The sequence below is a fragment of the Choloepus didactylus genome (genome assembly GCF_015220235.1).
Source record: "Choloepus didactylus isolate mChoDid1 chromosome 25 unlocalized genomic scaffold, mChoDid1.pri SUPER_25_unloc1, whole genome shotgun sequence".
Classification (NCBI taxonomy): Eukaryota; Metazoa; Chordata; class Mammalia; order Pilosa; family Megalonychidae; genus Choloepus; species Choloepus didactylus.
In genome coordinates this window covers 3,186,813-3,461,730 of record NW_023637606.1, presented here as the reverse complement: position 1 = coordinate 3,461,730, position 274,918 = coordinate 3,186,813, and the positions used below count along the sequence as shown (strand labels likewise).

At 53.8% G+C, this 274,918-nt stretch overlaps 14 protein-coding genes and 1 long non-coding RNA gene across 37 annotated transcripts in view; 7 read left to right on the top strand and 8 right to left on the bottom strand.

Annotated features, from left to right (window-relative positions):
* UBXN6 (UBX domain protein 6) overlaps positions 1-10,329 on the top strand; it is an 11,913-nt gene extending 1,584 nt beyond the window's left edge. Inside the window, exons 2-11 of one of the 2 annotated variants that reach the window (XM_037823952.1) lie at positions 1,536-1,699; positions 2,198-2,262; positions 2,836-2,964; positions 6,810-6,907; positions 7,394-7,469; positions 8,065-8,149; positions 8,250-8,469; positions 8,714-8,844; positions 9,057-9,205; positions 9,688-10,329. In XM_037823952.1, the coding sequence (XP_037679880.1) occupies positions 1,536-1,699; positions 2,198-2,262; positions 2,836-2,964; positions 6,810-6,907; positions 7,394-7,469; positions 8,065-8,149; positions 8,250-8,469; positions 8,714-8,844; positions 9,057-9,205; positions 9,688-9,759 (1,189 nt within the window). In that variant the 3' untranslated portion in view covers positions 9,760-10,329. The remainder of the gene's footprint in view (positions 1-1,535; positions 1,700-2,197; positions 2,263-2,835; positions 2,965-6,809; positions 6,908-7,393; positions 7,470-8,064; positions 8,150-8,249; positions 8,470-8,713; positions 8,845-9,056; positions 9,206-9,687) is intronic. The other variant, XM_037823951.1, reaches the window with a different exon arrangement.
* An 898-nt stretch (positions 10,330-11,227) lies between these two features.
* Positions 11,228-40,494, bottom strand: CHAF1A (chromatin assembly factor 1 subunit A). Of its 5 annotated transcripts, XR_005214949.1 has the most exons (17): positions 40,151-40,494; positions 37,608-37,658; positions 35,371-36,230; positions 30,380-30,436; positions 28,144-28,373; positions 27,798-27,858; positions 27,323-27,391; positions 23,319-23,545; positions 22,686-22,854; positions 22,417-22,497; positions 21,970-22,062; positions 18,815-19,073; positions 17,809-18,299; positions 13,234-13,330; positions 12,075-12,283; positions 11,401-11,805; positions 11,228-11,248 (listed from the first exon to the last, which is right to left on the bottom strand). XR_005214949.1 is itself a non-coding variant. In XM_037823948.1 (15 exons), the coding sequence occupies exons 1-15, from the start codon at positions 40,200-40,202 to the stop codon at positions 12,183-12,185; spliced, it is 2,898 nt and encodes a 965-aa protein (XP_037679876.1). In that variant the 5' UTR covers positions 40,203-40,494; the 3' UTR covers positions 11,858-12,182. The 5 variants fall into 5 exon arrangements, 3 of the variants coding, with proteins under 3 accessions (XP_037679876.1, XP_037679877.1, XP_037679878.1); XR_005214948.1 differs by lacking the exon at positions 11,228-11,248 and having other exon boundaries at positions 11,257-11,805; XM_037823948.1 differs by lacking the exons at positions 11,228-11,248; positions 11,401-11,805 and having other exon boundaries at positions 11,858-12,283.
* Positions 40,495-49,053: 8,559 nt separating this feature from the next.
* Positions 49,054-80,328, top strand: SH3GL1 (SH3 domain containing GRB2 like 1, endophilin A2). The gene is made up of 10 exons (XM_037823859.1): positions 49,054-49,254; positions 73,773-73,841; positions 74,202-74,274; positions 75,065-75,208; positions 75,693-75,826; positions 75,928-76,086; positions 76,406-76,509; positions 78,270-78,394; positions 78,585-78,641; positions 79,133-80,328. Exons 1-10 carry the CDS (start codon positions 49,210-49,212, stop codon positions 79,327-79,329), a joined length of 1,107 nt encoding a protein of 368 aa, XP_037679787.1. The 5' UTR covers positions 49,054-49,209; the 3' UTR covers positions 79,330-80,328.
* A 357-nt stretch (positions 80,329-80,685) lies between these two features.
* Positions 80,686-87,848, bottom strand: MPND (MPN domain containing). Its single transcript, XM_037823858.1, has 13 exons — positions 87,600-87,848; positions 87,267-87,526; positions 86,310-86,546; positions 84,747-84,885; positions 84,130-84,214; positions 83,827-83,923; positions 83,439-83,511; positions 83,277-83,353; positions 82,999-83,167; positions 82,821-82,891; positions 82,385-82,474; positions 81,704-81,796; positions 80,686-80,962 (listed from the first exon to the last, which is right to left on the bottom strand). The coding sequence occupies exons 1-13, from the start codon at positions 87,604-87,606 to the stop codon at positions 80,876-80,878; spliced, it is 1,485 nt and encodes a 494-aa protein (XP_037679786.1). The 5' UTR covers positions 87,607-87,848; the 3' UTR covers positions 80,686-80,875.
* A 5,315-nt stretch (positions 87,849-93,163) lies between these two features.
* STAP2 (signal transducing adaptor family member 2) lies at positions 93,164-101,704 on the top strand. 2 transcript variants are annotated; one of them, XM_037824042.1, is made up of 13 exons: positions 93,164-93,434; positions 95,734-95,805; positions 95,968-96,075; positions 96,935-96,991; positions 97,452-97,552; positions 98,408-98,542; positions 99,345-99,414; positions 99,498-99,600; positions 99,726-99,800; positions 100,801-100,971; positions 101,062-101,154; positions 101,234-101,308; positions 101,543-101,704. In XM_037824042.1, exons 1-13 carry the CDS (start codon positions 93,333-93,335, stop codon positions 101,605-101,607), a joined length of 1,227 nt encoding a protein of 408 aa, XP_037679970.1. In that variant the 5' UTR covers positions 93,164-93,332; the 3' UTR covers positions 101,608-101,704. The 2 variants fall into 2 exon arrangements, with proteins under 2 accessions (XP_037679970.1, XP_037679969.1); XM_037824041.1 differs by having other exon boundaries at positions 100,798-100,971.
* A 202-nt stretch (positions 101,705-101,906) lies between these two features.
* FSD1 (fibronectin type III and SPRY domain containing 1) lies at positions 101,907-112,442 on the bottom strand. 2 transcript variants are annotated; one of them, XM_037823978.1, is made up of 13 exons: positions 112,286-112,442; positions 111,215-111,310; positions 110,889-111,020; positions 109,766-109,867; positions 109,194-109,216; positions 108,877-108,998; positions 107,730-107,939; positions 105,111-105,209; positions 104,260-104,419; positions 103,843-103,922; positions 102,466-102,717; positions 102,260-102,348; positions 101,907-102,176 (listed from the first exon to the last, which is right to left on the bottom strand). In XM_037823978.1, exons 1-13 carry the CDS (start codon positions 112,298-112,300, stop codon positions 102,066-102,068), a joined length of 1,491 nt encoding a protein of 496 aa, XP_037679906.1. In that variant the 5' UTR covers positions 112,301-112,442; the 3' UTR covers positions 101,907-102,065. The 2 variants fall into 2 exon arrangements, with proteins under 2 accessions (XP_037679906.1, XP_037679907.1); XM_037823979.1 differs by having other exon boundaries at positions 102,557-102,717.
* Positions 112,299-124,180, top strand: TMIGD2 (transmembrane and immunoglobulin domain containing 2). Its single transcript, XM_037823989.1, has 9 exons — positions 112,299-112,584; positions 112,939-113,058; positions 113,562-113,705; positions 113,749-113,826; positions 115,723-116,091; positions 123,091-123,168; positions 123,263-123,298; positions 123,380-123,481; positions 123,733-124,180. The coding sequence occupies exons 1-9, from the start codon at positions 112,299-112,301 to the stop codon at positions 124,071-124,073; spliced, it is 1,554 nt and encodes a 517-aa protein (XP_037679917.1). The 3' UTR covers positions 124,074-124,180.
* Positions 124,181-124,980: 800 nt separating this feature from the next.
* On the bottom strand, positions 124,981-131,660 carry SHD (Src homology 2 domain containing transforming protein D). Of its 4 annotated transcripts, none has more exons than XM_037824092.1 (7): positions 131,491-131,660; positions 130,562-131,019; positions 129,386-129,491; positions 129,119-129,307; positions 127,999-128,122; positions 126,867-126,986; positions 124,981-125,320 (listed from the first exon to the last, which is right to left on the bottom strand). In XM_037824092.1, exons 2-7 carry the CDS (start codon positions 130,868-130,870, stop codon positions 125,134-125,136), a joined length of 1,035 nt encoding a protein of 344 aa, XP_037680020.1. In that variant the 5' UTR covers positions 130,871-131,019; positions 131,491-131,660; the 3' UTR covers positions 124,981-125,133. The 4 variants fall into 4 exon arrangements, with proteins under 4 accessions (XP_037680020.1, XP_037680021.1, XP_037680022.1 ...); XM_037824093.1 differs by having other exon boundaries at positions 130,562-130,984; XM_037824094.1 differs by lacking the exon at positions 131,491-131,660 and adding an exon at positions 131,218-131,383.
* A 14,961-nt stretch (positions 131,661-146,621) lies between these two features.
* Positions 146,622-160,706, bottom strand: YJU2 (YJU2 splicing factor homolog). Its single transcript, XM_037824102.1, has 8 exons — positions 160,607-160,706; positions 158,282-158,382; positions 156,147-156,291; positions 153,786-153,920; positions 151,371-151,552; positions 150,607-150,727; positions 148,076-148,217; positions 146,622-146,867 (listed from the first exon to the last, which is right to left on the bottom strand). Exons 1-8 carry the CDS (start codon positions 160,628-160,630, stop codon positions 146,755-146,757), a joined length of 963 nt encoding a protein of 320 aa, XP_037680030.1. The 5' UTR covers positions 160,631-160,706; the 3' UTR covers positions 146,622-146,754.
* Positions 160,495-166,473, top strand: LOC119525392. Its single transcript, XR_005214958.1, has 3 exons — positions 160,495-161,707; positions 164,004-164,169; positions 166,181-166,473. It is a non-coding gene; the product is annotated as an uncharacterized LOC119525392 (long non-coding RNA).
* On the bottom strand, positions 161,305-167,870 carry EBI3 (Epstein-Barr virus induced 3). Of its 2 annotated transcripts, XM_037824100.1 has the most exons (5): positions 167,138-167,364; positions 166,359-166,482; positions 165,029-165,204; positions 163,407-163,564; positions 161,305-161,736 (listed from the first exon to the last, which is right to left on the bottom strand). In XM_037824100.1, the coding sequence occupies exons 1-5, from the start codon at positions 167,202-167,204 to the stop codon at positions 161,542-161,544; spliced, it is 720 nt and encodes a 239-aa protein (XP_037680028.1). In that variant the 5' UTR covers positions 167,205-167,364; the 3' UTR covers positions 161,305-161,541. The 2 variants fall into 2 exon arrangements, with proteins under 2 accessions (XP_037680028.1, XP_037680029.1); XM_037824101.1 differs by lacking the exons at positions 161,305-161,736; positions 163,407-163,564; positions 165,029-165,204 and having other exon boundaries at positions 165,211-166,482; positions 167,138-167,870.
* Positions 167,871-168,100: 230 nt separating this feature from the next.
* ANKRD24 (ankyrin repeat domain 24) lies at positions 168,101-184,010 on the bottom strand. 8 transcript variants are annotated; one of them, XM_037824068.1, is made up of 21 exons: positions 183,902-184,010; positions 182,853-182,939; positions 182,603-182,733; positions 182,436-182,524; positions 181,332-181,396; positions 180,692-180,749; positions 179,549-179,619; positions 179,249-179,355; positions 178,898-179,085; positions 178,413-178,441; positions 177,760-177,840; positions 177,508-177,615; positions 176,974-177,018; positions 176,802-176,900; positions 175,336-175,408; positions 174,966-175,084; positions 173,376-174,836; positions 170,737-170,904; positions 168,887-169,012; positions 168,549-168,666; positions 168,101-168,402 (listed from the first exon to the last, which is right to left on the bottom strand). In XM_037824068.1, exons 1-21 carry the CDS (start codon positions 183,938-183,940, stop codon positions 168,176-168,178), a joined length of 3,489 nt encoding a protein of 1,162 aa, XP_037679996.1. In that variant the 5' UTR covers positions 183,941-184,010; the 3' UTR covers positions 168,101-168,175. The 8 variants fall into 8 exon arrangements, with proteins under 8 accessions (XP_037679996.1, XP_037679997.1, XP_037679999.1 ...); XM_037824069.1 differs by having other exon boundaries at positions 168,564-168,666; XM_037824070.1 differs by having other exon boundaries at positions 168,176-168,402; positions 168,549-168,710.
* A 10,728-nt stretch (positions 184,011-194,738) lies between these two features.
* On the top strand, positions 194,739-201,975 carry SIRT6 (sirtuin 6). Of its 5 annotated transcripts, none has more exons than XM_037824193.1 (9): positions 194,739-194,893; positions 196,106-196,233; positions 196,849-197,031; positions 199,016-199,075; positions 200,434-200,529; positions 200,617-200,697; positions 200,971-200,999; positions 201,276-201,457; positions 201,573-201,975. In XM_037824193.1, exons 1-9 carry the CDS (start codon positions 194,828-194,830, stop codon positions 201,912-201,914), a joined length of 1,167 nt encoding a protein of 388 aa, XP_037680121.1. In that variant the 5' UTR covers positions 194,739-194,827; the 3' UTR covers positions 201,915-201,975. The 5 variants fall into 5 exon arrangements, with proteins under 5 accessions (XP_037680121.1, XP_037680125.1, XP_037680122.1 ...); XM_037824197.1 differs by having other exon boundaries at positions 201,334-201,457; positions 201,573-201,783; XM_037824195.1 differs by lacking the exon at positions 194,739-194,893 and adding an exon at positions 195,160-195,295.
* Positions 201,976-203,251: 1,276 nt separating this feature from the next.
* On the bottom strand, positions 203,252-214,200 carry CREB3L3 (cAMP responsive element binding protein 3 like 3). Its single transcript, XM_037823987.1, has 11 exons — positions 214,110-214,200; positions 213,604-213,821; positions 212,509-212,637; positions 211,772-212,072; positions 210,728-210,846; positions 208,280-208,417; positions 207,494-207,600; positions 205,836-205,904; positions 204,508-204,592; positions 204,204-204,300; positions 203,252-204,025 (listed from the first exon to the last, which is right to left on the bottom strand). The coding sequence occupies exons 1-11, from the start codon at positions 214,198-214,200 to the stop codon at positions 203,712-203,714; spliced, it is 1,668 nt and encodes a 555-aa protein (XP_037679915.1). The 3' UTR covers positions 203,252-203,711.
* A 24,783-nt stretch (positions 214,201-238,983) lies between these two features.
* Positions 238,984-265,577, top strand: MAP2K2 (mitogen-activated protein kinase kinase 2). The gene is made up of 11 exons (XM_037823913.1): positions 238,984-239,344; positions 243,433-243,643; positions 249,355-249,501; positions 254,430-254,507; positions 255,597-255,648; positions 255,749-255,873; positions 257,156-257,369; positions 259,178-259,242; positions 260,696-260,757; positions 261,785-261,830; positions 263,825-265,577. The coding sequence occupies exons 1-11, from the start codon at positions 239,253-239,255 to the stop codon at positions 263,933-263,935; spliced, it is 1,203 nt and encodes a 400-aa protein (XP_037679841.1). The 5' UTR covers positions 238,984-239,252; the 3' UTR covers positions 263,936-265,577.
* The last annotated feature ends 9,341 nt before the right edge of the window (positions 265,578-274,918 follow it).

Here is a 274,918-nt window from a genome sequence, read left to right as displayed (position 1 = left end):
GTCTGGGGCAAGACTGGGGACCCCAGGGGAGGACGGGGGTGCGCTCTCACTTGCCACACACTGACCAAGACTAAACTGGGGGGACGTCTAGTGGTGGGGTGGGCAACAGACAGAAAAACGGATAAACATATAAGGAAAGGTCAGGTGGTACTCTGGGCTGTGAAAAAAATAAGCAGGGTCAGGGATGGTGCATGGCAGAGGGGAACATCAGGTGCTTCCAGAGCCCCTCTCTGACAAGGTGACATTTGCACTGAGACCTGGATGAGGGGAGAGACTCGGACACGTGGACGTTGAGCTCATCCGTATCTCCCTGCAGCACCCCCGGCCCCTCCCAGACCCCTTTTCCTCTTCCCACCCCCAGACAGATCTTTCCAGAAGTTGTGGGCGAGAAGCAGCTGGGTGTGTGGGAAGCATGGCTTGGAGAGCATCGTGGATGGAGAGGAGTGAGCAGGGGAAGGGGACCAGGTGGCTGAGAGCCTTGGGGGCCCTCAGGTGGCTTTAGGGTCCTAATCTGCAGGTGATTAGGAGGGCTTTGTGCAGAGGGGAGTGCCTGCCATACAGTAGGTGCTCAATAAATGAAGCTGCCGTGCTGCTGTAGACCATCAGGGCTGGGCATCCCATGGAAAGGGGATGTTCTGGCTTGCCCATGATGCCGTTATGCAAAACACCAGAAATGGATTGGCTTTTATAAAGGGGGTTTATTTGGTTACAAATTTACAGTCTGAAGGCCATGAAAATGTCCTAATTAAGGCATCAACACCAGTTTCCCTCACCAAAGGATGGCCAATGACGCCTGGAACACCTGTCAGCTGGGAAGGCACGTGGCCGGCGTCTGCTGATCCCGGGGTGCATTCTGGCTCCTCTCTCAGCTCCTGTGCATTCTCTGAAATGTTGTTCTTGCAGTGTTTTTGTCCTCTCTTGGCTTCTCCGGAGCAAACTCTGGGCTAACATCCCCAAAGTGTCAGCAAAAGCCTGCTTTCAGTGGCCTTCTCCAGAATGTCTCTCTCAGCTGCTCCCCAAAATGTGTCTCTCAGCTGCTCTGAGCTCCTTCTGTCTGTGAACTCTTTCATAGGACTCCAGTGATTCAACGAAGACCCACCCTGAATGGGTGGGGTATCACCTCCATGGAAATGATCCAATCCAAGGTCTTGCCCACAGTTGACTGAGTCACATCTCCATGGAAACACTCAATCAATAGGTTCCAACCTAATCAACACTAATATGTCTGCCCCCACAAGATTGCATTGAAGAACATGGCTTTTTCTGGGGGCCATAATACATCCAAACCAGCACAGGGAGTCCTGTTAATTCCTTAAGACCTTGGGGCGCTTTCACTCGTACCTCACCCTGACAGTCACCCTGGGCGGTGTTAGTGGCCCATTTTGCAGATATGGAGTCCGAGGCCCAGGCTGGCTGCAGAGCTGGCTCAGGGTGGCAGAGCCGGAGACGTCCGGCCCCAACAGGGTGGTGGCAGAATGGACAGAGGAGCAACACGTCCCCAGGAGGACGCTCACTTTCCGTCTGTCCGGCCGCAGGGAGAAGGCCCCTAAAGAAAAGCCCAGCCAGCCCGCCCTGAGGCAGCCCCGCCAGGGCCCCACCGACGAGGCCCAGAAGGCAGCTGCAGCCGCCCTGGCCCGGCTCGAGCAGAAGCAGCCCAGGGCCCGGGGCCCCACCTCGCAGGAGTCCATCCGGAACCAGGGTGAGCAGCGTCACCGACCTGGGGCCCGGTGCGGGACAGGGGGGCAATGGACTGCGGCCCCCACTTTCCTCACGGCGTGGCCACAGCCATTTGCAGGTCGCACACCCCATGTTTGGCCCTGGCTGGAGATAATTACATGGCTGACGGCTTTGGGATGCATGCGTGTGCATGTTTTTGTGTCCAGATCACAGCTGCGAGTGTCTGCAGGGGGGAGACGCAGGCTGAAAGGGTGTCACTGGGGGCTGATCAAATCTGAGGCCAGGATGCCAGGGGAGCTGCCTTGAGGAGGGGGTGAAAGCTGCAGCTTGGTGGAGGAATTGGGGTGGTCAGTAAGGGGGGGCTGTGGTTCAGGCAGAGGGGCCTCCCAGATCTGGGCTTGGACGGGGGGTGCTCAACCCGCAAGATCTGCAGGGGCTGGGAGGGGTGTGCCCAGCTCGGGCCCGGGCCCTCCCTACCATCCCCCCTCTGCATCCCCCTCTGCTTGTCTTGTCCTTCCAGTGAGAAAGGAACTTCAAGCTGAAGCGATGGTCAGTGGGAACCCGGAGTCCCCAGGGACCAACATGGTAAAAGCAGCCGGGGGCTGCAGCTTCTTCCCCTCAAGGGGAGGCCTGGGTGTGGGGAGCTTGGGCCCCTGGGAAGGGCCAGCCCATTTCATGCCTGCGTCCGTCTGCCAGCCCTGGGGGTGTGTGGGCGACACAGAAGGGAGGCCACGGTCCCCTCTCCTTGGGGCTTGAAGGCAGGTTGGGGACACCTCTCCTTGAACCTAGTGACGCCAGGCTCCTCAGGTGCCAAGGGCAGAACTTAACCCCCGTTAGCTTATCGGTTCCTCCCGGTAACCATCAGGGTGGGGGGGGATACTCTTAGGGTCGCCACTTTGCAGAAGAGAAACCGAGGTTCCGAAAAGTAGCGCCCAGTGTTCTCAGTCATACGACTCTGAAACCAGGAAGCCAGGACTGGACCCCTGGTTTCTCCGATTCCAAAGCCCATACCCCTAGCACTGTCTTCTGCTGCCTTTCTTGGAGGTTGGAGGGCTCAGTGGAGATTACTGTAATCTGGAGGGCTTCCTGTAGGAGGCGGGCCTCAAAGGAGAGCAAGGTGGAAAGGGGCTGCCACACCTTCACCCTCCCCCCCCCCAGGTACCTGAGCCCAAGAAGGAAGGCTCAACTCGCCTGGCAGTGCCCGGAGTGTACTTCATCTGCCCGCTCACAGGGGCCTCCCTGCGGAAAGACCAGCGGGACATCTGCATCAAGCAGGCCATTCTCTCGGTGAGTGGCCGCCCTGGGCCCCCCACCCTTCCCATCCCAGAAGCCCCCGCGCCTGAGCCACCTCCAGGAAGCCTGGGGCCTGAGTCCTGTGTCAACTCCTACAGCCGCTTTGTTTGTATTTACTTATTTTTCAGTTTGCACTGGTTTCTCTTTCAACCTCTTTATAGAGGTGATACTTAGACGTGGTATGGAATTCCAAAGGTACAAAAGGGTACGTGGAAGAAAGCCCACCTCCCGCTGGGCCTCGGCCACCCCTCCCCGGAGGCTGTGGCTATAAGTACTTTAGGATCCTTGGTGGAAAGTTTCCAGGGACAGTTCATCCTCATTATTTGCCAATTCTGTGTTTACCAGTCGCCTCCTCACTAAAATGTACTCGTCACCCCAAAATCAGTACTCGTGGTGTTTTCACGGTCATCCATGGACACGGGCAGAGTGGCAGAAAATTTGAGCTGCCCAACACCCACGTTCCCAGCTGAGGTCAAATGGGGCCACCCCCGGCCTTCTTGTTCCAGCCCGTCCCGTAAACAGGTGTCCTTTTCAGCCTATCGAGTGCCACACTGTTGGCATTTTTGCGCTTTTGGCGGGTGATTTTGCGGTGTAAAGTGAGGCCCCCGAGTGTGGCGCTGTCTAGTGTTTTTAAGCGAAAGAAGGCTGCAGTGGACATCACGGGGAAGATACGTGTGTTAGGTGAATTTTGCTCAGGAGAACTGTAGAGCTGTTGGCTGTGAGTTCCACATTAATGAATCAACAGCACGTGTTAAATAAGGTGTCTTTGAACAGAAACACCCAGAAACAAGGTAGCATATTGATCAGTTGATAAAAATGTGATCAGAGGCTCATGGGAACCCAGCCCGGGTTTCCCACTAGGAGCAATAGATCCGTATTTGCTAATCGAGCGTCCGCACAGTATGAAGAATTGACTCTATGTACAAACCATGGCTGTTTTTATATCTCCCCCATTTTTGTTTTCCATAAAAGGCAGTGAACCATGGGCACCTAACAGGATAAACTTGTATTTTATCAGTGCAGAAAGAACTTCCGTGTTATTTTTTTCTTTGTAGCTCTTTATTTGGGAATAATTTTAAACTTCAAGGAAAGTTGTAAGAATAGTACAAAGAACATCCACAAGCCCTTGACTCATAGCATGAGTCTCCTGGGGCTGAAGTAACAAATATGCCCATTTGAGTGGCTTAAAACAACGTGCCCTTATTACCTTTTGGTTCTGGAGGTTGGAAGTCTGAAATGAGTCTTACAGGGCTGATAAAATCCCGGGCAGAATCTGTTCCTGGCTTTTTCCAGCTTTTAGAGGCTGCCTGCATTCCTCAAAGCCAGCAGTTTCTTTCTTAGCTGCTCTTTTCTGCCTTCCCTTTCCCCCTTTAAGGAACCTTGTGATTATTTTGGGGCAACTTGGATAAGCCAGGAAACTCTCCCTGTTTTAAATTCGGCTGATTTGCAACCTCGATCCTCACTTGCCGTGGAACCTGCCATGTTTGACGGTGCCAGGGCTAGGATGTGGGCATCTTACTATTTTGCTGACTATCCCCAGAGTCACCAGGTTTTAAAAGTTTTGTTCCATTTGCTTTATCGTCATTGCACTCTATTCTTTCCCAAACCATATTTTCCTTCCTGAACCATTTGAGAGAAAGTTCCACATTCTTTTTAGCAACTGCTTAGCATTCTGCTGTAAGTTGTTCCATAACTTATTTAACCTGCCCCTGTTGATGAGCATGTGGGCAGTTTGCAGTCTTTTGCTAATAAGAACAGGTATGTAACGAAAAGCCTCCGTGCACCTCACTTTGTGCTGTAGGCCCAGTTCCAGAAGTGGAGTTGCTGGGACAAAGGACACGTGCATTTGTGATTGTCCTAGTTGTGACCAAATGATCCTCCATAGGGGTCACAGAGAAAGGAAAGTGTGAGAAAGTGCTCTTTTTCCTGGCCCCTCACCTTCACTCTGGGTTACACCAAGCTTTTTGATCTTTACCCAAATTGATAGGTGAAAAAACATTTCAATTTGTGTTTCTGTTCTTTTGGATAAGGTTGGCCATGTTTTCATAGGAGAAGGCATCCTTTGCCCATTTTTCTATTGGGTGTTTAGTCTTTATCTTATTGATTTATAGATGCTCTTTACATATTAGGTAAAGTAGACTTTTTGTAATATAAGTTGCAAGAATACTTATTTTTTGATCACTTGTGCCGTGCAGAAATTTTGATCTCAGTATAATTGAATTTGTCAGTCCTGTTTTATGGCTTTTGGATTTTGTGTTATACTTAGAGAGGCCTTTCCCCTCTTTCATAGTAAAATACTCCTTCTGTGGTTTTTCTAGGACTTTTGTGTTTTGATTTTTGCAGCTGTTTTGTTTGCTTTGTTTTAATACTTAACACCTTGATCCCCTTAGAATTTGCCGCGGCGTAAAGTATGAGATGTGGAGCCAATGTTTTTTTTTCCAGAGAGCAGTGCAGTTTGTTCCCGATCCCGTTTATTGAAAATATCTGTTTTTTCCCCACTGACGGGAAATTCTATCTTTATTGCAAAGTAAATTCCTTTTCGGACTGGGTCCCTTCCTGGACATCCTGTCCCTCTGTCCCTTGTCTGTTCACGTGCTCTGGTCCCGATTTAAACGTGACTGCGGTCACCCAGAAGCAGCAGCAGCCCTCCCCTGGGGTGAGTGTGCTGGCGGGACGCCCCACTGCGGGGCCTCCAGGCCTAGGTGGGCTGGAGCCGAGCATGCGTTCCCTGCCTCGTTACTGCCTCTCCGCCTTTCTTTCCTCTCTCGGCCCCTCTATGTCCTTACCCCCCTCCTCACTCCCCCCACTAGATTGGCAGCCTGGGCTGCACCTCACTTTGAAGTTTGTAGGAGAATTGGCTCGGAAGTCTACTCGATGGAGACTTGGCTGCCGAAAGCTTAGCACTGGAGGCAGGTGGCTGGGAGCGAGCCGGGGCCCCAAACCTGCCCCCCTGGGGCTCTCCCATGGGCCAGGCCAGGCAGCAGAGACACTCTGGGGTCAGGTCATCTGGGATCTGACTCTCTGACCCATGTGGCCCTGTCGTTCCCCCCAGATGAGAAAGCTGCTATTTTCTGGGCCGAGCAGATGAATTTGAGGCCCGCAGCTGACAGAGCTGCCAACCCCGTGTGCCACTTTCCAGGGCTGCAGGGAAACAAGTGTGTGTGGCTGTGCACCATGGCTCTCCTGAGCGTGAACAGATATGTTCCCGTCTTGGTCCTGGCTGAGGTCACCGGGCTGCGGCCAGGAGAGTGGACCGAGGGCTGCAGCCTCCCCAGAGCTCCAGCTGTGTCTCTTCCCTGCCTCACTCCCGCTCACGTGGAAGCTAGTGGCCTGCAGGGGAGGGCAGGGGTCTGTGTCAGTGGGGGGACGTCTGTCAGAGCGGACGTTGGCATTTCAGCTGGTTCACCCACTCCCTGTCCCCATACCTCAGGCTTTAAGAGCTCACAGGTCTCGTCAACAGCCTCTCTGTCACGTGCCATCCATGCAAGCCTGGGTGATGGACTTGACATCTCAGTCTGTCTCTTCCTGTAAAAACTGGCTGTCATTAGGGACCGTCCCAGTGGGCTGTGAGGAGGGGGTCAGGGGAGCCACACGCCGTGCGGGGCGAAGCTCTGAAGCTAGAGCGTTTTGAGCCCCCCCGGGATCCGGGATGGGGATGAGGCTGAGGCTGGGAGCCCTCGGGGAGATTTTTCTCCCTCTCTGGTTTCACTTCCAGGTAAGTGCCGCGGCTCTGCCCCGAGATGACCACCGCCATCGTTATTATTGTTGAGTAGGGGGATGGCCCGGCTGCTTGGGCCACGGGGAGGGGTCCCCAACATGCCTCCCTCTTCCCTCCCCAGCACTTTTCCACAGACCCGGTAGCTGCTTCCATCATGAAGATCCACACGTTCAACAAGGACCGTGAGCGGGTGAAGCTGGGCGTGGACACCATCGCCAAGTGAGTGAGCGGGCACCCCTGCCATCCAGCGGTGCCCCTTCCTCACGTGTGTGTGTGTGACCGCCTCCAGCCTGTGGAGCCACCTCTGTCCTTCATTCCCTGCCAGTCCTCGGGGAAGAACCTTATCTGGAAAGAGAAGGGGTTCCCCAAGCCAGGGGTGCCCAGCCCTGACTTCCAGAAATCTGGGACCATCCAAGGGCTGTGTGAGTGGGCTGGGGGTGCAGGCCAGGGCGGGGTCCGGAAGTGTGTGCTTCTAAGGAGCCCCCCCACCCTGAGGCACTGGCTTGTGGCCCCCTCTCCGGCTCCTTCCTCTCTGCCCCCCTCATGGGTGCACTCAGGCGTCAGGTCTGTTTGCTGGGAGGTGGGACTCAGGAGCAGGTGGGCACAGCTGTTGGTGCCCCTGGGTGGGGTTTCTGCCGCAGCTGCTGGAACTTCCCATCCCCATGATACGCCCCCCTCTCCCCATTCTCCCCTCTTGCACCCCAGGTACCTGGACAACATCCACTTGCACCCCGAGGAGGAGAAGTACCGCAAGATCAAGCTGCAGAACAAGGTGTTCCAGGTGAGCGGCTGCCTCCCGGGGAGGCCGGCGTGGGCAGGGCAGACCTGCAGGTGACGCTGGTGGCACAGGCCAGCGGGGCGGGCTGCAGGCAGGGCCGGCGTTGGGGTCACGTCCTAAGGAGTGAGTGCATCTGGGAGGAGACAGGAAGGCATTAGGGACCCACAGCCAGACTCGCAGGCCACGCCTCCCCCAGGGTGGGTTTTGTTTTGGCTTCAAAGCTTGTTTCTGCTTCAGTTGGAGTAAGTTGGGAACACATCAACTTTGGGGAGATTTGATGGACAGACAGAATTGGGGTATCATGTGAGAAATCAGATTCTGGCCCCCTTGGCCTGAATTCCCCCAGCTCTGTCTGAACAGGGTCTGCCTGACACGGGGACAGCCAGGCCCAGTACTCCTGGCCTGCTCCCCACCTTTTTGAGACCCCCTGGCTCCGGGCGGGCCTGTGAATCTTCAGCCTCATTTTTGACTGATGCTTCTGGACCTTGTGGGGTTCCACACCCACAGCCCTGCCCCTTCCCTTAGAAAATCGTGTTAGCACCCAGCCATGCAGGCAGTTTCCAGGGCCCGTCCCTCATGGCCCCTGGCTCCTCCTCAGGAGCGCATCAACTGCCTGGAGGGCACCCACGAATTTTTTGAGGCCATCGGGTTCCAGAGGACGATGCTCCCCGTTCCCGATCAGGGTAAGACGGGCACGGGAGGGCCTGGCCGGGCGGGGCGCGGGGGCCCGGGGCCTCGGGGGGCGGCGGGGCCCGAGCTCCAGCGCGGTCGGTGCGCCCGCAGACGACCCGGAGGAGTTCTACGTGCTGAGCGCGGCCGCCCTGGGCCAGCCCCAGAGCCTGGAGAGGCACAAGGAACAGCTGCTGCGCGCCGAGCCCGTGCGGGCGCAGCTGGACCGGCAGCGCCGGGTCTTCCGGCCCTCGGCCCTGGCCTCGCAGTTCGACCTGCCGGGGGACTTCTTCAGCCTCACTGCGGAGGAGCTCCGGCGGGAGCAGAAGCTGCGGTGGGCTCAGCGGCGCGGGCGAGAGGGCCTGGGGCGGGGCAAGGCGGGCATGTGGGCGTGGCGAGGCGGGTTTGTGGGCGGGGCATGTGTACTGGGTGGGGCGTGGGGGGCTGGGTCTGGGGCGTGGCAAAGCGGGCTTGTGGGCGTGGCGTGGCGGGTTTGTGTACGTGCCCTGTGTGGCGGGCGGGGCGTGGGCGTGGCAGTGCGGGTTGTGGGCGGGGCCGAGCGGGTTCCCGGTGCCCAGGGCCGACGCGGTGGAGCGGCTGAGCATGCTGCGGACCAAAGCCATGCGGGAGAAGGAGGAGCAGAGAGAGCTGCGCAAGTACACCTACACGCTGCTGCGCGTCCGCTTCCCCGACGGCTGCCTCCTGCAGGGTGCGTCCCCGCGGCCGCGGCGTGGGGGCCCGTCGGCGGTGGAGGGCTGGGCGGGAGGGTCTGGGAGTGGAGCCTGTGTGCGTCGATTGTGCCACGGCGGGACGGGCGTGGCGGGGGTGCTGAGGCTCTGCTGCCCTCCTTTCCCGGCTGGGCTGAGCGGCGCGGTGGGCCCTGGGGTGCCCGCTCCGACGCCCGTCTTCTGAACTCCGCAGGGACCTTCTACGCCAGGGAGCGGCTGTCGGCGCTCTACGCCTTCGTCCGGGAGGCCCTGCAGAGCGACTGGCTGCCGTTTGAGCTTCTGGCCTCCGGAGGGCAGAAGCTGTCGGAGGAGGAGGACTTGGCCTTCAACGAGTGCGGGCTGGTGAGTGGGGGTTGGGGCGGGACCCCGGGTCACAGGGTCCCTCCGGCAGCCCCCTTGGTCCCCAGTGCTGAGTTACCCCGAGGAAGGTGCCCCTCGCTCCCGCGCAGCAGTTAAACTCCCGATCTACTTGCACCGTGACTTTGTGCAAGCTGCTAACTCTTCTTTGCCTCAGTTTCCCATCTGTAAAACGGGGACAGTGGTGTTACTGAAACAGGATCATGACGGGGTTGGAAATGCAGCGACTTGTGGGGAGCCATGCCTACGCAGGGTAAAGGGGAGGCAGCAGGAGATGGGGATGGTCATTCCCCAGTACAGGTCTGACGCTGGGAAGGGGTGGCCCTGGGGCCTCAGATGCTGCACAAGGCAAAGGCCCAAGCCAGAGTTGCCTTTCGGAGGCCCCTCCTGCACGACGGGATGGGCTGACTTGGCTGTCACCCCACGGTGAGAGCAGCCCGGGGTCAGTGTGGCTCCCGCTCGAACAGGGTCATACCGAGGCAGAGGCACGGCTCGAGGTTCTGACCCCGCTCTGCTGCAGGTGCCCTCGGCCCTCCTGACCTTCTCATGGGACATGGCCGTCCTCGAGGACATCAAGGCCGCGGGTGCTGAGCCGGACGTGAGCATCCTGAAGCCCGAGCTCCTGGTGGCCATCGAGAGGCTCTCATGAAATAAAAGCAGGGTTGGCTGCAGCCCCAGCGGGTCTCTGTGCGCCTCCTGCTTCCTGGCCCCTCCCCACCCACTGCCCCCTCCAGAAATAGGGGTTCCAGCGCCCAGCAGGTGTGGGGAGGGGAGCAGCGAGCCCCATCTCAGTGACCAGAGGGGGCCTGTGGCTGCCTGGTGAGGGCCCTTTGGGGGCTGCCTGTGCCACCTGCCTCAGTTGCATCCACTCTGAGCCCTCTTGGCGCTGGGAACATGTTTGGTGGGAACCCAATGCCGTGGGCACTGCCCTGGCAGGAGGGGGCAGCAGGCCTCAGCACGGGGGTAGGGGAGCAGTTCCCCTGCTGTGGACGGAGGCAGTTCTGCGGGTGGCCGGTGGCTGTGGGCCACGGCAAAAGAGGGAGGTGCTGGCCTGTTAGTGCCCAGCTCTGTAATAATTAAACCACAAATCTGAATAGGACCTTTGAATATTTCCTGGCAGTTCATTCAGAGCAGTGGGTAGCAAAGGCCATGGCCTGTGGGGCTGGTAGTTACAGAGCAGGGCAGTGCTTGGAGGCCTGGGAGTTAGCCCTGGGGAGATGGGGCTCAGGGTGGGTTCCTGCCCTTGGGTGGGTGTCAGGGTATCTGGAGACCCCGGCTGTATTGGGCAAACTTTCCATTTCACATGCCTCTCTGGGGAGGGGACCATGACATTGGCCCTCACCACCTCCAGGTGGTCCACCCCTTAGCTAGGACATCCTGTGAGCATCACCTGCCACCAGCTCAGGAGTTGTGCTTTACTGCAGGCGGCAGGGTAACAGCCCCCAAAGACACTGGAACTAATCCCCGGGTCCTGTGACTATGGAGCCTGACGTGGCAAAAGGGATCCTGCGGGTGGGATTCAGTGAAAGACTTTTGGTGGCCCTAACGTGTCTTGCATGTGCTGTGGGTGCCCAGCGGCTGCTGAAGGGGGCCTGTCTGCCTGGCCCCAGGACCCAACCCAACTGTGACTAGGACTTGGCTGCAAGTGTCTGACACCAAACTAAGTGAACACAGGGATTTGACTGGTTCAGGGAATGTGTCCCCAGGTATAGTCTCTCCCTCGGACACCACTGGGTCCAGGGTCCCCGCTCCAGGGCTCCTCACTAGCTCAGTGTCCCCAGAGGAAGTTGTGGCCAGGGCCGAGGCCCACGTGCTCACCCAAGCCCGAGGGGCTGCAATCTGCCTGCCAGCAGCCTAGGCCAGGTTGCCCTGCAACCAGAGTGACTGCCGGCCCCTTCCAGAGCAAAAGGAAAATTGGGGGGATGCTGGGTGAAGTGTGGGGGTCTCCAGCACACAGCAGGCACTCTGAGGGCAAGGAGTGCGTCTTCCTGTCTCTGCTGTGGCAGTGTCCCTGTGAACATCCAGGCGCTGTGGGAGCAAGGGGCCTCTTTGTGGACTGATAAAGCAGGAGGGAAAGGGACAAACAACTTGACACGGGCAGGAGGACAGGAGCAAGGGCTTGGGGAGGGCACCATGACCCCGGTCTAGACTGCCTGTGGAGGAAGCCACACCCTAAGCACCTGCCTCCAATTCGTGTCTGCACATCTTGGCTGGACTTGCCATTGCCCAGGCCGGGGACCGGGCAGCACCGAGAGCAGGGCTGGTGGCTGCCTCCACGGCTGCAGGAAGTCGCCATGGCCGGCCGCCACGCTCCTCCCCAAATGGGGCCCAGCCCAGAAGTCTGTTCCCAGGAGGCCCTGCGGACCCGAAGCCAGAGCCTGTGAAAGGCCCTGTGTGCTGAGAAGCCCCTCTGGGACCAGGCGAGACGGGGAGGAGAGTGAACAGGACAACACTTCTGCACAGTCTGGGCCTGACGCTGCAGCACACGGCCGGGTCTGGGTAGGCTGGTGGAGGCCGGGCAGGGAGGGCTCTGAAGGCACAGGGGGTGTAGACACAGCTCCCTGCACACCCTCTCAGGGGAAACACTGCCTTTGAAAAGAAGAGACAGAGCAGAGCAGGGCTAGAGAATCAAGGTTTATACATTCCCGCCCATGGCTGCTGGGCTCCTGCCTGGGCTTTGGTTCATTTACAAGCGTCTGATCGCGCTCCCCCGCGGGGTCGCAGGATGGGGGAGTTCCATCCAAGCACATCCCATAATGCTTTATTAAAGGGTGGATTAATATGCAGCTTTTAAAAATTTTTTTACAAACACTGGAAAGAACTAATCAAGGATCCTATATAAAACTTTCCAAACCTCCAGGGAGGTCTGCGAGGCAGGACAAAGTGCTCTTTACACAGGGACAGGTTTTCAAGTATCTGGCATGCGCTGCGAGACCCCCACCCAGCCACCATGCACGCGGGCTCAGGAGGGGCCCAGTGGGCTCGCAGGTAGGGGGCCCTCGCCGGAGTCCATGGCCACCAAACCCCCAGCTTCTGAAGGGGCTCCTCGGGGGGCTGCAACCTCTGGAAAGCAAGAGAGAGGGGGTCTTCAGCTGGCCATGCCTACTGCACCCCCAGAAGGGCTGCTGCTGCCCTTGGTTGTGAGCTTTGGGGGGTGGGGGATAGTGGGGGTGTCCTGAGCCAGCAGGAAGAGGCAGCGGCAGAGCCCAGGCCCTCGGACCCGGCTCCCTTCCTCAGCTCCAAACCCACCCTCAGCTCCCACCCCTCACCTCCCCAGTGCCAGCCCTCCTCCCTCCTCCCTCCACGCAGCTGCCCACCTGCAAGCCTCTCTGCCTGGAGAGCTGGCCCCCAGACGTCCCCGCAGCCCACCCCCTGCCCTGGTCTCTGCTCGAGTTTACCGCCTCACTGAGACCCTCCCTGACTGGCCGCCTCTAAAACTGTGACCGCCTGAGACCCCGTCCCTTTGCTCTGGCCCTTTTCCCTACAGCACCGCCCCCATGGGTGACAGTCCCTCTCCTGCAGCACTGGGGTGAGGGAGGCATCTGAACAGCACCCAAGGGCTCCACAGGCCAGAGCCTCCAGCCGCCAGCCCCTCTCGCACCAAGCTCCTGGTTCTGTGTCTGCCTCACGCCTGGGGGCTTCGGGGAGGCCCTTTCCAGTGAGTTTTCCATGGGGTCTGTCCAGTGAGGAAGAAGTTCCCATCACAGAGGGCAGGGACCCCCATGGCAGAGCACAGAGCCTGGCAATGCTGCGGGGCAGGGAGCCCAGCCCAGTCCTCCTGGCTGTCCTGGGCAGAGGCTCAGTGCAGACGCTGTGGCCTGACCCCCGACATTCACCTCCTTGGTTTCCTAACTGTAACTGCACAGGGCCTGGACCAGAACCCACCCAGACATCGCTAGGCCAGCCCCCCACTTCCCCCACATCTCTGTACTCCAGGCCCGTTACTCACATTTGAGGGAGAGCACCCGCCTCCCTTTCCCACCAGTCAGAACAAGCAGTTTGGGCCTTCTCACCCCCAGCCTCCAGGACATCCATGCTCACGCAGTCACCCTCCTCTTCCTCCTCCTCCTCCGTGTCCGCCTGGAAGCCGTCCATGTCCCCAGCTCCAACCTGGACAGAGAGGGATGCAGGCCGTGGGCAGCGGAATGTGGTGCGGAAACGCCGGATGGGGCATGGTTGGCGGGCTGCATCTTGGAGCCCCCGTGGTTTGGACCCACCCTGCAGGTCAACTAAACCCCTAAGACACAGCTCCACAGGCTTGGCATTCTCCACCCTTTTGAGAAGCTTGTTCAATAACCCACAGCTGTAGGAAAACCCTGGCCTTCCCGACAATGAACATTGCTGCCCTCGTCTGACCCCAGTACAAAAAGAACATGTGACTAGGGAATTCTTGGTTTTTGGTTTAGTTTGAAAGAGAAATTGATAAAGCACTCTGAAGTGATTATTTAAAATCTACGGCTGAGAACTCTTTGCCCGTCTTCCCAACAGCTTAGTTCCCTCTGCCCTGACAGCTGACAATTCTTTCATTTAATTCAGGCATTGAGCAGTTTTCTGGTGGCAAGAACACCATTCAGGTAAGTGTGGGCAGCTCAGGGGAGAGGGTGGGAAATCCCAACAAGATTCCATTTCTTTTACCAGAGAAGGAGATGGAACAGAGAGCAGGAGGGCACTCTCTGTAAACCTTGGGAGAAAACCATCCCAGAGGGAGAAAAACTGCTTCAACCAAGAGGCTCTCACAACTTTCAGAAATCCTCTTCCACAGAAATCTCAATCTGCCTGAAGGGGAGACCCGTTCCCGGCGTGGTGCTTGGGAACGCAGACCCTGATCTGCACCTCATCAGCTCGGCCCCTGGGCTTGGGGACAGGCGGAAACGCGAACAGACCCTCCTGGCTGGCTGGGGGCACTGCCGCGACCCCCACCGTGACAGGGATGCAGAGAGCTCACTGCGAGGGGGAAGAGAGCACATCTGAATGTGTCTCCAAAGTGTTCAGGGGCACAGAGGGTGAGTTTTAATACTATAAAAGAAACCACCAGCAGGAAGGTGTTCATCAGAAGGAACAGACCAATTTCTTTACAGTTGTCCCGAGACCCTGGGCCCTCCAGAAAGGAAATGCAATTGTCAATAAATTACGTTCTCTTTTGATCCAAAACTCTTCAGAGGAAAGCCTGCAGAGCAGGATTTAAGGCGTTCTGGGGGACTCAGGGCACCCCGGGTCCCACACTGCAGGGCTGGCAGCAGCGGCTTGTTGGAAGGGGAGGCAGGGCCTTGCCCGTGGTTACTGCAGCGAGGGGGCTGGGTAGATGCCCCACGTTAAGAAAATAGCAAATACGCCGAACAAAGGCCGTGCCACATCTACTGGTCTTCAAGTTTCATTTTGGTCACAGAATATTTTTGCTGGAAAGGGCAAAGCACCTGCTTGCCATTTAAAATTTTTAAAATAAATCTGAGGCCCAAAGTCACTGCAAAGTTCAGGCACTTGGTGGCTGTGCCAGTTTGAATGTATTATGTCCCCCAAAATGCCATTATCTTTGATGCAGTCTTCTGTGGGCAGATGTATCAGTGTTGATTAGATTGTAATTCTTTGAGTGTTTCCATGGAGATGTGCCCCACCCAACTGTGGGTGATGACTCTGATTGGATAGTTTCCATGGAGGTGTGGTCCTGCCTATTCAATGTGGGCCTTGATTAGTTTACTAGGGCACTATATAAGCTCAGACAGAAGGAGCAAGCTTGCTACAGCCAAGAGGGACACTTTGAAGAATGCACAGGAGCTGAGAGAGGAGCTGCAGTTTACAGAGACAGTTTGAAGATGGCCGTTGAAAGCAGACTTTTGCTCTGAAGAAGCTAAGAGAGGACAAACGTCCCAAGAGCAACTGAGAGTGACATTTTGGAGAAAAGCTGAAGCCTATAGAGGAACGTCCTGGGAGAAAGCCATTTTGAAACCAGAACTTTGGAGCAGACGCCAGCCACGTGCCTTCCCAGCTAACAGAGATTTGCCGGACACCATTGGCCATCCTCCAGTGAAGGTACCAGATTGTTGATGCATTACCTTGGACACTTTATGTCCTTAAGATTGTAACTGTGAAACCAAATAAACCCCCTTTATAAAAGCCAATCCATTTCTGGTGTTTTGCATCCCGGCAGCATTAGCAAAACAGAACAGTGGCTAAGCTGGAGCTGGACCCAGCCCCACGAGATTACAAAGCCTTCTCAACCTGACTCTTCTGGCCTCTAATTTGAAAGATTTGAAGATTCTCAGCAATTAAAAAGTCCAACCCCAACAAAAACATTCATCCTACATGGAGAGCTTAGCAACTATCTCAGGGTACAAAATATAAGCTCGCAGCTCTGTTGAAACACAGGGAAGAGTCCAGCCATATCTGCGTGCCTCCAAGCCAACCTCCCATTTCCGCCCCCCACACATCTAAGCGCCGCCCCCTTCCCCATTATCAAACAGAACTGGGATTTGCTGGGGGCCCAGGTCGCGTTTCGCAGCTCTCTTGCAGCCAGGGGCAGCCGTGTCTGTGGGAAGGGCTTCTGTTCTTGGCCAAGGGGGAAGCCTCCTGGGGAGGGCTCTGGCTCCTCATCCTGCTGCACACGAGGAAGGTGGGAGCAGAAGGTGGGAGGCATGCGTTTTAGCCACGATGACAGGGTGTTGTAGCCTGCAGCCCAAGGTGCTCAGGAGGGACTGTGAGGTCCACAGCCCCCCAGCCAGCTGCTCTGACTTCCCCTTTCCCACGATGCACCTGGTGCACTGACCCAGACCTGTCTGGGGCTGGTGTGGCACTCCCCAAAATGTGGGGCTGGGACCTTTCCGTCAGAATCCCCAGAGAAGGGGGTTTAAAAATGCAGATTCAGACGTACTGAAACAGAACCGCTGGGACCAAACATGGCCAGAAGATGGAGCCTTCAGCCCACTCTTCGGGTGATGCTTATGCCCCAGCCGGGTTTAGCCCGGCTGTGGTGGTGAGGCACAGAGCTGGGGGGTGCCTGGACTCCAGCTGTGTGGCCTTAGGCGGGTCACCCCCAGCTGAGCCACAGCAGGCCGTCTTCCAGGAAGGGGAGCCGAGGTCCCACATATGGCCCCAGTTCACGTGTGTTATTACCAAACAAGCAGGTTTCATTAATTCTGCAGCCATGCTTCCCCACCTGTCAACTTCTCAACCTGGACGGCTCATCTGCATTTAATCGTGAACACTTCTTTTCATTTCCTGGTGGTTAAATAGAATAGTGAAGCAGCTCACCATCAGTGAAACAGGGCAGTTCATAAAAGTGCCTAGCACGGTGCCCGGCATGCTAGGGAACACATAATGGTGTTAAAGTGACCGTTTTCCATGTAGAGACAGTTGGCACAGGCACTGACGAGGACGGTCACCACGAGGACGGGGAAGCACAGGGCAGCTCTCAGAGGCAGCTGTGCTCCTAGCTCAAGCACCGTGTTGCCACGTCACCTCCCACGAGGGGGCGGGACGTGAGGGTGATGCTGCCCGAGGCCTCGGCTGCTGGGAGGACACCAGGAGACCCAACCACACACGCAACGGGCCCAGGGGCTCCCCGAGGCAGGCTGAGGGGCAAGGCCTACAAGCACTGCTCAGGTAATCAAAAAGCCAAGGGAGCCTGCCAGCTCCAGTCGTTTCCCAGCAGGGTTCACAGGGCCGCCTTGAATCCTGGTCCCTCGCTTGTTTCAGCCAATGCAGCTATGCTTGGGCTTCTCGTGAGACCAGGTAATGGGGACCAGAAAACCGTTCTGCTGCTCAGCCACAGCTTGAAGGAGATGGACCTACTGAAGCCCAAGGCTCTGGGGTCGGGGCCCAGGGAGGCAGTGTTGGCAGAGGCCTGGGGCTCCCTGACACCACCCTGGGCACACACACCCAGCAGCGCCCGGACACAGGCTCTGGGGAGTGACAGGGAACAGCCGAGTGACAACAGCGACTGGGCAGGCCGTTCTGAAGGTCCCTGTGGCTGTGACAGGGAAGGCACCAGGGAGGTGGCTTCCAGCATCAGCTTTTCTCACCTCCCTGTCTTCCGGCCGCTTTATTGTCCAAACCACACAGTGACTGATGTCAGAAGGGACAAGAGCTGCCGGGTCTTGGGGCACATACTCGGAACACCGTCCTCTCTCTCCGTTACCGCCTGAGCAGCGTCACCATCTTCGAGGGGCCCTGACCCCAGCCACACCCTCACCCCATCCTCCTCTGTAAAACCTAGTCTCTCACACCCTGGTTTCCAGCAAGAGCAGGTGCTTGAAAAGTGACTTCTTTACATTCATATTTCAAAAGGGAAAATTTATCAAACGTCCACAAAGGCCGTGGCTGGTGGGGGAGGGAGCGGGGGCTCTTCCTCGCACACCCACAGACGGCACTGGACGTTTTCCTTACTGAGCACGGGGGCCCCTTGGCAGGTCTCCCCAGTGCCCGGCTCGAGGGCAAGGCCGCACGCTCTCCCTCTCTGGGGTCCCGCAGGGTGCCTGGCACAGGACAGGCGCTCACAGCCGCGCAAAAGGAACGAGGAGAAAACAAACCACGCAAGCAAGAAATCTGCCGCCAGGGGGTCTGCTCACCCCGCTAAGGCCCTGCCCTCGGCTCACCTGGCCCTCGTGCCTCCGCTTCTTCATGAACTGGGTGATGCACATGGTGCCCGCGGACTTCCTCTTCAGCGGGATGGGCGTCCCCTGCCCGGGCCCCACAGTGGGGGTGCTGCCACTGTCCTCTTTGGGGGCTGAGGGCGGTGAGGTGACATAGCTCCACTGGCACGGCACGGGCAGGTGCTCCTGCTCAAAGCTCCTCAGTACCTGCGGGTGGACGTACCAGCACATCCTGAAGTCAGGCCTCTTCTCGTACACCGAGTTCTCGGAAATAATCCGCTTCAGCCTGGCTTTGGAAGGGATGGTGGTGTCCTCGCTGGCCGTGGGGGTCTGCGGGCAGGAGGCGCTGGGGCTCGGGGGACTGGCAGAGCCGCCCTCAGGGCTGCTGGCATCCGTGCGGAGCAGCCCTTGGCGGCAGCACTCCTGGAACTCACGGATGATCGCCTTGCTCCCGTTCACGTTCCCGTGCAGCAGCGGGAGCAGTTGGGCTAAGACTGGGAGGGAGAGGAAGGGACACAGTGAGTGAGGGACCAGCGGGGACTAGGCCGGGCAGACAGAACCAAGGAACCAGCAGGGCCTTCCGGCCAAGGCCCCGCGGCCTTCTAAGGGGAGACGGAAGGCAGCACGCACACGCGCTCCAGCCTTGCCAGGCGAGTTCAGTCTCAGCTCACTTTAGGCTCATGTTTGTGCTTCAGGAAATGTCACTGTGCTCTCCTTTGGAGTCAGTATCCCTCCCCTAGTTTGTCCCGGGGCCCCAGCGCTGTGACCTTGGGCCAGGCGCTCCCCGGGCCTGGGTGCTTGTTGGTAGAACAGGCTAATAAAAGCACCTGCCCAGTACTGCCGTTGTGCGCGTCAGACAACGGAGAGATGTGCTCAGTCAGCACTGGCTGCTGTTTGTTGAGAGAGCTTTCGAATCCTCAATCCAGTTACCTGAGAAACCTCCTGCCTCTGGGTCTGGCACCCTCGGCTCCCGCACCACCACGCATACTGCCCTGGAGGTGGCACTCACTCTGCTGGTCCTTCTTCTCTCTCTTGGAGGCCTTGGGTGCTGGCTCTTCCTCGGAGGGGACGGGGGCCAGGAGGCACGCGGAGAACTGCTGCAGCACCTTCAGGTCCCCGCTGGCGTGGCTGTGCTTCTCAGCCGCCCAGACGCAGCCAATCTTCACGGGCTGGAGCACGCGGAACCTCTTCCCCTTGGCTAGAAACTCGTCCCACTCCTTGGCCTTCAGTTTCTGGCGAACCTTGTGGTTCTCGGGATCGGCACATTCCTTGTGGGATAAAAAGCAGAAGCTTATCTATGATTCCCAGTGCTCTCTGCAACACTTCCAAACACCCAGTCATCTCACAGAGCAACGGGGAGTGGCCAGGAGGTGCAGAGCTGCTCTTGGATCAGGGCGAGTGCCTGTCCAGTCACCTGGAAGAGTCAAATGGGAAGACGGCATATTTAGGGTGAATGATAGTTTGCACATTCACTCGTTTGCAGCTGTGAATGCCTGTTTCCTCTCTGGTGACTGGACGTATTTATAACTCTCACCCACTGAGCCTCTTAACACTGGTCGGTGAATTTTCTGGCACAAGACACAAGTTAGAAACGTATAATGAACCCTTCAAGTCTGACTTTGAAATCCATCATATCCCCAGCCATACTGTTCCTTTCACTTTTTCCCCACTACAAAAACGAGTTCACCCAACAGCCTTTGGAGCCCTAAAATTGACTTTCTCTAAAGTTCCAGTTGAGGCAGCCCAAGGGTACATTGACTGATGAGCGGAAGAGCAAACTGTGGTATATACATACGGTGGAATATTGTGTGGCTGCAGAAAGGAATGAAGTCATGAGGTATGCAATGAGGGGAAGGAATCTTGAGGACATCATGTTGAGTGAAATAAGCCAGAAACAAAAAGACAGTATTGTATGGTCTCACTAATAAAAACTAACTATGAGCAAACTCTTAAGAATTAGATTCAAGAGTATAGGTTATCAGGGACTAGAAAGCAGGCAGAGATTGGTCAATCAATGATTAAGGAGTACAGAACATTCAATAAGGCTTATTGTAAAGGTTCCAAGATGGTAAGCTCTTACAGCAGTCACATCTATTCCTGAGTTTTAACTGTTATCTCTAAATTCTGAGATGCTGAGCTCTTTGTGCAAAACCAGGTACCTGGAACTTTAGGTATCTGTGTGACACCAGAGAATTAGAGCTAGAGTTCAACGGCTATGCATGTCAATATTACCTCAAAGAGCAACTGTTCAGAAAGCTGAAAGAGTTCAAATTTCAATTAGAGATACGAATGAAGCAGATCTGGTTAGGACTAAGGCAAATCAGGCCAAAGGGTGAAGGACGATACTGTGTTTTAAAACTTCAACTTCTGTGTGAGACCAAGGGAAGAGATGTTTATTTGGTGCAGGATATATATCTTCTACAGTACACTAAATAATTTAACTTGTATGGTCAGTTTATTCAAACACGATAATTATATGAAAATTTGGATAGGAAGTAGATCTGGTAGGTTTGTACAGCTTATTGTGAAATAGCGATACATCCCAAAGTAATTTGGGCAGAAAATAAAATTATATTTGCAGGGCCCCCTGAGGAACTGGGAAAAAAGGCAGAAATGTTGGAAATCCCCACCTGGGTTATTACAGATATTCTCACAAACATTGAGGACTAACAATTTAGTAGGACAAGCCCTCGATCTTGGGGCTTATCCTTATAAAGCTTATTACTGCAAAGGAGAGGCTAATCCTACTGTGCCTAAGAGTCTCCCCCAGAGAACCTCTTTGTTGCCCAGATGTGGTCTCTCTCTCTAGCTAAGCCCACTCGTCAGGTGAACTCACTGCCCTCCCCTCTACGTGGGATCTGACTCCCAGGGGTGTAAATCTCCTGTACCTTAGGACATGACTCCCAAGGATGAGCCTGGACCCAGCATTGTGGGATTGAGAACATCTTCTTGACCAAAAGGGGGAAGTGAAATGAAACAAAATAAAGTTCCAGTGGCTGAGATTCCAAATGGAATTGAGAGGTCACTCTGGAGGGCATTCTTATGCACTAGATAGATATCCCTCTTTAGTTTTTAGTGTATTGGAATAGCTAAAAGGAAATACCCGAAACTGTTGAACTGCAACCCAGTAGCCTTGATTTTTGAAGACAATTGCATAACTATGGTGTGACTGTGACTGTGAAAACCTTTTGGCTTTATCCAGTGTACAGACAGATGAGTAGAAAAATGCAAATAAAAACCAAATGAAGAATAGGATGGGATGGGGTGGTGGTGGAATGTTTTGGGTGTTCTTTTTTACTTTTATTTTTATTTTTGGAATAAGGAAAATGTTCAAAAATTGATCAGGGTAATGAATGCACAACTCTATGATGGTACTGGGAACAGTTAATTATACACAATGGATTTTTGTCTAGTATGTGAATATATCTCAATAAAACTGAATAAAAAATAGAATTACAAAAAAAGTGTTATCAATTTTTACAAATTTTCCTCACCAATGCCAGTGCTTTGTGGGGAGGTGTATGGGAATCCTGTATTTTGTGCATGACTGTTCTATAAACCCACACTGCTCTAATGAAAAATTTAAAACAATTTTTAAAAAGTTACACAGTCAGAACTTAGGAAGTCGTGGCGGGCGTCTTCCTGGAAGGGGTGTGGGGGAGCGTTCAGGGGAAACGGAAAGGTTCTATGTCTTAATCTGGGTGGTGATTTCACAGGTGTTATTAACTGTCAAAACTCTTCAACCTGAGTGAATGTTTACTATCTATATATTCTGTTGTATGTGAAACTTGAGCTAAAAAAATATAAAGAAAAAAAAAAAGCTCACAACCTGCACCCAGCAGCCTCCCGAGCCCCTGACCCACCCAGGAGGGCCAGTCCTCCCCCACTTCCAACATTCCCCAGCAACTACCCTGACCATGGATTGTACTCACACAGTTCCTACCCAAGCAAATTTCCTCCCAGACAAGACCAACGCCAGGTCCCAACACCCCCACGGATGAACCCACACCTTGCGAATCCCCTTTAAGGCGGCTGTGGAGCTGTGCGGGGTAAGGGAGGCACTGAACTGGCCGCAGATGGGTTCATGCCCTTTGCCTTTCCTAGCTCAGCGGCTCCCCAGCCCTGGCCCCCGAAAGAGCTCCTTCCTGGGCCTGTCGCCCTCACCTCGGTCACTCCTTCATCCTCAGAAAGGTACCCATGGGGCACAAAAAAACCATCATCCTCATCTTCGTCTTCTCCCACTTCATCATCATCATCCTCAAAAAGAGAAAAAGATAAGCTCAAAATATGTGGAAACAGAACATATGCTTCGTGACATATTTAAACGTGCCAACATCCAAGGGAGAAAAGCCCATTCACCGCTGTGAGTGTCGTTTCTGGAAAGCCTGAGGCCCAGCAGAAATCCAACGGGGACCCAGGCTGATGGAGGGCTCCGGCGAGTGTGCATGCCCCATCGGCAACAGGTGACACCACTCGGTTCCCACCCTCCGTGGCCAAGAGGGCCCACTGCTGCCAGACGATCGTCCCCAGGAGAAGGTGGGAATGCAGACACATGGCCTGGGCCTGCCCAGGCCCCTGCTGTGAAACTAGCACCGAGCCGTCCACTCTCACCCCTTCACTGTGGGACAGAGACTCTCCCGGCTCCTCTTCCTCCCACTCCTCATCGCTGTCAACCTCGTAGTCGAGCAGCTTCTGAAAAGAGAAACACGCAGCCCATCAAGACTGTTTTCGGAGCTGGAAGGAAAAGGCAGAGCAGAAAAGCTGGAATAATTACAGAACCCAAGGGGCCAATGTTTAAAATAAAATAAAAAGGGAAAACACGAAGGAAAGGTGAGGAAGACCGAGGCCTGTGTACCATCAGCACATGGGCACACACTCACCCTGTCTTGGGCCCAGGGGTTCCTGGGACGGATGGCTGTCGTCTTCCTGTTCCACGTTCCCCAGTACGCAGGCCGGTGGTTCTCAGAGAACTGCAGGAGCTTCATCCTGCCAAATGTCTTCCTTTCGGGAACACCGTCAACTTTGCTGCTTTCCACGATCACGACATCACTGCAGGATAAAACGCTGCACGAGTGATTCGCTGCATCTGCAACATGTACACGCACCACCCAGGAGTTTCCCTGATTAAGCAGGCTGCAAACAGTCTAAAAAGGCAGCACTGGCACTGGCTCCCAAAGAAAGCTACAGAACATTTCTTCAGACCAAGAAGGATACAGCAGAAGAAGGAAAATTGTGAGATTGCCAAATTGCTGCCCATAGCCTTTATAATGAGAACGGGGAAATGCTCCTCTATGGAGCTCAGCTCCAAGGTGAGAAGATCCTCTGAGGAGGGTGGGGAGCTGGGACAGGCAGTCTGCTCTCCATATCGGCACCTTTCTGGGATTTCAGAGCGGGGTAGGAGTAGGAAGTCAGGGCAGAGGGGCCTGAGCCACGGGGGAAGCCCAGAGCCCCTCTCCTGGACCCCAGGTCTAGGACAACTGCACTCGGCCTATCCACACCCCCCGGGCACTAACCTGTTAAAAAGGTCTGCATTCTGGTTACAAACAAGGGTAGGTCCAGATCTGAGTGGCCGCCGGCCTTTCAGATCCTCCAGGAAGGAAAATCTGCCACTCTGTTGCTGGAGTAGCTGGTCTAACTGATCACAGAGGTCTTGATCAAAAGCAGCCCGGCACAGAGGGGCGAGAACCATGTGCTCTTTAATTTCAAAAGGGGCAAACTTCCCGCAGGAGCCGGCCAGGGTCTGAAACCAAGAAGAGACTGGATGGTGGGTCCCAGCCAGCGATGAGAAGAAGGAGCTGCAGAAGCACAGAGCCACCTGCAGGGACCTCGAGAGCAATATGCTAAGTCAAAGGAGCAGAAACAAAATACACTGCTGTGTGACTCCATTTCTACGAGTTTCTGAAAAGGGCAAATAAATTTTGGTGAGAATGAGGAGAAACTGGAACTTTTGTGCATTGTTCGGAGCGGGGGGATATAAAATGGGACAGTCACTTTGGAAAAGAGTTTGGTGGTTCCTCACAAAGTTGAACGAGAATTGCCATATGACCTGGCAACTGGACTGCCAGGTGTACATCAGAAGAATTGAAAACGAGGGCTCAGATGGATGCTTGTAAACTGGTGTCTGTAGCGGCACAATTCACCATCGCCAAAAGGTGAAACAACCCAGGCGTCCATTGGCAGATGAGTGGATAATCAAAATGTGATATTCCCTACAGTGGAATACTAGCCTTAAAAAGGAATTAAGTCCTCATTCATACAACAGGATGGATGAAACTCAGAAACATCATGCTGAGTGAAAAAAAGCCACACACAAAAGGATATTATTGTATGGTTCCACTTATATGAAATATCCAGAATAAGCAAATTCATAAAGACAGGGCCTAGATTAGAAGCTACCATACTGGGGATGGGCAGCAGGGGGCAGGAGGAATAAGGAGTTATTGCTTACTGGGTGCAGAGTTTGGGATGATGGAAAAGTTTTGGATACAGTAGAGAAATACATTGTGAATGTACTTAATGTCACTGAATTGTAAACTTAAAAATGATTAAAATGGCAAATTTTGTTATCGGTATTTTACCATAATTAAAAAAAAAAAAAAAAAAAAAAACCCACAAAATCTATAGGGGCAGAGATCAGACCTGCATTTGCCAGGGGCTGGAAGCTTTTGATCACAAGGAAGCACGGGGCAATTACTTGGGGTGACAGCGCTATCCTAAGTCTTGATTACAGTGGTGGTTATGTAACTGTACACAATTGTCAAAACTCATTGACCAGTATGCCTAAGAAGGGTGAATTTTACTGTACATAAATTATACCTCAATAAAGATGGCCAAAAAAAAAAAAAAGGCAGCAAGCTGTGACCGAGGCGGTGTCCTGGCCACCATCCCACACCCATCCAAGAACACAAGAACGGGAACCAGACAGAGAGACCCTGGGAGGGCGACCAGCATACCCAAAGGCCCACCTTCAGAATACAAATAATTCACGAGACAAAGCCGTTTCTCAACACTAAAGCCTGATGTGCACTTGAAACATTAGTGTCTACATGTTAAATTTTGGTAGGTTTGATTTCTCTTCTCTCTTAACTCCTTTAGTATCTTTGACCTCTTTACTAGTGGAGTCCAAACTTGGCAGCACGACAGGACAACTTGGAAAGAGAAAACTGTGTCTTTAAAAATTACATATAAGAAAGCTAGTCTTTCTAAGAGATTTCAAATAGAGTCGAGAGGCTGTACTGGAGGTTATTTTCATGCCAGCTCCCCCAGCTAGGTATCCCAAAGGGCCACAGTAGGCCATGCCCTTACCAAAAGTAGCCCCCAAATACCTAGGTTTCTATTTGATTCTGTAAAAGTTTCACTCACTAAGTTTATCTCTCAGAAACTTAAATCCACCAGAATGTTCCTATGCCAGACAACTCCTCAAACCCAGAGGCAATAGCCTCTTTAAGAACAACAATCAGATGCAGCCCCCTTCCCCAAGCTGTCAACACCCCCTTTCAACATGAACTTAGACGCTCCTGAAGATTGAGAAAGTGATTAAAATGAGAGGAAGGGGTAACAACAGACAAGAGAGGATTTAACAAAGAATTACGAATACTGAATCTTTATATAAATATATATATTTTTAGGTGCTAGGGTATTAGAATAGCTAGAAGGAAATAATTGTAACCCACAGCATCCTTTGAAGTTTGTTCTATAGCTACTTGTTAAATTGTACTTTGAAAGTTATCAACTTTCTGTATATATCTTACATTTCACAATAAGGAAATAACTGAAACTGTGGAGCTATAACCCATAACATTCTTTGAAATTTGCTCTCTACTAGTTAAATCGTACTTTGAAAGTTATGACTGTTGTGTATATATGTTAAATTAAAAAAAAAAAAGAGCCAGCCTTTTGCCTCAGTGGGATAGGGTGGCTGAGACCAGCAGCTCAATGCCGGCCGCACGACAGCCCGTTGGAGCCTCCAGGACGGGATCCAGGCACCTGTGATTTCTGAAGCTCCCCAGCAAGTCCAACAGGCAGCCAAGGCTGAGAGCTGGCAGGAGCTCGCCTCATTCGAGGGTGCTTGGACCATCAGCTGATCCATAAAGGTGACCCTTAGAGCCATGCTTCATTCCACGAGCACAAGGAATTCCAGCTAAATTAAAGAACTAAACCTAAAAAGCAAAGCTTAAGCTAAAAGAGAAAAAAAAAAAGAACTGGAAAAAATTTGGAGAATACATTTATAGGCATAGGATATGGCTTTCTAATCAAAAGCCAATTACCATAAAATAATAAAAATGCTGGCATTAAAATGAAAACTTCTGTATAATAAAAGTCACCATAACCAAATCAAAAGGCAAGTAACAGACTGAAATATTTGCAATCTATGTCACAAGGGATAAAAATCTAGACTATGCAACGAACTCTTAAAGGTCACGAAAAATAGCAAATTCTGTGGAAAAATAGGTAAAAAATAGGAACTGGCAAGTCACAGAAGAGGAAGTAAAATGGCAAAAAAACAAAACAGAACAAAAAAAACCACGAGGAGACATCAAGTGCACTAGCATTCAAAGGAAAATGCAAACAAAAACCGAGATATCAATTTTTTACCCATCACACTGGCAAAGTTGAAAGAGAATCCTAATATCCAGCACTCGCAGCGGTGGGGAAGCGCACATTGTCACGTACTGCTGGAAACCTGTTACATTAGCACTTCCTGTTTGGAGAGTGATCTGAGAGTAGTTAACGTAGTCTTGTCAGTGTGCACATCCTGCAACGAAGCAGCCAGACCACGTCCAGGTGGCGGTCCTGAAGAAATGCACACATGCAAAGAGGATGCAGACATCCACTGCAGCACTGACAGGAGGGGGTGTGAGAAGAAAACTCCACGGGGAAACGGGTACATAAAATGGATCCCATGAACATCAGGAGATGTTAGGCAGCAGAGAAGAATGAAGGAGACCTGAATGCGGCAAGCATCCAAGATACAGAGAAGTAAACAAAACCTCGGTTCAGGATGATCCTGATTTCTACATGTAAATGAACAGCCACATGAAGAGATAGGTTATCTCTGGAGAACAGGGGGTGGGAGAGGGTGGTCCTGGGGCTTCCTGTGAAGATGCTGGTTCAGGAGGTCTGAACCACCAGGTGACTGGATGGACGCCAGGTGGAGGAAGCAACATTTTGTGCTAAATTCTATAACATATGGTTAATTTTGCCTCCCATCCTGAGCATAAATTTCCCAAGGGTATGGATTAGGTTGTCTTCTCTTGCACTTTCCTATTAATCTCCTAACAGGAAACTGCTTGTGAAGCAACCTGTAAAGACTTGGCAATTCTATTAGATGTGCCACTCTGCCTTTTCAGAACATAGAAAATGACAAAAAACACTGAACTTCCAGACTTCTGCAGAAAAAAAAATCTTCCCCTCTTGAGGAGAGGAAAGCTAGCTGGTCAGCTGACACCTTTATCTTTAAAAAGGAAAAGCCCAACAGAGCACAAAAAAACAAAACCAGAGGAAGCCAGTCTCTCACCTTGGGGGCCTGTGGAGTCTTTGGTTTCTGAAAGAACCTGGTGATTTCAGCTTTCTCTGCTTTAATGCGCTGCAATCGAAAAGATGATGATGAGGAAGCGTAGAGAATGGTGTGTGTTTTAGAACATGCGCAAGTCTCCAGAACTGAGCCTCCAGCATTTTTCCGCTGAGGGCATTACTTAGATGTTAGCTCTCAAAACCTATCGGCCAGCAAGTGAGTCCCAGCCCATCTCACAATGTTCAAGAGCTGCTGTTGGTGGATGCTGAGGCAGTAGGCAGGTGACTGGCCAGCAATGAGAACAAGTGACAAGAACAACCCATTTCCACATGGGCCAGTCCTCAAGGGGCCAAGACCTGAGAAAGAGTGGGCACCTAATTCAGACAAAAATCCTGCTCTCAGGAGAAACCCAGGGTCTGTGTTATGAAAGGTCAGCGCCAGACAGACTGGGATGTAGACAGTCTGCGAGAATAGTTACCTTTTCTTCTTCTTTTAACCGTTTCTCCTCTTCTTTCTTCCTTTTCTCCTCCAGTTTCGCCCTGCGGAACATGAAATTACATTTTGGACAACCAGAACATCATCTTCAGACACAGACTGCATTTCTGCACTGGGAGCCCCCAGGCTGGCAAGGGGAAAGGGTGCGGCAGAGAACACTTCTCTTCATTCCTTTGGAGTCAGGGACTCAATTGATAACCCAGACGTAGGAAGCAATTTAAGGATAGCCACCGTCGTGCCTTCTAACTGCTATGGCAATGGACACATCCAAACGGCTGGCACTGGGAACTGACAAGGGGGAGAGGAAAGCTACCACCACAGGCGCTTACTCCAAGGCCTCCTGCCTCTCCTTGCGCCGCTCCTCCTTGAGCCGCTGCTTCTCGGCCTTCTCCTTTTCATCTTTCTCCCTCTTCTCTCGCCTTTCCTTTTCTTTCAGTTCCTTCTCTTCCTCTTTCTTCTTTTTGGCCTCTTCCTTGGCCCGTTTGGCCTCTTCTTTGAGCTTCTCCTTTTCTTCTTTCTCTGCTTGTAACTTTAGTTGCTTGCCCAAACGTTCTTTCTCCTACAGCCAAAAGACAATGCAACAGGTGTATTCCCTGCAGATCTGCCAGAGAGGGGCAGGTTAGAATCCCAAGGACCACTGGGTTTCAACAGAAGGGGGAGAGTTAAGGAACCAGCTACAGAAGAACACTTACGTAAAGACAGAAGTGATTTTTAATCCATGAACAAGATTTCCTTCTATCATGAGAAAAATGATGAGGATTAGCTGTTTGCCACAGTACTTCATGGACAATTCAAAATAAGACTCATCTAAAAGAATATACCTTTAATCATGAGGGCAAAGTCTACTCTTTTATATATATACATATATATATATATAAAGAAGCCAACCTCTGCCTCTGGGCTATGATGCAGTGATGCAGGGTTCTCTCTATTAGGTTTGAACTGCGTTTATTTAATCAGAAAGCTAGGGTAACAAACAAGCACAAACACCCGCAGATTTTGCCTTCCCTACCTTTAAAACAAAAATATTTTTCTCCCCTACAAAATATACCAGACTACAGGATTTATTTTCTTTTTTATCTATTTATTTACTTAAATTTAATAAATTTTTAATTTTTAATTAAATTTTTAATTAACTTTAGTTAATTTTAACTAATTAATTTTTTATTTTATTTCATTTCTTTATTTCACTGAGATGAGGCAAGGACATGGGATCTGTTGGGTAAAGTCTTAAAAACAGTGAGGAATACATGAGAAAACAAAAAAATAAACAGCAAAACACATAAACAATTTTCTTTAAAACCGTTTCTTGGGATCTGGGGGAAAAAGAAGTTAAGCACTAAAGAAAGAAAGTAATCTCTATCACCACAGCACTACCACTTTATTTGTCAGTAAAAAAACAGCTAGTTTCTTCTACATTCTTTAAAGTCAGAACATCTTAGAGCAGCAATTCCTCACTCCAGAGAACTAGTACAAGGCCTGGGGTGCTGGGTGAGCACAAAACCAGCTTGCCGCCCGCCCGGGAGGACGGCCGCTTTCTGACACAGCTCGAGGTGACCCTCACAGGACCACTACCTATCAGGGATGGGTTTTCCAACTGCCAGGAACCCAACACAAGACTAAGCCCTTGCCTGTAGGGAGAACATTCTAAACTGTCCAGAGAAATCCTTAACGGTTGAATAAAAGCATTAAAAATATCTGCGTATCTGTTTCTTGCCAAATATCCTCTGTACTTTCGTCTGACATGAAGGACACTTGGAGGAGGCCACTGGGCTGGGTTTAACAACGAGACCAGTGGCATGACTGCAGGATGGTGTGAAGGAGTCCCTTTCCCTGTTGCTAAAGAAGACAACAGAAGGCTTCTAGAATCACGAATAAGTCAGAGCTTGTCAGGCGCACTTGAGCTTTTTCCCATAAATGCCATGTCCAACGTAGAAATTCCAATAAAGAATGAGATAAATTGTTTAAAAAAAAAAAAAGCCATTAAAATCTGACATGCAAAAACTGAACGCAGACATGAGAAGGCACAGAGAACTCCTGGTGAACAGCAGGCACCTGTCACGGGGGCCCCTTCTGTGAGCTGGTATGGGGTGAGGTGCCCCGTGGCCTTCTTGGCTCTCTCTGGCTGTAAGAAAGGCCCCCACACTGTTGTATGAAGTGTGGTGACCCCCAGATAAGTGAATGCAAGCCTCCACAGAGACCCACTGAACCATCAGTGCCACCGAGTAGAACTTAAATCTACTCACAGGGGATGAGGATGCAAGGAAAGGCTCTTTGGAAGGCAATTTTAGGCTACCCCAGGATGCCCAACTATGACAGTTGTCTATATTAAAGTAATAATAATAGAAACTTAGAAAAGGCTGCACGTAAAACCTTAGGATTTAGCAAGGCTAAAAATGCTGCAGCCCACAATCTATGAAGCCCAGTTATGTGAAATGAAGCGAGAATCAAAATGAAGGTCAGAACAAGCAGGGCAAAAGGTAAAACTGGGCCAAAGGAAGTACAAGGGGCCTTGCTTACTGAAACACAGCAGGTTAATTTCCTATGTCAGGGAAAATGTCTTACTCTTTGCAGTCTCATCTCGTTCTTCTCTGTAGAACCTTTGACGAATTTCTTAGTTATCTGAAATTAAAGATATTTATCTTTAAAGGTGGATTGTTCCAATCACTTTAACAAGTTAACTAGATCACACATTCTTTAGGGGAAGGGAAGGAGGAAATAACTGGCCCACACTATTAAGAACTTCTTTGCAAAACAAGAAAAAAAACACAAAAAATTAAAAAACCACCCACCAGCAGAAACAAAGTATCCTAGTGGGGTCACAAATTCAAACCACACTGCTCCCCTGTGTATCTGGGGAGGAAAGGGGAGACGTGGAGGCAGATAATGAAGCGGGCCACATACAGAAAAACCAAGGCAATGGACCCCGCATGGAGGGACTGAAAACATCTTTTTCAAAGGGGGAAGCAAAATGAAGCAAAATAGCTACAATGGTTGAGATTTCAAATGGAGTCAAGAGGTCACTCTGGAGAGCATTCTTATGGGCTATGTAGATATCCCTTTTTAGTTTTTAGTGTGTTGGAATAGCTAGAAGGAAATATCTGAAACTGTCGAACTGCAACCCAATAGCCTTGACTCTTGAAGATGACTGGATAGCAATGTAGCTATGTACATGGTGTGAGGGTGTGATTGTGAAAACCTTGTGGCTCACACTCCCTTTATCCAGTGTATGGATGGATCGGTTGAAAAATGGGGACAAAACCTAAATGAAAAATAGGGTGGGATGGGGGGAGTGATTTGGGTGTTCTTTTTTTATTTTTTATTCTAATTCTGATTCTTTCTGGTATAAGAAAAATGTTCAAAAATAAATTGGGGTGATGAATGCACAACTATATGATGGTACTGTGAACAGTTGATTGTACACCATGGATGACTGTATGGTATGTGAATGTATCTCAATAAAGCTGAATCAAATAAAACAAAACAACGAAGGCAAACTTGAAAAGAAAAGCCTTGAATGGTGGAGCCCTGGGGCGCCTGCCCTGTCTGAAGGGGGCAGAACTCGTACAAGAAAGGCCCAGCAAGGCTGCCCCTGCCAATTTTTCCAATAGAAGCCAATACTGGGAATTCTAGGTCAATTTTTAAAGGTAATTTTTAGAACAACACAGTGTGAAAACTAACACAGTGTTAATACAAAATATATGTCTACAGGTCACATTCCCTGTGGGTCACTCATCTGTACTCTGCTTCTTAGGATGCAGAGTGAATGCTCAGAAGCAAAGGTCTAGAACCCCTATATTGTAGAACAGTTATCTTTGTTGTCAAGCTTCAAATTGCACTCAGGCTACCAGGAATGACCAAGTCGAAGTGAAACCAAGACGCACACACAGAGGCGCTCACCATTCTGGCTCAATGGTCCTGGTTACAACTACGGACAGGGAGTACAGACCACTGCCACTGCCTAAGCTGTCTCCAGAGCAGGGAATCCAGGCAACCAAACCATCAGATCAAAGAACAATGGGAAGAAACAGTTAAGGGTGGCAAGAAATGACTCTCAGTTGCAATTTAGATTTATAGAAGCAGCAAAGAATGAGTGAGGTTAAGATGAAAAACTAAAGGGCCACTTCTCTGACAATTCTGATGGGAATTTGCACCTTCTGTATGATTTTTCTGAAACCTACAACTGCTCTAATTAAAAAAAAAAAAACAAAAAACATTTTGATGCTTAAATTTCAAAAAAGTATGATTAAATAATCATTGTGATGACTATCCACAAAACCATCTAACAGTAATTCCTTCACCTGGGAAAACCTCTTACAGAATGAAGCTTACAGGTTAATAAACTCAGGACATCCTTCTCACCTGTGACCCACTGAGTTCCTTCTGGACTGAACCCGTCCTTTAGTAAACAGTCGAGTGCAGTCACGAGAAAGCCGAGTTTTTCAGAGCTGGCTGGGACACTCGGACACCAGCGTGATTAGGCCTGAGTGTTCAGTCCTGTCTGCAGCGAGCACGTGCCCATGGGAATGCCAGTCACCAAAGCAATCTTACCAACCGTTCTAAGAAATAGCGTCTGCTCCCCCAGAATCCATTCTGCCTGCCAAGTCTGGGGACTCCACCCACTTGCTAAAGTATGAGGGAGCATTCTGGGGTAAAAAACACATTTAGTCTTGTCCCTATTTGTTCTTGAATTTCAGCTGTAAAACCTGGTGCCTTTTACAATGGGAGAACTGGAAGAACCCAGTTGACATGACTACCGGGAGTCAGTTTAATAATGTGTGGCTACCAGAGCAATTACCACTTAACTTAAAACCAGTATCTCTACTGCTTTGCTAAACATTCAGATGGATCTTAATGGTCGGATATAACTTTATCTTTTTGAAATTTGGCCCAAGTATTTATTGAACTATCACTCAAAATCACCTGCCATCATGCCACGTTTTACCTACCTGGAGCTCCACAAAACGGCAACCTCGTCTGCAAAAAACATGATCAAGGATCCCAGAAGGAAACTTAAAAACAAACTAGCTACCCCATCTAGTCAAGACAGATTGAACCCTGTTCCTGCATTAAAATTCCACTTTACACAGGTGAATCCTCACAGAATCACGACTCTGATTTTATACCTAAGGATATCAAATTTCTAAGCCCACAGCAGCAGCTAAAAAACCTAAGAGCAGGGGAGAGAAGGCAGAGAGGAAAAGAGAAAACTCCAAATTGGTCCACCCTCACTGGAGTGCAAGTTGGCAAAAATGAACACGTGCATCCCTGGGAGCCAGCGATTCTAGTCACACAACAGGCCAAGGAGGTGTGTGAGAAGGGTGCTCATTACCACTATCGTTGTGTAAAGGCCAAACATCCAGAATGACAGAAATATCCGTTTATGAGAGAATGGCAATACAAACTACAGTACAGCCATACCACAGGAGCCCAATACAGCAGTTAATAAAAAGAGCAATCTCTGTCCATCCCAATATAAACAAAAAATCTAAGACACCCTTCAGTCAAAAAGAAACATATTTACAGTATGCCTTAGGTAAGGAAACAAAACAATACTGTGTATTTCTTAAGGGATCTCTTTCAAACACACATGACAAAGAAAAATGTAAGCTGATAACCCTGGCAACTGTGGAGGCAGAGAGAATGCTAAAGGGGGCCGTAATATTTCCACTATATTTTTTTAAACAGTTTTGATTATTTTTTTTAAAGAGAATTTAACGCCTGTATGTGGTCATTTGTTTACAGAGGCATATCACCTATTCCAGTATCATATCTGTATCAAAATTAGCATTTATGGAGCAATCTCAAATCATCAGTATAATACTCTAAATTACATGTCTAACTGCAAATAAATTTGAGAAATGTTTCTATCCCAAGTGATTAAAAAGCTCTAACGCTAAAAAGAAACTTGTCAGCTATTCAAGACCCTGGGGTTACCTAAAAAAAACATGTTTCTAAATCAGTTTTCCCAAGTGAGTCTCCCAATCCCCTGGAACACTTTTGTTTTTGTTTTTTTTTTTAATGACTCTCTCAGACTCCATCAGAATCCCTGAGAGGGAACCTCAGGATCTGCATCTTAACTAGCTCCCCAGGACACTCTGAGGCCTACAAAGCAGGGGAGGACAAATAAATGCCTTAGTGCTCCAAACCCAGATTTTACTGTTGAGCTCAAGTACTAACAGACCTCAATTAAAAAAAAAAAAAAAAGTTACAAAGTAATATTAAGCAGAATGTAAGCCTCCAAGTCACCACCACAACAATCTAGAAGGTGGGGAAGGAAAATGGAAAACTTAACATACTCATTCACCAAAGAAACAGGAACCAGGAACTGCAGGGCCCGTGGTAGGAAGATGTGTGAGTTAAGGTACTGACTATAAAACAGACCAAGCAAGTCAGCACTCCTAGGAGGTAAGATGTAAATGTGTATTTGTGGGTGTAGGTGGGCAGGCAGCAGCCTCAGCAAAACCTGGCAAAAATGCCTCTCTCCCCAAGCTGGGCTCACAGATGGGTCCTGCCAGAACTCAGGGGCCTCCTGATAGATGTTTCGCTCTCACACTTTTGGTGTCACCAGTATCAGGGGGCTCTACTTCTCTTTTTGTAGTGGACAGGCTGTGTCCTCTGTGGGTGGCTGTGACAATTTTCTGCCAGGGTCTATCTCTCCTCTGCCTATAGCGCTCCATGGCTCCCACTTTCCTTGGGGTAAAAGCCCAAGTCCTCCCTGTGGTCTACCAGGCCCTGCACAACCTGTCCCATCCCCTCCCTGCGCTCCCCTCCCTCACCCCCCCACCCTCACTCCGCTCCAACCCTACAGTCCTCCTCGCTGGCTTGCTCAGGCTCTTTCCCAGAGAACCCCACGGCTTCCTCCTTCACTTTCTTCAGTTCTCTCCTCAAATGTCACCTCAGCACACAAGAGGACTGACTTACTGTGTTTCTTTGTCTCCCTCTCTCTCTCTCTCCACCAGGGCAGGGATTTTTCTATTTTTTACTCCCTATGCCTGAAAAAGATCCCAGCATACAGTCAACACTTACTAAATACTTGCTGAATGAATAGCCCTATGTCTTGGGTTCCATTTTCATTTCCATTTTACAAATGAGGAAACCAAGGCACCAACAGGGCCCTTGGCCAAGTTCACCCAGCTGGCGAGCACTCAAGGAACATAAACTTAGGAGTGAAGGAAGCTGAAGCTAAAATCTGAAATGAGGGGCTATGGCTGCCTGCTGACATTCACTAGTCACCAAAATGACTAAGTCGGCTATAAACATTCGTTAGGTGTGGACAGTGAGGGTCATCAACGTGGCAGTGCACTGTCTGTGGAGGACATCTGACCATGGACCGGGTCACTGGGACATCACAAGGTACACATAAGTGAATATGTCACGGTTTCCGATATCGGGAAGAATCCCACATTGGAAGTCACAAGACCTAGTTCCTGGTCCCACTGACTCAGCCGCTCACCGTCTGGGTGACGAGCTGCCTCCATCTGAAAAGGGAGGAGAGAATCAAGTGCTCCAGGACCCATCAGCACTGTCGTGCTGGGATTGTGGGAAATACTCACTCTGCGGATAGGGGTGGAGGTGGGGAAGGGGCTGACACTGCTGAAATGCCTTTGGGGGGCAGATGGTCCCTCAGGAGAACTGGTAGGTGAGGAAGTGCTCAAAGACGAAGGGCTAAGAACAGAGTCTTCTTCGGGGCAGGATTCCAGCACCTCACTCTCCGAGGTCACACTCTTGTCTATACACTTTGTTTCTGGAGAATTGGCTTGTGCAGGTTTCGCAGCCAGAATATCCTGCAAGACCACCAGGGGCACTTTCCCCTTGACCAGGATGCCCCCAGCATCACTCCACCCATCCCTCCCCAGTTCAGAGTACGTTCGCTGACCACCTGTCAGGCCAGGGCAGCTTTCCGGCAAGCCTTTCTGTGAGTCTCCGCTCCTCTCCATGCCTCCTGAGCCAACCCTTTCCTCCGTCTGGCAAGGAATGTCTGAAAAGCTCTCTTCTGGAAATGCCGTGTTGCTCTGACAGGCTTCCAAGAAACCCCTCTGATGCTCATCTTCTCTGACCCCATTGATAGCCTCCCTGGAGGGGGAGGCTTTGGAATTTAGTTCATGGTGGTCCACGGTACTGACCAGTGGGTTATTTGAGTCCTCTGTCAAATCAATTATAACTGTGGTCTCGCCAATATTGGTTCTGACTCTTGTTCTTAAAAAGTTATCTAACGGACCCTTTCCATTTACAAGTTTGGGTCTCAATTCTACATCAGATCCCACATGACAGTCATTCTCCAAGTTGTCCAAACTGATTTCTAAATCGGAGACTTTATTTTGCAGGGAAGCACTCTGAGAACTTTTCATATCGTCCGAACAGCTGTCAGTTTTCTCCTTTGGGACAAGATTCAAGCGCTTGAAAGGCAGACGGGCTGAAACAAAGAAGAAGGAAGCCATCTTTTTAGTGAAAGGGTAAAGATGTGAAGAAAGAAAGGCAATAAATCAGTATTTTAATGTTCCCAATGCTTGAAAATTATTAATCTTATTGGGCATAAGGCAGGGCAAATTTTTAAATTTAAAAAAGGGCTTTCTCATTCTATACTTTCTCAAAATCCTAATTAAAAAAAATAATAAAATCTGACAACACTTCAAGCAGGGATGTGGTCACTTTCAAAAGAGACATTTTCTGATTTGTTCAAGACCCAGGTTCAAATTCCAAATTTATTTTTAATGGGTGAAAATTTCATTTGAAGACAACATTGCATCTGTTTCTGAAGAGCAAAATTCACAGACCCATTTAAGGAAAGGTGTCTCTCTGCTCCCAGCATCCCAGGCTGTCAGCTACCCTTACGGTGGCAACACAACGACTATGCAAAAAGTCTGGGCTGCCAACCAAGCAATTATTTTCCCCATGCCTGCTGGACTTCAGGCTGCCTATAAGGGAGACACATGGATTTACCTCAAGGGAAGGAGGAAATTCAGATACGTAAACTTCTCCAGCAGCCCACATTCATCTAAATGACTGTTTTTTCATTAAGCATTTTTTTTTGTAGTGTCATAGACATTACAAATAAACCTGTTCTTGATCATTTGTGCCTTGTCAGTTGCTAAAACAATGACGTCTTCAGATTCTAGCTCCTAGGCTTATGAGGGCTTTACCCTTAACATGATTCCCACCAACACACCAAACCTGCTGCCAATCTGCACAAGGGGCAAATTGCTAGCGGGCAACTAGATAACCAAGTTTTAAAAACCAGAAAGCATGGTTTTTTGTTGTTTTAAAAAATATAATCCAGTCACTTGGCTGGCCTAAGGGTCAATGCATACCCTTTTTCACACAAAAGGATTTGGGGACATTTCTCTTCCTGTAAAGCAGGGGTTCCCAACCTGAGGCAATCCGGTGCACGTGCACACACACACCCCAAGGGGACACCTGGCAATGTCTGGAGACATTTTTGGTTGTCCTGACTGGTGGAGGTGGTGCTACTGGAATCTGCAAGGCGCTGCCGAGCCTGTGTGCCACAAGGGATGGGCCTCCACGACAGAGAATCGCCTGGCCCAAAATGTCAGTAGTACCCTGACATAGCAGCAGGGATATCTGGGTTCGCTGCTGAGCACCCAAGAGAATCTCAGTGTAAGAAAATGAGTTTCCCCACTTTCCCTTGTGAGACCGACTGTTCTCTCCAGTGCCTTCTCCAAAGACCCCAACAGATGGCCTTTGCTCAAGGGGAATTAAAAACACGATTGAGGAGACAATGAAAGATAAATAAGAAACTACTCTTCAACCCCGTTCTTTCCCAGAAAGTTACCTTGTATTAACTTCTTGACTGGAAAAGCTGGTCTGTCTTTGCAATCCATGGCTGTGAAAAAGTGTCAAAGGATAAGTTATTAAATGTTAAACATAATGAGGCCATCAAACACATATGCTGAACCTATTTCTGGACAAAGTGGTTCTCCAGTGGGGGCAGTTGAGGACGGGAGACATTTTTAGCTGTTGTGACTGGAGGTGGAGGGATTCTACTGGCATTGAGTAAGTGAAGGCCAGGGATGCTGCTAAGCAACCTACAACCCCCAGAATGGCCCCAAATAGTGCCAAGGCTGAGAGACTCCGCCCTAGATGCTGTCACATCTTGTTTTATTTTCCTCACTGCACTCATCATTCTGAAACTTTCGTGTTTACAATGTCTCCCCCAACAGAAGCTGCTCCGTGGCAGCAAGAAGACTTGGTCCACAGTGAATCTGCAGCCCCAAGCTCGGGGATTGGCACATACTGGGAAGTCAACAAGTGGTCAGAAGAACAGTGAAAAGTGGAATGGGTAAAGCAGAGGTGGAAAAAAACTTTGTATTAGTCATTTCACTGTTCGTATGACCCCCAAACCCTTGCAAATCTGCAAAATTAGAATAATTTACTTACTTTATTTTTTTTCCACTTTCTTTTTAATAAGAGTTATGAAGTTAATAGATTTTAAAGCATATCGAACTTGTCAGGCAGGAGCTGACGTGCTGTCACGAAATGATACAGGACAATGTTTTCCTGCACAGAAAAAAACCTCAAGGAAAGCATCTAATAATACCAGAGCTGATGCAAAAGCAACCGTAAATAGGACCAAGTCTTTGGGTAAATAACTTAAAACAGCATCAGTTTAGAAGCTTGCACCTGCTAGGAAACCTGGCTTGGAAAAATCTAGTTTAGTTATTTTGGGTAAACTACACATGTTTTACATAAGAGACTCAAAAGTGAGTCTTTTTTAAAGGCAGACTGGGCCTTTCTAAAAAAAAAATCCAACTTTCCCTAGATGAAAATGTCCCCTCCGCCCCCTACCCCCACAAAGTTTAGAGAAGAAAAAGCATGCAGAAGATTTGCATTTCCTTTCTACCAATTTCCAGGGAACGGAGGCAATATCATTGAGTTTTCAGTTACCAAAATCATGGACTGCTCCCCTCTCAAATAAAGGATATATCATCTTTAGCCACTTAAATTACATTTAATTGTGTGGCCCTAAGTCACTGACTTTCATGCAAATGGAACACAAGTGACAAGGCTCAGAAGCAACCTCAGTTCCATAGAAAAAGGGACCCCCATCCGGAAATCCAGGCTGCTCAAAGGTACACTATGATCAACGGACATGGCATGTAAAGTTGCCAACTATTCTTTATTCTGAGATTACATCCCTCCCAATTATATTTGGTGTTAAAGCATCCTTCCCTTTTATAATGGCTCAGTCAGAGCAGGTGTTGGTTGCTTTTTTTCTCCCATTTCAGTATCCATACTCCGTCAAATAAAAATATCACAGCTCTGTGACAGTCGTTCCCCCCAACTTTATTTATTTTAACTTTACTCTCTGTGACATTCTAATGTTGGGAAGCAACTAGAGCAGTGGTTCTCGGGGAAGGGGGTGAGTGATTCTGCCCTCACCCCCCAACCCAGGGGGACATTTGGCAGTGTCTAGAGATATTTTTGGTTGTCACGACTTGAGGGGTGCTATTGGCATCCAGTGGATGGAGACCAGAGATTGCGTGAAACATCTTATAATGCACAGGACACCCCTGCCCTCCCCAACCCCCAATGATCTGGCCCCAACTATAACAGTGCTAAAGGGGAAACCCTGCATTAGACTAGTGCGTGTCCCTTCCAGGCCTTAATTCATTCAACCAACACATATTTTTCTGGTGCTTATTGTGTGACAAGCAGATATAATGGGGAGTCAAGCAGGGGAGACAGAGGGCAGTCTAGTCATCCTCGGTTCACCCCACTTATTGGGGGACCTGCTATGTACCAGAAAGACCCCTTGGAAGGTACAGGGAGAAAGCCTTGCATATTAGGCAGGTGCAAGAATCGGGGAGCCCCAGCCTCCTGACATTCCCCCCATCCAGGCCTCTTACCTGGACCTGCCCTGGGCCGCAGGCTCAGCTGTTCCGGTCCCTGCAGCCCGCCCGCGTGACCTCGGGCCTCAGTTTCCCCACCCGGCCATCCGGCCGCTGCAAGGTCCAACTTGCTCAGGGGCCAAGGCGCACTCGATCCCCGGCAGAACCGGCCCTTTCGCCTCCCCGGGCCTCCGTTTCCCCGCCTTGGACCCCACCGACCGGAGGCCCCACCTTCCAGAGGGTCCTGGAAGGGTGAAGTGAGGCAAAAGCGCCGGAAGAAAATGGTCGCGGCCTCAACAATAACGTCAAGGAGGGCGGGAGCCCTCCGGGTCACAAGGCCGTTCCTCGGGATGATACCGGCCCCCGCGGACTGAACGCCCGGCGCCGACGAGCAAGCCTGGAGGCCGGGCCAACCCCAAATGCCGCCTCAGCCCTCACAGGCCGCGCGCCGCGTCCCCCCTTCCCCTCCGCGCGGGCCCGAACCGACCTGCGGCCTCTCCCCTGGCGCCCGGCGCCCCGCACTCCGGCTCCTCCAGCATCGCCCCGGCGGCGGCTCCTCGAGCTCCCCTCAGGCGGCGGAGGCGGCGGAGGCGGCGGAGGCGCCGGCTCCCCTCAGGCGGCCGCTGCTGCTCGCCCTCCCGCCCGCGCCGCTGCTACCGCGGCCGCCGCGCTCGTATTTGGCGGGAACCGCGGCGACCCCTACAGCCCGCGCGCCGATTGGGCGAGACGGCGTCACGTGACGGCCCGCCTCGGGAAGAGAGGAGCGCTGGGAGAATCCTCGCGAGAGCCGTTGCTTCCATTCCTCCCATTGCTCCCCTATTGATATTCCCGCGGCGGGGGCGGGGGGTGGGAGAGGCTTCCCCACGGCGTCCTGTCATTGGCTGGGAGGATATGCCCTGCGATTGGAGAGAGGAGTTGTCAAGCTTAGAGCTGGGAGCTGTGATTGGTCGGACGCGTGGGCTAGGTCGTTTAGGAGGAGGGAGGGCCAGGCTTTTACGTCATGACGAGCACGTCTTACGTAAGACGGCGGGTGACAACCTGAAAAGGCTTGGCGATTTAGATGAAAAGATTTAAACTGAGGTTTAGAGTTTATCCCGATTGGACATCGGCTGAATATAGCCACAGCAGCTGATATAAGTCACTTTTAATACGAGCAATAAGATAAAAGCTGGGCGGCGCTTCAGAAGCATTTGCCAGGCAGGAAATAGAGTTCAGAGTGAATGAATGAAATGGATGTTTCTTGTTTAATACTCAGCATTTTTGCACATGCTGTTTCCTCTACCCAGAACACTTTTCGCAGCTCTTCACTTGGCTTATTTCTACCTAACCTTCAGATCTTTAGACACCTTAGAAAATCCTTTCCTCTCTGATCCCCAACAATATCGGGCCACTGTTCCTTTTCTTGAAGCAATTACACTTGTGGCTGCTTGTTAGCACATTATTTGATTAATGAATTCATTTCTGTTTTTATCATTTGCTCCATGAGGGCAAGAATCCTATTGGTTTTGTTTATCGCTACATCCCCGGGACCCATCGTTGTTTAAATGAATAGATACCATTTGATTGAACCGTGCAGATCATGGAGGTTAAAAGCTTCACACAGAGCAGAGACTCAGTGTCAGCTTGAGAGGCTTAGAAACAAGTTTTCTCCAGCACCACTTTAATCTCTCAGAGCATGAGTGGAGGTGAGGAAAGAAGACTGAAATTTAGCCTAAGTTTGGAGCTCTATCGAGGTAGATTGGGTAATTAAATCAGTAAAATTGGTTGGAAAAAGAGGCTGGAGGGATAGGGAATTGGAGGATATCACTTCAATTGATATCACTCAACAATGAGGATGTTTTCTCTCCCTTCTCTGACATTTTCACATTGCAAGTCTGCAGTGATTTAGAATGTGTGCACATCAGAATCACATGGGGAGCTTTTCCAACCTATTCATAACAGCCCCACCTTCTAGATCAGGATCTTGGGGAGTGAGGTTGAGACATGTGTATTCTAAAAAAAAAAACTCCCCTGGGGATTCTGAAGCAATTCTCTGATTAATCTTCTGTTGAGACAGTTGGAAACTTCCAGCAATCTTTGCCTTCAGAAAATCACCCAAGTCTATCAGAGACTTCAGAGTAGACATTCCAAGCAGGTTAGCTCTAATCAATTTCTTTTTCATCTTTCAGTCTCATTAACTCATTCTGATTCACTGAGACATTTTTATCAGTAACAATTGATTTTTAAAATTGATAAAAATAACAATATCAATAAACATGTATCAACCTGGGAAGGCTTCTTAGAGGAGGTGACATTCCAAGCAGCATCCTCTTTTTCATACAAAGGATGGGGGAAAGACTGGGGAAGAATGTGCAAGAGGCGAACAATCTTAACAAAGGCACATAGGCGACAGAGATCATGGATTATTAGAAGACGGAGAGAGCAGAGGTCAGAAGGTTGGCGGGACCAGATTACGCAGGCTTTGTACGCCATATTAGGAAGTTTGGAGTGTTTCCTGTAAGCAGCAGGTGGAGCGTAATTGGGGGACTGATGTGATCTAAGTTGTGTTATAGAGGCATCTTTCTGGCTGCCTTGTAGGGCATGAATTGGGGGGGTCAAGCTGATGGTGGGGACTCCAGAGAGGAAGCTCACGGAATCTCCCGGGCCAGGACAAGGTGGACGAAGGATAATAGAAAGAAGGTATAAGTGCCTCCCAGTTGTCTGACTTGGGCAACCGAATGGATGAACACGAGGCAGTTTGAGTGGAGAGGAATCAAGACACAGAGGAATTGGGCATAGCTGATGTCGGAAATAAAGTGGTACCTGTAAGGGAATAAATGCTCTCTCGGTTCTGGAGGAGAAAAGAATTTATTTACTATCTTGCAAGATAGGGCGTCCAGCCAAACACATGGAAGGAAGGCTGGCGCGCCCGAGGAAGAGAATGGCGATGTTTAAATCTCCTACTCCTAATTCGCAAGTCCCTCCCCTGTTTCCCCATTGACTGGGTACTACAGAGGTTACAGCCTATCCGAGAACACTAACTAATTCATCTTTTGAGATTTTAATTTGTACAGCCAATCCCAGAGAGCCAACTAGCTCATTATTAAGATTTTGAACTGATTAGCCAATCCCCCCCCAAATTTTTATTTTTTTGCTGTGAGTTCCCGCCTCTGATACTACCTCATGTCTCTTTACATCAGGCAGATTCTCTCTTCTTTGTCTGGGGCTTGTTTAAACTGGTTTTGCCTCCATTTCCCTTATTCCATGCTGTCTCTATGTGAAAACGAAACTTATTCCTTTCTTACAGATTCCCTCCTCTTTCTTTTTAAACACTTTTAGTTTTCACATTTTAGATTCTCAAATTTGCTAAGGGCTTTTTCACATTTTTTATCATAGGGATCTTTTTTTTATTTTTGATTCTAGTGGTTTTGATGGGTTTTTGAACTAGCCTTTGAGCACACGGGATTATGTAGCACCCATCTGTTATAAACATTTTGGCTGGAATGATAAGGAAAATTAAAATAGATGTTGCAATTCCTTTCCATTTCTCGAACCAATTTTCCAACCATTCTATGAGTGGGTTGTTAATGCTAGAATTCTTTTCTAGTTTTTGAAATAAGGCTGTTAAGCCTTGTAGGGCTTTGGTGATAGTTCCATTAGGTGCAGTATTATTGGGGATGAATGTGCGACAATTTCCCCCAACTATAGCACTGATGCCTCCTTTTTCAGCTAGCGTTATGTCTAGGGCCATTCTGTTCTCCCATGCCATTCGGCTAGTGGCATCTAACTGTTCTGCTATTTTTTAATGACATTCCTGGTATAGTTGATAAATTTTAGCTGATGATTGACATTTTTATTGATGGTGACCCACCAGAATAAGGATGATTTAAATTCTGCAGCTAATTGATTTTTAGCTTTAAACTCTTTAGGAACTTTCTGGGGAACCCCTATACTATTTACAAACATTTTTTATTGAAGGAACTAGGTACACTTTGTACATTTTTCTTTCCTCCTTTGCCTTGGGTTGGTACTTTATTACTTTCAAATGCCAGGGTAAATGAGACAGCCAATTGAACCAGAGCACAGGTTCCTCCCCACCTTTCAGGTAGTGTTGGCCAGAGGATGCCCTTCCCACAGCACCACCAGAGGTCTGCTCGGGGTATAGTTAGGCTGGAGAAGTTGCCAGTACTATCCTTGCTCACATTCCACACCTGTGTACACAGAGCCATGGTACCAAGATCCTGGAGCCCTTCTTCCCATCTGGAGAGACAGGCAGAGTGGTTTCCGGGACCAAGGTGAGACGCTGGTATGGCTTTGACACTTCCCTCCTGGACTGGAGGGAAAAGGGAGGACAACGTACTACAACTTTCACCAGGAGTAGCATTTTGAAAGAGGAGTGTTATACATTTAAACTCCCTTTCATGCTTTTTCATCCCCAAGGGGAAGGGCATAATCTGTACAGTGGGTTGTTTGGTTGTACAAGCAAACAGTTACTTCTGTTTAGACTCTGGATGGTATGTTTGCCCCATTCTACCCAGGCATTTGTATTTCCATAACCTGTCTCTATTTCTGTGGTTTGCTTTAAGTCTTTGGCCTTAAGTATTCTAATGACCTTGGGGTCAATTTGTACTGGAGAGTTAAATTCCAGCCAAGTTTTCTTTAATGGTTTTTCCTTCAACCTGGGTTAAGACCCATCCCTCATACTGTGTGGTCCACCAAGCAGTGTTCCAAGAATAACAGGGGTTAGGTGTCTCATAAGTTATACTCTCAAATGTTTGCTCCCCAACAATCTTGCTTTCTACTTGAACAGTCTGCTTACATAAATGCTTATATTCCTTCCTCAGTTGTTGCTGATGTTTTAGATTTTTACAGCTCATTACTTGACAGACATCAAATTGTACAGTTTGAGACTTTAAGCCTTTGACTACACTTATAACCAGCTTAGCAGAACCTGTTACTCCTTGAATATAGAACATTATGATCAGTATAAGCAATTTCATCATTAAGCTATACACAGAGCACAATGCAAACATAGGGTTTAATCCAGCTCTTCCTCCCTCCTAGTATGTTCTTTCAACTGTTGCCTATTTAAGGTGATCCTTAGGGGATCTGAGGTAGGAGTCACTTCCCAGGATTCAGGTTGAGTTGCTGGATACTTATCGTCTGGTTCAAGCACCGGTCCCTTCACTCGTGTGTAATGAGTCCAGCCTCTTTCTGCCGTTCGGACTGCCGTCTTAGTTGTCAGCAAGACTTGATAGGGTCCTTCCCAGATCGGTTGAAGTTTGGATTCTTTCCACGACTGGATCAGAACCCAGCTGCCAGGCTGATGTCGATGGGCAGCAAATTCAAGAGGCGGAGTCTGAGCCAACAGTCCACGGTGCCTGAGAGATGATAAAGTAGAAGACAAGGCCAGTATATAATTCTTAAGAAAAAGATCCTTTGTGTCTAGGGAGGGGAGCTCTCCAGTCCTCCTGGGGAAAGGCAAACCAAAAAACCAAAGGCCTACACCTTATAATTGCCTAAGTACTAAATTACACATGGCTTGCACCCCTCTAATGACTCCCCTAGTGTAAAACTGCTAATACCTGCTTTAGGTACAGACACTCCTGAAGTCATGTGCATGAAGAGCAGCAAGAACTTACCAACATTTCGGGCTGGAACAATTAGACTAAAGGACAACTATAATTTACAATAACCTAAGATTAATGAACATAAAAAGGCTTACCACTCTTAAATGCTAACTTAAAATTCAGTTTTTAGTACACCTAGTTTAGTGATGCTTGAATATACGTGATTCACATATATGCATACCCTGAACATACACACAAGTTTTGCTGTTAGATGAGTAAAAACCCACTCTCCAGGGAGAGGAGGACAAGCCTTGGTGTGTAGTATTTGACAATATATGTGGTGTCTTTATTCCTATTAGACTCAATGTTAAGATAGCAACCTGGCATTACCAAATGGAGACCTGGGAAGAGATATGAACCATTCACTGTTCTAAGTTTGTTTAATTCAGCTTTAGTGAACCTTAAACCCTTTTATAGGAACATTTACTTGCACTTTGAGTATGGACCTTTTGCTTTTGCCCAAAATATATCAGAAAAATTATTCTGCTTTTTACAAGAATACACAGTCTCATATATCTGGAACACAGACACATATAACTCATATACACACTCATAACCATATGAAACAGACATACATTCCCATTTACAAGCATGTATAGCCAATACACTACTGTTACACATACATAGAAAACTTTTACACAGTTTTTCTCACCTTTTTTTTTCATTTTTCACACTATTGTGAAACTGCACACAATTGCCCAGCTTTAGAGTACACACAAACTAGTATATGCTATAAAGACACAAAGAAATAGCTTCAGTTTACTATAGATGAGTACACAGGAAATTTTTGCCAAGTTTTAAATTACACACTGACAAACTTTCAGTTTGAAAGACTCCTACGTAATTATATTACATGCTTTTATTACATACAAATACAACTATCCCACATTCCTGTGTAAACATACAACTTAAACTCCCATTAGATTCATGAAGTTTTAACTCTCAGAATGCATCCAAATACAGTCCTAAAAAATGTGCATATAACTTCCTGTATACCCTGATACACACATTAAGGGACTTTAAATGTAGCTTCCACATGCCTTAGACTTAATTACACAGCACACTAAAATATGTAAATGTATTTATTAATACCTGTTTAGCCCCACATAAGTATATGAATAGAGAATCACACAAACCCCATGCTACAAATTCCCTTCCTCCTTTTTTTTTTTTTTTTAAACTGCTCCAATTACTTTTCTATCTCACTTTTGTCTGTTTCCTCCCTGGCTTGTTGACTCTCTGAATATTTCCTCTAATGGCTTATTCAGCCATTCATCGATTTTTGGATCTTCTCTGAATATTAGGCTAAAATTCCTTTATATAACTGACCTTTTAAAGTCTGAGTTATTAACAGAATGACATTGTATTCTTGGGGCTTGAGGGAGTGGGAGTCCAACCCTTTTTAGAGGCTTTTGTGGCAGCCCTTTTCTTTTCAAGGTCTGGGGTGATGTTGGGGAGATTACCTTTTTGGCCCCACCCTTCTTAAACATCGGGGTGCCACCCAGACTCTGCCTCTTCGGGGTAAAGGCTCTGCCTTCTCTGAACAGTGGGGTGGCAGCCAGGCTTTTCGCATTCCCCTGGGAATGTGCTCCACCCTCTGGGTCCTGAGGCGGCAAAACTTTTCTAGAGCATTGAGGCGGAAGGCCCACCCTCAACCCCCAGGGCAAACTCACCCTTTTCATGCATGTGGGCCACTCCACTCTCCCAGCCTGAGACCACTTGACTTCAGACCTCAACTTTCATCGTTCTTTGGGGATATGGGTACAGCCAATTTTATTTTAGGTGGATGCAGTCTCTCTCTCTCATAGCCGCCCTCTTTCCCATTTCCCTTTCTTCTCCCAAGAAAGGGATATTTACATAAACCAGAGTTTAAGAATTAAGTTAATTGTTATTCAGCTAGCCTTGCCAGGCTTTTTATTAATGATTCTTACCTTTCTTTCTTTAAGAGCCTTTAGAAACAGAAACTTTTGGAAATCTCTCCATTTTTTTTTTTTTTTCTTAACTTTTGGTGGGTTGTAATTACTGGAGCAGTCAGCATTAACTGGCTCTTCAATTGCCTGGGGGCATAGACTGCTTCCACTAAAACCCCAGGCTTTAATGGTTCCCGCCCCAGTGGGGGAGGGGAAACCATAAGGTGGGGGAATGCTTATCCCAGGTTTTAGTTTCTTTTTTTTTTCCTGCAGCCACCACATGGCACAGTTCAATTCTGCCTTGGAAAAAGGTTTATTTTTATTAACATGACACACGAGGTCAGCACAAAGCCAACTCTTATCTGCCTTATATTTTGGCCAGAATATATTTGGCAGCAAAATGCCTTTTTTTTTTTTTTTTTTTTTTTGTCTAAACATAACAATAATATTTGATCGTTTTCTTTTACCCTTTCCCTTGGTCCAATTACTTTTAGCCCAATGTTTTAACATGTTTCCCAATGGATTATTTAGAGGAATGTTCCCCAGGGACCCTAAAGGTACCCCCTTCCCTTTATTCCCAGCCGGCTGACTGCCTCTATTCCCCATTCTGAGTCTTGCCTGAGCATCTTTCCCTTAGGATCAGCTCTAGGCTCATCAGAATGTCCCCATTCTGAGTCTTGTTTGGGCATCTTTCCCTCAGGATCAGCCCTAGACTCTCAGAATGCTTTAACCACCAAGGTAATATAATATTTCTTTCCTTACCTTGGTCCGTGCACGGAGTTGCCTGGTTAACCAGAGGCAGGCCTTTTCATTTCCCCCTTTTCTCATCCACAACCAGCAGATTCAAGCATCTGGTCTCGGGCCCTTTAGCTGCCGGAGATGGGCCCCCAATGGCGGAGTCCGAGACCGCTCAATCAGCGGGGCGCGCCTTCCCTTTGTCCACCTCGGGGGTCCCCCTCCGAAGCTTTGGATCCCGGACGAGCCCCCAAGTTGTCGGAAATAAAGTGGTACCTGTAAGGGAATAAATGCTCTCTCGGTTCTGGAGGAGAAAAGAATTTATTTACTATCTTGCAAGATAGGGCGTCCAGCCAAACACATGGAAGGAAGGCTGGCGCGCCCGAGGAAGAGAATGGCAATCTTTAAATCTCCTACTCCTAATTCGCGAGTCCCTCCCGTTTCCCCATTGACTTGGGTACTACAGAGGTTACAGCCTATCCGAGAACACTAACTAATTCATCTTTTGAGATTTTAATTTGTACAGCCAATCCCAGAGAGCCAACTAGCTCATTATTAAGATTTTGAACTGATTAGCCAATCCCCCCCCAAATTTTTATTTTTTTTGCTGTGAGTTCCCGCCTCTGATACTACCTCATGTCTCTTTACATCAGGCAGATTCTCTCTTCTTTGTCTGGGGCTTGTTTAAACTGGTTTTGCCTCCATTTCCCTTATTCCATGCTGTCTCTATGTGAAAACGAAACTTATTCCTTTCTTACAGCTGAGAACAGCAAACAGGTATCTGAGATCGGAATCTCCAGCCTCCTGCTCTCCACCAGCCACTCCGGAAAGGTTTCATTAAGCGCCTTCCCTGAGAAGTTAGGGCCACATCCGAGACTCCAGGGGACGCTGCAGCCGCCACGGCCCCTCTAGGCCCGGCTGGCTCCACTCGCTGGTGGCGGCGCCGGCTCCCGCGGCCGGCGAATTGCGCGTGCGCACCTCTCTGCTCTCCGGCCGGCAGAGGGCGCGCGTGCGCAGACGGAGCCCGGGGGGGGGCGGGGGCGGTGAAGCGGGGGTTTACGCACGCACGCCCGCGCGCGCGGCCGGCACCGGAAGTGTGCGGTTGCCATGTAATATCCTGGCCGCGCGGGCGGGCGGGGAGCAGAGGCGGCGCCGCGGCGGGCGCGGAGCTGGCGTGAGGGCGGCTGAGGCGGCGCCGACTGGGGCCGCGGCGGCGCGCGGGAGCCAGTGGCCTTGGCGCGGTCTTTTCGGCTCGCTGGGCCCGGGCGGGAGGCCCGACGGCGGGAGGCAGCATGTCGGTGGCGGGGCTGAAGAAGCAGTTCTACAAGGCGAGCCAGGTGAGCGGAGGCCGAGGCCGGGGTGGGGGCTTGCCGCCGGCCACAGGCTGCCCGGAGGTCGGGGGGCCCGGCCTGGGCTCGGAAGGGGGCCCGGGGACGGCGCTGGCACGTGTGCCCCCCCCCACTCTCCTGGTGGGGAGATCCCAGGAGGGACGAGGGGCTCCGAGGTGGCCCAGACCCTGCCCGCCATGTGGGCTCCCGTCTCCTCAGGAAGGGTGGCCAGAGCCCCTGGGAGGAACAGGGGTCCAGCGACGTGGACCCCTCTCCTGCTTTCCTCCCCTCTAAGGGCGGAGAGGGGCAGAAGGGGAAGCAACGAGCCCCAGGCTGTCGACACCGGAACCTTCTCTTGCCAGGTAGCTAAGGGACAGCGAAGATAGGCATCTAGAGCTGTTCTTTAAAATAACTTTTCGGTAGACAGGGTATAGCCTTCAAGGGTGGGGTGACAAGTCAGTCTGCCACCCCATCCCTTAGCTCTCCACCCTCTCTCCCCAGCCCAATGCTGTCACCTATTTCTTATGTCTCTTTCCAAAGATACGTGTGCACCTTTCTTTTAAACACATGCAGCGGTAGTGTATTCTGCATACTCCTCTGTACTTTGGGGTTTTGGTTCAGAGTTTCTGGGAATCACAGGCTAGCAGGGTTTCTCAGCCTCGCTGGCTGGATCGTTCATGGGTGGGGGGCATCCTGTGAGCTGGGGGGTGTTGAACAGCCTCCTTGGCCTCCCCAAACCAGAAGCCAGCAGAGCAGCATCCCTCTCTCCAGTTGTGGCAATCAAAAATGTCTCCTGACATCGCCAGGTGTCTCTTGGGATAGGGGGTGGAATCTCCCCTCCCTCCCTCCCCACCCCCATCCCCAGGACACTGCACTAGAGCACACTCCTAGCTCTTCTTGGATCCTTTAAAATGGGTCCCTGGTATTCTGTTCTGTGAAGCCTACCATCATTTATTTAACCAGTCTCCGATGGAGGTGTGGATCACGTCCTGTAATTTTCTCCTAGAAAAAGGAACAGTGAGTGAATATCTTTGCTCACAGACAGGCTAAATTCCCGGAAGTGGAATGCTGAGTCCAAAAATCTATGTGTTTTACATGTGGCAGATAATAGGATTTTCGGGAAGTCCCAGCTTCCCTGTTTGCAAATCTGGTGAGAGCTCTGGAGTCATTCTCCAGAACACTGGATGCATGCAAAACTGTGTTTGTAAGATCAGAGGGTCATCAGACAGCTCGATTCCTGTCCGTCTGTGTGTCCCAGGTTACAAACCTTAGGTTCCCATGGATAGATTCCATGAAGACATGAGCAGTGATCTTAGGAATTGTTTGGGTCATGCTGGCAAACAGGGCTCAAACCACGATTTAGAGAGGCCCAGTGGGAAGGAAGAGAACCGAGGCCCCAGTAACAAGCATGTGGTACATCCTGAGGGAAAAAATTGATGGCCTTGGTGGTTATCTAGAAATATAGATATTTGGGGTCTGTCTCCAGACCCCAAGATGATGGCAAAATTCTGAGAGAAGAACGACTCATCCCAGAGGAATTTTAGGATTCCAGTTGAGCGGGGAACCACTGCTGTGTCCCAGGAAGACGGAAACTAAATGACCTGGCCCTAGAGTAAACCTTGACCAACAGGTATCATCTTCCCGCGTGTTTGATTGAAGCACCTTGCAATGCCGCCCACTAGCTTAGAGCCGGATAAGACTCCTTCCTGCAGAAACGTGTCTCTAAAGCTCTTGGAAGAATTCCTGGCCCCTCCTGCTCCCTTCTATAACAGTGAGTGTCCAGATTCTCAGGACAGTGGCCTGGGCCATCCCAAACTGATGCCCTCCGCCAGAGGGACTAGCTGGATCTCTCAAGCAAGCCTCAAGAATGTTTTCTCCCTGCGGGAAGCAGGCTAGTCTGCATCGGGAGTTGTGTAAAATGTTTCAAAACCTGGAAAGCACAGTACAAGACTAAGGTGGTTATTACTCTCAGTTTGTTACTTTGACACCCTGAGGTGCAACCCAAAGAATGGCTGCAGTGGCCACTTCCCACTTGGTGAACCATCTGCTTGGCCTCTGAATCCGTTGTGTGCGGAGTTGTGTTTTCAGGAAGCTCCCTGTCCGCGTTCAGTTCTTTTCTGCAGTAGTTTCCTGTTGTCCTCCAACATCTCAGTGTTTATCTGTTTTATCTGTACGTGTCTGTCTGTCTCTTTTCTCATTCTTAGTAACACTTGTGTCATCCTGTTCTGTACCCTCAGAATAGGGTAGTCTGTTAAAAGGAAACATCCCTTTTTATGTAGCAATAACTTGGGTTTATTGCTTTCTCACCACGTGAGCTGGCAATATGCTTTAAACCAGTTGGTCTCCACTGGGGGCAATGTCCCCCAGGGGACATTTGGCAGTGTCTGGAGACATTTGAGGTTGTCATGGCTCTGAGGGGTGGGGTGCTGCTGGCATCTCGTGGGCAGAGTTGGTATCCTACAACACACAGAACGGCCTCCTGCAGCAAAGAATGCGTTTGAGAAACCATGCCTTAAGGTTTGAGACAACTGAGAAAGATTATATGAATAGAGAGAAAGAGAGGGAGGGCGAACGGGTCCTGTACACAGATAACCACATATACGTAGACAGATGTGTACATAAAAACTCGGCACCCAGATCCCAAATTCTCCCCTCCCAAGCTCTTAGAGAGCTTCCAGAGTATCTTTTGAGATTTGGTATTTTTAAGAAATTACAAGCTGACCTTAGAGCTTCTCAGGCAGGGGTGATTCTGCTCCCCACCCTACCCCCCAGGGTGGGGGGGATAGTTGGCAATGTCTGGAGACTTCTTTTGGTTGTCACAGCCGGCACTGGGGGTGAGGGGGTGCTGCTGGCTTCAGGGCGTGGAGGCCAAGGTTGGGGCGCAAACACCGCACAATGCCCAGGGCGGCCCCCACAGCCAAGAACTAAGAGGCCCCAGTGGGGTGCTGAGGTTGGGAAACCCTGCTTTATGGTAGGTTCTGGATTTCACAGACTTAACTGTGCTTTCTAAATTGGGAGAGAGAAGCTGGGTGGATTGTGAGAGCAGGAAAAAGATAAGCGAACTTGGTTTCTAGCAGGTGAAGCTACGATGTCCATGAAAAGTTCCCAACAACATCTCATTGGTGATATCGATAGCAAACTTAGGAAATTCCTTGCCGTGTCTTTGCCTGACCTTTCAGGTGATGTTCCCAATCAAGTTGGGCTTGGGGGGAAAAGTTGGTGAGCTTTTCCTTCTCTTATTATGAGTAGGCCACTGACCAGTTGCTCTCTAGAAAGCTGAAGAATCGGTAGAGAGAAAGATAGCCAGAGAAGCGGCCGTCTGTCGAGGGCCGTTGCTTTAGTCCCCCTCACTTGGGCCCTGTCGAGCGTCCACCCCCGCCACAGCTGTCTGCTCCCTGCAGCACGTTGAGAATCGGGAGGACGTTTTTCTGTTTGAGTGTTTCCGGGGAATCGAGGAGGCTGAAGGAACTCCACTGGCAAGAGCCAGACTCGAACGTCCAACTTGTAGTGTGGTGTGTATTTGGGTGACGTTATTTACAGACCGAAACTGCAAGCCGGTTTACTGATAGTTCTTGTGTCCCAGCCGCGTGGAGATTTGAGCGTCACTAGGGATAGGGCTGGCAGCTGCCTGGCACACGAGGAGGGAGAGCATTTTGAAGTTTGGTTTGGCCTGAGCTAGGAGGATGATGCACGAGCTTTGAAATTCCTCAGACACTCTCTGGGCCCTGGCTTTGTGCCTGGGAGGAGAGCTCAGACTTCACGCGAGGGGCCTGGGAGTCTCACTGTATCCTGGGGGTCCCAGGACCCCTGACCTATATTAGGAAGACAAGGGTTGGCCCTTCTAAAACCCCACCCACATCCCAAGATATTGCCTACTCCCACCCACCTTTAAACCTAATCTTGTGGAGTTGCGCTTTTGATTTCTTAGCAAAGTACTTGGCTTATTAAATAATAAACATGGAAGGATCTTAACTTAAGCTACAGCAATAGAGAACTTTTAGCTCGTTTCCCTCAGTGCACATAAAAACACGGAACTAGCGCTTTGGGAACACAGACAACTCAGAAGTCCCTGAGTGTGGTTTGGAGAGAGGGGTCAGATTGGGAATCTCCAAGGCCTGTTCTCAGCGATCAGCTGGCAAGTTCCGCAGCTGCAGGCTGACCTCCGGAAGTTCCCTCTTCCTTTGGAAGTTGCGCTGGCCCCAGATGTGGGAAGGGGTTCTATAGTTGCCAGCGTCCCCATGTGACGGGATCTGGGTTAAATCCACGCACACAGGAAGCCGCAATAGGGTCTGCTAAAGCCTGGCATCTGCTGACTCATTCTTTCATAAGAAAATTCCACAAGCAGCATCGGGGATACTGTACAGAGACGTCACAACCCCAGGCTGTCAGCAGACAGGCAGGCAGAGCCCCCTCACCCCACTCACCCCAGCCAGCCGTCGATCATGAGCTCGCTGTTCGAGGGCCTGGGTGCAGGCTCACTGGACAACAGACATACAGGAGGGCGAGGCCGCCCTGCCCACGGGGGACCTGGGCACTTCCCAGCCTGGCTGGCAAACAGGGATAACCCGACGAGCTTAGTAATCCCACAGGTACTCGGAAAGCAAAGCTCACCCCACATCCTCCTCCTCTCGGCTTCTGCTGCCCACAGCCGCCAATGAGGCCACACAAATAAAGCGCAGCGCCCACGGCTGGCCGCTGACTCAGTCCTGTGCTGATTAAAGAGAGGCTACAGCGCCCTGGAAGCTGGGCGCCCCTTATCTGGGTGTGCGGAACCCAGAGCCACTCGAGACTTAATTACATTCCTCATGCGACTTGATAACAGCCTGCCAGGCCGGGTGTGCCGCATTCTCTCCCTCCCTGTTCAGTTTAAGAAACTGGGGCCGCCCCGTCTTGCCCTTCAGTCGCCCATCTGTGCATCTGTTTTCTCCTCTGAGGGAGAGGCGGGGGCTGCTCGCACGTACCCCTACCCTCCCACCCTGCCCCTGAATCTGTGTCCTATGACCTTTGGCCCCAGGAAGGGGACGCAGTTGTGCCCTCACTCCCATCCCTGCCCTCCTCCTCCTCATCTTGTTGTTGCTGTTATTTTGAAACAGATCTTGTCTGTGGAAAACTCAGTTTTAATTTTGGGGCATGCAGCCAGCTCCCACGGTGGGCAGCCACTCACTCTGACCCTGCCAGGGGCTAGGAGAGTGGAAGCAAGAAGGAAAGCTGTCGTCTGTGTTTCTTACTTCCAGGGTCAGGGTTGGGGGGGTGTTTCTAGGCTTTCTGGAGGCTTCCAGGCTGAAGCATTTCAAGCCACGGGCTCGTCTGCCTGAGGTCAGGGGCCCAGTGGGCCCCCGGAGCTGCCTGGCCCCCCCAGTGCTCACAGCTCCTCAGGGGGCGGTGGGAGGGGCGGTCCCCCCCAGTGCCTTCTCAGAGCGGCCCCTGGAAAGCTGGATGGAGGAATGTGTCCAACCGTGGTTCCTCCCCTTCCCCGTGGGCCCTCCACAGGGGTGGATTTGGCAACTGCTCTTCCTGAGCATTGCAGTCTGGTTACGTTTCTGCTCGTTTCCTGTGAAGCCGTGACCAGGGCTCCCAGAGGGCTTCTGCCTTGGCCTTTTCCGCTCATCTCCTCCAAAACCCTGCTGACTAGACCCCCAGGACGGGGTCACAGGGAGACTTCCCAACCATGGCAGGAAAAGACACGTGTGACTTCCCCCCAGAGGGCCTGACTCAGCACCAGCTGCCAGTGCCCATGGGGGTGCAGAGGGGGGTGCAGCCTGGCTTCCTTCATTCATTTCCCCACATCTGTAGTCCCCGCCCGGCAGTGCCCGGTGCACGGTGGTGGGTGATGCCGGCAGTCCTGTCCAGTCGGCAGTCACCGGCTGCCACTGACGGGGGCTGACATTCACAGGATGTGCTCTACATCACAGCAGCATCAGACGAAGGGTGCTGGGGGGCTCACCCTCTCCGTGGAGTCCCCTGAACCCCCAAACAGTCAGATCCCCGTCTCTCAAAGTGCCGTAGGCTCCTGCGTTGTACCTTCCCGTGAGGTTCTGGGTTGACTGGGTTGATGGGCTTTGTCGTTGACATACAAGCTCTTGGAGCTCTCCAAGGGCAGAGACTGTGCGTCTGCTCACTGCTGCCCCTCTAGAATGTCCCAGAAACTGTGGATAGCGGATGGGTGGACCAGCGGACAGCCGGGGTGTCCCTGCACTCGAGTGGGCGCGTGGCTGTGTGCAGGGGTGCAGGAACTCAAAGGGAAGGGGGCTTGGGGCATGTCCCAGAGGAAGCAGAGCCTGGCACGGTGTGTGCGGGACCCCCCATGGCCCCTGCCCTGGCCCCAGCTTCAGGTCCTGCTCCTCTGTCCATGGGCAACACCTGGGCCAAACTGCTCTGCTCAGGGCCCGCCAGGCCTGCACTGTCTGTTCCCACCGCCTGAATTTTTGTCTCACTGTTTTCTCTCGCTTTCCCCACCCAAACCACATATCTTCAGCCACCTCCTATTTGACCTTTAGAGATCCGCTGTGTGTTCCTTTATCTGTGGCGTCTCCCCCACCCACTCCATCGGACCTGAGTTCTCCACCAGGTGCCCCACTCCAAGCACACCCACCCTCGCGTCAGGTGTGCTTTCCTTCCGCTCGGACGGCAGGTCCCTGAAGGCCTGGGGCCGTGCCTGGCACCGTCTTGTGACAGGCCTGTACCCTGCCGGTCGTGGCTTGAGAAAGAGGCACCAGATACGCTCCTGTAAGACAGTCGGGTGGGTGGGCTCCTCAGAGCGGGCGTGGAGCTGTCTGGTGACAGGGCCTCCTGCAGTGTCCCCATTGGACAGCGGGTGAGCCGTGGGGTTCCCAGGCCTCCGAGGGCTCGGCCAGGAACAGGTCCTTCTGGTTTAAACGATACAGAATATAAAGCGCAGGGATTTTCTGTTTGGCTTAGGATCTGCCTCACTTGCTCCTGGGGCTGCTGGCCGCAAGGGGCCCACACCTGCCTCGGCCAGAAGGGGCCTGACTCGTGTCGCAGGCAGCCCTCAGACCCAGGCCTGCTTGGTTGGGGCCCTGCGAAGTAGAGCCGGGAAAGCCGGTGTTTCCTCCTCTCGAGAGGGGGGTGAAGTGTGCTGGTGGAGCCCAGCTGTGTCAGCTGTTCAAGGAAATGGAGCTCCTCAGCGGCCGCTCTCCTCACACCAGACCGCTCCTGGCCCCCGGAACCCACAGCCCAAGTCCAGTCGGCTTTTCCCAGACCTGGCCACGCTCAGCCTCCGCAGCGTCCGACCCCGTCTTCCTGCGCTCCTCCCTGGCCGCCATACCGAGGCACTGATCTGGCTCTCCGCCGGCTTCCTCAGGCTGCCCGGACAGCGCCTCCTGCTCAGCCCCCTCGGCTCTCTGCGGACTTCCCATTCGGCTTCGGGACCTTCTCCCTTGGGGTCTCCACAGCCTCCCCGGCCTCAGCCACCCCTCTCTGCACCTGTCCTCCAGACCCCAACGTCCAGAGTAGAGACCCCCAACCGTCCGTGAGACGTTGGTGCCCGCCTGTCCCACTGCTGCCTGAAACTCAGCGACCTTTGTACCCCTGGAACGGCCTCTGCAGCCCCCCGCTTCACTCCAGGCACCTCTGTCTTTCCCCAGTGTCAGAGGGGTCCCCACTGTGGCCCCGACTCACCTGCCACCCCTCCCCTGGCAGCGCAGCACATCAGGCCCTTCGATGCACCAGTCGGCCCTCCCGTCAGGCGGACACGTGGGATCATCACCTCCTGCCCAGCCGGTTCGATGAATTTGACTTTTTCTCCTTTAAACTGATTCAATTTGGAACACTTAAATTTATTTAAAACAAGGAATCTTGAAAGTATTCCTTGCTATAAAAAAGAATAACTGAAAAACAGCATCAGTTGGAAAGCAGATGTCGTCGTGGGTTCTTCCTGAACACTGCACCAAAAGCCCTGGGCTTGGGTTGGCTCCTCTTGCTAAAGAGTTAAAATTGTCACAGCGCCCCCCAGAAAACTTCTCCCGGCCAGAACGACGAGTCCTGAGAGACACGTGCTGGGGGAGTAATTTCCTTGCTATTTGACATGCATAGCTTGTCCGCATGCCATGCTGCCCAGGCTTCAGAAACCACACAGAGCGCTAAGGCTCCCAGGCCTGCTGGGAAGAAGGAGCTCTGGGATACAGTAGATAGGGCAATGGACGGGTCTCCTAAGGATCTCGGGAAAGGCCTGATAATTAAGTGGTGCGGTTGAATTGATAACTCTTAGAGAATCCCCAGATTGCCAATAATTTAAATGTCTTTCTCCGGAAAACCTCAGATCAGCTCTGCTAGCTTTAAAGCAGAAGCAAGTTGAGCGAAGGTGTTTGTCTCTGCATTGCATGCTGGGAGGGCCTAGAAGGGTCTCTGGTCCTTAGGAAGCCCCTGAGGAAGGACGCTGTGGGGGCTTCCTGTCCCCCTTCAGCCCCCTCCCACGATGGATCGATAACACCCCTGTCCTTCCTTGCCCCTGCCACCTGCTTCCCCGGGATGAGGCCCCCAGCCGGCTGGGGCAGGTGGGCAGGCTTCCAGCGGCCCAGCCCCCCAGGGTCTCGGAAGAGGGCAGCTGAGGAAATGGGTGGAACTTTCGCCGTTTCCTAACCCTGACCCGCCCGAATGGCCTTCGTCTCGTCTCCGAGGCCTCACACCTGGCCTTACATTTGCTCCAAGGTTGACAAATCCTTGCTGTTATTTTAGGAGGGGAAAAAACAAAATCCTTCTGAGTTAGCGCCTTGCTTCTTGCTTTCTCTGGTCAAGTGAGCATTTCACCCGGAAGGAATCTTCACGCTGTTGGCGGAGTCCGCCAGTGTAGCTGCTGCAGCCACTGCTCCCCCTGACTCGGCAGTGGGCCTCTAGGGGCTGCTATGCGTGCCTGGGAACGCCCGAATGTAGGGGCTCGGCGCCCCCCGCTTTCGCTCGGGTGGGTCACAGTTAAGTCAGCTGTGGTTCCCGGGTGCTCTGTGAAGTTGCTCCTCGCCAAGTCCCCCTCTCCCCAGCAGGACTCAAGGGAGGGCTGCCTCCTCTTGGAGCCCCAACTTCCTGGGGCAGGCTCCCCTCTCTGCCCCAGCACCAGGTCCTGTGCAGCCTCAGCACAGGGTCGGCAAAGACCGGAGCCAGCCTGGACCCCTCTGCCACCTCTGGATGGGGGGTTCCAGATGCTTCCGCAGGACAATGCAGGGACAGGGAGGGTGCTGGGACCTGGCTGGACAGTGGCACCAGGGACAGCCCTTTGCCCAGCCTGCTGAGCTCGTCAGAGGAGTTGGAGGAAAATTGACCACCTTCCAGAAGGAGTTTCCATCCAGCCAGTTGAGGACACGTTCGCCAGGCCTGCAAGCCAGCTCACGCCTGTGCGACGTAAACGGGGCCATCCCTTTGCAGGCCTCTCGTTACATGCATGCTGTAAAGCGTTTCAGATGTAGGAACAGATGGATTTCAAGGCAGTCCCCCAGATAACCAGGTGCCCACCACCCAGGTTAAATCAAACATGGCCAGCACAGGTCCAGCTGAAGCCCCCCAGAGCCTCCCTCTTATGTGGATGGGGTGCTTGTCACTCCCAAGTGTTCATTTCCTTCACCCTCAGCTGCACGGAAACTCAGCAGGAAACATGCAGTGCCGCCTCACACCTCATAAATGCTATCACGCGGCGCTTTCTGTCGTAGCGGCTGGTTTTTGCTCCTTGCTGTTTGTGAGTTCTGTTCTCGTTCTTACACACAGCTGGTCCTGCTCTCCCCGGCTGTCGCCGGGCGTGTGACTCGCCCTTCTCCGGGCAGTGGGCATCTGGGGCTTCCCCCGGTGCCTGCTGCTCTGAACTGCTGCCAGGAGTGGCGTCCCAGATGGCTCCTGGGCACGTGTCCGAAGGGCTCCTCTCGGCCCAAGCCCTGTTTAGCATTGAGCACGGAGATCCTCCACGTCCCAGCCTGGAAAAAAACAACTCGTTCAATTTTGCATGACCCAGAGTTTTGGCCTGCACGCCGGAGGGTGTTGTGCGTCTGCACGCTCGCCAAGTGTGAGCTCCCAGCCACACCCCATTATGCTGTCGGTGCCCGGAGGCCTTGGCCTTTTGGCTGAGTCGGGAGATTGGGGGGTCCAGAGGGAGCATGAACCACGGAGGGCCTGCTGCCCACCCCAGGGCTGGACAGAGGGACTGGAGGAGGCCCCACAGCCTCCCCTTGGCCTCAACTTCTTTACCAGCCTGTAGCTTCATCAAGAACCTCCTCTGTTTTCTGTCTTGTTCTCCACGGTGAGACTGAGCTTACAGAAGACATCTAGTGTTTCGCCTTATCCCAAAGAGCTGCTCAGGCCGGTATAGAGTTCTAGGGGCAGGGAGAGCCCTGGAGCCCCGGGACCTGTGAGGGGTGTGCCCCCCTCGGCAGGATGGGGTGATAGGTGTGGACTTTGCGGTGGAGAAGCTCTCCTGGGTCATCCGGGTAGAACCTTGGAGGGGAGAGGGCAGCACGACGAGGAGCCCCTAGAGCTTGTGGAAAGGAACGCAGCCCTGCCGACAGCTTGCTCTCAGCCCAGTGAGCTCCGGGTTGGACTTCTGACCTCGTTAAGAAAATACATCTGTGTTCTCCGAAGTCACGCAGTTGGTGGTGACTTGTTCCCATGGCAGGAGGAAGCCAACCCGACCCTGTACCAGCTCCCCAGCTCAGAGCTTGCCCTGAGGGAGCTTGGCTGCAGGAGCAGCCATTCCTGGGAGTTTTGTCCACCGTGTGCTTTTGCCTCCAACTCAGGAGCCAAAGTGGGCAAGGAAGTAGACCTGAGTCAGTCTGCAAAGGTGCCTCGTGTGACACTCTGCCAGGAGTATGTTTTCCATCCACAGGGCAGATGTGCATTTCTCTCACCAATTTCGGGTGTAGCGCTCCAGGGGGCTAACCTTCCAGCCTGCAGAAGTCTGTCCCTGCATCCTGGCCTTCCACTTGGGGGGCCTTGTCACGTAAAAGCCGGGGAACCAATAGAAGATCTCAGTCGCCGTCGTCCACCTTGAATGTTGCAGACTGGCCCTGTGGTCAGGTTGCAAGCAGAAGACGCTGCTGCCCGTGGAGACCGAGGACCCCACCTCTGGAAGCAGCAGAGCAAGACTCACCCACAGTGGCCCCTGGGGTCAGTAACGACGGGCAGAGGTGGGTGGCCCTGAGTTTGGTGGCACGTCTGTCCTGATCAAGGAGCTGGAGGCCATGCTGGACATCCTTTCTTTATCGAACCCCAGCCTCCAGAGTCGTGCCCAGGGCTTCGTTACCAGGTGAACTGTGGCTCCACCTGGCCCCTGCGTCAAAGCAGGGCCCCTGCAGCCCCTTCTTTCTCCCTCTCCTCACATGGCGCCTCCTTCCGTCTCTTCTTCCTCCTTCAGATTGGACCCGTCCTGCAGAGCCAGCGCCCGGGCGGCTTCCCCGCCAGGAGGGAGCGGGCCTCCTCACTGGGCCCCGTAGTGCCGTCCTTTGGTGGGCCCACGTTTTCCACTCTTCTCTCTCTTCCACATGCTGATGTAAATAAGTGTTTGCTGAGGGAATAAATGCCACCTTCTTGAAAGGGGAAACTTGGTCTGCTGACTTGGACCCGGAACGTTCCTGGGCAGTGAGGGGGACCCGTCCCCAGCCCCTCTCTCTGGGCAGGTGGGGAGTGAGCCCTTCGGTGTGGGGGCCTCGGAGTCACTGCCCTGTCGTGTCCCTGTCCCTCACCCAGAGCCCAGACGCCGTCGGCATGAGCAGTTCTTCCAGGGGTGGTGGGAGGAGGCCCCAGCTGCCCGTGACCTTCGGGTGAGGGGAGATGGGCACGTCCCTATGGCTCCTGGCTCAGGAAGCGGCAACGCCAGGCGCCCGTTACCCAGGACGACAGCAGAGATGTGCAGGCAGATTGGGGGGGTGGGGGACAGGGCCATTTCTCTCCTGCAAGAAAAGCATGTGCCAGCTGCTGCCATCCTGGCCAAGAGCAGTGCGACACCCAGTCGTGACCCGGCATCTTGGGCACAGACAGTGCTTGGCCTCCCGGAAGGGGTGTGTGTGCCGGCGCGGTCCTGGAGGGACGGGCGGGGTGGGCCGGCCCAGGTGAGGACATGGCCTTCACCCAGTGGGCGGCTGAGGTGTACCCCAGGCTCAGGGATGTGCCCGTCGTGGGTCGACTGGGTGAGCAGGAAGCAGAGGGGCAACCATGGCCTGCCCAGGGGGTGACACAGTGGCACTTGCACATCAGGCTCTGCTCCGACCATGGCACAGAGTTCTCAGCCGGTTTTCCTTCAGACGGAGTCATCTCATCTCTTGCTGCTTCGTTCCTCTCCCTCCCGCCTGCCGCCCTGATCCAAGCTTCGGAAGTGTCTGTCATGCCCTCAACAAGGGCTTCTGGAGCTATGGTGCCTGGCTTGGCCCCGCCATGGAGCTCTTGGTGCTCGGGGTGCCAGAGAAGAGCTGGCCCCTTGTGCCCTGCAGCCAGCCCAGCTTCTGGAGCTCCCCTGGTGTGGGGTGATGTGTGCACTGCCACAGAGTCGCTCATAGGGGGTCCCATGGAGGGGCGTTGTGTTTCTTCTTAAAGAAGGGTCTTCACACAGCCTTTGACTCCAGAAAAACTGCCGTTCTCACTGTCCTGCTCCTGGCAGACCCTGTGTCTGAAGGTCACCCAGGCCCAGCCCAGCCCCTGCACCGTCTCAGCCTGCACCCTCCACGGAGAGTCTGTCGCAGGCCCCTGCTGCTGTTGTCTCCTTGGAGCGTGTATCTCGCAGGGATCGGTAGTCTTGAAAGCCCGTCCACGCACGAGCCTCACAGCAGAGCTCACGGCTGAGGGGCCGAGGCCCACGGGAGTTTGGATTCGTGCGTGGAGTGACCCAGGAGCCAGAGTCCAGTCCCTGTGATGACCTCCCCCACTGCCGTGTCACCTGCCGCCACACGGCCTCCTGATGCTGACGGGCCGGTGTAACACGCAGGCCTGCCGTGCCCTCCTCGGCTGCTAGAGGAGAGGGCCTGTGTGCACTCAACACGGACGGACGGACGGATGGGTTGTCTCAGCCACTCTGTACTGGCCGAGCTCTGGCTGGTGCTAGGCACCAGGCTGTCCCCTCTGACCCGTCCCAGGACAGGAAGTGGCTGTTGGAGGCCAGAAGGTGTGTGTGGGCAGGGAGCTGACGAGCGTCTGTCCAGTTGGTTCTGCCGCATGAGGGCCGAGCTGTGGGAGGGGAGAAGGGGCCTGTGTGGGGGCGTCAGTGAGCACGCCATGATGCCCGAACGGCATCGGAGTGTGTGCTGGGAATACGGCAGCCCCCTGCCCACTGCCTGTACGGGGGACAGGGCCTTGCAGCCCTGGTGACTGCCTCTAACCGTGTCCCGCAGGCCCTGGCAGCTCCCCCTGCCTCACCCCCCTTGATGCCCTGCCCGTGTGCTCTCGGGCAGGGCCATGGTTTATAGTTCAAAGAGCGGGTACCCCCAGACGGGAGCCAATAAAGGGCCTGAGTCAGGAGCGGCAGGCAGCAGGCGGGTGCCGGCCTCGGGACGCCTTCCTGTCAGCTGCCCCCACAGCAGGGACCAGTCACCAGGCCAAGGAGCTGACCACCCTCTCCTGTCACCGCTGCCCAGTTGGCAGCGAGCCATCCCTGGTGCTGTGGGCAGCTGTGCCCGACAAAACCGGCCTCGCTTACTGTGGGCCCCCATGGCCATGAGTCACCCTGTCTCCCGGGGCCTGTCCTCACCTGGCACGACAGGTGAGCAGTGGAGCTGGGTGCGGGGCGGCCACATTCCTGAGCACCTGCTCAGATCCTCCACCGCAGGGCTGGGTCCCCACAAGTCCAGATGCCTGGCCCTGCCCCACGTGCCACAGAGCACGGTGGGCACGCAGCTCCTCCCGGCTCCAGCTGGAATGAGCCCTTCCCTTCCCTTCCCGTGTGCCTTGCTTCCAAGCTGCAGGCACACTGTCGATATGCCCTCGGCTCGTAGCAGGGTCCCCCAGATCTGGGCCAGCAGGCCTGCCTTGCTCGGATGTTTTCTTTTCAAACTTCCCTGAAGCCTCAGCTCTCTGGCGAGGGAGGCAACTCTGGGCAGGCCTTGGACAGGGGCTCTTTAGAGCCGGTGCCAACCTGACTGGAAGTTCCCGTCAGCAACAAAAAGAAAGTGTCGGGGGGTGTGGGGCTCCCTGCCTTCACCTGTCTGCAGCCAAGTCCACCTTTGGCCATTGCTGCCTTCCCAGAGCGAGCCGCCCCCCGGCGGGCTGGGCATGGCCCCCAGAGGACCCAGGCCCTCTCCACGGGGCTGTCCTGAGCACGGGTGGAGCAGGTGACCCGGATATCTCCCTGCGAGGTCACAGTCAGGCAAGGGCCACAAGCAGGCGAGCCAGATGATTCTGGAACGCGATGGGGGGAGTGAAGCTCACAGGACAGGATAATGCGAGCAAGGGATAGCCTGTCTGAGGAGGGGACGTTGGGACTGAGACCCAGTCCCAGGCGGAGGGAAACAGCCAGGGCAAAGGCTCCAAGAACCAGGAGGGCTTCCTGGAAGAGGTGGCCTCTGACAAGTGAAGCCTGTACACACAGAAGGGCCTTAGAGGCGGGGAGGTGGCACCTGGGGTTCAGGAGGGCAGAGAACAGGCTCTGGGGGCTTGTGGCCCCCTCGAGACTGCGGCCTGTCTCGTTAGGAATATAATCACAGCATCTGATACAGGGAGTCCCATTTCCAGTCTCTTCCTGAAGGGCTATCTTCCACGTCAGCTCTGACATCAATAAAAGGTCAGTTTTTAAGTCATGTCTTATGGCTGCCAGGCCTGCACGTAATATAGTCACCCCCAGCCCCCCTGATCATGGACCCCGCCCTGCCCCCAGTGGACAGGAGCGTGGGGTTGTGGCGCCAAGCAGAGCTGGTATCTCCCTGCCAGGGGACCCGGGGTTTCTCTTCTCATTTGCTTGTGGCTTGGCCATTTCTTTTTATAAGTTTTTGTCGGAAATTGATATTACTGGTTGTGGGACCCACAACCCTCCCTTCTCGTCCCCAAGATGAGAAGTTAGAATTCGTGGCGCTGACTGGTGTCTGGATGTCTCGACAGGAGCCCCCACTGCGGTGTGCTCCTGGGACATGGGCCTTGAGCATCCCCAGGAGTGTCGGCCGCTTGGCAACTGTCCCCTGCAAGGCACCCCAGCTTCCCCACGGCTCGGGGTCCCCAGGACACAGGCAGGTGCCCGTCCCAGGGGTGAGCCCAGGAGGGTCTCGGCCAGTGAGGCTCTTGTTGGCCCTGAGGAGCCCCTGTGGCCTCTGGGGTTTGTGGATGCTGCTTAACCTTCCAGGGGCTTTGGCACGGGCAGTGCCTCCTGAGCCTCATGTCAACCTGAGTGGCAGGTATCCTTATAATTCCCGTTTTGCCTGCAAAAGAACAGTGCTGCAGGACCCCCTTGATGGAACCAGGCCTTGCGTGGGTTTCCCGCCTCCAGGCCCGGCACTGCCCATGGGTCCCCAGGTGTCCGGCCCCGGCCCCTGCTCACGCCGTCTCCTGCAGACGCGGTGCCTTCTCCTCCCCAGCGTGCTGGGGTCCACCAGGCCCTGTAAATGAGGAAGTGAAATCCAAGGGCAGGAGCCACCTCCCGAGTGGGGTGGTTTAAGGCGTGCGGAACCCCCTAACATCCCCCTTTACCCTCCTGTCTGGCCTGGTGTCACCAGAAAACACCAGCTCACCTTGGGCAGTTCCCTCCACCCCAGGGGCCACAGGGATGGTGGACAGACCAGTGAGGCAGGAGGTCCCAGGAGCCATTTCCTGTCGGCCATATTTCATATAAATGTGTTTTAAAATGCAGATTCCGTGACCCGCCTCTACCCCAGCAGCTCTGCCTCACGCTGCGCCCAGCAGGGGCTTAAACTGCAGCTGAACTGGAGCCCCCCAGCCCCCAGCAGGTCCTGCTTCCTCCCCCAGAGCCTTATCATACTAACTAGGAAACTGGTTAACCGTGAATGAAAAGCGGAAGGCCGTGTCCGAAAGTGCTTCTGCTTCCTTGGGGGGAGCTAGAGGTCTCTCACGGCCCTTTGGACCTGAAAGTCGGCCAGCGGCCAGCGCTGGTTTCACAGACTAGGAAACAAGGCCGCTCCCAGGGCCCCAGAGGAGCCGAGACTGAGGGTGGGCATCTGTGAGCCGCCACCACCCCCCCAGGCCCTGCCCATGCCCCAGGAGGGCCCTCAGGACACCGCTCTGGGCAGGTGGGCAGCGCGGGGACACCCCACCCATCACCAGCGTTGGCCGGTCTGTGCGCCCCACCAGTGACTCTCCCAGTCCTCGCCCAGCGGGACAGCCCTGGGAGCCCCCGAGTCGGGCTCTGCGCTGGGTACCGGCCACTCGGTCGGCCGATGTCCACTGAACCCAGGCCATGGGCAGACGGGTGTCGGATCTAGGGTGACAGACGGGAGCACACTCCGAAAGCTTCAGGGGACGGAGACGGAGTGGCCCTGATGCCCAGGGCTCTGAAGCCCCTGGAGGAGCTAGGTCACGGAAAAGCCCATCGTGAGGATGTCCGTGGGGAGGGTCAAACCAGGCAGGGCTGGGGCAGAGGGGCCTCTGGGGAGCTCTGTAAGGAGTCCTGGCACTCACGCCGGGGCGGGGTCCAGGGTTGGAGGGCAGGGGGGGCGAGCGTCCGCCTGGGGTCTGCTGACTCCGCCGTCTGTCCTGGGCCCAAGGGCAGCTTTTTCTCTGGCTGCCCGTCCCGAGGGCCGGCCCCCCTGCAGAAGTGGGGTTAGGGCTACGAGACAAGACCCCGCCACCCCCTCGTTGCAGCGCTCCCGGGGTCCTTTTCTCCCTTTCGCCATGCTGACTCTTCTCAGGTGATTTCTTCCCAACAGCTGGGCCCCTCTCTGCTTCCCGGCCCCCCACAGCGTCACTCCTGGACTCCTGATCAGGCTGTGCAGGGGTTTTTAGAGGATTTTTCTTGCTTAAGGTTTCGTCCTCATGCGCTGCCATTCGGATAGTGAATTGTCCCCCGGGAGTGAAGCCTTCCTACCCGCCTGCATGCAGGGAGACGGGAGGCCTGAGCCAGCCAGGGTGGCGGACACCAGCGGCCACAGCACGGCGAGGGCCTGAACCCAGGTCGCCACGCTCGGGGCATCACGGCGGGCTGGCCCGGGCCCCCAGCGCCAGGCCCCGCTCCACGGCTGCCCCAGCCTCCTATCCCGGGTGGCCGCATCCCTGACTCCTGCTGGGAGAGCCACAGCCAGGCGCCCGAGGAGCCCAGGCACCCGCAGGGTCCCCAAAACTGGCCTGAGACCGTGCCGGCATCCACCCCAGCCCCAGTCCTAGGGGCTGCCCCTGGGCTTCCTAAGCCTCTCGCTGCCGAAACAGATGCACCGTGGACGTATGTCTGTCCCTTTCAGGCCTAAAAGTAGTGGGAGCGCCTGGGTTTGGGTTTCCACTTAAAAATAATTTCAGAATCCCTTTCATGATTCCTGATTTATTTATCTCCTGTTCCCATTCATCATGATGGCTTCTTAAAAACGTCTCACCAACTGGGGAGCGGCGACAGGATCCCTGGTCCTCCCAGGCCTCAGGTGTCAGCGGTTGGGTTGGGAGGGGAAGGGGCCAGCTCTGGGGGCTTGGGTTGAGGGGGCTCGGGTTGAGGGGGCTCGGGTTGAGTGGTCGTCCACCCTCTGGCTCCTCACGGTTGGAGTCTGAAAGCGCGGCTGATACACAGGATATTTTTGCAGCTTCTTCCCTCTCCACTGCTCTCCCCTGGGGGACCCCTGCCAGCCCCTGGGTGCTCTCTTCCGGGCAGCCCGGGCCCCACCTCCACGGCCATGGTCATGTAGAGGAAAGCGGGATCCGCCGGGCTGTGTGGGAGCCGAGCGCCGAGCTGTGTGGGAACTGGAGAGCAGCTTTGCTCACGCCACCCACAGAGGCCCGGGCTCGGAAAGGCCCCCACGTGTCCTGGCGACCTGAGCAGGGACCCCGGAGCAGGCGGCTTCTCCGCAGCACGCTCGGCTGCCTTTCCCAGGGACACTCCCTCTGGCCGCCTTCCCGGTGTCTGCGAGCCAGGGCCCGGAGCCCCAGAGAGAAAGGGGAGACGAGGGGCTGCCACGTAGCGTGTCAGCCGAGCAGCGGACCCCGTCTTGGGCTCCCACCCATTTCCACGACTCTTGGGCTCCCAGGAAAGGAAAGTGTAATGGAAACTCTCAGACACTGCTACGGGTGGGCTTGGCACGAGCCTTTCCAGATGTGGGGCGCCAGGGGAGGGGTGTCTGCAGACATCTCCGTTCCCCATCCCTCCCTCCCATTCCACCCGCCTGCCCTCGTCGTCTCCTGGAGGAATTCCTCAACTCTGGCCGGAGTCCTCCCACCTCCAGGGGCCCTGCCCCCAGCTTCTGCCCCAGGAAGTGGTCTGCCTCCCCGCCCACCTTTGGGCCCCCCACCCTTCCCCGACCTGTTCTCAGGCACCGGGCGCACGGGGGTCTCCTAACCAGGAAGGGGACTGGGCAGTCAGGCGGGGAGGGGTTCGAATCCCGGCTTTTCCATGATCCGCCTCCATGGCCAGTTCTCCAGGCTCTCCACACCTCAGCTTCCTTGCTGGGAAATGGGGAGCTGGTCCTGGTGGACCCCATGTATATGTGACCCGCCCAGGATGTGAGGGACGGCCAGCGCCTGGGTGGGGCCTGCCCGAGATGCCCTTGTCCCCTCTGCCTCACCCCTGGGTCACTGGACAAGCGTGTCAGGGCCCTGAGTACCGCCCTCCCCAGTGAGCTGCTGCAGCACCCCGGCACCTTCCGCCCTGTGCCTGGCCCCAGGCCAGGCTGCGGCCTTCCCGCTAGACTGGGGGATCTCCACACCAGCCTATTCAGAGACTGACGCTGCCACCCGGACCCCTTGCCTCCCTCCAGCATCGCAGCCACAGCCTGACCCCAGAGAACCCGGGGCTCTGGTCGCTGCTCGTAAAGGGCCCGTTTCCTCCGTGGTCAGGCCACACATAGGCCGGTCTGCGCGTGGCCCTGCCACGTGGCCTCGCACGCCTGCTCTTGACCTCTGCTGCCCATGTGCTGCCCTCTCTGGCCTCTCCTCCAGCTCTGGCAGAACCTTCCTCTTCCCTCCCCCGTCCTGTGCTCTGTCTTTGCCTCCCCATGAGCTTATTACAGGAGGAATTCCAGGCCGTGGTACAGAACCAGGGCCGGTCTCCACAGGCAGGGGCCCAGCATCTCGGTGTGGCCCTGCAGAGTGGTGCTCCCTGCGTTCTGGCCACTGATGGTCCCGCGTCCATGCCCAGGCATCCCTGCCTGCGGCCAGGGCTCTCAGCTGGCTGTGCTGCCACACACTTTGCTTGTCTTCCCCTTTCCTCACACCGTTTTGTTTCTGCCCGTCCAGCCGCCCTCCACAGGCCTCACAGTGCAGCCGAGACCCTAGCAGGTCTGGTGCCAGCCCCCTGCCCGAGCTCCTCATCTGGTCGTCACCCCTGGGTCTCTTGGCATTACTGGGACCCAGGGCTGAGCCTCTCTTTGGGTGTGTGGCAGGCCAAGCCGGGGCTGGCTTGAGCTCAGGGGCCTCCGTCTGCCCCGGCTGCTCTGACGGAACTCTGCCAGTGGCCAGCATCAGCTCTTCTGCGGGTAGATCTGTCAACCCCACCTCTGTGCCCAGCTCGTTCCCACCGCACCTCCCCTCCACCATCTCGACCTCGGGACACAGGTCTGCCCACACAGCAGCCTTCCTGACTCTGCCCTGACCCGAGCCAGTCCGTGGGTCTGGAACTCCTCTTCCCCTCGCAGAGCCCTGCTCCTGGGTCGCCCCTCAGGGAAGCCAGCCCCGCCTCCCCCGGGGGAGCGGGTCCCCAGCCCGGCTGTCACAGCGTTGCACTGAGGGTCCACCTGCAAGCTCAGGGCTCGGGCTCCTGCAGTGTCTGCCCGCATTTGCATCCTGAGCCAGTGCTGCCCGGCCCCGAGGCTCCGAGCCTGTTTCCTCACCATCCAACAGGACAGGGTGCCCGCTCTGTCAGGCAGTCATGAGCAGTGAGGGAGATGCGACGTGGGGGGGCATCTGGTTGAGTTTCCCGCTCCAGGGGCGGGGGGATAGCAGGAGCTCTTTGCCCCCACCCCAGGCCGTCCTCTGGGGTTCTGTCTGTCCTGAGGCTCTGCCCCTGGGATGCCCTCTGGCTTGCCGTCTCGACAGACCTGATCTCGGCGTGGGCCTTCCCTCAGTAGGTCACGGGTCTCACAGCCCAGGTGGGCCCAGCTCATCTCACCCAGCTGCACCCCAGGCTCCCAGGCGCACCCCTGTGGGAGAAGGCATCGCTCGGGGTGGGCGGGGAGTGTGTGTGGAGACTGCGTGGGAGCTCTGCCCCTCCAGTGTGGCTCATCTGCTCCCTCAGGGGTCCCGCAGACCCGCCAGGAGGGAGTGCCACATGCCGAGGTCATGGGCAGGGTCAGGCTGCCCCCCAGACCTTCCCTCCCCCGAAGCCCAGCTCCCCCGACTCTCAGACCCCTCATGCCCCTTCTCACTTACCCGCCCAGCGTTTGGGGGTCGTCGGCCCAGGTTGCTGAGCTGTGGTCTGGACCTCGTCTCCACCCAGCACCAGGGAGGATCAAGTTAGGTTGGCGACTGATAAGAGTGGGACCGAGCAGGCCTGGGCTCCTCCCTGTGCCACCAGCCCCGGGACCCGCTCTCTGTGCATCCCCCCCGCCCCAGAACTTTCTGGCAGGGAGACCTTTTAGAGTAAGAAACAGGTGCAGGAGCTAAGCCTCAGTCCTCCCGGCTGTGCAGGATGGCGTGAGGGCCCCCGTGAGCTGTTCGAATCACAGAAGACATCAGGCGTGATTCCAGGAAAGGTGCAACTGCAGAGACAGACAGACAAGCCGCAGGGACAGGGCCACAAGGGAACCGTCTGTGGGGCCGGAAGTGTTTTCAGTCTCAGTTGTGGCAATTGCACGACTCCCAGAACTCCTCGAGCTGCAGCGTCAGTGGCTGAGTTGTCCGCAGTGTGAAGGGCTCCTGGGGAAAGTCCTGGTGACGCCGCTGCCTGTGTCTCTGAGCAGCACCCAGCAGTTCCGGGGGGCTGGCCCGGGGCTCTCCCATCTGGCCGGGTCTCGGGGCCACCTGTCAAAACTGCAGCCACCGGCCTCAGCCTGGCACGGCCCCCTCTAGGCGTGATCCCTGGCACCTGCCATGGCCCACCCTGTGCCGCAGCAGGGAGTCCTCAAGTGGGGAGCCAGGGCAGGCCTCCATCGAGGCAGACTTCACACTGGGATTTGAAAACTCAGGGCGCATCCGGACAGGAGCTGCTGCCTGCCCTGAGCAAGGGGTTCCCCCACCCCCCAGCACCTTCCCGGCCCTGACTCACCTGCAGGCCCGCCCAAGCCCCAGCCCCCTGCCCTTTGACGGGGCTCAGCGGGTTTCTCTGCAGAAGATATGTCCCAGCTGGTGCAGGATCTGGGGCATGGCCTTCCAGAATGTTCCCTCACTGGGCCCACATGGGTCCTGGGGCAGCAGGACGGGCCTGGGGCCCTCGGCTGGGCCACATCATTTGCTGCAGAAAGGAAGCACCAGGCTCCAGCCCTTGGCCTGCTCCTTTCCAGCCGTGGGACCTTGGCAGGCGTTGTGCCTTGGTTTCCCCCAGTGCAGGGTGGGGGATGTGAGGGAGGCCCTGCACCTGCTGCTCACCTTGGGCCCGAAACATGGGCGAGCCCCCCGGGGCGGCACCAACGGACGAGGCCTCGCTTTACAGGGCTTTCCCGGGCCTCCATCCTTGCCCCACATCCTGGCCGGGAGCAACGGCACTGCCATCAGAGGCCGTCCCTTCTCTTGAGCCCCAGAGCCCTTTCCTGGAAGCTGCGTGTGGCTTGTGGCCGCTCTGGGTCCCCAAAATATTGCCCAGGTCGCCTTTCCTCCCAGCCGTGGTCCCAGTTTCCGCCCTCAGGTGGGGCTGCCTCCTGGCCTTGCTCTCAGGGCTGCAGCTGGCAGGTGGCTGTCCCCTCCTGTGGGCTTGGCCAGCAGGGCCTCACAGTCTCAGCCAGGCCCCACTGGTGGGGGTCTCAGTAGCCACTGGAGGTAGTGCATCCACTCAGGGTGGCCTCAGCACTGGGGCAGGCGGGGGACGGGAGGCCCCAGGTGCTCATGGCGTGGCCTCCTGGGAGTGTGGAGTGCGCACGGCCCACCTGGCGGCTCAGAAGGTGTCCACGCAGGGCTCTGAGGCCAAGTGGGGGACCCAGGCCAGCCCAGGGAGGGGGCAGCAGGGTCTGCTGGGGGCCTGCTCACCCCCACCCCAGCACTGTCGTTACCCTGGCCCCAGAGATGTGGTTTCTGCACCGTCGGCCACAGAGCTCTCCCCGTCTACCAGCTGTGTTTCCTGTCTGGCAGCTCATTTCCCTTCCTGGTCATCATCAAACTCAAGCATGTCCTGTTTTATTCTAATCAGAGGTGAAGCCGCCCTGTAAGATATGGGACACCCAGAGTGCCTAGGGAGAGAGAGCCGGGTCTTTGCTGGAAACTCCTCCAGCAGAAAGGGGTAGCAGAGCCCTGGTCCCCCAAGAGCCCACTTCCTTCCTGGCTCCCTGCTGCGGCCGTTCTCTGCCCTCTCCTGTGTTTCATCCCCTCCTGGGGTATGACTGGGGTGTCTTCAAGAAGCCTCTAGAGTGGTGATTCAGGGGAGCAGCAGAGTTGAGGGGGTGCCCAGCCCCGTCCTCTGAGCCCTGGGGCTGGGGTGGGGGGCGTCAGAGCTGGGTGGGCCAGTCCCCACCATGGGGCTCGGCGCAGTCCCCTGGAGGGACGAGCACACAGAGAAGTGACAGCAGCGAGGGTGTGGGCAGCAGCGGTGGGCACTGGGGGCTGACGCTTCCCCTCAGCGCTGTGAGCCAGGCCCGCTGTCATCCCCTCCCACCTGGGGCCGGGACCACCAGGCAGGAGGCGGCGCAGCCTGGAGGCCCCAGTGCCGTCAGGAGTCTGAGGATGGGCGCGCATTGCCCGGGGAAGTGGGGGGCTGGCTTCCAGGCTGGAAGAGACCCGAGAGTGGGCATGAGGAGGGCCGCCTTTTGGCAGTGGACGGGCTCTGTGGGGGGGCGGGGGGCAGGGGTGCTGCAGGCCCCCGTGTACCACGTCATGCTGGGCACCAGGCCTGGGGCTGATGGCGGGAGCTGCGTTAACAGCAGACAGACACGCTGACAGGCAGGTCAGCACCGCCCAGGTGCATGTGAGCTGGGCTACCCACCCCCCCGAGACCCTGAGCCAGCGGTCCTTGCAGTCCTGTCCTCTGCCCCCAGGGGCTCCTCCTCCTGCCACCAGTGGGGGTTCTGTCCGGCTCGTTCCTCTCTGGGGAGCTGAGGCCAGCTCCCGTGGTCCATGAGGATGCAGGCGCAGCCCTGGGGCTGGGCTTTGTCCCACTTGGAGAGTGTATGTCCTGCCTGAGGACCCCGGGCTGGTATGTGGCTTGATGTGTTGAAGAAAAGGGTGCACTGCGCCTCCCCACATGGCTGCTCTCGGGGTCTCCAGACGAGCCCTGTGGAGTCCCTGAGGCTGGACGGGCATGGGGGCCTGTGAGCGTGGCACTGGCCTCTGCCCCCCACTGCTGTCACCCCTTCCCGTCTCAAGCATGTGTTTCCCACACTTAGCCTCACGCCAGGGCGGGCCACCTCAGAGGGCAGCTGCTCTCTTCACAGGACCCCCCCCACACTCAGCCTGTCACAGGACCTGCCGTCCGCAGGGGTGTAGGGAGAGCCCAGGCCCCCTTGCAGCACCCCAGGGCCCCTCCTGCTCAGATCCAAGCCCACACCGCTGAGACCCTTTGTGGGCTGGGACTCGGCCACAGTCTCCTGGGTGCTTGGCGTCCACAGCAGGAGGGTGAAGTCCCCCCGTCAGGAGCAGCCCTGTGGGGCTGGGGGCCCTGGGCCCAGCCCCTGTCCCAGTTTGCTAATGCTGCCCTTTTGCAAAACACTAGAAATAGATTGCCTTTTATAAAGGGGGTTTATTTGGTTACACAGTTACAGTCTTAAGGTCATGAAGTATCCAAGGTAAGACATCAACAATAGGGTACCTTCACTGGATGGCCGATGGGGTCCAGAAAACCTCTGTTAGCTGGGAAGGCACGTGGTTGGCGTCTGCTTGCTCCCAGTTTGCATTTCAAAATGGCGTTCTCCGAAATGTCAGTGTCAGCTTTCAACATCAGTCTTCAGAATGTCTCTCTAAGCTGCTCTGAGGCCCTTCTGTTTGTGAGCTTTTATAGGATTCCAGTGAACTAATCAAGACCCACCCTGAATGGGCGGAGCCAAATCTCCATGGAAATTATCTAATCGGAGTCATCACCTACAGCTGGGTGGGTCACATCTCCATGGAAACAGCCTAATCCAAAGGTCCCAACCTAATGAACACTAATATGTCTGCCCCACAGATTGTGTTACAGAACATGGCGTTCTGGGGGACGTAAGAAGCAGCACAGCCCCCTTCCCATTGTCCTCCCACGGCCCCCCACGCGCAGGGCGCTCCCTTGTAGACACGGAGCAGCGGTCTCGCTGGGCCACCCCGTCCCGCTGTTTGCCGCTACGGTCAGGGTTCGCCTCCCCGGGGCCCCCTGTGACGCCGTCCTCCGGGACTCACCGCCTTTCCCCCCTTCCTCCTTCCAGCTGGTCAGTGAGAAGGTCGGCGGCGCCGAGGGGACCAGACTTGACGACGACTTCAAAGACATGGAGAAGGTGCTGGGGGGAGAGAGCCCGCAGGCCCCAGACGGTCCGCGCCGTTTCGAACGCCCACCGCAGGCCTCCGCTGCAGGGCCCACAGCTGGAGGGGAGGGAGGCGGGGGCCTCGGGTGAGGTGTAGGTGCCCGTCGGGAAAGGAGCAGTGGGCGAAAGGCGTCCCGAGCCCTGGGCAGGCGGTGGTCAGCTACAGGCTAGCCAAGGCCAGGGAGACCGGGCAGCGGTTCCTCTCCTGCGGGCTTGGAGGCCGACAGAGTGGAGGGGTGCCAAGTGTGGGGCCTTCTCCCAGGTCCCCATGCCCTGCGTCTGGCTGTGCGTTCCCCGGTGGCTGTGAATCCCACGCTCTCCCTCTCTTGGCAGAAAGTGGACGTCACCAGTAAGGCCGTGACGGAAGTGCTGGCCAGGACCATCGAGTACCTGCAGCCCAACCCAGGTAGGGGAGCCCAGCAGCGAGGGTCGGTCGGTCAGGAATCTTCCGGTGCTTGGAGCACAGAGAGGGACCGTGGGGGCTCCCGGGACTGGAAGGCTGGAGGGCTTCAGGCATGGCTGGATCCAGGGGTCCACCAGTGCCCTTGGGGTTGTCAGGCAGTTGGCTCAGACCCCTCAGTGCGGGCTTTATTCCGAGGCTGGCTCTTTTCTCGGGGCCATCCTAGTTTTACACTTTCTTTACAATTAGTGACCCCAGCAGAGGTAGCTTGAGTGTGAGTCCCCCACCTCACTCATTTCCCTGTTTCCTAGTCTGGGCCCCGTGGCTGCCTTTGGAGCCCGGGCTTGGTGTTGCCCAGACTGAGAGGGAACAGGGGTGTCTCCTTGAGGGAAGCCCAGGGCCAGTTCCCTTGTCGGGGGGCGGGGGGCTGGCAGCAGCCCTAGCAGCTCTCCCCTTGAGAACTCAAGGGGAGCAGGCCTGGGTGGGCAGTGAGCGAGCCCAGCTCGTCGCCTTCCTGTCCCCAAGGCCAGGGCCCGTGCCAGGAGCCCTAGAGCCTGGCCGTCCTGGGGGCTTGCGTTCCAGGACAGGGGGTGGGGTGCTGCAGCCTCAACGGGGCCCCTGGGGGGTTCTGAGAAGCCATGACAGCACCTGGGCCAGGAGAAGGGGTTCACGCCGCCTTCCCAGCCAGTGGGAGCCATCAGGCCGTGGACCTAGAGGCTCCCCCAGGCGTGGAGGAAGGGGAGCACCCACCCCGCCAAGGCCCCATGCCCACCGCCCTGTCCCTGTCCCCTCGCAGCCTCGCGGGCCAAGCTGACAATGCTCAACACGGTGTCCAAGATCCGCGGGCAGGTCAAGAGCCCAGGCTACCCTCAGCCAGAGGGGCTGCTGGGCGAGTGCATGTCCCGCCACGGCAGGGAGCTGGGCAGCGAGTCCAACTTTGGTAAGCAGGCCGGACCTCCCAGGAAGCCATGTGTGCCCCCGGGTCGCGGTGGGGACAAGACAGGGCCCACGAGGCCACAGCACAGGGCTGGGTGTACAGGGAGGCTGGGTCGGTGCCGGCAAATCCTCCTGAGCGCCTGCTGCATGCCGGGCACCACCAGTGGGCACTCCCGTGCGCACGGAGCAGCCAGGCCGGCAGGGCGAGGCAGGCACGCGGAGCAGAGGCCGAGGGGCTGGGCTGTTGGAGGTGGGTGGGCCCCAGGGACTCCGAGGGGGCAGCAGCCATCGGGGAGCAAGTGTGAGGACAGGTGGGGACCGGCGCCCCAGCCCCGGTGAGTGGTGGACAGCGCTGCCCGTCCGTCGCTCCAAAACCCACAGGCCAGCGAGCTCCTGGGCTCCAGGGGACGGGGGGCAGTTGGGGAGCGTCTGGGTCCCGGCGGCCATGGCCCCGCGCGAAGTCTTCTCCCCCGTCCCCCTCCCCACAGGCGACGCCCTGCTGGACGCGGGGGAGTCCATGAAGCGCCTGGCCGAGGTGAAGGACTCGCTGGACATCGAGGTCAAGCAGAACTTCATCGACCCACTGCAGAACCTGTGTGACAAGGACCTCAAGGAGATCCAGGTGCCGCCCGCTGCCCTGCTCCCCCTGCCCTGCCCCGGGTGCCCCGGCTCGGACCCCCACCCACCCACCCGGCGCTGACACGTGATGCCCCCCCGCCGCAGCACCACCTGAAGAAGCTGGAGGGCCGCCGCCTCGACTTCGACTACAAGAAGAAGCGGCAAGGCAGGATCCCCGACGAGGAGCTGCGCCAGGCCATGGAGAAGTTCGAGGAGTCCAAGGAGGTGGCGGAGACCAGCATGCACAACCTGCTGGAGACCGACGTGCGTGGGCACCCGGGGCCCGTGGGTGGCAGAGAGGCCCCGCGCGGCTGCTCGGGGTTGTGGCCGCTAGAAGGACCTGCAGGCCCAGACGGGCAGCCACCTGCCCACCACCAGGGCAGGCGAGACCCAGATCCTTGGGGCCCTGCCCTCCCCTGGCTTCCGTGTGAGGTCAGAGTTCACGGGGTGGTGGCCGTGCCCGTGTGGGCCAGCACAGCCTGGGGGGCTTCCTGCAGTGCAGGGCCTAGAAACGGGGTCAGAGGGAGGGGAGGGAAGTGGGGGCAGCCGCCGGCACCCTCCAGCCCCCACGGATCCCCTGCAGATCGAGCAGGTGAGCCAGCTCTCGGCCCTGGTGGACGCCCAGCTGGACTACCACCGGCAGGCCGTGCAGATCCTCGACGAGCTGGCCGACAAGCTCAAGCGCAGGTGAGCCCCTGCCCCACCCTGCCGGGAGCCCGTCCAGCGTCATGGGGTCAGTCGGTGAGAGCAGGGGGCTCCCTCGACGAGCCTCAGGTTACAGTCCCGGGTCCCGGGGCCTGGGCCATGTCCTCATCTCCTCAGAGTCCAGATCCATCCTGTGTTTTGTTGTAGCTGCACAACATCCAGAAAATTCTGATTCACACAGATAAGTAGGTCAAGAGGTGATCTTTCACATCTCTGGCCCAGCCGTCTCTGCGGGGCCCCGTGGTGACCCGCCCCGAGGCTCAGAGGCAGGGCGCAGCTGGGAGCTCTGGGTGAGAGAGGGCTGGGGCCTGCCCGCACTGGCTCAGCCTGTCCTGGACACAGGCCAGAGCCTCCGTCACACCCCTGGCAACAGCGCTGCCCGGACATGCCCGGCAGAGTGCACACGTCTGGGTGGATGTGGACAGGGGGTGTGGAGCAAGCACCGGCCTCCCTGGGTTGGCTGTGGCCCGTTGCCCCGTGTGAGCTCAGATGGGAGCAGCCTGCGGTGCCCATGCACATTTCTCCGGGAAGTTGCTTGGCACGTGCCAACCACCACCACCACTGTTCTGTCAGTGCAGACAGAAGCCTGTGCCCCTCACAACTAATGGTGCCCCTATCACCCAGCAGCCCCCCATGGCCGGCTCCCCACCCCAGGGATGTCCCTGGGCCCGTCTGAGGGGCCTAGAGGTGGAACTGCTGGTGGGAGCAGACGCAGCTGTTCATTTTTCAGCTGCTGAGACAACCACCACCCAAGGGGCTGGCTTCACAGCACGAACTTACGGGCTCCTGGTTTCAGATGCCGGAAGGCTCACTTCCTCCCCGGGCCCCGCCATCTCGGACCCCTTGGCTTTTCCATCACATGGTGACACGCGCGATGGTGTCTTCTCCCTTTTCTTCCGGTTCCATTGACTTCCAGCCCCTGGCTGTTCCTTGCGGCTTTTCTTTTTTGTGTATCCAATTCCGTTTGCTTCCGATGACTTGAGGCATGTTGCTTGGGGGCCCCTCCTCCTGTTTGCACCCACCTTAGCTTTACGGTGGGCTCACAGCCCGGGAATGGAGGAAGGTGGCAGCCAGGCCGCTGCAGCTCTGGGTAGATGCTAGTGCTTCCTGTCCTCTCCTGAACCCCAGGGCAGCTCTCTGTGCCCTGCTGCGTGTGATGTCCGACCTCCGCCTGGGCTACGGGGTATCCGTGTTGGGGTGAGAAAGTCAGAGCGGGGAGCAGGACCTGGCTCCAAAGGAGAGGGGCTGGGTGGCCTGAGGGGCGAGGGGTTAGCGCGGCAAGGGTGTCTGGGAGCTGTGCCTGGACAGTGCGTCTGACCCCAAAGATGTGGGGTCCCTTCCCCAACACCCAATCTCCCGTCCAGCTCGCTTCCTGCCGGCCTCGGGCCACGGGGGACCTGGGACCTAACCGCTCTGAGGGCTCTCTGGAAGCCAGTAGCTGCCTAGGGCCTGGGGAGGGAAAGCCGGAGGGTGGGTGTGCACTGGACGCCAGCTCCCGGGCTGTTGCGGGTGCGTTGCAGCTTGTAGCCCTCATCAGCAGGCAGAGGCTCCCGACGGGACCCGCTGACAGGTGTCCTGGGCCTGTGGCTCGAGCCCAGTCATGGTCGTGCGGCCCCTGACCCAGCCCCCCGGGGTCACCACTCCGTTGATGCCGCAGCACGAACTTCGTGGGGGCAGCCAGGGCGCAGGGCACAGGGTGCAGGCCTTGGCGGGCGCCCCCAGCTCTCCCTCCCCACTCACAGGATGCGGGAGGCCTCCTCGCGCCCCAAGCGGGAGTACAAGCCCAAGCCCCGGGAGCCCTTTGACCTCGGAGAGCCCGAGCAGCCCAACGGGGGTTTCCCCTCCACCACAGCCCCCAAGATCCCAGGTAATGGGGTGGGCATGCAGCGGGGGTCTCCGGGAGCCAGGCCCCTGGGGGCTCCTCCCCCAGCCTGCCGCTCCACCCACACCGCAGGGCGGAAGGGGGACACGCGCCCCACCCTGCAGCAAGCCCCCATGGGGGTCCCCGGGGATCGGGAGCCCTTTCTCAGTCCCCTTCCCGTGTGGTTTGCCTGCAGCGTCTTCGTCTTTCCGGTCTTCAGACAAGCCCATCCGGACCCCCAGCAGGAGCATGCGTGAGTACCCCCGGGCCCCGGCTGGCCCTCGCCAACCCCCAGCCCGGGCAGCTCCATCTCCGGGAGCCCCTGGAGGAGGTCGGTGCCACTGTGGATGTGGGTACCGGGGCCTCGGTGAATGCAGCTGCCCACATGGCATCTTTGCTTCTGCAGGTGGCCCTGCTGCCCACCTCCTGGCCACACTGGGTGCCCAGCACCTCCCGGGCGCCACTCTGACCCCAGTTGTGTGTTTCCCCGTCTGCCAAGCCCTCCCCTCCCTGGGTTTGCTTCCCAGCAGCCCCGTAGAACAGTGGAGGGAGAGGGGAAGACAGGTCTCTCACAGGGATCCCAGGGGCAGGCCCAGGCCCGGGCGCCACTGCCAGCCGAGCTGAGGATGGAGTGAGGGCCCAGCCCCTCATGCCCACCCCAGGGGGCCCAGCAGCACACCCGGGCCTGGGGGTCCGAGCTGTGCGGGCCGGGCTCCCACACCCTCCTGCTCCTCTGCCCCCCAGCGCCCCTGGACCAGCCGAGCTGCAAGGCCCTGTACGACTTCGAGCCTGAGAACGACGGGGAGCTGGGCTTCCGCGAGGGCGACATCATCACGCTGACCAACCAGATCGACGAGAACTGGTACGAGGGCATGCTCAGCGGCCAGTCGGGCTTCTTCCCGCTCAGCTACGTGGAGGTGCTCGTGCCTCTGCCCCAGTGACCGGCGCCCCCTCCCGCCGGGGCCCCTCGGTACGCCCCCCAGCCTGGGCCCCTCACCCCGGCCTCGCGGGGGCCCTGCTGCCCATCCCTCTGTCCCCTGGGGACAGGGCGTCTTCCTCCCCCAGGGTTGAGGAGAAGGGGGCCGACACTAAGGTGCTCCTTGAAACACTAACTTCCTCCTCAGGCCCCCCAGTTTCCGGGTGGGCCCCTCTTCTCCACACACGCCTCCCCCGGTCCCCACCTCCGTCCTGACCACAAGGGGACCCAGCCCCCCCCCGGGAGTTGCCCTGGGGCCTCAGCAGCTGGCATTGAAGACGGGGAGATGGGTGGGTTAGAGGGAGGCCCCCCTGGTTCCAAGTCCCCCCACGAGGCTCCCTTCCCTGCCCGTTGCTGGCGATGGGCCCCTGCCCACCTGCCCAGGGGCATCTTCCTGAGGCCCGAGCCCCACGCGGCCCCCTAAGGCCAGGCGGGAGGGCCTCACCTTCCAAGCTCAGGCCCGTCCCCTGCTGGGCAGCTCCCCCCGCCTCCCCTCCGGGCTCCAGGCTCACCCGCCCTCCGGGCACAGGGCACCTTCCTTACCACCCCCAACCATGCTCGGGGGGACACCAGCTACCCCCCACCCCCAGTGTCATCCAGGGTCAGGCACAAAGGCCTTGGATGAGTGAATGTCCCCAGACAACCACTGGGGCCCCTGGGGGCCACCGCCGGCCCTCCCCATACCCAGGCTGGCCTCCTGGCCCCTCTAGACCAAGGCAGGCGGCTCTCAGGGCCCCGAGACCCTGCCCAGGCGTCACGCCACCTCCGGACCACGGACCCCACCCCTGTCCTGGGACCCACAGCCCCCCACCGGGCCCCCGTCCCTGGACTCTGCTCCCCTCCAATCCTTGGGGAGGCCCGGAGGAGACGGGCGGCCTCGGGCATGGTGGCACTCCATCGTGGGCAAATTGGGATGAAACCCTGATTTTTGTAAAAAAAGTATTAAATGTCTCTTTCTACACTTCCTTGCCTTGTCTGGGTGAGGGGCTGGCCAGGCGGGGGCGGCCGTGGGGTCGTCCCTGAGGGGCTCTGGCCGCAGCCCAGCCTGCTGGCCCCCAAGACCCCAACACGGCAGCTCCCACTGGCCCGCAGCCCACCCAGGAAGGCGCCCAGCGGCTGTCTGGTCACTGATGCCCACAGGGTGGTCCCACGAGGCCACGTGTCCTCCACAGGAAGGGACAGAGCTGGGCTGGAGCCTGCCCGGTCCCTGCACCCCAAGCACCCAGATATCTGTGCACCCCACACAAGACCTGCACCTCGAGGGCACCACACGTACCCCACCAACCCTCATCCTGGAGCCGAGTGAGCCACGTGTGCAGCGTTTGTTTCTCTCATCGCTTTATTATCTGAGTCTCTCCCGTTGCACAACCAAGTCACCCAGAAGGAACAGCCCAGCCCCCAAGGAAGCCCCCAGGGCCACTGGGCGGCAGGGATGGGGACCAGGGCCCCCCGCACGACCCCCAGGATGCAGCCCCTCTGGGGGGTCTCTGCTGGGCCTGGGGGCGGCGCGTTCAGCTCCCTTGCTTGAGGATGCTATAGACCTGCTCCAGCACGTGGCCCGGCCCCAGGTCCTTGGGCGTCCTGCTGGCCAAGGAGATCTGAAACGAGTGGGGGGCCCCAGTGAGGGCCGGGGTCACGGCAGGCCCAAGCAGGGTGCAGGGTGCCGAGGGGGTGGCATTCGTTAGCTCAGGATGGGGTGACTCGTGGCAGAAGGGCGGGTGCTATGGTAGATGGAGGGTGGGGTTATCTGCAGAGCCCACGCGCTGACGGGCAGGCAGGGGCCACCCAGCTGATGGGGTGGGGGGTGCCGGGACCCCAGTGGGGCCTGACCTGTAGCCCCAGGATGCCCAGAGCACCAGAGCACCGCCTTAAAAATCTCAAATGACCAAATGCACAAAAATGGGCTCCTACACCCAGCACAAGATTGACTTTCAAGCAGGAAACAAATGAAACACTCGGCAGGCCGGCGAGCCCCTCTGGAGAGCCCACCGGCCCGGCTCACACACCCAGCCACCCTTCGCCTGTGTCGCCCCGCTGGAGCCCACGTCCCGGTCGAGTTGAGACACCCTCCCGTGGGTGCCAGAGCAGCTGCTCCACCTGGGGTGTCCTAGGGCCCGGGGGTCCTTGGGGAACTTTAAACTCCGGCCTTTTCCATTCTGATATTTCAACCATGATCACCCCCGCACCCCCACTTATAAAACGAGGCCTTTCTCTGGTCGTCTCCCTTTCCACCGCAACTGCCTTTATGCAGGAGTGAGGAAATCCAGAAGGCACCCCAAGAACTTAGAGGGGCTCCAGGGTCCCTTAGGGGGGCTCGGGGGTCCCTACAGAACATGCACCTTCAGCTTGTCGAGGTAAGTGTGCTCCGGGCTCCAGGGCTCCTGGAACTGCACGAGGTCGGGGGCACCCTTGTAGAACTCCACCAGCTGCATCTGTGGGGACAGGCGGGCGATGGGAACCCCCTCCTCGCTGCCCCCTCCCCACCCAAAGTGTCCTCAGCCCCCTGCTGGGCCCCAGCCACAGGGCAGCCCTCCCAGTCCCAGGCAGCAGGGGGCCCTCAGCCAGGCCACAGACATAAACCCTGTCACCATGACCCACGCTGGGGTCTGCAAAGGACAAACGGGGGGGAGTCGCAGGAGGGCCCCCCAGGCTGCGTCCAGGAGGGCAGCCCCACGTCCCCTCTTGGTCGTGTGTATGCGCGTGCCCACACACCCCCAACCTCACCCCCGGCTTAGTGCCCTGCTAGGCCAGGTGCGATGCACTCCTTTTCTTTTAAACACACCGTGAGCACCTCACCACTCAGAGCTGCTCGTCTGGGTCCCCCGACATGCTCCTGCTTCTCCCCAAAGCAGGCTGGGCTTGGGGCTAGGGGGCTGGGGTGCGGCGGGCAAGCAACCAGGAACCAGGGTTTCCTCCCGAGAGCCAGGGGCCATATTCAGCAGCAAAGACAACTGAGCCCTCCAGGGTCCTGGGGTCCTGGGGTCCCAGCCACCTCCCACCCTGCCCAGGAGTGAGCTCACCATCTCACGCAGGATGTCGTTAGTCAGGAAGCCGTCCTGGACGCAGGCCATCTCCACGTCCATGGGGATCCCATAGTCACCCGGTCTTTGCTGGCAGGACACGGGCCCTTAGCAAGGCCTTGCCAGACCCCCAAAACGGGGAAGGCGGGGGATTGCAGGAGGGAGACGCCAGGCGTGACTCTACCCTGGGATCAGGGAAGCCCCAGAGGGGGCCTGGGGAGGTGGGGGACCCCCCCCAAGAGGTCTCTATCCAAAGCTGATTGTTGACCCTCCGGCCAGATTTGGGGAACCAACCGAGGTGGGTTCCAGAAGGGCAGCGGTTATGCCCCCATTTCACAGATGGGAGCAACTGAGGCCCCAGCTCCCAAGAGCACCCCCCACCCCCCACCCAAGCCCCCCACACACTCCCAGCAGCTCCCCCCTCTCCCTGCCCTACCTCAGGGGGCGGCATGACCCAGAAGGGGGAGATCTTGGACTCGGGGCCTGGGTTGCCAGAGTAGTAAGGGGCTGGGGAAGGAGACGGAGAGAGAGGCTGGGCCTGGTGGGGCAGGGGTGGCTTGGCGGCCCCCCATCCCCACGCCCACCCCCAGTGGCCCGCAGCCCGGGGGGCTCACAGCAGAGCAGGGCCAAGCAGGGCTGGAAGCCGTTGCTGGAGCCCTGCAGCCGCAGCTGGTAGTCCATCTGTGCATCGATGTCCTGCAGCGAGGGCAGCGCCGGGCCGTGCGGGTGGCTGTGGTACCAGCCCACCAGGGACAGGCCCCGCAGGAACAGGCTGTGGCAGATCTGGGGACAGAGCCGGCCGGGCCAGCGGGGCAGGCCGTGGGCTCACGCAGGCACCGTCCCTGCACGCCCCACGCCTGCCCCCCGTCCAAGCCCCGGCACCCCCTCTCACCTCCTCTTCGACCGCGGCCGCCGTGTCGGGGTCCCCGAGCCGGCTCCGACAGGGGAAAGCTCGCAGCACCGTGAGCACTGCGCAGAGGCAGGGAGAAGGGATGGCACCCCGGCCCCGAGCCCCCTGCCCACCCCACAGCCACCCCCGGCTCCCGATACCCACTCTGGCTGTTGATGTCCCAGCGGCCCCCCAAGTAACCCACGACCTCGCTCTGCGTCAGGTGACTGTGGAAGTCCTGGGGCGGGGTAAGGGGGTGACATCGGGGTCAGAAGAGGGGCTCAGGCCGCGGCCCTCTACCCCAGTGCCCCTCCTCGGGGGTCAGGGCCCACCCGGCTGTGGTTTGCAGGCTACAGCCCGCCACCCTCCTCTCAACATGTATTGAGCACCAACTGTTTACCAGCAGTGAACCAGGAAGACAATGCCCACCCCCCTGAAGTTGATGATCCAGGATCCCTCTGTCCCCCCCTCCTCCATCCTGGGTACCCCAAGTCCCCGGAAGCCCCTTGCCCCTGGGCCTGGAGGGACAAGGCAGCGGGGCTCAGCCATGCACCAGCAGGAACAGCACGTTGCTGGAAACGGCCACATTGAACGGCTGGAACTTGTTGATGGCTGTGAAGGATGTCACTTCCACCAGGGTGTGGGGGTTCCTGTAGGGCCGGGGAGTAGGGTGGGGATTCCATAGGGGCCGGGAGGGTCCCGCAGCCTCAGGGACCCCCTGGGGCTCCTCCCCTAGCCAGCTCAGAGGATCTGAGGCCTGGGTCCCAGTTCCTGCACCCTCTCCAGGCAGCTGGGGGGCACAGGCAGGGTCAGGGGGCACGGGCAGGGCCGGGGGCGGGCACCTAGCGGAGCTGACCTGGCAGAGTCTCGACTCCCCAACATGCAGTAGCGGACAGGCACCTGGATCTTGCTTTCCAGCTGCTTCCCCGCAGGCAGGGCCTCTGGGGAGGGTGGGTCGGGAGACAGCATCAGTCCCTCCCCAACCCAGAACCAGGAAAGGAAGGAGGAGCAGTTCAAGAAAAAAAAAAAAATCCAGAGGCAGCCTTAAAAACCAGGGAGCAAATAAATAAACAAACAAAAATTAAAAGAATGAAAATAAAATAGACAAAAATAAAACCACAAAAACAAAACAAAACAATAGGAAAAAAAAATCAGGCAGCAGGCCAAAGAAATCAGGCAGCAGAGCTAGGAAATCAGGGGAAGACATTAGGAAATCAGGCAACAGGGCAACAAAATTCCTTTAGGGGATCAAGAAATCAGACAGCACACATGGAAACAGGGTGATGGGACCAAGAAATGTGTCATTAGAACTTAAGAAATCAGGCAGTGGGACTGAAATTAGGCAGCGGGGCTAGGAAATCAGCTGGGCATCATGACAGAAAATCAAAGCCTGACCAGTCCTCAGTCTCAACCCCGTAGCCGAGTTTTACCCACCCCCCACTCAGCCTCCCCCACCCATCCCATGCCTCTCACCAGGGTGGGTGGGTTCCGAGGGGTCCTGCCCCAGTGCTCTTCGGCTCTTGTCCTCCACGGAGACCCTGGAGGAAACCTCCTCTTCCTCCTCCTCCTCCTCCATCAGCAGCTCCTCCTCCTCCCCTTCGCTGACTGGGCTCTGGGGGGAAGAAAGGGGGAGGGGAGCGGCAGGACCCTTAGCTGGGTGCCCCCCATTCCCACCAGGCCCCACCCCGAGTCCCCTGCCATTGCACCAGATGCCCACTAGACGGAGAGAGTGAGTAGAGGCTCACTGAGGCTCTTCACAGGTTCAAATTCCCAAAGCTGTGTGACCTTTGGCAAGCACCCTAACCTCTCTGAGCTCATCTGCAAAATTACACAAAGACCCCCAGCCCCACAGAGGCGGCTTCAGGTTGAAATGGGATCGTGAGGGTAAAGCATTTAGCGTACGCTATGGTGCCCCATTCACTGGGCAAGCCGTACCACCAGCCCCCCATCGTGGCTGAGGGCAGCTCCATCCACCTGCTTGCTCAGGACAGAAATCTTCCCTAACCCTGAAGTCCAATCCACCAGCAAATACTTTCAGCTCCATTTTCAGAATCATCCAGAACCTGCTCATCTCTTCCCTCCTCCATGGCCCTCTGCCTGCTCCAGCCCCAGCATCTCCCACCTGGACCGGCCCTAGTACCCACAGCCTGTCCTCCCTGCAGCAGCCAGAGGGCACCTGTGAGACTGAGTCAGGGCCTGTCCCTCCTCTGCCTACAACCCTCCATGGCTCCCACCTTCCTCAGGGGAAAAGCCCAAGTCCTCCTCGCAGCCCACCAGTCCCTGTATGCCCTGGGATCCCTCCTCCGCTCTCCCCCTCACTCCCTCCGCTCCAGCCCCACGGGCCTCCTCGCTGATCCTCCAGCACGCCAGACCCAGACCAGCCCCAGGGCCTTTGCACCGGCTGCTTTCCCAGAAAACCCCATGGCTTCCTCCTTCCCTTTCCTTCAATTCTTTGCTCAAATGTCACCTCAGCACACAAAAGGATTGACTTATTGTGTTTCTTTGTCTCTCTCTCCACCAGGGCAGGGATTTTTCTCTTTTTTCACTCCTCATGCACAGAAAAGACCACGTCATACAGTCAGCACTTACTAAATCCTTGCTGAATGAATAGCCCTGTGTCTTGGGTTCCATCATCACGTCCATTTTACAAATGAAGAAAACTGAGGCACACACAGGGTCCCTGGCCAAGTTCACCCAGCTGGCGTGTACTCAAGGAACATAAACATTATCTTAACTCTCGAGGCCCTCCAGGATCTGGCCCCAGCCAACATCTCCAGCCCTATCAGCCACCCAAAACATCTGAACCTCCAGCCCCAGCAGCTAATCATAGTTTCCTAAACAGCATGTGTTGTTTCGTGCCTACATGACTTTGCATATTCCTGGCCATGGAAAGCTCTTCCCCTCATCTTGCTCTGACAAACTCCTGCCCATCTGTCAACACCCCAGCTCCAATGCCCCCTCTCTGTGGCCCAGTCCTGGAGGAGCTGTGTCTGGTTGGGCACGCCTCCTCCCAACCCGGGAGGGTAAAGGACGCACCTCTTCAGCAGCCACCACGGGCACATGGAGCTGGTTTCGCCTCAGCCAGGCAGCCTTGTACTTGTCCAGTTTCTGGCCCTTATACTTGACGGAGGCCCAGCCGCAGCCCGACTTCTTGGCCGGGTTCACCAGTTTCTTGCAGTGGGTGGCCCAGGCGCTGGGCGAGTTAAACACCTGCCCCGTCTCCTGCCAGACGATTCTCCCATCTGGCTGCAGGTCCCCCATGAACTTCTTCCCCTGGGGTGACAGTGGGCTGGCTGGGCCTGGGGCCTGGCACCCACCAGCCACCAAGCCCCCTCCTCCAGGAAGCCCTCCTTGATGTCCAGCTGCTCCCTGGGGCCCCAGCACCCACTCCCCTCTAGAGCACTGCTTCCAGGAAGCATTCCGTGAGACCCTGGGCCAGCTTGGGCACCCCCTACCATGCCTGGGTGTCCACCTGAATCAGCATCTTGTCACCTGTTTGTCACCCCCACTGGTCCGTGCATTCTCTGAGTGTCAGGGACAGGGTCTGTCTTGGTCACCTCTGTGTCCCCAGCACCCAACACACAGCCTGGCATACAGCAGGTGCTTAATTCACATATTGCTCCCAATCAGAAATGGGGCAGTAAAAATAGTCAACAGTAATAATGGCTAAGACTTCAAAGTACATACTGTGTAGCAGGCACCTGGCATAGCACTTTATTCCTTTAACCCTCCCATAACCCCGGGGAAGCTGGGGCACAGAGAGGCTGGGCGAGTCACACAGCCAGAAAGACCCCGCCCAGTCGATCGCCCCTCTCTGAGCCTCAGTTTCCCCTTTTGTGGGATGGGGTGTCTGCACGGCGAATGGCGAACCCTGTCCGCCCAAGCCCAGAAGGGCTCGCCCTAGAGCTAGATGCCCCGTGCCTCAGTTTCCCCTCCCCACACCAGGGCTTCAGGCCCTGGCCGGGCCGGGAGCGGGGGTGGGGTGGCGCTCACCAAGTAGTAGATGGACAGCACCCCGACACCCGGCTCCAGCAGCGCGTCTTTGAGCAGCACCCGCAGGGTGACCGCGCGCCTGGTGAGCGCGCCCCCCAGCCCGCCGCCGCCCCCGGCCCCGCCGATGCCGCTGCCAGCGCCGCCGCGCCCGCCGCCCGCGCCCGCCGGCCGCCGCTCGGGGTCCTCGGCCTCCGCCTCGTCCTCGTCCTCCTCCGGCGCCTCCTCGCCCGCGCCGCCCGCCGGGGACGGCGGCTCCGGAGCTGCGGGCGGCGACAGGCTGCAGCGGGACCCGCGCACCCCCCGCCCGGCCGCCCCCCGCGGGGCCCGCCCTACCTGCCATGGCCGCTGCGCCCCGCGCCCCGCCGCTGCCTCCTTCCCGGCACGTGACGCGGCCCCGCCCCGAGTGGGGAGGGGGGCGCCCAAGCCCGTGGCCGCCGCCGGTGGGCGCGTGCGGGGCGCGGCGCGAGGGCCGAGCGGGGAAACTGAGGCCCGGGACCCCCAACACCCTAGGCCGGAGAGCGAGTCTGGGGGGGCTCGGTCCCCCGGGACCATTCGGGAAACTGAGGACGCCTTCCTGGAGTAGGGAGTGAAGACCGGGAGCTCAGCTCATGCATCCAAGTTTGGAAACTGAGGCCCGGGACTTCCCCACACCCACCCCCCACTCCCCACCCAAAGCGGGAGAGCAAGTCTCGGGGGGCTGAGTCCCCCAGGACTATCTGGGGAACTGAGGACACCATCCCGGAGTGAGGAGTGAGGACCGGGAGCTCAGCTCATGCATCCAAGTGGGGAAACTGAGGCCCGGGACTTCCCCACACCCACCCCCCACCCCCCACCCAAAGCGGGAGAGCGAGTCTCGAGGGGCTGAGTCCCCCCCGGGACCATCTGGGAAACTGAGGACACCTTCCCGGAGTAGGGAGTGACGACCGGGAGCTCAGCTCATGCATCCAAGTGGGGAAACTGAGGCCGGGACTCCTTCTGGGAGCTCAGTGGCTCCACCCTACGAGGGCTGGGGATAGGGGACGCAGGGGGCTCAGCTCTCGCTGGGATGAGCGGGGAAACTGAGGCTCGCGGCCACCATTCTCGAGGCTGTTGGGACCAGAGGAGAAACTGAGGTCCGGGGAACGAGTGGCGGCGTCCCCTAGGGGCCCTGAGCTGGAATCCCGGAGACAGCCCGCGCCCAATGAGGGCGTCGGTCTCTAAGGGGTTAACTTCCATCCTCCGGGGCCCTCCACCCCCGCTGCTGAGTCTACGATTGGACGAGAGCGGAGCCCGCTAACCTATGATAAGAGGGCTGGTTCATCTTCAGCCAATCAGCAGCAGCCGCCGCACTCCCTATAGCCAATCAGGAGCAAAGCGAAGCTTCCGCCCAGCTCGGCCGCAGCCAATGGGCAGTCGCGAACCTCAGCCAATCCGCAGGAGAACCTGACGTATCCAATCGGCTGCAAGGTCGGGTACACGGCCAGCCAATCAGTTCCCGGGTCAAAAGTTGCTCGGCCAGGCTGGCTCGGCCCCGCCCCTCGTCTGCGGGCCGTGGCTCTTGGGGGCGGGGCCAGGCTGGCTGCGCGCCCGGCAGGGGCGTCCGCGTCGTTTGTCCCCGGCCCCTGTCCAGAGACCTTTGCCCGGGTCGCAGCGCGGGAAGAGGGAACTGGACAGTGGGGAGACCGGGGTAGGGGTGGGGGTGGGAGGAACGGGCCAAGATGCTCAGGATGAAATGAATTCATCCAGGCAGTGAGTTCAGAACAGAACTTGCCTTATAGTAAGAGCTGGATCGATGATAATTATTCTCATTTGTGAGTCCCCAACCTGTCCTCAGTTTACTTCTCCATGTCCTCACCTGCTTTCCCTTCCCTGGGCCAGACCTCCAGCCCCTTCCGCCCGGATCCTCCCTAAGTCTCAAACTCCCTCCACTTTCACGCCCACCCGTGTCCATCGTCCACCCTGACTCAGGGGAAATCTTCCTAGAATGCACCTCCCTCCCTTGCTCTAAACTCTTCCATGGCTCCCTATTGCCTTTGAGTAAGTAAAATTAAAACTAGGCGCTGTAACCTCATTGAACGCTTTTGATGTCCCTAGGTGGCAGATAGTATCAACTTTATTAGGTAGCTGGGCAAGATAAAGTGATTGGCCAAAGGTCAATTCTACAAATACCATTCTTTGCTCCGTGTATAAAGTCCAGGCAGCCTATTAATATAGCCTTAATAGTTATATTAAGGAAATAGAATTCCTAATGTCAACACTCCAGAAAAAGAAATCTCCAGGCCCAGGTGGTTTCACTGGAGGTCTGTCTACTAAAGGTTTACAGAAGAAGTAACACCAATTTTACAGAGTCTTTTCCAGAAAATTGCAGAAGCAGGAACACTTCCCGGTTCACTTTATGAAGTTAGTTATGACCCAGATACCAAAGTCAGATAAAGATAATTCCAAAAAAGAAAACTACAGAACATATCCCTCATGAATATAGATGCAAAAAATCCCTAACAAAATATTAGGAAACAGAATTTGGCAATTTATGAAAAGATGTTTCCAACATGACAAAGCTGGATTTACTGCAATGAGGCAAAACTGGTTCGATATTCAAAATTCCATCGATGTAATCACTGTATTTTACAGGGTGTGGTAAGCAGAATGGTGGCTCCCCAAAGATTGCCACATCCTAACCCCCAGAGCCTGTGAATATGTTAGGTTTTGAGGCAAAGGAGCTTAGGCTTGCAGATGGAATGAAAATTGTGAATCAACTGACTTTAAATATTGAGATTATCCTGGATTATCTGGCTGGACCCAACATAATCACAAGAGTTCTTGAGAGTGGAAGAGAGAAACAGAGAGATGGTCTCTACCCACCCTTGCTGACTTTAAAGATGGAAGAAGGGACCAGAAGTCAAGGAGTGTCAGTGAACTCTGGAAGCAGGAAAAGGCAAACACACAAAATTCTCTCATGGAACCTAAAGAAAGGAATGAACTCCAGCCAACAGCCTGATTTTAGCCCCCTGAGGTCCAGGGAGGATTTCTAACCTAAAGAACTGGAAGATGATACATCTACACTGTTTTAAACTGCTGAATTTGTGGGAATTTGCTATAGAAGTCAGAAAAAACTAATACAGGACTCCTAAAAAGAAAAATTATGTGATCATATCTATGGATACAGAAATAGAATTTGAGAAAATTCAACATCCTTTCATGATAAAAACTCGGCAGACTAGGAATAGAGAGGGAGTAGCTCAATTTGACCGAGAATACCTACAAAACCTATAGCTAACATCGTAGCACTGGAAGTTCTAGCCAGTGCAATAAAGCAAGAAAATAAAATAAAAGGCATACAGATAAAAAGGAAGAAATAAAAATAAATAAAATTCTCCCTGTTTACATACAACATGATGATCTATGTAGAAAATCCCAAGGAACCTACAAAAAAATCTCTAAGAACTAATAAGTGAGTTCAGCGAGATTGCAGGATTCCAGGTCAACATGCAAACATCAGTTGTATTTCTGTACACTAGCAATGAACCTGTGAAAACCAAAATTAAAATACAATGCTCAAAAAAATTTTAAATACTTAGCTGTATATCTAACAAAACGTGCAGAGCTTTTTTTTAATTTGCCAGATATTCTTTTAATGAGAATTATAAAAGACCAGAAATATCCTTTCTTCTGCAAACTACCTTTTGTTTAAAGAAAAACAAACGATTTGCTCTTAATTACAAATAGCATATAAGACAATGCCTTCTTTTGCAAAACCAATTGTTTTAGCTTGCTAAAACATCAGCTAAAGCTGATAAAATGCAATATACCAGAAAAGGGTTGGTTTTTACAATCGGGATTGATTAACTTACAATTAACAGTTCTAAGTCTGTGAAATTGTCCAACTCAAGGCATCAACAGGACGATCTCTGGACTCTGAAGATGGGCTGCAGGCATCTGGGGCTCCTCTGTCACATGGGAAGGCACATGGCTGGCGTCTGCTGGTCCTTCTCTCCTGGGTTTCGTTGCTTTCAGCTTCTGGCTTCAGTGGCTCCCTCCGTGAGCTTCTGCATGTTTCTTTTAGCTTCTGGCTTTCTTAGCTTCCATGTGTCCTTCTCTCGAAATTTCTCTGAGGCTTTTTTCCCCTGTGTCTTCTCGGCTTTTTACCCTCTTATAAAGGACTCCAGTAAGAGAATTAAGACACATCTGGGACTGCCTCAACTGAAATAACCTAATCAAAAGATCCACCCACAATAGGTCTACACCCACAGGAAGGGATTAGTTTTAAGAACATGATTTTCTGGGGCTATATATATCTTCAAACTCATCACATCAATAAATAAAAGAACAAATGTAAGCATGTGCAATCCGCCCAAGATATTAAAGATTTTTTCAGTATTTTAAAAAATCAGAATTTATTCCATAACCTTTTCAAAGCATAATTCTGAAGATATGAGTCAAATGAAAAAAGAAAAAAGAAAAAAAAAGAACACGAGAGTTCCTTTTATAGCTGCTTTAAACAGCTTTTGGTAATTCTTCAGATGACACTGGAATTCATATCTTCCAAAAATTGCTGAATTTAAAATATTTCTAATGAACTGATTAATGGAAGGAAATAAAATATTCATCAAACCCTAATGTTGAAAGAATGAAAGAAGATTTAAATAAATGGAGAGGCAAACCATGTTCATGGATTGGAAGATGACAGTTCTCTCCAAATGGATATGTAAGTTTGGTGCAATTCCTATCAAAATCCCAGCAAGAGATGCTCTCAGAAACATTGAGGACTGGTGGTTTGATGTGCTGAGCCCTCTGTCATGGGACTTGCCCTTATGAAGCTTGTTACTGCAAAGGAGAGGCTAAACCTGTTTATAATTGTGCCTAAGAGTCTCCCCCTGAGTGCCTCTTTGTTGCTCAGATGTGGCCTCTCTCTCTCTCTCTGAGCCACCTCAGCAGGTGAACTCACTGCCCTCCCCCTACGTGGGACCTGACTCCCAGGGGTGTAAATCTCCCTGGCAACGCAGGACATGACTCCCGGGGATGAATCTGGACCCGGCAGCGTGGGATTGAGAACATCTTCTTGACCAAAAGGGGGAAGTGGAATGAAATAAAATAAAGTTTCACTGGCTGAGAGATTTCAAATGAATTCGAGAGGTCACTCTGGTGGACATTCTTACGCACTATACAGATAACCTTTTTTAGGTTTTAATATATTGGAATAGCTAGAAGTAAATACCTGAAACTATCAAACTCCAACCCAGTAGCCTTGACTCTTGAAGACGATTGTATAACAATGTAGCTTACAAGGGGTGACAGTGTGATTGTGAAAACCTTGTGGATCACACTCCCTTTATCCAGTGTATGGATGGATGAGTAGAAAAATGGGGACAAAAACTAAATGAAAAATAGGGTGGGATGGGGCGGTGATGTGGGTGTTCTTTTTTTCTTTTTCTTTTTTATTCTTATTCTGATTCTTTGTGGTGTAAGGTAAATGTTCAAAAATAGATTGGGGTGATGAATGCACAACTTTATGATGGTACTGTAAACAGCTGATTGTACACCATGGATGATGTATGGTATGTGAATATATCTCAGTAAAACTGAATTTAATAAAAAAAAATCCCAGCAAGATTTTGTTTGTTTGTTTGTTGTAGATGCAGGCAAGGTTTGTCTACAACCAGGCAGGCTCACCGGGCACATGAGGGTTTCTTAGCATTAAATTCTTCATACCCATTGACTGCATCCCCTCTCAGTTTTGGCACTATGCTCCCTTTTTTCTCATTTCCAAATCTTTCTTTTCTCCTCCAGGGACACCCTCTGCCCCATTCCTGCTCTGCACCCAAAGCCTTCCAGTGGATCCTGCTTCCAGGGTATTTCCCGGCAGGTTCTTCCTGACCTCACCAGGGAAGCAGAGAAACTGGGATTTCCCTGGGAGCCCTGGAACTGCCCGGGCCCAGCCCCCGCCCAGCTCTGCCCGGGGAGGGAACCCGGCAACCTGACAAGCAGAGCGAGGAGAGGAAATTCCCCTGGAACCTGTTTCTCTGCTTTCTGGCCCCGGCTGGGGCACCCAACGGAGGGAGAGGCCAGGCCAAAGCCCCCCGGCCCACCATGGCTCTGGCCCTGAGCCCACCACGGGCCCCCAAGCCCAAGGGTGTCCTGCCGTCTCACTACCACGAGAGCTTTCTGGAGAAGAAGGGACCCCATGACCGGGTGAGTGGGGTGGGGAGCCGGGCACTGCCGGGTGGCATGGGCAGGTGCAGTACCTCTCTGAGCCTCAGTCTCCCCACCTGGCCCCGGGGGGTGGGCAGGTGCTGGCTGGTTGTTTCCTTTGTCTCTCTCTCTATTTATCTCCGTCTCAATCTTTCTGTCTCTGACGCTTAGAAACAAACAAGACAGGATCGTCCTCCAGGAAGTGGGGTGCCCCCTGATCCCCATGAACCGTAGCCTCGAGGTCAAGGCTGGGGGCAGGTCGTGTGTGGGGACACTGAGCCCTGATGGGGGTCGGGCACATTTGGCCAAACCGGATTCTGACCGGGGAACCCATGTGTGTGAGGTGGGGGGGGGGGGGGGCTTTTCCGCATAATAAAGTCCAGCCCCTCTGCACCCCCTCCCCTCCTCCCACCCCATAATCATCTTCTGCTCCAGCCTCCTCCCTGACTTTCCCACCACAGTCCCCCCACCAGGAACTGCTTTCCCTCTGCCTCCACCTGCCAAAATTTTCCCCAGCCAGCGACACGCCTAGAGGCAGGAGATCACAGGTCCCAGCGTGCAAGAGACGCAGGTTCAAATCCCAGCTCTGCTCTTTCCTTGCTCTGAATGACTCTAAATCTTTGAGCCTCAGTTTCCCCTTACACGAAATGGGTATAACAGTCTCTGAAGTGGTTAATAATTAATAAGGTGATAATAAAGACACCATCTGCATTGCCATTTTGTAGCTGGGGAAATCGAGGCACAGAGAGCTTAAGTAACTTGCCCAATGCCACACAGCCGGCACATGACAAAGCAGATCTGACTCCACAACCCGAGAACTTAACTGTACTGAGTATAATCACGCATTGCCCTATTCCAAATGCCTGTACCTGTAGGCTGTATGAGTTTCTCAGTGTTGCTACAACAAAATTCCACAAACTCAGTAGCTCAAAATGATAGAATTTATACTTTCACAGTTCTGGAGGCTGAAAGTCTGAAATTGAGGTGTTGACAGGGTTGTGTTCCCGCCTAAACCTGCAGGAAAGGATCCTTCTTTGCCTCTTCTAGTGTCTGGTGGCTCTCGGCCATCCTTGGCATTCCTTGGCTTGTAGCTGCGTCCCTCCAATCTCTGCCTCCTCCATCCTCACATGCCCCCCCAGCCCCACCCCCTGTGTGTGCGCTCTCTCATCTTACAAGGACATTGGTCACTGGATTGAGGGGCCACCCTAATCCAGAATGACCTCATCTTAGCTGGATTATACCTGCAAAACCCTATTTTCATAGACGGCCACAATCTCAGGTACCAGGGGTTGAACGTGTGGAACATATCTTTTGGGAGGACACAATTCAATGTACTAATAGGCCCTCTGTAAATGTTAGATGGATGGATGGATGGATGGATGGATGGATGTATGGATGGGCAGATGGACAGATGGATGGATGGATGGATGGATAGTTGGACATGTGGACAGATGGACAGACAGATGGATGGATGGACAGATGGAAAGACGGATGGATGGATGGATGGACAGATGGACAGACGGATGGATGGATGGAAGGATGGATCGATGGATGGATGGATGGATCGATGGATGGACAGACAGATGGACAGATAGATTGACAGATGGATAGATGGGCAGATGGATGGGTGGGTGGGTGGATGGATGGATGGGCAGATGATGGATGGATGAACAGATGGGCAGATGGACTGATGGATGGATGGATGTGTGGATGGATGGATGGATGCGTGGATGGATGGATGGACAGACAGATGGACAGATAGATTGACAGATGGATGGGTGGGTGGGTGGGTGGATGGATGGGTGGATGGATGGATGGATGTATAAATATGGGTGAGTTGATCGGTGGATGGGTGGCTGGCTAGATGAGTGGGTGGAAACATGGATGGTTTGTTGGATGGGTGGACATATAGATGGGGAAGTGAATTGGTGGATGGGTGGAGAGATGGGTGGGTGGATGTGTTGGTGGAATGCCATAAAGCCAGTTAACCCAACTCCCTCCTGACTCCCTTGCACCCCCAAAGATTGGGGGGCTGATCTGGGTTCCCCATCCTATCAAGGTACCCTCGAAGGATAACAGACCCCTTCCCACCACTGGGCCTTGAGTGGAGAGAGAGGGCCTCCCTGAGAAGGCAAACTTTGACCCAAAACCCAAAGCAGGTGATGAAAGTAGGTATGTAAGGATGTGGGGGAAGAGAGAACAGCCAGTGCAAGCAAAGGTCCTAAGGCTGGGAAGGGGGGTGTTAGGGTGCTCAGCCTTGCCACGTCACCTCCTCCCTCTCTCCACCTCTGCTCCCCAGGATTACAAGAAGTTCTGGGCAGGCCTCCAGGGTCTCACCATCTATTTCTACAATAGCAATCGGGACTTCCAGGTAAGGGTGACACTGGGGCTCAGGAAAAGCCCCAATCTTGACCTGAAGGACCACGCAGATAGAGGCTGTGGATGGTGTATGGCCACGCCAGCAACTGTCATCCAGGGCACCTGAGAGGGGGTCACAGGCTGGTGCCTGGACCCCCTACCTCTGTGTCCCCAGCACGTGGAAAAACTGGACCTGGGAGCTTTCGTGAAGCTCACTGATGAGGCTCCCAGGGGGAACACCCACTTCACCCTGGTCCTCCGGAACCAAGAGATCAAGTTCAAGGTAGGTCTTCTGGGGGGAGGTGGGCTGGTGGGAGAAGCCCCCTCCCCACTGTGCCCACCATTAACCACCAACAGCACAGGGTATCCAGTTTCTACCACTGGTCTGGTGACTGCACAACCCCTCTGGGCCTCAGCTCCCTCAACTGAAAAATGGATTCTAATCTGTGCAAAGCGTCCAGTACAAGATCGGAGCCACAGTGAACATTTATCGAGCACCCACTGTGTGCTAGACAGTGTCCTAGTGAGGGAGGCACACAACAAACAACATAAATGAGTGCAACCATAGAGAGCGTCAGATGGTGAGAAGTGCTAGGGAGATGAATCCTAGCGAAGGGAATCGGGGAAGGCCAGGGTTGCACAGTTAGACGCTGTGGTCAGGGAAGGTGTTAACGAGAAACCTGAAGGACGCAAGGGAGCCTGTGGTGTGGACGGCCTGCAGGGGGATCAGTGGATGCAAAGGCCCTGGGGCAGGACCCAGTTGGAAGGACAGCGAGGAGGCCTGCTTAGCTCTGGCAGAGGGAGTGAGGGGGAGAGAGGAAGGAGGGGAGGACGGGGAGGGGACAGAGCAGATCTTGCAGGGCCTGGTGAGCTGCAGGGAGGATCTAGACTCCCCACCCCATCCCCAGTGAGGTGGGCACTATGGAGGATTTAGAGCATAAGACGTATATTGATCTGATTTATGAATTTTTTTAGTGTTAATATAATAACATTTCCCAAAGACTTAACATATGCAAACTTCATCCTAAAGTAATCTTCAAAAAAGCCTTTGGAAACAGGGACTTTTATATCCCACTCCCATTTCACAGAGGGGTAGACTGAGGCTCGGAGACACAGAATCTTCTCTTTCTTCCCCACCCTAGGTGGACAGCCTGGAGTCTCGGGAGATGTGGAAAGGATTCATCTTGACCGTGGTGGAGGTGAGGGTGCCCCCTTCTGTGCCCCCTTCCCCACCCTCCCCTGGGGCGCCCCCAAATCCTCTTTTTCCTTTCCATCCTGCATTCCCCAAACGAGCCTCTAGAGTGAAGCACACTGGTCTCAAACTGGCGGCCCGCGGGCCAAACGGAAACATCTTTTGCCAACACAGTGCTGACACTTTCTAAAGTAGCTGCCATCATTTGGTCCCCATTCCGGGCACTCTTTAACTCATCTGCTCCGGGCCTGGTCTCTGCAGACTGTGGGGTCTGAGACTCGAGTTTCTGGCAGCGACTCCGTCCCTCGTTCCCAGCACCCAAACTTTCGAGCATCCCCCCCAAGCCCGCTCTGCCCCTGGGGTCACGGGCTCGCACCCCGGCTCTGCTGCCCCCTGGCCTCCTCTTAACCCCTGTGTGACAAGGGCGCAGCCGCCCGGGCCTTGACGTCTCCGCCGTCGCCCCTCAGCTCCGTGTCCCGTCCAACCTGACCCTGCTGCCCGGGCACCGCTACATGATGGCCGAGGCCCTGGCCAGAGAGGAGGCGCGCCGCACGCTCGAGACGCCCTCGTGAGTGCCCCCGGGGCCCGAGGGGCTCCTGCTTGGGGACGGGCTGTGGGGCGTGGGTGGAGGGTAGAGCCGAATCCAGGACGGGCCGCGGGCTGGGTCCCAGGGGGAAGGGGACTGGAGGGCGGGGACGATACTCCGGGGGCGGGTCCATGTGCCCGGGGGCGGGGCTAGGCGTCAGGAGGGCGGGGCTGAGTCTCTGGGGGCGGGTCCATGTGCCCGGGGCCGTGTCTATGTGTCTGGGGGCGGGGCTGAGGCTCAGGGGCGGGGCTAGGTGGTTGGGGCGGGGCTGAGTCTCTCGGGGCGGGTCTACTTTGCCGGGGGCGTGTCTAGGTACCTGGGGGCGGGACTAGGTGTCCGGGGGCGGGGCTGAGTCTCTGGGGACGGGTCTAGCTGCCAGGGGCGTGTCTATGTGCCTGGGGGCGGGACTGAGGCTCAGGGGCGGGGCTAGGAAGCGGGGCGGGGCCAGGTGTCCGGGGGGCGATGTTGAGTCTCTGGGGGCGGTTCTACTTTGCCGGGGGCGTGTCTATGTGCCTGGAGGCGGGGCCGAGGCTCAAGGGCAGGTCTAGGAGGCTGGGGGCGGGGCAGGTGTCCTGGGGGCGGGGCTGAGTCTGTGGGGGCGGGTCCAGTTGCCGGGGGCGTGTCTATGTGTCCGGAGGGCGGGGCTGAGTTTCAGGGGCCGGGTCTACTTTGCCGGGGGCGTGTCTATGTACGTGGAGGCGGGACTCAGGCTCAAGGGCGTGTCTAGGAGGCGGGGGGCGGGGCCAGGTGTCCGGGGGGCGGTGTTGAGTCTCTGGGGGCGGGTCTACTTGCCGGGGACGGAGCCTGTCTCCGAGCGGGCGGTGCGTCCCGCTCCAGGTGCTTCCTGAAGGTGAGCCGGCTGGAGGCGCAGCTGCTCCTGGAGCGCTACCCCGAGTGCGGGAACCTGCTGCTGCGGCCCAGCGGAGACGGCGCGGGCGGCGTGTCGGTCACCACGCGCCAGGTTCTCAACGGGTGCGCATGCGCGGCCTCGGGGGCCCTCGGTGGGAGGCGTGGTCAGAGCCGGGGCGGAGCCATAGGCGGGGCAGTGGGAGGTCCTGGGACAGGGCCCGGAGTTTCCAGGGCGTGGAATCCTGGGGAAGGGTCGCGCCCTGGGGCTGGGTGAGGCGGTTCAATCAATGCCCCGCGGCGAAGCTAGAGCCCTTTGAGGGAAGTGTCAGGTCCTGGAGCCTGGGGCCGGGTGCCGGGTCCTCTCTGTAGACGGGGTCAGACGTTTGGGGTCACTTGCTCCAGGGCGGAGTCTGGTATTTGGGGCCGGTCTGGTTGTCTGGAGAGGCACGAAGTCAAAGTCCAGAGAAGAGGCCTTGCCTGGGGGTGGAAACCGCCGGGGCCTGGTCCTCTCTGGGGGCGGTGCTGGGCCTGGGGGCGGGGTCAGGGCCGGAGGCGGGCGGTAGGTCCTCCTGGGGGCGGTGCTAGGCCTGGGGGCGGGGTCAGGGCCGGAGGCGGGCGGTAGGTCCTCCTGGGGGCGGTGCTAGGCCTGGGGGCGGGGTCAGGGCCGGAGGCGGGCGGTAGGTCCTCCTGGGGGCGGTGCTAGGCCTGGGGGCGGGGTCAGGGCCGGAGGCGGGCGGTAGGTCTTCCTGGGGGCGGTGCTAGGCCTGGAGGCGGGGTCAGGGCTGGGGGTGGGCGGTAGGTCCTCCTGGGGGAGGTGCTAGACCTGGGGGCGGGGTCAGGGCCGGGGGCGGGCGGTAGGTCCTCCTGGGGCCGGGGCTTCCCTTGGGGGCCGCTGCAGCCGCTCGCCCCCTCTCCGCCTGCGCAGGGTGCCCGCGGTCCGGCACTACAAGGTAAAGCATGAGGGACCCACGTACGTGATCGACGTGGAGGAGCCGGTGAGCGGTGGGCCGGGGTCCCGGGAGCCGGGCGGATGAGCAGACCCCGCTGGCTCTCACCGCGCCCCCCTACCCGCCCCCAGTTCCCCTGCGCCTCCCTCGATGCAGTGGTCAACTACTTCGTGTCACGCACCAACAAGGCGCTGGTCCCCTTTCTGCTCGACGAGGACTACGAAAAGGTGCTAGGTGGGTGCGGCCTCGGGGAGCTCGGGGGTTCAGCCCGCGCCCCTCCCACCGCCGCCCGGATGGGGGGGGCCCCCGAGCCGGCCCCGGGCCGCCGCGCCCCCTCCAGGCCACCCACTCTGTTCCAGGTTACGTGGAGGAGAATAAAGAGAACGGCGAGAATGTGTGGGTGGCGTCCCCGGCCCCGGCGGCCCCCGGCCCAGGTGACGCCCCCTCCCCAGGCCGCAAGGGGAGCAAAGCGGGGAGGGGTCTGGGGCCCACTTCTAGCTACCGCCCGATTTTGTATGCGGAGATGCAAGGGGCCCAGAAATTACCCAGAGCCTGGTCTCAGGGGGGCTCCCAGATGGTGGGGTGCACAAGAGCCAGACACAGACACTCCCAGTCCTGGGGGGAGGGATCGAAGCTGGGATTGGGGATAGTGGCTAGAATAGAGGAGAAGAGGAGGGCAGGGTGAGGGGAAGGCTTCCTGGAGGAGGAGGTGTTTGCTGAAGATTCCAAGAGATTTCAGTAAGTGGAGATGGAGCCCCCTCCGGGGGAGAAAGGGGGTGCATCTGCGTGGGGACCCCGCAGGAGCAACGCCCAGAGGTGGGAATTGGGGGGGGGAAGGTTTTGAGAAAGGGATGGAGGAGGAGTTTCTGCGGCGGGAGGAGGCGGGGAGCAGATTTGGCAGATGCTGGGAGCCCAGCCCCATCAGCTCTGGCTCCACCTACATAACCAGAAGCTCACAGACACTAGTGTAGACAACAACGCTGAATACGTGTGTTTGCACGATTCCGGTCACCTCGAAAGCACGTAGGACGCATCTACATCCTGAAGCCACAATCACGTGTGTACACGCGAACGGGGACTTGTACACGCGAGCGGGGATGTGTACACGCGAGCGGGGACGTGCCCACTCGCAAGCACAAATCCAGAACGCCTGTGCCTTTATAAATACGCCCGCGTAACGCATTAATACAGGCGGTACCCAAGTGTGCATCTCGGGACTCGTGCAATGAGAGGCGCGTGTGCACACGCCTGGAGGTGTGCGTACACACCCACGGTGAAGCCGCATCTTGCATATACTTATCCCACGCAGATTCAACCAGTGAACCTCACGCGACACAGACACACTTATCAGTGGGTGTGAGCAGACGCACACAGGCACAGGGACACGTGTATCACGCTTGCACACACAGTCCTGTCGCCTTTTTTCCTCAGCAGGTCCAGCGCCTCCTGCCGGCGGCCCGAAGCCACCACTCCCTGTGTCCGCCCTGGTGTCCAACCAGGACAAGCCGCCCCCCCTGCCCCCTCTGCCCCCGCCACCGGTCCAGGAGGAGGACTACGTGATCCCCATCGGGGAGGCCCCAGCTGCCGACTACGAGAACGAGGACGGTGGGTGGGAGGCAGGAGGCTGAGTGCTGGAGTGGGGGGGGAGCCGGCTCTGGTGGCCCCGTGTGACACGCCACACCTTTACCCGCACAGTGCCTTCCCCGAGCCGGCGGGTCATCCCAAAGCCCAGAAAGCCGGTGAAGTTTCAAGCAAAGGCTCCAAAGCCCCCCATTATGCCCAAGCCAGGTAGGGGGTCCTCCTCCCCAGCCCCTCCCTCCTCCGAGGCAGGGCCGGCCTCAGCCCTCCTCTGCCCCCTTTTCTGCAGAACCCAAAGGTCCCAGCGGTGGCGTGGTCAGGAAGCCAGCAGTGAGCTCTGCCCAGGCCTTCTTCCCCTCCCCAGGTAAGGGGACGGTGGGGATGGACGCAGGGTCAGCTCCAAAAGACGCTGGATTCAATATTCTCTTCTCGCCATCTTGAAATCTGGAATGCGTCTTTGAACAAGGGGCCCTGCATTTTCATTTTGCAATGCACCCCACAAATTCTGTGGCCGATCCTGGGTGGTTGTGGTCTGGACTGGGGATCCCTGAACCAGTTGAAGCTTCTTTGGGAATCCCCCACCCTCATCCCCTTTCAGGGCTGGCAGATGTAACTGCAGAGCTGGAGGAGAAGCTGCAGAGGAGGCGGGCGCTGGAGCACTGAAGTCAGACACGCAGGGGGACCGGCAGGCTACTATTGACAAAGCAAGCCCAGCTGAGCCTTCTTTGCCAGGATTAAAGCTCAGTGACTTGGGGCTCAAGTGTTTGTCCTGTGTGCGTGTGTGTGTGCATGTGCATGTGTGTGTGTGTTGTCCTCCCTACAGCTGGCCCCATTTCCTCCCAATGACCCGTAACTCAGCCCGCTGCCTGATCCTGCAGGAAAAGCCCATTTTACAGCTGGGAAAACAGGTCCGAGACAAACCCAGGACACGCAGCCCCAGATAACCAGCCCCACGGCCCGGCCCGTGTCTGACTTTTATTAGGAGGCAAAGTGGGGGTCCCAGGGCCTGCACCCCATCAGTGCCTCCCCTCCCACCAGCTGTTAAGGCTCCAAGCAGCAAGTGAGTGAGGGAGAGGAGGGGTGGCGGCCCCCGAAACAACCCGGATGGGTGGTCAGGTGGCCTAGGTGAGGCTGGTGTTGGAGCTGCTGGTGGCACTGCCACGTTTCTGGAGACAGTACACGGAGCTGGGCACCTGCAGGCCCGTCGTCACGTGGAAGCTGCCACACCACACCTGGGGGAGCGGGAAAGCAGGGAGGCAGGCTCGGACGGGGGATCCCCGGCAGCCCCCAGCGCCACCCCCTCCCCCTCCCTCACCGTGAAAGCAGGCAGCAGTGGCTGCGTGAACTTGGCCTTGAAGGTGTGCAGCAGCTGCTTGGTGCGGGCATTGTAGAAGGACAGGAGGCCTGGAGCGGCGGGCAGGGCGACAGGGGGACCCGGTCAGAAGTGGGCAGGGGACGCGAGGCAGGGGGGCTGGGGCAGGCAGAGGCGGGCGGAGACGGCGGCTGGGGGCCCGGGGTCACCTTGGTGGAAGTCGCAGTGCACGCCCAGGCAGTCGGGCACGGGGGCGTCCAGCGCCTTGACCTTGTTGGCGTGCTTGGCCGTGAAGCTGACCTGCAGCCAGTTGTTGACGTGCAGGCACCAGGACGCGCCCGTCTTGCCCAGCTGCTCGAAGCGGCCCAGGCTGCGGTAGGCAACTCCCACGCCGAAGGCCTTGCTGTCCGGCTCGTAGCGCACCTCCCAGTAATGCTGCCCGCCGTCGATCAGCGTGTCCCCTGCGGGCAGTGAGGGGTGGGTAGATCGGTGCTGACTGCTACTATTCCCTCCAGAAGCTCCTCGGGCTCCAGCTAGTCCTTCCGGCTACTTCCCAGGCCTCATCAGCCCCCTTCTTGATCTACTCACTGAGGCCCAGCTGACTCCACAAGCTTCAGTCACTCCTGTCAGATTCTCCAGCAGCCCAAGCTACTCCTTCCAGAGACTTCCAGACTTTAGGAAACTTCTGGTTCCTCCTCATATTGAGATACTCCTCAAATCATCCCAGGGACCGGAGAATCCCCAAATCTCTGATCCTGACTGACAGAATCTTAGTATTCCCACAAGCCTCCGGTCCTACTCGAGTCCAGCTACTCCCCCAAACCCAGTGCCTCCTCCCAGTTGCTCCCTGAATCCAGATTCAGCCCAGATGCCAACTCCGGTGGGAGCCAGATACTCCCATGCCTCAGCTGCCTCGGTTTCCCCAGCTGTTCCCCAAGCCAATTACTCTCCAGTCCTCAGCTCTTCCTGGGGTCCAGCTACTCCTCAGGACTCAGTTACTCTCTCCAACTACCCTCTGAATTCTGATGAAGATGAACTCATCAGGAACATCAGGCTTTAGCTCCACTCGGAATCCAGAGGCTCTCCAGGTCTCAGCTAATCCCTGGGGCCACCTTCTCCCAAGACCCCGGATCCAGATTCTTGCCACCTCAGCTACTTCCCCCAATCCAGCTACTCCTGAGCTTCAGCTGCTCCTCACACTCGAGCCCCACCCAAACCACAGCTCATGTCCATATAATCCCCGCTTCTCCCAGATACAAGATAATCCCCACCCCATATGTTTCTTTTCCAGGCCCTGCTCCTCCCCAGATCCCAGCTACCCCACAGACCCCTAGGAAATTCCCCCAAGCTCCCACCCAACCACTCCCCAGCCCACAGCCTCTTTCCTTATCTCCAGAGGCTGTGACTTCCCCCAATAATTCTCATCCCCAAATCTTCTCCACCCAGCACCAGAACAAACACCTGCTATCGGGACCTTGCTTGATGGCTGCCTTGGTTTCCCCAGTATAAGGAATTCTTCCCAATCCCCAACCCATAAAGGCCCTGCCCAGAACTCCCCTCTCCCCTGCCCCCTTCCCATTCCTTACCCAGCACTGTGTAGGACTCAGCTGTGAAGCGGTCCCGTCCCCCACGACCAGAGGGCATCCTCTTGGGAGATGGAGTACCTCTGTGGATGGCAGGAAGGGGGAAGACGCAGGTCAGCTCTCGCCTCCCCCACCAGAGGGCTTTTCTGATCCACCCCAGCCATAGTGGACTTCTGGTCAGTCTCTGCAGGCCTTTGGCTCTTTCTATACACTGGGCCCTGCATGTCAGAACATGCCCGTGCCTTTCCCCAACTGGAAAACTCCTATTCAACCCTCAAAACCCAGTTCAAAATCTCCACTCCCCTCCTTCGCTCCCCTGGCTCCCTGGGTCCCTCCCTCCACCCCAGCCCTGACCCCACGTGGCTGAGTGCGTCCAAATCCAGCTTGAACCAGACTCAGGGAGGGCAGGGTACAGGCTACCTGGCCGGGGAGTTGACGGGAGACGCCGTCCGCCCCTTGCCGTCTTTCTCACGCGCCTTGATATCCTGCACCTTCCCGCCCATGGCGTCCCACTCCACGGAGAGGTCATCCACCCGCAGGTTCTGGTGGGATGTGGACGCATCCAGGCGGAACATGAACGCTGGGGTCGGGCAGACGCGGGAGTCACAGAGATGGGGAAACCCGGAGAGACACAGAGAGACAGAGAGAGGAAGACAGTAACCAAGACAGACCAAGACAGGGACAGACAGACAGACAAAGGCTCAGAGAGAGAGAGAGAGAGACAGATACAGGGCTGGACAGGCAGAAGGAGACAAAGAGAGACGAGGGAGGGGAACACGCAGCCAGAAGAGCAAAGCGAAGGCCAGATCTGGAGGCGTTTTCAAACCACTGTGCTATCCTGTGCTTCCACTGAGCACTGACCCCAGGGAAGGGGTGGGCGACAGCATGAGGGAGTTAGGCTAGACTGCAGAAGGATTTCCTCGTAGGGCCACCAGTGGAGTCACTGTGGACGGCTGTAGAATCTGTCTTCACAACTGATATCCCAACCCATCCCCAAATCTATAAATGACTTTTTTTTTTTTTTGAAGTATCTGTGTGTCTGTGTGTGTCTGTGTAATGGGATCAACCTTAAAAGCAAAGGACAAAAGCAGAGTTGTACCAAACACTCAGGCTACGCAAACAGCCATTGACTGAGCTCTGAGCTTCCCGGCGGCCAAGGCAACAAGGGCCAGAGGGCCTCGATTAGAGGATCAGAGGTTTCTCATCTCGCACAGGGCCCCAGGAAGGAGGGCTGGGGAATCAGGGGTGGGGCAGGGGTGGGAGCCAGTCACCTGGTGTCTCCAAGGTCACCGGCTCGGAGAACTCGCCGGCAACTGCCTTGTTACAGGCCTTCACGCGGAAGTTCATGTATTTCATGTCAAACTTCAGACCTAGGAGGCAAAAAGGAGAAGTCAACATCGTCCACACTGAGGAACAGTTTAGAGCCCTTCTGTCTCTTGGTAATCCCAGAGCCCTCCATTCTAAGGAACACCTTGCAGACCACATCTTAACCCTGAGATACCATCCATGCCCTCTTCCCCCTGCTGGGTGATTGATTACTTGGCTCCGCCCCTCCACCCCGGTTGGCCAATAGGGATGCTTTATGTCCAAGTCACAGGGGTTGGTTCAGGGCTAGACACATGACCTAAGCTGGCCAATCAGAATCTGCCCTGGGACATTGGCTGGAATCATGGAGAGCAGTTTCTCTGGGCTGGCTGGCTAGGAGGAAGACATAACTTGGAGCTCCTTGCATGCAACTTTGCCAATACATAAGGCTGGTTACTCCATATTTTCCCGATTACTCGAATATAACACACCCTCCCTTTCTGTCCTTTATTCTATTCTATTCTACTCTAGTCTATTCTAGAAACACTTCCCCTTCTCCACTCCCCCATCCTCTTTTTTCAGTCCTGTCTTGCTTCACTTCCTGATTTACCACTCTCTCCCTCCTAGAACATTCTTTCCTCGGCGACCCTGACACCACCCCTTCTTGGCTGCCCTCCTCCTTCTTCTGCAACCCTTAAATGTTGGGATAGCTCTGTCTAGAACCCCCCACTCATATCACTCCACTTTCTATCCCCTTCTTGCCTTTCAGTTGTCATCCATCCACCCATGGCACCCCCAGCCTGGCCTCTGGCCCGGAACCCCATATCCAGCCACCTCCTGAACATCCCCTCACACGCCCAATGCCCACTCCTGAAGCAGTGCAAATAGCACTTGGCACCGGCTGCTCTACAACCTTCCATAGCTCCCCCTGCCTTCAGGATAGCATCCCTCTCACCTCTCCCCACAGAGGAAAACTTAACTAGTTGCAGTTTCCAGACACCAAGACTTGGTGCTCTGTCCTCTGAGCCTTTGCAGAGGCTGTTCCCTCCACTTGGATGGCTGTCCTCCACTCCTCTCTTTCATGCCTTGGCGTAACTGCCACCTCCACCAGGTACCTGCCCAGATTGTCTCACCCTTCTCCTCTGGGTCCCCTCCTCTGAGAGTTCAGTGCTGTGCTCAGCAGCACCCCCATCCTGCGACTGAGAAACACTGGAACCCATAAGACTTTCAGTCTGGACCCACTAGGAGCCTCAGTTTCTTCCTCTACAAACTAATGATCAGGTGCCCCACACTGAACAGGATTCACATGAGGCTGATATACATGCAAGAGCAGAAGCCATGAACACTTAATCCAAACCCTCCCAAGCAACCAATGTGACAGCAGATGGATTAAAAATAATCACGCAGGCAAGCTTCATTCCTCAGTTTGCTCACTGCTCACTTTTGACTGATTCTACTTCCTGCCCTGGAGATTCACTCACGAGGAATTTTTCAAAGGCAGGAGGTGTTGGCATAAGCAGGTAGCACGAGGGAGCCTTGTGGCAGCGGTTATATAAATGTACACAGGTGATAAAACAAAATCGACTTATACACGAAGACTCGAATGAGTGCATGGAAAACTGGCAAGATCTAAATAACCTCTGAGTCACCAGTGTACGAAGGTCAATTTCCTGGTTTTGATACTCTACTAAAATTACATAAAATGCCACCATCGTGGGGGGGAGGGGCCCTTCCTGTGACTCTAGAATCATATCAAAATAGAGTCACAGCAAAACAAAATAAAAACAAAGGCGAGCGAGGTTTGTGGAATCCTGCAAAGAATTAAAAATGGGGTGTGTTTATTTTGATTCCCACACAAAAGATAAACCAACAGCTTCCCAGGACCTCTTACGGGCTGGGGACTTTTCTTTCCTGCAATTAGCATGCTCATTATTAACCATGTATGCTAATTACAGATAACGAGCAAGCTGATTACAGCCCAAGCGCCTGCTGGTGAATGGTGATAGTTATCTTGTCATCAAGTCTCTCTCCGCCCCTCAGGGTTTCCCCAGGGTTCAGGATGGCTTTCTAAAGACATGGGGGATCCCCAATTTTTCACTCCTTTGAACCGCCTCCCAACAGCTGGGTGGCTTCCCCCGGCTCCGTGATGTCTTACAAGTGCCAAGGAAATCCCCCAATTACGTAGAGGGTACCCCTCAAAACACCAGCTCCCCAGGACTGTGATTCTCCTCTGCTTTATTCACCGTACACCGAAGGCGCTCAATAAATCACAATGGATGGATGGACGGATGTATGGATGTTGGAGAGTAGAGATAATAGAAGGATGGGGGCTGGCGTCATTGCCCGTGCCTCAGTTTCCCCATCTGTAAAACGGGGATGATAAACCTGGCCATTGCATGCGGGTCAAACGCTCGGCACACAGTGAGCACTCAATAAACGGGGCAGGAGCTGTCATCGACAATCGTTTTCATGATTATCACTTTCGGCTGCTCCTGGCCAGCCCGGCCAGCCCGGCCAGGCTGCCCCGCACCCCCCGAGCGCTCTGGGGGTGGGCTAAGGAGGAAGGGGAGTGGGGGAGCCCTCACCGCTCAGCGTGTGCTCCGTCTGCCGGATGCCCTCGAGCACCATCCAGGGCTGGTCCTCCTTGAGGCGCGGCGGCCCCTCGAAGTTGGTCCGCCGGTACTCCAGCACGTAGTGGTCGATCTTGCTGTCCTCGTCCGGCATGCGCCACACCAGCGTCACGCAGTTGTCCGCCACCGTGGACTCGGCCAGGTCGATCACCGGGGCGCCGGGCACTGCCCGGGACAGAGGCGGCGGGGTCAGAGTCCTGGGCCGCGGGGGCGGGGTCTTCCTGGAGGTCGGCCCACGTGATAGGACGCGGGGGCGGAGCTTCCTCGGCTCCCTAGGGGCTGGGGGCGGGGCCTCCCCTGGATTCTGGGGCCCGGGGGCGGGGCCTCCTGGGGTTCCACCAAAGGGAGGGGGTAGGACGGAACTTCCTCAGAAGCCTGGGGGCGGAGCCTCGTCAGGGTTCTGGGGCCTGTCAGGGTTCTGGAGCCTGGGGGCGGCGCTTCCTCAGGGAGATAGGGGCGGGGCCTCCTCTGGGTTCAGGGGCCAGGGGCGGGGCCTCCTCTGGGTTCAGGGGCCAGGGGCGGGGCCTCCTCAGGATTCTACCAAAGGGTGGGGAGATGGAGCTTCCTCAGGGACCTGGGGGCGGGGCCTCCTCTGGGTTCTGGAGCCTGTGGGAGGGGCCTCCTCTGGGTTCCACCAAAGGGTGGGAACAGGGCGGGGCTTCCTCAGGAGCCTGGGGGCGGGGCCTCCTCAGTGGGCTGGAGGCGGGGCCTCCTCTGGGTTCTGGGGCCTGGAGGCGGGGCCTCCTCAGGCTTCCACCAAATGGTGAAGGACGAGGCGGAGCTTTCTCAGGGTCCTACCCACAAGGGCTGGGCCTTCTCAGGTTTCTACCATTTGGGAGCTGAACTTTTCCAGAATTCTCTACCAACTGGGACATGACCTTCTCGGGGTTCTATTTCTAGGGAGGCATGGCCGCCTTGGGCTCCCTCCTTGGGGCGTGGCCTTATCAAGGACCCCGTGCCCAGGGGCGGGGCGTCTGTAAGACTCCACCCTGGGGTGCAGGGCCTTCTCAGGGTGCAAACACTCCCCGCCACGTCTCGGGGCCTCCCAGATTCCCGGGCCGTTTCCCCAGCATCCTGGCCCTCCAGCGAGCGCCCCTCTCACCAGGCAGGAACTTGAGGGCCTGTAGCATCCGCCGCTCCTGGGCAAAGTCCACCATGAGGTGACTCATGTTGTCGCTGACCTTGGCTTTCAAGGACAGCCGGAAGGCAGGGGCCATGGTCACACTGCAGGGAAGGAGGCGCAGGGAGCCTGCTGGCAGCAGCTCAGGGGGGCCCTGGGTGGGGTCCTCTCGGGTGAGTGGTGGGGGCCCCTCCCCCTTGGTCCTGTCCCATTCTCTGGGCCCAGGGACCGTCACCTGGGTGTCCCCACCTTCACACAGGAGCAGGGCACTGGGGTGGGGCCAGACCCCCACCTCTTACCTATCTTTGATTTGCTTGGCAGCCTAGAGAGGGGGACAGAATAAAATTCAAAGACTTGTCTTGACTGAATCAGAGAGAGCCACTATACAGCCAGGAAGACTGAGGCCTGCCACGCAGCCATTTCCCACAGTCCTCTGGCACTGGGGCAGAAGCCCTGATGTTTCCTGCTCAGAGCCCCGAAGGGGTAAGAAGCGCCAAAACTAGCTCCCAACCCCACCCCACCCCAACCTTGCTGCCCAGTGACCCATCCATAGGGTTCCCAGATGTAGCGAATAAAAATCTAGGACACCTGGTCAAATTTAAAGTTCAGATACACAGCAAATAAATTTTTAGTATAAGTATCTCCCATGAATATTTGGGACATACTTACACTAAACACTGTGTGGGATATACTCATACTACAAATTATTTGCTGTTAAATTTTAATTTCAAATAAACACACACTTTTTTGGCAGAAGGACAGTCTGTGCAATATTTGGGACATACTTATACTAAAGACTGCATGGGATATACTTATACTGAAAAAATTACTAGTGGTTTATCTGAAGTTCAGTAACTTCAGAGGTGCCCACCTGAGGAAAATCCTCGCAGTCAGCGACCTGCAGGGTCTGGTTGGCCGTTTCCAGAAGCTCCTCGGAGCTCTCCAGGGCCCGCGTGCAGGCAGCCAGCTGGTTCTGTGGGAGGCAAGGCCCCCGTCGATAACACGGCAGGCTCCGAAGAAGGGGACACTTCACCCCACTGCATCAAGCCCTCCCAGGGCTCCCCACTGCTTTTGGGACACAGGGCACCGTGCCCTTTAATCAGGGATGATGTTCAAAAGATTCAACAACCTGATGGCCCAGGACACCAGCTATTTGGAGGGGACAGGGAGGTCAAGAGGCAGTGTTGGGTATTAACCCTGAGTTGCTGAGTTGTGACAAGTTCCAGGCGTCTCAGGAGAGGGAAAAGTGCAAGCAGCAGGGGCCACTCAGGAGGCTTGAGGACCCAGCTCTTTAAAACTAAAAAGGCAAAATACTCAAAGCAACCAGGGGTGGTGCAGAGACATGTATAAGCCCACGTGGCCTGTCCCTGGGACCTCTTCACATCGTCTCCTCCCTCCCTCCAGCCACGCTGGGCTCCTCTCTGGTCCTCGAGCTCCAGGTGGGAGAGGGAGGTTGGAGCCCCGAGCGCCCAACTAAGTTGGGTGGGTCCTGGCAGTGTGTCACCATCACTGGGTGATCCCTGTCTTAAAAATTCACATGGCCAAGGCCTTTCTTCAGCCCAGGGGAATGGAAATCTGGAACTTTAGGAAGCTGCCCTAGAGATTTTATTGCAACTCGAGTGACCCCAGCTTGGCATCTGGAAGCCCATGGGAGCTATGGAAGGTGTTAGAGCAGGGGAGGTCTCATCAGCTCTGAGTGATCAATAAGAAGGACTGAGAAGGTGGGCGTGTGGTATAAGAAGAACAAGAGGGAAGACTGAGCGACAGAAGTGGGGCCATGGATGGGCCATGGCCAAGAAAGGGGGGCAAGAAAAGAGGAAGGGAAGCCAACACTGGAGTCTCTCTCTGGCTTTGGACCCTGGAGAGACTCAGGGGCGTCTCTGAGATGGGATGTCAGTGCAGGAGCAGATTTGGAGGAAGATGTTGAGTCTTGGCTGGTGGGAGATGACACTTGGGTGAGGGTCTGGGACACCCCCCCCCCCACTATCCCCTACCTGCAGCTCGTAGGTGCGGCTGGCACGATCCTGCTTTATCTTCATGAGCATGCCCTCCTTCAGCTCCTCTAGGAGGGAGAAGAGGGACTGGAATTCAGCCTCCAGGTCCTCCTGCACTTTGGTGGAATTAGCCTGGGAGAAAAGGACAGCAGGTGATTGGCCGGAGTGCGGGAACAGGTGGGAGAGGGACGCCAAACCCAGGGTCCCCGGAGCCGTTCAGCAAAAGCCGGTCAGGCCAGAGGGCTGCCCGCTCCCTCCCTCCCACCCAAATCTTCCCCCCACCTGCCTCCTGGAGTCCGGGGGGTTAGCTGGGGTGCCCTCCTCACCTCCACATTCAGCAGCATCTGCTTGAGAGAGTAGATGAAACTCTGAATCTCTTCATTTTTCACAGCCAGAGTCGTGATGATTTTCCGCAGCGCTTCCTGCCCCAGATGAAACGCGCGTAGACAAACACACACACACACACACACAAGTCCATGAGCCCTGAGCACCTCCGCCCGGCCTGGGTCCCCCACCCAGGGCTCCCCGTTCTGTGCCAGTGAGCTTGGGCACCACCCTTGAGAGGCTCTTGCTCTATGTTACCTCACCTAGCAGATGGGCACTCTGGGGCATCCCCAGTTTAAAGAGGGGGAAACTGAGGCTCAGAGAGAAGTCTCTGGAAGGGGCAGACCCAGGCCGGAGCCTCAACCAGACGGTGCAACTATCCTGGAGGTGAGGCCCGATCTGGGGTGTAAGGAGCTAGCTTGGAAAAAGAAAACCCCAGAGGCAAAGGATGGCTTCAGAAAAATGGTCTAGCCTGGAGAAAGGGGCCACGTGTGGAAGGAGAGAGGGAGATGGGATAGCCTGGGATAAAGAGGATCCCTGAAAATGGGCCTACCTAGGGAAAGGGGGCCACCTGGAAAAGAAGAAAGGGGGTGACCCGGAGAAAGGGGAATCCTGAAGAAAGGGCACCCCAGGGCCAGTGCCCAGGTGAGAGGGGGTAGCCTGGGGCAAAAGGATGGGGGGAGCTTCTGGGGGGAGAGTGTGGGCGAGTCCTGCTCAGGCCTGGGGCTCTAACCCGGGCGTCTGCCTGGGACAGGTGGGGTCCCCGGGGCGGCGCTGGGGGCGGGGCGGGGGCCGGAGCACCTGGTCGGAGACCCGGATGGAAGGCGTGGGGGGATGGGGTCGGGGCTGGGACCAGGACGCGGGTGGAGGGTGGGGCGCATGGAGGGGCCGGGATCCAGGCCACGGTGAGAGGTGTGGGGGGGTGGTCTTGGGAGGGGGGGTGCGTCCCGGAGGGGGGAGGGGGTCGGTCTGGGTGGGGTCGCGGCGGGGGCGGGGCCTCGGGGGGGGATCGCTCTGCGGCATCACCTGCCCCCCCCTTTCCCACCCCCGACTCGCCCCTCCCTGGGTCCTACCCTCTGGTCTTCCATGGCCGCAGCCCAGGACGCCCCCGGCCCGGCCCGGCCCGCGGGCCCCCGCTCGCGCTTCTCCTCCCCAAGCTCCCTTTGCCGCGGCCGAGAGCCAATGGCCCGCCGAGCTCTCCGTGCCGCCGCCGCCGCTGCCGCCGCGCCCCCGGTCAGCGCTCCATCACTGGCCGCAATGCGCAGGCGCGCCGCCCGCGGCAGCCTGGGAAATGTAGTTCCGCGCCGGGGGTCGCCGAGAGCGGGGAATCTCGGAGCCTGGGGCTCCCCAGGAACATTGGGAGTGATGTCTGGTATGGGGAGAGCGCCGTGATGGAAGCAGCATGCCTGGGTTTGACCCCTCGGCCCTGCTGTGTGACCTCAGGACCATCCTCTACCCTCCTGGTGCCTCCATTTGCCCAGTTGTTGGGCACAAACTAGCACTCTAAGCCCCCCAAGATCCGGCCCCTGACTGCTTGCACGCCTCGCATTTATTGAAGAGCCGAGGCTTTGGCACAAGCAGGTCTTCATCCCCGGTGGCCTCCTTCCCTGTCCCATTTCACAGCTGAACTCCTACACATCCCACAAAGCCCCAGGCTCTAGCATCTCCTCCTCCAGAGGAGGAGAAGTTTAGGAATATCTATGTCCTCTTCTGTCTCCCCCATCAGACTGGCAGGGCGTGGGGCTGAATCTATCCAGAGTCTTGAGCGAGTGGAAGCGGGTACTGGGAGCTTCTCGAAGGCGGAAGAAGGGGGCAATGAGTGGGCAGGGAGAGGCTGGGAAGCCGCGTAAGTGTGGCTGGGGCCGGACAGTTAGAGCGCCACCGCAGGGGCCTCCCTGAGGCTAACGGAAGCAATTCTCTGAAGGCTGCAGAATTTCTGGGTTCTGGGTGACAAAGCAGGTCACCCTGTGGTTTGAGGGTGACACACTGAGACCTACGGGCTTGCCCCTCCCCCACGGCTGGGCCGTCAGGGGTGCAGGTTCCTTGAGTGGCTGGGAAGAACCCTACAGCCTAAACTTGTCCCCAGTCCAGGGGAACCCCTTAAACCTGACATGGGACTTCCTCTGAACCCCGAAAGGAGACATTTTGGGGGCAAAAACATAAAGCCTGGGTTTCTGCCACCAACTCTCTGTCTCCTGCCCCACTCCCCTACCCCCACCCGGGTCCCACATCTCCTACCCTTTTAACGTGTTCCCCCAGCCCAAGTGTCTTTGTGCAGAACCTTCCAGAAAGGATTCCAATCACTGGGACACAGCCTCCCACCCCGCCCTCCCACATGTTGGCTTCCAGGCAAAAACCGCATTGGGGAAACTGAGGCACAAGGTGACAGGAAGTGGATCCCCAAGAAGCCTCAGCCCCCGGACGTCTGTCGCCTGGCCTGGGTGTCACATTTGCCTCTGCAGCGGGTGGGGTGGGTGGAGATTGTGGCCGGAAGTCTGTCGAATGGGAGGGCAGGGAAGGGGGGTGTGGGCTCCAGTGTCTGGGAGACGGGAGCCTGATGGTGCCAGGATGGGGTCCCCGGGCATGGCGCTGGTCCTTCTGGTGCACTTCTGGGGTGAGTTTCTGGACCTCCTTCTTCTCTGCACCCCATTCCTTGTTTTCCGCCACGCCTGCTGCCTTCTCCTGCTCAGAGCCTCTCTGAACTCAGTCTCCCAGCTCTGCCCTACAGTTTGCCTCCCTCTGATACCTGGAGCTTTACGTGGGTGGAAGGATTTCTAGAAGGTTCCCCAGAGGGGGCTCCTGGGAGGAAATTCAAACCATCACCTTCATCCCAGACTTGGGTGTCCTGTTCCCCCCGACCTCTCTGACTTCCCCCTTCTCCCTTGCTCCAGCCTTGCTGCCTTTGCTTTCCTTTTTCCCAACACACCAGGCTGGGGTGAGACCCCAGGACATTTGCACAGGCCGTTGCCGCTGCCTGGATGGAATCTGCTTCCCCCAGATCTCATCCGTTTGGCCTCAGCTGAAAACTCATCTCAAATGCCAGGGACTTTGATGCAGGACACCTCTGGGGGGGGGGTCTAAAAGGCTCCCCGGACTTATCACAGCCCAAAGCGGACTTTCTCGATCTATTCAGAAGCCAGCCTCTTCTCTCCCCAGTCTGACCCCCATCAGCTGTCATCTAGGCCAGTGCAGTCAGCTCCAACTTGGTCCCCGGCTCCTGTCCCCAATCCCCCCACCCCACCCACACCCCGCCCCAGAGTCTGCTCTCCCCACGGGGCGGGAAAGGTGATCTTTTAAAACTGAAATATGATCATTTTTCTCTCCTGTTTACTTGGTTTCCTGGTACACTGAGATTAAATTGCCATCTGTCCCCTGTGGTCCCCTCCCTGCCCTCCCCTCCTGCTCTCCGCCTCGCTCCCTCCGCTCCAGCCCCACGGGCCTCCTCGCTGCTCCTCCAACACACCAGGCCCAGGCCTGCCTCAGGGCCTTTGCACTGGCCGTTCCCTTTTCCCCCAGATGCCCACATGGCGGGTTCCTCCAGGCTCTTTAGATCCCTGTTCAAACCCTGCACCCTCAATTCGTGGATCCCCACCCCCTCACGCCATTGCTGTCCTCTGTCCCCACTCCCTGTTCTTTCCTTCCATCACAATTCTCATTTCCTGACTTCCCGACTGTCAGCTTCTCTAGGGCAGGGGTTTTTGTCTTGGTCACCGAGCCCCTCCCTAGACATCCCAGGATCAGAGCTAACGATACCCATTTCACAGATGAGGCCCCCGACCTTCCCAAGGTCACACAGCCCAAAAGGTTTCCAACCCTTACAGCCTCACCCTTGCAGTTTTATCAAGGAGGGGAGTCAAACACACACATGCAAACACACCTGGACACTCAAACACACACAAATACACTTATACACACGCTCACCCCCAGGTATGCACACCTGCACACACGTGCAAACACACTTAGTTTCCCGGGCTGCTTAAGCAAATACCATGCAGTGGTTTGGCTCAGAGAATGGGGATTTATTTGCTCACAGTTTTGAGGCTAAGGCAGGAGTCCAAATCAAGGGGTCATCAAGGCGATGTTTTCTTCCCGAAGACTGTAGCATTCTGGGGCTGGCTGACGGCCGTCCTTGGTCCTTGGCTTGTCACACGGTGGCCTCTGCTGGCCTCTCTCTTCTCTTCTGGGTTCCACTGATGTTCAGCTCTGGCTGCTCCCTATGGCTTTCTCTCGCTCTGTCTGAATTTCATTCTCTTATAAAGGACTCTGGTCCTGGTTGAGCTGGGCCACACCTTAACTGAAGTCACCTCATCAAAAGTCCTACTTACGATGGGTTCGCACCCACAGGAATGGGTTAGATTTAAGAGCATGTTTTTCTGGGGTACACACAGCTCCAAACCACTAAACACACACACAAACACACACATAAACACACACGCACACACACACACAGACGTGCACACACTGGCCGCGCCCGAGGATGTTCTCACCCCGACCTCCTCCTGCTCCCCAGCCCTGCGAGGAGCCAGAGGAGCCACGGGCCTGAGCACCAGACAGGAGCCCGCGTCCCTGCATGCTTTGCCAGGCAGCCAGGTGACTCTGTCCTGCCAGGTGACGCTGGCCCATGCCTGGGAGCGGCTCCGCGTCGGGTGGACCAAGGACTGTGCAGACTTGTGCCACCTGCTCGTCACCAATGGCAGCCTCCACCCGGAGCTGTGTGGGCCCCGGGGCCGGCTGTCCTGGCGGGGGCCTGGCAGCTTGGTCCTGCACCTGGAGCGGCTGCACCCCAATGACAGTGGTCACTATGTGTGCTGGGCGGCCGTGGAGATCCCCGAGCTGGAGGAGGCCCGGGGCAATGGGACGCTGCTCCTGGTGCAGGCAGGTAAGCATGATCAAGAACCAAAGACACACCAGAACATAGACTTCCAGACCGGGGCCGGGCAAGCTTGTTGTGGACAGGGCCACATGGCAAATATTTTCGGCTTTGGGGAAATTAGTTGTCTCTTGCTGCAGCTACTCTGCTGCTACAGTGTGAGAGCAGCCACAGAATTACGATGCTTTTTACTATTCGTAGTAGTCATTGAAAAATGTAAATAAATGGGCATGGCTGCGTGCCAATAAAACTTTATCGAAAAAAACAGGCGGAGGGCCAGATTGGGCCCGCGGACAGCAGTTTGTGACTCCTGTTCCAGAATATCACAATTCTACAGATTCTTTGGAACATAGAGGTCTGGAATTTTGTTAACACACAATTCCAGAATCTTGTATATTCTGCAAACAGAGACTTGTATGTAAACACCCAGTGAATTTTCACAAACCGAACACATTCATGCAACCACCACCCAGCTCGTCTGGTTTTGAACCTTAAAGGAAACCATAAAGTAGATTCTCTTTTGTTTTGTGCTGGCTTCATTTCTCAACATGATGTCTGGCAATTTTTCTGTGTTGCTGGTAGCAGTGGTTTATTGTTTTTCCTAATAGTGTAGAGCCTTGGGGGCACTTTCCAGTTTCTGGCTATTTATGATAAGGTGCCGTGAATATTCTAGGGTTTGTCTTTGTGGGAGCATCTGTACACGTTTCTGTGGTACATAGGACAATTCTAGAATCTTGAACTGCAAAATAGAATCTTAGAGTTCTAGAATCACAGGGAAGTAAAATTCTAGATGCTTAGAACTAAAGCGAGCATTTTTCGATGGAGGCGATATTGCTCCCAAAGGGACAAAAGGTTATCCTTGTGGGGCAAAACAAAACAAAACAACTTACTCTTTTATGTATAAAGTACGTAAACAGATATACAGATACACAGGCTATTCTAGTTTGCTAATGCTGCCGGAATGCAAAACACCAGAAATGGATCAGCTTTTATAAACAGGGTTTATTTGGTTACAAAGTTATAGTCTCAAGGCCATAAAGTGTCCAAGGTAATGCATCAACAATTGGGTACCTTCACTGGAGGATGGCCAATGGTGTCCGGAAAACCTCTGTTAGCTGGGAAGGCACGTGGCTGGCATCTGCTCCAAAGTTCTGGTTTCAAAATGCTTTCTCCCAGGATGTTCCTTTCTAGGCTGCAGTTCCTCAAAAATGTCACTCTTAGTTGCACTTGGGGTATTTGTCCTCTCTTAGCTTCTCTGGAGAAAGAGTCTGCTTTCAACAGCTGTCTTCAAACTGTCTCTCATCTGCAGCTACTCTCTCAGCTTCTGTGCATTCTTCAAAGTGTCCCTCTTGGCTGTAGCAAGCTCGCTCCTTCTGCCTGAGCTTATATGGTGCTCCAGTGAACTAATTCAGACCCACCCTGAATGGGTGAGGTCACACCTCCGTGGAAATACTCAAAGAATTACAATCTAATCAACACTGATACATCTGCCCACACAAGATTACATGAAATATAATAGCATTTGGGGGGACATAATACATTCAAATCAGCACACAGCCTATGTATGGTACTAAAATTTCCCCAGGAGAGCAATTAAGAAAAAAGAAATCCAAAACATCTTCAGGGGGTGGGGGCACACAATAATGAAAAAAAGGTTGGGAAACACCGAATGAAAGGAATGGACAGTTCTAGAACCTTCCAGTTGTAGTGCCCTGGACACTTTACACAGATTCTTAGAATTTTGCCGTCTCCAAGTATGTAAGGGCCAAGAATTCTAGAACCCTAGAAGCCAGATTGGAAGCTGTTGACTCAAAACCTCCTCATTTTAGAGATGGGAAAGCTGAGGCCCAGAGAGGGTCAGGATTTGTTCTTTGATATTCACAAGGCAGACGCAGGGCTTTGCGAGTCTGGCTGTCACATTGTCCCCACTCTACCATGACACCCCCACTCTGGGCCAGCGGGGAGCTGGAGACCCAACTAGACTCAGTGTTCCTGCTCTTTTAGTGGCTCCTGGCCACCTCAGGTGCCTGCCCGGCAACCAGCTGGCAGATCTGAGCACCCAGCCCTGCACCCAGCTCAAGGGATGCCCATTTTCCCCAGCTGGCAAGACCCCAGCCGCTGGTGGAGGCACGTGCCTGCCTCGTGCGTGGTGTGCTATGGCTGCCTTGTGCCCCCTTCCCTTTGAGTGGCGAGGGGGACAATTACCAATTAGCAGAGGCGGGGCAGCGGGGGCATCAGACTACACTGGCAGCTGCAAGGCAACGAGGGAACGGGCACCGGTCCAGCCCTACACAGCTTGTCCCTGCAAATGACAACCCCCCCCCCGCCACCAGCCTCTCAGAGCCCCAACGACAGCCCGCCAACCTCACAATCTGCAAGAGGAGGGGATTGGGGATGCTTGGCCTTATCTTTTTTTTTTTCCCAAATAACTTTTTCTTTATTAGAGAAGTTGTGAGTTTACAGAACAATCATGCATAAAATACAGGATTCCTATACACACACACACACACACACACACACACACACACCACCAATGCCTTGCATTGGTGTGGAACATTTGTTACACATTGATGACAGCATATTTTTATAACTGTACTATTAAAGTCCGTGATTTAACTTAGGGCTCACTGTATAGTGTAGTTCCGTGGATATTTTTTAATTTTTTTATTCTGTTACCATATATACACTCTAACATTCCCCTTTTAATCATATTCAGACATATATTTCAGTGCTGTTAATTGCATTCACAATGTCGTGCTACCATCTCCGTCATCCATTACCAAAACATTTCCATCATTCCAAATAAATAGGAGCCCTGTATATTTGAAGCCTTAACTTCCCATTCTCTATCCCAATCCTGTCCCCCGGAAACCTATTTTCCAGATTATGACTGCTAATTTGCTTATTCTAGTTGTTGCGAATCAGTAAGATCATAAAATACTTATCCTTTCATATCTGGTTTATTTCACTCAACTTGATGTCTTCAAGTTTCCTCCATGTTGTTGCATATATCGGGACTTCATTTTTTTATGGCTGCATAGTATTCCATTTGCTTAGATACTACATTTTATTTATCCATTCATTGTTTGATGGACACTTGGATTACTTCCATTTTTGGCAACTGTGAATAATGCTGCCATGAACATCTGTGAGCAAGTATCTGTTTGACAACCTTGTTTCAGTTCTTTCGAGTATATACCTAATAGTGGGATTGCTGGATCACATGGTTGTTCTATACTTAGTTTCTATACTTAGCTAAACTGTCTTCCACAGCAGCCGCACAGTACTGCATGCCAGCAGTAATCAATGAGTGCCTCTGTTTCTCCATGTCCTCTCCAATGCTTGTTGTTTTCTGGTATTTTTAATAGCAGCCATTCTAATGAGTGTGAAATGGTTTGTCATTGTGGTTTTGATTTGCTTTTCCCTTATGGCTAATGATGCTGAGCATCTTTTCATGTGGTTCTGGCCATTTGAATATCTTCTTTGGGGAGATGTTTGTTCAAGACTTTTGCACATTTTAAAATTGGGTGTAAATCTCCCTGGCAACGCGGGACATGACTCCCGGGGATGAATCTGGACCCAAAATTGTGGGACTGACAGCATCTTCCCAACCAAAAGGGGGAAGCAAAATGAAACAAAACAAAGTTTCAGTGGCTGAGAGATTCCAAATGGAGTCGAGAAGCCAGTCTGGTGGGCATTCTTATGCACTATATAGATAACCCTTTTTAAGTTTTAATGCATTGGAATAGCTAGAAATAAACACCCGAAACCATCAAACTCCAACCCAGTAGCCTTGACTCTTGAAGATGATTGTATAACAATGTAGCTTACAAGGGGTGACAGTGTGATTGTGAAAACCTTGTGGATCGCACTCCCTTTATCCAGTGTCTGGATGGATGAGTAGAAAAACGGGGACCAAAAACTGAATGAAAAATGGGAGGGGGGGTTGTTGATTTGGGTGTTCCTTTTTACTTTTATTTTTTATTCTTATTTTCACTTTTTCTGGTACAAGGACAATGTTCAAAAAATAGACTGGGGTGATGAACCCACAACTACACCATGGCACTGTGAATAATTTATTGTATACTTTGGATGACTGTATGGTATGGGAACATATCTCAACAAAATTGAATAAAAAAAAAAATCCATTGGCCATAAACGTGAGGGTTGATTTCTGAGCTCTCAATTCTATCCCATTGGTCAGTATGTTGCCCTAGTGCCAGTAGCATGCTGTTTTGATTCCTGTGGCTTTGTAAGAAGTTCTAAGATCAGGAAATGTGCGTCTTCCAACTTCATTCTTCATTTTCATGATGGATTTAGCTACCCTGGGGCCGTTACTCATCCATATAAATTTGATGATTGGCTTTTCCATTTCTTAAATTCCTCCAGACTTCTAATTTCACCTAAAAGATGCTTTATTTCACCATTTTTCTGCTCCAACATGGCAAGCAGCCGTTCCTGCAGTTCAAATTCAGACTGAGACCCTTTCATCTGTAGCAGCATGGCAATTTATAACTTCATTCTTTGCATCTCGTTCTCCATTACATGCATTTTGCTTCATTAGTGACTGATACTTGACTTTCATACTGATAAGCTGACATCCCTTCGATGTTCCACCTCTGCAAACAGAGTTGCCTTTACTATTGGGGTCCAAGGCTTGCTGGAGAGCTTGGTCTAACTGCACTTGAAGATTCTGATTTGCTACACGAGCTTTCTCTAAGGCATTATAGTAAGAAACTGTTTCCTTCTCTCGTTCTCCTTTTCTTCTTTAAGTCGGTCTACCTAGCACAGTAAATTAGTACTAAGTTCATTCACTTCTTCTTTGAGGGTGGACTTCATACTTGCCATTTCATTCAGCTCAATTTGAAGAGCCAGTATCTCTGAAGACATGGTTTCATGTACACATTCAGACATTATCTGCATTTCCTCTGATTTACAAGACAGGAGTTCCTTCTGATGCTCTACTTTGTGCTTCAGCTGCTTTGCACTAAGCCCAGCTTCATCTAATTCAGCTTTCAGTTTTTCTAACTTATTTTTTAGTTCATTTACTTCCTGCCCATGGGTTCTGCTCAGTTGTTCTAATTTCTCCAGGTGCATTTTTTGTTGTTGTTTAATAGCTTCACATTCAGAGATCAGACTTTCCAACATTCGACTCTTGAGCTCAACTTCTCTCTGAAGAGTCTATTTTTCGTAATAAATTTCATTACGACATTTGTCCAGTTGATTCTGCAATTCACTTTGGCTTTCAACTAGTTGTAAACCTTACTGCGCAGCTTTTAGTCGTTCTTCTTCAGCCTCCTTGAGCTTGCATCAAAGATCTGTGATTATATCTGCCTCCATGTTCTTTTCCTGGTTTTAGCCTACTCTCTCCTCATCCCTTTCCCCTGCAGCTGCAGCCGGTAGCTCGTGATGAGGGGTCAAGGCACTGAGATTCGCGACCATAGGTCCACTTTACCAAATACATGTGAGTTCAGTCACTCACTGGTAGCGGCTTGGCCTTATCTTAATCATGCAGATTATGGCTGGAGTTTATGTCCATCACACAGACCTGAGTTCTAGTTCCTGCACTGCCATTTGCTTGCTGTGTGATCTTGGGCAAGTGGCTTGACCTCTCTGGGCCTGTTTCCTCAGCTGACAAAAGACAGATACTAGTACCTTCCTCACCTGGTTGGGTGAATATAAAGTAATTATACTTAAAGAGCTAGTACATGGCCTGGGACACAGTAAGCACTCAATAAACTTAAGTGGCTATTATTATTATTAATGTAATGCTGATTTTTCAGCAAGACTCAAATATTTCGGTTGCTGTAGGCATTTTTTCTTTCCAGAATCAGATGATGTCCTGCCTGCTACTACCGCCTAACACAGGGAAGGGGGGAGGGCAGTGGTGAACAAAGCTTCTGTTCAAAACCAAGCCCTGCTGGTTGTGGCTCTCGGTGCGTGGCCCCAGGCAAGTGACCTAGGCTCTCTGGGCCTCAGTGTCTCTATCTGTAAAATGGGGCACAGAGTAGAGGCTAAACAAACGGTCACCATGAGGATGATGGAGCTCATGACAAGGATGGTGGAGTCCAGATGGGGATGGTGGAAGCTCACAGTGGGGATGGTGAAGCTCATTATGGGCTGATGGAGCTCATGGTGGGGATGATGGAGCCCATGATGGAGATGTTGGAGCCCATGATGGGGATGGTGGAGCCCATGATGGGGAGGGTGGAAGCTCACAATGGTGATGGTGAAGCTCATGATGGGGTTATGGAGCTCATGGTGGGGATGATGGAGCCCATGATGGGGATGGTGGAGCCCATGATGGGGAGGGTGGAAGCTCACAATGGTGATGTTGAAGCTCATGATGGGGTGATGGAGCTCATGGTGGGGATGATGGAGCCCATGATGGAGATGTTGGAGCCCATGATGGGGATGGTGGAGCCTGTGATGGGGGGTGGTAGAGCCTCATGATGGGGATCGCAGAGCCCATGATGGAGATGTTAGAGCCCATGATGGGGATGGTGGAGCCCATGATGGGGAGGGTGGAAGCTCACAGTGGTGATGGTGAAGCTCATGATGGGGTGATGGGGCTCATGGTGGGATGATGGAGCCCATGATGGGGAATGTTGGAGCCCAATGATGGGGGGTGGTAGAGCCTATGATGGGGATGATGGGGCTGGATGGGGATGGTGGAGCCCATGATGGGGAATGGTGGAGCCCATGATGGGGGATGGTGGAGCCCATGATGGGGGATGGTAGAGCCTATGATGGGGAATGTTGGAGCCCATGATGGGGAATGTTGGAGCCCATGATGGGGGATGGTAGACCCTATGATGGGGGATGGTGGAGCCCATGATGGGGGATGGTTGAAGCTCACAGTGGGGATGGTGAAGCTCATGATGGGGTGAGGGGCTCATGGCGGGGGTGATGGAGCCTATGATGAGGGTGATGGCGCTTATGATGACAAAAAATCAGTTGTCCTTTACAATAACCCAGCAAGTTGGAATGATTAGACCCACTTTTCAGAAGAGGAACCTGAGGCTAGGAGAGAACACCCGCCAGAAGTCACACAGCATGGCAGGGGCAGGGACCCTGTGGTCCCACGTGGGGCGTGGGGGAGGGAGGCTCCGACCCGGACGGGGGCAGGAGACTGGGCTCCAAGACGGGCACCCCCGCGACCGAGATTTCTTCTCTGCAGATGGACCCGGACTGAACCCGACTTCTAGCTTCCCAGGTGAGCCCCGCCGGCCGGCCCCTCCCCCAGCGCCGCCCCCACACCCTGTGCCCCCCTCAGACCGCCCACTCTGCTCCCCAGGACTCCTCCTCCCGCTGCTGGCGGCGGGGGCCGTGGCGGTGGCCGCTGTCGCGCTGGGCGCGTGGATCTGGGGTCGTCGCCAGCGCCGGCGCAGGGACGCAGGTAACTCAGGTTAACGCAGGTAACCGCTCAGGTCAAGGGGGCGCCCCGCGTGGCCGAGGCGGGAACTGCAGCCGCTTGGCTTGATGGATTCGAGCCCCTCAGGGCGGGGACGGGGGCGCAGGGCGGGGGAGGGGTGGGGGGGTAGATGCAGAAGCTGCCCCTACACCTCCCCCCCCAATCAGAGACAACGCCCCCCAAGGCTAGGCTGTCTTGAATGATTGCTCCCTCTTGGCTTGCTTCCTTTCCCCCAGGAAATCCTTTCTATGGCAATGTCCTACACCGACCCCGGGGACCCCCAAAGAAGACTGACGCCTGGCCCCGGGAAGGGAGGGTCTTGGACAACCCCCAAAAGGACAAGAAAAGCCAGAGTTTCTATTCCACCTCTTTCCCCCAGCCTCCCAGCCCCCGGCCGCAACTGCCCCCCAAAACTTGCCCAGGCCCCAGGCTTCACCACCCCACCTCTACAGTTGGGGTCCCTCCCCGCCCAGGACCCTCTGGGCAGCCAAGGCCGAGAGGGACACCTGAAGTGGGAAGGGGGGCCCGAGCCCCTCGGAGACCCCACGGGGACCCCACTGGTTACGTGGAGATATAGCTGCTTCCAAGGGGAGAGATTTCCCAGGGGAGCCCAGCAGACACTGTCCTGACTGCCCCCCACCCTCCGCCCCCATGCTCATTTCCCTGGCGCCGGGCCTCCCCAGAACCCCAGAATGCGCAATAAAATCTGGTGAAAAAAAGCAAGAAAAGCAGAGCCTGTGGTGACTGGGGGGCGCTAGAGAGAAATGAGGGGCTATCTGGGGGTCCCCAAGCACTCAGGGTTGGTTGGAGAGGTTGTCCTTGGTGAGAGGGCTCTGTGACAACTCACCGACACCCCTCCCTTGATAAATAGGGACAAGTTCAAGGCCAGGGAGGCTGGGCCCCTGTCCCTAAGCAGTACCCAGCAGTAGCAGTGTCTCCCCAAACAAGGGGGGAAGGGACCGGGGCTGGGGTGGGGGTACGGGAAGGAGGTAAGTCAGCCCCAGAATCTCTTGCCCGACTGTCACCTTGAAGTGACACCAGCTGGGCTCAGATCCCCTCCCCCAGCCCTGCTGTTTCCATGGGGACAGATGTCCTTTCTGCAGCATCAGGCCACTGGGCTGCCCGGATGGGGCGGAGTGGGGGCGGGGCTGGCCTGAGAGCCTTGCCCCCCCTCCTCTCCCGCCCCACCCCCCGTTTCTCCATCTTTGCATCTCCCCGTTTCTCTGTGTCTCCGTCACTCCCTCTGGATTTTTATCTCCCTGCCTACCTCCCTCTCTAGCTCTCCCAAATTCTCAGCCTCAGGCTCCCACCCCAGCTCCGTCCCCCAAGGGAGCAGCCCCAAAGCCCCTGCCTCTCCAAAGCTCTCAGTCTCTAGGGGGCTCCTGGGTCGTCTCCCCCCATCCCCCCCAGTGCCCCATCTGATACTCTGGGGGTCCACGATCCCTGATTCCCTGCAGCCCAAAAGGGACACTGGAAATGGACAATAACTTATTTATTTTCCAGGGCAGGGGTGGGTTTGAGACACAGTTCTGGACCCCAAGAGCTGGGCAGGGGCAGAGCTAGTGGCTCCGATCTAAGGCCTTCTGTCCTTCTGGTCCTTCTTCAGCAAAGGACCTGCACGGTGCAGGGAGCTCGGGTCAGGGGGTCTGCGTGAAGACGGGGTACAGCAGGGCCAGGTGCTCGGCGCCCTGCACGGGCAGTGGGTGGGCGCTGTAATGGAGGATGAGCTCGGGCACGCTGGCGAAGGGGCCGCTGTGTTGACCCAGCACAAACTGGTTGTCTCGGGTCTGTGCAAACTTCAGGTGCAGGGAGCCCTGGCTGCTCCTGGTGGGGGGCAGGGAGCAGAGGGGTCCTTTAAGCACCCCAGACCCACCCATGCTCTCCATCCCCCAAACCCCCATCGCCATCACCACTACCACCAGGGTCCCCAGGGGCTGGTGTCCCCAAATGTCTCTGAGGGGCAGCGGTTCGGTGCCAAGCCATCTGCTTAACCCACAGTGGCAGGGTTAGCTTCTCATGCTTGCCCCCTAAAAAGGGGACTGGAATTGAGGTTCCCTCCCCCAGAACAGGGCCCGATTTGCAAGCGTGGAGCTTGTCTCTGCAGGATGAAGTGGCTTTGTCTGTTTTTCTTTCCGCCCTAAAACCTGGGCCCTACCCTCATGCTATGGGGCATTGCAGACTTGTCCTGAATCCTGGTGGGGAAGAAACCAAAGGGACATCTGTGCACAACCCTGGGACCTTCTTTTGTTCCCTTGATTTGCTCCTGGCTCGCTCAGATGTCACCTGCTAGGAGAGGATGTCGCTGACTCTCGGTTACACATCCTGACTTCTAGCTGTTTCATTTTGGTCTTAGATGCATCTCCCTCTGAAATTATCCCCTGCTAGCTCGGGGTTGTCAGCACCCCAGGTCCTGGAACACATTAGGTGCTCAATAAATGCATATGCATTGAAGGGATCAACCATTGTGGCCAGGATATTTTTGGGGTCTCTCCAAACTCCTGCCCCCATCCCCTGTAGCTGCACCCCGCTCTCTCCAAACCCCCTGATCTTGTGTGTCATCTCTTCCTGCACTTCCTCCTCCTCTCCCAGCCAGCTCCCTATCCGGGGTGCCCTTCCTTTGTCTCCATCCCTGATGGTGGAATGACCCAGAAACTGGGAATCACTGTATCATTATCCTTACTGTTAATTAAGCACTGGGCAGGTTTTGCAACCTCATTTCCCAACATCTTTTTGCATAGGAATTCATTTAATCACGGAGGCACCGCCCTGATGTTCCTGGCTAGATGACACTCGGATTACAGATTGAGGAAACTGAGGCCCAGAGAGGTTGAATGATTTAACTAAAGTCACACAGCCAGGAAGTGGGAAGGTCGGGATTTGAATCTGCCTCCAAAGCCCTCCTCCAATCTTGTCCAACCAGGAATCTCACATGCAGACACCTAGTGGAATCTTAGAAGACTTATAATCAGGGACACTTACAATCAGGAACAGAAGCACTTAGAAACCCCAATGTCTCCAAGGGCCAGTCTGAGACTCTGGCCTCAGACAGACACCAATATACTGGTGAGGGACCTCGGACACCCAAGGTTTCCATTTCATCTCCTTGCATACCTCCAGTGACGGGGAGCTCATTGCCAGTTGGCGCCATGCCGGGAAATGTGTGGAAGCCTCACACACTGGCCCCTAAATCACAGCCCACAAAGCCCCGAAGCCCCGCCCACTGGCCAGAAAGTACCGCCCACCGGCCCCAGAAGCCCCTCCCCCTGGCTGCTGAAGCCACACCCTTCAGCTCCCACCAAAAGAAAACGGAAGTGGGACGCTTGGCAAGTTCTCCGACCCTCTGTGCCTCCAGGGGGCTGGGTGGTCTCACCTGACGGACAGAGAGCAGTCCTGGGGGCTGGTCTCGCTGAGCCGCACGAGGTAGCTGCCTTCCTTGCAGAGAGACAGGAGGTTTTCGGCAGCCGCCCGGCTCAGGGGGCCGTGAAACCACCTAGGAGGTGGGGGCAGAAGAAGTCTCACCAAGGGCCACCCCAAGGACGTGCGAGGCAGGCAAACAAATTGGGGGTGGGGGGGAATTCCCTTGGAACTCTCAACAGATTCGGTTTTCCCTGGGGGGCAGCTGAGCCCCATAATGAAGATGGACCAAGAGGTCCACCTGACCTGGATCGTCACAGCCTCCCTCCGCTGGGACCCCAAGTGTCCCCAGCCCCCCCCCCAATCCCCCACTTCAGTCACTTGCATGTCATCTACAGGAGCTTTGCCATTTCCCCACCCCGGCCAGCTGAAACATGCGCTACTTAAATTTTTCTTTACTGTGTTCAAAGAGGGGTTGGCTGGAGCAGCACCCACCAGAGACTTGCCCGTTGTTTGTATCAAAAAGAAAATTGAAAAGAGGATAATAACCTCTCGCCACGTGCTTCAGTGTTAACTGGACAGAAGTCTGTAGGTTTGGAAATAACGTTCTGGCGCCTCAGAGAGTCCCTCAAGAAATCTCCCCGGCCAGAGAAACAGAGAAGATGCAGAGCCTCCCAGCCTGTGCCCCTCACCCCAGCCCAAAGTTTGGGACCCCCCCCCAATCCTGCTCCTCCTCCTTTCATCCCAAGATCTGGGGGCCAGAATGATTTCTCTCTCTTTGCTCTCAGACTCCAAGTCCCACTCAGGTGAAAGGAGGAAATTCCCTTTTACTCTGTTTGGGCCAGGCACCATCTTGAGGGGTTTGAGCCTGAGGCCCAGAGAGGTTAAGTGACTTGCCCAAGGCCACACAGCCAGGAGACACAGAACTCAATGCCACCGAGGGAAAGGGGACGGATCCGATTCTGCCTGGCACCCAGTGAAGATTAGTTGGAGAAATGAATGAAATGAATGAATGAAAGTTCCCTTCCAGCTCCCCTAATCAGGGGAGGGAAAACAACAACAAAACTTCAGAGAATAGTGAGTCTACGGCTTGCACCCGGCTGGGAAAGCTTCCACGTGGCTCTTCCACCTTCAGATTATCCACTCACGGCTGTTTCTCCAGGGGCAGGGCCGTGTCCACCCGCTCCGCGGACTGGGGGCTTCTGGGAAGGGGTCTCCGGAGCTCCTTGGCTGAGCCTGGAGTCCTTTCCCACTCCGGACTGTCAAACTGTACTGGAAGGGGAGGATTAGAGAGGAAAGGGTTAACTCCAGCCTATCTCCAGGGGGCGGGGCTGGGACAAGCCAATGGGATTTCAGTACGAAGGCGGTGCCAGTTTGGGGGGCTGGGCTTAAACCTGGGGCAGGATTGGCACAAGGAACAACCAATTGGTTTCCAGAGGAAAGGGGGTGTGGTCATCTGTAAGTCAGGTAGCACGAAAGGGGAGGGGCTTCTCCGTGATTGACACGGGCTAGAGAGAGGGTCAGAACCTTCCAAGTAGAAGCCAGGGGACCCCTGAGCCCTTTTCGGGTTCTGCTTGCACTCTAGCCAAGTCACACAACCAGAAGCCAACCCCGATACACACAGGTAAACTGAGGCACTGAGCCCCAATCCCACTTTCAGTCATAGAGCTTCTGGGACAAAGTCAAATTCATCCAACTTTTCCCGGTCCAAGTTATTTTATTTCTTAAAGTCGACCTTATTGTTACCCATTTTTTGGAAGAGGAAAACTGAGGCCAGAGATTTGTTCAAGTTCACCCAACCCAGCTAGAAACTGACCCCCAGACTGACAGCTACTAAGAAATGCTGCACACACACACACATACCCAACTCCAAGTAACTGAGCACTTTCTAGCACTCAATGTATAAGTGCTCTGTCCATGAGGTATTATAACAATCCTCATTTTACAGGTAAGAAAACCAAGACATAGGCAGATAAAGCAATTTGCCCAAGTAAGTGACCTGAACTAGATATAGTAGTCTGACACCAAAGCTCTATTCCCATCCTATTCCACTCTAAAAGGGATTTCAGTTTCCATGGAAGATGGAAGAAGATTTCTGGGCAAGAGAAATTTCTATCAGTCATTCACACTTTAGCGAGAACAAGCAAACCACCCAGCGCCTGGTGATTGAACCCTACTTTGTAAGTTGAAACAGGGACCCCATGGCCAGATCACCAAGTGGAGGGGCAGGGGGCAAGCAGAGGTCAAGGGTCAAGGCCGGAGCCACACCTGCAAACGCCCTGGAGATGTGGTCTTTCTTCCATTCCCAGGGCTGATCATACTCATCCGCCGGCCGTTCGTCCTCCCTGGGCAGCCGGCTCTGTCGAGGTCTCTGCCCAGAAAGGGGCCCGTCCTCTGGCTCCTGGTCCTGCTCCTCATAGGGGGTGTCATAGAGCTGCACCCCCCTGCACGGCAGATCTGCGGGGCCGAGGACACCTGGTGAGTTCCTGCTCCCCCCTGGGACCCCGTGGGCTCCCCCAGCCCCTGTCCACTCACCATTCACAGCCCGCTGAGCGTCATAGGGCTCCATGTAACCATCGTCCGAGGGTGGTAGGTGGGGCTGGGCATCTAAGGGGTCTGAATATTCTGTGTCGGCTTCCAGCTGGGGACAGAGAGAAGGGGAGGGGGCAAGGGATCAGGGTGGGGCAGGTCTAGCTCGGGACACCCCCTGCTGGGTGAATGACACCTTTTGCTTGCCCTCTGCATGTAGCCTTTTTTTTTTGGTGTGGGGGGGTGTAGGGTGTCTTCTCTACCACCCACCAGCGTTTGCAGACCACTGCCAGCTTCCTTTCTCTCTCTTTCCAGAAAATTCTTTTTCCAGATGCAGACACCTGCCTCCCTCCTTCAGTAATTAAACAGCTCATGTTTATCCAGTTCCAGCCCTATTCTAAACGCTTTACATATATTGATTGACTTGTAACAACACCACTCAGTCAGCAGGTTATTTCCATGTTACAAACGAGGAAACCGAGGCACAGAGAGGTTAGGCAACTTGCCCAGGGTCACACAGCGACAGAGGCAGGGTATGATTCCAGGCTGTCTGCTTCCCCGGAGCCCCTGCCTCCTCTTGCTTCCTCCTGGACACTTAACTACCACCCCAAAACAGTTGCCCACAACCATATCCTCCACTCCTTCCCTCATTCCTGCTTCTTCAGAGGATTTGGGGTCAATTTTCTGACCCTTATGAAAAGTATCCAGGAAAGCATGAGCTCTGGAGTGAGGTCTGAGTCCAAATCCTAACACGCTGTGGCTGTGTGACCCGGAAGGTGTCCCTTATCTTTCTGGTGAGCCTCGATTTTCACCTCCGTAAAATGGGAATAAGCGGGAAGTGCAAAGAATAGTGGCGAGGGTGTTAAGTGCTCGTTCGCATTCAGATCTGTTTTAGGAATTTCTCACCAGCTGCCAAGAGAAGGAGGGGGAAAGGGTGGGGGAGGCTGGGACCGGGGAACAGGGTTCCCCAAAAACACAAAGCAGGGCAGTTGGAGGTAGGAGGACATCCGGAAGTGCTGGGTTAAAGGACGGATTAACAAACCCCTCCAAGCAGCTGGGAGACTGAGAAGGGTGTCATCAGTCCCTTGGGCCATCTCGGGTCACACAGCAAACAAGCTCCCCCAAGTCCCCCTGCCCAGAGCCCCCCAGGGTTCCCCCCAGCCTCGGGGCTCCCCCACGCACCTCCTCCCCCGAGCTGCCCAGCAGCAAGGCCTTGGCCTTAGCCATGTCGGCCACCTCCACCTTGATGAGCCGGTGCTTGGGGGAGTCGTACTTGGCGTCCCCGGGGCCCTTGGGCTCCTTGGGGTCCCCGGCGCCCGCGGGGTCCGGCTCCAGGCGGCAATCGGCGTCCTCATAGGGGTCCTCGAAGTCCAGATCCTTCTGCTCGCGGTAGGCCCTGAGGATGTCGCTCTCGGAGTAGTCGGGGGTGGGAGGCTGCGGGGGCGGCCTCCGACCGCCAAAGCTCAGGTAGTCCCGCAGCCACTTGGCCATTTGGGCGTGTCACCCCCAGTCCGGTCAGGGTGGCAGGTCCCCTCACATCCCCTCCTTCTGCGCCCCGGGAAGGGGGCGGAGGACGGTCAGGTGTGCCCCTTGGCTGCGCTCAGCCTGGATAAGGGGAAAAGAAGGGGACACGGGGGGGACTGGGGGAGGGGACAGAGCAGGGAAGAAGGGGAGGGAAGGGGGCGCAAAGCCCACCTGAGCCCGGTGCCCGCGGGGCCCTGAACGCCAAGCGCGGGGTCGTGCGGCCAGGGCGAGGGGCAGCCGCGGAAGCGCGCGGAGTGTCCGGGGACGGCTTGGTCCCCCCACCCCACCCTCCACGGCGCGACTCGGCCTCCCACCGTCTCCGGGAAGCTCCGGGATGCCTTCCGCGAGGAGAGGGGGCTCCGCGGACGGATGGACCCCCGGGGATCCTTGACGCGGCTAGCGGGGTCCCCCGGGGCGCCGGCGCCGCGCGAAGTTGGGCCGCGGGGAGTGCGTCCCCGGTGCAGCGCGTCCTTTGTGGCGCTCTCCTCGGCTCCGGAGTGAGCCCCCTCTCCGTCCCCCCCCCCCCCCAGATGCCGCGGCACCCCCTCGATCCGGCCCCAGCCGCTGGCACAAAGGGAAATAAAAACCTGCTCTGATCCCCCTTCTCGCTCTCGGAGAGACTTTGCCCGGTGGCAGCGGCGGCGCGCGGCCGGCAGGTGGGGATTTTGGGGAGGGGGGCGCGCAGGCAGCCGCCCCCACCCCCGGCGGCCCCGGTCCGCGTCCCGGGCAGCGACGTCAAGGCTTTCCCGCCTCCCCTCTCGGCGGCTGCCCCCGCCCCCGCCCTCCCCCCTGCGCGCCCCTGGAGGTGACCGAGACCTTCAGCTGTTCTGGGGGGGGGAGGGAAGCGGAGCCGCTGGCCGCGGAGGGAGCTGGGGGGGAGGTTGGGGGGGGAAGTGGGGACGGGAGTCTCCCGGGCCGCGGCCGCGGCAGCTGGACAGAGACCCGGAGGACCCCGAGCGCGCGCGAGGAGAGGAGGGGGGAGCCGGGCGCGGAGGCGGCAATTGACACGGAAATGGGGGGGGGTGGGGGGAGCCTTGACCGGGAGATGGGGCGAAATTGACCAGCAGAGGGGGCGGGATGGAAATTGAAGCAATCTCTGGCCGTGAAACTGACCAGGAGCCCGGGGGGTGGGGGTGGGACCGTTGGCGAGGTCACTTGCTAAAATTGATACTGGCGCAGCCCAAGGGGGAGGTGGGGGGGGACACGCAAGGGAGGGGGATCTGGCTTCCCCTCCCCCGGAGAGGGCTCGCCTCTGCCCCCAGCTCCCCAGGAGACCGATTGCAGGCCGGCGGCAGCTGGCCAGGGGAAGGAGATGGTATCTGTGCCCCGCGGGTGGCCTCAGCATCTGTCCCTTTGTGGCTTCTGGAGATGGGGGGGGGGACACAAGCACAGGGGTCTCGCTTGTCCTTGTCGCCCGTTGGCAAAGGCAGCTGCCTGGAGCTGCTGCCAATTTTGGAGAAAAGATGGCTCTTTCCCCATTAGGGGGCTCGCTCCGTTCCCTGTAATGATTTGAGCAAGAAAGGGGGGGGTCAGGAGGGTGGGACCCCCACATTCCCTTCTCCCATTTTCCCCCCGGGGCGGGGGAGCTCAGGAGATAGAAGTCAGGGGTGACCACACTGTGAGCCCTAGCAGGAGTGGGGCAGGGGACAGGGGACCCTCTGCTTCTTGTTTCTAGTGGGAAACCCAGATCGCCCAGTCGGTTTCCAAATGGGGAAACCAAGGCACAGACGGGGGAGGCACTTGCTCATTTCTGACCGGGCTTGGGGTGGCATTCGAGGCCCACCATAGTCTTCTCATGGAATTGAGCGGCTCTCCCCCTCCCTCCACTATAAGCCCCATTTTCCAGATGGGGAAACTGAGGCCCGGAGATGCCAAGGGTGGCAGCAGAGGACCTGATCCGCCTGCTCCCCCCCATTTCCTCCAGCATGGACCTGTTGGACTGAGTCCCCCCATCGAAGCGCGGCCTCGCAGCCCCCTCCCCGCCAGCCCCGTCCTCACCAGCGACAAAGCCGTGTCCCCAAGGGATCGGCGGGGAGCACACGGGTAATTGTCCTGTTTTCTGTCAGCCGCCAGGCAATTCCCGGCTCGGGGATGAGCTGCTGACACATCTCGTCAGATCCCAGCCCTCTCCCTGTCGGATAAATACCCACTGTCTGAGGTATAAATATTTGAAAGGGGCTTTCTAATTAAAGGCTGTGTCAGGAATAGCAAGTAGGAGCCCCGGAGGCAGAATCAAACGGCGTTTGACTTCTCTGTGCTTTTGAGCCGCCTTCTCTTGGGGCTGCCCCCCAAACCCCCCACCCCGAGCAGAGGGGCAGGGAGGGGGCGCTGGGGAGGAGCAGGGGGAGGAGGTTTGCAGTGTGACCTTGAGCTGGGCATTGGCTTTGGATTTGGGGAGGAGGGGAGCAAAGGAGGGGAGTGGGGACCAAGGCAAGGAAGGGGTGGCCTGGGGCTTCTGGGGCTCCCCCCCCATACCCCCACACTCATGATATGAGTGGCTGTAAATCAGGGGGTCCTCCAGGGTGGGCCTCAAGAGCTCAGGTCCTGGAATCCCAGCCTGCCTGACCTTGGATTTGTTTTCCTGCCCTTGAAAATGGGGAGATGGAAACTATCCTCTTTGGAGCATTTTACTGTCAGGCACCTTTCTCGGCTGGTTCTTGCTTTCTGTAATTGAGCTATAATTCACATACCATAAAGCTCACCATTTAAAAGTGTCCAATTCAGGGGCTTTTAGTGTATCCACAGTTGTGCAGCCATTGCCACCGCCTAATTTCAGAACAGTTTTCATCACCCCCCAAAGAGACTCCATACCCTTTAGGGATCACTCCCCCAACCCTGGCAACCACAAATCTATTTCCTGGCTTGCTGACTTTGCCTATTCTGGAAATTTCCTATCATTGGCATCGTACAATATGTTGGTCCTTGTCACTGTCATTTCACTCAGCATGGTGTTTTCAGCGTTCATCCACGTTGCAACATCCATCAGGATTTCACTCCTTTTCTTGTGCTGAATAATATTCCATTGCATGGATGAATGGATGGACCACATTTTATTTATCCATTCATTGGTGGATGGACATTTGGGTTATTCCCATGTTCCAACTATAATGAACAATACTTTTATGACCATGTGTCCTAATTTTTGTGTAGACATATGTGTTCGTGTCTTCTGGAGTGGAACTCTTTCTCTTGTGATTTCTTTTTATGGATTAAGTGGATTCATTCAACTGAGGCACAGAGAGGGGAAGCCACTTGCCCAAGGTCACAGAGCAGGGTGTGCTGGAGCCGAGATTTGGACCCTGGTGGCCTGACTCCAGTAGCCACACCTGTAACTGTTGCAGCCAATGTGTGGCATACAGTAGGTGCTCAATATATGCTTAGTGTGGGCGGGACCTCAGGAAGGGGTCCCTCTGTCCCCTCACTCACATGGAATGGCCTCCGGGTTCCCTGGACACGATGGCCCAGGATGGGGTCTGCAAACTTGGAATCTGACGGGGGAGGCGTGGCACTGAACTAGGAGCTCCTAGTCTGACGAGGGAGACAACGTCTGCTGGCAGAAGCCCTGAGAAGCTTTGCCTTCCTTAACGCACAGTCTGATGGGAGCGACATGGCCTTGCCCCCAGAAGCCCCCAGTCTGATGGAGGAGACATGTGCATGCCATTCTGGACCCCAGTCTGATGGCTGAGGCACGGTCCTGCCCCTTGAAGCATCCGGTCTAATGGGGAGGCATGGTCCTGCTTTCAGGGGCTCCCAGTCTGATGGGGGAGACATGGTTCCTCCTTTAGGAGCCCCAGTCTGATGGGGGAGACATGAGCTGCCTTCAGGGGCCCCAGTTGAACAGGGAGGCATGATCCTGCCTTTCAGAGCTCCCAATCTGATGGAGGAGACATGGCCTGTCTTCATAAGCCCCTAACCTGATGGGGGAGGCACAGCCCAGCCCCTGGAGGTGCCCAGTCCATGGGAGGTACAGCGGAATGTGGTTGAATAAAGGTAAAACTCTGGAGCCTCACGGATTCAAATCTGGGTCCCTTCCTTCAATTGCGGGGAGTCCTTGGCAAAGGAGCCTCCCTGCACCAGTAACAGGGGGCAGGGGCAGAGCGTGTGCCTGAGGGGGTGGGCAGAGGGCTCCGGAATGCAGAGCGTGCGGGAGTGGGCTCTGGCTGGTGGGGAGACCCTCTGCCCCCTCCATGTGCTCCAGCTGCCAGGCAGCCCCGGGGGAGCTGATGGAGGAGATTTCGGATGAGGCCTGACAGCTCCCGAGGACAGGATGACAGGCAGGGAGCTGGTGGGGGAAGGGGACTGTCAGCGGCGATCGGGGGGTGGGCAGGCTCCAGAGAGCCGGCGAGGGGTTCTGGGGCAGTGCAGACGCCCCCATCTCTCAATCTGCTTAGCTCTGGAACCCTCACAGGGAACTGGGGATTCAAGGGCAAAACTGCTCCCAGGATTTGGGCTGGGAGACCTAACCCTGTACACCTCCAGTGGAAACAAGAATTAAGGAAAAAAAAAAAAAATCCTGGTGATGCGAGATAGAGTGGAGGGGGTGGTGGGAAGCTGGAAAGAATCAGGGGGCTCCAAGAGCCTCGGCTCCCTCATCTGTGAAGGGGAGACACTCCTGTGGGTGGGAGATCCCCCTGCAGTTTATTAACCTGTTTTCTCATTCATGAAACATTTATGGAGCACCTGCTGAGTGCCTGGATGGTTTGGGGGCTGGCTCAGTCAAGTGGGGCTCCTGCCCTGTGATTCCTGCTCCTCCTTGATGGTGGGTGGGAACCGGGACTTGCGTCTAACCCAGAGGATATAGTTAAGGCAATGGGAAGTCACTTCTGGCAAACTCTCTTGCCAGCTTTGAAGGAAGTTGTTGGACAGGATCCATATGGCCAGGAAGTGAGGGCAGCCTCTGGCCAAGGGCCTGCAAAAAGCTGACTTCAGCCAGCAAATGTGTGAGTGAGCTCAGAAGGGGTTCCTTCCTCTGTCGAGCCTTCAGATGGGAAACCCTAAAGACCCACCTGGATTTCCGACCCCCCAGCAGCTGTGTGGTTTTTTTTTTTTTTTTTTTATCTTCATTTTATTGAGATATATTCACATACCACGCAGTCATACAAAACAAATCGCACTTTCGATTGTTCACAGTACCATTACATAGTTGTACATTCATCACCTAAATCAATCCCTGACACCTTCATTAGCACACACACAAAAATAACAAGAATAATAATTAGAGTGAAAAGAGCAATTGAAGTAAAAAGAACACTGGGTACCTTTGTCTGTTTGTTTCCTTCCCCTATTTTTCTACTCATCCATCCATAAACTAGACCAAGTGGAGTGTGGTCCTTATGGCTTTCCCAATCCCATTGTCACCCCTCATAAGCTACATTTTTATACAACTGTCTTCGAGATTCATGGGTTCTGGGTTGTAGTTTGATAGTTCCAGGTATCCACCACCAGCTACCCCAATTCTTTAGAACCTAAAAAGGGTTGTCTAAAGTGTGCGTAAGAGTGCCCACCACAGTGATCTCTCGGCTCCTTTTGGAATCTCTCTGCCACTGAAGCTTATTTCATTTCCTTTCACATCCCCCTTTTGGTCAAGAAGATGTTCTCCGTCCCACGATGCCAGGTCTACATTCCTCCCCAGGAGTCATATTCCACGTTGCCAGGGAGATTCACTCCCCTGGGTGTCTGATCCCACGTAGGGGGGAGGGCAGTGATTTCACCTTTCAAGTTGGCTTAGCCAGAGAGACAGGGCCACATCTGAGCAACAAAGAGGCATTCGGGAGGAGGCTCTTAGGCACAACCATAGGGAGGCCTAGCCTCTCCTTTGCAGCAACTGTCTTCCCAAGGGTAAAACCTGTGGTAGAGGGCTCAACCCATCAAACCACCAGTCCCCTATGTCTGTGGTCATGTTAGCAACCATGGAGGTGGGGTAGGCGAATACCCCTGCATTCTCCACAGGCTCCTCAAGGGGGCACTACATCTTTTTTTTTTTCCTTGTTTTTCTTTTTTTTTTTTTTAACTTTCCCTTCTTTTTTAAATCAACTGTATGAAAAAAAAGTTAAAAAGAAAACAAACATACAATAAAAGAACATTTCAAAGAGACCATAACAAGGGAGTAAGAAAAAGACAACTAACCTAAGATAACTGCTTAACTTCCAACATGTTCCTACTTTACCCCAAGAAAGTTACATAATATAGCAACATTTCTGTGAACTTGCTCCTACTATATCCATCAGAAATTAACAGACCATAGTCATTCCTGGGCATCCCCAGAACATTAAATAGCTTATCTGTTCTTCTTGGATTATTGTTCCCCCTTCCTTAATTGCTCTCTATTGCTAGTTCCCCTACATTCTACATTATAAACCATTCGTTTTACATTTTTCAAAGTTCACATTAGTGGTAGCATATAATATTTCTCTTTCTGTGCCTGGCTTATTTCGCTCAGCATTATGTCTTCAAGGTTCATCCATGTTGTCATATGTTTCACGAGATCGTTCCTTCTTACTGCCGCGTAGTATTCCATCGTGTGTATATACCACATTTTATTTATCCACTCATCTGTTGAAGGACATTTGGGTTGTTTCCATCTCTTGGCAGTTGTGAATAATGCTGCTATGAACATTGGCGTGCAGATATCTGTTCGTATATACCGAGAAGTGCAATCGCTGGATCGAATGGTAACTCTATATCTAGTTTTCTAAGGAACTGCCAGACTGACTTCCAGAGTGGCTGAACCATTATACAGTCCCACCAACAATGAATAAGAGTTCCAATTTCTCCACATCCCCTCCAGCATTTGTAGTTTCCTGTTTGTTTAATGGCAGCCATTCTAATTGGTGTTAGATGGTATCTCATTGTGGTCTTAATTTGCATTTCTCTAATAGCTAGTGAAGCTGAACATTTTTTCATGTGTTTCTTGGCCATTTGTATTTCCTCTTCAGAGAACTGTCTTTTCATATCTTTTGCCCATTTTATAATTGGGCTGTCTGTACTATTGTCATTGAGTTGTAGGATTTCTTTATATATGCAAGATATCAGTCTTTTGTCAGATACATGGTTTCCAAAAATTTTTTCCCATTGAGTTGGCTGCCTCTTTACCTTTTTGAGAAATTCCTTTGAGGTGCAGAAACTTCTAAGCTTGAGGAGTTCCCATTTATCTATTTTCTCTTTTGTTGCTTGTGCTTTGGGTGTAAAGTCTAGGAAGTGGCCGCCTAATACAAGGTCTTGAAGATGTTTTCCCACATTATCTTCTAGGAGTTTTATGGTACTTTCTTTTATATTGAGATTTTTGGTCCATTTTGAGTTAATTTTTGTGTAGGGGGTGAGGTAGGGGTCCTCTTTCATTCTTTTGGATATGGATATCCAACTCTCCCAGCCCCATTTGTTGAAAAGACCATTATGACTCAGTTCAGTGACTTTGGGGGCCTTATCAAAGATCAGTCGGCCATAGATCTGAGGGTCTATCTCTGAATTCTCAATTCGATTCCATTGATCTATATGTCTATCTTTGTGCCAGTACCATGCTGTTTTGGCAACTGTGGCTTTATAATAAGCTTCAAAGTCAGGGAGTGTAAGTCCTCCCACTTCGTTTTTCTTTTTTAGAGTGTCTTTAGCAATTCGAGGCATCTTCCCTTTCCAAATAAATTTGATAACTAGCTTTTCCAAGTCTGCAAAGTAGGTTGTTGGAATTTTGATTGGGATTGCATTGAATCTGTAGATGAGTTTGGGTAGAATTGACATCTTAATGACATTTAGCCTTCCTATCCATGAACATGGAATATTTTTCCATCTTTTAAGGTCCCCTTCTATTTCTTTTAGTAGAGTTATGTAGTTTTCTTTGTATAGGTCTTTTACATCTTTGGTTAAGTTTATTCCTAGGTACTTGATTTTTTTAGTTGCTATTGAAATGGTATCTTTTTCTTGAGTGTCTCTTCAGTTTGTTCATTTCTAGCATATAGAAACATTACTGACTTATGTGCATTAACCTTGTATCCCGCTACTTTGCTAAATTTGTTTATTAGCTCTAGTAGCTGTATCATCGATTTCTCAGGGTTTTCTAGATATAAGATCATATCGTCTGCAAACAATGACAGTTTTACTTCTTCTTTTCCAATTTGGATGCCTTTTATTTCTTTGTCTTGCCGGATTGCCCTGGCTAGCACTTCCAGCACAATGTTGAATAACAGTGGTGACAGCGGGCATCCTTGTCTTGTTCCTGATCTTAGAGGGAAGGCTTTCAGTCTCTCGCCATTGAGTACTATGCTGGCTGTGGGTTTTTCATATATGCTCTTTATCATGTTGAGGAAGTTTCCTTCAATTCCTACCTTTTGAAGTGTTTTTATCAAAAAGGGATGTTGGATTTTGTCAAATGCTTTTTCAGCATCTATTGAGATGATCAATTGATTTTTCCCTTTTGACTTGTTAATGTGTTGTAATACATTGATTGATTTTCTTATGTTGAACCATCCTTGCATGCCTGGAATGAACCCCACTTGGTCATGGTGTATGATTTTTTTAATGTGTCTTTGGATTCGATTTGCAAGTATTTTGTTGAGGATTTTTGCATCTATATTCATTAGGGAGATTGGCCGGTAGTTTTCCTTTTTTGTAGCATCTTTGCCTGGTTTTGGTATTAGATTGATGTTAGCTTCATAAAATGAGTTAGGTAGTGTTCCATTTTCTTCAGTGTTTTGAAAGAGTTTGAGTAAGATTGGTGTCAGTTCTTTCTGGAAAGTTTGGTAGAATTCCCCTGTGAAGCCATCTGGCCCTGGGCATTTATTTGTGGGAAGATTTTTGATGACTGATTGGATCTCTTTGCTTGTGATGGGTTGGTTGAGGTCTTCTATATCTTCTCTGGTCAGTCTAGGTTGTTCATATGTTTCCAGGAAATTGTCCATTTCCTCTACATTATCCAGTTTGTTGGCATACAGTTGTTCATAGTATCCTCTTATAGTTTTTTTAATTTCTTCAGGATCTGCAGTTATGTCACCTTTTTCATTCATTATTTTGTTTATATGGGTCTTCTCTCTTTTTGATTTTGTCAGTCTAGCTAGGGGCTTGTCAATCTTGTTGATCTTCTCAAAGAACCAACTTTTGGTGATATTTATCCTCTCTATTGTTTTTTTGTTCTCTATGTCATTTATTTCTGCTTTAATCCTTGTTATTTCTTTTCTTCTACTTGGTTTAGGATTGGTTTGCTGTTCATTTTCTAGCTTCTTCAGTTGATCCATTAGTTCTTTGATTTTGGCTCTTTCTTCCTTTTTAATATATGCGTTTAGTGCTATAAATTTCCCCCTTAGCACTGCTTTTGCTACATCCCATAGGTTTTGGTATGTTGTGTTCTCATTTTCATTCGTCTCTATATATTTAGCAATTTCTCCTTTAACCCACTGATTGTTTAGGAGTGTGTTGTTTAACCTCCAGGTATTTGTGAATTTTCTAAGTCTCTGATGGTTATTGACTTCTAATTGTATTCCATTGTGGTCAGAGAATGTGCTTTGAATAATTTCAATCTTTTTAAATTTATTGAGGCTTGTTTTATGTCCCAGCATATGATCTATTCTGGAGAAAGTTCCGTGAGCACTAGAAAAGTATGTGTATCCTGGTGATTTGGGATGTAACGTCCTGTATATGTCTGTTAAATCTAATTCATTTATCAGATTGTTTAGGTTTTCAATTTCCTTATTGGTCTTCTGTCTGGTTGATCTATCTATAGGAGAGAGTGATGTGTTGAAGTCTCCCACAATTATTGTGGAAACATCAATTGCTTCCTTTAGTTTTGCCAGTGTTTCTCTCATGTATTTTGTGGCACCTTGATTGGGTGCATAGACATTTACGATTGTTATTTCTTCTTGTTGAATTGCCCCTTTTATTAGTATGTAGTGGCCTTCTTTGTCTCTCAAAACATCCCTGCATTTGAAGTCTATTTTATCTGAGATTAATATTGCTACACCTGCTTTCTTTTGGCTGTAGCTTGAATGAAATATTTTTTTCCATCCTTTCACTTTCAGTTTCTTTGTGTCCCTGTGTCTAAGATGAGTCTCTTGTATGCAACATATTGATGGTTCATTTTTTTTTGATCCATTCTGTGAATCTATATCTTTTAATTGGGGAGTTTAATCCATTTACATTCAACGTTATAACCGTGAAGGCATTTCTTGAATCAGCCATCTTATCCTTTGGTTTATGTTTGTCATATTTTTCCCCTCTGTCTATTAATATCCTTTATTGTACCCATACCGAATCTCTTTAGTACAGAACCTTTCTCCAAGTCTCTCTGTCCTTTCTTTGTTTCTCTGTCTGTAGGGCTCCCTTTAGTATCTCCAGTAGGGCAGGTCTCTTGTTAGCAAATTCTCTCAGCATTTGTTTGTCTGTGAAAAATGTAAGCTGTCCCTCAAATTTGAAGGAGAGCTTTGCTGGATAAAGTATTCTTGGCTGGAAATTTCTTTTATGCTTTCATTTTCCATTCTGTCATCTTCCAGGTCACTGATTCGTTGTTCAACTTCCTCTAGTCTTGTACTATGAGTGTCCAGAATCTTTTTAATTTGGTCAACAGTTTCTTTAATTTCCATAAGATCATCCATTTTTTTATTTAGTCTTGCAATGTCTTCTTTATGCTCTTCTAGGGTCTTCTTGATTTCCTTTGTATCCCATACTATGGTCTCATTGTTCATCTTTAGTTCTTTGAGTAGCTCCTCTAGGTGCTGTGTCTCTTCTGATCTTTTGATTTGGGTGCTTGGGCTTGGGTTATCCATATCGTCTGGTTTTTTCATATGCTTTATAATTTTCTGTTGTTTTTGGCCTCGTGGCATTTGCTGAACTTGATAGGGTTCTTTTAGGATTTGTAGACCTATTGAAGTCCTTATCTCTAATTTATCAGATCTACAGCTTCGTGGAGTACACTTTCTCTAACTAACCAGCAGGTGGCGTCCACGAGCCACCTGTTCTCCACAAGCCAGTTCTCCCCTGCTTAGCCTTTTTGGTGAGTGGGGGAGTGAGTCTTGTGGGGTCCAATTGGTGTACCAAGCTTGCTTGTGTAGTTGGTGTTGCCAGCCCTGTATATGGGGCGTGTTTCTGGGCAGTCAGGGAGGGGGGGGTGGCTCTAACAATCAAATCTCCCTGGTGATCCTAGAGTTTTAAAGCTGCTGCAATAGTCTAATCCTTCAGTTCAGTCCTGCCACAGTTTGTCTCTGCCACTGACCCACAAGTCCTTGGTATTGGCGTATGGCTCCTGAGACTTGCAAGTAGGCCCCTCTTCCAGGCTGTGCACCCCGGGTCCTCTGTTGAGGGATGACTGTGCTATGTCACAGGTGAGTGCCGTCCCCCCAGGGCAGTTCTGGGCTGCTGGGCTGTGTAGGGAGGCTCCCAGTCTGCTGAAATGATGGCTGAATGGGGCTTTGTTAATTCACACTGCTCTACCTTCCCAACTCTGGGACAATCAGCTGAGGTTGCAGGGAAGGCTAATGTCCACGCCCAGTTTTGTGGTGTGTGCCTGTTATTTGAAGCGCTTCCGTCACACTGGGTTGTCTGGGGCAGCTCTGGGCTATGGGGCTGGAGATGGGCAGGAGTGTTTCCTGTCCACCAGGATGATGGCTGTGAGCGGACACCCCCCTTTTCTTGGGAAGTTGTGGTGTTTAGTGAATTTTCTCAGCCACTGGATTATTGCCTTTTGTCTCAGAGCTCTCCTAGTTCTGCTCTTGACTTGACCTGCCCAAATTGCAATTCTTTGAAGCTTTCTGTATTGGGCTTCTTAGAGTTAATTGTTTTAGAAAAAGAAAAAAGGATTAAAAAAAAAAAAAGGGCCCTCCTCAGAGATCTAATGGGCTATTGAAATGCTAAGAGACAAAGCAATTAGGGCCATTAAGGAAAGGTCCACAGGGCAGAGAGATCAGCTTTTCTTCGGGATTTGCATATGAGCCTCAGGGCCTGAGCTCTCCCTTCCCCTTTCTATGTTCACCAGAACTCCAAAAATCCTCTGCTTTTATTTTGGAGTTTTTCGTGTTGTTGTTTTTTTCTATGCCTGTCTCCTCTCTGCTGGGCTGGCTGCTCTCAGATTCTCTGGTGTCTGGTCTCCGTCTATCTATGGTTGGAGTTTGGATCCGTAGAATGAGTTTCCGATAAGGGCTGCCACTGCAGTTCTCCTTTCTCCTTCCCGGAGCTGACAGCCCCTCCTCCCCCGGGACTGAGCCTGGCAGGGAGGGGCGCGGGTCCCCTGGCCGCAAAAACTTACAGATTTCGCTGATCTCAGCAGTTCCACGTTTTCATGAGTGTTGTATGAAGTATGCCCAAAGTCAGATTGCTCTGTGGTGTCCAGTCCACGCAGTTCCTGGCTTTCTACCTACTTTCCTGGAGGAGTAACTAAAACATACATCTCACCAGTCCGCCATCTTGCCCCGCCCTCTTCAGCTGTGTGATTTTAAGTCGCTAAGGTTGGGGCTAACTTGTTATGCAGCAGTAGCTAGCTCATACAAGGGGAGACACGGGGAATAAACACACCCCCTTGCCCCAAATACACCCCTCGGAACCACCCAAGTGCTTAATTTTTCATTGCAGTTATCTGCTTCTATTATACATTTACTTTATTTATTATATGTATGTAAACTTAATGTCTAACTCCCCACCTCTCCCTCCAAGAACGTCAGCTTTCTGAGAGAGGGATTTTTTCTAGCAGTGTTTCTTCTTTGCCATGGCCCCAGTGCCCCAGAGTCTGACACCTAGTAGGTGCTCAATAAATACACTGTGAATGAGAAAATGGATTAATTAACCTGCACGGGGAGACGTCAGTGAGTCTGGGTTGAGTTTAGTATGAGGTCTGGCTAATGGTGAGTGCTGCACGCACGTCAGCTGTCACTGCTCCTGGTTGAATAGGGTCCTCGGTCACATCCAGGAGAGGGGAGCTGGGGCCTGCCCTAGGGGTGACCTCAGCCAGCGGAGCTGCAGGGTGAGCCTGGAGATGGGGTCACCGGGTGGGGGGGGAGATCTTGGCCCCCGTCCCCGGAGGCTGGGGGCAGCAGGACCAGAACTGCAAAGCTGGATGACCCAGAGATGGGTTAGCAAACTTTTTCCATAAAGGACCTCCGAGAATAAATACTTTCAGCTTGGCGAGCCATTCATTCTCTGTCGCAACTATTCAACTCTGCCGCTACGTGGCACAAAATCAGCCACCGAACATCTTCACGCAGACAGGCCTGCAGCTGTGTCCCAATAAAACTTTATCTACAAAAACAGTGCCCGAAGTGGGCACAGAATTCAAGATATTCTGCATGATGCTGGGTTTTGGGGGGCCCCAGGCAGTGGTGTGTTGGTGAAGGCGTAACAATAACTGATTTGTAGCGTTTGCCAATTTCCGTGGTGTAAATACCTCCCACCGTGGCCAATTTTAAGCTACTAACATGGTGTTGGTGAGGACGGAGTTGGAGAGGCGTTTGCCCACGTCCACAAGGAAACACGCCCGAGAAGTTCCTCCCGACCCTCTGTGTTTAGCAGCACAACAACCGGAAGCAACATCAGTATCCGCAGGAAGGGATATGGTTAAACGCTGGCTCACGCCAACCACAGAGTTCTACACCGTGATTCCAAAGTAGGACGCAGATCTAAATGATCCACAGGGAGAGATCCCCAGGACATATTGATTTTTTTAGGGGGGGGGGGAGAAAAACATCCCAGGTGTTCGACAATTTGTAGCATTTGAGCCCAGATCAACCTTGAGCAGGAATCTCTGTCCGTTGTGATCCCCAGTCCCTGGCACACAGTCGGCGCCTAATACGTGTTCAGCAAAGGAATCGATTTTTGTCAAAATAACTAAGTATACCCGTGCTCCTGGCTGTTTGTAAATGAGGAGAAAAAGCTTCGCCGCGTGGGAAAAGGCTTGGTGAGTGGGTCCCGGGAGTGTCCACTTATTTGATTCAAAGTGATGCGTGTGTCAAAATTTTACAAGAGGTAAAGAAGTAAAAGCTATGTGAACGTGGGTGGGGAGGGGCACACAGAAGCTGAGACTGGGGTCCTGGCTCTCCTTGCCTTCCGGAAATGGCGATCTCCAGGCCCTGGGAGGTGAGGGGCACCACATCTCCAGCAAAGGGAAGGTGGGGGGCTTCTTTGTCTCAGCCTTGGAGGAGCCAGATGGCTCCTTCCTCTTTCCTGGGAGGTGGGGGTGAGCTCGGGGCCCCAGGCTCCCCTTCCTCATGCCCCAGAACCCCTGAATGAAGGACTTCACCCAGCCCGTGAACCTCCTGCATGCACAGCTGGGGAAACTGAGGCCCAGGTGGTAAGGACGATGTCTAACCACATTGATTGTGAGCCCGGAGGGTGCCCACCCAGGCCGAGGGCTGTATGTGGATTTTCCCTTCAGTCTTCGGGACATGAGCAAACGGGCCCAGAGAGCTGGGGACGGGGCCTGTGCTCCCAGCCCATGGGCCCTGCCGGGAACACATAGCAACAGAGGGCCGTGGCCAGGGGCCCTCATTCGTTCGTTCCTTATTTAATAAGCACCTACTATGTGCAGGTCCCATGCTGGGCAGGGGGGGAACAGCAGTGAACAAGACAGCCACAGAGAAGCGTGCATGTGAAGCGGAGAAGACGTGGAGCCCGTGAGCACCGAGTCAGGGCCCGTCCCTCTGTCCACAGCCCTCCATGGCTCCCACCTTCCTCGGGGGAAAAGCCCAAGTCCTCCCCGCAGCCCACCAGGCCCTGCACGCCCTGCCCTGTCCCCTCCCTGCCCTCCCCCCCCACACAACTCCTCGTTGTTTCCCCGTAACGCCAGGCCTGGGTCAGCCCCAGGGCCTTTGCACGGCTGCACCCTCTGCCTGAAACGCTCTTTGCTCATCTGCCACCTCCTCAGGGAAGCCTCCCTTGCCTGCTTCCCCCCAATTCCCACCCCTTTCCATTGATTGAATATTCCTTAGCACTCAGCACCTTGTCGTGCACTATTAAATTTAATTGAATTAATTTACTTATGATGATCATTGTCCATCGCCTCCTTCCCCTTCTCGGTTGCAAGCTCACGAGGATAATGTTTTTTTCCTCCCTATTCTATTCATGGCCAAATCCCATGTGCCTGGTTCCTAAGCTCGGTGCCCACGGGAGGCAAGTATAAATATCTGTGGGATAATACAAGAATTCACGCCAGCAGAGGCCTCACCCCGCAGCCCCCCTGCGGACGCCGGCAGAGAGCAGGTGCCAGGGCCAGTTTGGGGGTGCACTGGGTTGAATTATGTGCCCCAACACGGACAAGGTCTTCATCTTAATCCACATCACTGTGTGTGTGAGCCCAGTGGAGCCAGGCCCTCTGGAAGGTGTCATTTTTAGTCACGGTGTGGCCCAGCTGAGTCAGGGAGGTTTTAATCTGGATTCGTGGAGGCCTTAAAAGAGAAGACACCGGAAGCCAGAGTAAGAGAAAGCCACGGGGGAGAGCTGGAAGGCCGGGTCCGCAGAACCTGGGAGGGAAAGGAGGGCACCCGGCCCTGAGACGGGAAAGCCAAGGAGTCCCGAGGACCGCGGGCGGCCACCGCTGAGCCAGGGTGACAGGTTTGCCTCGCTGACGCTTTGACTTTGACTTCGTCAAACCGCAAAGCAGTGGGCAAATGAGTTCCCAGAGTTTCGGCCAACTCGGCGCAGGCTGTCGCAGCAGCTCTTTCCTTGGTTCCGGACAGCTCTGTGGAGGGAAGGGACGGGGCCCAAGCACCGAGGCCGTCCAGGCGAGGACCCACGAGTCCCGGCCAGTGGCTTCTGGATGTTGCCTGTCTGAACGCGGTGCCAGGGGTGGCACGGGAGGGCCGGGTCCCGGGGTCCTGGAAGGCTGGTGGGGGCAGCCTGTCCACTCCGACGCGGCCGGAGCTGTCCCTGTGACCCCTGACCTGAGATCAGTTGCTGCTGCTGCTGTCCTCGCTGTCCGAGTACGCACCCAGCTGGCTCAGGGAGGAGGAGCCGGGCATCTGGGGCGCAGGGTCGGCCGCCTTCCCGTTCTGCGGGGTGCCTGGGGGAGAGGCGGGAGTCAGCCCCCCACGCCGTGGCCCTGCAGTCCACCTCTGGGCAGGTCTGGGGGGGCAGATCCCAAGATAAGTTGAGAGAGTGGGGTCAGCTGTTTCTGCTTGCTGATCTGCGAGGCCCGGGGTGGACAGGGGGCTTTACACCCACCTGCCCCCCCAACCTGGAAGCTCTGCACCTGAAAACTGACCTGTGGAAACCCCCTGCCCAAGTGGGCAGAGGTACCTGTGCCGGGGTGCCCCCGGTCTGTTTACGACAGCAGAAAACAGAAGCTGCTGCAAACCCCAAAATTTAACCACAGGCCATGGTGATGAAGGGGCATAAATCCTAGTCCCCGTCCCTGCACCCTGACTTCACTTCTCTCGGCCACGTTCTCCCCGTCACACAAACGGGGACTGTACCACACTGACGACCAAGGCTCCGTCCGTGCCGGGACCCACCGCAACCGGCTGGCGGGGATCGGCTCACTGAACACCACAAACCCTCCAGGAGGCGGCTCCAGAATTCTCCCCATGTTACAGAGCAGGACACTGAGGCCCGGGCAGTAACGCACCCCAACTGAGGCCACGAGGCCAGCGAGTGAGCGGAGGTTTGGAGGACCCTCTACACTGACCCCCACTCTGATCCCCACCTCCCGAGCCTGGCACGAGGAGTCCCAGGTGGCTCACACGGATACACGGCAACCGAGATGGAGACCCCCGGGAGACAGGGTGGGAGGTTGTTTGCTGACAATGGACGATGGGGACTTGATATTTTATTTTACGCACTTCTGTGTGACTTGGGTTTTAAAAACAGGCACAGATAAGATGTTGAAGGTGATCTTAATGATGTGGGAATGCTCGGGAATGACTATGGTTCGTTAATTTTCTTGTGGTACGTCAGGAGCATATTGGAAGTAATGAAGTTATTTCAGGATATTTGTTTTTCTTATTTGTTTGTTTTGTTTGGGAATTTTTTAAAAAATATTTTTTGATAAAGTTAATATAAAAAAAAAAGCACGTGCTCCTTATGTAATTTAAAAAAAAAAATCAAGCAGACAAGAGAAAGAAACAAGGACTCTACTCCCGCTCCCCTAGCTGGAGTTGGGGGGACACCTCCCCCCATCCTCTGAAGGGCCCTGAATGGCAGAGGGGGGCACTGCTGCCCCCAGTGGCCGCCACAGGTATTGCGCTCAGCCGGGACCTGGGGGACACTCACCTGGGGCAGGTGTGGCCTGGCCCTGCCCAGTGCTGCGGTTCGGGTCCATCCTCCTCACCACGACCAGGTCTGACAGCTGGGGCCCACGGCCAAGGCCGATGCTCTGCTCCCAGCTCTCCGCCTTCCTCTTGGCCTTCGGGGCCTGTGGGGTCATGGGGGGCCAGGGGTGAGGGGGCTGCCCCAGAGCCGCCTCCTCCCTAACCCCAGCCGCCCGCTGAACCAGCCGTCAGGGGGTCTTTGATCGCCTCCCTTTTCCCCTGACCAAGTCACTCCCCTGCTCTAAACTCTACCATGGCTCCCCATTGCCCTCAGGCTGGTACTTGAGCCACCTGCTCCTTGTCCATGCTCTCTAAATCCCGCCATGGCTTCTCGCCTTTGTCCAGGCCACTCTCTTCACCTGGAAGGCCCCCTTCCCCCTGGCCTCACTTGGGGAACTCCTACTCGGCTTTCATCCTTCCCTGCCCAGCTCAAGCGACCCTGCCCTTGAGGCCTTTGGTTGCAGCTCAAGGTCACGCTGTATATCCCACCCACGTCCCCTCTACTGCCTTACGATCCATTTCCCAAGCTCGGCCGCCTCCCTGGCTAGTTTGCTGCCTTGTCCGCGGGGCTGCAAACAGTTGTCGGCGCACAGCAGGTGCTCATCTGATGTGTTTGAGCGAATGGGTGGAAACGGAGGCATCTGCTTCGGGGACTAGCTAAGGGGAGGCAGGAAGGGGTTAAGCACTGCCTCTAGCTCTCCACAGCACCAGAAGGGACCCGTTTATCTGCTTTAGGTTATAAATGGGGAAACTGGAAAGCCCTGGATTACAAGCCCCCATCTGTGGGGTGGGGGGCAAAGAGAGATGGTGCACAAGTCACTAAATAATCGGGACAACGTCTGTCTTGATAAGTGCAGTGAAAGCCTAAGGGGAGGGAGTGGCCACCACTGATATGGTGATCTGAGAAGGTCTTTAGTTAAAGAGATGGACAGGTAAGCTGACAAGAGGATGCCGAGGGGGCATTAACAAGAGATCTGAGGAGAGGGAACGGCGAGGCCAAGGCTGCTGAGCGGGACTGAGCTGGTGCGTGGAGGGTGGTGAGGAGGCTGGTGCAGCTGCAGCCGTGGATGGAGGGGAGGGGGTGGGAGACTAGCAAAGACAGCAGATGCTTTCTCATCCCAGCCCTTTGTCAGGCACCATCACAGCCTCCCACGGCAGGCCCGGAGCTGAGAATTACACAGATCTAGATGTTCCCAAACCCAGTTTGTGCCAATTGTGCTCATCATCGTATGAACAAACCAAGGAAGGAGAGGCATGAAAAGGGAGATGCGGTTTCTATGAAAGTTAAGGCAAAGGTTTTAAAAAGGCCCGACAAAGGAATATTGTGTAAAAACAAAGCAAAATGACCTGTTACCACAGTAGGTATAAGTCCAAGAACTAAAAATGGGAAAAATGGTAACTAGAAAAGGTCAGATCGCTTTGAAAATGGCTTCAGTCTCTTGCTTTACTTCAAGAAAAAAAAAAAAAAAGGAAATAGTAAACAATGTAATCCAGGGGGGTTTATGCAAGAAAGCCAGCGTGAGAACCTCAAGCAGGGGCCCTATCCTTACGAAAAAGGTCTTGGTTCTACATCAAAAGATTAAAAGTGAGAGCTCGAGAGCTCCCTTCTAACGGTTATGGAGTTCTTAGCTGGACCAGCAATGCCTCCAGAAAAAACTACATTTCCCAATGACCTTTGCAGCTGGATGAGGTCAGGTGGTTAAGTCCTGGCCAATGGGATGGAACTAGAAGTTTAGGCTGAGTTGTGGGGGGAAGGTGCCCCTAAATACCCTCCCCTCCACCCCTTACCCCCTCCACCGGTTGGGATGCAGACGCTGCAGCACTGAAATGCCTCGTGACGAGGGCTTTGTCCTAGTGACGGTCGGGCAGGGAGGTTCCCGGGCTCCTGACACCACGGGGCCACCCTTCTCCCCTTCTTCCTAGTAAGATTCAGAGCTGGGCCCTGGGCTGCCCGGCCAGAGGCCACACCTCCCAGCCCCTTTGCAGCCAGGTGTGGCCATGTGACTAAGTTCCAGCCCCTGGGGTGTGAGAAGACTCCAGACCCGCCTCCCCGGGGGTGCTCCCAGCCAGCTGTGACCACAGATCTGGAGGCGACAAACCAGGGATGGGCAGAGCAAGGAGCTGGAAGGGGCCTGAAGTGCCCAGAAGTCCTGGACAGTCATCCTGGGACTAAAAGATAAACTTCCATGAATTTGGGGGTCTCCCTGTTTCGGCAGCTTACTCGGGGGTTGGCAAACGACAGACTAGCGGGGCCCGGCGTCTGTCTTTATAAACGAGGTTTTCCTGGCACGCGGCTATGCCCATTTGCTTATGTGTCACCTATGGCTGATTTCACGTGACCAGGACAGAACCGAGCAGTTGCGGGAAGGACCCTCCAGCCTGCAAAGCCGACAGCATGTACCGTCTGGCTCTGTGGGAAGCAGCTAAGCCGACCCTGGGTTCACGGGTCCCTGCCGGACGTGAGGGTAAGTGGGGAGGTGGGCACCCACTCACCTCGTCCAGGATGGCAGTGGGGCTGGGCCGGGTGGCTGGGCGGGGTGTGGCGGGAGCGGCCTCATCCTCCGAGTCAGAGTCCCTCAGCAAGCGCCGTTTTCTAGCTGCTTCCACCAAAGCTCTGTGGGATGGAACATGGGTGCCTGGGGACACACATCCGACCGGGGGACAGGGCCTGGCTCTCCCCTAGTGCCCCAGCGAGGGGCCTGGTCCCCTGGGAGGGTGCTGACCCCGCAGCCCTTTCCAGACCCTTGCAAGCAGGAAAGGGGTGGCGTCACACACGTCCCCCCCTTCTTATCGTCTGCTGAGGACAAGGAACTGGTTAGGTGCTCGGATGCCGGAACCAGCCTGTCTGCGTGGCCCTGGGGTGGTTCCGGGGCCTCCCAGGCCTCTGTCTCCTTGTCCATCTGTCTCCTTGTCCGTCTGTCATGATGTTCCCACCAACCTCCAGGGCTGGTGGTGAGGGAGGGCGTCAGAACAGTGCCGGGCACCCAGGAAAGGCATAAAAATGCTGGTTCCTGGCCCTGTTATTCATTCTCACGATGACCTCTGCACCCATTAGGTGCCCACTGAGCACCTACTACATGCTCAAGAATGTTCTAGGCCCTGGGGATGCAGGAGAAGCTGGACAAAGTCCCTGGCCCCACAGCTCAAACTCTAAAGGGAGGAGAGTCAGTGAACCAGGAGAGGAGGAATCAGAGAGAAGCTTCCAGGAGGGATGTGGCAGGCCTGGGAGCACCGCCAGGCCAGGGCCTGGGACTCACGCCGTCTCCCGCTCATCCTCCTCCTGCTCCCGCTTCTGCCGCTCCTCCTCGGACAGCCGGTGCTGCCGGAGCATGGCCTCGAAGTCCACGTGCGCCTGCCGCTGGTTCAGGTCCTTGAGCTCCTGCAGGTTCTCCAGAACCTCCATCTCCAGCTTGGAGTCCTTGGTCCGGTTCTCCAGCACCTGGTAGGGGTGGTGGCACGGGGCTCGGTCTGCCGGGATCCCACCTGGCGATGGCTCCCTGCCGGGCAACGGAGGTTCCCCGCGAACCTGGAGCCTCGACTCACGACACCTGCCCAGGGACCTCCTGCCCGGTCCCGTCATGTACCCGTTTCCCAGATGCAGGGACGGGAAGGGACGCTGGAGGCTGCACCCCAGGGCCTGGTGGGGCCCTGCCTCGCTCCATCTCTCAGTAATGAAAATAACGAAGCACCGACTGCGTGCAAGACGCCGGGCTAAGGCATTTCCAAATAGCATCTTGTTTTATCCTCATCACAAGCCTCGTTTTACAGAGCGGGAAACTGAGGCTCTGAGAGGCGACTCTGGAGCCAGGCAGGTGAGGGTGTGATCCTGCCTTGGCAGGTTCCTTGGGGCTTTGCTTTATTTTACCCCCAAAGAATGGCAGTGGTGGCGGTTTTAATGTACAGTCACAAATCCTTGGACACTCTGCCCTTTAAAAGGTGGAGCTAATTCCCTTCTCTTGCGGGTGGGCCGGGCTTCCGTTTCTAATGAACAGCAGATGACAGAAGTGACAACCTGTGGCTTTAGGAGAGTCAGTCTTAAAGACGGCGTCCCCCCGGCTCTCTCTCGGGTCACTGGCTCTGGGGGAAGCCGCCCACCCTGGTGTGAGGACAGTCGAGCAGTGCCACGGGGAAGTCCACGTGGTGGGGAAACCGAGGCCCCCAGCCCCCAGCCACGGGAGTGAACCAGCGTGGAGGTGGCCCCTCCAGCTGCGGCTGAGCCTTCCGTTGATGCGGCCCCACTGACCACGTGACCGCCACCCCGCGGAGGGACCCCGAGCCAGGCCCACCCAGCCAAACCCTTCCCGGATCTCTGACCCTCTTTGGCTGTGTGAGATAATAAATGTTTGCTGTTTTTGAAGCTGCTAAGTTTGGGGGTAACTTGTTACACGGCAACAGCTGACTGACACTGGATTAATAACCCCTTGCTGGCGAAGGGGGACTAGGGAGATGTGGGCAGCACTGAGGCAGCTCCGGGCATATAGCAAACCCTCTGTGAGGCCCATTTTCCCTCCCACTTCTCTGCACGGCTGTTGAAAATGTTGGGTCAGCTCTGATGTGGCTCAGAAAATGCACACTTAGCAGAGACGTGAAAGTCCAGAAACGGAGGAGAGGAGGGCACATGTTCTCTCTAGTATTTCTAAGGACAACCAAGAAGTCCACTGGGGGGTAAAAACAATGTGTTCTGCAGACTAGCAATAATAATATCAACATTTCTGGGGCACTGATGATGTGGCAGGCTCTGTTTGGGGAGTGGACTAATTTAATCCTCCCCCAAAACTGAGAAGGAACTGGTTATCAAAACCACTTTACAGATGACAACATGGAGGCACAGAGAGGCCAAATGACTTGCCCAAAGTCACACAGTCAAGACATGTTCAAGAGAATTTTAAAAACTTTTATGGTTCCTCATCTTGATACTCACTGGCCTGATGGGTAAGAGGGACCTTGTCAGAAAACTGGGGGACAGGTGGCTGCAGAAAGCACCTTCCATTCTGAAGGCTCCTGCCCCTCTGTATCAGTCAGCTATTGCTGTGTAACAATGTACTCCTAACTGTGTGGCTTAAAATGACACAAATTTGCACATTCTCAGTTTTTATGGGTCAGGGATCTGGTATGGCGTGGCTGGGTTCTCTGTTCAGGGTCTCGCGTGGCTGAGCTCAAGGGACAGCATCTTGCCTCAGGCTGGGGGTTCTCGTCTAAGCTCGTTCAGGCTGTTGGCTGAGCTCAGACTCAGGTCCCTGTTTCTTCGTTGGCTGTTGCCTGGAGGCTGCTCTCAGTCCCCAGCGGCAGCTAGCCGATCCCTGCCACGTAGGCCCCAGAACCACGTGGCAGCTGTTCCTTTCAGGCCAGCGGGAGTCTCTGCTGCTTCAAATACCTGTGATTTCCCAATCTCTGACTCTGCACCCAGGTTAAAGGGTACGGGTGATAAATCGGACCCACGTGGAGGAACTCCCTTCTTAAGGCAACTGTGCCACGTAACTGAACCCAACCCCGGAGCGAGATGCTTCCAGTTCGCAGTCTGGGGATCCTGCAGGGCACGGCATGAGCCACGGGGGCCTAGATCTTTGGGGACGTCTTAGGTTCTGCCGCCCACACTCCCCTGCGACAGGACAGGGCACTGCCACCGCCACACATGTGCACACACACGTGCACACACACGACACCCGGCTCACCTTCATGGGGTTGTTTAACTCCTCATCCTCTCGCTCCTTCTGCACCCTCTTCTCTTCCTCCTCCAGGAGCTTCTCAGCCTGGAAGTTCCGCGTGGCTCCATGCTCCATGGTGTAGTCTGTGTTTTCAGGATCCGTCTGCGGGGGAGGATGGACTGGTGGATGCCGGAAGCTTCTCCTAAGCAGCTCCCCGCACTCTGAGACATTTTCTGCCCCTTTTAAAATCCTTCGACCTTTTTAATTTTTTTCTTGTCTTATCGTTTTATCTAGCGGGGGTGTGTATCTCTCTTTCTAGTACCTCCCGTTGTCTTCTGCAGAAATGCCTGACTCCTTCGTGTAGTTTTAAGACCCTTCCCTGCCATGCATTGCCCTCTGCTCTGGGCCTCCCAACTCTCAACATTTCCGCAAAGAGAAGTCTCTAGCCTTTGCACATGTTGTGCCTTGTATCTTTTTTTTTTTTTTTAATTTCATCTTGATTATCGAATGCACATTCAAGTATATGTTGTGCTTGTTTCTATTTGTTTTTATAAAACAGTGAGGCCTGGAAGAGAAAAACATGACATCAGTGAAAAAACTGAAATGCGCATGATCCGGAGTTTCATTAGCAGTCGAGCACTGACGTCGGTTGCGAGTTTGGGCAAACGTTCCCCAGTGAGGTCAGGGACAGCAGGAACTCTCCAAACTACCCTTGTCAATGTTCTATAGATCTAAAATTCTACCAAAATAAAAATTTTATTATTGAGAAAAGAGAGAGAGGGGAAGAAAGTGTTCCTATGTGTGCGTGCCTGAGGTAATAAAGAATCTGGGTGGCCTCTGACCCCAAGTCCTTGGGCTTTCAGGAACGACAGGGGTGTCTCTGTTATCCGTGGGGTCCCCCCCCCAGGCTGCGCTCTCTGTGTCTCTTCTCTGGGCTGGATCTGATTTGGATCCCTTAGCCTATAAAAAGGCTGTGATTGTAAGCACGGCGCTTTCCCGAGTTCTGGGAGTCGTTCTAGTGAGCTAAGGAACCTGGGGAGGTCTTGGGGTCCCCCAAATTGGAGCCAGTTGGTTAGAAGTGAGGGTGCCCTGGGAATTCCAAAACCAGCAGCTGGAGGCTGTGCCCCGAACCTGTGAACCTGCATAACTCTGGGTTCTTAGTGTCAGAAGGCACAGCGATATGTACAGAGAAACTCTGAGAACCATCCCAGAAACTGGTAAAGTGTTTGCTCCCGTGCACTGGGGCTGGTGGGGCAGCGTGGAGCAGGAAGACAAATATTCCACCCTTTCCCAGAAGTGCTGTTTAAATTCTGTTTTTACTACATGTATATACACTTGGAAATATAGGTATATATAAATACCTTAATCCTAGTTACTTAATCACCCAAAATCCTTCTACCAGAGATGCCAATTTATAACATTTTGCTGTATTTCCTCCAGTCTTAAAAATGTTTAAAACTTCATGTGTATTCACTGATGTGTAAATCAAACACACAGTTTATAAATCAGGTTAAAATTCATTTTCTGGAAACAACCCAAATACCCTGAATGCAGAAACAAAATGTGGTCCATCATGCAATGGAGCATTTGGCCGTAAAAAGGAAAAAAGCCCTGATCCAGGAGACAACACGGATGAACCTGGAAGACATCGTGTTGAGAGCAAGAAGCCAGACACGAAAGGACAAACAACGTAGGATTCCGTTCATATGAAATGTCCGAACAGACAAATCGTTTGTGACAGAAGGTAGACCGGTCAGGGAAGGGGCGGTGGTGACAGGAGTGGGCAGTGACTGCCAACGGGGACGTGGCTTCTTTTCAGGGTGATGAACACGTTCCGGAACTAGACAGCAGTGTGAGCTGCGAAACGTCTGTGAATACACTAAAAACACTGAACTGTACTCTTTAAGTGGGTGGGTTTTATTGTTTGTGAATTTTATCTCAATAAAACTGATAAAAGAAAGTAAATAATTAAAATATGTAATTAAAAAATAAAACCTGGTTCTTTCAATTAAATCTTAGTTTTTAATAAAAGAAAATAAGCTTATGGCCAAAAAAATATTCTAATAGTATGGAAATATATGAAGAGAAGACTGTAAGTTCTTTCTGTCCTGTCCCCACATGCCCAGTACCAGTCTAGCAAAAACAAATAAGAGTAAAAACATGACTTTTTAAATTGGCTATCTACTAGTCCACTGTACAAGAGACTGTCCATCTAACCCCGTTACTGTACGTCTGGGTTGCGCCTCGTGTTTTGTCTTATTATAAATAACTGCAATGAACATCCTCCCCTTCGTCTGTTGCCTGGAAACAAACTGAAATGTGGTTTCCCTGGAGGGAGGCACCTGAGCAGGGACCCCGGGGTCTCCCTGGCCTGGCCGGCCACCCCACCTTGAAGGTGATCTCTGCCAGGCAGCGTGTGCACTTGATGTAGAAGCGGAAGATGGGCAGGCCCAGGTACACCTCGTCCTGCACCGTCTCTTTGCGTGCGTTGAACTTTTTGCCCTTGTAGATGTATTCTCCGCATGTCTTACACCTGGGGGGACAAAGCGGAGGGATTTGTGCCGTCTCAGTGCTCTGGCTTCCACTGATAGGATGCTACAGCATTTGGGGAGATGGCTGCTTGTACGCCTCCCGTGACGGGGAGCTCCCTTCCTGTCGAGGTGGCCTGTCCCACCATGGGTGCCCATTCCCCCTGCCTGCTGTGCTTTTCTCCTTGTTGACGTCTGCTTGGGATTCAGCTGGAGCGTCCCCTCCTTGGGATACAGCCACCCCTGTCCCCAGAGCCAGCCTGCTAGGTGAGGCTCCCAGAAGCAAGTCTGGTGCCAATGGGGCACTCCAGGCTCCTGGCTGTTCCTACAAACACCCCCAGGCCCTTCCCACCCAGCCTTGGCCCCCAGCTGTGACATCAGTCATCCTTTAGATCCCAGATTCACACTCATCTTCTCTGACATTTCCCCATCACGTGGTCAAGCGCCCCCTCCCTTCCCTGCTGACAACCCAGTCACCCGCCCTCCTGCCCAATTTTGGTCTTCCCCAAGCACCTCGTGTGAATCCACCTGAGTTCTCATCATCTCCACTCCCTGTCAGACCAAGGGCTCCAGGAGGACAGGGACTGTGTCTTGTCCTCAAGGGTCCCTGGCACCCAGCGTATTACCTGACAAACAGCAGGTGCCCAATGAATGTTTGTTGAATGAATAAATGAATGAATGAAGGGGAAAGAGAGAACATCAACAGGTCAGCATGGCCTCAACAAGGGCTGGGTACCATCGAACCAAAAGTGCCTTTGATTGTTAGGTGCATTCGGTTTCAGACAGGTAAAAAATTCTGGGTTTTAGAACAGGCTAAGATACAGTTGTTACAAAGTGCCACATGAACCCTGAAGGCATAACTCTGAGTGAAATAAGCCAGACACGGAAAGAGAGATATTGTATGTTACCACTAATGTGAACTCTGTGAAAAACATAAAATAAATATTTTATAACGTAGAATGTAGGGGACCTAGCAATAGACAGCAACTAGTGAAGGGGGAACGATAATCTAATAAGAACAGATAAGCTATGGAGGGTAATCTCAAAGTTATGGGAATGCTCAAGAATGATTATGGTTTGCAAACTTTCTTGGGGTATGGTGGAAACGTGTTGGAAGCAATGTAGTTATTTTAGGTTATTTGTTTTTCTTATTCCTTTGTTTTGTTAGGGTTTGTTAATTTTCTTGGGGTATGGGAAGGCCAAGCTGGAAGCAATACAGTTACTTTAGGTTATTTGTTTTTTCTATTCCTTTGTTTTGTTTGAACTTTTTTTAATTTTTTGATAAAGTAAAAAAAAAGCTAAGCTAATTAAAAAGTTAATTAGCGTCCATGTAGTTATTTTACGTTATTTGGTTTTTCTTATGCCTTTGTTTGATAATGGTTGGTTAATTTTTTGGGGGTAGGGTAGGAACATGTTGGAAGCAAAGTAGCTATTTTAGGTTATTTGTTTTTCTTATTCCTTTGCTTTGTTTTGTTTAAAATGTTTGTTGTTTGTTTTTTAATTTTTTGATAAAGGTAAAAAAACAGTGCTATGAAGAACAAGCTCTGGGGATGATGGGGAGAACACTGGAGGGGTCGGATGGGGGACTGGGGGGCCTCTTCGAGCTGGGGGGGGCTTGGGCAGGATCTGGAAGACGAAGAGGAGCCAGCTACGGCGAGAGCACAGGGTGGGGTGTTTCTGGCTTGTGCCAAGATCCTGCGGCAGGAAGGCACTTGGTGCATTGGGAGGAGCTGAAATGTATGAACAGGGTCCCCCCCAGGGCTCTGACTCTCTACTCACATGGTAACTTGTGATCGAGACCTCGGGGGGCTCTACAGAGATTGGGGGATTTAGTCCTGAGAGGTGAGGAGAGCGAGACTCAGAGCGGTCGCCTGCTTCTCCAGGGCTGCTGACTAGCCTGAGCACCAGGCCGGGCCACCCCTCCATGGACGCCGGGACCTGGGTCTGTCTGCCATGGGTGGTGCGAGGGTGCGGGGGCCAGCAGGGTCCACTCACCTCATGTTGAAGGGGGCCATCAGCCGCACCACATACTGCCGGTCTTTGGGGAGTTTGAGCTTGGGGATCTTCGACGGGTCAAAGTCGGGCGGGTAGTATTTCTGCAGGGGAGAAGGAGGCGTCAGGGTGAGCTATTGTCAGACTCAGGCCATGGACAGAGGGAAGGGGCTTTGGGGAGCCAAGTCGGGGGGCCCAGAGACTACCCTGGTTTTGCCGATTTGCTAGGAGGATCCCAGGGCTCAGCATACAGTCATGCTCACGGCTCAGATTTATTATACCCAAGGATACAAAGCAAAATCAGCAAGGGAAACAGTTGTGTGGGGCCAATTCCGGGGGAGACCAGGCACAGGATGTGCTTAATTCCTCAATTCCTCCAGCGACGAGATGTGACAGCACATGTGAAATGTTGTAGATTAGGGAAATTCGGTAGAAACTCAGTGCCCAGGGCTTTTATTGGGGCCTGTCAGGTGGGCAACTCTGCCTGGCACGGGCCCGAGTTCCAGACCCCCAGAAGGACAGTCAATGCTCAGCCTAAACCACGTTGGGGGCAGAAACAGTTTAGAAACAGCACACTCCCTCTTATCCACCAGGATGATGGAACCCTCCCCAACTCCAAGTTCCCAGATGCCAGCCTCTGTGAACAGCATCCTCCGATCTGTTACATTAAATCTTTTCTGCATGGGAGTTCGAGGTGGGAGAAGCAGGGAGGAGTTCAGATCATGGAAAAATAACTCCATCAGATAATCGGGGTGTAAAGCATTTTGGGTTCTCACAGCCTCCTTACAATGGCTGTACCAGATAGCGAGTAATGTGCCCATTTTACGGAAGAGAAGGGGAGAGCTGGAGGGCTGAGCTCCTTGGGGATCACACAGCGTGAGTGGCGGGACTGGGATTCAAACCCAGGGACATGGTGTGGTACAGAGATTAGGAGTGTGTACTGCAGAGTCAGGGGGCCTGAGATTGGCCCCTCCACTCTCTGGCTCCCCCCTTTATCTCCCTGAACCTCTGTTTCCCAAACTGAAGGGTGGAGAGAACCTAAGCTTCTATTCAAGAGGACTGTTAGGTTTAGGTCCTGGGCCCTCACCCCATCCCTGCCCTTCGGAATTCTGATAAAGCCACCGCCCCTCCCCGTTCTAGGAACCCTGCAGGTCCACAATAAGCCACAGCCACTGACTTAGGAATCGTGAACTTTTAAAATTTTAAAGGTTCCCGCTCCCAAGTCCCGGCTCTCAAACCAGCTAACGGAAATCTGCCAACTACCCCCTTTCCCAAAAGTAGCCACTGAAAGACTGCAAACCTAAACCTGCCAGCCTCCCTGGCCCTGGACAAAGAACTTTCCGCCAACCATCCTTTATAAGCCCTACTGATCCCTTGGCTTGCGGTTGTCGTCATCCTTTGGCTTCAGCCTGTCTGTGCATGGCCGGACAATAAAACTTTTGATCGAGCTTTTGTCTCTTCTTGATTGAAAAACCTAATAAGGAACCATTGCGAAGACTTGATCAGGAGAGCTAGGGGCCCAGCATATGGAAGCATCTATCAGCAAACAGTGGAAACAGAGGAGCTCCTGGATGCAGCCTCACCTGAACCCGACTCTCCAGCCACGAGGCCTTTTCATGCTAATTGTCACACAAGGGCTGGGGCTGGACTCTGCCTATCGGGAACCCTCCACGGGTCTGTTCTCTACTCCATCCTGATATCTGGGAGTTGCATACTCCCAGATCAGGGGGCTCAACACCTTGCTGGGAGCATATACCCTGGGAAGAGAGTGTGGGGCTCAGAAGCCGAATCCTGCCTTCCAGAAACCTCCTCCACCCCCAGGAGTCCTCGTTTTCCCTCAACAGTGTTGGAAGAAGTTGAAGCAAATGGGAGAATCCCCGGCCACGTGAATGAAAGAACTTGGGAAAGTCTCGCCTTTCCAAGGCCCACGATTGGTTAGAAACCAGAAAAGGGAGGAACTTAAGAGAGCTCCGCCCCTGGAAGTGGCTGCAGAGGACAAGGCCATCAGCGTTTTTTTTTTTTTAAAAAACCCGCCCCACAAGGAATGTGATTGGATAAACCCTTCAAAAAACCCAATCAGGGTAAGTGACTGTGTAAACATCTCAAGCTCCGCCCCCAGAGTTGCTTGCGGCTTAGCGAAGCCCCACCCCCAATGGACGCTGATTGGGAGGGGTTTCCGAAACCCCGCCCCGCGGAAGGCCGCTGGGAAAGCCCCGCCCACAGGGAAGAAGAGAAAGGATTCCAGTAGGAGAGCGTGAGAGGCCCGTCTCTGCTGGAGCCCAGAGACGTCCCGCCCCGAGAAGAAAGCCCCCGTCGTCCACCACTTACGTTTAGAACTTTTCGCTCCGACATTTTGACCTCCCACTCTTCTCACAAGCCCCGGAGAACTGCTCAGGCTCGGTATTTAACGACCGGCCAAGTACTTCCGTTGACGTCACTTCCTCTCGCCACTCTGATTGGCTACCGCATCCGCAGTATGCTTCGTCATTGGCTCAGCACCCCGCCTGTCAAGAGCCGGATCCTGTAGCCGTCCTTCCGGAGCTGCAACCTGGGTGGGGCGGCACAAAGGTTCCGGGGACGCTTCTCGCGTTTGGAGACGTTGGGGGAGGGCCCCGCGCCCCCCGGAGGTCGGCAGCGGCTCGTTACAACCGCCGGGAGGCGACATGGCCGCCGGTCGCGACACCCCGGGTTGTTCATCCTCTTAAATGACAAAAGGAGTGTTGATCGCCTGCCCTGCTGATGGATTCCGGGAACCCAGGCACCGGCCCGGTCCTTTGCGCCCCTATGACGGCTTACACTTGTCGCGACCACCCCATGCTTGTCCCGAGCCACGGACAGAGACTTGGGATCTGTGATCTCATTGACTTGGGATCTATGATCTAATGAGTTAATAACCATTAATTAACGGTTGCACAACCCACCGGCCCAGCCCCGACCCCACGGGCGTGGAGATCGGCCGTGCCCAGGACTGAGTCCTCTCCAGGTCTCCACCCACGTCCGTTGAATGAAAGGAGGAAACGGATCCATTCCATTTACCAAGATTCTTTTTTAATGAAACGATTCAAAAAGCTCACGTTCACGGTTCACAGAGCTCTGCCCTGCGGACAAAGGAGGGAGTGCATCCCCATTTCACAGATCAGGAAACTGAGGCTCAGAGAGGCGAAATCACTCGTTGGGAGGTTGTCCAGCAACTTGGCAGCAAAGCCGGGGTCAGCCTGATGCCGTCTGCACCTCCAACGGTGGCAGGCGGGGTGGGGTGGATGTCAGGGCCCCAGCCCCTCTGTGGGGGAGCTGGCAAGACCCCCTGACTTGCCCGGGGTCACAGGGGCAGCGGCCGGGAGGCTCCAGTCGCTGGGTTCGCCATAGTCCGTGAGGTCCTGAGCAGACACCTGGACGCAGTACCTGGCTCGGGGCCGCAGAGCTTTGAAGGTGAAGGAAGTGGCTTCGATGGGTCTCACCTGAGGGCAGAAAGGGGGGCCGGGTGGCTTGGAACGAGGAGGCTGGGAGGGGCCATTGCGCCATCGGGAGAAGCGAGGTACAGCGCCCGTGAACGGGGCTCCCTGCTCCAGGCCCCGCTGCCCACCCTACACAACACTCCCTACAAGGCATCTCCCCAACACCCCACTTCTCCCTCCCAATCCTAACCATTCTGCCTCTCAGGGCGTGGATCCAGAGCCACCTGTCAGGAACCCTTCCTGGAAGCCATAGGCTCCGCCCACCTGGGGATGCCCCTCCCACCAGGACCCCCCCACCCACCAGCAAACCTGCTCTCTGGGTCCCCCACCCAGAGCTGCTGGCAACCCCCTTCCTCGACACCCCCCTCCCTCCTTAGCCTCTCTGTCCCCTCTCCCTCCTAGAGCTTGATTTTCTCCTACTGGTCCCCCCCTCATCTCACTGCACCCCCTCCCACCATTCCATAGCCACCAGCGGGATCCCTGTAACTCCAGATCTAATTATTTCCCTCCCTCCCTCTATCTGAGCTGTCCAAGATGGTAGCAGCGTCTGGCTATTGAGTAAACACAGAAATGAATTAATTAAAGCAATTAATTAAGCACAATAGCTGCACGTGCCTATCAACTAATTATGGTAATTGACTCATGACAGTAGCTGTGCATGGCTGTTAATGAGTTAATAACCATAATTAATGGTTGCACAATCTTAAGACGTATACTCGAAACCATGGAATTATACATTTTTAAAGTATAAAGGGTGACTTTTGTGGCAATAAGGAATTGCAGAAACTGAAGTGAAATAAAATGTAAAATTCAGTTCCTGCGTTGCAAGTGCCACTCGGCAGCCACACGTGGCAGCCGGTGGCTACCATCCTGGACAACACATATACGGGACATTTCCACCATTCTAGAAAGTTCTGTTGGACAATGCCATAAGGCTAAACCCTGCAAAGGCTCAGCTTTTTTCCTTGCCAAGATTCGAGGCTGCTTGGTCCACGGCTGAACGCTTCCAGTGCTCACTGGTACCCTGCCTTGGTTTGCTTTTTCTTTTTTAAACTTGTAAAACATCTCTTTGTTTTTATTTGAGGTGTGAAATTCACATACCGTAAAGCTCACCATTTTAAAGCGAACAGTTCGGTGGCATTTAGGACGGTCACCGGGTTGTGCAATCGACACCAGTAGCTCAGAAACATTTTCATCACCCCTTAGCCCTTAGCAGTCACTCCCCCGCAACCACTAATCTACTTCCTCTCTCTATGGATTTGCCTGTTCTAGATATTTCACATGGTATTTGCCCTTCTGTGTCTGGCTTCTGTCACTCAACATGATGTCTTCAAGGTTCATCTACGTTGTAACATGTACCAGCCTTCGCTTCTTTTTACAGCTGAATAATTTTCCCTCGTATGGCTAGGCCACGTGTTATTTATCCATTCATCTGTCGAGGGGCTCTTGGGTTGTTTCCCCCTTTTAGCTATTGTGCAAGTATTTGAGTCCCTGCTTTCAGTCCTTTGGGGTTCACACCTAGGAGTGGCGAGGCTGGGCTGCCTTTATTTTATGTACCAGTAACCCCGAGATCTGTGCGAGCCCCAGCACCCCTGCAGGCCTCTGTGCTATGCCCTCCATGTGATGTGCCCGGGTACCAATCACCTTTCCCGGCTGCCCCTCGCCCACCTCACCTGGCGGAAGTGGGCAGCTCCGTGGTGCTTGTAGCGGATCCGGTATTTGAGCAAGAAGATCTCCGGGAAGGGCCAGGATCTGGGGGGTTCCCATTGAACTTGCAGCCACTGCCCGGCCACAGGGCTCAGGCGCACGTCTTCTGGAGGGTCCGGTTTGACTGATGGACAAGCAGGAGGCCGGCATCAGGTCCATTCATTCATTCATTCATTCATTCATCCAACCAACACGTATTTAGGGGGTGCAGCTGTGACCAAGACAGACCCAACCCCTGTCCTCCTAGAACGTACACTTTCCCAGGGGAGAAGACAGGAAAGAAGAAAAATCAGATCAAAGAGAGCAGGGAGGAGAGTTTGGAAGTGCAAGGCGAGGAGTGGGTTGAGATATTATTCATATGCCATAAATTTCACCCCTTGAAAGTGTTCAATTCAGTTCAGTATATCCCTAAGGATATTCTAGTTCCGGAACATTTTCACCATCCCCGAAAGAAACCTCATCGCGTTAGCAGCCGGTCCCCATTATTCCTTCACCCAAGCCTTAGGCAACCACTAATCTGCTTTCTGTCTGGATTTACCTATTCTGGATCTTTCATATTCTAGTGTGTGGCCAGATTGCATTTGTTTACCCTTTCCTCCGTCGATGGGCTGGTTCCACCTTTCGGCTATTAAGAATAATGTTGCTATGAAGATTTGCGTACAAGACTTTGTGTGCACGTGTGCATTTCTCTCACGTGGCTACCTGGGAGCCGGATCGCTGGGTCATACGGTAAGTCCAAGTTTAAGCTTTTGAGGAACCGCCAGGCCATTTCCCAAAGTGGCTGCACCATTTTACGGTCCCACCAGCAATGTGTGTTCGGATTTGGGATTTTTAGTAGTGTGTTTGGGGAGGCCTCACTGACATGAAATTTGACCAAAGACCTGAGGGAGGTGTCTGAAGGAAGGGTGTTCTGGGAATGGGGAGCAGCCCGTGCAAAGGCCCTGAGGCAGGACCGGGCCTGGTGTGTTGGAGGAGCAGCGAGGAGGCCCGTGGGGCTGGAGCGTAGGGAGCGATGGGGAGAGCAGGAGGATGGGAGGGCAGGGAGGGGACAGGGCAGGGCGTGCAGGGCCTGGTGGGCCACAGGGAGGACTTGGGATCCCCCCCACCCCTGAGGAAGATGGGAGCCATGGAGGGTTGTAGGCAGAGGAGGGACGGGCCCTGACTCGGGGCTCACAGGCGCCCTCTGGAGGCTGTGGAGAGGACAGAGTGTGGGGTGAGGGCAGAACCAGGGAACAGGGCGGGGCTTAGAATGAGGGCAGAGCCAGGGAAGGAGGTGGGGCTTGGAATGAGGGCGGAGCCAGGGAAGAGGGTGGGGCTTGGAATGAGAGTGGAGCCAGGGAACAGGGCGGGGCTTGGAATGAGGGTGGAGCCAAGGAACAAGGCTGGTCCAGGCAGGTGACAATGGGGGCTGAACCAGGAGGAGGCAGAAGACAGATCCAGGACAGATTGTGAAGCTGTAGCTGACAGAACCGGATGACAGGTAGGAGAGGTGGCTGTTGGTGAGAGATAGGCGGGGTGGGGGGAGCAGGGATGGGGGGGGAGCAGGGATAAGATGCCCCCCGCCCCCCACCCCCTGCCTCCCACTCACTGATGTGCTCGGCGATGAAGGGCACGAGGGTGCTGCTGACCCCCCCGGCGTGCACGGCCGTGACGTTGAGCACGTAGGGCACCATGGAGAACATCTGGACGTCGGGGATGGCACAGCTGGTGGCCTCCGGTGATGGCTGGAGGCAGGGCCGGCTCTCCTGGGCGGCCACCCCAAGCCTGGGTACAGGGTGGGATGCGGTGAGGGTTTGGGGGCACAGTGGGGGGGACAGCGGACGGGGAGCCGAGGGGCTGGGGCCTGCGCTTGGCTCTGCCAGGAGCTGGCTACGTGACCCTGGGGGCACTGCTCACCCCCAACAGCCCAGAGGCCTCAGTGACCGAGGGTCAGGGGTCACGAGCCATGGGGTGAACACTCGGGTTTTCAGAGTTTAGAAGTTTCTGGAATGACAACATTCCATCTTCAGAATCCCAACATTCCAGAGGTCTACAGATTCGTGTGCTCTGGAACTGGATTCTCTGGATTCCTGGGACCCCAAGATTTTAGAACTTAGAATGTCGGTGCCGCCCAATAGAACTTTCTGCGAGGTTCTGTGTTGGCCATCGTGGGAGCCACTGGACATATGCGGCTACTGAGCACTTGGCATGTGGCTAGTACCACTGAGTGCGACTTCTTAATTTAATACAGTTTGATCTAATTTAAATTTTAACAGATGATACTTGATTTAGCCACTGGAAAACTTGGAAAAGTTTTTCAGAACACTTGGATGTGCAACTCTACTTCAACTGCAAATTTTACAAGGTCTAATTACAGCTCAAGTATTTCCAATGAAAATTTAGCAACTGAGTTAAAATGTGCTGTATGTGTAAAAAACACAAGGACTTTCAAATACCCATATTATTTCATCAGTAATTTAAAAATTAAATATGTCTAATTTTACGATATTGATTACACGTTGAAATGATAATCTGTTAGATATCCCCATTAAATAATATTAATATAGACTATAATATTGGCTACATAGATAAATAATCATAAACACGAAATGAAATCCTATCAAATGATACATATCTGGAATATTTAGATCTTATTTAGATAAAATAAGTAAATTAATTCCCCCCCCTTTGTTTTACTTTTTTAACGTGGCTACTAGAAAATGTTACAATGTCATATGTGACTCGGAATGTGTAATTTTAGGAACCGTTTCCGTTGCACCGCACTCCTGGAGAATTCTGAGGATCTCGGGTTCCTGACCCCACACCCCGAGTCTCCATGTCTCCCGAGGCTGGGGGCAGTGGCCCCCGAGTACTGGAATTCCCACCAAGTGCCCAGGACGTCCCGAGGCCCTTCCCTCTCCCTGCCCAGGCTCTCTGACCTGTAGGTGGCCACGAAGGACGTGTTCCCGGTGGAATTCGGGGCTGGCGGCAGGGTCCAGGAGCAGTCCACGGCGACCGGGTACCTGGGGGCCTGGCACCGCACCCTGGGGGGCGTGGGGGCAGCTGGGGGCCACCGTGGGGGGGAGAGAGAGGTGTGTGAGCCCCCGATTCTCTCCGAGACCCCACCGTGTGTGCTGTCCTGCCAGGCCACCAGCTCGCTGCAGGCACACAGTTGGTGCCTAATAAATGTTTGTGGGATGAATGAATGAATGAATGAATGAATGGCACCAGATCACCTCTCACCTGCACTACACCCCACCAAAGCAGGAGTTATTAGCCCACTCGCCAGATGGGGAAACTGAGGCCCAAGGAACCACAGAGGAGACCCGGGGGGGTGGGGGTCCGCATGTGGGGGGGGGTGTGCATTTCCCTGAACCCCATTTTGGAACATTTTGCTTTGAATGACATGAATAGGTTCCTATTCCGAAACGAAAGCCTGCCATTAAAACATGTATCTACATTCGAGTCCGTATCGACATCCATAGCTGTGTCTGCATCTTTTTTTCCTTTTTCCGCTCCCTGCCTCCGTTTCCCCACCTGTACAATGGGCTGGAAACCCCCGCCCTGCCAGCAGGCGGGCCCCACCACCCTTCCGCCCCAACCCACGCGTGCCCAAACACGACCTAGGGTGGCAGGTCGCGGTCCTGCCCCCTGCCTGGGATCCCCCACCCCCCCCATCCTGAGCCCGGACCACCCCCCGCCCCGGGGGCCCACGCACCTTCCCTTCCACCGCAGGGCGTGCAGCCCACCCAGAGGGCGAGGGCCAGGAGCAGTCTCGGGATCATGCTGCTCCAGGGAGGGGAGCTGGGATCTGCCTGGAGAGGGGAGCTGAGCCCCGGGGCAGGGTCCGGCCTCCCTCCCCTCCCCTCCCCTGGGGCTGAGTCACGGTGGAGCCCACAGCTCAGGGGAAGGGGAAAGGGGCTGAGAAAAAGGAAGCGGCGGGGACCCGGTGGCCTTTCCCAGCACGGCCTGTCCCCTGCCTTCCTTCCGGCTCCGGCTGGAGGGGGAACCCCCAGGGAGGGGGGAGATGACATGGAGAAAGAGAGAGAGGGCCAGAGAAGGAAGGGGACAGGGGAGAAAGACAGGAGACAGGGACAGACACACAGACCCAGCAGGAAAGAAAGCCACCCAAAGGGGCAGCGCCCCAGTGCCACCATCACTGTCACCAGTGTCTGAACCAACCCAGAGGCCAGCCCGAGAGATGGACGGACAGACACACGGAAACACAGAGGGGCAGGCCAGCACCTGCGGGGCATGGGGCCCACCCTGGGCAGCCGAGGAAACCCCCACGGGCAGGCTGGGCACCCTCGGGGACTCCCGTCTCCCCTCCCTGAGCTGGAAAGAGCCAAGAAACCCCAGGGGCTTTCGGGGGGATTTGCCAAGGGACGGGGGGCTCAGAGCGAGGAAAGTGAGGTGATGAGCCGTGCAAAGGCAAACCCTAAGGAATTTTTGGGGGGCCTTTTTTGGGGGTCACTTGGATTTTTATACAGATACTGCCCTGCAGCTTTCTTTACTCAACGGCTGAGCTCTCGGTGCCCCCAGGCACACACCCCAATATTTTGCGCGGAGGCAGTGAATGCCTTGCTCGCCTCACCCCTTGGGCCGGCCCTGCTCTGGGTGACCCCCTCTCCTCCTGGCAGCGGGGGTCCCCCACAATCAGGCCATACGCTCGCGTCCTGTATGCAGCAGTGATTTTATTCCTGGGTCAGTGTCTGGAGACGGGACGTGGGGAGCGGGGAGCTCACAGATTCTCCGGTTATTTTTGGGGTGGGGGTTGGTCAGGGCAGGAGCCAAGGCTGGTCCCCAAATGTGTCGGTCGCTGCCTGAGCCCTGGCAGCCCTGGGGTCCCAGGCAGGCTGGTCAGGGAAGGAGGGGGAGCCCCAGGGGACCCCCCTCCCCCGGCCCTCAGCGGCCCTGCGCCTGGAGTCTCTGCATCTGTAGGATCTGACTGAGAATTCGCTGCACGTCCTCGTCCATCTGTCCCTGGGGTGGGGGGCAGAGAGAGCAACCCTGATGCTTCTGGACCCCCCCCACCCCAGGACCAGCCTCCCACTGCATAAATGGGGAAACTGAGGCATGCACCGCCAGGAGGCGGGGCTCCCTGCCAGACCTGCACCTGTGAAACTTACCTCCCACGGACTCACCTGGATGGCATAGAGCAGGTGGCTGCGGTACAAGGCCACCACCCCACTGTGCTCCTTGGCAGCCTCCTGGGGTGGGCGAGGGGGTGTCAGCAAAACGGGAGGGCTACCCCACAAGACACAGCAGAATGCCCCCTTTGCACCCAGAGCCTGCATTTCAATGGTAAAGCACTAGCACTACATCACCACCTACCAAAATAGCAAGATTTTCTGCCTGTGCCTCCCAAGTGCACCCCCATCCTGCCTGCCCCAGTCCCTCCGCTGGGCTCCCACACTTTGCGCTGTGTCGATTATACCCCCCACCCCCCACCCAATGCAGCCCTCACCTCCAGCTGCTGCTGCAAAGCCTTCACCTGGCCCCGCAGGGTCTCCGCCTCCAGGCTAGCGGGGGGCACTGGTTGGTCCTTCAGAGCCTCTTTGAGGCTGAAGACTTCTTTGGAGAGCTCTGTGATCTGGGGGAGGGGGTGCTGTCAGGCGTGGGGACCCCGTCACCGCACAGGGACAAAGGCTCGCCAGGGAGAGTACCATCCCGGGAATTAGCAAAATCCAGCCCGCAGCCCAAATCCTACCCTCCGCAGCTTGTTTTTGTACAGACCCCCAAGCTAAGAATGGGTGCTATATTTTTAACTGATTGGGAAAGAAAGCAAAACAGTCCAAAGCATCATCATATTCTGTGACATGTGGAAATGACTATGAAATTCACATTTCTGTGCCCATAAAGTTTTATTGGCGCACAGCCACACTCATTCCTTTACACGTTGTCTGTGCTAGCTCTTGCATTACGGTGGTGGATTTGAGTAGTAGCAAGAGACAGTCTGGCCCGCAGAACCTAAAATTTTGATTATTTGGGCCCTTTACAGAGAAATTTGGGGAAGATGACTTATTCTTTCTGACCTTCCGTTTCCTGGCATGTAAAATGGGGAGAATCACAGTTCTCACCTTAGTAGGTTGCTGTATCATGCACTGAAATCATGTTTAAGCTGTGCCTAGTAAACAGTAGGTGCTCAATAAATGCTGGACTTTATCTTTAATACTGTACATCAGAGGTTCTCAAAGAGGGGCAAATCTGTCCCCCTCAGGGGACACTCAGGCGATGTCTGGAGACATTTTTGGTTGTCACGACTTGGGGGATCAGGGGGTGCTCCTGGCATTTGGCGGGGGGAACCCAGGGAAGCTGCTTGACACCCTCCAGTGTCGAGCAGAGAATGATTCCAGAGAATGATCCAGCCCCACATGCCAACAGTGTTGAGGTTGAGAAACTACGCTATAGATAGGCCAGGATCCCTGCCACAACTTTATCTCCATTTTCCAGAGGAGGAGACTGAGGTTCAGAGTGGTGAAAATGACTTGCCCAAGGTCACACAGCAAGTCAGGGCTGGGTGGCTCTTTGTGCTAAAATGCCTGGGGCTCTGAGGGTCTTACCCACAGTCCTTTAATTGCTATGTAACTTCAACTCTGGAAGCCTCAGTTTCTTCATCTGGAAAATGGGGATAAAAATGCTTTCTGGGTCTTAGCATTGAGAGGAGATTATTAAAAGTGACAACATGTGAAAACACTCAACAACTGGAGGCTATCTTCATAACTAGTATTCCAGAACAAGACTTGGGAACTTGGGTTTGAACCCCAGCCAAACCATCGTGTGGCTGTGTGACCTGGGTTAAGTAGCTTCCCCTCTCTGTGCCTCTGTTTCCTCCAACGAGGATAACAAAAGCACCTGTTTGAATGTGAGGATCAAATGCATTAATCTGTGTTAAAACTATAGCCCAGGACCTGGCACACAGTAGGCACTCCATAGTGCAACTGTGGTACACAGCAGGCACTCCATAAATGCAACTGTGGTACACAGTAGGTGCACCATAAATGCAGCCATGGTTCACAATAGGCACTCCATAAATGTCAACATGGTACACAGTAGGCGCTCCATAAATGTGACTGTGGTACACAATAGGTGCCCCATAAATGCAACTGTGGTTACAACCAGTAGCTGGAACAGCAGCCTCTGTGCCGGGTTGGCTCAGTGGCTGTGGCTGAGTTCCCTCTGTTGTCTGGGCCTCTGTCTTCTTTCTGGAAAATGGGCTGATTTCTCAGCCCTCTTTTGGCTGGGATGTTCTTAGATTTCCCCCTACCCAGGTGAGGAGGGGGCCCCCGGCTTGAGCGAGAGAGAGGGGACACCCACCTTCTTGTCCTTCTCCTTGGCCTTGTCCAGGGCCTCCTCGGCACGGCTCAGGGCCTGGCGCGCCCTCTCGGCCTCGATGCGTAGCCCTCGAAGCTGCTGCTCGGCCGTGGCCAGCTGGGCCTCAGCCGCATGACGCTCACTCTTCATGAACAGGGCCTCCCGCTGCACCTGCGGCCCAAGCCCAAGTGTGACCCCAAGGGCATCTGGACCTCGAGGGCATCTGGGGTCTGAGGGCATTTGGGCAGCAAAGATTCCTGGCCCCCAGGGCTCTCCTGACACTCCCATTTTGGCTGAAGGACATTCAAGCATCACCAGTTTAACCTTGGAGCTCAGTGTTGACCTTCAAGGGTTTGACCCAAGCAAGTTCTGAAGTGCCCCTGGCTTCACAAACATTCCGACCTGTCTGGTCTACCAGCTGTGCATCTTTGGACAAGGACCTCAACTTCTCTGTGCTTCAGTTTCCTCGTCTGCAAAATGGGCATAATAACAACCTCCACTTCATAGGGTGGCCGTGAGGAGGAGAAAATGAGCAAATACACGGAATGTGCTTAAAATGTACCCGGCACACAGTAAGTGCTATATTCAGGTCGGTGATGTTATTATTATTGTTATTATTTATTATTGTTATCACAAATGTTCTTTTCTTTGCCAGTGGTGTGAAGGTTTGTAGATCTCTTACAAAATGAAAGGCATGCAGATGAAAGAACTGGATGAAAAGCAAACAAAGGTAAAAAAAGTTGATGACTGTAATTTCACAAAAATAATCAAGACTGGAGCAACTTTAGTTTCATAAAAATTTTGATCCTGGGGGAAAATTGGTCTTCATAGAAATAACAGTTCCGGGGGAAAGCAGATAATAACCCACAGGGGTTCCAATTAGTACAGATGGCTAATGATTAAAGAAAAGCAACACCTAAACTGATTAACAAATCAATCAGACTGTAAAATTGACCATGGAAAGAAGTGGCCACAAGGAAGGTAAATTTTAGAAAATAAAAAGGAAGACGAGAAGAATTAGGTTGGATTGTGAACTCTAAAAAGCAGATTGAGGGTTTAACCGGTTTAAAAGAGGTTGTCCATGGGGAAAAAATAATTCTGGCTATCATTTATTGAGCACTTACTGGGTGCCTGGGGCTCCCAAAAGAACTTTATAGAAATAAACCCTTTTTAAACCTCATGTGAGGTTTAAGAACTATTACTGTCTGCATTGTACAGATGAGTAGACAGACGCACAGAGAGGAAAACATTTTCCTAACAACAACTAGGGAATATGGCTTTGAATTCAAATATTTGTCAAAACAGCTGCCAGTTTTGTTTTGCTTTTTAGAAAAGAGATGGAGTCAAAATGTCTACCATCAGGGCCAAAAAATATCCCCTGGGTTTAAAAAAAAACTCAGCATAGAAGTCTTCTGGTTAAAACCAGTGAGACCCCAAATCTCCGGTCCTAATGTCCTCCTTCGAGAATGGCCGAAGGGTCAAAAATGATCAGAAGATTAAAATGACAAGGTCAAAACAGCCAGCTGAGGAAAAAACAAAAATGAAAAGCCACCACACGGGGCCAAAATGACCATGAGAGAAAAGGGACATTAGCTAAAAACATCAGGGCAACTCCCCCCTACGTGGGACCTGACTCCCAGGGGTGTAAATCTCCCTGGCAACACAGGAGATGACTCCCGGGGATGAATCTGGACCCGGCATTGTGGGATTGAGAACATCTTGACCAAAAGGGGGATATGAAATGAAACCAAATAAAGTTTCAGTGGCTGAGAGATTCCAAAAGGAGCCGAGAGGTCACTCTGGTGGACATTCTAACGCACTAGATAGATAATACTTTTTAGGTTTTAATGCACTGGAATAGCTAGAAGTAAATACCTGAAACCATCAAACTCCAACCCAGTAGCCTTGACTCTTGAAGATGATTGTATAACAATGTAGCTCACAAGGGGTGACTGTGTGATTGTGAAAACCTTGTGGATCACACTCCCTTTATCCAGTGTATGGATGGATGAGTAGAAAAATGCAGACAAAAACTAAATGAAAAATGGGGGGAAGGGGGGATGGTTTGGGTGTCTTTTTACTTTTATTATTTATTCTTATTTTTACTTTTTCTGGTATAAGGAAAATGTCCAAAATATAGATTGAGGTGATGAATGCACAGCTATATGATGGTGCTGTGAACAGCTGATTATGCACCATGGATGATTGTACACCACGGATGATTGTATGGTACGTGAATATATCTCAATAAAACCGAATTAAAAAAAAAACCATCAGGGCAAGAAGATCAATTCACTGCTCCTCAATAAAGGATTGGAGCCCGACCTCACGCCATATGCCAAGAGCTGATTCATTTGAGATGAGTCATGGAGCTCCTTGGGAAACAAACAATTCAGATTGGGGAACAGCTTTGTAAGGAGACACACGAAAAAGCATGAACCCTTAAAGAGAATAAAATGATGGTGTCCAAATGGCCAAAAAGGTTTTAAAAGAAGAAACACCACGTTAAAATATCCAGGCGTTCGGAGTGGCCACAGGGCTGAACGTCTGTTGAATTGGAGCCGATGGGGCTGGAATGGCCCGGAAGGGCCCGGGGTGGCAGGGTCAAAGTGGACACTGGGGTTCCCTGCGGTCACACTCACCTGGAAGACCTCAGCACTTGTCTTCTCGTGGCGCCGTCCCAGCTCCTCCAGCTGCCCCTCCAGCTGGGCCACGTCGGCCTGCAGGGCTCCCACCACGCGCTCATGCTCTGAGCGAGCCACGCTGCCCACACGTTCACGCTCCAGCTCCGCCCGCAGCCGGGCAGCCTCCTTGCCCACACTGACCACCTCCTGCTCCAGGCTGGCCGCCCGGCCCCGCAGCTCCAGGGCCTCCTCCTGCAGCTGCTGGTGCTCGGAGGTGGGCACGGCCCTCTGACGCAGGACCTCGGACGCCTCACGCAGCTCGGCCAGGCCCTGCCGGGCCTCCTCACAGGCCGCGGCCAGCTCCGTGGCCCGGGCCTCGGCCGCATCCCGGGCCCGGCCCAGCTCGGTGGCCACTGCCTGCTGCTGCTTGGCAGCGGCCGTGGCGGTGGACAGCTGCTCCCGCAGAGCCTCCAGCTCCCGGCTCTGCTCCAGCCGGGTCTCCTCCCGCCGGGCCAGCTCGGCCCGCAGGCCCCGGGCCTCCTCCTCAGCCAGCAGCTGGCTGGCCCGGGCCTCGTCCAGCCAGGCCGAGGCGGCCTCTAACTCCCGGAGGCGGGAGTCCCGGGCCCGGAGGTCCTCCCGGGCCTGCTCCAGGGCCGCCCGCAGCTGGGCAGTGTCGCCCCCGCCACCCCTGGCCTCCCCTACCCGCTCCTGCTCCCGCGGCTGGCCAGCCGCTGGTTCCGCGGCCTGGCACTTGGCACGGGACGCGGCTAGCTCAGCGGCCGCCTCCTGTTCGCGCTGCCGGAGAGCCTCCTCCAAGCCACGGATCCTGGTCTCCAGCTCTGCTTGCAGCTTCTCGGAAGTCTCAGCAGCCCCGGGGTGTAGGACAGGGCCAGTGGGGACGTCTGGGGCCGTGGCCTCTGCTTCCGTGGCCTCTGCATCCGTGGCTGCTGTGTTTGTGGTCTCTATGCCCGTGAGCTCTACTTCCGTGACAGCCACGTCACCACCCTTCGTTTCTGATCCCTCCACTTTCGTTTTCGTGGCCTTGGCTCTGGGGGTTTCTGCCTCTTGGAGAGGCGTCACTTCTGTGGCCTCAGCCTCCGTGGCTTCTGTCTCTGTGGCCTGGCCTTCCGTGGATGCTATTCTCAGAGTCCTGGCTTCTATGGTGCCAACTTCTGCAGCCTCCTCATCTGGGGTCTCAGCTCCGTTAACCCTGGTTTCCGGAGCCGGGGGGCCATTCAGCTCCGTTTCTGTCGGCCCATTTATCGTGGTCGTGGCTCCCATGCCCTGGCCCGGCCCAGCTGCTGCCTCCTCTTCTCCGGGAGCCCCCTGGACGTCCCGCTGCTCCAGTGCCCGCAGGGCCTCGGCGTATTGCCCAAGGAGCTGGTCAAACTCAGCCCGCAGAGAGTCATAGAGGATCAGAGGGACGGCCTCGGCAGAGCCGTTTGCCTCCAGCTCGTCCTTCTCGAAATTCTCCAATATCTGGGAGGTTGGGCAGGGAGGTGAAGAGGCCATGGGAGTATGGTGTGGCCTTCCCACCTCCCCTGTTCCTGATTGACTGCCCCAGCCCCAGGCCTCAGATCTGCCCCCCTCGGGCCTCAGTTTCCCCACCTGGATCTTCTCCATCAGCTCCTGGTTCTGTCTGGTGAGCACAGCCACCTGCTCCTGCAGGGAAGCCAGGAGCTCCTGGACTGGGGGGCTCGACCGCTTGGAGAACAGTGCCTCGGCCCCTGAGCATATGGGGGGAACAGAGTCAAGCCCTGGGGAGGGGGTCTGGGGTCTGGGGCAGTGGATGGGAAACCCCAAAGCAGGCTCAGGCATGTGGAACGAATAACGAGTGAATGCAAACCTCCATCCCAGGAGCAAAACCTCTGCACACCTGTGGTCTAAGGCCCCCACCTCCCCGGGGCCCCAGGAACAAGGTATTGAGGTGCATCTGGGTCCCCAGTGTATGTGTGGGGGATGGCGATGGGGGGCTCACCTGGGAAGTCGGGCAGCTCACCCTCCTCGTCCTGCAGAGTGGCCACGTCGTAGCTGGTATTTTCCCGCTCACTCTGAGGTGCACGGGGAAGGAGTCTGACTCGGGGTCCTGCCCTGTCTGCTCCCCCAAAACTCCAGAGTCTGACCCCCCAGGGACATCTGACCAGCCATGTTGGGCCCACATGCATTTATGGAGTGCCTACTGTATACTAGCGCTATACTGGGTATCCCAGGGAGGGCACTTACCAGCCCGGATCGCTGCCCTGGGTGTGTGCAGCCCCCAATTTCAAGGTGTATGTGAATGGGGGGCGTGAACCCCTTGACGGTGTGTCTGGATATGTGGTCATGTACGTGTGTGTGTGTCAATTATGTGTGCAGACGGCTGGCTGCACGTGTACTGTTGCTTCTCATTATTCGCAGATTGTGTGTTTGCAAATTCGCCTACTTGCTAACATCGCGTGTGACCCCAAATCCAAACTCGCAGGGCTTTTGCTGCCATTTGCGGCCGGATGCAGAGAGGTGAAAAATCGGGGTCACTTGACACCCAAGTTCCCGGCTAAGATCGTCCGAGGCCACGCTCTGCTTTCTTGCTTCAGCTCTCATGCTGTAAACAACCGTTCTTTTCACGGTCTGTTTTATGGCTTTATTTTGGTGATATGGCTGTTTAACTTTGCCCCCAAGCGTAGGGCCGAAGTGCTGTCTAGTGTTCCTAAGAGCAAACAGGCTCTCACGTGCCTTACGGAGAAACCACGGGTGTGAGATGAGCTTCCTGTAGGGAAGGTATCGGGCTGTGGGCCGTGAGTTCAATGCTAACCAATCAAAAATATATGTTAAACAAGGCGTCTTTAAGCAGAAACACACGTAAGACAAGGTTATATATTGATCGGCTGACAAAAGTGTCATGGCCAAAGGCTCACAGGAACCTAACCCTGTATTTCCCCTGGAAGCAGTGGGTCAGTGTTCGCCAATCCAGCGTTTGCAGCGACGTTATAGAATGCAGCTAGCCCAACTAAGGAGAATCGGCCATAGTTGTGATTGTGCGTGTTTGTGTGGTTTCATGGGCGTGTGCCGCGGCCCCTCTTCTCCCGTGTGTGCTCCAGTGAGCGCATGTGATTATTTTCTGGGTGTCTGCTGTGTGTGCCTGGTTGTGTTTCGAGTGTGTTTGTTTTTGTATTCCAGGGTGTGCTTGCGTGTGTGTACATGATTATACGTGCTCGACTATGGCTGTCCCTAAGTATCCATGTGTGTGTAATTATGAGTTTTGAGAAACAGCTGGGGTGCGTGCCTGTGTGTATTTGTGGGTGTCCCCTGTGTGTGTGATTGTGTGTGTGCAATCTGTCCATTATGTGTGTGACTGTGTGGGTCCTGGTGTAGTTGTTACACAAACATAGCTGGAGAAAGACCCTCCCTGCCCAGCCCCGGCTCTGCCCGAGCCCCCTGCTCCCCACAGGGCCCACCTCCACCCACCTCCAACAGGGACAGCCGGCTCTGCAAACTTTCCACCTCCCGCCCCAGGTTCTCCTTCTCCTCCTGCTTCTCTGCCAGCAGCTGCTGTAGCTCTTGAACCTGGTGGAGCAAGGAGGATGGTGGGTGGGAAGGTGTGTGTCTTGGGTGGGCAGCTCACCTCTGGGCAACTTACCTGTCTCTCCAGGCTGTGGAGGGAGCTGGCTTCGGCTTCTTGCAGCTGATGGGGAGAAGACGAGCAAGGAAAGGGGTCAGATGCTGGGTTTGGGGGCCCCCCTGCCCGGCCTCCAGCTTAGCAGCCTTCCCTTCAGTCCACAGATGGCCACTGAGCACCAACTACACAGCCAGCCCCCAGGTCCACAAGAATTTAATGAGCAACTACTACGTGCCAGACAAAACTCCGACTTCTCATTCGGTACTAAATATTGACCTATTACGTATTAGGCACTGTTTTTTGCCTACTAATTCATCCTTCATTCCTTTCTTCTTTCCTTCCTCCCTCCTTCCCACCATCCCTTCCTCCATTCCAGGCAGAGGGCACAGCCTGTGCAAAGGCCCTGGGGCAGGATGGAGCCTGGTGCATTTAAGGAACAGAGAGGAGGCGAGTGGCTGGAGCAGAGGGAGCAAGGGGGAGAGGGGAGGCAGGAAAGGTAAGGAGGGTTCTTCCCCTGTGATTCGTGGCCCCGGGCCTGACTCTGCTGTCCCTCACCTCCTGCTGCCTCCGTTCCTGGTGCTGCTCCAGGCCCCGAATCTTTTGCAGGAGGCGGCTCCTCTCCTGCCGCAGCCTTACAATTTCTTCATAGGCGTCTCGGTCATCCTGCTCCCACACCCACCCCGGGACCCACTGCCTTTAGATGAGGCCCGAGGGCTGTCCCCCTTCCCACGTGCAAGACGGAGCACCTGTCCTCCCCCAACGTGGGGTACCCCCATTTCTACCCCCTATGCCTGGGGCTTCGCTCACCGGCACAGGGACGCTGGCTGGGGGCTGAGGTGCCTTCCGCTTCTTGGGACCTCCTCGCTTATCGTGGCTGGACCCAGAGTTCTGAGGGTGTATTCGGGGGGTACAGGGGTGACCTGCCAGCCTCCCACCCAAATCAACCAACCCAGAAGCCCTGATCCTACCCCGACATCCTATGTGACCCTTATCTCAGCTGAAAAGGGGACAAGACAGCATTCCCTGAGAGTCCCAGATCTCACTCTCTACTCTCTGCCCCTCTCTTGGCCTTGGTACTTCCCCCCAACTGGTCCACACCGTCTACAAGTTTTCTTTACCTGTGGAGCTGGGAGAGGGGAAGAGGCCAAGTTCTTGCTCCACAAAGTCTTCCCTGACCACTCCAGTCCTCCCCAATCGCAGTTCTCTCCATCACCTCGTCCCCCAGCTCCCCGACTTGGCCCCATCTCCCCGTGTTCTCCTCCAGTTCAGGGAGTTATGGACGGAGGCTGCTGCCACTTGGTGGCAGTGTACCCCGAAGGCGATATTTTCCCCAGGTGGGTCCTCCCGGGTCACAACACTGGGGAACAGGTTCATCTCTTCCCTCTCTTCCCCCAGAGCTCACGGGGAGAAGGTTGTGTGTGCGTGGAGAAGGGGGCTCACTCCCTGTTTAGGGTTCATACCTGAGATGACGCCTCGCCTGAGTCATCTTCTAGGAGGGCAGGGGAGAGAGGGAAGCAGGGTTAGGTACAGTGTCCTGGGGACCCCATTCCCAGCTCCAAGAAGACATTGGTGGACCCTTGAGACTTTGGGGGGTTGGGATGGGAATCCCAATTCTCCAGGAATCAATACGTTTAAGGTACAAATTCATCATCTTGGCAGAATGTTGGTTGGGGGCGGAGGGGCTTGAAACGTTCAAAAAGGAGAGGACAGTGGCATCTCCAGGACTGAGTGGATGGGGTCCCAAAGATCCAGGAAATCACAGAAGACCCCAAACTATTCTAAATACTTGGGGCCCCTTGAAACTGTCCTGAGGAGAACCAAGGGGAGCCAGGAAACCTCCTATAATGCAGCAAATGGGGGGTACCTTGACATTAGCTCCAATAGAGAGGGGTGGGGTGACTTGAAACTGCCTCAAAGGAGATGGGAGGTGCCGAAACCGACATACCACTGGGCAGTGAGGGGCGCTGGGCCGCCTCCTGCAGGAGGTGCAGGATGAGCTTGTCCCCGGCCAGGGCACCATAGTGAGCTGCATCCTGCCCCAGCGCGTCGGTGATGCCCGGCTGGGCCCCACCCTGCAGCAGCACCTCCACTGTTTCAGGGTTGGCTCCCTCACAGGCCAGCATCAAGGCCGTCCTACCAGGGGGAAGGGGCTACTGAGGGGGTGAGACCATCCCCGAACCCCCACGCCCTCCTCAACCCCCAGGCCAGATCAGCAGAGGAGGAACCCAGAGAGGTTAAGACACTTGCCCGAAGTCACACAGCACACAGTGGACTGGCAAGGAGGAGAGACACTCACCTGCCCTGCAGGTCCTGGTCGTTCACGGCAGCCCCCTGTTGCAGAAGGAGGCGGCACAGATCTGTGTGACACATCTGAGCTGCTATAATGAGGGGTGTTGCGCCCGACTGGTGGGGAGGAGGGACAAGACGGGCCATGAGCGGCCAACTCTGGGAGGAAGGGAAGCCCCTATGGCCTCCCCTGAGCTTCACCCCAAACTTTCTCACGTTTTGCAAAGAGTGCCTGGGTTGCAAGGCCGCCACTTGGTGGCAGCATACCTCGAGTGCAGTATCTTTCCCAAAAATTGTCCCAGAGGCTCACCCGATCTTGGGGGTTCAGATGTGCCTTGAAGGAACAGAGCAATTCTGAGCAGGAGAGGCAGCCGCCAGCCGCTGGGAAAAGAGAAAATAGAAGTAAGCAGGGCAAGGCTTAGATGTTTTTTTCCAGAGGCCTTTGTCTGGCTGTAAGTCTTACCCTTTATTTCATGAGAAATTCCCACCTCCCCTGGGAGAGCAATAACAAAGGCGTGATTCCCATTCTACAGATGAGGAAACTGAGGCTCAGCCAGCCCACGGCTGCTGTGTGGACAGGGCCAGAGTGTAGACAAGGAGACTCACCTGGAAGCTGTCCAGTCTAGCCAAGAGCATGGCTTCTGGCATCTGTGGGATCGAATCCCAGCATAATCGAGGTAGATATAGGCTGATTAAGTCCAAGATCCATCTTTCAGTCAACAAACTCAACCTGAATATTAGCTATGTGCCCGAGGGGAAATGGGGTTTTGTTTGCTGCCGCATCCCCAACCTTCTGAAAAAGGCTTGGCACACAGGTACTCAATTGTTTGTTGAATGAAAAACAAACCAATGAACCACTATAGTGTGGACAAAGGTAGCATCACCACTAGGTGGCAGTGGTGATTTTTAAGCAGGTGAATAAAACCCCAAAGCAAACCCAAATTTATTTTGTGTTTCCAAAAGAAGAGATGTTTCTGGACTCATCCATGAAAGTCTGCACAGATGCTGGGCTGGGGTTCTGGCTCCAGGAAGGAGTTGGGGTTTGATGATTACAAAAGAGGCTGGTTGTCTAGTCTTTGGCCAACGTGAGATTCCCTGGGAGTTCTTCAGAGGAAATTAAACTCGGGCCCCCCCCGCCGCCCTCACCATTCTGACCAGATCTTGCATGCAGTAGGCTGCGTTTTGGGGTCAGATGACCTGGGTCTCCCCTCCCCCCCTTACTCGCTGTGGGCAAGTGACTTAGGCTCAATGACTTCATCTGTCCAACGGGACAATGGTCCAAGGATGTGAAGGGGTCGCTGAAGATTCACGCTGAGCCCAAGCGCCTGGCACACAGTAGGTGCTTGGTGGGGAAGGAGGAGGACAAGGCAGGAAGGCTCATGGCTGGTTCCCAGGGACCCGGCGGAATAACCAGCTCCCAAGCCTGGCACCTCCTAGGGTGCCCAGCACCCACCTGCATGATGGAGAGCTGTCCACCCACTGCTGTCCACGACATCCACCATGCAGGAGGCCTGAGGAGGGGGGCAGATCAGTGGATGGGGGGTGCATCTCTCCTCCACGCCTGATTTCTCTAGGCCCCTCCCCACCCCCACCTCAGGCTCTGCTGAATTTCGGGCTCCTTGTCTCACCCCTTTCTCCCTCCCAGCGATCTGCGCTGTGGAGCCCATTTTCTTACACACACAGTGACTTTCTTTGCTTTATTGAGGGTTGGTGAGAAAAGGGAATAGGTGGGAGCTCAGAGTAGCTGGGGTCCGGGGAGTAGCTGGGAGCTCTGAAGGTGGCTGTGGTTCAGAAAGCACCCAGGGTTTGGGGAGAAACTGGGGCTCCAGAAGTATCTGGCAGTGGGGGTATATATCTTGGGTGTGGGGAGTATCTGGACATTCAGGAAGTATCTGGTTGTAAAGGGAGTAGCAGGGGCTCAGGAGTAAAAGGAATCCAGAAATATATAGGATTCAAGGACAGTCTGTGAGTGAAGGGAGTTACTGGGGGTCAGGAATGGTAGGGGCCAAGGAAGTATCTGGGTTTCAGGGAGCATCTGGGTTTTGGGGAGCATCTGGGGGTCAGGGAGTAGCTGAGATAAGAAAGTCGATGACCTGCAACAGTTGCTTCAAGCACTGGGGGTGCCCATACTTGGCGGCCAGGTGGAGGGCATTGTAACCTGAAAGGGGGAAGAGATTTAGTAGAGCTCCAGATACTCGAGGAACGCCCAGCTGCTCCCCAAGCCTGTGTCAACGATTGGTGACAATTTCCCTAGGTCTAGCAATCCCTCAAAACCCAGGTACTTCTGAAAAACCCTGCTGTTTCATGTGGCCAAAGACTCCCCAAGACCCAGCCAGTCTGTGTCCCAGACCATCCCATCTTAGCTCCACTGCACACTCCTCAAGCCCTATGACTCAGTTACTCCCCATGTCCCCAGCTACTCCATATGCCCAACTACACCCAAACCCCAACTCTGCCACCACAATTCAGTTGTTCCAGATGTTCCTTCTAACCCATGCACCCACACTACTCCATGCGAGAGCTATGACCCCGTCTTTGGTGTTCTACAAATCCCCAGCTGGTCCATAAATCTTGGCTGGAATGTCTGTTGTTTCCAAATTTCAGATATGGCCATGTCCCGTGACTAGCTACTCCCTGAGCCCCAACTACTCTCTCTGGTCATGCATTCTTTGTCATTTACTCCCCACCCCTTAGTTAAGTCATATACCAGATTCTCTTTTTATTTCAGCTACAATCAAAAACAGCTTCAGCTACTCCACCCATCCCAGCTACTCCCCCAGGCTCTATTTCTTTTCCTGCCCCAGATACTTCTCAATTTCAGATACTTCCATACGAGCAGTTTCCCTCCAAACTCTGGGTATTCCTGGGCCTCCGTCATTTTGATTCCAGAAACCACAGGATTCCCCTAAGCCTAAGATACTTCCCCCAAGCTCCAGATACTCCCATGTTCCAGCTACTTTCTCTGACTCAACTCACTTACCCACGTTCCGCACATTCTGGCCAGCCGCAAGTCTCTGACTCGCCTTGCTTGGCACCAGTGGGTCTCTGTCCTTGGGCACCGCAGCCTGACATGCCCCACGCCTCCCCGGGGGGCAGGGCAGGGAACCCTCCTTTTCGCATTGGGGGACACTGAGGCCCTCAGGCCGGGCACCCGGTCTGAGCTTCTCCGCCCTCCCCAGGGGCCCAGCTGGCAGTACCTGCCCCGTCCACACTCATGACGTTGGCTCCTTGTGCCAGCATCACCTCCAGACAGCTGGCGGCACCCCTCATGGCCGCCAGGTGGAACCTGGAGGTCAGAGGTCAGGGGTCAGCCACCGAGAAGCTGTCCCAAGTCACTGAGCCCCGCCAGGCGATGGGCACTCACGCGGACTTGCCCTCGGGATCCAGCTTTGTGGGCACCAGCCCCTTGCGGGCAAGGAGGGCAGCCACCCGCGCCGCGTCGTTGTTCTCCACGGCCTGCAGCAGCCGCTCGTCACTCTTGCCCCAGTCTTGGCTCTGAGGGACAAAAGCCAGAGGCGCGTCGGGCCGGGTGGGCCGCTGCTCCCACCCCACGCCCCACCACCACCATCCCTGGCAGGGGCTCGGGGCTCCCATCATCCACCCTGGGCACTTGCCTGGCACCTCCCTCTGGCTGCTGGCTTCGGGATGGGGCAGGGGCTGCAGGGTGGGCAGGAGCCAAAGTCTGTGGGGCTGAGCCTCAGCTGCGGGTGGGTGGAGGGAGGTGGTCCTGGGTGGGGGCCTGAGACTGTGTCCCCCCGAGCCTGAGCCCCCCCCCCAGCATCTGTCCCCAGGACCATCGCCTCATTGTCCAACTAACACCCACTGCCAGCGTCACCCCATTAAACCAGATCAGCCCTAGCATCTGCTTCTAAAAAGCTGTGCCCCCTACCCTTAGCCCTCCGCTGGGCCCTTAGTGACAAGCCACCTGTGACTTTTGGAAATGTCACCCCGAGCCATATGTCTCTCCAAACTACCCTCCGAGGTCTCCCCATCTGAACCCCCAAAAGGGCTCCCTTAAAAATCCCTCAGAACTGTCCTCTGTCATCTGTCCCTCCATGTCCGTTCCAGAAATACCACAGTTGTCCCCCCAATTCCCAAGATCTGTCCCCCCAAAACTGTGGTCTGAAATGCATTCCCAAATGTCTCCCCCCAAATCCTGAAGTGTTCTCCCAAATCGCATCCCCCCTAAGTGACCCCCTCATCTGTCCCTCCAACTGTCCCCTAAAATGGCCCCCTCCCAAAGACTCCCTCAAAACGTGCTCTGAAACTCTCCAAATGTCCAAAATTCCCCCAAACTGTCCCCCCAAATGTCCTCCCCGTTGATCCCCCTTTTAAATGACTTCATCTGTCTCCAAACTGTTTCTTTCCTTCTGCCGACCTCCTAAATGCCCTCTAAATTCCCGTGTTCCCCTCTGTCCTCAAAACTGTCCCCCAAAATGTCCCCTAATGTATCCCCAAATGTCCCATCCTCCCCCCCACCCCCCGGAAGCTGCCCCCAACCTCTGTCCCCCCCACCCTGGCTACCCCACCCATCCTCCCGGGTCTGGAGTGGTGGGGAGGGAGGTCTGGGCCTTGGGCCGCGGGGAGGGACGCGCAGGGGGGAGGGGAGGGGAGGGACCCCGGACCCCCACCCCGCGGCCGCGCCCCTAGCCCCGGGCCCTACCGCGGAGGAGGCGGCGGCGCACAGGCACAGCTGCTCCATGGCGTCCAGCGCGCCCGCGGCCCGCAGGGGCGGGAGGGAGAGGCCGCGGGCGCGGGAGCTGGGCCGCCGATCCCCCCCCACCCAGGGCCAGGCCCGCCCGCCCCCAGCCCCGCCCCCAGCCCGGGCGCCCCTCCCCCACGGGATGGTGACGGGTGGGGGTCCCCCAGGGGAGGGGGGCCGGGCTGGGAGGTGGGGGCGCCGCCCCCGGCCTGACCTTCTCACCCCCAGGAGCTCGGGCACCGCACCTGCCTCCGTTCGTCTCCGCCTGCTCTGGGCCCCCGGGGCTGGGCGGGGGTCTCCTGGCCTGGGACCTCGCTGTGCAGAGCTATACGGAGCCCCTCGCTGCTGCCTACGCCGGGCTCCCGCTCCCTCACTCATTCACTCACCTGCTCATTCATTCGTTCATGCCTGCACACCTCTGGGGGTCCAGCTAAAAAGACTGAATTTGAATCCAGGCCTCCCACCCACAACCCACCCACCCCCATTTGGGCCAAGATACTTACCTGCTTTGGGACTTGGCTTTTCTCATCTGTGAAATGGGCTCAATCATAGAGCCTCCCGCAGAAGGCTATTGGGAGGACTTAAATGAGATACTATGAGTGAAGCCCTCAGCAGTATACAGTGAGTGCTCAATAAAAACTATGATTCACTCATCCAAGAAAGATCCGCTTGGGCCCAGGGATAGCACTAACACTGGGTCCTGGGGACACGGGACGTGGGATGCGGGGCAGTGTAGATAACCAGTAAATTGGACTGAAAGAGGCCAGGGGCCTGGGTTCTGCCTCCCCAGGGCTGGGAGGGTCTGGCTGTCCTTAGACCCCAAGCCCCTCAGGGGCAGGGCCTGAGCTGTTGGTAAATGTTTGCTGAGTGAATAAATGACTCATTGTCGGTCCATCAGGAAACACATACTGTGCACCCACGGGCTGCACTGGGTGTTGGGCCTCGGGGCGACCAACACAAGATGTCCTCGCTATCCCCTGGGATCCCCGGAGACACAGATGCGTGTCCACGGATTTATGAACCAGGTGTGGCTGGTGAACCAGAGGGCTCCTGACATGATCTGGGGAGTCAGGGAGGGCTTCCTGGAAGAGGGGGTGTCTGAGCAGAAAAAGAAGAAAGGGCAAGAATGGAGAGGCAGCAGGCATGAAAACCTGCAGGACTTTGTAGATTGTGTTTAGGGAGAAATTGCCAGCCTGTACCCCGGTGGTCACCTCTGCGTGGTCCCCCAGCTCCCACCCTCGTCCCCGCAGTCTGTTCTCCCCACAGCAGCCAGAGGGCGCCTGTGAGCACTGAGTCAGGGCCCGTCCCTCCTCTGCCTACAGCCCTCCATGGCTCCCACCTTCCTTGAGGGAAAAGCCCAAGTGCTCTCTGCAGCCCACCAGGCTCTGCACGCCCTGCCCCGTCCCCTCCCCGCCCTTCCCTCCTCCCACTCTCCTCTGCCCCCACCCCTGACTCTGTCCTAGCCATGAGGGCCTCCTGCTTTTTCTTAAATACAGCAGGCGCTGTCCTGCCTCAGGGCCTTTGCACTGGCTGTTCCTTCTGCCAGAACACCCTTCCCCATCTACCCACATGGCTTTCTCATCTTTCAGAATCAAACCACCTCCACCCAATCACCTCACCATTGCTTGTTTTATTTCTTCTAAGCATTCATCACTCTCGGAAACACCTTTGTTTATTCACTTGCAGATCTGTTTCCCTTCAGTCTCAACCCACCCCAGTTCCTGGGATGCCAGCTCTACCACGAGGGTGGGCTTTTCCCCTGCCTTTGCCCCGGGGCCTGGAACAGCACACAGCAGGCGCTCAACAGATATGCATCTGGTTCACATTTCGGGGACCTCTTCTTTCATTCAATAAAAACATTTATTGACCACCTGCTGGGTGCTGGGCATGCTGGAGGCCCTGGAGGAGGCTTGGTGGCACACACAGAACCCAGGGACAGCACTGTGGCTTTTGAGCAGGTTGGTGAAATTTTTAGAGGAGCCTGGGAGCTGCCAGGTGGAGAATGGATTAGGGGGAAGAGTGAAGGAGAACTGGCAGTTTGCAGCACCAGGGAGCCACATATGGTTCTGGAAGGAGGGGATGGTCCACTGCATTGACATCACTGCAAATTCACCAAGGGGAGATGTCAGCAGAGGAAAAGACATTGGGATTAGAGGAGAGAGCAGGGATGAGTGAAGGAGACTGAATATAGGAGCAAAGACCCAGCAGGGAGGCAGGTGGGGGTTGGAATCCAGCTTGGCCATTTTTCACCCACTGTGTGACCTTGGGCAAATCACTTGCCCTCTCTGGGCTTCAATTTCTTCGACTGCCAAATAAGACTGATAACAGAATTTACACCGGAAGCTAGGGTTTCTCAGCCTGGGCACTGTTGGTATTTGGGGCCATCTGTGCTTCGCAGAATTTTAAGCAGCACCTCTGGCTTCTACCATTGGGCCCCCAATCATGACAATCAAAAATTGCCCATAGATATGTCAAGTGTCCCCTGGGTGGACGGACAGACTCAGTTAGTTGAGAACCACTGGCGTAGGGCTGGGAGGCCCCTGATTTTTCTGGAATGTTCTTTGAATAGAAGGAGGCAGGGGAGGGACCGAGGCAGATAAATGGAGAGTTTGGTGACAAGTGATTGGAATTGGGGGGTGGGCAGTGGGGGGATGTCTGAAGGCGCCTCTCTCCTCTGGCATGCAGAGGTGGGGTGATCCTCTCCAGCTTGTCCAGAGAGGAGATTGAAATGGATCTACTGGCTCTGGCCTCAAATTTCCAATTGTCCCCTCAACCCGTCTTTCTGGGAGCTGTTCAAACTCTGAGCAGATGTTCTGCGGAGCTCATCTTAGAGAGTTACGGGCACCATCCTCCCAGGGGCTGCAGCAAATCCTGCCTTTACCCCCCAGCCCCTGTCTCTCACCCCACAAACTGTCCCGGAGCCCCCTTCTGTGGCCGCTGTACTAGACCGGCCCCACCACAAAGGCCCCCAGTCTTCTCAGCTCCAGCTCTCAGCTCCTGTCCTCCCTTCTCCACCAGCAGCCAAAGCAGCAGGGACCTCACTCACCATAAAATGCAAGCTGCTCAAAACCGGCCCACAGTCAGGGTCTGCAAACCCCGGCCCCTGGGCCAAATCTCACCCCCATCTGTTGCTGTGCAGCCCAAGAGCTAAGAATGGTTTTCAGATGTTTAAATGGTTGGGAGGAAAAGTCAAAAGAAGAATACTATTTCATGACCCGTGAAAATTATATGATGTTCACATTTCAGTGTCTACAAATAAAGTTTTATTGGCACATGGGCCATGTACATTCCTTTACGTATACTCTGTAGCTGCTTTTGTGCTACATTGGCAGCTTGGAGAAGCTGTGACAGAGACGACCTGGAGGCCTCCCCACTGTCCCTAAATAAAGCTAAATAAGATGCTTCTTGCCACTTGCAGCCCCTTAATAGGGTTTATTTTATCTTCATTGCTCTTACCACCACCTGGTGTCATAATAGGCCCTTTGTCACTTCCATGTGGCATCAGCTACAAAATCTGTGGGAACAGCACATGATGAAAATGCAAGGTCCCTTGTTCAAAAATTACCAAGAATTTCTAGAAGGCGGCAGAACAGCCAGAAACCAAGAGCAGGGCCTTCCAAGCGTGGGGCCTTGGATCCCAGCACCCACGGCACAGCAAAAGCTAAACCAATGATTGTTGAGCGACTTAAAGAAACAGCGGCTCCAAAGAATGTAAGTGAGAAAGAGGGACTTGCCAAGAAATTTTGAGGCTCTAGAGTCTACACAGCTCCAGAAACTCCACTCTTCCCGCGTGTGGGATTTTTTTTAAAACCCAGAGACTAGGCTCACAGATCCCGTTTTCCGGATGGAGAAACTGAGGCCCAGAAAGGGCCCCAAACCTGCTCAGGGTGCTTGTTGGCCCTTTGAAGGAAGGGCCAGCATGAGAGATGCAGAAAGGAGCAGGGAGGGCATTCCAGAAGGAAAGGAAGACCCCAGTGAAGGTGAAGTTTCTGGAACGTGCCAGTAAGAGTGGGACTAAAAGATCAGGCAGGTGGAGGGCGGTGGGGGGACAGTCACGGGTGTTTGCTTGCTTCCCTCGGGGGAGCTGTACAAAAGCTGAACCTGACTCCTGCTCTCTTGCTGAGAAACTGGAGAAGGGCAGGCGGAGGGAGGGAAGGTGAGATGTGGGCAAGGGTTGGGGGGGCAAGTTTCTCCCCTCTCCCCCCCCCCAACCACAGCCTCCCATCTGCTGCTACATCTCTGACCCAAGCTGGCTCAATCCCAGACCCCCCACCCTCCCAGGACCCCCACCCCAAGTTTGAGGGGTTTGAGACCTGCCAGCCACCCCCCACGCTCGTCCCCAACTCAACTTTGTGCCCCCCACCCACCCCCTACCCCAGCCCTGTCAGAGCAAACCTATCAAAACACTCTCAGGTCCCTAATTTCGCTGATCTTTTCATAGCTGCACAAAATGTTTTAAAGATTTAATTTAAGTGCAATTCTACTCTTGAAATTTAATTAAAAGATCACAGGGTTGGGTTTACTGCTGGCTACAACTGCTAGGGAATTGAGGAACGCATGACAATGAATGAAGCTGACCTGTGGTCACGTTTTGTAGGTGTTTAATGAGGCATGTAGCCTCTTCCTTTCTCTCTCTCATTCTCTTTTTCTCTTTTAATCAATGCATGTCCCCTCTTCCCCAAATCCCCATCATTTAATCGTTTTCATAGTATCACAGTTCTGGGGAAGGTGGGACTTCCTGGCTGGGTGGTTTTGGGGAAGTGTCTTAACCTCTCTGAGCCTCCTTTCTTCATGCAGAAAATGGGGAAAAGAAAACCTTTGACCTCAGAGGATCGCCGTGAGGTTCAAGTAGCTGACACCTGAAAAGCATATCATAAGCTCTATATGGCGTCTAGAAATCGGTAAATGGAAACTAAACTAAAAAGAAATGAAGAAACAAAGGTAAATTAAATGATATTAAATTAAAAAGAGAAATGATAGGATAAAAATCAATCAGAAATAAAAATAAATGTTAAAATTAGTTGAAATAACAAGTACATTAAAAATAAAGGAATAAACACAAAATAAAAAAGAATTAAAGACTAAAAATAAGCATTAAAATTAAAATACAAATTAAACTCTTGAAGACGATTGTATAACAATGTAGATTACAAGCGGTGACAGTGTGATTGTGAAAACCTTGTGGATCACACTCCCCTTATCCAGTGCATGGATGGATGAGTAGAAAATGGAGACAAAAACTAAATGAAAAATAGGGTGGGATGGGGGGGATGATTTGATTGAGTGTTCTTCTTTATTTTTATTTTTTATTCTTATTCTGATTTTTTCTGGTATATGTTCAAAAATACATTGGGGTGATAAATGCACAACTATATATATATATGATAGTACTGTGAATAGTTGATTGTACACCATGGATGATTCTATGGTATGTGAATATATCTCAATAAAACTGAATTAAAAAAAAACAAATTAAAAATAAGTAAAATGAAATAAATAAAAAGTTAAATAAAAAATAAATTAAAATAAATTTAATTAATAAAATGAAATACACTGGGGAAACTGAGGGAAGCCACTAAAGAGCAGCACCTAGTGCAGATCGTTTGAGCCCTGCCTCCTCCAGGCAGGCACTCTGATTGTTCTCACCACACTGGATGAGGAGGCCAGACCACATGGTGGAAAGACAAGGGCTCTGAAGCCAGGCATACATCAGTTTGAATCCTGCCTCTGCTCCTTTGCTCTGTAACCCATTTAACTTTTCTGGGGTCTTAGTATCCTTGGGTCACCCATGGGAATTGAAGCCCTAGGCCAGGCATAAAGAAGCAGTGGGGGAGGCTGGCTGCCTGATCCTAGGGGGGGATTCTCACGTAGCTTCTCTCACTCTGAGCTTGGACTGGTCCCCACACTGACTGGGGAAGGGGGCAGGAGGGAGTGGGTATGACTGAGAAAGGAGCAACCCCCCTGAGGGTTCTGAGTTCTTGGCAAACATGCAAGGGAAGACAGCATCTGTCTCTGGGCCCTCACAATGTCTGTTCCCTCTGCCTGGAACACTGTTCCTGCTGATACCTACACACACATTCCTTCCTTTGTCCTCTTCTGAGCTCTGCTCTGATGTCCCCTTCTTGGCAAAGCCTGCCCTGACCATCCTCTTTCCAACCGTGCGCATCTCTCCTGCCCCAGATGCTCTGATTCTCCGTCCTTGCTTTGTCTGTCTCCATAACACCAAATATGCATGTCCACTTCTTTATCTGGTTTACTGTCCCCTGTCCTCCCCACTCGACCATCAGCTCCACGTGGAGAAGGGTTTTGTCTGTCCTGTTCATTGCTGTCACCACAGTGCCCAGGACGGAGCCTGATACAAATATTTGCTGAATAAATAAATGCAAAAGATTGGCGTCCTCAGAAAAGCAAGTGGTCCCAGTAGCTGGGGGTGGAGTGTGGGGTGCAGAGGGTGCAGAGATTTCCTGGAGGAAGTGGCCTTGGAGCCAAACTGTGAGGAATGGGGAGGGTTTGAGCAGGGAGAGGGCAGCCCAGTGGGGAGGAAACAGCCAGGACACACGTGCGGTGGCTAGAAACTTCTGGGAAGCAGATCAGGCAGCACAGAGGCTAGAAGGCATGGACTTGAACCTGTGGGCAGTGGGGGAGATGTGGGAGAGCTTTGAGCAGGAGGCTCCTGGTCATATCTAAGCTGCCGAATCTGATGGGGGAGGTGGTGCAGGCCTGGAAAGCTGCCTGGAGGCGGGGACAATGGTCCAGAGACACAGTGCATCTGCAGCCAGATCCTGGGGGGCAGAAGCCTGAAAGTGTGAGGCTTTGGGCATCTCAGTTGATCTCAGACTCACCTCTGTCTTCTTAAACCGAGCCCGGAGAGTCTTCATGGCCAGGGTCTGGTGTGTCTCCTCTCCCCAGGCTACCTGGGGAAGGTTGGGGGAGAGAAGACTCATCTGTCGATCCATCTATCCATCCATCCATGCATCCATCCATCCATCCACCCATCCATCCACACATCCATCCATCCACCCATCCATCCATGCATCCATCAATCCACCCATCTAGCCATCCATCCATCCATGCATCCACCCATCCACCCACCCATCCATCCACCCATCCATCCACCCATCCATCCATCCATCCACCCATCCATCCATCCATCCACCCATCCATCCATCCATCCATCCACCCATCCATCCACCCATCCATCCATGCATCCATCAATCCACCCATCTAGCCATCCATCCATCCATGCATCCACCCATCCACCCACCCATCCATCCACCCATCCATCCACCCATCCACCCATCCACCCATCCATCCATCCATCCATCCATCCAAGCATCCATCAAACCACCCGTCCATCCATCCATACATCCACCCATCTAGCCATCCATACATCCATGCATCCATCCGACATCCTGGTGGGCAGAAGAATCCGGTTGCAGATCCCTTCTCTAAAGGACCACTTCCTTCTCCCTGGGTGGTCTCAGTCCCTAGGGCAGGACGCAGACCTGCGCCATCTCCCACTCGCTCTGTGTCCTTCAGCAGGTTGCTTGCCCTCTCTGAGTTTCACTTTCCTCACCTATAAAATGAGGGAGATGATCTTCTTTTGACCGACTCACGATCAGCTTTCAATGAGGTCTGTAGCACAGAGCCTGGCACACAGTAGGTACTCAATAAATGCACCTTACGTCATCCCTACCTTCAGCCTCAGCGGTTGCCCCTTCCTCCCCAATAGCCTCCTCCAATTCCAGCTCTTGATTTTTCCTGTTACCCAAGTGGATCAAGCTTTCCAGCTTCCAGGCTTTTACCTGTGCTGTTACTTCTGCTAGAATGCCTTTTATTTACCCCCATCTCTGGTGAACTCCTATTCATCCTTCACAGCCCAGTTCCAAAATTCTGGGCTCTGATCAGTTTTGCCTCTTACTTGCAGGCAGAATTCTATCCCCCCAAATTGGGTTCCCCTAGTCCTGGCTCCACAGGCTGGGGTGTCTAAGGGTGGCTTCTGTCTTCCTCAACAACCAGGGCTGAGGCCTCTCCGCATAGAGGGTGTTTCTTGCATAGTCAAGGAGAATATCCTTGCAGCTAAGTCCTCTTACAATAGTCTGGCTTTGAGGCAAATCGTCCAAGCTGGGTGGAGGTCTGGGGTGATGGCTGTGGCACATCTGTCACCTTACCCTAATAAGTGTAGTGTGCATGTGAGAAGCAGGGGCAGGAATATCTTCAGGGGTGTTTTGTGAGGTGTGTAACTGGGGGACCCTATGCCTGAGTGCACCTCTTTGCCTGGCTCTGGGAGTTGGGACAGATAGTCTTTCACCTGACCACCTGCTCATGAATTCCCCAAGCCATCCTTCCACACTCTACCCACCCACTCACCCACTCAGGCATCCTCCTCCTACCCAAGCATCTGTACACCCACCCACCAGCTCACCCACCCCACTCATCCTCTCATCGTCCTCTGTCCACCCATCAACTGTTCTTCATTTACCATCCACCTAACATCCACCCACCTGCCCATCCATCCTCCCATCCATCCACCTATCATCCATTCATCCTTCACCTTCCATCCATCCATCCACGTACCCACTCATCTGTCCATCCATCCACCCATCTAGCCATCCATGCATCCATGCATCCAACCATCCACAAACTCACCCACCCACCCTCCCACCCATCCATCCACCCACCCATCCATCCATACATCCATCCACCCATCCATCTATCCATCCATTCACCCACCTACCCATCCATCCATCCATCCATCCATCCATCTACCTACCATCCACTCATCTATCCATCCATCCATCCATCCACCCATCCATCCATCCACCCATCCATCCATCCATTCACCCACCCATCCATCCATCCATCCATCTACCCATCCATCCACCCATCCATCCATCCACCCACCCATCCACCCATCCATCCATCCACAAACTCATCCACCCATCCATCCATCCACCCACCCATCTACCCATCCATCCATCCACAAACTCATCCACCCACCCTCCCACCTACCACTCATTCACCCATCCACCCATCCATCCATCCACCCACTCATCCACGCATCCACCCACCCTTCAACCCAACCCCCCCTCCATCCACTCTTCTATCTACTCACCCATCCATCAACTGCCCGCCATTCATTCACCCTTCCACCTATCAATGTATCCATCCACTCACCACCCACCCCACCCTTTTCCTTCTACCCCTGACTAAAGGTCTCAATCACACCCAAAGTGATGGTAATAAGACACCCAAGAGAGGATTGTGCAGGTTGCCTGGGGCAAGAGGAAGCAGTGAGCTTGGGGTGGGGGGAAATCCCCTCATGTGGGGAGCTGCTTCCTGGGAGAGGGGCTGCTACCTAAGCAGGGCCTGATGACAGGGAAGAACTTGTACAGCAGTGACAGGAGAGTGTTCTAGGCAGGGCGAAGGCTGGGAGGTGGGAGGTGCGTGCATGAATGAAGCGTGAGTGTCAGGGTACCTGGGGAGCTACTCAGAGTGGCCAGGGCACAGCATGGTCCCTTCTGTCTCCCCAACCCAAGGGCTCAGGAGGAAGAAGCCCAAGGTCCTGAGGGATCCTCCATACCCCAGACCTCCTTCACCTCCTTCGTCTCCTACCTTCTGCAGCTCCAGTGCCCCGAGCGAGCGAGCACCAGGCCACGGTGCCTGCTGCGGGCTCCAGTTACCAGCTCCCAGCTGGGCCACGAGCTCGCACCAGCAGCTCCCAGCGCTCAGCTCTGACACCCGATCAGGTCTGAGCGGGCGGCCGCCCCAAGGGGCTGGGGATGAGTGGAGGGAGGGGACAGACTGGCAGCCGGAATGTCTGTTGGCCAACGGGCGCTGGCAGGAAGACACCGACTCTCTTCCCATCATCACTGGGCTAACTTCAGTTTCTAGAATGAGCTGTGCTTCTTCCTCTCCTCCCAGCCTTTGCACTTACTGTTCCCACTCTTTCTGTACCCCATGCCACTCTGGAATGGCTCCCTCTCCCCATCTCACTCCTCCTTACTCTTCAGGTCTTAAGGGCAACATCAGGGCAACATCCCCCTCCTCCAGGAAGCCTTCCCGGATGCCCCCAGACTGGGTCAGGAGCCACCTCTGAGCTCCCTCCCTGCTCTCCTTCTGCTTCTCCCACTGCACCCCCAACACGTCTGGTTCCATGTTTGTATCCATCAGTAGCATCAAGGATGGAGATCGTGTCTTCTTTGTTCTCCAGGGTTTCCCCGGCACACCGCAGACACTCAGTATGTGTTTCTTAATGATTCCTCAAGGCCACCTGCCCCGATGACCTTGAACAGTTTCTCCATCCGCGATGCTGTCAGGTCCTGTCCTGCTAAGTGATTTTCCACCTGGATAACGTCCAAATACCCAAGAGTGACATTCAAGACCCTCCCTGTTTAGGCCCCAAATTACCCCTCACAGTCACCCCGAGTTTGTAAATTTTTATGCATAAACTTCTAAAATGTGTGGCGGAAAGAAACTTGGGCTGGAGGCAAGAGTCCTGGGTCCCGCCTCCCAGCTCTGTCCCCACTGGGAGACATCAAGTTGGCTAATGTGAAAATAGGAAGTAGGGGGCACTGATCGCTCGTGCACCTCATTTTTGGAGAATACTGGAGAACTCCACGTGGGCGGCTGCCCCCCTTTTCCGCCCGGTTTACGGCGGGGCACCCCTTTCCCCGCCCCTGAGAGTGTATACAAACGCGCGGGGCTTCCCTTTGCCAGCACTAAACATGGCGCCCGCGGAGTCAGCCGGCGACGCATGCGCCTTGGCGGCAGAAGCCGGGCGCGTCGGACGCGAACGCGCCTCCGCCCTCCTCCCCGGCCCACCCCGTTTCCGGCGGAAGCGGCCTCAACAAGGGAAACTTTATTGTTCCCGGTGTTGCGGCGAGGATGTCGGTGAATTACGCGGCTGGGCTGTCGCCGTACGCGGACAAGGGCAAGTGCGGCCTCCCCGAGGTGCGTGTGGCCCGGGGCTCCGAAGGCCGCGAGCTGGGAGGGGCCGGCGGCAGCGGGGCATTGTGGGAGTATCAGGAGGCACTGAGACTAGACAATGGGAGGGACTTCCCAGGGAGGAGGGGGCGGGTAGTGACGCCCCCTGCGCGCCCGGAGCCGAGACATACCCCAGCTAGGGGTCGGCCGGGCTGGGGCAGAGGGAGGGACCCGGGCCGGGGATGTCCTGAAGGCTGGTGCGGAGTTGGGGACGTAGTTCCAGGCAGAGGGAACAGCATGGAGAAAGGCAGGGAGCTGGAATAAACACACCTCGAAGGACAGATGAGGCCAGGGCCCCACCAGGATGGGCCTCAAATGCCAGGCACTTTATCCCGAGGATGATGGGCAAGGGTTTTGAGCTGGACAGAGGTAACTGTGTGACAAAATGCTCCCTAGGGAAGTGGCCTTTTGGGCCTCCATTTTCCCTTCCGTAATCTGCAGGCGAAAAATTCTCCTCATCTCATCAAGGCTGTTCATTCGGAATCATGCATTTAAGAAGCTCCCAGTTGGTGGAAATCCTTTCTTGAAGCTCCACTTTTCACTGCGGCTTTTATTCATTCTATTCCACAAACGTTTATTGAGCACCTACTGTGTTTCAAGATACTTTGTAAATAGGCTCTGGGAGACAGCAGGGAACAGGACAGACAGAACCCCCTCATTCTAGTGAAACAAATCAATATAGAAAGTCAGATGGCGGTAAGCACTATGGAGAAAAGTAAAGCTGGGGAGCACTGAGGAGTGCTGGGGAACGGGGGAACTACCTTGAAACCGGGTGGCCTGGGGAGGTCTCTCCAAGGAGGTGACATTTGAGCCAAGACCTAAAGGAGGTGAGGGGAGCCATGGAGACATCTGAATGAAGAGCTTTCTAGCTGGGAGAGGATAGCCCATGCCAAGGCCCTGAGGCAGGCCCCTGCCTGGCAAGTTGCACAGGGAGGACACCCATGTGGCCGGAGCAGAGGGAGCGAGGAGGGGAGTGGGAGGAGGGGAGGGCACGGAGGGGTTGTGCAGGGCCTAGTTGGCCACAGGGAGGATGTGGGCTTTTCCCGCAAGGGAGGTGGGAGCCATGGAGGGTTGTAGGCAGAGGAGGGACACGGGGACAGCCTTCTCTTACAGTCTGTGGCTTGCAGTCTCCCTGCTCACAGACGGCGTTGACCCTTCCCTTCCATGCTCTCCCGACAGATCTTTGACCCCCCGGAGGAGTTGGAGCGGAAGGTGTGGGAGCTGGCGCAGCTGCTCTGGCGGTCCTCCAACGTGGTGTTCCACACGGGAGCTGGCGTCAGCACTGCCTCGGGAATCCCGGACTTCAGGTCTGTGCACATGGAGGGGAAGTCGAGGCAGAGCCCTCCATGCCACCAGGGGCTCCCCTTCCAGCTCCGGGTGCCTGGGCATCAGAACCCATCCCGCTGCCTTTCCCCCCGGCTGGGTGCTGGGTGAGCCCTCTCCTGGGGTGGAGTGGGGAGAAGGCCCCCTCCCTTTCAGATATCCAGCATTCCACTGATACCCCATTGGCTGGAACTTGGTCACCTGACCACATCTAGCTGCAAGGGAGTCTGGGAAAGGTAGTCTTTAGCCATCTATGTGCTCTCATAAAATTTGAGGTCCTGTTACCTTAGAAGACAGGGAGAATCAATATTGGGGAAAATTAGCTCCACACTCACTCGCAGATATTTTTCGCAAATGACTCATTTCCAAGCTCTTTCTCCTTCTCTCCTTTCTTTCTCTTGCTCTCTCTTTTTGTCTCTCCATCTCTTTTTCCGTGCCCCTTTCTCTCTGTCCCCCCAAACGCTTCCTCTGTTTGTCGGTCTCCAATTCTTTCTGTCTTTCTGTCTGTGGGTTTGTCTGTCTTTTCCTGTCTCTCCAATCCTCTGTCTCTTTCTCTATCCTCTCCTTTCTCTGCGTCTGTCCCCACCTGCTGCCCTCAGGGGCCCCCATGGCGTCTGGACAATGGAGGAGCGGGGCCTGGCCCCCAAGTTTGACACGACGTTCGAGAACGCGCGGCCCACGCGGACCCACATGGCGCTGGTGCAGCTGGAGCGCGTGGGCCTCCTCCGCTTCCTGGTCAGCCAGAACGTGGACGGGCTGCACATGCGCTCCGGCTTCCCCAGGTAACTGCGGCGCCCGGCCCGGGGCTCGGGCCCCACCATGCTCCGTCTCCCCCTCTGTGCACCTCGGTGTCCTCACCTATAAAAATGGGGGTCGGTGACAGCCCCTGCCCCTTGGGGTCAAGGTGGCTCAGTGAAGGCTCTGGACACTCAATGGGTCTCCCCATAAACAGAGCTGCCTCTGTCATTGCCATCACTGTCCCTGTCTCCTCGTCATGGTCACATCTTGGGCTTTGGGGCCCCTTTCCCTGCTTCTGGGGAGTTCTAGCCCTGAGCTCTCCGGATCTCTCATGGAGGCTTCTGAGCCCCTCAGCCCAAGGTCACCCCCACTGGGTCCCCTGACTCCAGCCAGAGGCAGCCACACAATCTCCCTCAAGGTGGGCTCCAGAGGAAATTGGGGGTGGGACCAGAGGAGGCTCCTGCCTTAACCCCACAAACTGGGGGGGCTCCGAACAACAGAAATCTGTTCTTCCCCAGTGCTGGAGGCCAGATGTCTGAAATGAAGGTGTCAGCAGGGGCACGCTGCCTCAGACCCGCCTGGGAGGCTCCTTCTGGGGCCTCTCCCGGCTTCTCCAGGTGGCCGGCCATCCTGGGCCGCCTTTGGCTCGTGGCCACATCTCTCAGTCCCCGCATCTGTCTTCAGGCCGCCTTCTCTGCTCTGTGCCCAAGTTTTCCTCCAGTTGCTGGATGGTTCCCCGCCCTAACCCAGGGTGACCTCCTCTGGACTAGATGGAATCCATCTAAAGAGGCTCTTTCCAAATAAGGCCACATTTGCAGGCAGCGAGGGCTTACGGCTTGAACACGCCTTTTTGGGGAGACACAGTTCAACCCCTCACGGGTGAATGGGTGGCTTTTGCCCTCTGGAGGTATCTCCCAGCTTGGGGACAGCAACCCTTTCAGTGTGCAAACACCTGGGGAGGGCGGGCTCCAGCTCCCCTGGCACCTCAGGGCCTCACCCAGGGACCCAGCCCAGGTTTGTAACCTGGTGGGAGATTGGGGACATTTTATTATCCTTTCAGCTCGGAGAAGTTAACTAGACAAATGACTCCCGAGCTAATCCCCATGGTTCGCAACGATGTTTCTAGAAGTGAAAGCAAACATCCTCTCACTTGATAGCAGATCCCTTCCCGTAGCTCAGGAGGTGAGGGTGGACGTGGGGAAACCCAGAGAAGTTTTCTTTCCCCACATGGCTGCGTAACAAACGTCGTGCTTTGGTATGTGGGTAGTTTGGAGGCAGAGAAAAGCCGCCTTTTGGAGGAGAGTTTCAGGGATGGAGGGGAGAGGGCAGGAGAGCTTTTCTGGGATCTCCTTGCCCCTCGTTTCTAGCCTGCCACCCCTAGCACCCACCACTCGGTCCTTGGGGGCAACCCCCGTCCTCAGTGTGTGTGTTTTGGGGAACTCCATGTTTGGGTCAGAGCAAAACGAGCCCCCGTGCATTTGCGTGTTCACTGAGCAACTATTTTGAAGCACCGGCCGTGACAGAGACAGAGCACAGGGAGGGAGACCCACAGGCCTGCTGTTCCCTCCCTCAGATGATCCCAGAGTTGAACATTATCATCCCATTTCACAGACGGGGCTGAGGCCCAGAGGGGCTAAGTCACTTGTCCCGGGTCACACAGCCGGGACTCGAACCCACCTCCCTCTGGCCCCAAATCCCACACTCCAGGGTTGCCCATCGCCTCAGATTTTCACAAACTGGGAATCAGCATTCCCATTCTTCAGCCCTAGTAATGCCAGGGCTGCCCGCTGCCAAGGTGGGGTCAGCTGTGGGGGTTTGTTTGTTTTTCCGCCGGCTCAGAGAAGCTGGCCCACCTGCCCAGAAGTGGCACTGGGAGTCCGAGGAGGGGCAGAAGGAGGGCGTCAGTCCGATCTGGCAGCCGAGGGGAAATAGGGCAGGCTTCCCGGAGGAGGAGGGCTTCGTGCTGGGCCTGAAGCAGCGGGACCCGGGAGCCCTTTTCCCCCACCCGGCCTTTCCCTTCTCCTGCAGGGACAAGCTGGCCGAGCTCCACGGGAACATGTTCATAGAAGAATGTGTCAAGTGTAAGACGTGAGTGCCAGGGGTGGGGGGGCACTGCAGCCGTCGGGGGGCCCCGCCACCACCCCGCTCGTCGGGCTCTGCAGAAGGGCCTTGTAACCTGAATCTGGGGTTCCCTAGACCCAGAGGGTGTGACCCTCATGGAGAGGAAATGGGGGACCCTCCTGGACTGGGTTTTGACCCTTCTGTGGGGGAGGCTGGGGTGACCCTCCTGGGGTGTGTGTTTGTGTGTGTGTGTGTGACCTTCTCCGGCTCCAAGATTTGGGGGCAGACAGGGTCCCTCCCTGGGTGGGACTGGTTTGTGAGCCTCCTGGGGGAGTGGGGAGGTGACGATAGAGGTGTGGCTCTCCACCCTGGAAGGGCTGGGCCAGGCCCCGTCTCAGGAGCAGGTAGGATCTGGGTGTGCCTTCCCCCATCTCGTGAGGGGCTCACGGGGGAGCGTATTCTGTGGGTGCTGGCTGTGGCACCCTCCCTGCAGGCAGACACTCAGGCCACACCACGAGTGGGGCCCCCACTTAAAATTTCTTTTTCCTGCGAGTTTATTTTGAAACCCATAGAAAAGTCACAAGAATCAGACAAAGAACGCCTTACCCTCTCCACCTAGACCAGGGCTGGCGAACTTTTTCTGTAAAAGTTCAGAGAGTAAAGATGCCATGGCACGTGTCAGGATGACTCAGCTCGCCGGTTGTTGTGCACAAGCCACCTCAGACGACGAAGAAGCAGGCCCATGTGCCGATAAAACTTTATTTACAGGCACAAGCAGTGGGCCGATGTGGCCCATGGGCTGTGGTTTGCCATCGCCCAACCTGGAATTCACCAGCCATTATCGTTTTGCTATAATTTGTTTTTTCCTTCTCTTGCATGTTAGTGTTTGCTGTATCTTTTAAGAGGACTTTGCGGTCTTCCTTTTCCTTTGCCCCGAGCCCTTGCACGTCTGTCTCCCTTGAGCTAGAACATTCTCTCCCGTAAGCACAGCACAACAACTGACCTCGGGACACATAAAATCCACATAACGCTGCCACTCAGAGCCTGGTCCACGTTGCGATTCGGCCAGCTTTCCCAGTGCGTCCGTTGATTGCCAAGTGTCCCTGGTCCCGATCCAACCCAGAGTCACATTTTGCACATCTTCGTCGCGTCTCCTTAGAGCCTCTTTCCCCTGGAAGTTTCCCTCCTTTCTTTGTTTTCCATGATGTTGATGCTGCAAAGCGTCTGGCCTGGTCGTTTTGTGGCCGATCCCTCGTTCTGCATTTGTCCCGTGCTTCCTCGGGCTTTGCGTCTCCGGGGGATCATCACCCCCCAAGAGGGCAGGCCTCACCCGGCTGGGGCTGCGGTGGCCTGTCCCCACCATCCCACCTTCCTCCCTCGCACAGGCAGTACGTCCGGGACACGGTTGTCGGCAGCATGGGTCTCAGGGCCACTGGCCGCCTCTGCACCGTCACCAAGGCTCGGGGCCTGCGGGCCTGCAGGTGGGTGGGCCCCCGCCCCCCTGTGTCACGGACCCCGGGGGGAGGCTGGGGCACCCCTGCTGACCCCCCTCACCCTCGCCGTCGCAGGGGCGAGCTGAGAGACACCATCCTGGACTGGGAGGACGCGCTGCCCGATCGGGACCTGGCCCTCGCCGACGAGGCCAGCAGGTCTGAGTCCACTCCCCTCACCCCTGCCCCGACAAGCCTGGGGTGCGATGGGGGTGGGGAGGGGGGAGACAGGCAGCAACACAGCCGAGTCCAGCCCAGGGTGGCTCAGAGGCAGACACACCAGCCAGGAAAGGCTTCCTGGAGGCAGTGGGCCGGGCCCTCGCTGGGTGGGCCTCAGTTTCCCCAGAATGATAGCATTCCATGCCTCAAGCCCTCTCGGGCATCCGGCCCTGTGCCGGTAGCTTCACTCGCATCCTCCTCTCACTGCCCCAGGAAGGTGCTGCCCTGGGCCCGTTTTTCAGGTGAGGACATAGGCTGAGCCAGGTAACTCCTTTGCCCAGCGTCACCCAGCCGGGGAGTGGCCGAGCGGGATCTCAACCCAGGAGTCTGAGCTCTCTATGATAAAGCCACCTGTTTGTCTATGGGCCACCCATTTCGGACGGCAGAATGGGGAGGGTGGCTTGGGCAGATGGGTGGGCCTTGAACGCCCAGGTGAGCCAGGGATGGCCGTGGTGTGGGCTGGGCTCGGTGTCTTGACCGGGGGTCCCCAGATGGGGAACTGATGATCCTTGAGCCAGGGGCGCTGGATGGAGGCCTTGGGGACGGGCCGGACCAACACCGGCTCCCCGGCCCCAGGAACGCCGACTTGTCCGTCACCCTGGGCACTTCCCTGCAAATCCGGCCCAGCGGGAACCTGCCACTTGCCACCAAGCGCCGGGGAGGCCGGCTGGTCATCGTCAACCTGCAGCCCACCAAGCACGTACGTGCTGTACCCACCCCCCGAAACCCACACAGACTCCCAGACTCAACCGCCCAGGCCCCCGTGTGCCCTCTGCCACTCCTGACCCCCCTCTTGGGCCTGCCCCCACCCGCAGGACCGTCACGCGGACCTCCGTATCCACGGCAATGTCGATGAAGTCATGTCCCTGCTCATGAAGCACCTGGGGCTGGAGATCCCCAGCTGGGAGGGACCCCGCGTGCTCGAGAAGGCACTGCCACCCCTGCCTCGCCCACCCGCTCCCAAGCTGAACCCCAAAGAGGAGCCCCCTGCCCCGCTCAACGGCTCGGCCCCTGCCAGCCCCAAGCAGGAGCCCTCGGCCGAGCTCCCCGCCCAGCTCAATGGCTCCAGGCCGGCCCACCCCAAGCGGGGGCAGCCGGACAGTCCTGCCCTCACCATGCTCCCCAAAAGGGTGAAGGCTGAGGTGCTGCCCAGCTGACCAGGGTGCTTGGGGAGGGACGGGGATGCTTTTTTGTAGAAATCACGGGTTCTTTTATTTTCCTCTTTTCTCACCGGTCTTATTTTGTTACTCGAACCCGTCCGCCGGGGATCTGGGTTGCTGAGAGCTGGGCTCCAGAGCCCTGGGCCCAGGGTGCCCTCCGTGGCGGCTCCCCTGGGCTCAGCCTGGGAAGGAGCGTCCCCCCTGGACCCTGACCCTGAGGCTGGTACCCCAGGCATCTCCCTCCATGCCTGGGCTCGTGACTCAATTTGGGGGAAGGTGGTGGCCAGGCCCTGCCTGGTTTCCAGACTGCACAGGAATTCACTCTCTGTGCCCCCTGGGCCTCCTCCCTGCCCCCCTCACACCCCCAGTCCCCTCCTCAGCTCTTGATCTGCCTCCCCGAGACCCTCTAGGAACAGGGGAGATGGGGCCACCATGTGAGCTCAGAGCCTGGTGGTGGGATGGACAGGAGAGGTCTGCGCTGCCTTTGGGGCTGGAGGGAGGGAGAGGTGGGGCCACCCGGCTTCCTCCAGGCTTCCAGAAAACTCTTCAATGCAATAAAAGCAGAACTTTCTTCTTGCAGCTGAGTGTGTTTACGACCTGCGACCTGGGGGGATCCTAGTCTCCAGAAGTGGCGTAGGTGGGCAGGAGCTTGGTCCCCCTGCACCCTGGGACATCTATCTGGGTTTCGGTTGCAATCCCCCCAGCCTGGGCAGAAAAAGGGGGGGTTTTCAGGCTGGTTTTCTGAACAGCAGCTGGCATTGTTGAACTTCCAGTTAGTAGGTGTATACTTAGTTGCAAGATTTTTGCGCTTTGCTACTAGGCTTGAGGAGGGAGGCCGGTCTGCTCCGGTCGCGATTGCAGCCCCAGCCCCTGGGCCCGGCAGGCGGGGTCGGGGTCGGGGTCGAGGTGGGGGTGGGGATGGTGACACGTTGCGAGCCCAGCGCAGGCACAGGCCGAGTCCCGGGTGGACAGGGTGGGAGCGAGAAAGATCACTTCCCTCCCGACCTCCAGTTTCCTCATCGGTCAAATGAGCAGGGTGGGCCACTCGGCCCCCGAAAAAGGCAGCTGCCTTCCCCCCGCCGCGGGCACCCCTGGAGGGATGTCCGGGGTCCCCCGCAGACGCCGGGACCTCGCGCCCCAAGGCTCGCCCTGCGCGCCGCGCCGCCGCTCTCCAAGGTGCTGAAACAGCGCCAGCGCCACCCCTGCTCCAGCCTGGGGATGGGGGGCTCTGAACTTCGCTCCCCCACCCCGGGCTGCTCCAGCCCCTCCATCTTGGGCTGCGAAGCCCCAGACCCCTTCTCCACCCCACCCCCCTCCGCTTCAGCACAGCCGTGTTTTGCCAAAACACTTTTATTAAGAATCACGACTGTCTTTAAAGTCCAGAGCTCAGCCCGGGACCGGGGTCCCCGTCTTTGCCCGCTTTCTCCCCTCTTTGTGCGGGGTGGGAGGGGAGGTGTCCAGGGGCGTGGGCAGTCGCTGAGGCATCGGACGTGTCTGTGTGTCTGTCCGAGCCTGAGTGACTGTCTCAGTTTGTGCGTGTTTGGGTGTGCATCTGTGTGTCTGTAGACATCTTCCTCTTCTCTGCATCTGGGCACCCGGGTCTGTCTGTGTAACCTCCCCAGGGTTTGGGGCTCTGTCTTGGCCCCTGGGTCTGTAGCTGCAAGTTTGTGATTCTCAATCCGGGGGGCTCCGCGGGGGTCTCTGCCTCACCTAACAGTTCTGGTTCCTGTTACTGCAGCACCTAGAGATGCACCCCCAGGGCAGAGAGACATGGGGACAAGGTCCTGGGGGCGCTCACAGCTCCTCCCCAGCCGCCTCCAGCCCCGCGCGTCCCGGGCTGCGCCCTGGCTCAGGCGTGGCCCAGTCCAGCAGGGTGGCCGGGCCCAGCTCCTCCGTCGAGTTGCCCAGCTGCTCCGTCGAGTTGCCCAGCAAGAGGGTCGAGTTGTCCAGCGCCGGCGTGTCCTTGGAGCCTCCATCAGCCCCAGGATTGTCTGGAGACCCTTCCCGGGGTGTGCCGACCTCAGGCTGGGGTCCCAGGGCCTCAGACCCCGGGGCAGTGTCGGAGACCACGCGGGACGCCGCATCGTTGTGCAAAGTTCTGGAGAAGACTGGGAGAGGATGGGGGGCAGGTCACGGAGGCGGCTGTCCTGCCCTTCCTCCCCTCACCCCCAGCTGCTGGAAACAGTGGGAAGGAGGTCTCTGCCCCCTCCCCCACTCAGGGGTGCAGGATGGGGACTTGGGGAGCTATGGAAAGGAGGGTTTCCAGAGCATCCTGGGCCCACCTACCTCGCACAGGTGCAAAGTCCCCGGGGCTCTCGGCTTTGTTTGGGGTGAAAGGGCTGATGGAGGGGAGGACGATGAGGGCGAAGGAGAGCAGCAGGACCTGGCAGAAATGGGGGCAGGGGTCACCCCATCCCTCCCCCTCCCCTGCAAGCATGCACATCTCACACACTGGGGAAACTGAGGCCCGGAATATCCCTCTGTGCTTGAACTCGGGCTTGAAGCCATACCTCTGTTCACCCTCACCTCCCCCCGTGGGCCCCTCCGCCAAGGCCCAGGACCGCCGTCAATCCTGGGAACCAGGACTCACCGCTATACAGGTGCCAGTCTGGGCAGACTTGCTGGTGGATTGGACCACAATAGCTTGAAGTTTCTTCAGCTGCTCCAAGAGGGACCTTAGAGAAATGGGCAAGCCTTGGTTGAACCCTACGGGGCCTTGGTCCAGCTCTCTGTCTGTTTCCAGGGTTCCCCAGCCCCTCTGATGTCTGGATTCCATCCATCCTTCAAAACTGATGCTCTTGAAAATCTCAGACTCTTCCTTCTCGCTTCAAACATTGCTTCTCTGTCCAACATTCCACCCACTTCTCTGCCACTCCCATCTCCGCGCATCTAGGTCTCCATTACGGCTCACGGGGACCCCACCCCAGCCTCCTCTCTGGTCATCCCAGGCCCTCCTGCCCCTAGCGTTCACTCGCAACAAAGCAGCCAGATGTGTGGATCTAATGTGAATCAAAATTTCAATTTGATTCAGCTCCTCCCAGTCCCTGCTCCCAACCCTCCCTGACTTCAGCTACTTGGGGTCAGCGTCCTCCACACAGCCTACCAGACCCTGCACAACCTGCCACCCTCCCCTCCCTGCCCTCCCCTCCTCCCACTCTCCCCTTCACTCCCTCTGCTCCAGCCACTTCCTCACTGTTCCTCCAACATGGCAGGCATTGTCCTGCCTCTGAGCCTTTGCACTGGCTGTTCCTTTTTTCCAAGCACACTGTTCCCCGTGGGTTTTCGGTAGCTGCTGCTTTTTTTTTTTTTTTAATTCATTTTATTGAGATATGGTAGCTGCTTGTTTTTCCTCCGTCAGGTCTCATCTCAAATGTCACCTCCTTGGAGAAGGCTTCTCTGACCTCCCTGTCTAAAACAGCCCATCACTCTCTAGTCCTTCACCCTGCTTTGTTTCTCTTCCCCGCGGCTATCAATATGTGAGTTATCTTTTACATATTTTTTTCTTTGTCTTCAGTGTGTCTCTAACTAGACCCTGAGGTCTTTAAGTGGAGGGACCGTGTCTGTTTCCTTCACTGCTATGATCCCAGTGCCCAGAACTATGCCTCTTGCAGAACAGATACTCAAGAAACATCGACTAAAGAATACACTGATTAGAGAGAATCATGTGTGGTTTTCAACCACACAATACTCCTGGCCTCTGGACCTTCACACAAGCCATTTCCTCTAACCGCAGCACCTGCTGCCAGTGAACTCTTATACACCCTTCAGAGCCTCAAGTCCATCCCCTCCTCTATGCAGCTCCCCTCCCCCAAGTGTTTCTACCCTGACACATCACTGAACAGGCTCCCCCCTGCTCCGTCCCTCTCTTCTGCGAGGAACTTGGGGGATGGACCCCTCTGCCCTCTGCCCCAGACTCACAGGTTCTGCTTCTCGAGATGCAGCACTTTTCTCTGCAGCTCCTGGTTCTGGGCAGTACAGGCTGACATCCTGTAGGGACAGTGTCACAGTGACATTCTGAATATGCCCATCACTAACTGGCCCAACTGGGCATCTCCCTGTGAGACCCCACTTTACAGGTAGGGAACCTAAGGCCAGAGAGGGGTCAGCCAGCATGTTTGTGACAGGGCGGGGATTTGAACCCAGTTCCAGGTTTGAGGAGATTCATTCAGGCATGAGATCCCAGGGTTGGGAATAGAGCACCAAGCTCAGGGCGTGAGGGTTCCAGAAGACAAATACCAGAGTGACGCGAGTGCAAGGAGAATCTAATTACAATCCCGACCCAATCCATGACCTTGGGCCATGCCACTTCTCTGACCTCAGTTCCTCATCTGTAAAATGGGCACAGTTACCTAGCTTATAGTGTAGTTGGGAAAGTGACATGAAATAAAGTCAGTTAGGGGCTTAGCAGATTGAGGAAAGTGATCACGCCATCTGGGGGTCTGGGGTCCAGGCAGGGGACCCCACTTTTCCCCTCCATATCCATCTGGGAATGTCGTCTTGCCTGGACCCCTCAGGTGTGAGGTCAGAATGCTCAAGTTAGGGAATGAGTGGGCGTCATACCAGGTCTCCACTCATGAGGGAGAGATGTAAGGAACTTGGGGGATACAAGCACAGGGCCACAGGAGCACACTGGGTGTCTCTTGTGGGAAACCATTGGACAAACCCGCATCTCGAGGTGGAGACCCTTGGATCTGCCGTATATCTTCTTTCCCATGGGAAGCAGAGGGGATTATGCACCTTGTTCTCCAGGAAGGTGCATGTAGATGTGGGGTCCCTTTCCAGAAGGGAGGCCAAACATAGCAACCAGGGAAGACAATAAATTCCCCACTGAAGTTCCCTCCTTCTAAATAACTCATGCTATAAGAGGGATTCATCATAGCAATTAGGAAAACCCAAGGGTCAAACGATAATGACAATAGTACAAATTGAAATGGATGGGATGCAGGTAAAGCAGGGTGGAGGGGGAAATGAATAGCCTTAATGCAACTCAATGAACTGAGCATACATTTAAAAATTATCAAAGGAACAACAGAATAAGCCCAAAAATGCAAAATGGAAGGATAGAAGAAAAATAAAAATAGCAATAAAAGAACTAGAAAGGAAAAAAAGAAAAAGAACTAGAATGAGCTAGAAAACAATTGAGGGAAGGAGACCAGAAATTCATTCTTTGAAAAGAATAATAAAATAGACAAACCTTTTGGCATGATCGATTAAGTAAATAAAAGACAACTAGGGCACAAATAAACAACATGAGGAATTAAAAAGAGGGCATAACCAAGCTGTTGCAAAGGTTAAACAAAACAATAGGGGAGACCTCTGAAAACTTTTATGTCAATAGATTGGAAATGGAAAACGTCCCACACTTCAAAGCTGACTCAAGAAGAAACAGAAAGCCCAAATAGACCTGTGACATTCAATCAAGTCATCAATAAAGAGGAGCCTCTTCCCTCCATACCACAAAGAGAGTTGATGGATGAAATTTTGTTCAGTCCTAAAAATCGTGTCCTTTTCCTCTCCACTCCCCCTCCATGCCTCAGTTTCCCCTAAGTGTGGTCCCAGCAAGGTACCAGCCTCACCTCGTCTCCAAACCATCAATATATTCCTTCTTCTTCTTCCTGCTTTCTTGAGCCGACTGTTTATTCCGGATTTTCCGGCGGATTTTTTTCAGCACTCGCTCCTCGTACTGATGAAACCGAGCAGAAGCTGGAGTCAGTCATGTGGGATCCTGAGCCCATGGCCTCACTCCTTTCTTTTCCCACGTTAGCCATCTCGGACCAGTTCTTCTCTCCCTAGATTCTTGGTGAAGGCTCCTGGGTTCAAACATCCCAGACCCAACCCTAGGCACCACCTGGCTTTGCAAATTAGAGCAATTGCATCACCTTTCCCAGGGGCTGGCCCATTTTAAGATGAGGCAGTCTCCAAACTGGGATCACAAACTCAAGACATTGTATTGAGTGAAAGAAGGCTAGGAGGGGACCATGGCTTGCTAGAGAACCCAAGCAGCTACCCAGGGAGTCCATTGTTGGAATGTGGAAACAAGAGTCCACGGTTATTGAATTCTTACATGAAATCTCCCGGTCAGAAACTTTTATAAAACAACTTTTATAAAACACAGCATAGCTCAATGAAAACAGGTCTGTGGGATATACACAGCCTGCAGGTAAGACATAAAGGCACAAGGAAGATCTCCCAAGCACCCAAATCACCTCGGCCTGAAGGTCCACCACCCATGGTCAAATATCACCCTCTCAGAATGAGCTTTTAGGATGGCACTTCTGGTGATGGACACATCCTTACATTCCAGGGGATGGGGGCAGCTAGAGGTGAGATTCAGGAAGGAGGTAGAGACCCCACCTGCTCACCTTGGTCAGGGGCAGCTGGGTGGGCAGACTGATACCCTCTTTGGCCAGCAGCTTCTTCTCGTCCTCTGTCAGCACCAGCTGTTGGCAGTGCCCGGGGCCTGGTCGCAGCAGATGGGGACCCACCAGGGGATGTTGCTGCTGTGGAGAAACCAGGGGAACCAAGTTGGAGGCAGATCCGGAGCCAGTGAGGCTGAGCCCCTGGGCCACAACAGAGTCATCGGATCCGAGAAAATGATTGCTCCATCCACTGCAAAGTCCTTTACGGAAGTGAGACTCAAAACAACCAGGGTGCAGCCCTTGGACCCAGCAATTCCGCTTCCAGGAAGCAATCCTACAGAGACCCTCCCACGTGTGAAATGACACGCACATGAGAATTTTCATCCGTTCAACAAACAGTCATTCGGTGATGATTTAATTGAGCACCTGCTACCCGCCAGGAGCTGTTCTAGGCTCTGGACATTCACCCAGGACTGTCTGTAATAGTGAAAGGAGCAATGGAAATGTCCAACAGATAGGAACAAGTTAGGTGAGACACGGCTCATCCATGCAATGGAGTACTACGCAGCCAGGAAAAATAATGGGATTTCCATATCATGTTAGGAAACAACTACCAAGATACATGATCGAGCCCAACAATAGTAAAGGGACAAAACAATGTACATGGATGCAATGCTACTTTTATGTTAAACTAAAAGAAAGAATGAAAGAACAAAAGGAAGGAAGAAAGAGAGGGAGGGAAGGAGAAAGAGAGGAAGGGAGGAAGGAGGAAGGAAGGAAGAAAGGAAAGGAAAGGAAGGGAGGGAGGGAAGGAAGGATGGAGGGAGGGAGGGAGGGAAAGAGGGAAAGAAGGAAGAAAAGAAGGAAGGGAGGAAGGAAGGAAGGAAAGAAGGAAGGAAGGAATAATCTCTTTGGCAAGAGATATTAGAAACAGCGGGTACTGGCTGAAGGACAGGGTTGGGATTGGGATCCCCTGTCCCCATTTGTGCATTTGGAACTTGAACTGTTTCTATGCATTTCCTTCTTCCCCACATTTTTTTATTAAGTCTAAATTATGACAGATAAATGTTAAAAATGAAGAAATCTCATTGTCTCAGAAAGATTACACCAAGAAATCAGAGAACATGAGCTCCTGAAGGCAGAGAATAATCCACCCTGGAAGTTCATCCTGTGGCCACTGCATCTTTGCCGAGAAGTCCGATGGCATCTTCTGAGTCTCAGGGGTGGCCCGGGTCCCTCGGGACCAGTGGGAGTCTAGTGGCCCGTTCCTTGCTCACTGGTGAATGTTCTGCCCCCTCCGGGGCCATAGGGTCTCGTGACTTCTGTCTGGGACAGTTGGCTGGGTGTCTCTCCCCAGGTGGCTGCCTGCTTCCCCACCTCTGCTCCTTCTGCCCCCAGACCCCCGTCCATCACCCTCATGGGTCCATCTCTCTTTCTTTGGCTCAAACTCCTCTACCTAGAATTTGAGGCTGTCGATCAGCCCCATCATTTTCTCCATGGTCCAAGGCTCGGCATCCTCGTCTACAAAATGGGGATAAGTACCCCAAGTTGTCCCCAGGCAGTTGCTCCACAGAACAATTATATTAAACATGACGGTTTTCTAAAGGCCAATGCTCCTTTCCAAAACCACCTCCTACAGGAAGCCTTCCTGGACCTGCCATCACTCTCCGGGCTCTCTCCCTCTTCCGTACACTTCTGAGAGCTCTGAGTCCCCATCTTCACTGTGAGCTCCTTACTGAATGCCTCTTGGGCTAAGAGAGGCAACCCCAGCCTCGCCCAGAGATTGCCTGGACAGACTTTGATGCCAGACAAACCAGAGTTCAAACCTTGACTCTGTCCTCTGCTTGCTGTGTGGCTTTGGGTTCATGGCTTAACCTCTCTGGGCCTCGGGTTTCTCATCTATAAAATGGGGGCACTGATTGCATTGTCAACTCTAGTTTATCACCACGTGAAGCCCTTGGCAGGGTAGCTGGCCCCGTTTCAGCATGTAATGGGCATGGAGTCTACCCAGCTCAGGGTTTGAGCCTGCAAGCAGGGAGCCAGAAGCCGGGCCCAAACCAGCCGTGGCTGTGCCGCTTGGGCCAAGTTACCAAACCTCTCTGTGCTCACTTCCTTGCATGTGAAATTGAAATCCTGAGAGCTTCAAATCCTTGGGGTTGCTGTGAATTAAAAGATGATCAACTTATAGCATTCGGAATCCTGCCTGGTATATGATAGCTGCTTAGTAAGTTATAGTGAGGATGTGTCTCGTTTATAAACTACTTCTACTGGGGAAAGTGCCCTAGCCCAGGACTGGAGCTGTGGATTTGCCCTATGTATGACCTTGGGCAAATCCCAGCCCCTCTCTGCGACTCCGTTTTCCAATCTCTGAAATGGGAGGGTTGGGGCTCCAGAAACCCCAACCGCCCTCCCAGCTGCAGGGCCCCAGGGAGCTGGAGTGGGGTCGCTCACCAGGTCGCTGCTGACACCAGAGAGAAGGAGCTCTTTCACCGTGAGGTTGCAGCGTGGGGGTGAGTCCGACAGCCCGGCCTGCTCCCCAGAATAGAGGCTTCTTCCTGGGCTCCACATTTCTGATGGGGACCGGTGGGGGACAGAGACAGGGAAGGTGTCAGGGGTGGCAGGCCCTGAGCTCCCGGCATCCACCTGCCACCTCCAGGAAGCCTCCTTTGATTGAGCCCCAATGCACTTAGGACATGGGGCCTGCCTTTTGGGGTCCCCTGGGCCTGGGTTGAAGGGGACAGCCTCGAAACCTGCCTCTCTGTCCTCTGCTATAAATGGGAACCCACATACACCAGGGCCCCATCTCAGTCCATCCCATGAGGTCAAAGGAAATGTGGAGCTATTGCCAGAAGACCCAGGGCCAATCTGGGAGGGAGTGGCTGATAGCACCCAGGACAATGTCCTGATTTGCAGTCATGCCTTATCTCCCCCGTGGGGCAGGGACTGGGTCTGAGTCACCTTTGACTCCTGCTCCCACACTTGGGGGGTGCACGGAGCCAGGTGCACACACTTGGGTGTCAGAGCATCCTGGGTTTTGACTGGGCTGCACTGTGTGACCCTGGGTAAGTTGCTTTGCCTCTCTGAGCCTGTTTTGTCACCTCTACAGTGGGACCCTAGCTCAAGGGACAAAGGACGCCCCTGTGGCCTTTCTCCAGCACACCCTGGGTGCTCAATTGGTGGCACCCCTGGTGTGACTCATTATGGCTCTTCTTCCTGTTCTGGAGACACCCTAAGGCTGCAGGTGATTTTATTGAGCAACTACTACAAGCCAAGCATGGGAGGGACCAAAATGAGGAAGACACGCCCTGCCTTCCGGGTTCCCAGTGGGATGCTGGCATCTGGGCCGGCCTGCTGGGTGGCACCCTGCCTCTGTGGCTTTCTCCCACTGCTTAACTCCGAAAGGACTCAGTGAGCCCATCAGGAAAATGGGCCCACGAGAGCCCCAGCCTCCAAACGTGCACCCTGCACCAGACCTGGCAAAAGGCAGAGACTTACCCACGTCTATGGCCACTGAGGTGTCCAGCAGCTGGGTGCCCGGCCCCATGTCCCTGGTAGGGCAGGAGGGACCCGGATGAAAGGCGGGGATGGGCTCCTTGCTGGGCTCGGCCTCTGGGGGGTGGCCACTGGGGACGGCGGCAGGCCCGCTGTGGGGAGGGGTGTCCTGGGCATCAGATGGCAGATCTTCGGAGATGCCACTGTCACTGGCCGCTGGGGACCAGAGGGGAGAGTTGGACCCAGAGTCGCCAGGGCCCAGGATGGAGCTGAGGAAGTCGTTGGGTTCGGGGCCTGGCAGGATCTGCTGGGAAGGAGAGGGAGGGATGGGCACAAGAAGGGAATCTGTCTCTGCTCTGGTCTGCCTTATGCTCTAGACTTGCTGTGTGGTTGTGGGCAAGCCCCTGACCCTCTCTGATCTTCAGTTGCTCCTTCTTCATGGGGTTGTTGGGCCTGGCAACTCAAACAGGCGGTGACCCATAGGCCATGTCGAGACACCAGCCTTGGGTTTGCGTTTGCACCCAACTCTGAATTGCTGTGTGACCCCAGGGAAATGGCCACTAGTCTCTGGGCTTCAGTTTCCCCACCTGTAAGGAGCTGATGCTATCTTGGTAAAATCAAGCCCCATAAATGTCACATGGTGTTCTGTCTCAGCTCCCACATTGCTGGCGGGTGGGGTGGGGGGCCCTGGGCCCTATCCAGAGCCCTGTGGCCCGGGCCCTCCGAAGTGGGGTTCTCACCTGGCCCTCACTTTGGTCCCAGCCGTCACTCAGATCCACGTGTCTCAGGATGCCGTCCTGCCGGTCGAACAGGAGATCCAGGAGCTCGAGGCTGTCGATGGGACCCATGGGAAAGGCGGAGGAGGCCATCTGGGGCAAGCAGAGGAGCAGCATGAGGGTCACACAGCCCCTCCCGCCACACCTCCCATGTGCCCACTGCCCCGAGCTCCAGTTCAATCCCCGCAGAGCTGCCAGGTTGGGTCAGCACTACTGTTGGCTGAGCCTCCATCTGTACCATGAGGCTGATACAGAGGGTCTAGAAAGACCAGAGGCATGAGAGACAGTTTTGTGTTTTTTTTACAGAGGGCTAGACGGAAGCCCAGGTGGAGAAGATATAGAGGGTCTAGGAGGAACAGAGATATGAGAGCCAATTTCTTTACAGAGTGCTAGACAGAAGCCCAGGTGGAGAAGATACAGAGGGTCTGGGATGACAAGAGGCATGAGAGCCAATTTTTTTACAGAGCATTAGACAGAGCCTGGGTGGAGAAGATACAGAGGGTCTGGGAGGACCAGAGGCATGAAAGCCAATTTCTTTACAGAGTGCTAGACAGAAGCCCAGGTGGAGAAGATACAGAAGGTCTGGGAGGACCAGAGAAGTGAGAGCAAATTTCTTTACAGAGCGTTGGACAGAGCCTCGGTGAAGAAGATACAGAGGGTCTAGGAGGACCAGAGATGTGAGAGCCAATTTCTTTACAGAGTGCTAGACAGAAACCCAGGTGAAGAAGATACAGAGGGTCTGGCGGGACCAGAGGCGTGAGAGCCAATTTCTTTACAGAGTGCTAGACAGAAGCCTGGTGGGGATGTCAACACGGTCAGCACCCTCGAGGCTGACAGAACCAACCCTCTGATGCAATCCCAGTGTGCCCAAGTTTCCCTTCCCAGGAGGCAGGGGACCCCAGGGGATAAGTGCGACCCCCAGCTGGAGGTGAGATTCGGGGCATTTCTTCCTCTCTCTGAGACTCAGTCTTCCCATCTGTACAACTGGGGATGGGGCTTGGGGAGGGTCTCCTGGCCTAGACCCCCCCTTTCCCCAGCATGGGCCCCAGTGGCTCTCACCTTCCCAGCCGCTAAATCCCCATCCACGGGCTCGGCTCCTCCTCCAGCCACTCCCCAGGTGTCTGCTCCCAGCGGCCCCCACCCACCTCCAGGGTCCCTTGGGCTCCGCTTGCTCCTCTCCGTGTCTCTGTCGGCACCCCCAAGGATGCTGAAGTAGTCGTGGGGTGCTCCCAGCCCACCCCCCGTTGCCCATTGGCAGACGGGGCAGACAGACAGCGCTGAGGGCCAGTGCCACGGGGACGGGCACGGGCAGGGGAGGGAAGCCAGTTATCTCGCTGTTTTGTCCTTTTCCAGTCAGCTGTGGGCAAAGGCCAAAGTCTGGGGTGTTTGGCTGTGCCGTGACCTATCCCCTACTTGCTGTTTCCCTTCAGAGTTGCCGGATGTCGGGTTCCAGACTGCCCAGGGCCCCCGTCGTTCCCAGCACAGAACAAAACCAAGAAACTGCAGCTGTTTCCTCCATGGGGCCCCCTTCCCACCCCTGTCCGAGCTGGTAAACTCTGACCCACCCTCCGAGGCCGGCTCAGATGCCACCTCCAAATCCTTCACGGCCAAACCCGCACGATGAATTCCTTCTAGAATCCTCCGCTGGTTACTCATTCAACACACAGCTACTGACCCAAACTTGTTTCTACCTCAGGGCCTTCGCACCTGCTGTTCCCTGTCTGGAACTGCCCGGCTCGTGGTTCTCACTCTGTGTCGTGGCGTTCACGGCTCTGTCCTTCTTTATCCCGTTGCTCTTTCCATGGAAACCGTCACTGTTCAAAATGTTCGTATTTGTTTACTTGTTTACCTTCCTTGTCGCCTCCCAGCCTGATCCCCCAAGACCAGCCATGGGGAGTTCTAAGGGAATACTGTTCCAGGCAGAGGCACAGCCTGTGCAAAGGCCCTGAGGCAGGCCCAGGCCTGGCGTGTTGGAGGAGCAGCGAGGAGGCCCGTGGGGCTGGAGCAGAGGGAGTGAGGGGGAGAGCGGGAGGAGGGGAGGGAAGGGAAGGGACGGGGCAGTTTGTCTTAAACGTGGCAGGAAGCCCTTGGGAGCTTTTTGAACTGATGACCCAACTGAATAGTCGTGCGTCGCGCCCAACGCTTGGTACTGGGATTATAACAGTAACAAAAAGATCTCCTTGCTCTAAAAATATTCACATCCTGCTTTATATTTCTCAGTGAACCCATTGCCAAGTATCCCTGCGACAAAAATTTCATGAGGGCCTGCAATATACCAGGTCCAACAGTGGTTCTTTATTCTGATAATAATTCACGGTACGGTGCTTGTCCCCAGGAACACTGGGTAATATCTGGGGACATTTGTGGTTGTCATGACTGGGGGTGCAGTTCAACACCCCCCAGTGCCCAGGATATCCCGCCACCCAGAGAATGTGGTGATTAGAACCGTCCTTAGATGGTTCTTAGGGATCACTAGTTCTAGCTAAAGTGTGAATGACTGGCCTCAAAAGTCAGCCAGGCAGAGGGGACAAGAACCTGAGTTATCGTAACTGTCCCTCTCTGACCGCTGGTACATTGACCTGTCCCTAGGGCCTCGGATTTGTCTTATTTCCCTTCCAACCACCCTTTGTAGGATTTTTAAGGGGGTTGTTTGGTTTGGCTTGGCTTTTAATGAGCCCCAGTCATAATATTTACTGAGCACTGCAGAGCTGGCACTTTTCCAGGTTGCTCTCTAGGCAGGTTGATAAAGCAGCGAAGTTAGACCTTCTGGACTTCTCCCCCCACCCCACCCCTGCACCCCATTATCACTTGGGGGTGCCCTTGAGATTCTTCCTTCTTCTCTTATCAAAACCAGTCTGGAGAATAACTGAGCATTAGTCACTCATACTTCACTGTGAATCTAGACGACCTAAATCCCCTCCCTGCGGCATTTGTATTTGAAATCTTTTTTAAAAATATAATTATGGACTTTAAAAGGCTTTTTGTAGATTGGGGTGATGAATGCACAACTATAAGATGGTACTGTGAACAGCTGATTGTACACCATGGATCATTGTATGGTATGTGAATATATCTCAATAAAACTGAATTTAAAAAACGGCTTTTTGACTCTCCAATGAAGACATTTCAGGTGTTGATAAATAAGGAGGGTTAAGTATTTGAGGGGCAAGGGGACTTTGACATACTCTTGACATCCTACTGCCCCATATCCCCAAGACAGCATATTTCAAAGCAAAGCTCAATTGGAAGCCACAAGGAAATTCCCACAATAGGTTCCATCAGTGTGTTTAAGTGTGAAACACAATCCCGAAAGGATTCTGGGATCCAATGAGGCAGGGGAAGACTGGGTTAATAAATAGCTTTGGCTGCCCGTGCTCTGGAAGCCTCTTGGCAGGGACATTTGCAGCGTTTCCCAAACTTAATTGTGCAAAGGTGAGTTTTGTTTGTAATTTTCACTTTGCTTAATTCAGAACTATTTCTCACATATGAAAATGTATAAAGATGCCCACTAGCATGGCTAAAATACTGACATGTAAACCTAGAACTTCTCTAATGAAAAAAAATACATATATAATTATATATATTATATATATATGAAAAAGATTGACAGCATCAAATGTGAAGGATGCAGAGAACTGAATTCTCACACGCTGCTAGTGGGAATCAAAATGCTACAACCACTTTGGCAAACTGTTGGGCAGTTTTTTAGAAAGATGAACATCCCTTTACCACATGCCTGGCAATTTCACTCCTAGTATTTGGATAAACAGAAATTTATGTTCGTAAAAAGAGTTGTACGTAGATGTTCATAGCAGCTTTATCCACAATTGTTCCAAACTGGAAGCAACCCAGATGTCCAACAATAGGTGAATAGAAAACAAACTGTGGTATACGCCTGCAACAGAATTCCATTCGGCAATGAAAAGGAACAAATTCCTGACACACATAATGATGTGAATGAATCTCAAATGCATTTTGTTGAGTGACAGATACCAGACCCAAAAGGCTGTGGGATTCCATCTATATGAACCCCAAAGAACAGGCCAATGTGATCTTTCATGATGGAAATTGGAACGTGATTGTCTGGGATGGGGAGGTTCCGGAAGTGTGTGGAGCATGAGGGAAATTTCTAGGGTGATGAAAATATTCCATATCTTATTTTCAGTTACGAGGGTGTATAGAATTGCCAAAACTCATCAAATTGAACACCTAAGACCCATGTGTTTTATTGTGGATTAATTATACCTCAGTTACAAAGTGTAGAGAAGTATATCATGAACATTCATATACTTAAAACATCGAGCAACACGTTAGAAATAACCAACACACTCACCAACAGAGCATTGCTTGATAGGGTTTGGTGTATTACAGAATGGAATATTACACAGCTTTGAAAATGAATGAAGATCATTCCTTTGTACTGATATAGGACCATCTTCAAAATAAACGGTTAAGTCAGTTTTTCTCACTTTTATTTTTCATAATTGCCCCTCTCCAAGGAGCCTCTCTAGGTTTTTCTTTCCTAATTGCCCTCCTCAAAAAAAGTTATCATACCATAGATACATTGTATATTGGATACTATGTGCATATCTGCAAATCTGTGCTTTAAGCATGCAAAGAGTAAGATGTTTACAACTTCCAAGAGCCGGAAAGTGTAAGAAAGCAAAAGTTGACTTATGAACCCATCTGCTTGTGTATTTATGGAATATCTCTGGAATGATTCCCAGAAAGTTGGGGACCAGTGGTGTGACGTTCTTGGTGGGGGCAGGGGAGGAGAGAAGCTTTCCACTGGAAACTCATTTCTACTTTGAGAATTTTGAGCCGTGTTCCTGTTGTACATATTCTGAATGATAAATTCAATTTCACTTTTTAAAAAAGAAATACAACTTTACAAAGCAGGTGTGGACCCTACAGTTTATATACTTTCCCAAGGATAATATTCACCTTGTCTTAGAGCTTTTAGGAGCTGCTGCCTCCACCAAAGTAAATTGATTCACCTGTGTCCCCACTGGGACTAGATAACTTGTTTATGACATTCCTTAAATGGGGATCATGTTTCCATTCCACCTTTATTGCTTTATTCTGATACAAATACCAAAGTATAAATCTCCACCAGCTGAGACTTGACAGGGGACAGTTCCCATATAGCTGTGTCTTACTCACTAACCCCTCCTCCCTTCCACACCTAAAGTTACTGCAGCTGGTTTCTGACAGCAGCGAGGGAAACAATATTCAAAGCGCTTTGAGCTAGTTCTAGTTAAAGAGTGAATGACTGATATCAGGCACATATATTGCTTTTCTTTGGAATATTTACTAATGGGGTTTGAAGGAATTAGTTCTTAGCTTTTTGCCCAGGGGAAAAGGAAAAAAAACACCCTTCTTAGATGGTTCATAGGTATTGCTAGTTCTAGCTAAAGTGTGAATGACAGATAGCAGACACATATTTTACTTTTCTTGGGGACATTTACATTTTCAAATGGGGACTGAAGGAAATGTAGCCCAGTTTTGCATCAGCTCTTTACTTTTTTTCCCCAGGGAAAATCCTTCCTCCTCTATGGGTCTCAGATGTACTCAGGTGTCAGGTTGTCCAAAAGCCACTGGGTTCTTTGTGAAACACCATGAAACTTTAATGTTCAAACTCAAATTCTCAAACATACAAGTTTCATATCTCACAAACCCCAGCACCTAGTTTAGAGTACGTGGGAATAGCTTCCTGGATCTTTACTGACTGGAGATTGCATGTCATACTAGATTTGTGCACAGAGAAGTGGTGTTACAGGTCAGAAAAGGGTGAAGAAAATTCAAATGAAAGAACTCTTAGAAATTGAGAAATTGCTACCCATTTCTTAACTTCCTCTGCAGCCTTGGAATAGCTAGTGAGAGGCAGTGTTTGAGTAGAACTCGGGCATCAAAAGGGATCATCAAGAAAGTGAAAAGACAAACTGCAGTGTGGGGAAAGTATTTGGAAATCATATATCTGATAAGAGGGTAATATCCATAATATAAAAAGAACTACAAGTCAACAACAAAAAGACAAACAACCCAACTGAAAAAGGGTAAAAGACTTGAATAGACATCACTCCAAAGAACACAAGCAAATGGCCAAAAAGCACATGAAAAGATGTTCAATATTGTTAGCTATTAGGGAAATGCAAATCAAAACTGAACAATCAATTGAGTTTGATGAAAGCTGAACAATCAGACATGTCCTTTGATTGTTGAGTTTCATTGTTTATATATATATGAAGTTCTGTGTTGTCCAATCTGGTCATTCACCCTCGTCAATTAGGTCCATTATCAATCGTTGTCCACCTGGCGGGGGAGATGACAGCCGTACAGGGTCAGGAACTGCAAGCTTTCCACATTGCACGATAGCTCAGGGTCATAAAACAAGCAAGCAAACAAACAGCAGCCTGTCTTGATTTCATATTTGGATCTTTTGTTCATTGTGGATATTTTTTGCATTAATTCTGATTTTTTAAAATATTGCATCAAATGTTATTTATAGTGGATAATGAAATTTTCAGCACCCCTTTAACTTCTGCACCCAAGACCCTGCATGGCACCCTCGGCATTTATCTGCAAGTGGCAGGGGCACTGGGAGGGGAGTGGGGACGTGATTCAAAGTGCAAAGCCTCCAGGAAGAGGTTTGTTCTTAAGCCAGGTACCCCAGTGGATGACGGAAATTTAATCCTACAGAGAATCTCTGGGAAACACTGCAAAACACATGTGTCAGATTTCTCCCTGCCAAGGGGCGAGAGAGCTGGGGTATTTATACCCCATACCCTTTAATCACTGCTTATGTGCTAATCTCTGGGGAGAGCAGCCTGTCGCCAGTGATGGAAGTAGGGGTCCCAGGTACTGTGGACGGAACCCTGAAGTGCTGGCTCCGTTAGAGTGGCAGCTCCAGTAGGTTGAAAGATGCTCCCCTCCCCCCCCAAAAAAAAGAAGTTATGTCCAAGTTCTCATCACCAGGGTCTGGGAAAAGGGTCTTTGCAGATGTAATTTTGTTATGAATTTATTGTCTGTCTCTCCAGCTAGGAAGTCAGCTCCAGGAGGGTGGAGATTTTTGTCTGTCTATTCACCTGCAAAATTGGGGACTTATGATTAGACCTGCTGCGTGGAGTGGAGTATTCTTAGAATCTAGACTGATGCCCAGCTCACTGTAGGAACCCAGTCAATTCTTGTGGAAGGAATGATCGAACATGTATCAATACAGTTGTATGGTTCAGGGCAGGAGTTGGCAAGCTGTATGGGCTGTGGATCAACTCTGGCCCTCAGCTTGATTTTATAAATAAAGTTTTATTGGCGCTCAGCCACGCCCATGCATTTATTTTCTGTCTCTGGATGCTTTTGCATTACAATGGCAGAGTTGAGTAGTTGTGACAGAGATATCATGGCCCTCAAAGTTGAAAATATGTATCATCTGGCCCTTTATAGAAAGTTTGCCAACATCTAGTTTAGTGGATTAGATCAACTGTGTCCAATATGGAAGCCACAAGCTACTTCTGGCTCTTGAGCCCTTGAAGTTTGGCGAGTGTGAACGAGGAACTGGATTTAGAATTTTAGAATTCATTTCGTTTTTATTCATTTACATTTAAAAGCTGATGCTCGATTCAGTTCTTGGAACACTTTCATGTATGGCTGGAACAAAACTTGGGTACGTGAATCTACCTTTTTAACTGCAAATTTTATGATCTCTAAATTCAGATCAAGGATTTCTGATGACAAGTTAGTGTCCAAGTTGAAATATGCCGTTAGCGTGACATACACTGCAGATATCAAAGGCATGGTATAAAAATTACAAAATTTTCTCATTAACAATTTTCGTATTGAGGACGTGTTGAAATGATAGTACTTGAGACTTATTAATCCAGTAGGTTGGATTAATAAAATATTCTTACAATTCATTTGAACTTTGCTTTTTTAACATAGCTGCTCAAAAGATTTAAAATTACACTTGCTACTTCTCTTGGATGGTTCTGGGTTCGAATCCCAGATCTGCCACTTGTAGCTGGGCAACAGTGGGCAAATGAATTTGCTTCTCTGTGCCTCGGTTTCCTTACCTGTGTAATGGGGACAAAGGACATATTTCACCAGGTTTTCAGGAGGATTCGCTAAATCAAAAGATGCCAAGCACTCAGAACGGACCTCAAGAGTCAGGTCTCGAAATCGGCAGCCTTTGTCAAGAGTCATTATTATTTTTATCACTCGTGGGCGTAGCTGTGAGAAATGTGCAGATCTCCTGCCTCCGGACGCTATTGGTGGCTTTCCGGTTGCCTCAGCCCTTTGGCCTCATCGCCGGACCGATCGTAATGACTGTCCCCATTTTGCACATGAGGACAGAGGAGCTGATGAGGGGACGTGACCCATCACAGCTCCTAAGACACAGTCAGAGCTCCAGCCAGCACCCGGGTCCCCTGCTCAAGATGGGGGCTTGTCCCTTGACATCTGTCACCTGCCGATCCTTCACCTCCCACCCCAGGCTGGCTCTGGAGGGAAGAGGCAAGAAAGACGTGGGAGCAGCAGTTGCTTGAGCTCCTCCTCCTCCTCCTTGGGGATCCTCCCTTGGGATAAGACCAGTCAGTGAGTAAAATCCTCATGACTTGGGTGTGTCAGGAGCAGGCTGGGGGCTGGGGGCAGGAGGGTGGCACAGGGGACTCTGATCTACCTCTTGGGCAGCGCCAACCGATTAGGATATAATCTTCGCCACTGTCAGCTTGCGCTCTCCTCTAACATCAGGGTTGTGGGCATGTCCAGAAAGTTCCAGCCTGTGCTCTGGGGGGTGGCTGAAGAAGGGAGGCTTGAACCAGGGCTCCAGGTACCACAAGAGGGAGGAAAATGCTGGGGGGGGGTAGGGTTTCCTCTGCCCTTCCGTAAAACCAAAGGACGTTACACCCAAGAAATCATTCTTTCCTGTGACCAGTATTTATTGAGCACCTGCTGTGTGCCAGGAATTGGGACATGCGGGGAGAACAAGAGACAATTAAAAGAAACCTGCCCTTGTGGAGCTGACCCTCCAGTAGTGGAAGGGCAGAGACTAGAATCAAATCGTTCCTACAGAAGCAAATAAATCTGTAAAATGGGTGGATGGTGTCTAGAGAGATAAAGCAGGAGAGAGGGCTGGGGATGGTGGGGGCTGATGCGTAATTCTACATAAGGTGAGGGAGTGGGTCAGGTGGGTTTCTGGGGAAAAGCATTCTGAGGCAGAGGGAACAGCCATTGCAAAGGCCCTGAGGCAGACCCACGCCTGGTGTGTTGGAGGGAGGAGGAGAGGCAGGGAGGCAACCAAGGTTAGTACCAAGATGCAGAGGACACGGCCATGTCCAAGTTTTCTTAGCCATCCCTAGTGTCGTTCCCATCACAGCCTTAGAATTTTCTGCCTGGGGCTGGGTGAGATGTGTGTCTGGACAGGACTGGGAAGTGGGATGTCAAGGAGAATGTCTTCTCCAAGCCTCGTTCTCAGGAACTCTTCTTTAGCCAAACACAGGATGGTAATCTCCCGGTTTTAGCAGGGGTTGCTCCTGAGTCAGTGCTCCGTAAGGGTTCTTGAGTTTGGAGCAGCACACAGAGCCGGCCACCCCACTTATCTGCTCGTCACACCCCTTCCGGCAGGGCCCCACCCCTCCAAGTCTAGCCACCACCTCATCCTGCTGATTGCTTTATGGCTGGTGGATCCAAGGGTCACAGTGGACCCCTTCATTAGGAAAGGAGGCAGAGCTGTGGATGTGGTCATCAGGCTTCCTTCTCGTTGGTGGGGGAAGGAAACTCCATCTGCTTGCTTCAGGGGATGCTGGAAAGAGAATGAAGGAAGTAGGGGAGTGTAACATCTTTGGGCCTCCAGGTGTTGATTGCTTCCTGGCTCTTCATTCCTCATCTTCTCAAAGCTGTTTCGAAACCCAAGTCTGGTGGCCTCACCTGGATCGTCACTTCCTGGAAAAGCCTGTCCTGGGAAAGTCACCCCCAACCCCAGTGAATCTTTCACATCACCCTGTTTGGGGTGGGGGTCTCGTTTATCTCTGGGTCTCCCCACCCCAGGAAACGGGGACAAGTCTAACTTGGTCACTTGCTGTGCCCTCAGCCACGTGAACGGTCCTGGGGCCATCAAAGGGGCTCCATAAATATCTGCGGAATGAACCCCACAGCTCAGTGTGGACTGGGGAACCCAAGAGAAACGGGGCTGCTGGGATGTCAGTGAGATCTCTGGGAAATTCATAACCTTCCCATTTTGTGCCTGCTTGCCTTCTGGATTGGCAGCCAGCAGATCCTAAGTCCTACCCCCAGCTCAAGAGCAAATTTGCGGTGACCCCAGGATGTCCCTAGCTCCTGGGAAAATTTCCCCATCTGTCAAAAGTGGGGATTGGGCTGGAGGTGAGATAAACTCAGGCACTAATACAGGTCAGTGCTAAATGCCACAGAAAATCTGAGCGAGGTGGCATTTGATTGGAGCTGGGGACCCTGCGTGTGCACATATATTGAGAAGCCCACCATGTAGAGGACAAGTCACCTCCCCACATGTGTGAGGTTGGCTGGATTGAGAGTTTCTTAATTTCCACCCTGATTAATCTTAATCTCACACCCTGATTTTTCTCACTGGCAACTTGACTGTGCCCAGAATTTCCTTCCTGTGGCCAACAGAACATCTAGAACCATGAGGCCCTCAAGATGTAGGATATTCACCGGGTCCAGTGAGCTTAGAAGTTGTAAGTTTGAAGAAAAATCATGTAGAAAATAAACTGCCCCCATATATCCCCCCTATTATTAACACTTTGCATTAGTGTGGTGCCTTTGATTTATTTGATGAAAGCATATTATAATTGAATTATTAACTATAGTCCATAGTTAACATTAGGGTGTATTTTCTCCCATATACCACCCTACCATTAATATCTTGCATTAGTGTGGTGCATTTGTTATAATTCATGAAAGAACATTTGTATAATTGTACTATTAACTGTAGCCCATCATTTGCAATAGGGTTCAATGTGTCAAACAATCCTATGTTTTATCTTTTAATTTTTATTCTTTTAACATGTACACAACCTAAATTTTCCCCCCTTTAACCACATTCATAGATATAATTCAGTGCTGTTAATTACACTTAAAATGTTGTGCTTTCATCACCGCCATCCCCTTCTAAAACTTTTCCATTAACCCGAATAGAAATTCTGTACAAATTAAGCATTAACTCCCCATTCCCTACTCCCAACCCAGCCCCTGGTAACATATATTCTATGAGTTTGCTTATTTTAATTATTGCGTATTGTATGAGATCAAACAATTTTTGTCCTTTTGTGTCTGGCTTATTTAGCTCAACATGGTTTCTTCAAGGTTCATCCAAGTTGTTGCAAGAACCACAACTTCGTTCCTTTTTTACAGCTGAATAATATTCCATTGCATGGATGGAACGCATTTTGTTTCTCCACTCATCGGTTGATGGACACTTGGGTTACTTCCATTTTTTTGACAGTTGTGAATAATGCCACTAAGAACATCGCTGTGCGATATAACATTTATTTTGACGTTGTATTTATTTTTATGGCTGTGTTCTATTCGGGGCACCCAATCCTGGTTTTTGGTTTGCCACAGGGTGGTAAAGTTTCTTTACAAAAGAAATGTATTTCAGATAAAAAAAATTAAATGCACAAAACCACTGAAGATTGTACTACCCTTTTTTCCTCGAACAAATTTATCTTCACAGGAAACATTATGCCACTTGGTAAATTAAAAAAAAAATAAAGTATCATGTGCCCAAAATAGGTGCAAAAGAAAATTAAGCAGCGTTATTAAATCCTAGGCAGTTATTGTTGCTTGTGGGAGTTTCTGAATTTGGTTTCCATTTTTTAAAAAAGGGAGATTAGCTAATGTTAGACATGTTGGCACTAAACTAAGTCTTTCTTGATATAATCAGAAGTCTCGAAAGAGGATCAAACGGGCAGTAGCTTCTCACATTGGATTAGATCTATTTTTTTGAATGCACTCACATAGAAACATGCATTGAAAGCTGGATTCTAAGTGCTTTGCATATTTTAAGGCATTTAATCACCTCAACAACCTACCCTTTTGGACTTTCCTTCTCTCAGAAAACAACCCCTTTTTTCACAGGTGCTGGGTCCAAGCTCCCAGTCTAATCACACACAGTGAGCATTTATTGAGCACTCGGGGTATACCTAGCACTGTTCTAATCATCAAAACATCCCCAGTGAGTAGGGGCTTTTATCATCCCCATTTTATAGCTCAGGAAATGGAGGTTCAGAGAAGGGATGTCATCTTGCCCAAGGAGGTGCAGTTTGTAAGTGGTAAGACATAGATGGGGCATTATGGGTACAGTTCTCTGGGTTCAATCTAGCTCCTCCTCTTACCCGCTGTGTGATGTTGGACAAGTTGCTTGGCCTTTCTGTGCCTCAGCTCCCTCTTCCCCAACATGGGGATAAGAATAAGAACTCAATGAGCTCTTTCAGGTAAGCAGTGACAAACCAAGATGGAATGGGCAGGGGGGCAGTCCAACCCAGAAGTTATCATTAATGGGGGCATTGTCTGTAGAGAATTAAAAAATGACAATATAACCTTTTATATTATCTGCTTTTTGAAATTTTACCCTTTTTATTTTGCAATCATTTCAAACTCACAGGACAATTGCAAAATTAATACAAAAGTCATTCAGAGAATTCTAACATCTGCCCCCCACCCCGATTCCCAGATTCACCAACTTTTAACAATTGGCCACATTTGCTGTATTGTTCATTGTTCTATCTATCTATCTGTCTATCTACATCACCTCTCTATCTATTATCTAAACATTTGAGAGTATGTTGTAGGCATCATGCTCCTTGAACACTTCATACTTCCATGTGCATTTCTTAAGTGCAAGGCTATTCACTTCTGTAATCACCTTAAGTGCAGTTATCAAGTTCAAGAAATTTAACATTGAAGCAAATCTTATAATCTATATTTCAATTTTTTTCATATGTCCCAATAATGTCCTTTCGGGCATTTTCTCTTCCATTATTAGATCCAGTTCAGGATCATGTGTTGCATCTAACTGTATTGTCTCCTTTTTCTTTTTCTTTTCTTTTCTTTTTTTTTAATTGTGGAGACATATGCAACATAAACTTTCCCACCATAACCACTCCCAAGCCTGCAATTTGGTGTGCTTTATTATTATTACTGTGTGCAGGCAATTCTGAACAATGTCAGTGATAAAATACTCTTATCCTAAAAAATCTTTTGTTGGTCTAAACCAGGGGTCGGCAAAAGTTTTCTGCAAAAGGCCAGGTAGTGAGTAGTTTAGGCTTTATGTGGCAACATTGTAACATGAAAGCAGCCACAGACAGTATGTCACTGAATGGAGTGGCTGTGTGACAATAAAATTTTATTATTTATGGACACTGACATTTGAGGTCTATATACTTGTTTGCGCATTTGTCTTGTTTTGTTTATTAGAGCAGTTGTGAGTTCACAGAGCCATCATGCCGTTTGTTTTGTTTTGTTTTGTTGTTTTTTTGTTTGCAGTTGGAGACGCAATTTATCATAGATGGACAGGTTCACACAGAGAGAAGGGAGGGGGAGCCAGCTGACAGTTCTGGAGAAAGATCAGGTAGAAGGGATCAAGCTGAGGTCTCCAGCTGGACCCTGCCTGGCAGTGGAGGAAGAAGTTCATATATTTTTCATGTGTCACGAAATATTATCCTTCTTTAGATTTTTTTCCCCAGCCATTTAAAAAACCATCCTTAGCTCCTACAAAATCTAGACATTGGACTGGATCTGGCTTGTAGGCTGTAATTTGCCCATTCCTAAACAATTGCCATGGTTACTGCTGAGTTTTTGATACCTGGAATCTTCGAATGAGCACATTTGTATTATCAATCATTTTATAAACTTTGCATCTTACTTGGAAGTTAATTTGGAAAAATCCTTTTTAAAAATCATGCTATCATATATATACAACAGAATTTGCCATCCACTTTTAAGTGATGTTGGACAAGTTTTTTAAGTGCAAAACTCAGTGGTATTAATTATATCCACAGTATTATATCCACAGCACCACCATCCATTACTAAAATTTTTCCTTCACTCCGCAAATAACCCCTAAATTCATTAAGCGGCCACTCTCCATTGCCCCTTCCCCCAGCCCCTGTCTCTGTGGATTTGCCTCTTCTGCACACTTCACATAAATGTAATAATATGATACGTGTCCTTTTTTACCTGGCTCCTTTCCCTGGGTCTTAATGTTTTAGTTACACGTTGGAGCTTGAATCCCTGTTAATTCAGACGTTGACAAACAGCAGCCCACAGCCTGCCTCTTTTTTTGCACAGCCCATGAGCTAAGAGTGGTTTTTACATTTGTAAATGATCGAAATAAATAAAAAAGAAACCTTTCTTGATGCAAGAAGTCTATGACATTCACATTTCAGTGTGCACCAATAAAGTTTTATTGGAACTCAGTCATGTCCATCTGTTCAGTGATGCCCATGGCCAACGTTTAAGAAAACGTTTGTTGACCATCAACTCCTCTTCTATAAACTTCTATAAACCCCCAACTCTAGGAGGCCAGAGGGGACAAGAGCCAATGGACTGGGATCCCCCTCACTTCTGGGGGAGACTGAGAGGGTTTGCAGATCTCTGGCGCCCTCTAGAGGAACCCAAGGCAACTGCCTTCCCCACCTCCTTCCCAACCTCTGCTCTGCAATTTTTCTGGGAAGTGGGGGATTATTTTTGTGCTCCCTCTTTGCCCTGATTCTGCCCCCTGACAAGATCACCAGGGCCTCCCCCTCCTGGGGCCATGTCCGCACCATCTCCCCCATGCATTACACACCTAAAGGGTTCTTCGTGAATAAAATTACATAAAATCACAGTGAGCTGATGTCAAAGATATCAACAAATTTGGACAGCGCTGCAAATAACATGCCCATAACCTCTTATTTGGCCTGCATGCCTTGCATTCTGTGCTCCCCCAAAGTATTCTGAGCTGTATCATCATTTTATCATTTTCTCTGGACATCTGCAAGGGCTGCCAGGTATATTACAGTAAAAAAAAAAAAAAAAAAAAAGGAGAAGGATGGGGAGATGATAAGTGATATGTTCAAGCTAATGGAAAATGCTGGAGCAGAAAAAGAAAGCAGATTCAGCTGGAGCTGGCTTGCTCGGGTCAACAGGAGCCAATGGTTGTGCATCTCTTTCTAAATCCATGTTCAGTGACATCATGTGGGTAGCTTGAAGTCGGCAAATGCCATATATATGGGTTCCCTCCACCGGAGAGCTGGCTGTTACCCGTTGGCCAGCACACCACGCAGCTGGAGCCTGCTTGATCTGACTCTACAGATTTTTCTGGCAACCACTCATTTCCCCCATTGCACCTAGGAGCTTTGGGGGTTTCTCCTTTTGGAATGGGGTGCTCTGTGTACCCAGCATTGCAATCAAGTCCCAACTTGGTAACTGCACACTGCCGCTCCCACCTCAGTTTCTTTGTCTGTAAAATAGGATCAATGCATCCCGCGTGAATGAAATGTGGGAAAACCTGACCATCGTCTTATAGGGGTGCAGGCGGAAAGGAGGGCAGTTTTCCTGGGAGAAGGCGTCCGTGCCAGCTTTGCCGGAGACTTCTTGGAAGGTAGATCACTTCTCTTCAAAGCTTCCATTCATTCATTCATTCATTTATTCATTCCCCTCATCGAGTATTTCTTGAACACCTGGCATAAATTTTTATTGCTTAAAAAACAGCAGGGATTGTTTATAAGCTCAGCTCTAGCTCTCCAAGATATCAGATGTGATACCAGATTCAAAATGAAATATCTTGCTTTTGTTTGGGGTGATGGAAAAGTTTTGATAATGGATGGTAGTGATGATAGTACAACATTGTGAAGGTAATTTTTTAAGGCAATTTTATTGAGATATATTCACATAACATACAGTCCTTCAAAGTGTACAATCAGTTGTCCACAGTTGTGCATTGATCACCACCACCAATCTTTGAACATTTGCTTTACTCCAAAAATAAAAATAAAAATTAGAATTAAAAAATTAGAATAAAGGTAATTAATGCCACAGAATTGTCTATTTGAAAGAGGTTAAAATGGGGAAACTTTAGGTTGTATGTATGTAACCAGAATAAAAATTTTAAACAAAATAAAACAAAACAAATATACAAACAAGAAACCCAAATGCTCAATGAAATAGGAACGGATATAAATTTATTTGACATTAAAATGTTCTCTAAACTAAAACAAATGTCCGACACTATTACAAGGAGTTAATAATATAGGGGCGTATGGGGAAAAATGCACCTGTTGCAAACTATGGCCTAGAATTAACAGTAATATCTTAATATTCTTTCATCAACAGTAACAAATGTACCACACCAATACTAGGGGTCAATAATAGGGGGAGATAAGGGATACGGGGTGTTTTGAGTTTTCTTTTGTATTTTTATTTTCTTTTTTAGAGTAATGAAAGTGTTCCAAAATTGATTGTGATGATGAATGTACAACTGTGTGATGATCCTGTGAGCCACTGATTGAATACTTTAGATAGATTGTATGGTGTGTGAGTATATCTCAATAAAATTGCATTTAAGAATGTTATACAAGAGGGAATTTAACAAAGGATGATGAATACTGAATCTCTATATAATTTTCTTTTTCTTAATTGCTAGGGTATTAGAATAGCTAGAAGGAAAGAAATGAAATGGTGGAACTATAACCCATAGCATCCTTTGAAATTTGCTCTATAGCTACTTGTTAAATTGTAATTTGAAAGTTATCACATTTTGTGTGTATGTTAGATTTCACAATAAGGAAATAACTGAAACTGTGGTGCTATAACTCGTAACATTTTTGGAAATGTCCTATCTAACTACTTGTTAAATCATACTTTGAAAGATATCACTTTTTTGTCTATATGTTATATTTCACAATAAGGAAATAACTGAAACTGTGGAACTTCAACTGATAACATTCTTTGAAATTTGCTCTCTAACTACTTGTTAAATTGCACTTGGAAAGTTATCACTTTTATGTAAATATGTTATACTCCACAATTAAAAAAAAAAAAACACACGTTGGCGTCGTTCCTGACTTTTCTTTTGTGCACACCCCCACATTCATCCATTGGCAAGTTTTGCTGACCCCGCTTTCAAAATCCACATCAGATCAGCCCACTTCTCACTCCTTCCTCTGCTTCCACCTGATCCAGCCCCATCACCACCTGCCTGGACAGGTACAGTTACTTCTGCCCCTGCCACCTACCTCCAGGCTGTCCCTGCAGCGGCCCGAAGGCTTCTGAAAGCACCCGAGTCAGGGCCTGTCCCTCCTCTGTCTACAACCCTCCATGGCTCCCACCTTCCTCGGGGGGAAGTCCAAGTCCTCCCCGCGGTCCACCAGGCCCTGCACGTCCTGTCCCATCCCCTCCCTGCCCTCCGCTCCTCCTGCTCTCCCCCTTACTCCCTCCACTCCAGCCCCATGGGCCTCCTCGCTGCTCCTCCAACACTCCAGGCCTGGGCCTGCCTCAGGACCTTTGCACGGGCTATTCTGTCTGCCCCCAAACCCACCCACCCCCAGATACCCATGCACACACTCCCACCCTTTTAGACCTTTGCCCAAATGTCATCTCATCGAGACCTGTCCTGATGGCCTGTTTAAAGCTGCAACCCTTTCCTTACCCCCATCTCCTTCACTCCTGTTTCCCCTTCCCTCTCTACCTTCCTCCAGTGCACTTACCAATATCTAAAACATGGTTTATTGTACTTTTTTTTCTCTTTATGGTCTGTGTCTCCCCCACTGGGCTGCGAGTTCGATGGAGGTGGGAATTTGGTCTAATTCATCTTGATATCCCTAATGTGTAGGTGGAGGATTGGCACTAGTAGATGTTCAGTGAAGGTTTGTTGAATGAATGAATTGCTCCAGAGATGCTCATCGATCTTGGGAGAAATCATTTACAGCGGCTTGATAATAAAGAGCACAGACATGTTTTATGTTCCAAATACCTCCCAGTGCAAAGAATGGCTTAAGATACTGGAGCAGGGGTTGGTAAACTATGGTCCACCTCCTGTTTTTGTGCAGCCTGTGAATTAAGAATGGATTTTACATATTTAAATGGTCAGGGGGAAGAAAATCAAAAGTAGAATCAAATTCTTTGACACACGAAAAGTATATAGAATTCAAATTTTCATGTCCATAAATAAAGTTTTATTGGAATCCAGCCATGTCCATTCATTGAAGTATGGCCTATGTCTGATTCTATAACGGCAGATGGCTTGCAAAACCCAACATATTTATTATCTGGTCCTGTGCGGAAAAAGTTTGCTGACCCCTGCTCTAGCGTCAAAGGAGGGAATCGTCTGGCAAAAGGGGAAACTGAGGCCCAGAGAGGCAAAGTGAGTTTTTGCAAACCCCACCTTCCCAAGAGATTCCACATCTACCAAATTATCCCAGTGGTTCCCTGTGTGTTTCACAAACATTCACAAACAAGCACCTCCAATAAATGGAAGGTCACTGGGGGTAGTGACCACACCCCCATCTAATCTTGCTAAGCCGGGAGATTTTTAATTGCCCCTGTAAAAAAATAGTCATGGCTCTTTCTAGAGACCTTGAGTTTGGAACTTTGATCAGAGATTGCCTCATTGCCTCAGAACCTCGTTTTGATTTTGTCCCCTCTGGAGGCATTCACTGGCACAGTTGGAATTTGGTGGCAAAAAGCAAAAGGCTCCTTCATAGCAACAGAGAGTAGATCTGTGGTTGCCAGGGGCAGTGGAAGGGGAGAATGAGGAGGGACAGATAAGGGGCACAAGGTTTCTTTTGGGGGGAAAAATTCTGGAATTAGACAATGGGGATGGTTGAACAACCTTGTGGATATACTAAAAAAAATCAGTGAATAATATGCTTTCCTACGGTGACTTTTACGGCATGGGAATTATATCTTGATTGAACACATAAGTAAGTATGGTGACGGTCTTCTTTTTAAGTTACTAATTCGAAGTAATTGTTTTAGACATAAATAAACACATTTCACCTATTGCCCTCCCCTGCCCTGATCAAACTCCCTTTGCTGCTCCACATCCCCTCCTGGCTCTCCTCCATCTGTACGTGTCCTTTTTGCATGGTGGTAGAGATAGATACGGTCTTGCCCATCCATTGGCCAGGGAGTGGCATGAAGTCATAAAGAAATACTGGGAGCCAGTGTCCCAAAGAGACCTACATTCTATCCTCTGCATGGTTGTCTCTTCATCCCCTCCCTTTGTGAGAAACAAGCACTATTCCTAAAAAGGAATAAACGCTCATCTGATTGTGGAGAAGAAACAAATTTATTCACGGTCTTGCAAGAACGGGCACCTAACCAAAATGTGGGGGTTGGTGCGCAGAACAATAGACCCAGCAGTATTTATTCCCTACGCTTAACCGCAAGTCCCTCCCCTGTTTCTCCATTGGCTGGATACTTCAGAGGTTACATTCTATTCGACAAGCCTAACTAGCCCGCCCAAATTTGAAACATGCAGCCCGCCCAAATTGGAAACATTTGAAAAAAAAGTCTCCTGTGCAAACTTGGAAGGTTTGAAACAAGTCTCCACCCCTCCTTTCTTTGTTCCTGAGCTGCAGAGCCAGTCTGAGCTAGTTCGGTAACAACTTATGAAGCTGTTTAAGGAAACTCTACCCTGAGTCTCCACCTTGCAAGGACAGTAGATAGTGGGCGGATAAGCAGGGGGACTGACTGTGGATAGTGGGTGGATAAGCAGGGGGACGGACTGTGGATTACAGTTTGTCTTTTTAACCTTCCGCCAATTCCTAAACTGCCCCCACCCTGTGTGAAAGCTAAACTTAATCTAATTCTCACACCTTCACTCCTTCCTCTCTCTGACTATCTGGGTGCATAGAAGAAATGTCACGCACTTTTGGTTGAATGGAATATTTATGGCATATTCCTATCCCCTAGGATATGTCTCTCCCTAGCACAGGAAAGACTCTGAATAAATCATCACTGATGGATGCACACCACGTTGACCAAGAAATATCTCAACTCTCCATGGTCTAAAGGCAGTAGTGAGCTGGTAAATGTTTAACAACCAGCTCTCTCTCGGAGGAAAATGTATGACTATAAAGACATTCATAAATCTGCTAGAAATGTCACTGGTATAAAGGATGTGTAGCACACGATTTACAAATAATAATGATAAAATATACAATATTGTGTTGTTAATTCTACCTAGGCATTTGATTCCCACAAAACGTCTTTGTTGATTTTTGCCAAATTCTTGTATCTGTGCCAACCAATGGCTGCAATTGATGAACAAGTGTAGCTCTGACTTTCGTTTATCTTAATAAGTAAGATGAAAATGCAGATGCACATTGGAACTTCACTTATTCGTCAATAATATGAATGATTCCTTTGAGGGATCAGATAGAAGTTTTTGAATACTGCAAGAGCGTTTCCTCAATTTTTTTGTGTGGTTTACAATGGGACAACTACAGATGTTGACATGCTTTTAAAAATTTAAATTTAACCTTCATTATTAACATTTTCTCCATCATTTTCTTAAGTCTAGACCTGGGATTGGCATGCGATGGCCCTCCGTCTGTTTTTGCAAATAAAGTTTTATTGGAACGTGGCCACACTCATTTGGATACACATTGTCTATAGCTGCTTTCACACTACAGCCATAGAGTTGGGTGTTGACGACAAAGCAGAAAATATTTACAGTCTGAACTTTTACCAAAATTCTGTTGACCCTTAGTCTAGGTAGACAATTGAAAAAAAAATGAGTTGAACCCACATTTGCAGCATTTGCCAATTTCCATGGTGTAAACACTCCTTGTCTGGGCCATTTCAAGCTACCAGCCTGATGTCAATGAATGTAAAATCAGAAAACTACACAGCATCTCACCAGGAAATTGTATTTCTCCCGGACAGAGACAATAGACAAAAATAACCTCACGAGTACCAATAATAGCAGAACATAGTAAAATCACTAGAAAGTGACGTTTTGAGTCTTTATTACCTTTGAAAAATATATTTAACAGTACGTTTAATTTCATTTTTTAATATTAGCTCTTGACAACCAGCTCGCAAAATGCCAGAAAAGTTAATAATCAGTTCTTGCAACACGTGGTACAAGGTGACTCCTGCATGACATTGCAAAAATCTTTAGTGTATCCTGCTTTCTTCCTTGAACATTATGCCCAAGGATGTTGGTTCAACCAATCAGAGGCTCTGGAAGCAAGCTGAGATTGTTTTCTGGAGTTCTATCCTGGGAGATCAGCCGCTGGCAGAGAACACGAGAGTCCCTCGTGAGATATTTGATCAAAGATCCACTTGATTTAGGATGAAAAACGACCAGTGGCCTCAGGATCCTGGTTTTGAGCCCAGCTACTAACCTGTAACCAGGTACACCAAGAAGAAAGAGTTCCCTGCCTTCCCAGGAACTTCACCAAAAATCATTTAATCGCAGCTTTGTACCCCTAAACATCATAAGGCTTAATTTTCCTTGTTGATGTTTTTTTTTATTTTTAATTTTGCAATAATTTTAGGTCCACATAAAAATTGCAAAAATAGCAGAGGGAGTTCCCATGTACCCCCCTCCCCAGCTTACCCCCCAATGATCACATCTTAGGTAACCATAGGATGCTAGCAAAACCAGGAAATTTACATCGGGACCCTACTATGAGCTAAACCACACACTGTTCAGATTTCACCAGTTTTTACATGCCCTCATTCTTTTTTATGTGTGCACAGTTCTACGAAATTTTATTGCATGTGTAGAGTCTTCTGATTACTGCACACAGGACATAGGCACATTCCATCATCACAAAGGATCTGCCTTGTGCTTCCTTTTTATAGTCACACTCTCCCCATCACCCTAACCCCAGCAGCTGCTGATCTGTTCCCCATCTCTATAACTTTGTCGTTTTAAGAATGTCGCGTAAACGGAATCCTGCGGAAGGTAACTTTTTGAGACCACCATCTTTCAATCGGCGTGCCTTTGAGAATCATTCAAGCATGTCAATATAGTTTATTCCTGTTCATGGCTGAGTAATATTCCACCGTGCAGAGGTTCCACAATTGTTCTCCTATTCACCTGTGGAAATGCATTTGGGAGGATTCTAGTTTGGGGTGATGACAAATAAAGCATCAATGAACATTCACGTTCAGGCTGTTGTGTGATTCTCTAGGAATCTGGGGTGGATATGCTGGAGTGTCCTCGCTGGGTTGTGTGTGTTTAACTTTATAAGAAAACTGCCAACCTGTTTTCCAGAGGGGCTGTACCATTGTGCATCCCACCAGGCACATCTGAGTGTCTTGGTCATTCTGCATCCTTGTCAGCACTTGGTATTGTCAGGATTTTTAATTTTAGCCAGTCTAATATCTCACTGTGGTTTTAATTTGCATTTCCTTAATGGCTAATGAAGCTGAGCCATTTCAATTTCATAAAAATGGTGTCAGAGAGAATCTTTTGTAACATGCTTTTCTCCAAACATTATGCTTCTAAGGCTTTTCTGTGTTCTCACTTCTGAGTTTTTCTGCTGCAAATACATCTTTGTAGGACAATCCCAAATGTATTTTTCCATTCTCCCACCAGTGGCGGTTTGCAGGGGTCCCAGATTTTTTACCCTGGGGACATTATCGTACGTGTCTCCTGGTTGTACACCGTCAAGAGCGTCCTAGAAGTAGAATTGCTGGGTCATAGGGTGCTTATGATAGGGCTAAATTACTTTCCAAAGTGGTGGGGTCAGCCATTCTTTCAGTTAATCTGTCCCACAGGTGAGGAAGGGAGATAAAGTTCAGGGTGCATTTCGAAATAGGAACGGTGTACAGATGTGATATTAATACCAGACTGCGCTAAACAAGATAACTGTCACCTTGGGTCGAATCTATGAACAAAGCTATTAGGAATTTATTCCTGGAGGGGGAGGGGGGAGAAAGTTAGGAGATACTCAAGTCTCCAGGACATCAGGGAACATACATCCTAGGAAAGATGTGATTGGAACCAGTGATAACTGGAAATATATGTACCAGGGAGCGATTATGCAAGAGAATATGCTTGGCAATAAAGATAGAAAGTGAGCAGAGATTGTGAAGCTGCACTGTAAGCTCATCAATGGTAAAAGTGTGTGTTCTTTTACAAGTGCCAAGAGTAGGTGATCGGTAGGAGATCCATCTCCCTAAGGACAAGCATATCTATTTAACTCCTATAGGCAACAAGCACCAGCTATATCCAAGAAGCTGGACTAGGAGAAGAGGGGGACAAATTGCAGCATCTTCCTTGACCTCAGAAAGTTCAGTAATTAGTCGGAAAGGCATAACAAGAGAATCAGAACCTGAATCAGAATGCAAAAAGAGCATTCTGTCACTCTAAGCCAGTGACAGACATACCCCTTGGGGATTCTAGGAAGCAGGGACGAGCCACTGACTCCTGGGAGCTGACGTTGAAAACTCTGGTCATCAGAAAAGATCTGATCTTTTTGTCCTCCTCAAGAAGAATCCATTTACTATCTCATCACAAGGGCAATTCCCAAAATGCAAACAAGGGAAGATCGTACAGCGAAGGAAAAGAACAAACGATGGTTGTGTGCTACCCATGAGGGTGAATCTCAGGGAGGTTGTGTTAAGAAAAACAAGCCAGACTCAGAATAGTACGTGCTGTACAATTCCAACCATATGGACAGGCAAAACTTATTCTACCGCTAAAGAATGGGGAGCGGTTGCTTAAGATGTGCATAATATTTAACTAGGTTGCACTCAAATGTTTGGCAATGGACAGAGGTGATGGTGGCATGTTATTTTAAGTATAATTAACAGAGCTGAACTGTTTGGGTGTGGTGGAAAGGGGAAGTTTAGAGTCACATATGTCACCAGAAGGAAAGCTGGAGGTTAAAACATGGGAATGTATAACACAGTGAATCTTGTGGTGGACAATGTCCGTGATTAACTGTACAAATATATAAAAGTTCTTTCATGAACTAGAGCACATGTATGGCATTATTACAAGGAGTTAATAATAGAGGGATATATGGGGGGGAAATGTGCCTACTGAAACCTATGGAGTTAGTTAACAGTAATATTTTCACACTATTTCATCAACAGTAGCAAATGTACCACACCAATATTACGCGTCAATAATGGGGGGGGATAAGGGGTATGGGAGGATTTGGGTTTTCTTTTTTCTTTTTATTTTTATTTCTTTTCCGGAGTAATGAAAATGTTCTAAATTTGATCATGGGGTTGTATGCACAACTATGTGATGATACTGTGAGCCAGTGATTGTGTGCTTTGGGTGGTTTGTATGGTGTATGAAGATATCTCAATAAAACTGTATTAAAAAAAAACAAACAACTTACCCAGCTGATAGCACATCTTCCCAACTTCAGGATAGCTGGAAATCAGCCATGGTGGGAGTATTTACAGCACAAAAAATTGGCAAATGCTACAAATCAGTCTCCTGTTTTGTTTTGTTTTTCTTGTTTGAAAAACAATGACGTGAGGTCGTGTTTAACTGGTAGGGCACAGAGAAAACTTTCTGGAGTGATGGAAACATTGTACTGTATATCTTGTTTCACGGGAGGGTTATGTAGATGTGCTCAATTGCGGAAACTCAATGAATAGAACATTTGAGAACCCTGCATTTGTTATATATAAACTAAAGATCTATTAAAAAAAAAAAAAAAGACTACAGGTAGCCAAAACTGAAGCAAAACAAATATAATAAAAAAAGGGAAACTGCTGGGCAGAACCCAAGGAAGCTGGAAACACCCAGTGCTGTGAAAGGAGGTGGCATTATTTGAGATCTGAATGGGGGGTGTGGTGGGAACGGTGAGGGCAAAGCTGCAAAGGCTCTGATTCTAAAGGTAGCAGGGCAGACCTGGGGGAGGCAGTTTTAATTAGGGGAAAATTACGATGTAGCAGGTGTCATTTTGCCATGATGTATGCTTATAGAAAGGCTCTCTGGCGCCCAGCACAGGACCTGGCACATAAAAAGCAATGCAAACTAGCCTTAAAAAAAAAAAAAAAAAAAAAAAAAAAAAAAGATGGACAGGAAGTGGAAGGAGTGCTGAGCCAGGGGAGACGGGGCCCGGGGTGGGGTGGGGTGGGAGCGCAGCCTGAGTCGGACCCTGTAGGAGAATGTCGCTGAGTCCCGGCCTCTCTTTCCCCAGGCTTCCCAAATGTGCATCCCTGCAAAATGCACGCAGGTGCTCGGACATGCAACAAAGAGAAAACAAGGGGGTGAGATTTTCATAAAGTCAATTTATTTTTTTCTATATAAATGACTGTCTTTTTTTTTTTTTTTTAAATTCAGTTTTATTGGAATATATTCACAAACCATATAGTCATCCATGGTATACAATCAACTGTTCACAGTATGATCATATAGTTATGCGTTCATCACCACAATCTGTTTCTGAACATTTTCCTTATATCAGAAAGAATCAAAATAAGAATAAAAAATAAAAGTGAAAAGAGAATATCCAAACCATCCCCCCATCCCACCCTATTTGTCATTTAGTTTTTACTCCCATTTTTCTACTGATTTTTTTTCAATTTTTTAACTTTATCAAAAAATTAAAAACAAACTAGCAAACAACAACCAAAAAAACCCCACAACATTTCAAACAAAGCAATGGATTAAGGAAAACAAATAACCTAAAATAACTACTTTGCTTCCAATATGTTCCTACCATACCCCAAGAAAATTAATAAACCATGTCCAAACAGAGGAGTAAGAAAAACAAATAATCTAAAATAACTACATTGCTTCCAACATGTTCCTACCATACCCCAAGAAAATTAACAACCCCTAAGAAAACAACGGAATAAGAGAAAAAAAAAAAACCTAAAATAACTCTATTGCTTCCAACATGATCTTACTATATCCAAGAAAGTTTACAAACTAAATGACTGTCTTTTATTCTGGTCCCCATGCTTCCTGTTTTTTTTTTTTGAGGGGGGTGTTAAAATGACCCTTCGCTCATGCAAGAATGGGAATAACTGCAGTGCTGCTGGTGGTGGTGCTGAGTGTATGTAGGTCATGGCAAAAAAAAGGAAAAAAAAAAGGATAAATCGAATCCGGATCGGTCTTCACAATTTTTTGCAATTTTACTCGCTCACGTAATCTCAGTATGGGACACCCGCAAGGATCAAGGCGGTGTGACCCTTCCCCTTCCCGCCACTCGGGGTCGATCGCCTCCACCGCTACCTCCCCCTACTCGGGGCGCTCCACTCCTCCCACACCCCTCCGACTCCCCAAACCCCGGCGTCCCAGGCGCAGGCGCACACGCCCGGTGGGAGGTGAGCGAGTGCGCATGCTCCCGGCGCCGCCTCGAGCTGATCTCTCCGCCTCTTTCCTCTAGAGGGAGGCGGCCCCTGGCTGATGCGCACGCGCGGCGGCTGCGGGGCGGGGCCTGGCTTGGCGGCGGCGGCCGGGGCTCGCTCTCGCGAGAGGTCGTCCGCGATCTTGTCCCTTCCCTTCCCCGCCCGCGGCCTCCCGGGTCCCGCTGCAGCGTCAGCCTCGGTCGGGCCTCAGCGGTGGCGGCGGCTCCTCGGCCTCAGCCCCGGCGCCCCTCGGCGCCCCCTCGGCCCCGGCCCGCCGCGCCGCTCGCTCTCGGCCGCCCCGGCGCCGGCCTAGGCCGCGGCCGCAGCCCCGGGCTCGCGTCGGCGCCGCCCGCTCCCGGCCCGCCCCCTATGGGCCCCGGCTAGAGGCGCCGCCGCCGCCGGCCCGCGGAGCCCCGATGCTGGCCCGGAGGAAGCCGGTGCTGCCGGCGCTCACCATCAACCCCGCCATCGCCGAGGGCCCGTCCCCCACCAGCGAGGGCGCCTCCGAGTGAGTAGTGGGCGGGGCGGGGTCCCCGGGGAGAGGTTGGGGTGATGGGGGGGTCCCCGGGTAGTGAGGTCGGTGTAAAGGGGTTTGCTGAGGGTGGAAGTCGGGGGGAGGGGGGTTCCCTGAGTAGTGAAGGTCTCCAGGGAGAAGATGGGGTGGGGGGGGCGTCCCCGAGTCATGAGATCGGCATAAAGGGGGTCCTTGCGGGGAGGAGACGGGGTGGGGGTGTCTTTGAGTAGTGAAGGTCCCTGTAGAGAGAAGATGGGGTGGAGGGGTCGCTGAGTAGTGAGATCGGGGTAAAGGGGATCTCTGCAGGGAGAATACAGGGTGAGGGTGGGGGTCCCTGAGTATGAAAGTAGGGTAGAGGAGGTCTTTTGCGGGGAGAAGATGGGGGGGTCCCTAAGTAGTGAGATCAGGGTAAAGGGGGTCTCTGCGGGGAGAATACGGGGTGGGTGTCCCTGAGTATGAAATCAGGGTAAAGGGAGGGTCCCTGTGGGGAGATGAGGTGGGGGTCCCCAAGTTGAGAAATCGGGGTAAAGGGGATTCCTGAGGGTAGAAAACAGGGTGGGGGTTTCCTGAGTAATGACGCTCCTTCTGTGGAGAAGATGGGGTGGGAGGTCCCCGAGGAGTGAGATCGGCATAAAGGGGGTCCCTATGGGGAGAAGATGGGGGCGGGGGGGCGGGAATCCTTGTGGAAGGAAGAGGAGGTGAGGGGAGGTCCCTGTGGAGAGAAGTCGGGGTAGTGAGAGAGGAGGGAGGGAGATGATGGGGTGAGGGTGTCTCTGAGTAGTGCAACGGGACAAGGGGAGGGGGTCCGAGTGGGGAAAAGATGGGGTGAGGGGTGTCTGAGTATTAAGATCAGGATGGAGTGGAGGAGGAGGTGAGGGATGTTCCTGAGTGGTGAAGACGGGTTAAGGGGTCTTGGGGAGGGGTTCCCTGTGGGGTCAGGGTGGGGCGGTGGTCCCTGAGGAGTCCAGATGAGGAAGGGGACCCAGAGGAGTCAGGATGGGGGATCCCAGAGGGGAAAGGATGGGGGAGGGATCCACGAGAGGTCAGGAGGCAGGGAGACCTGAGGGGTCATGGCGGGGTGATTAGGTGGGGGGTGCTGAGGGGTCTCCGGGTGGAGCCCTCAGAGGCTGGGGGGCGGGTCGCTGAGGAAGGGGACAGGGCACCCAGAGGGGGCAGGGGTATGGGGAGATCTGGGAGGGGGTGAGGAAAGAGGTCAAGGAGCCCACTGGGGGCCCAGATTCTGAAGTCAAGGGAGGAGAAACTGAGGGAGATATGGGGGGTTGGGTGGGGGGCGGGATTTCCACCCAGCGGGAAGCAGGGGACACAGACAGGAGCATCCCAGGGGCAGCGGGGTTCCAAGATGGCAGAGTTGTTCCCTGCACGGGAAATGCATGGAAACCAAAGACAACGGGAGGTGACATAGGACATTGGGTGGCACATGTTGGCGAAGCCCGGGCCACGCCCCTCTGAGCTCCCCATTCCTGTTTGTGCTAGAGCAGGACAGGACAGGCCGGGGTTCGCCGGGCTCGGGTGTGAGAACCAGGTGTGTGGCCTCCTGTCCCTGGCCTTTCGCTGGGTGCCTGCTTTCACCATCCCCGGAGCTGTACCTAGAGATGTGCTCCTTGTTTTTAGAGACCTGCTCCTTAGTTTCTTCCCAGAGAGCTTTCTTTTCTGAGGCTTCTGATTTCCATCCCTTCACGAATTCCCCCAGCCCAGGAAGCCAGGCCTTGGAGTTCCAGGGATTTTTTTTAATAACCTCAGTGGAGTTGCCATTCAGTTTCAAATGGATTCATGCACTGAATCCAGAAGACATTTTGGATGACTTTCTGAAGGATTCTGGCTTTAAAGCTGCCTCTTGACCGCTGTCACTGGCCTTGGTCCATGGGGGAACCGTGCCACGCGTGCTCGTGCCCGCTTGCACCTATCGGAAACCTTTTCAGGACTCCCAGCTCCAGGTCTTTGTCCAACAGGCACTCGGTGAGCTCCTACTCGGCCACCCAGGCCTGCCCAGGACTCTACAGACATGGGCAGGGGTCATGGGTGGCAGTCGGGATGCCACGGGTTCATGGCGGACACTGCCACTTCTGAGCGCCGTGGCCTCAGGCAGGCTCCTGAGCCTCCGTGAGCCTGTTGGCCCTTGCCTGGGCCGGGTCGGCAGGATTCCTGCCTCCCAGGCTGATCTGGTGTTCAGAAAGCCCACAGCTCCTGGCACGTCGATGCGTGCTCGGGAAGTGCTACCCAGTCAGCCCCAGGCCTTCCAGAAAGCTCTTTGCTGCAGCATCTCAGATGACATCTCCCAGCTTCAAGCTGTCAGATTCCACACCCCGTCAGGGCCTGTGCTCACATCTCCTTAAGTTGTGGGCTCATAAAGTTTGGGCTTCAGTGTTAGAAGGTTCCAGAAGGTGCCTCTGTCTGTCCACCCCTCTTCCACCTGCTTGAATCCCCTCTGTGACATCTCCCTTGGGTGGGCTGTCACCCTTGGCTTGAACACTGCCCTAATCTCCTCGGGTGGCCGTACCAAAGCACCACAAACTGGGGTCGTAAAACATCAGAAGTGTGCTGTCTCCCAGTTCCGGAGGCTGGAAGCTAGAATTCAGGGTGTCACCAGGACTGTGCTTCCTTGGAAGCGTGTAGGGAAGATTCTGTTCCTCGCCTCCCTCTTGACTTCTGTTGGTGGCCGACTGGCAGTCGTGGTGTTTCCTGCCCCCGTCGTCACATGGCCCTCTCACCTTATGGGGACCCCAGGCCTAGTGAATTACGGACCCCCATACCCCAGGAGTGCTCAGTTTAATTTGCCTGATTCCGCCCGTATTTCCAAATAAGAGCACATTCCAAGGTCCTGGAGAGCTAGACCTCAACATATCTTTTTTGGGAGGGCACAATTCAGTGCGTATCAGGACCTTCCAGAAATGCTGGTCTAGACCCATTGTACCCCCATTCTTCTGAGAGTCTGCTTGGGCCTGCCCCGGCCAGCCTGCCAGCCTAGGGCCATGGAGCGCTCTGGAAACACAGTTTGTCCAAATCGAGATGAATGCTCAGCGTAAAATCCATTCCAGATTCTAGAGAGTTCCATGGGGAAAAAGGAAGTCACGTCAAAGAGATGCTCTTAATTTTCTTATATCGACTACATGCTGAAATGATTAATTGTGACATGTTGGCTTAAACAAAATATGTCCCTAAAATTAATTTTATATATTTTACTTTTTTTGTTTGCTTTTGACCGTGGCTAGCAGAACATTTTAAATCTCGCACGTAGCTCACACTTTTTTTTGGACAGTAGTGGGTTTGTTCTTCCAGGTGTTGACCTAAAATCTAATTTTACACCAGGATTTGGTTCAAAGTTAGGGCATTAGAGAAAATAGTTTATGGTCAAAGTTTCCTTTGAAAAATCCCTTAAACAACCCAATAAAGTGCAAAACACATGCCCCCACTCCCCAAGCATGCCACCTATGGGTTTGTTTTTTAGGACTGGGTTCAGGAATGGGTGTGTGTATAAATGTGTCACGTTTAGAGTGATGTACAGGAGAGCAGCTGATGAGTGGAAAGCCCTGGAATTACTGCACAATTCAAATGATGCCCCTCTCCTTTGTCCCCTCAAGGGCCTATGTTTGATGTTAATTAAATGCTCGGATGATGCAACTTTTGTCTTCCACCCATGGAAATTCTTTCGTTCTCTCTGAGGCCACTTGAACCAAGTTTGCTTCTCTAACCTGTGAAAGACAGGTGTCCTGGCTTGGGCCCTCACTCGCCCACCCCTAGTCTCATCTCCCCAGTCCCTCCTTTCCTACATGAGTCAGGAGCTCTTGCACCAGGAAGCAGGACTCCAGGGTCTAAGTCCAGAATCGGGGAGCCCTGAGGTTGGGAGCAGGTTTCAGGGTGGTGTCCTTTGTTCCAGTCAGCTGTGTGTCCGCCTGGGTGTGCCTGCCCACAGGTGTCTTTCTTTTCTCCTAGATCGTCAGCCCCTCAAGTGCAGAAGGGGGTCTGCTTGTGTCTGCACCTTCCCGGATACAAACCCTGATACCTCATGGCCCTGCGGTCTCTTGCTCGTTCCTTGCTAACCCTTGCCCTTGGGGTCCCCACAGGGCCAACCTGGTGGACCTCCAGAAGAAACTAGAGGAGCTAGAGTTAGACGAGCAGCAGAAGAAACGGCTGGAAGCCTTCCTCACCCAGAAGGCCAAGGTTGGGGAGCTGAAGGACGATGACTTCGAGAGGATCTCGGAGCTGGGCGCTGGTAATGGTGGGGTGGTCACCAAGGTCCAGCACAGGCCTTCGGGCCTCATCATGGCGAGGAAGGTGAGAGCCTGGTGGAGGGCACGTGCTGGGGACGGGTCCCCCTGGAACCTGGGAGAGAGGCTTGAAAGGCAGGGGGCCTCTGCTTTCGGAGCTCGAGGCCCTTCTCCCCAGCGATGGGTCCAGAGAAGGAGTGCAGGTTCTGGTGAGGATGTGGCAACATCCCCTGACCTGACACAGCTCTTCCCTTCAACTGCCAACCTCTGCCTCTGAGAACCTTTTAGACTCCGATTCCCAAAGCTTCCCAGGCTGTTTGCGTCTGGCTGGAGGAAGAGGTAGCAGGTGGAATTTTCTCAAAAGAAAGTCCCTTTAAAGCTGGGTCAGCCTTTTAGGCATGGGCCCTGCAGACCTGGGTGGGGTGGGGGGGCCCGAGGGTGGCTCTTTGCCCCTTGGCAGTGGGGCCAGTTTCTTTGCACCCCGGTGTTGAGAAGTCCCAAGCCCCACTCATCCTCTGGGTCCCTGGGCCACGGTTCAGCCTCCCCTCCGAGCGAGAGAATGATCGTGGGAGACGTAGGGGATACGTGGCTTCTAGAAACGTTCCAGGGTACGTGTCTTACTTACAAATCATTCAGCTCGCGCTTCAGATGTCAAAAGCCGCCTCTCCCTGGAAGCCCCTCACCCTGCAGTTCCCCAAATTGTATTCTTGGACACCAGTGGATCCAGGCAGATCCCAGCCTCGCCTCGATGGGGATGACGTGCCTGGTCTCGGCTGGGTTTTAGTGCTGCAGCTAGTTCTCACCTCCGAGAGCACAGCCCTCCCTCCTGAAATCTGCAGGCGTGTACTTCTATTTCTGTCCCCTGGCTGCAGGCAGCCTCTGAGAAAACCAGGGCAACACTAGGAATCTCCGCTCTGTCTTTGCCAGAAGCTCGGGGAATAAAAAGGCACCGAGCCAGTCCGACGGCATCGGGAGCCGGAGAGCAGAGCTGTGGTCAGAACTGGCGGCTGGAGCAGGGCGTTCTCTTAGGCGGGTCGAGGAACTCCATCTTCAGGGAGAAAGGGGTCTTATGGGCAGTCCGGAACCTGCCGTGTTGAGAAAGCGCAGATCAAACTGGGATCCCTGCTTTTCGGAGGGCTGGGGGTGGAACTTGAACTGTAGCCCTCTTAGGACCCGGAAAGTGAGATTTGGGTGTCTCCGACTGGGGCGATGAGCAAGTTCTGTTGTTAACAAGTCTCGTCCTGATCAAATTCAGTTTCCATCTGTGGATAACTGTCCAGCAGCCCTGTGGACGCCAGCTATGGGAGAAGCTGGTGAAGGGCCCGCGGGACAATCTCTGAACCAATTTTGCAATTTCCTCTGAGTTTCTCATAAGTTCGGAATCAAAGGTTAAAAAAAAAAGGGAAGTGGGCCCCCCAAAATCAGGATTTTGTTCCTGTCAGACAGTGGCCTCTTCAGGTTGACTTGTTGACCTGTGGGACTCCAGGCCTGGAACGTTCCGTCAGTAAATACGGCAGGGGGTTGCCTGCCTGATGTCTTTACGGTTTGTGACTGTAACTTCCCAATGGTCTGGCCTATGGGGTCAGGGACTCCTTTCTGTCCATCCAGAAGCTCCCTTCATCCAGGAGACCTGTTGACCTTTATTGAGCCGAAGGGCCGGCCCCGCAGATAGGAAAGTTGAAGTGGAAAAGGGGTTTTTAATGCCAGCAGCCTCAGTCCTTCCTGCACTGTGTGTGGCAGAATTTTTCATTCCCCAGGGAAGACAGCATGAATGACCTCCAGGGGGACGGAGTGAGGCTGAGGACTTGCCCTCCACAGGCTCACTTATCACATCTCCAAATGCAGGCTGCCCCGTGCAGGGAGGCCGGCGTGGAAGCTTCTGGAAGGCCATTCAGCTCCCGTTCTGTGGGCCAGCATCCTGTGTCCGCCAGCACCCCTCGGGTCCTTTCTGTTGCAAGTTATCCTGCCCACTCTGACATAAGACGGGATGGTAACAAGACCGGTTCCGTAAGGCTCAAGGAAACCGGCCTCTCGATTGTGACAGCCCTGCCTGTTTGGAAACATGTCCTTAGCTTGAGCCTGGTGTTCTGACTCCTCCCGTGGCCTTCCAAGAGCCGGAGGAACAAAATCTGTGCATTATTTGTGCCGGGAGAAACTGGCGAAGCGTTTATTGTGCTTGTCACACATGGGGGCGTTTTCAAATTCCCTGCACTCGTGGTGAAGGAATGTTTTGGCTGGGCATCTCCGTTACTCTGCTCCAGCTGCACTTCTGGAGTCACCCAAGGCCGCATAAAGACCCGAGCCGCCATTTTTTGAGTGATTACCCATGGGGAAGCCGGTGCTAAAAACCTGACGCAGGTTCTCCTTTAAATCTGCAACAGCTCCGTCTCGCTGGCGAGGAAACCGAGGCTTAGAAAGGCTGGGCCAGGGTCTGGATTGGCTGGGAGCCCTGGGTGGTTGCTAGCAGGGCTGGGTCCAGAAGCCATTTCGTTCCGGGCGCTGTGCTCCTTCTCCTGACTGGTTTCCTACTTTTAGCTGCTCTAAAGGGGTAATTACCGAGTCACGTTGCCTTTCCCAGTCTCTGCCTTGGCAGCTTTCCTCCCCAGGGGCTGTTTCCAAGTGCAGCTCGCGATGCAGACCGAGCCGTATGGGGGCTTGCAGGGCACAAGCCAGGCCCAGAAGCAGGCTGGGCGGGCCTGTGGGCAGGCGAGAGGGTCACGGGACGGCCCCTTCTGGTCACCTTCAGCTGATGGCGGCCGGGCAGGTCTTTAGGTCCAGGGCGATCATCCCTTTTGATTTTCAGATGGCACCAGCCAGTTCATAATGTTTGAAAACACCGTGGGCGCGCGACCGAGTCTAGCTCGTGGGCCGTTGGTTGGCAACCCGCGACTTAAACTATTGTCTCAGTCGTTCGAGCCCCAGACCTGTGGGGTTCACGCCCTCCCTCCACTTCCACGTCTTGCCAGCGCCCCATAAGGCCCTTTTCTCTCTTGACCTGGTTTATCTGCCCCCGTGCCTCCCTGCGTCACTGAGTCCCCAACTCGGCAGCAGACACCGCCTTAAACTCCGGTCGTGTTTCCTCTTTGGTTGTTATTTAACAACCTGGGCCATCACTGCCGGCAGTGGTGTGGAAAGCCTGTGGACTTTGGAGCGCCATGGGACCAGCCCCAGTTCTGGCTTTACCACTTTTGCCAGCTCTGTGCTGCCGGGAAGGTTCCTTAACTTCCGCAAACCTGAACTTGCTCATCAGGGACCTGGGGCAGCCCCACCTGTCTTGCAGGACTGGCGTCAGGCAGGTGGCTGAGCACACGGGTACCCCAAAGCTGCCCTCTCCCCTCTCAAGTGCTCCTCTATGGCTGCACATCCTCGTCGGGGGCTCGTAGTCAATCTGGAAAGCTCGATTGACAAGCCCCGGTTGCAACGGAACCCTTAAACGGAGATCAGGTAGCAGGAGCCAGTGCCAACGGCTCTTCCCAGCATCCTTTGTTTACTACGGCTTTCCCGAGAGCCTCTTGGCTTCCTGTGGCCTTATTGCAAATAAAAGCTTCCCAGCCCTCTGGGAGCCTGCCCGGCTCTCCACATTTCGCCTGCCACTTCCTCTCTGCAGCTTGCTCTCCTCCTCGTCATTCATCTACGGCTCCGTTGAAGTTCTTGGTCTAGACCTGCGCTGTCCAGTGTAGTGACCACTGAGCCCTGGAGGTGTGGTGGGCCCGAATCGAGTTTATCGTGTGTGCACAGCCCACACCAGACCTTGCAGGCCTCGTAGGAAAGAAAATCTCATTAGCGTCTTCATATGGAGCCCGTAAGGAAGCACTGGGTTGTTTTTATTTTGATAACACCGAGTTCAACCCACGCTGTCGTCCTTTTGGAATGTGGCGACTGGAAGAGATGAAATCACGTACGTGGGCCGCATTTCTTTCAGCACTTCCCATCAGGGCTCACTACACTCACCTTCTCGTCCTTCAGAGTAAATCCCCCACCTCCATGCCAACGTCAGTGCTTAATTACCAGGCCCAGCACCTTGCCCTTTCAAAGTGTGTGTGTGTGCAGGTGTGTGCAGCCAGACACCGTCCTTCCGGGGAAGTTGCTTCCTGGAGGTGCACCATGTTTCTCCGTCCTGGTGTCCCAGGAGGAGCTCACACACCAGCTTGGGCATAGAAGAAAGGACCTTTTGGGGCTGGCAGGCGTGGGTCAAGGGGGCAGGAGGCTCCAGGTTGCCTGAGACAGTGCAACGCTTTGTTCACAGACCCCGGGCTTTGCCAGCAATTGCTCCTTCATGACTTTGTGCCCTCTGGCAGGCAGGTCTCTGTCCCCCGCATCCCAAGTGGCCCTTCCTCCCGCTGACTGATTCCTGCCCTGACTTTGCAGCCTGGCTCCCCCGTCCCCTCCCTTCCACCTTCCCCAAGCACCTGACCTGCTCTCTGCCACGCGTCTCGGCTGCAGTGTCCCCACACCCTGGTCACCTTGCTTTGCCCTTAGACCGTCCCCTCCGGGGGCATGTCTCCTCCAAGCCAGGGCCGTTTACTCATCGTGGGCCCGGCACGTTGAATCGGTGACAAACGTTTTCAGATACCCAGGATTGGCTTCCCCTCTCTACAGATGTGTGAGCTTTGCAGCTTTTTCTTGTCTCGCTGCCACGGCTGGAACGTCGAGGATTCTAAGTAGCCCAGACACTTGAGCCCTGAGCCTCGGGCCCGCTGCCGCTCTGCCCTGGCGTCCTGGCTCACTTGGGGTTTTTAGTTGGGGGTTGCACTTGGTGATCTTCAGGCGTCTTTTCTGCATCTCTCGGGGTGATCCTTTGGTCTCTGGCCTTTTGAACTGTTGACCTGATGACTTCAGCTACAGTTTCCCCTCCTGTGTTGAACTGTAGCCACCTGAGGCTCTCCGCTTGGGTGATGGCCCCAGGGTGCTGTCTGTAGCCTGGAGACGGGAAGGGGCTCAGGTGAAGCCACCCTGGACTGAGAAGGGGCCAGGGGTAAAGCTATCGCCCCTGTCTTGACTGGGCTCCCCTAGGAAGGCTGGGACTTTGTAAAAGTACAATTCGGTGGACAAAAAAAAAACACCACAGAACAGTCCTGTTTACAGAGGTCCCACTTTGTAACAAAGTTGAAAATATTTGCTCAGGCACGCTTAAAGGCTTGATTGAGATATCCCTCACATACCATATAATTTGTTCTTCGAAAGTGTACAAGTCTGTGGTTTTCAGTGTATTCACAAAGTTGTGCAGCCATCACCGACAGTCAGTTTTAGAACATTTTCATCACCCCAAAAGGAAACCACCACCCATTAGCAGTCACCCCCCATGCCTTCTCCCCCAGCCCCTGGTTACCTCATCTTTCTATCTCTATGGATTTGCCTATTCTGGAAATTTCATTTGAATGGCATCATACAAGACGCAGCTTTTTGTGTCTGGCTTCTTTCGCTGAGCGTTATGACTTCAAGGTTTGTCCACGTTGTAGTGTGTATCAGACTTTCACACCTTTTCACGGCTGAATAATGTTCCCCTGCACAGACGGACCACCCCATGTTTCTCCCCTCATCTGCTGACGGACATTTGGTCGGTTTCTGCCTTTTGCCAATTGCAGATCATGCACCATGAGCCTTCGTGAACATGGTTTTGCCTGGACCTGGGTTTTCATTTCTCTAGGGTAGATCCCCAGGAGTAGGGATTGCCAGGCTGCCCAGTTGCTCTCAAACAGGGTCGGGGACACGTCAGGGGCCAAGCCACCTCTTCCCTGCCGTCCCCTCAGCGGTCTGGCCTTGCCTTTTCTCTTGCAGCTGATCCACCTCGAGATCAAGCCGGCCATCCGGAACCAGATCATCCGGGAGCTACAGGTCCTGCACGAGTGCAACTCCCCGTACATCGTGGGCTTCTACGGGGCCTTCTACAGCGACGGGGAGATCAGCATCTGCATGGAGCACATGGTGAGTGCCAGGGGCCTGGGGGCCAGGGGCCAGGGGCTGGAGGGGGTAGCAGGGCTGGCTCCCATGCTTGCCGCCAGGTAATATGTGCACAGGATTTAAAAAAAAAAGCCGAGTGGAACAAAAGGGGTGCCCAAGGAAACAGAAGTCTCTCTACTGATGACCCCAAGGCCCTGGCCTCAGAGGCAGCAGCTTACCAGATTCAAGGGGGAGCCTGCTGGAAATAGTTGATGCCCGTGCAGGCACCTGTGCGTGTGTGTACCTCCGTCTCGGCTTCTGGGGGCCGCCCTGACAGCGGATCACCGTCTGGGGGCCTCAAGGCAGAAATGTCCCTCCCCTGTCTCCTCCCAGCTTCTGGTGGCAGCCAGCAGTGCTCAATTTGAGATTTCTTGGCTTGTGGGCATATCCTCCAGTCTCTGCTGCCTCCATCTCCACCTGGCCTTTTCCCCCCTGGTCTACCAGTGTGCATCCAAATCCCCCCTTCTTATGGGATCAGGGCCCACTCTAATCTGGCGTGACCTCATCTTAACTCATTGCATCTTCAGAGACCCTGTTTCCGAATAAGGTCACATTTGTGGGGCCAGGCGTTAGGACTTGAACTTGTCTTTTTTGAGGGGACACAGTTCAACCCCTGACCGATTCCTTTATTTTTCAAATGCCAGTCCTTGTCTTCTAGGCCCCCTCTCCCACAGGTCATTTCTCCACGTGATGTAGCGTGGAAGTTACTCCCTGTCAGTGCAGGGAGAGCTGCCTTGTCTTTTTCCCCACTGTAGAATGTTCTGTCGTACGCGTGTCCCTACATGGGAACTTATTAAACGGCCTTCTGTTGGTGGACATTGAGGCTGTTTCCAGTCCCTGCAGTGTTACAGCCGATGCCCCATCAAACGTCCTTGCAGGCGAGTAAGCCCCTGTGGGGTAGATTCCCAGACATGGAATTGCTGGGTCAGAGAGTTTAGGCAGTTAAAAGACTTTTATCCATGTCTCCACCGTCTAAAGGGACCGTAGTGGCCTGAGGAGCTTTTTCAGAGGCACCGTACGTGCACCCCAGCTCACGCCTGGGGAAGCAGCCTCTCCGGGATGTGGCAGGCATCTGCAGCTCTCTGAAACACCACAGCCGATTCCGAGGTGTCCCCTCGTTAAGAAACTGGTTTTGAAGGTCACAGGCGGGTGGGACAAATGTAACGAAAGCAGAAGTGGTTGGGGCCAGAGGTCTCAGGAGGAAGTCCCGCCGACCCCCCGACGAACTGAATCTGCCAGGTACTGCGCCACCCGTCTCTCAGAGCCCTTGCGCCACCAGGATGCACAGCGGCTGCAGTTGCGCCCTGAAAATGCACCGTCACCTTTGACAGTTGTGTAATGGAGGCAGGAAACGGATTTGAGCAAGTGGGCCCCGGGAAGGCAGCGTGGGGCAGGAGAGCGCTGGAGGGGGGCCGCAGAAGGCCTCTTGGCACCTACCCTGCCAGCTCCAACGCAGCGGGGTGGTGCCCAGCAGGGCAGCGTCCCGTCAGAGCCTCTTTGTGCACCTGGGCTGGGGAAGTCAGACTAGCCTACCTCTCAGAGACGCCCTGCTGACGGAAATCAGAGGGAGAGAAACGGATGCAGAGGCGCCTTGTGGTCTCTGAAGGGCTGCACGTGGTTGGGGCAACTGCCTCGTCACCCCTGTACCCCAGGGCCCTCCCTTCTGCCTGTGCTCGGAAACACCAACCGGTGCCCGTCACTAGGGCAGGAGTTAGCTCTCGGAGGTTCCTCCTCTCACCTGGGCAGAAGACCGGAGCCTCCCAGCCTGGCTCCTGCTCCCCTCTCCTCCGCCTTCTGCTCTCAGTGAATTTTAAAGCAGCGACTTCCTGATCAGGCTCGTGGAACCACGGCAGGGCACAGGGTGGACCCCTGGGAGGTGGGAGGAAACTTCTGGAACTTCTGTTTGTGTGTATCACATGCCTCCTTTAAAACATTCCCGTTTCTGTTTTACGGTTCGTTTTGATAATGAGCCCCGTAGACCATGTGTACAATGCACAGATAAAAATATACACCTCCAGGTGTTGTACATTCGTCCGTGTTTTCTTCTGACAGGGTTTGCAATCGGAAAATTTCAGAGGCCGTGGATTTTCAAGTTTGGGGTGACAATTCTTAACGGATGGAACGTTCCGGGAGAGGAAGGGGTGGTTCCCTTTAAATGGCGAGAACAAAGTGACTCCAAAGCAATTAAAGGGGAAGCATTTCCCCTGGTCCCCGCCACTCACAGTTATTCTCACGTGGAACGCTTCCCTCCAGACTCACCCACGTAGGAGTAGGTTTTGCGCAGCGGGTGCCCACGGGGCATTTTATATGTCATGTATTCCCGTGCCGTCGTGGGGAGGCGTATCGGGGGCACGGCAGTTGAGAAGGGGGTCTCTGGATGGCACCAGCCCCCAGGGCCATGGTGAGGATGATGTGTGCGCGCACACGGACAGCGTTTAGACCGGGTCTGGCCCAAGCAAAACATCCAGTAACTATCAGCAGATGCTGCCCATTGGGGTTCAGCAGCAGCAGGGCTGGGTGTTTCCCTGGAACCCAAACCTATTCCTGGAAATTTCCAGGGCACCCTGTGGACAGTGGGGGATCGTGAGGGGGAGCGGGTTGTAACTGACAGAGCCAGAGCACCTCTTGGTGTTTCTCGCTTCTTGGGGTCTAGTGAGGTGGACTGGAGAACGCCCTGCCTTGTTCAACAGTGACGAAACCTCGGATGCGTCTGTCAGCAAGGAGGGGATTAAAGAACAACATCGGGCTGCCCTGCAGTGGGAAAATGAAAATAGCGTGCAAATACTGATTGGGAAAATCCCCAAGATGCACTCTTAAGTGGAAGAAAAAAGGAAAGTTGCAGAAAATATACGTGGTAGGAACCCTTATATCTATTTAGAAGTCCATATTTCCACACACATAGGGATATGTATATGTAAATGCATGGAAGGATCTGGAAGTATATAAGCCACTTCTCAGAGGAGGAAAGTGGGGTTGCTGGAGGATCAGAGGGTTATTTATCAGCATGTGATTCTTTTAATAAGGAAAACGTATGCATGTGCTCCCTGTATGACAAAAATACAGTTTAAAGTATGTTAGTTTAAAAAAAACCACACACAAAGTGACAGCATACGGTCACGCAGAAAGGGCAAAGTTTGGGGTCAGAAAGCCCTAGCTGCAGTGTCTCTCATACCACATCCTGTCTCCAACTTGGGCAGGTTACTCACCCCCAAACTTTGTTTTTCTGAGTGTGGACCAAGGGTTCTCACCCAGGGGCGATTTCCACCCCCTTGTACCAAGGGCACTTGGCAGCATCCGGAGTCATCTTTAGTTGTTGTTACTAGTGGACACAGGCCAGGGGAGCTGCCCACCACCCTGCAGGGCCCGGGCCGGCCCCTGCCACAGAGAGAGAGCCCCCAACGGCAGCCGTGCCGGGTGGAAGACTGATGTCGAAAGAGCACGGGGGTGTCGGTGTCAACTGTGAGATCCTGGCCTGTTGTAGCCACTCGCCAAATAGTCCCCACAAATGTCCTCGTTCAACAAACGTGGCACCTCTGAGCAGCGCGTATAAATAAACGTAAATGTCAAAAGAAACTGAGAGAGGGAACAGGGCTGCAAGTTAAAATCATTAAAAAAAAAATTCTTTTAAGGTTGACTGATTTACAAAAAATTAAAAAAGAATTAAAGGAGTCCCCTTCTCGCCCCCAAAGCAAAGCATGCTGGGAAGGCTCCCGGCCCGACCAGGACACCTGGCCGGTCACCCCCTCCTCGGGCACCCTTTTTACCTCTGGGACCCTTCAGTAAGTCCCTCTCGGTGTCCCGAAGCCTCGAAGGGTGTTGGTGTGGAGTCCCCACAGCCTTCCCCTGACTCCCCAGCCCGGCCAAGGCACGAGAGCCAGAGGGGGAGGCTCGGGCGCCCCGAGACTGGGTCTCTCTCCTGCATCCTCCCCCCGGGGACGGGAAAGGCTCGGAAGGTGGGCTGGCCGTGTGGGAGTCTGAGGGCAGCGTGCAGGAACGCTCCCGCCTCGGGTCACCCAGCCTGGGACCAACTCCAGATCCACCTCCCTGGTTTCTTGGAGCCTCAGTTTCCCCCCTGTCGAGTCAGCGCAAGGGAGGGCACCTGAGGAGCCCCGGGTCAGCCATGTCACCCCCGGGCTCCTAGGGCTGGGGCCGGTGACTCCCTGGGGCTTGCTCCAGATACCAGATTCCTGCCCATTTCCCTTGTTTGTTGTTGGATCTCGTGCCACTCCCAGGGCGGGAGGAGGGTCACGGGGCGCCTTATGTCAAGTCGTTTGCACGTCGATGCACGGCCACGAGTATGACAGGGTCTGAGGGAAGGGGCCGAGGCATTCATTCCCGAGGACGTGGCCGTTCTGACGTGATTTGGTGGCTCAGTTTTGCAGAGTGTGTGATAGTGGGGTCCTCGTGACCCTTCCCGACAGGGGATGAGGGGATCATCCATTGTGCCTATGCGGAGAAGCTGGGCCATGGGTCTCGAGCCAGGAATCCCCTTCCCACTTGGGCCTTGGAGGCCCTGCACTGCCAGCCGGGTCCTCAGCTCAGGTGCACTTGTGGCTGCCCTCACTCCAAGCCCGGCACCTTTCCCGTCACCTGTGGCACTGCCAGGGCCAGGCCCTACCCCACCCTCCGCCGTGCGGTTTCAGGAAGGCTGAGTCATGCCATCGGCAGGACGGGCCCCTCGTTCCGGGAAGGAGCGCGACACACGGGGGATGTGCTGGCCTTGGGGGATGTCTTCCCCTGCCGTCCCCCGACATCGCCGGCCATCCTGGGCCTGTGGTCTGGCCACTGTTTCCTATGGGGGAAGTAGAGCCCCCTGAGAACTGGGGTGGGGGTGCTTTCTTGCAGCCCAGCATCTTGGCTCTGCAGCACCCACCTCTCAGAGGCTTCTTTTCTCTCTCCTGTGGGTCTCCTAGGATGGAGGCTCCTTGGATCAGGTGCTGAAAGAAGCCAAGAGAATCCCCGAAGAGATCCTGGGGAAGGTCAGCATTGCGGTAAGTGCCCCTTGCCCGGCCTCGACCTGCTGATGCCCACTGCCCCCTCTGCCGCCGGGCTGGGACCCGTGTGTCCAGGATTTGAGGAGCAGCTCGAGGCCAGAGGCGGGTGTTGGTGTGGCCCTTACAGAGAGGGAGCTGCTGGGTCCAGTGTCCCCGCTGCTGTGGGACTTGGAGCTAGTGACGTCCCCAAGGTCCCTGTCTGTTGAGTGAAGACGTTAGGTTGTTCCTCGCCCTTAATCTTCTCTTGTCCCCATGTGGCGGGCACGCTGTCCGCACCCCAGCTCGGCAAGGAGCTCAAGAAAGACTGTGGGAAGGGAAAGCCACCCCGTCATCCCTGACAGCTGCCCCTCATCTTTGGGGTCCGAGAGGACAGGGCCCAGGCGTGAGGTGTCCTCCCAGTGGACCCACACCCTGATGTTCCGTGCAGCAGCTGGGCGAGGTGCTCAGACTTGGGTGCTGCCTGTGGCCCCCTGCACCTGTCTGCCTGCACCTGTAGGGTGGGGCCGGTGCTTTCCGCCTCAGCAGGTGTCAGGGCTGGATGTGAGGACGGTGCCTGGCCAGGCCCACGGGGCTTCACAACTGAAAGGTGCCATCGCTACCATTGTCACTGTCACCGTTTCACATCTACAAATCTGCCGCTCAGGGCGTGACTTAGGGAGCTAGCCCCCAAGCCCCTTGGACCCCTTCTCGGTGGCACCTTAGCACAAGTGCCTGGAACCGAAGAGCTCAGCCGAGGGGGCCGCCAGGCCAAGGGACTCTGAGGCAGCATGGCCCCGCTGTTAGGAGAGGGACTCGGAGCCTGGCACCTCCCTTCTGGTGATCTGGGGCTGCCATCTTCACTTGCATGCCTCGGTTTCCCTCCTCTTTAAAACAGAGGCCATAATAGCATCTGCCTTGCAGGCAGGTGGTGGTGCGAGGATAGCGGGCCTCTGTAAAGCTGGGTGGTGGTCTGGCTGTCGTCCCCAGCATTTTGCCACTGATCTTGCTTGCACAAGTGGCTTGGCACGGAGGCAGTTCTCTTAGCCCATCCCAGACTCGTGGCCCCGTCCGGAGGCCCAGCCCCCTCACGCTCCGGCCCCCTTGCAGGTCCTCCGGGGTTTGGCGTATCTCCGGGAAAAGCACCAGATCATGCACCGAGGTAAGGAGCAGGCCAGGGCCTCCTGGAGCCGAGCGGGGCCTGGCACGGGCGGGCGGGTGGGCACCGAGGCCCCGTCATCTGTGGCTTGCTCTCTCCCCAGATGTGAAACCTTCTAATATCCTGGTCAATTCCAGAGGGGAGATCAAGCTGTGCGACTTTGGGGTGAGCGGGCAGCTCATCGATTCCATGGCCAACTCCTTTGTAGGAACCCGGTCCTACATGTCTGTAAGTGGCTCTGGGGCATGTGGCCACTCGCCGAAACCCTCCCTCTGGCCCCGGGAGCTTTCTGAAAAGCCTGTGTATTCTCTGCAGTACGTTTTCTCTTGCTCAATGTCTCCTTCCCATCCCAATTGCAGTTGCCCTCATCTTCTCACTTAGGCTTTTGTCTCTCTGGAAATGCCTGCTTAGTTCCCGTCTCCTGGTAGGAAAAATCCAGTGGAGAGTTCTTGAACTTGATAACTGCACTTAAGGTGGATTCATAAGTGAATTCTTTGTTCTAGGAAAGGTACAGGGAAGTATTGTGTGTCCAAGAAGTGTGAGGTCTACAACCTCCTCCCAAATGTTTCGAAAGTAGATGGGTGGATCAATGGATGGCTGATGAATAGTTAGAAAGATAGATGGTGGGCGATGGACAGACAGACTGATAGATAAACAGATGGATAGATAGATGGACGGATGGGAAGTTAGAAAGATAAAGACATGGATGGATGGATGGATGGATGGATAGATGGATGGTTGGCTAGACAGGTAGATGGATGGATAGACAGACAGATAGATGGATGATGAGACGGATGGGTGGATGGTTAGATAAACAGACAGATGGATACCCAGATTGACAAATGTGTGGATGGGTAGACTGATACAGCCCACACGGCACAGTGTTAAAAGTTGAATCTGGGTATCGGAATTGGGGGTGTATGTGTTGGAATTCTCTTTAAGGGTTGTGTATTATTTTTGCAACTATCCCCTTAAGTTTGAAATTATTTCAAACCGAGAATTTTAAGGGGGAAAAAAATCCAAGCAGTTGGACGACAGTAGGTGGTAGGTAGTTGATTTCTGGACCAAGAAATTTGCTCTCACGTATCTTAGAAAACTGCTGGGTGGTCAGGGGCCGGCCAAGCTGTCATCGATTATCTAAGCAGACCCCAAGAAGGCAGCCTGTGAGTGGTCAGCCTTCCGTAGGCCGGGCCCTTTCCGGAAGTACTGAGCCTTATGGCCTTTGAAGCAGCCACTGTTGCATCCGCTTGAAGCCTCCCAATCCCGAAGGGCCCGAAGTTGAAGCGTTTGGGGGCGGGCGGGCAGGGGCTGGATCTGCTTTCCTTCTGTTGCTTTGGTTTGGGGCCGTGGAAGGGGGGGTTGCAGCTGGGGCTGGAGGGGGCCCTAGGGGGGGACACAGTGGCTCAGAGACGCCGCCCTCCCGTCCCGCCTGAGCCCGTCCCTGCGCCCAGCCCTCCCAAGCCCCACGCCGTCCCCCCTGGTGCGGCATCTTCTCTATCTCGCCCGGCAGCCGGAGCGGTTACAAGGCACCCACTATTCGGTGCAGTCTGACATCTGGAGCATGGGCCTGTCCCTGGTCGAGCTGTCCATCGGAAGGTACCCCATCCCTCCGCCAGACGCCAAGGAGCTCGAGGCCATCTTCGGCCGGCCCATGGTCGATGGGGCGGAGGGAGAGCCTCCCAGCACCTCGCCACGCCCGCGACCCCCCGGACGCCCCATCAGTGGTACGGCCCGGGCCTGGGACTTCCGGTTGGACGGGCAGGGGACCCCCCCTCCCAGGGAGAGCTGTGCCCCAGGGCCAGCAGCTGCGTCCCCTCCGCCCCCTTCCAGCGCCACCTGCCCCGCGGGCAGCGCTCGTGGTGAGCCCTCCTCCGGCCGGGCCGCGATCTCTGGGGGCAGAGTTGGACGCAGCGCCCCAAACCGGTCCTGTCCCGGGCAGCTGCTGCACCTGTTGTGGCCAGCTGGAGGAATCGGAAGTGGATTCTTCAGCTAGGCCTTTGCCGGTTGGTTCTCTAGCACGTTTTCACGGAAACGTTCAAACGTACAAAAAAGTCGAAAATACCCACAGCCTTGGCCCCATAGAGAACATTTTGCTGCGTCTGAGCCAAGCCTTCAAGGAGCCTTAAAATCAAAAAGAATCTCGATAGCTTTGCCTCGAAATTCTTTTGGGAGAGAAGCGAAGGTCTGGGGGCACTGGGGACAGCTGGGCTCCAGTGTCTTACCCAGCAGCTGCCTTGGGAGGCAGGAACCCCCAATCCTAGAGATGTGGAAGCCAGAACACGTTCACCACTTCTTGAGGACAGCGTAGCAGGGAGGGTCGGGGCAGCTTGAGGAAACTACCAAATAATGCTCAGATTGAAGTCAAGACAGGACGAGAATTGGGTTAAATTGGGTCCAAAGGGCCAGGGGACAGATTGTGGGGTGCTGGTAGTGGTCAACAACTTTATTGAGATATAATTCACATACCATACAGTTCACCAAAAATAATTCAAGTGTGCAATTCCGTGGTTTTTCATACGTTCACTGGGTTCTGCAGCCATCACTGCTGTCCGATTCCAGAGCATTCTCATCACCCCTAAAAGAAACCCCGTGCCCATTAGCAGTCACCCCCAGGCCCCTGGCAACACTTAGGTACTTTCTGCGTCTGAGGTGGTGCCTCTCCAGTACATTCCGTATAAATGGAATCTTATCTTAGGTGGTCTCTGCAACTGGCTCCTTCCACACTACACTGTTTTCAGGTTTCATCCATGTCATAGGCTGTGTCCAAGCTCCATTCCTTTTTAGGGCCGGATAATGTGCCAGCATATGGATAGACCACATTTTGTTTCTCCACTCACCAATTGATGGGCACTTGGGTTCTCAGGCCCTTTTTCCTCAGTATCTTCAAGCCCACGCTCTCCCCTCTTTTGTTGCTGCACCCAGGCTGTGCCAGGCATCTTGATTTCCTCCAAGGGAAAATCCCACCAGTCTTTGTCCTCAGGCCCCGCTCCCACGTAGCACCGTGTGTGCGTGTTGCATGGCACCCCCTGCCCGGAGGGGTGTGGTGTCGGGGAGCGCCGGGCCGCTTTGGTCCACCAGCCCCTGGCCACCGTGACCTGGGGTCGGCTCTGCAGCTCATCACCGTCTCAGGGCTTCTGGGGCCTGAGCTGGCCCTGCCTGCCACTCCCCACAAAGTCACACCCCCACCCTCCACTCAGCACCCATCTCCTGCCCTGCCTGGCTGCCAGAAAGCAAGGGGTTACACGTGGGCACGCTGTGCAGTTGATAACGTGCCACATTGTAACATCTCAAAAAACAGTCCCGTGTGTTGTGGCTTTTTAATTTTTGCCCCAGAGGCTCAGGAGAGACATGACTTTCCCAGGGAAATTAGTTGAGTAGGCACACGGCCAGGCCGGGGGGGCCTTTCTCCTGTGTCTGAGGGAGTGTTCCTTGGGTTCAGGCTGACCTGGGGGTGCAGTGCTTAGCCGTGCCCAGCAGCCTCAGTCTGTCGGCCCTGCCGCCCGTCTGACCCGTGTCTGTCTGGTCCCCGCAGGGCATGGGATGGACAGCCGGCCGGCCATGGCCATCTTCGAGCTGCTGGACTACATCGTGAATGAGGTGTGTACCTGGCGCTACCTGGGCCCGTCTTTATGCTGGAGAAACTCAGTGGTTCCTGTGGAAACGTGTCCCCGTGGGAAAGAGAATCGGCCCGTTAGACTGGGGATCGTGTCGCGGGGTGGGGTGGGGAGAGCTGGGCCACTCTTTTCAGTAGTGGCTTTAATTGGGGGCTAAAAAGTTGCCCGTCTTATTTCCCGAAGTTCCCTACCCAAGGGGAAGAATTTTTTTTTTATGATGAACCCAGAATTTCCACCACCGACCCCTTCCTGTAGCCCGGGGATGCACTTGCCTTTTTCATCTCAGTGTCCGTGAGCTCGTCAGTGATCCCCACTTCTCCAGGGAAAGGGGCAGCGTCACCCCGCTCTGGGAAGGAGGCCCAAGTTACTTGGAAGGGCCGGCTTGGGTCTTGGGTGGACCCAGGGCAGGCAGGCCGCGCCTCGCTTTGTGCCCCGCGCATCTCGGGGAACATTCCCGAGGAGCTTGCTGGTGACCAGGCAGCGTGCTTGTCTGTGGGCCGGCCCGGGGGTCCCCCAGTGACCCCACCAGTGGTTGCTGTCTCTATCTCCACTGCCCTGACGAGTGGGCCAAGGGCTGAGGAAGGCGGCCATTTCCGGGCGGGGGCTGGGGCCAAGCCCCCTCCCTCAGCCCCTTCAGACTCGGCCCCTTGGATCAGTTTGTGGAAACCAGCGGCTGGGGACGGGGCACCAGTGAGAGGCCCAGGGCAGGTCGGTGACCACAGCCGGGTGCGGCGGCTCTGACGGCACAGCTCCTGCACCTGGCAGGGCCTCCCGGCCAGACACACGTCCACCCGGGGAAGGCGCCGGCCCCGAGTGGGAGGTGGGGAGAGCGGAGGGAGGGAAGGCCCCTGGGAGTTTCTCCACAACATTCTCTGACAAGGGCCTGGCCGAGGCTGCCCGAAACGGGCCACAGCATCACTCCAGAGAGTGAAGTCCCACGAAGGTGAACGACACGGACGTCAGCGTAACGTGCAGCCCAGAGTGTGGCTGTGGTGTGGCTCCCGAGTCGCCCGGGCGGTTTGCCGGGGCTCGTCTGTGGCCCGGGGTAGCTGTCCCCACTCCCAGCATCACCACAACTGCTGAAAGCTCCTAGCACTGAGCCTGGCCTGTCTTTAGTGCCTGGAAGCCACTCCTAATCCTCTTCGTAAACAAGAGCACCTCCCACTCTCCTTGCCTTTATGACCATTTGTGATACCCAGCAGGGATCTTTTAAAGGAAGGTTCTAGAAGAACCCAAAGCACAGCCTGTTCCTGCTGGACAAGCCTCTGGAGGCAGGGGGAGGCCTCTGGGAGGGAGGGCGGATGGCTGGGTGCTGTCCACTTCCAGCAAGGCGCCTCGGGCCGGCGGCGCTGCAGCCTGAGGGGGTCTGTCACCTGCTGAGGGCGATCCCAGAGCTCCCTCCAGCTGAAGGCCTCCCCCATCTTTCTCTTCCGCAGCCGCCTCCCAAACTGCCCAACAGCGTCTTCACCCAGGACTTCCAGGAGTTTGTAAATAAATGGTAAGGTGCGTGGGTGGGGCTGGGGGCTAGGGCAGCAGGGGCCCACCCGCCTCCAGGACAGGGCCACCCACCCTCGCCGGCCCACACCCGTCCGGCCACCTGGCCTTGGCGTTCCTTCCTGCCCCTGGGCCGGGCCTCTCTGTCGAGCCTGCCTGTCAGGAATCTCAGCCGAGTGACGGGATTTGGGGAGACGTAGGGAGGCACCCCTTGTCCCGGGCTGCTGGGTCATGATTCCCAGCCATGCTCCCCCAGCTCGTCCCCAAAACCCAGACGGAACCTGGCCCTGGACCGTCCCTTCCGGCCACAGAGACCCCAGTTTGCTAAGCCCTTAAGCTCCCAAGTGGAGGCCCTTGGAGCAGGTTTCTGAGTCACCGGCTGTTCTGGAACCTTCTCCCCACTGAAGCCGAGTGGGGTCTGATGGGACGGCCTCGTGCTTTGGGCAGGAGGGAGGAGAAGGGGCCGCCCGGGGACTCGGCGTTGCTGACGGGGGCCCCTGGACACACTGCCGCCCCCCCCGTGCCCTCCACCCTCGGGTGGCGCGTCGCCTTGGTCCAGTTTGAAAGTGAACGTTTTCACACACATGCAGGAGGCTTTCCCTGGGTTTTAACAGAATATCATCTGGTCCTAAACAGCGTGAGCGGCTGCCTTTCAGCAGTTCTGCTTTTTGGAAGGAAAAAGTTCCATTTTGACCTTCTGGCTCTCAAGCTTGAGGTTTTTATTAGAAATTCAGCAGCGGCTCTTCCCGGTGCCTCTGACCGGAGAGGAGGGGGGAGCGTCCCGGTCCCTTGCCCTCTTTCCCTCTGTTCCGACCCGGGCCTTTCCCTGCCACGGAAGCGTCCTGCCCTTAGTCCAGAGGGCAGAGGTGGGGCCCCCGGCCTGGGCAGCCTTGCAGCTGCAGAACAGGTTTGGCTTCTCAGTGCTGCCCGCCTGGCAGGGGCCCGGGCCCAGCACCCGCTGCCCAGAGCCGCCCGCTCACCGCCCTGTCCTGTCTCCCCTTTGCTCCTTCCCCCCGGCCTCGCGGACTCAGCCTAATTAAGAACCCGGCGGAGAGAGCCGACCTGAAGATGCTGATGGTGAGTGAGGCGGGCGGAGTCCGGGGGCCGCCCTGGCCCGGCCGGGTCAGGGATGGAGGGTCAGGGGTCAGGGGTTGGGCTTGTCTGATCGTCTGTCTTCCTCGCTTCACATCCCCTGCACAGGCCTGGGCTGATCCAGCGTTTTGGGGGCGTCCTTCCCCATCTCCTCCCCACCCTTTTTCCTCTCTGACTTTGGGGTTCACTGCAGACGCCGTCCCTTCCACTGCCCCCCAGAGAACTTTCCGGCAACGTGCCTTGAGAACCGAGCTGGGGGCTGGGCCCCGCCTTCCCCAGCAGGGTGGGGATGGGGTCAGGCCACCAGGACCCGGACCCCCCCCAACTCCTGTGCCAGTGATCAGCGTCCATGGGCTGCTCTCCATCGCCAGACTCGATTAGATCTGAGGACACCCCATTACTTCACACGCCTCCAAGAAGGGAAACAAAATGCATGCTAGACACACGACAGCAATTGGCAGGCTCGCTGTCAGAGTGTGAGGGAACAAGCGTTGTCTAGTGGACAGAAGATAGTATTTTTAAAAATTGGGCCGTACCCTTCAGGGGGCTCTCCTGGCCACACCCCTTCCTTTCCCCATGTGCCTCAGTTTCTCCCACAGAACCCCAGGGTGCTCCTTGCCCTGGGGCCTTTGCACAGGACGGTCCTCCCCAGGAGGCACTTCCTGTTCTCCACGGGGCCGGCTGCATCCTGTCCCACAGGCCTCGCCCTCAGCGCCACCTCGTCTAGTCAAGCCCCCTGTCAGTCTCAGTGACAGCCTTTTGTCCTTGTCCCAGTGCATGATTATGTTTAGAAAGACTACAGACCCCAAGCACATTGCAAGGCGGGTACATAGCTGCCTCATTCTTTCTAGAAGGTCTGGTACCTGTTACCAAGTCTGACACATGGTAGGTTTTCCACTAACATGGCTTGAATGAGTGACATCTGTCACAGAAGCCCACTGTTTAAAAAAAAAAAATGTAATAGAGGAGCACGTTAATTTTGTAATGCTCCCCAACACACACACGCACACACACAGCTCTCTGCTGCTAGTGCTGTGCAGTGAAACCTAGGTCTGCCTTTTCTGCTAAGTAAAAAGGCCCATCTCCGTATCCACAGTTTGGTTTGTTCACAAAAACAGAGCAAGTTGCTCTTGAGAACCTTATCTGCTGTGCTGGGCCCCTGGGCCCTGCCCCTCCTGTTGGCCTGGAGAATGGAAGTTCTGTGAGTCTGCTCTGCCACCGAGCCGGGCGGCCTTGAATGAGACCTTAGCGCTCCTGCCTCTTTCCAGGGCGCCAGGGGTCCTCGGCCCGGGCCTTACACTCAGCCTTTCCAAGCTGGGAACCCCTGGCACTGTGCTGCCCGCCACAGAACCACCAGCCATGCACGGCGGTGGAAAGTAATTAGAGTGAGATGAAATTCAAGACGCGGTTCCTCAGCCATGCAAGCTGCATGTCAAGGGCCCGGGAGCCTTGGGGCCACCTTGTAGGACGGCGGGAAGAGAGCACGCAGCTGCCATCCAGGGGGCTTGTCGGGCAGCGCCTTCCGGAACGGGGTCCCACCGGGAGGAGTCTGTCCCTGGGGCGGGCGCTGGGCAGTGTCTGAAGATGTTTCTGTTGTCATGACTGGGGAGGAGGTGCTGCTGGCGTCTGTGTGGGGAGCACAGGGAGGCTGCTCGATGGCACCCCCTCCCCTCCAGAATGATCCCCCCCACTTTGGGCTGGAGCAAGTGGGCAGCAGCCTTGGCAGAGCAGGGTGCCAAGTGGCCCCATCACAAGCCCAGAGCCCCCGGCCACATCCCTCCCCTCTCCAGGTTTCGTTCCCATCCCTGCCGTGCGTGTGTCTGGGCCTGCGGCCGGTGCCCTTTGACCTCCCGCTTTTGCTCTCCGTCCTGTACCTTCTGCCAGGGCCGAGGAGGCAGGGCGGGGTGGGGGGTGGCCCTTCTCCACCTTCCCGCCGAGCCCTGGGCCCGGCAGCTGACGCCCCCGCTTTCCGTTTTCAGAACCATGCTTTCATCAAACGGTCAGAGGTGGAAGAAGTGGATTTTGCAGGCTGGTTGTGTAAAACCCTGCGGCTGAACCAGCCCAGCACCCCAACACGCACAGCCGTGTGACCAGACTCGGGGCCCCTGCGTCCAGCCGGCGTCCCCGTGGGCCTCCCGCTCCCCTGGCCGAAGACAAGACCAGCCGCTCCTCCGCCTCCACCCGCACCCCTCGGCCCGGCGGGGCGGCCCCCCACGCACGCCAGAACTCTCTCCCGTCCCCTTGCATCCCTGTCACCGTTGGGGCCGCTCTGGTTTCTGGGGAAGGTGACACTGCTCAGGGGGTCTCGTTGGACCCTGCTTACTTAGGTTTAAAAAAACAACAACAAAAAAACAGGGAAAGAAAAACCAAACTGTGCCCACTGTACTTTTTGTTCCATTGGTTTTGTTTTTGTTTTTGGAGGGAACCTCGTTTGATTCCATCGCGGGGTTGAGGAGCCTTCGGTGAGGACGGCTGTGGAGCCCACTGGGCAGCAGAGAGAAGGAGGGAGAAGAAAGATGCCCAGGGAGCTAGCCCCCGTTTTCAGGGATGAGGCCTCGGAGTGAACCCCTGGGCACTGGCATCCTCCCTAGGAAAGAAATGACTACTTCATGTTTCTGAGTCCCCCAGCCTACCCCCCTTTGCCTCATCCCTGCTTCTTAATTTGTCGAGAAAAGCTCAGTCACATCCTTCGCTCTCGTGACGTCCTGTTCCCGTCACCTCCCCTTTCTGGCCACCTCAGCCTGTTACCACGCGTCCTCGGAGAGCAGAACCGGCCTCTTCTCAGCCGCGAGGGACGTGAGGGACACTCCTTTGCCTCCTCGTCCTTCAGGACGCAGAGACTTCTGACTTCTCATGGGTGGCCGCTGAGCCAAGAAGTCAGCCTGACAGAAAGGAAGCTTGGGTTTCCAGGCGGAGGGTGTGGTTGGAAACCCCAGCAGATCCAGTAGATAAGGCCCGGGCTCCCCACGGGCGGGCAACAGATGTGGGTGGGGGGTGCGCCGTCACCTGCTCGCCCGGCCAATCCAAAGGGGCCACCCCGGGTGCGTCACTCGGCGTCCCGGTTGCAGGCCGGGCCCCGGATCCGTTCAGCCGCAGTTGGCTGAAACTGAAATCAGTCGGCGAGTCTTTTCTTGGCGTCCCTTCGGAATCAGAAGGACGAGGTTCCCGCCAGGCTCTCCGCTGTGACCTGCACGTTGCCCAAGGTGGGCTTAAACTGAGGGAGACCCCAGGCCCAAGGCAGTTTTCCGGTACATTCTTGGGCAAAGAAGGCCCCCTGGGCTGCCAGGAAGTAGGAAGTGGTGGAAGGCAGGGTTGTGTGAGGCTTCCCCTCTTCTCTGAAGACGCCCCCCTCAATACTTCCTGATAACTTGAAACAAGCTGATACTCATCTGTGGGCAAGTTGTGGGCGAAGGGTCCTCTCAGAGGCCCAGGGCCTGCTGCTAGCAAGGAGCTGTCCCTGTGTTCCTGGAGGAGGGGCAGCAGAAGGCAGCTTGTGGTCCTCTGAGAACCGCCTGATCCTTTTTGTTTTCTTGGAACAACCTTCGTAGTCAACTGTCTTTTTTTTCTGGGGACACTGAAGAGATGACAAGGTGGCAGCCCCTCAGCTAGCTTTCCGGTTTCTGCCACTTAACATTTGACCTCCCCTCCGAAGTCTTAAAAAAAAAAAAGAAAAATTTTGAAGGTGTCGCTTTGTAGATAGACAAGATCCCTTGGGAACATCCGCAGAGAAGGGGTTAACGGGTTAAGGGCTCTTCTGTGTCTGTTTTCCAAGGGTGCCCTTCCACCTGAGTGTGGAGGGTGGCTGCCCTCCTCCCCAAACCTGACCATCCCAAATCTGCTCCTTGCTTTAAGGTTTGCAGCTGCGGTGGCTGTGGGGGACATGGGGGGGGGGTGCTCCTGGCAGGTGGGCCAAAGGCAGCCGTGAACTTGGGTACCGGCTGCTCCTCCCAGCCGGGAGCACAGTGTGGCTCAGTGCTCAGGTGTCCCGGATGCCACCTGGGTGTAGGTTTTCCATCGTAGCAGCCGGGCTCTTCTGTTAAAAACCTTACATGGGTTGGCTTTGTGAGCTTCTGCCGTACGTGGGAGACTCGCATGGAGGGCAGTATCTCCCAGCCAGGCCGGTGGGCACTTCGGGGGCCCCGGCTTGCACCCCCCCTCCAGTGTCCCCACTTCTGTTATTAGAAATGAAACATTCTGTGCAGGCTCATAGGGTTTTTTCATCATCGTTCTTATCTCAAGTTGACTACGAGTGACAAAGCAGTGACACAGCTGGTGTGTTCAAGGATTATTAGTGGACGGGGGCACGTGCTGGTGACCCCGGGCCCCTCTCTTTAACCTTTGTCAGAAAAAAGAATCAAGAAACTCCAAGCCTGAGAGCTGTAGAATCACGCAGTGGGTGTTTTTATGTTTAGTGTTTTCTTTGCCCTTTTTTGGTCGGGGTTTTTTTTTTTCCCCCTAACTCAGTATTTTCATCATAAATAAACACGCTTCGTGCAACCAGGTGTGGTTTTCTCTCGGCCCCTGGAGAGAGTATCCTAAGCCTCTACAGTCTTGTCCCTAATCTCGGTTTTTCCCTTCTGGTGTCGTCTATACCCGTGAAGCCTTAAACAGCCCACTCTGCCAGCCCATCCGGCCATGAGGTGGGGAATATGTAACCTGTCCAAAAAATCACCCAACTCAACTAAAGCTTCTCGGGCTCACACCTCACCCCCAGGGAGCCGACAGGTTGTAGAGAGACAGGGTCAGATTTGCTTAAAGATTCGGTTTATTAAACTCGGGGTCATCCTGTGGAATCCTCAGCTGGAATCAGATGTGGCTCCGGGGATGGACACATTCCCTTTTTGGAGTATAGTGAAAATTCTAGGACAGGACAAGCAAAAAACAACCCCCAAAAAATGTGCTCTCCAGATCCAGCAGGCTCCTTGGACAGTGGGAAGATCGGCCAGTGCTCTGTGACCCGACCTGCAGATGCAATTTAAATTTTCGAGGAACCACCGTTTTTAAAAACAGGAAAAAACTCAAGGTGAGGTCAATGTAATAGTCTATGTTATTTAACCCAAGTTGGCCAGATTATTACCACTTCAACTTGTGATCTGTGTTTTGGTTTGCTAAAGCTGCTGAAATGCAATATACCTGAAATGGGTTGAATTTTACAATGGGAATTTATAAAGTTACAATTTACAGTTCTTAGACTGTGAAAACGTCCAAACTAAGGCATCAACTAGAGGACACCTTCTCTGAGGAAAGGCTGCTGGCATTTGGGGTTCCTGTGTCAGATAGCAAGGCCACGGCCGGTGCCTGCTCATCCTTGGCTCCCAGGTTCCATTGCTTTCAGCTCCTGGTTCCGTGGCCTCCTCTCTGAGCATCTCTGGGTCCTCTTTTAGCATCTCCTAGGCATTCCTCTTTCTAACTGCTCTCTAAGTATCTCTGCCTCTTATCCTTGCATAAAGGACTCCAGTAAAGGATTAAGACCCACCTTAGATTGACTGGATCACATCCAAATTGAAACAACCTAATCAAAAGACCCCACCCACACTAGGTCTGCACCCACAGGGATGGATTAAAAGCACAGGGCCTTTTCTGGGGGACACAACAGCTCCAAACCCGCACAATCAGGATAAACAAAATGATCAGCGAGGCGCTCTGTATTCTTTTCTGTTTCTGTACAAAGCCTTGGAATCCGCTGTGTGTCCTGCACTCAGTGTACGTCTCTGTGTGTACCAGCCACATTTCAGGGGTCCAGTGGCCATGGGTGGGGACAGAGTGGGTCCGGTTCCCTCTGTGTTCTGCCCCCACCCGGCTCTCACTGGCCCGCTGGGTCTCAGTGGGCTCAATTGCTCCTCCCGGGGACCCTGGGGGATGTCTGGGGATAATTTGATTGCACTGAGTGCCCGGGGTTGGGGGGCCTCCTGGCATCAGGTGAGTGGAGCCCAGGGCAGCCCCAAATGCTAGCTGTGCTGAGGTGGACACCCCAGTGTCACCCAAACCCTTCCCTGAGTTTCACAACCCAGGGATCCAGGGTTGCCCAGTCAGCAGAGAACAGACCCCAACCCTGACACCCCATCCCAGCCACCTGTCCGGCTCAGGGGCGGCCCTGCCCAAAGCCAGCAGCTCTTGCAGACGTTCGAGTGACAAGCAACAATGAGGTTTCTCGTGCCCCTCTTGGGGGACAGCTGAGTCCAGGAGGTGGGAGGTGCGTCCAGACCCACCGAGGCCGGGATGCTTCATGGAGGGGCTGCTGGAAGATCGGGGGCCTGGAAAAGAGCTGCGAGCTCAGCCACGTGGCCGGTCCCGGGAAGCCCTGGGAGGGCCCCGGTAGACTTCGGGGGGTGGGTGGTTTAAGAGAGCTCAGAGGGAGCCACAACGAGGTTTCTCAGAAAGTGGGGTCCCATCTTCAGGGGGAGCCAGGGGGGGGACAGGAGTGCTGCATGGGTCAAAGTGAAACTCACAGGTGGGGCCCTCTGGGGTGCAGCCCGCCTTCTGCTCCCCCATCCTGCCTCTGAGCAGCTAGGAAGTGCCGTCGGTTGCCAGTCCAGGACCCACTGGCCCCGCACCTTAGCAACAGGAGCTACCTGTTCTGCAGACCCTGTGACAACAGCCATGTGCCATAGGAGGGAGGGATGGGATCGCATCGAGCCACCGCTGACTCGGGGACCTTGGGGGGAGGCTCAGCCTCATTTCCTGTCTAAAATCGGGGTGATCCCAGACCTCACACCAAACCTGCAGGTAGCTGAGCAGGCTCAAACGCCTTCTCTTCACCCCAGCTGCACCTCTACCAAAGGGGTAGGGCAGGTTTCCCTGTCCCCATCCTACCCCTGCAGAAGCCAAAACCTGGGTGGTCCAGTGGCTTGCCCCCAAGACAGACCCGAAAGACCCCCTGAACTCTTCCCAGCAGCCCCCCAAGCCCTGCTTTCTTTTCCGAGCTGGGCCACTGTCTTTAGGCACCCCACAAATGTTTGGGGCCCTTCTGAGTGCCTCGTGGGGGATCCTAAAAGACAAAGGATCTGGCCCCCCATCTTCTGGGAACCCACCACCTCCCCAAGGAGAGGGGGCCCAAAGTGAGGAGGGATGATGGGACCCCACTTTCTGAGAAACCCTGTTGTGGCTTCCTCTGAACTCTCTTAAACCCAGATCCACTCTCCCACCCACCCCCTGAAGTCGATCGGGGCCCCATGGGTCTTCCTGGGACTGGCCATGTGGCTGAGCTCACAGCTCTTGTCCAGCCCCCCGATGGAAGGTGGTGGGGGGACCCCAACACTGGGACATGGGTTAGTCCCACCAAATGTGTGCTTGGGAGGGGTTGAGGTGGGAAAGTGTGTGTTGCACTTAAGGTTTCCATAGTTGAAGAAAACAAAAACAAACAGAGCTACTGAAACAATGACAATTAAATAAAACCTGTGATCCTAGACTGGGTCTAATAATAGAGAAGGAAAGACCCAAAAGGACATTATTGGGATGTGAAAAAATCGTCAACTTTATAGCAAGGTTAAATTTCTTGAACTTGATAACTGCACTTAAAGTGGTTACAAAAGAGAATGTCCTTGTTCTTAGGAAATGTAAATGGAAACATTATGTTCAAGGAGAATGATGTGTACAACCTACACTCGAATGTCCAGAAAATAGATAGGTGGATGGAAGGAAGGAAGGAAGGATGGAAGGAAGAAAGGATGATGGATGGATTTATAGATGGGTGGGTGGATGGGTGGATGGATGGATATGGATGGATTGATGGATGGGTGGATGGATGGACGGACAGAAGGATGGGTGGATGGATGGAAATGGATGGATTGATGGATGGAAGGATCAATGGATGGGTGGATGATGGATGGAAAGATGGGTGGGTGGATGGATGGATGGATGGATGGATGGATGGATGGATAGATGAATGGAAGGATCAATGGATGGGTGAATGGATTGATGGATGGATGGAAGGAAGAAAGAATGGGTGGGTGGATGGATGGGTGGATGGATGGATGTGGATGGATTCATGGATGGGTGCGTGGATAAATGGAAGGATGGGTGGGTGGATGGATGGGTGGGTGGATGAATGGAAGGATGAGTGGATGGATGGATGAATGGAAGGATGAGTGGATGGATGGATGGATGGATGTGTGGATGGATGGATAGGTGGGTGGATGGATGGATGGATAGATGAAGGATCAGTGGATGGGTGAATGGATGGATGGATGGATGGATGTGGATGGATTCATGGATGGGTGGATGGATGAATAGAAGGATGGGTGGGTGGATGGATGGGTGGATGGATGGATGTGGATGGATTCATGGATGGGTGCGTGGATAAATGGAAGGATGGGTGGGTGGATGGATGGGTGGGTGGATGAATGGAAGGATGAGTGGATGGATGGATGGATGGATGTGTGGATGGATGGATAGGTGGGTGGATGGATGGATGGATAGATGAAGGATCAGTGGATGGGTGAATGGATGGATGGATGGATGGATGTGGATGGATTCATGGATGGGTGGATGGATGAATAGAAGGATGGGTGGGTGGATGGATGGGTGGATGGATGGATGTGGATGGATTCATGGATGGGTGGGCGGATAAATGGAAGGATGGGTAGGTGGATGGATGGGTGGATGGATGAATGGAAGGATGAGTGGGTGGATGGATGGATGGATGGATGTGTGGATGGATGGATAGGTGGGTGGATGGATGGATGGATGGATAGATGAATGGAAGGATCAGTGGATGGGTGGATGGATGGATGGATGGAAGGATGAAAGAATGGGTGGGTGGATGGATGGGTGGATGGATGGATGTGGATGGATTCATGGATGGGTGGATGGATGGATGGATGGTGGATGGATGGATGGATGGTGGATGGATGGATGTGTATGGATCCATGGATGGTTGGGTGGATGATTGAAGGATGGGTGGGTGGATGGATGGATGTGTGGATGGATGGACAGGTGGGTGGATGGATGTATGAATGGGTGGATGGATGGATGGATGGACAGAAAGATGAATAGGTGGGTAAATAGAGCAATAAGCAAGAGTGGCAGAATTAAAGTTGGGGGACCTGGGTATCTGGGGGTACTTTGGTGTCATGCTTCCTTGGAGAGCCCTGCTTGGTGGGGGGCATGGGCTGGGGGCAAGGGGAGCTGGGAATATGTAACAGCTAGCACAGCAGCCACCAATGGGTGCCTGAAGGGGCCTCGGCTAAGAAGGGGTCAGGTAGCCCCCCACTGTGCCTGGGGTTGACCCTTTATTTTCTGGGGGGTGTGGGGTGGAGTGAGGAGCAGGAAGGTCCAGGGCATTAGCTGGCTGCCAACTAGAACAGAAGAACATTGATTTCCAATGTCGATTTCAACCGTCACGTGGCCTGGGGAGAGGACCCGGGAGCAGCCAGTGGGAGGGGATGTTGGCTGGACAAGACTCGAAGGCATTGAATGTCTGGTTAAGGAAACCGGGCTTCATACTGATGATGGTGGGCAGCCGGGGCCGGGTAGCTAGCAGGGCAGGGACGGCCAACCCACGCATTTGGTGAAGATGAACTAATAACCGAGTGGGCTGGGTCTCCGGAAGGGCAGCTGCAGGAGTCTGGGTTTGGAGCTCATTGTGCTTCACGGGGAAGGGCGGGGGAGATCTGGAGATCCACATCTTCGTCCTAGGATCCAGGCCCTCCCATGGGCTCAGAGGCAGTTGTCCCTGCCTGGGAAGATTCCCACCCCAGGAAATCAAACACCAGCAGCACCGCTTTCGAGCTAAGTGACATTAGGCAAGTAACATTCCCTCACAGCCTTGCTTTCCTCCAGTATAAAACGTGATGATGCCAACACCCACTTCTCAGGGTGGGCCGCATAAGTATTTAGCACAATTCCAGACACTCACTCAACTCTAAAAGTGAGCTACTGATCCTCAAAAAGTGAAACACGGAGATGCCCTAGGACCTGGCAATCCCTTCCTGGAAAGATGCTCAAGAGAAATGAAAGCACACATCCAAGCACAAACTGCACCTGAATGTTCATAGCATCACCCAGAATAGCCTCAAAGTGCAAACAACCCTAGTGTCCCTCAGCAGATGAACAGAGAAAGAAAATGTGGGCCGTCCTGCAGTGGAATACTATTCAGCCATGAAAAAGGAATGAAGTTCTGATACATAGTACGACATGGATGAACCCTGAAAACCCGATGCTCGGTGAAAGAAGCCGGACCCAAAAGGACACATATTGTAGGATCCCCCTTCTGTGAAATGTCTAGAACAGGCTAATCCATAGAGATAGAGAGTAGTTTACAGGTTAGCAGGGGCTGGGAGGGTTACAGGTTAATGAGTACTGAGTTTCTGTTTGGGGTGATGAGAAAGTTTAGGTAATGGGTGGTGGTGACAGTGGCACCTCATTGTGAATCTAATTAATTCCACCAAATCTTAACACTTAAAAATGGTAACATGGCCAATTTGATGTTATAAGTGTGTGTGCTGATTTGGAGCTGTTATGTACCCCAGAAAGGCCATGTTCTTTTAATCCATCCCTTGGCAGGGGCGGGGGGAGGGACTTTTGATTACATTGTTTCCATGGAGATGTGATCCTGCCCATTCAAGGAGGGTCTTAATCCTTTACCGGAGTCCTCATTAGAGTATAAAAGGCAGAGACATTTAGAGAGAGCCGAGGGAGAGAAAGCCCCGGAGATGCTAAGAGAGAATCCACAGACGCCTAGAGAAGAGGCCACGGGAAGCAGAAGCTGAAAGCGACACAACCTGGGAGCACAGGATCAGCAGATGCCAGCCATGTGCCTTCCCACATGGCAGAGGAACCCCGGACGCCAGCAGCCTTTCTTCAGAGAAGGTATCCTCTACCCGATGCCTTCATTTGGACATTTTCACAGCCTAAGAACTTGTAAATTGTAACTTAATAAATCCGCATTGTAAAACCCAATCCATTTCTGGCATATTGAATTCTGGCGGCTTTAGCAAACCAGAACTGTGTTTGCATGAAACAACCCAGAATGTCATGCAGCTTTGATGCTCGATGCTCGAGTGTCCAGAACTTTGGCTCCCACAAACCTTTCCGTGGGAATCCCGGCCTCACTGTTTACTTGCTGAGTGCCACACTTGAGTGCAGGGAAAGGCAGGTCCCTGAGAATCTGCACACACCCCCCCAAGGTCCCCCTCCTTCCACTAGTGCCAGAAGATAAGGCCCAGACCGATGTCCTGCTCTGGTTTCCCCCACCCTGTCCCCTCTGTGGGTGCTCCCTGCCCCCCTGTGTCCTTGGCTTCAACCCCACAAATGGCAGTCAGCTGTTACACACTCCTGTCCTACCTGCCTCTGAGCCTTTGCACATGCTGTTCCCTCCCACCTGCCCGACTCCCTTACCCCCTCCGAAGTCACCTTCCCTCCCAGGGAGACCCCCGTCTTCTCCAACCCCCGTCACTCTCCCATGCTCTGATCATTTGTGTGGCAGCTGCCCGCCTGCCTGCTGGAGTCCTGCCGATCTTTGAGTTCCAGGGTGGGGGCCCCCCCGCCATCTTCTTGTCCTGGCATCCACCCCTCCATCCCTTCTCTTCTCCTAACAGCACTCAAATTTCGCGGCGGGGACCTGGGAAAGTTCCTTGAGGCAGCGTTCACATGTTCATTGATTCACTCAACAAATATGAGCCTTACACCAGATCCTGGCTCCCAGCCCACAGGGTTGGGGCTGCCTCGGGGTCATCAGGGACTGTGGGGCTGTGTGATGTGGGGTGGAGATCAGGGTACCTGGGACTCGGGGGCTCGGAGAATTTGCTGTAGGAGGGACAGAGTGATCAGCAGAGGGTACTTGAGATAGTGGCACCTGGAGCCAGCTGGGGTGAGGAAGCAGGAGAGACGGAGACCCCAAGTGTAGGCGACAGGAGAGAGAATATATCCATACACTGATTAAATCCCTGCACCACCCTCTGAGGGGGGCAGCGTTGTCTCTCCCATTTTACAGGTAGAAACGTGGAAGCACAGAGAGGTTAATTAACCTGCCCCAGGTCACACAGCTGAGTCTGGATTTAAACCCAGGCTGTTTGGCTTTAGAGAATGGCACCGTGGGTTCTGCCACCTCTCGAGGGGAGTGGAAGTGGTGGGGGTTTTTAGGATGGGAAGGACTCAAGCATGGGGTTCTCTCAAAGGGCCGCCCTCCATCCAGAAGCCAAGCTTTTGCTTACTCTTGCCTCTTTGTGTTGGCAGATGCTGTTCCCTCCCCTGGCTCTCCCTTCCACCCCCCACCCCACCCCTAGATCCTGTTCAAACTTCAGGGTTCAGGGCAAATATCTCCCCTTGGGGCAGCCCCCAGGACCCCACCCTGAGCCTGATCGCAGTGTCCCGGCCAACTTCCCCTCGCCCATCTCTGCAAACTTGGATTTGGATGTGGATGCTTTAGATACAACACCAAATGCACGAGCAACAGAATTAAAAAATAGATGAATGGGAGGAACTTCCTCCAATTAAAAGCGTTGGTGCTTTTAGAAGGTGAAAAGACAACCTACAGACCTGGGGGGATGTATCTGCATCCTTGTATCTGATCAGGGCCCAAGGATCCAGAATATGTAAAGAACCTCCATGACTAAACAATAGGAAGACAAACAACCCAGTTTAAAAGTGGACCACAGCTTCTCTCTCTAAGTCCACTCAGCAAGTGATCTCGCTGCCCTCCCCCCTACGTGGGACCTGACTCCCAGGGGTGTAAATCTCCCTCGCAACGCAGGATGTGACTCCCGGGGATGAATCTGGACCCGGCAGCGTGGAATTGAGAACATCTTCTTGACCAAAAGGGGGATGCAAAATGAAATGAAATAAAGTTTCAGTGTCTGAGAGATTTCAAATGGAGTCGAGAGGTCACTCTGGAGGTTATTCTTGTGCATTATATAGATAACCCTTTTTAGTTTTTAGCGTATTGGACTAGCTAGAAGGAAATACCTGAAACTGTTGAACTGCAACCCAGTAGCCTTGATTCTTGAAGACAATTGCACAACTATATAGCGTATATGGTATGACCCTGTAATTGTGAAAACCTTGTGGATCACACTCCCTTTATCCAATGTATGAACAGATGAGTAGAAAAAGGGGGACAAAAAGTAAATGAATAA

Excerpts from the sequence above, each read along its gene's own strand:
- TMIGD2 (XM_037823989.1), top strand. The coding sequence starts at position 112,299 with ATGGCCGCAGCCCAGGACGCCCCCGGCCCGGCCCGGCCCGCGGGCCCC. Across the intron at positions 113,706-113,748 it reads GGTGGAGATTGTGGCCGGAA|TGTCTGGGAGACGGGAGCCT; the intron begins GTCTGTCGAATG and ends TGTGGGCTCCAG. Across the intron at positions 123,482-123,732 it reads GCGCCGGCGCAGGGACGCAG|GAAATCCTTTCTATGGCAAT; the intron begins GTAACTCAGGTT and ends CCTTTCCCCCAG.
- STAP2 (XM_037824041.1), top strand. The coding sequence starts at position 93,333 with ATGGCTCTGGCCCTGAGCCCACCACGGGCCCCCAAGCCCAAGGGTGTC. Across the intron at positions 97,553-98,407 it reads CGCACGCTCGAGACGCCCTC|GTGCTTCCTGAAGGTGAGCC; the intron begins GTGAGTGCCCCC and ends GTCCCGCTCCAG. Across the intron at positions 99,415-99,497 it reads TGATCGACGTGGAGGAGCCG|TTCCCCTGCGCCTCCCTCGA; the intron begins GTGAGCGGTGGG and ends ACCCGCCCCCAG.
- MPND (XM_037823858.1), bottom strand. Across the intron at positions 83,924-84,129 it reads GGGAGTCGAGACTCTGCCAG|GAACCCCCACACCCTGGTGG; the intron begins GTCAGCTCCGCT and ends CCGGCCCTACAG. Across the intron at positions 83,168-83,276 it reads CGGCCGCGGTCGAAGAGGAG|ATCTGCCACAGCCTGTTCCT; the intron begins GTGAGAGGGGGT and ends CTCTGTCCCCAG.
- SH3GL1 (XM_037823859.1), top strand. The coding sequence starts at position 49,210 with ATGTCGGTGGCGGGGCTGAAGAAGCAGTTCTACAAGGCGAGCCAG. Across the intron at positions 49,255-73,772 it reads AGTTCTACAAGGCGAGCCAG|CTGGTCAGTGAGAAGGTCGG; the intron begins GTGAGCGGAGGC and ends TCCTCCTTCCAG. Across the intron at positions 76,510-78,269 it reads GCCGACAAGCTCAAGCGCAG|GATGCGGGAGGCCTCCTCGC; the intron begins GTGAGCCCCTGC and ends CCCCACTCACAG.
- ANKRD24 (XM_037824068.1), bottom strand. The coding sequence starts at position 183,940 with ATGGAGCAGCTGTGCCTGTGCGCCGCCGCCTCCTCCGCG. Across the intron at positions 182,734-182,852 it reads CAGCCAGAGGGAGGTGCCAG|AGCCAAGACTGGGGCAAGAG; the intron begins GCAAGTGCCCAG and ends TTTGTCCCTCAG. Across the intron at positions 177,616-177,759 it reads CAGCCAGCGTCCCTGTGCCG|GATGACCGAGACGCCTATGA; the intron begins GTGAGCGAAGCC and ends GTGTGGGAGCAG.
- MAP2K2 (XM_037823913.1), top strand. The coding sequence starts at position 239,253 with ATGCTGGCCCGGAGGAAGCCGGTGCTGCCGGCGCTCACCATCAACCCC. Across the intron at positions 243,644-249,354 it reads GCCTCATCATGGCGAGGAAG|CTGATCCACCTCGAGATCAA; the intron begins GTGAGAGCCTGG and ends TTTCTCTTGCAG. Across the intron at positions 255,649-255,748 it reads GCACCAGATCATGCACCGAG|ATGTGAAACCTTCTAATATC; the intron begins GTAAGGAGCAGG and ends CTCTCTCCCCAG.
- CREB3L3 (XM_037823987.1), bottom strand. The coding sequence starts at position 214,200 with ATGAGTAACCAGCGGAGGATTCTAGAAGGAATTCATCGTGCGGGTTTG. Across the intron at positions 212,638-213,603 it reads GGGATTTAGCGGCTGGGAAG|ATGGCCTCCTCCGCCTTTCC; the intron begins GTGAGAGCCACT and ends TGCTTGCCCCAG. Across the intron at positions 204,026-204,203 it reads GGACTTTGCACCTGTGCGAG|TCTTCTCCAGAACTTTGCAC; the intron begins GTAGGTGGGCCC and ends ATCCTCTCCCAG.
- SIRT6 (XM_037824193.1), top strand. The coding sequence starts at position 194,828 with ATGTCGGTGAATTACGCGGCTGGGCTGTCGCCGTACGCGGACAAGGGC. Across the intron at positions 194,894-196,105 it reads GCAAGTGCGGCCTCCCCGAG|ATCTTTGACCCCCCGGAGGA; the intron begins GTGCGTGTGGCC and ends CTCTCCCGACAG. Across the intron at positions 197,032-199,015 it reads ATGCGCTCCGGCTTCCCCAG|GGACAAGCTGGCCGAGCTCC; the intron begins GTAACTGCGGCG and ends CTTCTCCTGCAG.
- YJU2 (XM_037824102.1), bottom strand. The coding sequence starts at position 160,630 with ATGTCGGAGCGAAAAGTTCTAAAC. Across the intron at positions 156,292-158,281 it reads ATGGCCCCCTTCAACATGAG|GTGTAAGACATGCGGAGAAT; the intron begins GTGAGTGGACCC and ends TTGTCCCCCCAG. Across the intron at positions 146,868-148,075 it reads CCAGGCCACACCTGCCCCAG|GCACCCCGCAGAACGGGAAG; the intron begins GTGAGTGTCCCC and ends CCTCTCCCCCAG.
- SHD (XM_037824092.1), bottom strand. The coding sequence starts at position 130,870 with ATGGCCAAGTGGCTGCGGGACTACCTGAGCTTTGGCGGTCGGAGGCCG. Across the intron at positions 129,492-130,561 it reads TGGGCAGCTCGGGGGAGGAG|CTGGAAGCCGACACAGAATA; the intron begins GTGCGTGGGGGA and ends CTCTGTCCCCAG. Across the intron at positions 125,321-126,866 it reads GACTGCTCTCTGTCCGTCAG|GAGCAGCCAGGGCTCCCTGC; the intron begins GTGAGACCACCC and ends GCCCCCCACCAG.
- FSD1 (XM_037823978.1), bottom strand. Across the intron at positions 109,868-110,888 it reads GCCGCACCTACGAGCTGCAG|AACCAGCTGGCTGCCTGCAC; the intron begins GTAGGGGATAGT and ends TGCCTCCCACAG. Across the intron at positions 105,210-107,729 it reads GACGGAGCACACGCTGAGCG|GTCTGAAGTTTGACATGAAA; the intron begins GTGAGGGCTCCC and ends TTTGCCTCCTAG.
- EBI3 (XM_037824101.1), bottom strand. The coding sequence starts at position 167,675 with ATGCCCCGCAGGTGCTGGCCTGCCCCTCTGTGTTTCCGTGTGTCTGTC. Across the intron at positions 166,483-167,137 it reads GCCCTGCGGTGGAAGGGAAG|CTGCCCCCACGCCCCCCAGG; the intron begins GTGCGTGGGCCC and ends GGTGGCCCCCAG.
- CHAF1A (XM_037823948.1), bottom strand. The coding sequence starts at position 40,202 with ATGCTGGAGGAGCCGGAGTGCGGGGCGCCGGGCGCCAGGGGAGAGGCC. Across the intron at positions 28,374-30,379 it reads ACGAGATGAGACTGCAAAGA|GAGAAAGAACGTTTGGGCAA; the intron begins GTAAGACATTTT and ends TTTTGGCTGTAG. Across the intron at positions 12,284-13,233 it reads GGATGTCCTGGAGGCTGGGG|AGGTTGCAGCCCCCCGAGGA; the intron begins GTGAGAAGGCCC and ends CTTGCTTTCCAG.